At 40.4% G+C, this 288358-nt stretch overlaps 1 protein-coding gene and 1 non-coding gene across 4 annotated transcripts; one reads left to right on the top strand and one right to left on the bottom strand.

Moving 5' to 3' along the window:
* The first annotated feature begins 4612 nt into the window (after positions 1-4612).
* Positions 4613-4696, top strand: Trnas-gga (transfer RNA serine (anticodon GGA)). Its single transcript is given in 2 exon segments — positions 4613-4652; positions 4662-4696. It is a non-coding gene; the product is annotated as a tRNA-Ser (tRNA).
* Positions 4697-51314: 46618 nt separating this feature from the next.
* Positions 51315-198841, bottom strand: LOC126161516 (leukocyte elastase inhibitor-like). 3 transcript variants are annotated; one of them, XM_049917423.1, is made up of 9 exons: positions 198667-198838; positions 198345-198454; positions 183598-183777; positions 173942-174149; positions 149927-150141; positions 129573-129758; positions 119878-120016; positions 62779-62913; positions 51315-51697 (listed from the first exon to the last, which is right to left on the bottom strand). In XM_049917423.1, the coding sequence occupies exons 1-8, from the start codon at positions 198722-198724 to the stop codon at positions 62786-62788; spliced, it is 1224 nt and encodes a 407-aa protein (XP_049773380.1). In that variant the 5' UTR covers positions 198725-198838; the 3' UTR covers positions 51315-51697; positions 62779-62785. The 3 variants fall into 3 exon arrangements, 2 of the variants coding, with proteins under 2 accessions (XP_049773380.1, XP_049773379.1); XR_007534927.1 differs by lacking the exon at positions 51315-51697 and adding an exon at positions 88863-88966 and having other exon boundaries at positions 198667-198839; XM_049917422.1 differs by lacking the exons at positions 51315-51697; positions 62779-62913 and adding an exon at positions 110147-111724 and having other exon boundaries at positions 198667-198841.
* Between the last annotated feature and the right edge of the window lie 89517 nt (positions 198842-288358).

The raw sequence follows: 288358 nt of genomic DNA, 5'->3' as shown, positions 1-288358 counted from the left end.
CCCCCATACGCTGGTGTGTTACAGAATAACATGCTTCTACGAAATCAAGAAACACAGCATACATACGATTCCCTTTATATATGGCTTTCAGTATCTCATGTGAGATGGGTGAAAGTTAGGTGTAACATTCCAGAAGCTTCCAGAATCCATGCTACCCGGACTGCACGAGGTCGTACTGTTCGAAATATTTCACTACCCCTGCGCTCAGAATATGTTCTACGATTCTGCAACAGATGTCAATGATGCTGGATGAAGTTTTGAGGACTACTGCTGTTATTCTGCTTGTAGACATGTGTGACCTGTGCTTACTTCCAACTATTGGGAAGAGTTTCTGTTCGCCGGCCGCTATGACCGAGCGGTTCTAGGCGCTTCAGTCCGGAACCGCGCGGCTGCTACGGTCGCAGGTTCGAATCCTGCCTCGGGCATGGATGTGTGCTATGTCCCTAGGTTAGTTAGGTTTAAGTAGTTCTAAGTCTAGGAGACTTATGACCTCAGATGTTAAGTCCCATAGTGCTTAAAGCCATTTTAAAAATAAAAATTAAAAACAAGTTTTTGGTCAAAATGTTATAGTTTAAAAGTGGGACTAACTCATTCGCAAATTATGTATGGAATCTGAGATCAAGTGGCGAGCTTGCACAATAGCAGAGAACAATATGCACGACATCCTCTTCGTCACGGAGAAGGCTGGCAGTAACGATACGAAGGAAGTATTTACAGAACACAACCTGTCCTTTGGTAATTCGTAAGAATATATTATGACTCAAGAGGCAGAAACAACACAGTACTTAGGCACATGTTTAATAAGTAGATGCATTATCACTTGTTAAACCTATGAATCAGAGTAAATCTTACCTTGGTTAGTATGTTGCGGCAGTTGATTTGTGTCAGACCAAGATTCGAACCCTCATCTCTTACTTATCGTCTTAACAAATTATTCTGAACATGCCTCCATATTAATTCTGTCCATTTCCGTGATAAATTTAGTTTATACCCTATCTGTGGCAGAGTAATCCATGGTCCTCGACAAAATTCGTTCCCCCAATGATGGTACTCGCCTATAACTAGTAAGAGAAACTCCGACTGTACTGGCCGGAAATAACAGCAGAGAAACACAAAAGACATTGAAAGTTTGTTGTCCGGATGACCCAAACGCAGTGAGGAGGGACTTCGGGTTCAAATCGAGATTTTGCATTAATGTTCATCTGTCAGACTTATTACACTGCCCATCAGCTTTCCTGGACGGATTTCACTGATATTTCAAGTACTGCATTTCGCTTTTATTTAGTTCATCCATTCATTTAAGTTCGGTGAATTTAATTCAAGTACTAATCCGATTACTTTTGATTAAATGCACCTAACACGTTCAAACACGGTATGGCGCGAGGTGGCGCAGTGGTTAAGACATTGAACACTCCTAAATCGTTTAAGGAAGATGTCAGGATGGTTAATATGAAAGAACAAGGTCGATATCCTTCCACAATCCGAACTTTCTGGCTTTGTTTAAGCCTAATATTCCTTTCTTCTTCCTAAAAGCTCGGCCAGAATAGTAGTGTCGGCTTGTTTGATACATTTCTTTACATGGTTAAATTTATCTAAGGAAAGTGGCCGCAAGTTTACTCGAAGCTGACGATAGTATATACACTCCTGGAAATGGAAAAAAGAACACATTGACACCGGTGTGTCAGACCCACCATACTTGCTCCGGACACTGCGAGAGGGCTGTACAAGCAATGATCACACGCACGGCACAGCGGACACACCAGGAACCGCGGTGTTGGCCGTCGAATGGCGCTAGCTGCGCAGCATTTGTGCACCGCCGCCGTCAGTGTCAGCCAGTTTGCCGTGGCATACGGAGCTCCATCGCAGTCTTTAACACTGGTAACATGCCGCGACAGCGTGGACGTGAACCGTATGTGCAGTTGACGGACTTTGAGCGAGGGCGTATAGTGGGCATGCGGGAGGCCGGGTGGACGTACCGCCGAATTGCTCAACACGTGGGGCGTGAGGTCTCCACAGTACATCGATGTTGTCGCCAGTGGTCGGCGGAAGGTGCACGTGCCCGTCGACCTGGGACCGGACCGAAGCGACGCACGGATGCACGCCAAGACCGTAGGATCCTACGCAGTGCCGTAGGGGACCGCACCGCCACTTCCCAGCAAATTAGGGACACTGTTGCTCCTGGGGTATCGGCGAGGACCATTCGCAACCGTCTCCATGAAGCTGGGCTGCGGTCCCGCACACCGTTAGGCCGTCTTCCGCTCACGCCCCAACATCGTGCAGCCCGCCTCCAGTGGTGACGCGACAGGCGTGAATGGAGGGACGAATGGAGACGTGTCGTCTTCAGCGATGAGAGTCGCTTCTGCCTTGGTGCCAATGATGGTCGTATGCGTGTTTGGCGCCGTGCAGGTGAGCGCCACAATCAGGACTGCATACGACCGAGGCACACAGGGCCAACACCCGGCATCATGGTGTGAAGAGCGATCTCCTACACTGGCCGTACACCACTGGTGATCGTCGAGGAGACACTGAATAGTGCACGGTACATCCAAACCGTCATCGAACCCATCGTTCTACCATTCCTAGACCGGCAAGGGAACTTGCTGTTCCAACAGGACAATGCACGTCCGCATGTATCCTGTGCCACCCAACGTGCTCTAGAAGGTTTAAGTCAACTACCCTGGCCAGCAAGATCTCCGGATCTGTCCCCCATTGAGCATGTTTGGGACTGGATGAAGCGTCGTCTCACGCGGTCTGCACGTCCAACACGAACACTGGTCCAACTGAGGCGCCAGGTGGAAATGGCATGGCAAGCCGTTCCACAGGACTACATCCAGCATCTCTACGATCGTCTCCATGGGAGAATAGCAGCCTGCATTGCTGCGAAAGGTGGATATACACTGTACTAGTGCCGACATTGTGCATGCTCTGTTGCCTGTGTCTATGTGCCTGTGGTTCTGTCAGTGTGATTATGTGATGTATCTGACCCCAGGAATGTGTCAATAAAGTTTCCCCTTCCTGGGACAATGAATTCACGGTGTTCTTATTTCAATTTCCAGGAGTGTAGTATTAGGCTTACGTCCGAAATATCTAGGAAGCTTTCCTTTTAAGCATATGACCTAGATTTAAAGGTAAACATTAAACGTTTAGAGCTGAAGTCGATGATGTACAAACATTACTCAGAAGTGCTTTTGAGTAGAGTGACTTCCCTACTTTAATTAATCATGGAACTGTAGATTTCCACACTATATAGTTTTTCTTCTCAGAGCTTTTCAAGGTCATAGCTTTGGATCGTCCGTGTATCTTCAAAGAATTTATTACTAAAAATTCTCTCCTACACGTGCATTATAAGCTACTGTTACTACTTTTAATTCCAACCAGATTGTGACGTGTCTTACAGCTACTTACCCATTGTACTACACACTTACGACCCAAAAATTATGACCACTCCTCACCACGAGATTAAATGCCACCTGGTGGTGTCACGGGCATGTGACTTGGTACATGAAACACAAAGGGTGCTCTAAGATACCATTTACGAAGTTATAGGATTCATAGAGTGAGTAAATAATATTTTGAATTGAAACCCACGTCCAGAAACGTACCGTTTCCGTGCTACAATTATTTGAGAACATGCTGGTAAAACGAGCACTTTTACAAATAATTTATTAGGCATGACCCAGTAGATCACTTGCTCTGCAATTCCATTCATCAATAATCAAAGAAGCAGAAAGGGCACTGAATCAGTTTTCATTAACACTGTTCTTTACAGTTAAACTGTTTTTCTCCTTCTCAAAGTTCGATGCACTCACTGTATCTACGAATGACGAAGTCGTCCACACGTTCTATCAGACCTAATGTCTCTGCAGTCTGTCCTGCTGTGGCCACTAGATCTTCTTCTGTCTTTAATGGAGTCTCAAACGAAACTACTGAGTAAAATCCAGTGATTGTTGAGACCACTAGACCACCTCGGCCTATCCATCTGTGTTCGAATCGTTGGTCCAGATGTTTCTGAACATGACGCGAAAATTGAGTGGATGTGCCATCATGCTGAAACCATGTCTTGACAGACAGTCAATGGCACAGCATCCAAAAGCACGCCTAATACTCGTTGTAGGCAGGTCAAGTAGATGGGACCCATGAGGTTGGGTGGAAGCATGCACTGTCCAATTATATGACCATCTAGAATACCTGCCCACACACTGATGCCAAATCTGTATTGAAATCCCTGGACATGCTTGGCATGTGGGTTTTCGCTTGCCGAGACGTGGCTATTTCGAGAACTGAGAACACAGTCCCTAGTAAATTTACGTTCATATGTGAAAAGAACGCGTCGTGTAAATACTAGGGGCTCGTTGATGCATCGGCACAAAAACTGCCAAAAGAACTTAACATGTGGTGCAAAATCAGCTGGCATTAGTGACTGCATCCTTTGAAGGTGGTGTGGATGTAGTTGTTGGTCATGCACAACATCAGACGGTGCTAGGAGCAACATCCACTGCACATGCAATTGCTCATGCAGGTGGCGAAATGTGACTGAACTAAAATCAGACTTTAATGCTGGGCAGAGGAAGAGGATGTCTGGACACGGAGTGCACCGAACACTTAACGGCCGGCCCGGGTGGCCGAGTGGTTCTAGGCGCTCCAGTCTGGAACCGCGCGACCGCTACGGTCGCAGGTTCGAATCCTGCCTCGGGCATGGATGTGTGTGATGTCCTTAGGTTAGTTAGGTTTAAGTAGTTCTAAGTTCTAGGGGACTGATGACCTTTCAACGTGATTCTTTTCAACGTGATGCAGTATGGCCTCTTCCAGTTTGGGTGTGCGGCATCTCGTTGGAGTCACGCCTGCTGATGGTGAAGGTCTCCTTTCTCGAAGCCGTTGCGTGATGGTGAAAAGGGGAATGTGATGGAGTAGGACGTTGTGGATAATGATCTTGATAAAGGCGATGAGTAGCTCTTCCATTACTGTGAGCTTCACAACACAGAAGGATCAAATCTGTGTATTCTGGAAACGTGTACCCAACCATGTTCCTCTTACACTCACAGACCTGTGAATGAGACTGAAACCAGGTCAGAGGGGTAGAATAGATACCAAATGACATCAGCCGATCAGACAAAATCCGCCCCCCCCCCCCCCCCCCCGCGACTAACCCGCTGAATATCTATCTAGCAAAATATGTTTTCAAACGGCTGTACCACAGAAACTGTACTTTCCCGAACATGGGTTCTAGTTCAAAATATTGTCCAAGATATTTGTAAGAGGAATTCTAGAGCACCCAGTATACACGGAGCAGAGTCGGAAGGAGAATCAGTGTAGCAATGATATGGCCCACAAACGGAGAAATACGCAGGCATCGGCGAGCTTGATAAAGGGCAGATAGTCAGGCCTGGCGCCTGGGTACAAACATCTCAGAAACGACGAAGCTCGTCTGCTATTCGCATGCTACTGTCTTAGGCATCTAGGAAACCAGTAGAAGATGGTGAAATCACGAGTAGGTGACAAGGCGTTGGACGACGGACGTCCACAGCTCATCGCAGAAAGTGGAGGGCAAAGTCTTGCCCGCTCTGTAAAGTAGGGTAGGCAGTGATCTGACGACAGAGTACAATGCTAGTGCAGGCACGAGCATTTCAGAACAAGCCGTTCAGGGAACATTGTTGAATATGGGCTCCAGAGGATTAACCTTACAGTTTTCCACATAGGCCCAACAATACTGTCAATTGTGATTGCAGTGGGCATGGGATTATCGACATTGGACCAGGACCAATGGAAACGTGTTACCTATTTGGATGAATCATATTATTACGTTTCCTGCGACACCAGATCACTGATCATCTCCAGATACACCATCATCCACATGAACGACTGCTCTGAGTACGTTCCATGTCAGTGACGAAGGCTGTTGGGGGCAGTCTTATGCTATGCCAGTTGTGGACTGTGAACATTATTACGGGTCACCTACATCCCTTCACACTATGTCTGTCCTGGTGGCATCTTCCAAAAGGATAGCTCTCCATTTCACTAGGGCAGAATCGTGCTACAATGGTTTGAGGAGCATGACAGTGAACTCCAGGCACCCACTCCACATTCAAAATCCATCAGTCTGAGATTTTCTATGTTTCAACCTGTGCATAAGTATCAGGAGCCACATACCACCAGGAACACACCAAGAAATTTTTGAATCCATATCTGGAAGAATGGGTGCTGTTTTGCATTCCAGACGTGAACCAACACGTTATTAACCATGTAGTTATAATGTTTTTGGGCAATAATGTATATTCAATTCTCAAACTGTCTCAGTTCAATTGTTTGGGAAAACCACATGTAGTTATTTTTTAAAAAATTAACCATGCCAGTTTTGTTGAAAACTGGCTGGTGATCAACTGAGAACAAATTTTTCAAATTTATGTCAGTTGTACAGAGAAATTATCCTATCTAACGCGTTGAACGTATAAGCATCTTTTTTTTATGTTTATGCTCTTCTTTCTTTCTGTGCTTATTGAGAATGTATTTTAGCTCATAACAAATCTTCCATATCCAAACTGTACAGCAGATTAACATACTTTTGAATGTTTTCAGCCTGTGCTTAACTCTATATTATGGTCAAATCTTAAATCCTAGCAATACGAACAGCTTCGTGCGTATCCTTATTCATCATTACACAGCTCAGCGAAATACTTTACACTGCTTCTAATTAGTATTATTGATTTGTAAGGTTCCCTTAACCTACATAGTTGACACAAGAAAACAACACAGGATAACTTACAAATTAAAATTCACATCCATGTTGCACAGGTTTTGAACCCACAACCTCCTGGTCACCAGAAGTTCTTTGATTGGGTGGTTAAAAAGTTGGTGCTTTTTATGCAACCATGGGTGAACAAACAGTAGATTTCTCTGAAAATTCATAATGAGTGGAAGAAACTATCACAGCGACTTACTAGTGGGTAGAGTGGGGATCAATTTATAAAACATGAAAGCTCCACTGCACTGTCTAAATAAATCTTACACTTTAGACCTCAGTGCTTCTCTTGAAGTATGGAACTGACACATTCATGCTGTACTTACTCCTTACAGTTTACATAATACACTTACCTTAGTTAGTGTCACAATCTGATGCTTTATATGCTTGTAACACATCCTCAGATATGAACAAGTTAATCAATAAAAGAATTGTACTGGTTTAATCCACAGTCACTCTTTTGTGTTGTCAAATGATCACAGGTGCCTGCACAATTATCTGGTGAGTGGCCAGGGCGTGGGTGGGGGGGAATACTCAATAATTGCGATTTTTCAAACAATGGAAAATCCATGATGGAATATAAGAACATTATGGTACTTCAGATTCCCCACTACCTTGCAGACACCTTTGGCATCTCATACCTAAAAAACATCAGACTGCATAATTACAATCATTCACAGTGATATTTTTGATCATTCAGTTCCCTGATGATGGTATTTGGTACTGAAACAGGTAGTCATTTGGCAACATAAAAGTGTGACTGTGGACTAAAGCAAATCTTTAATTGTTATTGAGTAAACTGCTGTTCCGAACAGCGGTACATCAAGAATACCTAAGTTATTATGTGCAACTTTCATTTAGTATACACTATTTGCTAATCATAACAGAAAATTTTGTAATTCTGTGTACTGCACTTTCTTTGCAGTTCATTCAGAGAGAGAGAGAGAGATATATATATATATATATTTGGTTATTTTTATGGATGAAACAGCCTCTACAAATTTGTTTCTGTTCTTTTACATCATTTTCTCTTTTTGTGGAATGGTAACTATGTGTCAATAAGCTACAATTTTAGGCTTTCATATTCCACAAAACTGTCATTATCAGTCACATGTTGCACAGCCAACTGTGCTCCCAGCATTTGGCATGTGTAACTCCACCTATAGAGATAGGAGTATGTATTGCATCACTTCACCTATTTTGGAAGTTGATATTAGCTTCACAACCGTATTTTCCAGATTTCTCTCAGATTCATTTTTGCTTCAGCGGTGAATCTTGCAGTCTTGGTTATTAGTCAGTATGGTAATAATGAGTGAGAAAAGAAGCAGTTTTAATTATGTGCCACACAATATATATAGTTTTAGATAGCACCAGGAAACAGGTATTGAGGAGAAAAAAAAGGTACATGTGTGGGGAGCGGGAAGGGGGGGGGGGGGGGAGGGAGAGCAGGCAGTGGGCCCGGGATCAAAATATGGGTGTTCTATTTATGTACAGAAACAATGACATTATTTACATGCAAGGCAGATCACCTGTCTAAAGAGGCACTTAATGATTTACTAAACAATCTAAGCAGCAAACATCATGCCAAGACTGAAGTAGAGTGAAAAAATATGTATCTCATCAATCTGCAAAAAACTGCTGTTTTGAATGAAACTGTAACCAGTATTCACCAACATTAAAAAAAAGATGAGCAATTTCAGTCCTCTTTCATAAAACTGCATTAATTCTAGAAATAGCTCTGAGAATCATCCCAGACATGAAATTCTTGTTACACTTCAGATTATTTATATACGCCTCTCTCTATTTGTTGCCGATACCCATCTTCCCGGCACATTACACACACAACTCTAGAAAGAGCTACAATATGAATTTCTAGTCACAAACAGAAATAATTAAAATAAGTTTTGTTGTCGTAAGAAATAACTTCACTGGAATATTTTCCTTACTTGAAAATTTATGAAGCTCTAGAATAAAAAATTATTATTCTAGTCTAGCCACTAATCATACTCCTACATTGTAATATACTGTTTCCATTAGTACCTACACCCTATGTCATTTCGATATGCTATTCACTTCAGTATCCAGTTCAAGGAAATACTGCCCACAGCAAACTTGTGGAAATGTACAACAGGCAGTCTTTATCACATTTATTACAGTTACAAAGATAAAGGTGACAGACAACATACAGCTGGAAGAAACAAAGCAACAGTCAAAGACTACAATGAAATCGTATCAAATTTTAACATATCTGCCAATATTTGTAATTTATGTACGCTGCACGTGAACACTTAAGTCTTGGTTTCATCAAGCAATATTTAATCTCAGTCTAAGACACAGAGAGTATCTCCTCATACTTATCAAAATTGACAGAATTGATAATAATTGCTTCACAAACGCTGTTTATTTTCATCACTTTCATATGGGCTCTACGATTATAAGAATTTGCTTGTGGCGTAGGGTCTTCTGCGTGAAGATTTGTTACAAAAACAATACGTAATTACTGAAATTATGTATACATCATTACGTGTATATTACGAAGCTACAGCGCTGTTTGTTTTCATATGATGTGCAGGTTTCCATTCAGAATAACAGCAAAAAAAAGCACGCTATCCAAAAAGTTTTATATCTTATTTTTGATGCTCAGGAAAGTGAGAGGTGTAATTTCAAATAGTACAGTGCCACACAACACATAACTGGCTCTCAATGTTGCTGAAAAAAGTGTCAAGACCACAGCTAGTCTGTTCTGGACGAATATAACTAGATTATTTCTTATGTCACGACATGCACCACGAATAAACGTGAACCGCAGTGTGGGGCGCAAGAATCAGACACAAATAATCTACAAAAGTTCTTAGTATTCCTTTATTATGAATATGTAAACAGATTATGGCGTCTTTCACAGAATATGTTGTGTGCGCGCGCCTGAAAACACTGTTAAGGTAATTAAACATAAGTCATTTTTAGTTGTAATTAAAATCATGCACATAAAACTTTAACTGATAGTAACAACACGTCCACAAGCAAGTATGGCTGAAGCAAAAAACGGCCTATTTAAGTACAACAACATGTTACACGACATCGAACTATTAGCCTACGCGATTTCTTTTGAAACATGGAAATCAAACGCGCACGACGGGTGATTTGCCAGTACCGTAGAATTCGAATTTGCGGAACTTAGACATCAACGAATATAGATAAAAAGTCCTGTCTTTTAATGAAACATGAAGCATAAAGCATGTAATATGTTCGGCATGAACGTTCTCACACACCTGAAAGCAAGTGATACGTTGTTGTCAGACTTTCGCTTCGTACCGACGCTGCAGGAAGTTGTTCAGAAAATATACAACAAATACGGGGCAATAAAAACAACTCACTTCAAACTAATTAGCCTACTTTAAATTATTTGCACACGAGATAATGCTTAAATACTACAAGGTGATGCCAGTCACCTTAGGTATGTTGAATAACACGTTGTCATGAATGACGCTACAATGTGAGCAGTTTCTAATTATTACGAAAACGATATTTCGATGTAGCTATTTTTATCCAACGCTCGGGAAAAAATGTACAGTTTTTTAAACATACTGTTCAATCTTGTTCGATAAAGTACGATACTCTAAGAGTCTGTCACAAAATGTTTGTGAAGTTACAGGTGTCTTCAACCAAAATCGGTTTTAACTCCGAAGAACATTTATTGTCTACCCTGAGTTTTAACCGCGACCTATAGCAACTAATAAACTGCTGCCTCAAAAACAATTAACTATCGATACTCTGTACCATCGCTGGGAACGCGTTAGCAGACGACACAACAGCATGTAAACAAAGACCACGCCTCTTTTGATCAAAACACAAACGCCGGCAAGCCATACAAAACGTGCTCAAAATGACTTACGGATGATTTGATCTCTTTGTTCGTTGATAGCCTGCGATGGAACGATTTAGCTGGTTCGGTTTCTCCATCACTTTCTGACGATTCTTCGCCTGTTTGCTCCTGACCAACTCTTTGCGTTGCACAGACGCCCCTCCGACCGCCAGACGCCATACTTCTTTCGATGCGGATTTCAAAATATCCATGAAAAGAAGTTCTCCCCAGAGAGACGGCGTTTTGAAAGTGACAGTCTGCTACATGCCGTCACTAATGACGCGCTACCGTGCAACCGTTATGCGAAAGAGGATCACTAGTGGATCTAATCATCGTTTGGCTACATCGTGACATATCTTTACCACTACAATTACGAAACACAAACCACACGACGCCAAAGCTTCATCTACTACCAGAGACTATACACCACAATTTATTTGGCCAGCTTTGACATCGTTCCAAAGCGTACAGCAGATCTATTTCTCGTCATTAATTTTTAAAGGGAGAAAGCTGTAATTTATTGTTTAAAATACAGGTACCTATCTTACAAATTCGTAGCAGAAATAATCAAATATTGGTAGTTAATTAATAATGCGTGATTTTTTTACAAGTACCACGTTGGTGAAACTGATTCGATGCATTCTGCCACCTATTTTAAATGGCACTATCAGCAAATCATTTTGCTAAGATATGTAGCGTAATACCATAAAGTTGTCTGAATTTCTTCACCGATTGTACGAAGAAATGAAACAGTCACGCCTCCAATACAGATAAATATGTAGCGATACTTAGATCCTGAGGGAGTTATTCTGTACTTAACCTGACTGAAATTTGTGTGCCTGTAAGAGGGTAAATGATGGCATTCATTGTCAAACTCTTTAAGTATTGTGCAAGGTTGAAGCATAGCACATTTCATAAAAATGTAAGTTGATCATTGTCGAGAGATCAAATTGCGGTTGGACTTGTATAAGTATTTGCATTAATGGGACGTATACAGTCATGTTTAGTTGTCACTAGTGTCAATTTGTTAACTTGATGCAATTTTAATTTACTATCGCAGCTATTAGATCGCAGTGTTAATGATACATGTCTGGCCATTCAGATCCAAGTTTTTCATGAGTTCCGTAAATCGCATAAATTAAATGCCTGGATGGTTCCTTCGAGAGGGAACGACTGATTTGCTTCCCCAAACAGAGCTTCTGCTCCCCCTCCAATGACGTCGTAAGACTTCAAACCCTATCTTCCCCCTCTTCCTTTAAACATACACTACGCTAAAACTTTGCTTTCTACTGCATTTGATTTATTTTCAGACATTTCAATAACTTTGTTATTATACTGTTTTTTTAGTAGCAGTAATCCTTTCCTGTATATTTTCCTGTAATACTGATAGCTATTTTAAAGCTGTTGGTTACTCTTGTATGAACTGCAGTAAGAATTAAATTTAACCATACTGTCATTCATTGCAAGAAATTCAGAACTTGCTAAAACTTAACTTTTGTACATTAAAATGAATTTGAACAAAATAAATAGCAGCTGTTAGTTAGTTGTATGAGCTTAGAAAGACCAGACTGGCACTGAAAGAAAAATGTCACAGACAAGGCTGAAATATTGCATGCAGCCTTCTGAAATGTTTTTATTGCCGAAGATTGTAATACAATTTAAAAAATCACCTGTAATCACTCAACAGTGAAAAGTCATTTAGGCTGGATGAGATAGCTGTGAGCTTCAACTCTTCTTCTAGCGACAATTTATCATAGGTTGCAGGACCCACAAATGGTACTAAGTAATTAAAGAAGCATAGACGGTTTCTGTTTTCAAGAAGAGTTGTCAAACACACACACGTATTGTAGGCTGATGTCAGTATGGTGTATGATTGTGGAACATGTATTATGCAAACTCATTAAGACATTGGAGAACGAAAACCTCACCTATGAAAGACTGCATGTATTCTGCAAACAGAAATTCTGAGACTCAGCTCACTTTGTTAGTCCATATGAGTCAGAGTGCAATAGACAATGGTGCCCAGCATGTTGCCATGTTCCTTGACTTCTGGGTTTAATTATTGTTTAGTGAACAAAGTATGAACTTGTGACTGGATTCCTAATCTTCTAGTACATAGAATTCAACTCACTCTTCTTAATGGAATGAAACTGACATGTAAAATAACTCTGAGACATCCCAAGTGAGTGTTATAGGACAATTACTTTCTATGATTTATTTAAATGGTTTAGCACATGAGGTTGGAAGCCCAGTGAGGCCATTTGCAGATAACATTATTGTCTGTAGAAAGGTCACAATGGCAAAAGACTGTATCAAAGTGTAAAGAGACCTGCAGAAGATCAACAATTGGTGCAGTGACTGGCAGTGAGTCTGGTCATTAACAAATGTAAACTATTGTTTATAAATAGATGAAGACTTCCAGTACAGTTCCATTATGTAGTTGGCAGTAAATCACTGGAAACTGTAACAGTTGTAAACTACTTTGGAGTAACCATCCAGAGCAACCTAAGGTGGAATAACCATGTAAGACTAACTGTAGGATATGCAGATGCCAGATTGGAATTCATTGGAAGCATCTTGAGGAAATGTGATACATCAGTGGAAGAAGTGCCTTACAAGACATTTGTTTAACAAGTCCATCAATACTGCTCATCAATCTGGGACCATTACCAAGAAAGATTATCAGAAGAGGTAGAGAAGATACAATGGAGGTGGTGCATTTCATCATGGGATTGTTTAGTAACTGCAAGAGCTTTACAGAGATTCTCAGCAAACTCCAGTGCTAGAAACCCAGAGAGGCATTATGCAACATGGTGATGTTTAATTTTAAAATTCCAAAAATGTATGTTCCAAGAAGAATTGGAGAACAGTATTTCCTCCCACATGTGTCCTGCTAAATGACCATGACAAGAAAATCCTAGTAACTAGAAGTGATATGGAGGGTTACATATATCTGTTCTTCTCATACACCATTTGTAATTGAAATGGGGATGGAGGGAAGGGGGACCCTAGTGTACCCAAAGTACATTTCACCACACAATGTAAAGTGGCCTGCCAAGTACAGATGAAGAAGTAGAATAAGAAAGCAAACAACTTCATGTAGATGCTATACTTTTTTGGTACTGGTAATAACATTGTGTGTTGTGTACATAGGTAAACACAACTCAACACTGTGCTTCTGATATAATTTCAGAAATTATTGAGTGATATTTACTCATTTAAAATTGGAAATTCATGGGTCTAACTTACAGGTCCTCTAAGCTGAGGAAGAATTATTTATTTTTCATTAGTTAAGAAATACAAGTATGGAACAGACAGAAATTTAAATACGTCTATATCTGTACTCCCCAAACCATTATGAAATGTATGCTAGAGGGTGCTTCCCATTGTACTACATATTAGGGTTTCTTCCCCTTCCATTTCTACATCTATAGGTATACTCTGCAAACCACTGTGAGGTGCATGGTAGAGGGTACATCCCATTGTACCAGTTATTAGGGTTTCTTCCTGTTCCATTCATGTACGGAGCACAGGAAGAATGATTATTTGAACACCTCTGTGTGTGCAGTAATTATTCTGATCTTATCCTCATGATCCCTAAATGAGTGATACGTAGGGGGCTTGTGGTATATTTGCACAGTAATCATTTCAAGCCAGTTCCTGAAGCTTTGTTAATAGACTTTCTTGGAATAGTTTACATCAGTCTTCAAGAGATTTCCAGTTCAGTTTCTTCAGTATCTCAACAACACTCTTCCATGGATTAAACAAACCTGTGACCACTTGTGCTGCCCTTCTCAGTTTACATTCAGTATCCACTATTAGTCCTATCTGGTACAGGCCCCACACACTCAAGCATTATTCTATAACTGGCCACACAAATGATTTGTAAGCAATCTCCTTTGTAGATTGATTACACTTCCCCTCTATCCTGCCAATAAACCAACGTCCACCACCAGCTTTCTCCATGACTGAACCTACGTGATCATTCCATTTCATATCCCTACAAAGTGTTACACCCAGGTATTTGTATGAATTGGCTGATTCCAACAGTGACTCATTGCTGTTATAATCATAGGATACTAAGTTTTATTTATTTATTTATTTTATTTTTTTCATTTTGTGAAATGCACAGTTTCATATTTGTGAACATTTTAAAGCAAGTTGCCAATCTTTGCACCTGTTTCAAGACCTGATTGAATATTTATGCAGGACCACAAAGACATCATTAGTTTAATTACAGTGCATTTATTACGTGGGCAGTCATTTTTCCAGCACTCTATACACAAATGGATTCTGAGCTCAAACATAATAAGGTATCTTAAACAGAAAGACCTCTTCAATGCCAGCCAGCATGGATTATGAAAATTGCCAGTGTTTTCTATGAAATATGTAGCAAATAGAGTCTGATTTATAGCCATGTTACTTCATGCAGAGGCCCTAAAAATTATATTGTCATCAATATTGTTAACATACTGTAATTGGATTTTCATTGTTGGGCTATGGAAACAACAAATTTATAGAGTTCTTTTTTGTTATTTTGATCTGTAGCATTCTTAGCTTGTAGTTCTGAGCATAAAGATGGACAAATGTTACAGTCTGCAGGAGTTTGAAAGGATTACAAATACTGATAGGCCTAAGGGTCTGTGAGATGAAGATCGTGATACGTAATTTGTGATATAATGAAGACAAAACAATGATTTTGGAAGTTAATGTAACAGAAATAAATGAAATGAGTCAAACAACAGAGCCACTAAAGACATAAAATTTATCAGATGTCAGTGGTGGTGAAGATCCAACTCTTTCAGATATGTTCAAATCTAGAAATGGTCTAGCATGGTATTGTACACCCTTCTGCCAATGAAGAAGGGCAGTTCAAAATATTTTTCAACAAAAGCCTGATCTGATAAATGCCAGCAAAACTAGATTCTGTTATAAATATGTTTGCTATCCTTTTTTCTCCTCAAAGCATACTTAATTTTGTATGTTGGCATGTATTTGCATATTAATGGTTGCACAAAAGATTCATGGAAATAGCACTAGTGTTTCTGAGTTATGAAGTAGCCACCCAGATTTTCGAAATTCATTTTTCATGGCTGGTATGTCATCTAGCAGATTTCGAGAATGGTCAGCTGTTTTCAGGTTTATTGACACAAGAACATCAAAATTGCAAATACAAATGACAACCTTCAGGCAATAAGAGAGGTTTTTTATACTACTATGAACGCATGCAGAAATAATTACAGCCCCAATGAACACCTAACTGTTGATTAAAGGCTGGCAACTGCCCATTTTGAATCTATTTGAAACTGAACCAGGGAATTATAGGATAAAAATATGGCTATGTGCAGATGCGAAAAATGGATATGTATGTAATCTACAGGTCTATGAAAGTATGAAGAACAACCTGAGACTCTGCCTCGTGATGACTGGGTGTTGTGTGATGTCCTTAGGTTAGTTAGGTTTAAGTAGTTCTAAGTTCTAGGGGACTGATGACCATAGATGTTAAGTCCCATAGTGCTCAGAGCCATTTGAACCATTTGAACAATCTGAGAGCAAAGTAAATCAGGACAATGTATTCTTTTGGATATGATTGAACCATATTTTCAAAGCGGATGAGGAATCACTACACACAGTACTTTTACTTCTGTACTGCTAGCTGAACAATTGTTGGATCACGTGACATTAGTTGGAATGCTAAGAGCAAACAAAAGAAAGAGGCCACTAAAATTTTATAATCTTCATTATTCGGATTTACAAAAAAAGATGACTATTATTTATTTATTGGTTATTTAGCCTGACATGATTAGGGCCTTAAGGCCCTCTCTTACATTTTATCAGGAACAACATACGTGAAAATGTATTACATAACAGAATGGTAACAACAATAATTTTCATTATTCATAAAAATCATGGGCAATAATAATAATAATAATAATAATAATAATAATAATAACAATAACAACTAAAATAATTCCAGTAACACTATTATTTGAATTGTTTGGTTTTCAAAGAGATATTGAAAGAAGCAAAGATTGAAATGAAAGGACAATAGCAGTTAGGAAAGAAGAGAGATCACTGCAGCAAGGGGAGGAAAAATGGTGGGGGAGGAAGGTTTGACAAGAGTCAGCTGCAAACAAGGATATGAAAGAGGTAGTTTTTATGGTATCAGGTGAGCTGTTAGCTGTCATTTGAAGGTTGAAAAGATTTTAAGTTCTCTCTGTTTTGAGGAAGATGATCCAGAGTCAGGTTTCTGATCTAGAAAATTACTTAGAGTACTGTACAGAGAGGATTTTCCTTTTTTGAGGATGAATATTTATACTATGTTGTTCAGATAGTAGTGTAAGCATTGAAGATAAATGTGAAAGAGTATGGTGAATTAGTAGATAATAGAGCAAACACAGTGTATGATAATCTGTATACAGATCAGAATGTAACCATGATAGCTTTCCGCAGGCAGGAGTAATATGGCCGAACTAGTGTACATCACAAATGTATCACACACAAGCATTCATTGTTAGTTCCACCTTGCATGAGCTCTCATATAAAAGTCCTTGGAGAATAGGATCACCACCGTCAAGGATGGGGAGTGTTAGTGACTTTACAAGTTCTTCTTAAGCTCAAGAGGAAATACATTTTATATTTCTGTTGTGAATGAAGTGATGCTGACATCGTCTTACAGACTGCAGTTGTATGTTTAGTCCAGTCTAAGTGAGTCGAGAGTTATTCCTAATTTCTTTGTGGAAGAAGAAAAGAGTATTTCTGTGCTGTTTAGGATTAAGTATGGAAGATATTCTCTGAACTGAGGTGCAATAAGTCTTTTGTGAATGACTAAGATTGCCTGTGGTTTAATTAGGTTAAGTTTCAAACCTATGTTCTGTGCCCCCTCTGATAAAGCGAGTAAGTCACCATTTATGGTTAGTACTGATTACGTGGTAAATAAGTGTATTAGTGTGCTGTTTAAGTGTACCATTAAAGGTTTCTTTTTCTTTACGTAATATATCAGAAAACGCGAAAAGACAGTACAGTCGTATTTTCTGTTTACGTTCTGCTGCAGCAAATTTATAGAATTTCGTTTAGTTGTTCCTTGCTCTCTCCAGCAATTTAACTTAGCGCACCTCTTCATTATTTAACTAGCATTTCCGGAAAGTAGCGTAAAGTTTAACTTGTTGTTTCAGAAACTTTGCACTTTTGTTTTGTTTACACACAGTTGTGTATGGGCCAAATTTGTGTAACCATATTTTCGTGTTTATCTGTAATTTAACTGACTTATTCTTAATAAACTATTACGTTTATCATGAGTGAAAAGTGCTTGACTTGCCGTAGAATTGTTAGGTCGGGGCTTTGGTGTGATGGGTGCTGTAGTTTTTTTCATGTGGGTGACTGTAGTGGCGTGGGAATAGGGGAAGTAAATGAGACTCGTCAGTGGTTTTGTAGGATTTGTAGTAGAGATAGGAAGATACTGGAACAGGAGGGGAAAATTGCCGCCCTTCAGGCTGAGTTAGACAAGGCCAGGGGAGATCTTGCCAGGTTAAGGAGGGAGAAGGGTAAAGAGAGGTGGGAAGTGGCAACAGGCAACAGGAGGAACAGGCCTAGAACTTTGTCTGACAGCTTTATGGTGAATGTGGAAAATAGATTTGACCTGTTGCTTCAGTTAGAAGCTGGTGAGCCTCAAGCAGTTGCAGGTGTAGGCAGGGCACAACAAACTTTCAGCAGCAAATTGAAAAGTAAGAATGTAGGGAAATCAGTAAAGAGAAAGAAAGTGTCGTTGTTAGGTAGTTCCCATGGAAGGGGTGTTGGCCAACTTTTGCAGGATGAACTAGGATCAGAATACCAGGTCACCAATTTTTTTAAACTTAGTGCTGGTCTGGAGCAGGTGACAGAGGCTTTAGGATCACTTTGCAAAGATTTCACTAAGGAAGACATCGTGGTTATAGTGGGTGGGGCAGGTAACAGTATTGACAGAGATCCTGGGTACAGTATAGAGTGTGACCTGGCGAAGATTGCATCAGCATCGAAGCATACTAGTGTTGAGTTTGTATCTGTTCTTGGGCGCCATGACCGACCTCATTTGAACTCTTCTATCAAGAGAGTTAATTTGGAGCTGGAATGGCTGCTCATGTCGGGTACGGGGTCACACATTGGTGTGGTTCATGTTGATTCTCTCAGTAGGTGGGATTATACTAGGCATGGCCTTCACCTCAACAGGAAGGGGAAGGGTAAATTGGCTGGGGAAATAGCAGGAAAGTTGAAGGGGGGAGGCACTGTCATGAGTGGTAAAATACCAGTGGTTATAGGATTCAGAAACGACTCTTTTTTAGGGTAGGGAGGACAGAAAGAAAGCAAATTTTAAGAGAGGTTAGAACTGAGACAAACCTTCAGTTTGAGAAAGAAATCAAAAAACATAATTCCACCTTATTACATCAGCATAAACAGCCATTGGCTAAGAATTTTCAACTGTCAGCAGATATTTTAACTCCACCCAATTTTAACTCAGTCAATGTGAAATGTCAGCTATCTTGATTGCATCAAAATATTCGAGGACTGAGAAATAAAATTAATGAATTAACTATCTGCATAGATGAATTAGAGTCTTCAAACCCAGCTGACATAATCTGCCTCTCTGAACATCATGTGACCACTGGTATAGAACTTGTAAGTGTTACAGGGTTTAGGTTAGCATCTCACTTTTGTAGATCAGAAATGGAGCAAGGAGGAGTTGCCACATTCATCAGGAACTGTCATAAATTTAAGAACATAGACATTCATAAATTTTGCCTAGAACAGCATATGGAAGCATGTGCAACAGAATTAGATTTTCACAAAAAATCTTTCATAATATTAAGTGTATATCGACCACCTGCAGGTAACTTTAATCTGTTTGTAAACCACCTTGAAGCTGTACTGGCCCATTTAACAACCAAAAACAAAGAAATAGTGGTTGCTGGTGATTTCAGTGTAGATTTCCTTAAAGACTCTCCCAATAAGAACTTATTTGAGTTAGTAACACTATCATTCAACTTAATTCCCACAGTAAAGTTCCCCACTAGGATAGCCACTTGCTCACAAACAGCCATTGATAATATCTTTATAGAAAAGTCCAATGAACAAAATTATATTACAAAACCAATAGTCAATGGCCTCTCAGACCATGACATGCAGTTCCTTCTGTTAAATGTTAATACTGAACAGGATATAAAATCTGTTAAATATGAGCTCAAGAGGGTAATCAGTAAGCCAAAAATTGATTATTTTAGGACACTCCTCAGAGACATTCACTGGACTGATGTTTACAGTGCTCATGGCATGAATGAAAAATATAACATTTTTGCTAATAAAGTGCTTACCTTATTTGAACACTGCTTTCCCCCAAAACTTACTAAGGTTAGAGCAAAGTCTACGAAGAAGCCATGGATTACTCGAGGAATAGGGGTATCTTGTAAAACAAAAAGAAAACTGTATCTGTCAATCCGAAACATTTCCAATGTTGATGCTATAGCACATTATAAGAAATACTGCAAAATATTGAAGACTGTAATACGGATGTCAAAGCAAATATATTACAAGGAAAAGATAGTCATATCAGATAACAAAATAAAGACAATATGGGATATAGTGAAGGAGGAGACCAGTAGAACCAGACATGAAGAGGAACAAATAGCAGTAAGAGTAAATGATACATTGGTGACAGATGTGTCTAGTGTTGCAGAACTTTTTAACAAACATTTTATAACTGTTACTGAAAAGATGGGGTTGTCAGGTTCAGTAGATGCTGCTATGGATTACCTTAGACCAGACATTTCAAGTAACTTCCATAATATGAATTTGACCCTCACTACCCCAACAGAAATAATGTCCAGCATAAAATCTTTAAAATCAAAAACATCTAGTGGGTATGATGAAATATCAACAAAGTTAATTAAAGAATGTGATTCTGAGCTAAGTAACATATTAAGCTATCTGTGTAACCAGTCATTTATCAGTGGAATATTTCCTGAATGGCTGAAATATGCTGAAGTTAAGCCACTGTTTAAGAAGGGAGATAAAGAAATAGCATCAAATTTCCGTCCAATTTCATTCTCAAAAATTTTCGAAAAAGTAATGTACAGTCGTCTTTATAACCATCTTATCTCAAATAACATACTGTCAAAGTCACAGTTTGGATTTCTAAAAGGTTCTGATATTGAGAAGGCTATCTACACTTACAGTGAAAATGTGCTTAATTCATTAGACAAAAAATCGCAGGCAACTGGTATATTTTGTGATCTGTCAAAGGCATTTGACTGTGTAAATCACAATATCCTTTTAAGTAAACTAGAATATTATAGCGTAACAGGAAATGCTGCAAAATGGTTCAAATCTTATATCTCTGGCAGGAAACAAAGGGTGTTATTAGGAAAGAGACATGTATCAAGCTATCAGGCATCATCCAACTGGGAACTAATTACATGTGGGGTCCCACAAGGTTCCATTTTGGGGCCCTTACTTTTTCTTGTGTATATCAATGACCTTTCATCAGTAACATTACCAGATGCCAAGTTTGTTTTGTTTGCCGATGATACAAACATTGCAATAAATAGCAAATCAAGTGTAGTCTTAGAAAGATGAGCCAATAAAATATTTGTGGACATTAATCACTGGTTCCTAGCCAATTCTTTGTCACTAAACTTTGAAAAAACACAGTACATGCAGTTCAGAACTTGTAAGGGGTGTCCCAAGAGTATATGTCTAACATACAATGACAAGAAGATAGAAGAAGTGGACAGTGTTAAATTCTTGGGATTACAGCTTGATAATAAATTCAACTGGGAGGAGCACACCACAGAACTGCTGAAGCGTCTTAACAAATCTCTGTTTGCAATGCGAATTTTGTCAGACATAGGGGATACAAAAATGAAAAAGCTGGCATACTATGCTTACTTTCATTCCATAATGTCATATGGGATTATTTTTTGGGGTAATTCATCAAGCCAAGCTAAAGTTTTTCGGGCACAAGAATTATATGTGGTGTGAACTTAAGAACATCCTGCAGAAGCCTGTTTAGGGAACTAGGGATACTAACTACAGCTTCCCAATATATTTATTCCTTAATGAAATTTGTCATTAAAAATACATCACTTTTTCAAACCAACAGCTCAATTCATGGAATCAATACTAGAAATAAGAATAATCTTCACAAGGATTTGTACAAAAGGGTGTGCATTATTCAGGAACACACATTTTCAATAACTTGCCAGCAGCCATAAAAAGCTTAACAACCAATGAAATTCAGTTTAAGAGAAGCCTAAAGGATTTATTGGTGGCCAACTCCTTCTACTCCATTGATGAATTTCTTAGTAAAACCAACTGATTTTTATATAAATACAACATAACTTCTGCACAATTTCAGTGCAGTAATGTGTTCACTGAAAATTTGTGTGTGTGTGTGTGTGTGTGTGTGTGTAAGTATAATCTAACTTCTGCACCATTTCAGTGCAGTAATGTGTTTATTGTAAATAAGTATTACAGTAGTTGTATTAAATGTTTATTACCTTATAAATAAATAAAAAACTTATTTTAAATTCAGTGCATTAGTATTTGTAAAATGACTCTTAGTGTTCATTAAAAAATGACGATCATTCCACTTGGGACCTGTGGAATGGTACATTAGCTTATTTGTTTTAGTTGTAAATATTTGTCATGTATTGTTGTTTTTCTGACATGTTCCACATCCTGGAGGACCTCCTCACTACGGATCAATTGGAATGAAAGTAAATCTAATCTAATCTAATATAATCTAAGATGGCTGGCACAGGTTTGTAGAGCTTGCATATGGGATGGATGGCTGGCACAGGTTTGTAGAGCTTGCACTTAGATATAACTGAAGGCCAACAGCATGTAAATGATGATTGCAGTGGAAGATGAGAGTTGAAACATTATCAACATAAAATGAGAAATAAATGGGCTCAGTACCAATTTTTGCGAGACAGCTGATACTACATTCCTCCATTGTGACCTCTTTGTTCTGATTATTACATCATGTTGGCAGGTAGTAAGTGGAATCACAGTACAGCACTTGGAAGAAAGGTTTTTACTTTTGAGTTTAGTGAGTACAATATCAAAGTTGGCAGTGTTGAAAGCTTTGCTGAAATCAAAAAAAAATAGTCACAACTTTTTTGCCCATAGATTATTTTAATTCATCAGTCACATTTATACGAGCAGCCAACGTGCTGGTTTTTTCAGAAACCAGACTGGTATTTATCCAGAAGGTCATGAGATGGTAAGTAGTTTGTAAGCTGCTCATGGACTATCCATTCCAAAGACTTAGATAGTGCTAGTAGAATGCAAATTGATCTGTAGCCACAGGTTTCTGTGGCAAATTCCTTTTTGGGTAGAGGTTTTATGAGTCCCGGCCTCCAGCTATTGGGAAGATGCTGGAGGTCAGGGAATGGTTAAGAATATCTGCTGTTATGGGGAGTAATGGGCCGATGAAGACACTTATCGTTTGCATTGTAATATTGTTGCGTCCTGTAAATGCCAAATGTATTCATACAAATGACTTTGTGATTGTGTTCACGCTTGCTGGCTGGAGAAATTTTTTTTCGTTTGTACCAACCGCTGATGCCCCAAGGAAATCGATGATATGTGTCCTAGTGCATTGGTCAAGTAGATATATAGGCATGGCAAAATACTGATTTAGATCCTCAATAGGAACTAGAGGTTCAGCAGCAGATTTGGGTTTGCCGATTACTAGGCCTCCTAGATTTTTTTCCACAAGACAGAGGCCCTGTGAAAGTATGGTACTCAGTTAATGAGTGGGTGTAACTGAATTTTGATTTTCTCAAAGACTGACTGACTCGGTTGTGTAGTAGCTTGTAGATGAAATGATTCTCAGAGGTGGGGTGGTGTTTATATTTGCAGTGTGCTGCATCTCTGATCCTCATAAGGTGTTTGTGTTGACTGGTGCAGGTTTTCTCCTGATTCTTACAGTCTTTATTGGAGCATGTTTATTGCATGAGTTATCAAGTCTCTCAGTGAAATTAGATAGTTCATAATTTATGTCAAAGTTATTTCCTGCCAAGAAACGTTGTAGGTGTCTCAAATGCTTCAAAGAAAAGAAAGTGTGTTATTCTGCTTTTAACCAACACTACGATGACTCTGTTGAAGATGAAAAGTAATATGAGAAACCCTCTGTAATTACTCACAATAATGAGACTAAAGCAAAGCAGGTGTAGACATCAGTTGTATACTGAAAAGACAATACAGCTTGCGGGCGGGCTCCAACTGCCATCTGGTATGCACCTTGAGAGTGACAAATTATGTATTTAATTGCTTCTGTGTTTTCTTAGTAGCATTTTTCTTAAATTCTGTGCATGTTTTTTTCCATTTAAGAGATTTAATATCTTGATTTTTGTATTTGTAAAGTGTGGTGAAGCAGTACGTAGTGCAGTTTTCGTTTCTGCTGAACAGCCAGCCACACAGCTCACAGGACATCAGCCTCCATTTGTGACATGTCAGGACGTTAACAGGTTGCATGTTGTTTCCTGTCTGTGCTTTTATAGTCAGCACATAAGTTCATATTATTGGGATTGGTAGGATGTGTGCACACTGTGTGTGGACACAGAAGAAGTGGCCACAGTTCGCAAACAGCTGATTGTGCTTTAGGCTATGGCCACGTCTTCAGGCTGCTGCCTTAGGGTTTACTGATGGTGGAGAATCTGGCGCATTGCATGAGACACCTCAGGAGTAATTTGTTTTGCTGATGGGCTCTGCTGCCTAGATATCTCCCAGTGTACCTCATACAGTGGATCCTCCCTCGCAGGAAGATGAGTGGTGGGTGGTAACACATTCATATCACTCGAGGTGAAGGGCCATTGTGGACTCTGGCTGTCTGGCCTCACCCATTCACCCTGTGAGTGGATGGGTGGCCATTCCTTCAGCAGGGTTCAAGCAGGCACATGGGGGAGGTTGTCAGGAGCTTGAACGTTAGGCATGTTATGGAGCCCCGTAGGTAGATATCATTCATGGGCAGGAAAGAAAGCCAGTGTGCACTTGGTATGTCTGCTGGGAGGCCTAATCCAAGATGGGAAGAGGCATTGCCTGCAGCTACCGAGTGTACAAGGTGAGGTCATCTGCAAATTGTGGCTCACGTTGGCACCAACGATGCCTGTCACTTCGATTCTAAGGCCATCCTCAGTTCATGCAGGCAGGTGGCAGAGATGACGAAGGCAGCTGGCCTCGTGTGGGGTGTAAGCAGGGCTCACAATTTGCACCATTGTTCCCAGAGCAGTCAAGGTCCTTTGGTTTGGAGCTGAGAGGTGGTTGGTTGGTTGGTTGGTTTGGGGAAGGAGACCAGACAGCATGGTCATCGGTCTCACCGAATAAGGGAAGGATCGGGAAGGAAGTCGGCCGTGCCCTTTCAGAGGAACCATCCCGGCATTTGCCTGGAGTGATTTAGGGAAGTCACGGAAAACCTAAATCAGGATGGCCGGACGCGGGATTGAACCGTCGTCCTCCCGAATGCGAGTCCAGTGTCCAACCACTGCGCCACCCCGCTCGGTGCTGAGAGGTGGGTCACAAACAAAGACTTGGTTGACTCTGTGATGGTCTTGGCTGCAGATTTCTGGAGCTGTGTTATAATGTGGGGACAGGTCAGTTGTGCATGTACAAAGGAAGCAGCTACTCCGATAGTGGAGCACTTGTGGAGTACACATGGTTTTTTTTTAGGCTAGGCGGTAGGTTGAGATTCTCTGATGAACACAAACCAGACAACTTTCATATAACAAAATCAGACCATATTCAGAGTAAAGACACTTCAACCATCAAAATTTTATAAAAATTGTCAAAGTATTCATAATAAAGTTCCCAAATTTATTGCCCTCCAAGAAACTTCTTGCATTCACATTATTCTTGCGACTGAGAGCTGGCTGGTACCTGAAATAGAAAGCTCTGAGATACTTAGCAGTTCACAGAACATATATCAAAAAGACAGTTTAGACATCATAGGGCGGGTGTGTCCATGACAGTTGACAAAAATGTTGTTTTTTTTTTTTAGGTTGGCTTTGAGTGTGATTGAATTTATCTATTTGCATGTAACAGGTTTAGGCAAAATCAGGATAATTATCAGAGGCTTTTACCAGCCACCTGATTCCACTGTGACAGTTTTAGAACTATTGAGGGAAAGTCTATGCTCAGTGTTGCACACATGCCTATATCATGCAACACTAGTTGGAGACGACTTTGACCCACCTGGTATAAACTTGGATGTCTATGGATTCATTACATTGGGTACAGAGAGGCAGTCTTGTGAAGTTATTTTGAACATATTTTCCAAAAACAGGCAGCTAGTTTGACAGCCCACATGCAGTGCAAATATTTTAGACCTTGTAGCTACAAACAGACAGCTACAAACTGACATAACCAATGGTGTCAGTATAGACACAAACTTCATCATGCTGAATTTGGTTACTAAAGTTAATAAATCAGTCAAGAAGGTTAGGAGAGTCTTTCTACTAGAAAGAGCACACAGACAGTTCTTAGAATCCCACTTAGATAATGAATTGACATCTTTTAGTTCCAGTAAAATGGATGTAGAGGAATTATGGGCAAAGTTTAAATTGACTGTAAATCATACTCTGGAAAAGTACATGCCAAGTAAGTGGATTAAGAACAGAAAAGACCCACCACAGTTTAACAATGGAACTCAAAAACTTGTGAGGAAGCAAATGCTGTTGCACTCTGTGTTCAAAAGAGAACACACTGTTGGGAACAGGCAGAGGTTTGGTAGAGATTCGTGTGTGTATGAAAAGATCCATGTGCAAAGCATACAACTACCACTGAAATAACTTAGTGAAAGATCTGGCCAAGAACCCGAGAAAATTCTGGTCCCATGTAAAATCACTAAATGGGTTAAAGGCTTTCATTGAGTCACTCGTTGATCAGTCTTTGTGGCAGTTGAATATGGCAAAAGGAAAGCTTAAGTTTTAAATTTCACATTTAAGAAAATGTTCACACAGGAGAATCAAAAACGGCTCTGAGCACTACGGGACTTAACATCTGAGGTCATTAGTCCCTTAAGACTTAGAACTACTTAAACCTAATCAACCTAAGGACATCACACACATCCATGCGCGAGGCAGGATTCGAACCTGCTACCGCAGCAGCAGCGCGGTTTCGGGCTGAAGCGCCTAGAACTGCTCGGCCACAGCAGCTGGCCACAGGAGAATCGTACATACATACTGCCATTTGACCATTGCATAGACTACCATATGGACAATGTGGTAATAAGTATCCCTAGTGTTGAGAAACAACTGGAAGATTTGAAAGCAAATAAATCGCCAAGTCCTGATGGAATACCAATTTGTTTTTACAAAGAGTACTCTACAGCATTAGCCCCTTACTTAGCTTGCATTTATCGCAAATCCCTCCCACAGTGCAAAGTCTCAAGTGACTGGAAAAAAGTGGAGTGACTTCTGTATATAAGAAGGGTAAAAGAATGGACCCTCAAAATTACAGACCAATATTCCTAATATCAGTTTGCTGCAGAATACTGGAACATGTTCTCAGTTCAGATGTAATAAATTTCCTTGAGATGGGAAAGTTTCTGTCCACAGATCAGCACAGTTTTAGAAAGCGTTGCTCATACAAAATTCAACTTGCCCTTTTCTCACATAATATACTGGCCACTTCGAATAAAGGCTAACAGTCACATTTCATATTCTCATACTTCTGTAAAGCATTTGACATTGTGCCACACTGTCAACAGTTAACAAAAGTACAAGCATATGTAATAGGTTCCCAGATATGTGAGTGGCTTGAAGACTTCTTAAGTAACAGAACCCACTATGTTTTCCTCAATGGCGAGCGTTCATCAGAGACAAGAGTACTGTCAGAAGTGCTCCCAGGAAGTGTGTTAGGACCTCTGTTATTTTCTATGTACATAAATGATCTGGCAGACAGGATAAGCAGCAGTCTACAAGCTGTTTGCTGATGATTCTGCATGTATGGGAATGTTACTTTGTTGAGTGACTGTAAGAAGATACAAGATGATTTATACAGAATTTGTAATTGGTGTGATGAATGGCTGCTAGCTCCAAATGCAGAAAAAAGTAAGTTAATGCAGATGACTAGAAAAAAACAAACCATAATGTTCAAATACGGCATTAGTAGCATGCTGCTTGATACAATCATATTGATTAAATATCTAGGCATAATGATTAAATAGCTATGTGTAACATTGCAAAGCAGTGTGAAACGGAATGAGCATGTGAGGATTGTTGTAGGGAAGGTGAAATCAATAGTCCACAGCCTCTTTTTGTTTCATATATATTTATGATGATAAAGATACAAAGTATTCCAAAACTGAGTCAAGAGAGCCGTTAAAAAGCCAGAAACTGAGTACTTTTGGAAAATGCTCAAAGACATGAACCAGAGCCACGTTTACACTATTTATGAGAGGTATGAAAAATATAACACATTTTTTAACAATGTTCTTATCTTGTATTAATACTGTTTTCCCTCAAAAGAAGCTCAGATTAGGCCAAACTGGAAAAAAATATCTAAGTAGACAAAATGATAGTGTACTTCTAGTCAATAACAGCTCTATTTTATCTGTAGCTTGATATGTGTACTGTGGAACACTGAATCAGCATAAATAATGCATTGAAGTGGATGTAACATTAAGAGGGCGTGTTGAGACTAGGCAACAAAATGAAGACAAAATTGTACATGGTGGAAATGGAGATGAGGACAAGTGTTATGAAAGTTAATTGAGTGTGTTGTTCTCATTTAGTAATTTTTTGTTATTTGTGAAGTCAGTCATTTGACATAAGAATTGTTACAGATTCACACAATTATTTGAGAGTAAAGTTTCTACATAATGTGTAATATTAGTAGGAAACAAAGGATGTCAATAAGAAAGGTTCAGCATTAAGTTTTCATCCTTCGTCTGACAGGGACATTATTGTCCCAGAAAGAACCTTACTTTTGGTTGTGAATATTAATGATTTTATAGCAGTAACATCCCTAGATGTTGAGTCTGTTTTGATTGCAGATGAAAAAAGGATGATGATGAGTAGAAAATCGAGTGCAATTTTTGTAAGAGCTATTAAATAATTGGTTTTCAATCAATTCATTGTAATTCAATTTGGTAAAAACTCATTGTTTGCAGTTTAGAACCTGCAACAGGTTTTCATGTATCATATGCAGAAAATACGACCACATGCAGGTACAAAGGTCAAAGTCATTGATAAATTTCTGGGATTATGACTTGTAACAAAATCAATTGGAGAAGCATCCAACAAAACTACTGAAACATCTCAATAAATTTTCATTAGCTGTGTTGATATTTTTAAATATACTGTAGTTGTTGTAAAAATGAAGGAAAAAGCTGGCATACTAAATTTACATCTATACTACGGAAGCCATCTTACAGTGTGTGGAGGAGGGTTCCTCTGGTACCAATATCATTTTCCTCTCCTCCATGTTCCATTTGCATATAGTTAATGGGAAAAATGACTGTCGATAAGCATCTGTTTAAGTTCGAATTTCTCTGATCATCTCATTAAAGCCATTTTGTGGGGCATATGTGGGTAAAAAAAATCTGTTTGTATCAAAATTCCAAGTACACTCTTTGAATTAAAATAGCAGCCCCCTCCATGATACACAATGCCTCCCTTGTAGCAACTGCCAGTGGAGTCTGTTGCACATCTTGATAATTTTCTTGTGCTTACTTAGTTTCTTCAGTATCTCCATGAGACACTCCCATGGGTCAAACAAATCTGTACATTTTGTGCTTTCCTCCTTTGTGTAAATTCAATATCCCCTGTTAATCCTATTTGGTATGGGTCCCGCAAACTTGAGAAATATTCTAAGATGGGTCACACAAGTGTTTTGTAAGCAATCTCCTTTGCACAGTGATTGCATTTCCCTTGTACTCTACCAGTGAACCAATGTCTGCCACCTGCTTTACATATGGTGGACTCTGTGTGGTCCTTCCGTTTCTTGTTCTGACAAATAGTTACACTCAGGTATTTGGATGAGTTTGTTTATCCCAACTGTGACCCATTGATGATACAATTGTAGTGTACACTATGTTTCTGCATTTTTGAAGTGCACAATTTTATATTTCTGAACATTTAAAGAAAGTCCCCAGTCTTTACACAACTTTGAAATCTTATCAAGCACTGAATATTTGTGCACTGTTTTTCCAGACTGTGCTTTACTGTAGACAACTGCTTCATCTGTGAAGTGTCTGAGGTTACTGCAAGGTCATTAATATACAACATGAACAGTACGGGTCCCACCACACTTCCCTGAGGAACACATGAATCTACAGCTAGATGTGTTAATGACACCCTCCAAGGTAACATGCCACCCCTTCCCTATCAAGAAATTCTTAATCTATCACAAATTTTGCTTGATATGCCATACTTTTGATACATTGCCAATAGTAACATGTGTTTTGACTACTACCAGTTTTGCTGCTTAATTGGTTTTTTTCTGACTTGCAGATGTACCCAGGAGCACACTAAGATTCCCTTCATATCTCTCAGTTTTATGACACTTGTGTGTATTATGATTTGTTGATAGAGAAACATGGAAAAAAATGTTGTGTTTGTTACTCAGTGTGTGCCACTATTCACAACATATTTCTCCTCACCTGTGACTCACAGTGTACATTGGTACCATTTTCACAAACATGCGTCAAATGTCATATCTGACTCCTGCACATCTTTAGCATGAAAATCAACATGTGTAGGCAAGCACTGAAAATGATTTCTGTTTATGATGTTTGGCTACAATAGGGTAGCACTTACCTTATGCACTCTAGAGAGAGAATATTTATGTCTTCATAATAAGTTTTATATTAATTTGAAAATGGAAGAAGGTTTACAATCTTTGACATCATCCACAGCCTTGAGGCCTATTTAACTTAGGATCTGAGGGAGTAAAATTAGCATATAAATTCTTATGTCAATGTATAATTTTGTTCTTCTGACACATTCCACACCTTGTGACTATCCTCACTGTGCACCTATGGAACAGAAAATGTATCTAATCTAACACAATGTGATCTAATGTTAATATTGTTCTTCCTGTTACCACTGGATTCTGCATATATGTTCAGGACAAAGGCCATATACAGTCATAAATTGAACCACACCTTGACTGAGTGAAATATGGTTTAGTTTAGTCAATGTTATTGTGTTCAGTGGTTGATAGAGAAACATGGAAAAAAATGTTGTGTTTGTTACTCAGTGTGTGGCACTATTCACAACATATTTCTCCTCACCTGTGACTCACAGTGTACATAGAGAAGGTTTGAGCAATGCAAGAAGTATGGCTGACTTGACAAAATTGGCTCTTGCTCTGAATGCCAACTTGACTTTCGCTATGCTGCAGAGATACAAGACGTGATCACAGCACAAAAATTCTTATGAAAAGCTTAAGTTAGAATTAATCCAAAGAGTCGCTGCATTGCATGAAGAGTGGGTCAGACAGGTACTGAGAAGATATCAGTGATCGTCAGCCATCCCAATACCTGCATCATCTGTGGAGCCAAGTTGATAGAGTTCACATCCCTGACAACCTACTACATACCTTGTGGAGCAGCTGACAACTTCCACAAGTCAAACCAATCATGGTATTGCAGATGTCATTTGACATGGCCACGGAGCTTGCAGATCAGATTCAAAAGGACATCACACCCACACACGTTAGTGCAGTGATGGTGCCATGGAGTAGTATGACAGTAGGACCCATGGAATTTGACTCAGTGGTAGCAAAAGTGGACACGGTATGCACATAGACTGGTGTGTTACTGTCTCAGAGCAGTGATTTGAACAGTTGAGGACATATTCACCGGAGATCCAGAAGCCAATCATCAACCAATGCTGTGATATCGAACACGGAACGTCCTATATCCTGGTACCACTGTAGGTTCAGTGAACACGTATGTAAGTATACAGCACCGTGTTTGTACCGAAATACCAGAGGCAACTGGTAAAAGGTGCAACTAACTGCTCAACACAGTCATGTCACCTTGCCTGTCTGTTAGTGATAGGAGATTCAGTCAGAAGTACTTAACAGACTCAGATTTAAGCATCCTGCCAAGAACTTCAGTCCACTGCTGAGGACCACTGACAGCATTCCATTTACCCTCTGTGAACAACTCTTCCATCTCTCTGTATGGAATGCAGTGGATAAAAGTTACATTTGATAGCCAACATCAATTTGGTTGAGAGCATTACCAGACTGACAGCAGTGTTTTGGTCTGGCCAGAGTAAACACACAGGCCAAAGTATACACACAGATAACTGTGTCAGAAGAGGGGATCTCCAAGACAGTGATAATCACTCCATTAAGACTCTGAGGGCAAATTTATGGCATTTGGGTTACAGAATGCTGCATGAACCTGACAGAAGTTCATTGGCTCCATTCTACAGGGACTGCCATTTTGCTTTGCATACCTGGATGACATATTCATGTTGTTTGCCACCAGGGAGCAATGTCACCAGCATCTACAAGAAGTGTTTAAGCATCTAGAACAATCTGGTGTGAAATGTGATTAAGAGTGTGTTTGGACAGCCTGAGGTGATGTTCCTAGGCCACCACATTTCATTTACAGGCTCCCTACCACTAACTGAGAAGATCAGAGCACCTTGCAGATACCACAACCTACAACAATCAAGGACTTATGTCAGTTTTAGGCATGCTAAACTGTTACCATCAAAACTTACCTTCCACATTGAATGATGCAGTTTCTGGTCACAAGGTAGTACTCCAGTGCAGTGGACTAAAACAATGTGCTCCACTTTAAAGGCTGCAAAAAACAGCATAGCAAATGCACCACTGATCACACACCCTACTCTGGATGCACCTTTGGCATTAGTGACAGACACGAGTCAACCTGCTGTCAGCGCAGTATTGAACAATGCTCAGAAGATTTGTGGCAATTGCTAATATATTTCTCCTCCAGGTTGTCGCCATCTCAGCATAAGTAGAGTACATATGGCCACAAACTCCCAGCTGTGTATGAGGCAATTATATACTAATACTTCTGCTAATATAAGCGAAGACATTCACAATACACATGGATTACAAACTACATTTTCGACATTGATATTGTAGTGGCTGGCTGTATTTTGTGTGTCGTAAGCATAGTGAGACCTATTGACTTTTTGAAACTGGCAAGTGCACATCAGGATGACCAAGAGCTCTGCATGTACATCAATGATGTAACATCTGCAAAGCAGCTGCAATTTGTCGACATTCTGGGGGAAGATGACACACTATATTGTGACATCTCCCAAGGAAGACCACACCATTTTCTCCTGTCAGCTTTCCGACAGTGTCTACAATCCAAGTCACCCTGGAGCCGCCCCACCTTTTGCCTCATGTCGCAGCATTTCATTTGGCCAGATTTAGAGGGGGATTGCCAAGACTGGATGCAGACATGCCTTCAATGTCAGCTTTGCAAAGTATCCTATCATGTGCACATGCCAGTGGGCAACATCTCAGATGCAGCCTCCCATTTCACTCACCCTACACGTTGATGTCGTGGGATAGCTTTTCCTGTAGAGTGGGCAGCAATATCTCCTTACGATGATCGACTGATTTACATGCTGGCTGGAGACAACACTTATAGACATCATCACTGTGGTAACCTTAGCCTCTGCCTTCACATCACCTTTGCCAGCTAGGTTTGGCCTTCTGCTCCACATAACTACCAATCAAGGCAGGCAATTTGAGTCTTAATTGTTTGCCCAGCTGGTTAGATTCTGCATGTATGAACATCATAAAAATACTAGCTCATCCTGGACTTCCACCCTTTTGATAGTTCTCCTGAGCCTAAGGATGACATATAAGCAAGATTTGGACTCCTTGGCTGCAGAATTAGCCTACGGTGAACCACTGCATCTTCCCAGGGAATTTGTCGAAGCCAGCTCACTACAATCACCTACTCAAAATCAGTCAGAATTCCTTCAACAATTAAAGGACCATGTCACATGTATATGATCCACTGTAGTCTCCAGACACGTTACACCAACCACTTATATGCACAGCAACTTGGAAACCTGCATGCATGTGATGCTTTCAATGGGCAGTGTTAAGCCACCACTGCAACTGCCATACACTAGCCTATATGATGTCCTACTAAGAACAACACAGACTTTAGACATTGTGGCAAACAGCAAGCCTACGACTGTTGCCATTAACCATGTCAATCCTCCGTATGTATTCAAAGAAGGGCTGTGACCTGCAGCACTGACACTACAGCAACATTCAGTACCAGTGCCACAATCCCTACTGCAGGATTAGTGAGCAGCTAAGGTCGACTGATGACAAAAGCGCGTGACTCATTTCGGTTGCCACGTATACTTCCTGGCCCAGTTCCATGATAATGCTCCGCTTCCATCACTGGGGCTGATGTAGTGTCTGGTACATAGGCCTGCGCCAACCAGCAATGTTTTGTGTCCAGCGATGCGGTGGTGTGTGTGGACTGTGACAACAAATGAGTTACATCTGTCAAACAGCTTCCACCCCAATATGTTTCTACATTCACTTGTCTTGTTTAGGCTTTGGTGTGCGAATATTATATGATTTTATATGTTCTTTGTTTTTATATTCCAGTCTTGATTCAGTACACAGGGATATAGTGTCAACAATCCATCTTTTGTCACTCACCTCAGGAGAGTTATACGTGCGTTCAGAATTTTCAGCTGTGAGATTAATGTTCTGAATCATACTCAACTTGGAAAGTAACCACGTGTTCAATCCGTTCAGCAGACACTGTACCACAAGAAAAAATTGTGTTCCATAGAAACCTCCAGACTCAGTTTTGTTCACCCCAAGCAAAGATTGGTTAGGCCATATCATGTTAATTGTGACAGTGACATTAGATTCAGAAATGTGACTCTTAAGGATATTATAAAATTCATAAGGTCACTAAAACGTAGTAATTCTGCGGGCTATGATGGTGCTTTTATCAGGCTATAAAAATCTTGTGTTCACTTTATAGGATTACTCTTGAGTTAGTCAGTCAGTTTTATGCTCAGAGGATCATTTGCACAATTAATCACGATCTGGAATGAGTCATTTTATTTTTATTTTTTTATTTATTTTATTATCCATCTTTAGGCATTAAAAATGCAATTGATGTCGTCATTTGTGTACATATACAGTTTACATAACTAACAGAAATTGTGTAATATATTGTAGATCATTATTGTCTAATAAGATACAAAAATTTGTCCTTGATGCTGCACAAGGTATTTGCATTATATTTACATGTATAAGTTTAATCAAGTGAAACTATATTAGTACCGGTACTTAAGATTATCTTTAGTGCACATTATAAACTCTTCTATTGTATAAAAAGCTTTTTCTCTAAGCCATTTCTTTGTGACACTTTTAAACTCATTCAGTGACACATTATGTGCCTCTATTGGCAATATGTTAATTAGTTTTACTCCCCTGTACCTGTAACTATCTTGAGCTTTCTTTGGTCTAGCAACTGGGATGTCAATTTGCTGTTTTATACATGTGTCATGGTGATGGATAGGTTGTTGTAGTTTGTGACTGTGTTGGTTTTCTTTTGTGTGTATCAGACAACTTAGTATAAAGAGGGCTGGAACTGATGGTATTTTTAGATTTTTGAAATATGGTCTACAAGACTCGTTATTTCTGACTCCATGGATGCATCTGACTGCCTTCTTTTGCCAAATGAAAACTTGTTTTGCTCCTGGTGAGTTTCCCCACAACAAAGTGGCATATGTTAAATGGGTGTGGAAAAAGGCATAGTATGCATTGAGTAATAACTTACCACTAACACATGACTTTAGTTTACCTAGCAAATATGTCACACGTGCTAACTTAGTACAAATATAATCGGTATGACTCTTCCACGTTAATTTTGAGTCAAGATGGATCCCAAGTAGTTTAGCTGGGACACAATCAATCTTATTACTCTTAGCACACAAGCTAAAGAGAATATTTACAGTTTTATCATGATTTATATGCAAGTCATTGAGTTGGAACCACTTGATGGCTGCTCTGAGATGAGCCTCACTTTCCTCGTTTAATTTTCCCAAATCTTTCTCTGCTTAACAAAAGTTGTATCATCTGCAGAGAGTGTGGATTTACATAACATGGTGCTGGGCAAGTCATTTACATATATTATAAAAAAGTAAAGGTCCAAACACAGTGCCTTGTGGTACACCCTGCATGATATCCAAGACATTTGAGCTCATATTGTTAAAATGCACAATTTGTTTTTTGTCGCTCAGATAGGATCTGATCAGAGATAGTTCTGAGCATCTAATACCATAGCAGTGCAGTTTTTCTAGTAGTATCCTGTGACTGACAGAGTCAGATGCCTTGCTGAGGTCCACAAGAGTGGCATTAACTGATAATCCTGATTCAAATGATGACAATATATATGAAACAACATCTTCAACTGCTTTTGCTGTTGACAGGCCGGACCTGAAGCCATACTGAAAGTCACTGAGAATATTATTCACAGACAGATGTTGACTGATTTGGAGCTGTATGCAATATTCCACTGCTTTTGATATGATGGGTACAATGGAGACTGGACGCTAATTATTGTGACAAGACTTGTCACCTTTCTTGTGCAGTGGAGTAACGACTTCCATTTTTAAGGATGAAGGGAAACAGCCACTGACAAACATCCGGTTCATAAGAGAACAGAGTGGATGTGCTATTACATCTGCTACCTTTTTATTACAAAATTGGAGAGACCATAAATGTCTTCTGATTTTGAGTAACTTAATTTTGCTATCGCAGTTTTAATATCTGTTACTTTTACTTCTTTCCATTTAAACACAGGAACCATATCCTCAAAATTTTGTAGAAATTAATTTCTCTTATTTGAGATATGGTTGTTATCACATTTATGGATATGTTCATTTGCAGCACTCTTATTCATACTGGCAGCATTAATGAAGAAGGTGTTGAAATCATCTGGTGTGATACAAGCATCACATGAATTATTTTTGTTAACATCTTTATTTTTACCCAGATGAGTCTTGATAACAGTCCAGGTTGCTTTGCATTTATTTTGGGACTTATATTATCATCATTTGCCTTGCACTCGCTTAACCTAATTTCTGCCTTGTATTTGTTCCTCAAACTTATGTAGTTTGCTTTTTCAGCTTCACTGTTTTTTTGATTTGTCATAGGAAATCATTAACAGAGTTCTGAGTCTTTGTAGGTCAGGTGTGAACCAGTTATGCACTGATGTGAGACCATGTTTCCTCATAGTTCCCTTATTTTTTCTCATTACTTTTGGGCAGCAAGTTTTAAATGTATCTGACAATGCACTAATGAATAATATAAATGCTTTTTCAATATGATTACTTTCCAGCAGAATGTAATTCCAATTTGTCATCTTCATTTGTGTTCTGTAGTTATCAATGTTCTCTTCATTCAAAAGCCTAATGCACTTAATTCATATTAAAACACTCATATGTAAATATGGCTGCATGCTGATTATTTACAGGGGTGTTTTGTTTTTGTTTTATATGTAAACAGAGATGTGAATTAGTAATTTATGCTCACCACATTTTACACACTCTTGACTGGAAATTCTTCTACACAATAGAAGAAGTTGTCAAGGATAAACTTTTCAGTTTGTTTTCAAATTTAACTTTGTTGCCTGTTGGGCATTTAATATCATTGGGAAAGTGATAAAAATTTTGATTGCAGCATTGTGCATCCCTTTTCATGCTAAAGACAATCTTAATGCGAAATAATGAAAGTCATTCTTTTTCTTCTGATATTGTAATTATGTACATAATTATCGTTTTTGAACTGCAGTGAGTTATTTACAACAAACTTCATGAGGGAATAAATACACTGTGAAGCAGTAGTCAAAATGCTTTACACCTTAAATGGATGTTTGCAAGGTGACTGTTGGTGAGCACTAGATATTATTCTTGTATTAAGTTTTTGACCAATGAAAACTTCCTTTCTTGAAGATGACTTACCCCAGAATTCTATCCCATACAGTGCTAATCATCATCATCATCATCATCATCATCATCATCATCATCATCATCATCTTTAACAGTTTCAAGCCCCAGACTGGGTCTGTTTGGGAGATAAGCCTTGTCGTCTAGTCCCATCTTCCTACCATCTTTCTTTGTTCACACTGGTGTAGTCCTCACCTCTTTTTCCAATATACTCCTCCACACCTTTCAGCCATCTACCTCTTGGTTTTCATCTTGATTGTTTCCTTTGCATCACCATTTCATGTGTCTTCTTAGGATCCTCTTGTTTTCCATTCTCTTTAAGTGCCTGTACCATCTTGATGTTTCTATCCTGCTCTGCAAGTGTTCCTCATTCACTATCTAACTTACCATTCCATTCCTTATCCTCTCCCTCCTTGTTACTCCTATCCTACTTCTGAGGAACTTCATTTCACATGCCTGTAATCTGCTTACATCTCTTTCCTTCATTGCTCATGTTTCAGATGCATAGGTCAGTATTATGATGTAGTAACTTCTATATATTACTTCTCTGCTTTTTTTGTCGGACGTCTTTGTTCCAAACAAGGCTCCTAACATTTCACAGAATGCTTCTGTCTGTCCGCCACATTCACTGATCTCTTTCTCAGTTCTTCCATTTCCTTCTACCACACTTCCCAAGTACCTTACACTTTCCACCTTCTTCAATTGTTCACCTCCAGACCTTATTCTTGGTTTATCTTTCTTTTTCACATTTGTTTACATTAAATTTAATTCCATATTGCCTGACAGTTTCTTCACAAACATTGAGCTCTTCCTGAATCTCCCCCTCCCTGTTTCCCCACATCATTGGGTGATCCGTGAACACCACTGCTTTCATCTTGTCTTCTCCAGTTTTTTCTCCCACCTTAATCATTATCTCATCCAAGACCAATGCATTGCCCTATTTCACACCAATTTTTTTGCTGGAACCAATCTGTCCTTTCATTTCCTACTTTCATATAACTCAAATTTCCAGAGTACATATCCTCTACTCTGCCTGTTGACCCTTTCTTCCACTCCCTTCTTTTCTAGTACTTCCCAAACCTTTCTTCTACAGACTCTCTGAAATTCCTTTTCTATATCAAGATTGGCCTTTACGAGGTCTTCCCAAAATTCATAGTAGTGTTCCTGGAGCTGCCTCACTGCCCAGATTTGAAGCCATGCTGTTCCTCTCTTGATTTGCTCTTGACCCTTGTTCGGATTCCACTCTCCAGAATATTTTCATATACCTTGCCACAGTATGGTATCAGTGCAACTCCCCTGTACCTTCTACAATCCTTCTTACTCCTTTTCTTGAATATAGGGACTACTGGTGCCCTCTTCCAATCTTCTAGAATCTTCTTCTCATTCTCTACCATCATCTTGACATGATATAGCCACTGTTTCCCAACCTCCCCTGCTGCCTTCACCATTTCAATACTTACTTTGTCCACATCTAGTCCACAGTGTATGGGCTGCTGTCCCATCTTGCTCAAACAATAACACATTTAGATGGCAATGTCCCTGCAGCAATGAAATGAAGAAATTGTTAATTATGGCCATATATTACTTAGAACTGACAAACAAAGTAAAAAGGTGGACTGCGCAACAGCACCCTAGATTATGACCTTCAGGCTACCCTGAGTCTTTTCATGAATGAGCTTTAGGTTTGTGTCAGAAGTTTTGTTTATTCAGAAACCCATTCAAATGAAACTTTGCCTCATCAGACATCACAATATTTATCAGAAATGAACCATCAAGTAATGTTGTACAGAAATTGTGACTAGCCATTTATCTCTCAGGCATAACAGTTGAGCCACTTGCAGCTTCAAAGGATGAAACTTTAAATCCTGTTTCCCAATTGTCTGCAAAGACTATGTGATAGATTTGTAATGTTCTGGAACTGCAACAGGCAGGTAGCTGTGGGCTTGGATACTTTCCTGTCTGAACTGTCATTTAAGGTCCCTTGTGCAAATTTCTGCACACAGGTCATGCAATTTCCATAAATTATGGGCTTGTGGTTTGGGGTGCACAGCCATCGCCTGATAGGTTGTGTGTTTCATCAGGTTCAGACTTGATGGCCAAGATATCAATGTGAGTTTACTAATATGCTCCTCAAATCACTGCAGCACAATTCTGCTGAAGGTGCCATCGCTGTCAGGGAAGATATCAAGTGTGAATGATTCAGGTGATCCACAATGATGTTGACTTAGTTCAGAGCTGTTTTAGTGTTTTCAATTCCTATCACCGGTCTTGTGCAAGGATATAGCATAATGCAAGGCTATAGCACAGCACTGCCTCCAGCAGCCTATATCTGTGGCACACCACATGTTTTGAGCAGCACTTCACCTGGATGATGGCATATCCAAATTTGACCATCCACTTTGTGTACCACAGAATATGATTCATTGACCACACAAAAAGTTTCCGTTGACCCATGGTTCAGCCTCCCACTGAAGTCATAACTGACATTGTCATTGGGTCAGTGTGGGAACACGTATGGTTGTATGCTATGGAGTGCAATGCTCAACAATGTGTACTGAACAATGTGCTCCAGAACATTTTTTCCAGCAATGTATCCTGTCATCAGACCTGCCACAGACCACTACCTATCCTGCTCTACACAGTGGCAAGCATCCAACCTCCACATTCTGTGATGAGGCATGGGAATCCAATACCATGTCACCCACTCATTGTTTTACCATGCTTCAAACACTTTCCAAAGTTGCTCATGACAGAGGCTCATGAACAGTCAACCAACTGACTGCTGTCTAGCTTGGCTGTTTCTGAACTGCTTGTTCCCAAGCTATAAAAAATGTTACCTTTGTCACAGCTGCTTATGGGACTTCCCCCGTTGCAGCCTGTATCATTGCTAAAATGATTCACCATTTGTTTTTGTTCCTTACTGCACAACGTGCCCCCATCATCACCAGGAGGCATACAGTCACATGGTGAGTGGCATTCAGAATGTTTTGTCTCATCAGTGTTTTTTCCCAATAGATTTACTGCTTAATACTTTCCGTTGCTGATGGTAAAAATAATTTTCAACTATACTGTGATTTGCACAATCACAACAGGGTATGTAAAGCAATTTTCTTGTAGAGTGTTTTACTTTCTTGTTTAGAGTTCAAAGTGGAGTTATTATGTACTCTTCTGCACATGTGTTCAACAAGCCCCCATCTAACATTAAGTCATAAATTGGGAATCATGACTTATTTCAAAAAATTAACAACATACATACTTAACAATTCCTACAAATTATCTACATATTTACATTCAGGGATTGAAAATTCCTATTAGTTACATAGCAAGTAAAAGTGAAATTATCAAGTTGCAACAAGTGCTATTATATTATAAACAAGCCTTTGTTGTAACACATGTATGTTTTATTTGAAAAACATCATTGAAACAAAGTAAATTTCAAGGCACCAATAGAAGATAAAAAGCAAATACTTAATACAAACGAGGAAGCAACAGCTCTTTTTCAGTATAGTGGCTTTGTCCCTTATTTATTACGTTACGTTTAGCTGGCATAATCACAAATAGCAATGAGTAGTATACTGATCATTTATTGTTAATGTAGTGTATAGCTTACATTTCTATGATTTGCATGTCATTTGTTAGTTACATCAAGACTTGCACCAAGTGACCAGTCTACCTGACAGGAGACCCTAGCCAAACGACATTTCATTTTCAACAGAGCTGTACTACGTTCTGTTAAAGTGACGCATTTATCTTGGCTCCAGAGCCTTTAGAATCAGAGGATGAACGTACAGCTGCAGTGTCAGTTACTTTCAGCAAAAGAGAGGACCTGTATTCAAGCTGCAGAAGAAGGTGAGCACACCATTAGTTTGCGAATTATATTTTGAGTATTGAAAGCGGATACAGTTTTCCAAAAGAAATGACCTATTTTAAAATTCACCAATGTTTTTAGTTTCAGCTCTATATTTTGTGTGTGTTTATTTATCAGCCTCAGTTCTGCACTTTATTAACAGTGTAGTGCATAGATCCGCTATTTGTATCACACTTTTTTGTTTCAAGAGTCATATGTAGTAGTTAGATCTTTCAGTCGATGAAAGCTCTCATAGCAGCAGCACTTTAGAGAACAGTCAGTTGACGCAGTTTGTCATAAAAAGTGACATACTTTACATTTTGTCTGTGTTCTTTAGCTTCAACTCCTATATATCATGTGTGTCTGTGTATTTATCATTTTGTCTTTAATATGGATAGGAACTGTGATTGCTATGTTCAGATGTGAGCCAAGTGGGTGACCCCTTGCTCACAGCTCCAAGCAGTGTTGGCTTTGGTCACATAGCTTGTGGCTGTTGTCAAAGGGCGTCACTGTGGGGTGACCTGAGGGATGTCCAACATGAGTCATGTAACACCGATTGGTCCACTACTGTGGCCACTCCAGCTACTGCCCGCACAGAGGGTGAACCCTCACATGTGTTTGAGCGGGAGGACCTCACCAGTTTGTCCGATAAACATGTTTCAGGTACTATCTAGAACCGACAGTGGTGCTTTGGTACAGAGCCGAGTGGAGGGTCTGAATCAGAGGCTCAGGCAGTTCTGCAACCATTCAGGTTGCAAATTCCTCGACTTGCGCAATAAGTTGGTGGGTCTCCAGGTTCCGCTAAATAGTTCAGTAGTCCACTACATGCAGAAAGTGGCTACATGGGACTGTGTGGAGGTGACTGGGTGGTTTTTTTTAGGTTAGAGGGTCTCGGAATGTGCAGAAAGGGCTTCAGTTTCAAAGGGTGCAGTGTAAACACAGGAAGAGGACACACATAGAACCACTCAATATTGCAACTGTAAACTGTTGCAGCTGTGGTGGAAAAGAACCAGAGCACTAATACAAAGCAATGAATCTCAAATCATTATAGGTATGGAAAGCAGGCTAAAGCTGGAAATAAGTTCAGCTGAAAATTTTACAAAGGAACTAAACTGTGTTCAGAAAGGATGTATTGAATACAGTTGTGAGGGAGTGTTTATTGCTGTCAGAAGTAGTTCATTAATTAAAGTAGATAGTTTGTGACAGTTAGCATGGGTAGAGGTTATAATTCAGAACTGGAATAAATTAATAATTGATTCCTTTTACCCACCTGTCAACACAGATGGTACAGTTGCTGAACAATTCATAGAAAATTTGAGTCTCATTTTAAACAGATAACCCACTTATACAATTATAGTTGGAGGCGACTTCAATCTCCCCTCAATATGTTGCCAAAAATAAACATCTAAAGTCAGTGGTGGGCATAAGATATCTGAAATTGTTCTGAATGCGTTCTGTGAAGATTATTTTGCACAATTAGTTCAGGAGCCCACCCGAAGTGTAAGTGGTTATGAAAACACACTTGACCTCTTAGCAATAAATAATCCTCACTAAAAAAGAATATTATGGCAGGTACAGGGATTAGTGACCAATAGGTTGTTCTAACTAGACTGAATACCCTAACATTCAAACCCACCAAAAATAAATGCAAAATTTGTCTATTTGAAAAAGCAGATAAAAAGTCAATTGACACATTCCTGTGAGGCAGTCTCCACTCCCTCCAATCTGTGTACCGTGTTTACTCGAATCTAAGCCGCACTTTTTTCCGGTTTTTGTAATCCAAAAAACCGCCTGCGTCTTAGAATCGAGTGCAAAGTAAGCGGAAGTTCTGAAAAATGTTGGTAGGTGCCGCCACAACTAACTTCTGCCATCAAATATATGTAGCGCTACGCAGGCATGCTTTGCAGGCACAAAGATAAATACTGGCGCCAAAACCTCTGCATCAGTAAATAAATTAAAAAAAAAAAAGTTGGAAGACGTCAAGACGAGCTTTTTTTCTCCGCCACAAGTTTCGACCACTGCATTTTCATACATTATCCAACGAAGTAAATACAAATTCCGTTTTGTTCATCTTCAAATGCAGCAGCATTTCAATTTACTACGAAAATCTGACTGGCAAGACTGCTTGGGATGTTTGTCAATATGGCCAACTCTACATTCTGATTTCTGATTTTTTTTCCTACCTGTGAGAAGAGATGGTTGCTAATGGGAACTACTATGAATTGTGAATCACATGCAGTATTCTCTTTACCATAAGAATAATACGAATATAAACATTTTGCCATGTATTTTTTCGTGTTGCTGCTATCTCATTTAAATCCTGTCTGCCTAATAAACTACGAAACTAGAGTGAGACAACAGCAAAGGTGGAAGAATATACATATCATGTCATGTTTATATTCGTATTATTCTTATGCCTATTAGTGATAGTCAGAAATGAAGCACGGCAATTGACTAGATTTTTAAATCTAAGATGACTAAGTTTTGTGCAGAATTTAATGTACTAAAGAGGCGTCTGCAAAGATTTTCAAATGGAGAAAAATTTCCGCTAAACTCTCGTTCAGAACATCTTCTACCATATGCAGTCTATTATTTGGTTCTTGTTGATCATTATCAAAGAAAGCAGTATTGTAAGTAACACCAAATAGCAGTCTCTTGCCATTGTTTCACCAATAAGACGATAACTTTAAAAAAAGCGGCAGTAGCGTGCACAAGAGCAAGCCATGCCGCGAGCAGCGACAGGTCATAAACACTCATTATCAGAATGCGACAAACAATGCATGACACAGCACAGTTATGCATTTTCAGCTTAGAGTGACGTAAACACCTATAACAAAGAGAACGGCACTTATCAGATCAAAGAAAAACAAGCAATCAATTCAAACCAGACGAAGCACGCGAAAAAGGAAGGGTACCCTTATAAATACAGACGGGGCGCCTGACGCATAGCAATGGCTACCTGGTAAAGCTAACTGCTAAGCTTACGACTCGAACCAAACAACTGTAGCTGTATCGTCATTCATTCGACCTAAATTGTGTTTCATATTACAGGACCAACTTTGTTTCGATTTGGAGGTACAGCCTAAAACTTTTCTCTCTCCTTGAATTTTGAGTCTCAAATTTCAGGTGCGGCTTAGATTCGGGAAAATCTTTTCCTTGATTTCGAGTTTCATTTCTCAGGTGCGGCTTAGATTCGAGTGCGGCTTAGATTCGAGTAAATACGGTATGTAAACATAGATCAAATGTAGTTTAAAGACAAAGAAATATTATCAATGGGAATTGAGAGATATACCAAATAAATTAGTAAGAGATTCTGGTTGTATGTAAAGTACACCAGTGGCAAGATGCAATCAATACTTTCACTGTACAATAATAACAGTTATGTTATTGATGACAGCACTGCTAAAGCAAAGTTACTAAAACACCATCTGAACAGGCCTTGAAGGCCCAATGGTACCACCAGTCACTGTGTCATCCTTAGCCATTAAGTGTCACTGGATGCAGATACAGAGGGATATGTGGTCAGCACACCACTCTCCTGGCCATTGTCAGTTTTTGTGATTGGTAAAGTTGCTAAATGCAGTTTTCCGAAATACTTTCACAAAACAAGACACAGTAAATATTCCAGAATTTGACTCAAGAACAACTACCAACCTGAGTAACTTAGAAGTAGATATCCCTGGTATAGTGAACCAGCTTAGAGCAGGCTTCAGATGCAGTTTGTATACCAGTTTCCTCTCCGAGTGCACTGATACAATAGCTCCATACTCACTCATAGAAAGAGCCACACCCAGAGACTGAAAAATTGCACAAGTCACACCAATACCCAAAGAAGAAAAGGAGTAATCTGCTGAATTAGAGACCCATATCATTAATGATAGTTTGCAGTAGGATTTAGGAACATATACTGTGCTTGAACATTGTGAATCACGTCAAAGAAAGTGGTTTATTGACAGATAGCCAACATGATTTCAGGAAATGTTGTTCTTTATTCCCAGGAAGTAATGAGTGCTACCAAACGGGGATGTCAAATTGATTCCATATTTTTAGATTTCCCAAAGGACAAGCAACTTCTAATTAAGTTTTATGCCTATGGAGTCTCAGTTATGTGACTGGATTCATGATTTCCTTTCAGAAAGGCCACAGTTCATAATAACTGATGGAAAGTTATTGAGTAAAACAGAAGTAATATCTGGCATTTCCCAAGGAAGTGTTCTACTGTATTTACTCGAATCTAAGCCACACCTGAAAAATGAGACTCAAAATCAAGGAAAAATAATTTTCCCGAATCTAAGCCGCACCTGGAATTTGAGACTCGTAATTCAAGACGAGAGAAAAGTCTTAGACCACACCTCCAAATCGAAACAAGTTGGTCCATTGTAACATGAGACACAATTTAGGTCGAAGGGATAAAGATACAACAGCTACAGTAGTTTGGTTCGAGTCGTAAGCTTAACAGTTAAGATTTACAAAGTAGCCATTGCTATGTATCAGGCGCTCAGTCCGTATTTATATGGGTACCCTTCCTTTTTGACGTGCTTCGTCTGGTTTGAATCGATTGCTTTATGTGCTTTGATCTGATAAGTGCCATTCTCTTTGTTATAGGTGTTTACGTCACTCTAAGCTGAAACTGCATTATTGTACTGTGTCATGCATTGTTTGTCGCATTCTGATAATGAGCGTTTACGACCTCGCGGCATGATTCGCTTGTGTGTGCGCTACTGCCGCTTACTATAAAAAAAAAAAAAAAAAGGGAGAGGAATTGCCTCATATGCAAAGCAAAGAGAGGAATTGCCTCATATGCAAAGCAAAGGCAAGAGACTGCTATTTGTTGTCACTTACACTGCTGCTTTCTTTGATAATGATCAACAAGAACCAAATAACATACTGCGTATGATAGAAGATGTTCTGAACGAGAGTTTAGCCAAAATTTTCCTCCGTTTGAAAATCTTTGCAGACATCTCTTTAGTACATTACTTTGCACTCAATTCTAAGCCACAGGCAGTTTTTTGGATTACAAAAACCGGGAGAAAAGCGGGGCTTAGATTCAAGTAAATACAGTAGGTCCTCTGTTATTCCTGAACCTACAAAAAGATTTAGGAGACAATCTCAGCAGTCCACTTACATTCTGTTGCTTACCATCATGTAATGTCATCAAATGATCAAAATGAATTGCAAAATGATGCAGAGAAGATATCTGTATGGTGCAAAAAGTGGCAATTGACTCTAAATCACGAAAAGTGTGAAAGCATCCACATGAGCACAAAAAAGAATCAACTAAATTTCTGTTACACGATAAATCACACAAGTCTAAAGGCTGTAAACTAAAGTAAATACTTAGGGATTACAATCGTATTTACTGGCAGAACACTTAGAAAATGTAACAGGTTTACTGAAGAGACTGCTTACACTATGCTTGTCCACCATCTTTTGGAGTATTATTGTGAGGTGTGGGATCCACATCAGATAGGATTGACAGAGGATATCAAAAAAGTTTAAAGAAGAGCAACTTCTTTTGTATTATCACAAAGTAGGGGAGAGTATGCCTTGGATATGATACACGAGTTGGGGTGACAGTCATTAAAACAAAGCAGTTTTCGCTGTGTACGACCTTCTCATAGAATTTCAATCACCATCTTTCCTCAGACTGTGAAAAATATTTTATTGACACCCACTTACATAGGGAGAAATGATCACCATAATAAAATAAGAGAAATCAGAGCTCACACAGAAATATTTAAGTGTTCATTTTTCATGCTCTCTGTTCAAAAGTGGAACAGTAAAGTAGTAGCTTGAAGGTGATTCGAGGAACCCTCTGCCAGGCTCTTAATTGTGAAGTGCAGAGTGATCATGTAGGTGCAGATTATGGAAGTGCTTGCATGTAGTATTGAGACAGTTCAAAATTTTTTTACTTGCTGTTCAAAAAAGTTAAGATTTTGCAAAATGAATGTCTTGAGAGCATTATATGTGATTTGGGACCTACAAATCCTAAACAACAGCTGTGTATGCGTGCAAAAATATTTAACAAACAATAATATTTAACAAACAATTCAACTGCTATTGGATCAAAATTCGACCAACTATCAAGATGATGTGACATTAGGGGACGTCAAATATTGTTAAAGGATTTAAGAAAGCACAAAAAAGTTTGACAGTCAGGATGCCATAGACCAAGAGGTCTTTATACATGGAAAATCACAGCTGGAGAAGTATGAGAAAGAAAATCAAATCAGCATGGCCTTCAGAGGATGGGTTTAGCAAAGATTCAGTCTGGAACATGTAAGTATATGCAGGTGAAATGACTGTAACTTTGGGATGGAAAGGTGGTGGTGGTGGTGGTGGTGGTGGTGGGGGGGGGGGGGGGGGAAGGGACGGATTAGTGGAGCAGATATTATCTATAGTGAGAGTGAAGTTCCCATGGGGGCAGGGATGTGGTGTACAGTAGGAACAGATGTGAGAATTGAGGCAGGAGGAGTACAGAATAAAGAAAAAGCAAGGGAGTGGGCTTGCATGAATGAGGAATGTGTTGGAGGGACAGTTCCACTTGGAAATTTCAGAATAAGTGTCACTAAGGAATATACAGATGACACATATTGTAAAACAGCTGCTAAAGTTGACTATGTTATGCTGAGCGGCATGCTCCACAATTTGTCCCATTGGCCCTCAGAAAAAAGTTTGGCATGAACCATGTGGACATTTTTCAGACCTTTACACAACCAAATTTAACAACAATATGGAAAGAATAGATTGCTACCACATGTAGAAGGCATCCCAGCCAGTCCCTCTCCTTTACCTGCTTATTCCCTTGCCAGTCCCTTGCCATTACTATGATACACCTTCTATGCTACCAACCCCTGACAGACCTGCATAATCTTTTCTAATCTCGCCCCCCCCCCCCCCTTTTCCCAGTGCAGTCTCACAATACTGTTCCACCTAACAGCTCTATCCTGTCCCCAGCACATGCTTGGATGCTCCAACAGGCAGCACTAGCATCTCTCCTCACACCTATCCTGATACCTCTCCCCCTCCCCACCTGTACCCCACCACCCAGCACAGCTACACTGCTGCTTACACACAGTTGCAGTCAGATGTAAGTACCCAGAGATGACAATGGTCTTGTGTGTGTGTGTGTGTGTGTGTGTGTGTGTGTGCATTCTACTTCTGATGAAAAGCTTAGTCCAAAAACTGAATATTCTTTTTCACTGTGGCAGTCTGTGACTCAACAGCACTCCATATGGTAATAATATATCTTTTTAATATTGCTGTTACTCCATCCTGGATTTTCCAGTGTTTGAGAGAGCACATTTAACTATTTGATGAAGAACTCAGTCTGGAAAGTCAGCTACTACTTCGTATCTTTTTGTGTCATTCTGCTGCTTAAGGCCTCCTTAAATCACCAAGTAGTTATATCTTCTCACTTAGACATTTATATTCTATCCTGGATTGGAAATGACATGAGAACTATCAAAAATATTGTAACATGACAAATATTGGATGAAATATAAATGAATATTGTTGTAACAGTGTTACTATTCAAGATTAATTCCAATCTACATTTAAAAAAATTTTCTATGTAATCACCAGCTAGCAAATTACTTCATGTCATTTTCAAAGAAGGAAGGCAGCTGTACACAAACTGTTGCACCTCTGCATTTTTCATGAAGTGCTTTGCAAGGAGAGTTTTCTTCAGCTATCAAAAAAAGTGGAAATCATAGGGTGACAGGCCTGAACTGTAGGCTAGATATACAAGGCAGTCAAGTACATATGGGCCAATCCTTATTGGTTATCATAGCAGTGTGCAGTCTGGGATTATCATGGAGGACTAACGCACTTTTTTGGAAACACAAGCTTTGCAGAACTTCCGGAAGCGTGCTTTTGACCTGGGTGCTGTACTTTTTGATTGTAGGCAGCTCAGACTTGGTGAAGGAGATAGCAGTAGAAGGCAGTATTAACTCTAGCACCACTGGGGGGGGGGGGGGGGGGGGAAGAGGCAAAAATTGCCTGCAGTATTTGTTTTATTTGTGTAATATATCTGTTTGTTGGAGTGAAGAAGCAAGAATTTAGGTAAATGTAGAAAAATATCAAGAGTAGTGCTGTCATGGTTTTATAATGTTTGTGAGTTATTTAAATTTGCTCCTCCCACCCTTAGGCATCCCTGTGAAAGATCCGAGCTTAGTGGTGCTAGGGTTAATAGTCTGAATACCCAAAGGAAATTGACCAGGAGAATGCATTTGCAATCCCAGATTGCCATGGCTATAAAGTTACCAGCAGACAAACATTTATTAGCTTCCACCAATATTCACTCATCCACCACTCCATATTAGCATTCTTCAATCTGAGGTTGTAATGGTAGACAAAAGTCTCATCATACATATTGATTTTTGCCAAAAAAGCATCACCTCCTCCCGGTTGCTCATGAGAATTGGCCAAGAAATTGTAATTTGTGCAGATTTCTGCTCTTCATTCAGCAAATTAGGAGAAACCAATGAGTTGACACATTCTGGAATCTCAACTCATTCTGAATGGTTGAACAATTTCCATAGCTCATTTGAAATTTCCTAAGGATTTCAAACAAATTTAAGAGACTATCACTTTAGAAAAGTTCACAAATAGTCTTAATGTTCTGCAGTGTGGCACCGGTGTGAGAATGGCACAAGTATGTCATTTTAAACACAATTTTATCCTTTCTTCCTTTCCCATACTGTGGGAGTAAAAGGCAAAACATTTCAGCAGAATTAACATCCTCAAACATCAAAAACTTGATTATGAAGTTTTATGCAGTAGTAAGTGCAACCCTCTTTTGCTCATTGCAACAGCTACTGAACACAGGGAAAATGAAGAAGCATCCCAATGCCAGTGTTCCCTGCTAGCCAGATCTCCTCATGCTGTGCATTCAGTAGGTGTGCAATTCAAAAAGCTTGTTTATATTTCATCCATCCCCGTATGTTAGTTAACTTATCCAAATATTAGGTTTGGGAGTGGAGAAGCCCCTGTATTAACACACTGACTGCCATGAGGCCAGTAACAACCACAGCAAAGTCTTACCATTGACGTGTGCACACCAGAGGCCTGAAGTCATGCATGCAGCAATCGACATGTTAAGCAAAGTTAAGCTAATTGTCTGAATTACCTGTAGCTTACATAATTATACAATAGTTAAAAATTGTGAAACTCTAAATCAAGGGTGCTATAAAAATAAAGTGTGGCACCGGTGTGAGAATGGCACAAGTATGTCATTTTAAACACAATTTTATCCTTTCTTCCTTTCCCATACTGTGGGAGTAAAAGGCAAAACATTTCAGCAGAATTAACATCCTCAAACATCAAAAACTTGATTATGAAGTTTTATGCAGTAGTAAGTGCAACCCTCTTTTGCTCATTGCAACAGCTACTGAACACAGGGAAAATGAAGAAGCATCCCAATGCCAGTGTTCCCTGCTAGCCAGATCTCCTCATGCTGTGCATTCAGTAGGTGTGCAATTCAAAAAGCTTGTTTATATTTCATCCATCCCCGTATGTTAGTTAACTTATCCAAATATTAGGTTTGGGAGTGGAGAAGCCCCTGTATTAACACACTGACTGCCATGAGGCCAGTAACAACCACAGCAAAGTCTTACCATTGACGTGTGCACACCAGAGGCCTGAAGTCATGCATGCAGCAATCGACATGTTAAGCAAAGTTAAGCTAATTGTCTGAATTACCTGTAGCTTACATAATTATACAATAGTTAAAAATTGTGAAACTCTAAATCAAGGGTGCTATAAAAATAAAACCCGACCTGGTGAATATTCCTGAAATGATTAGAGGTGTTATACATTGCTGTGTCTGAAAAAAGAATCTCGCTTCACTTACTATCTTTCAAATTATTTATTCAAAATTTGAAAATAGGAGTTACGAATAAGAATGCAGAGAGAGAGAGAGAGAGAGAGAGAATAGACCCTGTTGGTAGAGAGAAGACAGGAGGGATGTCGGTTATTTAACTGCAGTACATATATTGCTCTTTGCACATATAATAATTTTTTTACACATTATCAAAATAATTTAGGAAGTAACAAACTAGATGACACAAACACTCTTGACTGTGTGCCCATTCAAGTACTAAGCACATGTGTCTGCACACACACTTGCCTATACCCATGCGCGCACACACACACACACACACACACACACACACACACACACACACACACACTCTTTCTTCAATTTGGTAAATGTTTTGATAATCAGGTAACCATATGAGAGCTTCTGCTGTGAACCTTTATTCGATGCCAGGTAGCAGCTGTAGGAAATGAAAAACAAAAATGACATTAGTTTTCTTACAGCACATGACCAACAAGAAATAACACAAAATAATGATAGTCACAGATGAATGTTAAAGGGTGAAAATGTTAAATGACAGTACGTATGTTTCACTAAGACTGTTTTGTGGAAAAAGAGACAGCAAACAGCATTTTGGAGAAGTTTCTCCACAAAGACTGACACATACTACCACAGAAAAAAACCTGAAAATTAATATTAAGAACCTTCAACATCACAGCGTGTCAGCAATCATTGGTTAATATGTTAAAAAACTAGAAACCCGCCTTGATTGCGAAAAAAGCACCTAGTGTTAACCTAGGTTTCGGCGCGGATAACTACACCTTCTTCAGAACAATAAAACCCACAAGTGCCTAAGAAGATCTTTGTCAATGATTAAAAGAACACCATAGCTATACATTTATAAATGAAAAATAGAGAAAACACAAACAGTACATATGTACAAAGTCTAAACCGTTACTTAACTTAATGGTGTAACCTCCATCGAACATAGGCCGCTGTGAGGTGGAGGTTACACCATTAAGTTAAGTAACGGTTTAGATTTTGTACATATGTACTGTTTGTGTTTTCTCTTTTTTTCCATTTATAAATGTATAGCTATGGTGTTCTTTTAATCATTGACAAAGGTCTTCTTAGGCACTTGTGGGTTTTATTGTTCTGAAGAAGGTGTAGTTATCTACACCGAAACCTAGGTGCTTTTTTCGCAATCGAGGCGGGTTTCTAGTTTTTTAATGTAAAATTAATATTACCCTTTGCTACTAAATTTCTGTTTATCTTTTCTGAGTTACCACACCCTCAAAGCCGTTTACTCAAATTTATTTACTTTCTCATCCTTTTTATATCTTATTTGCTCTCCCAACAGATTGTTGGGATGAGAGATTGTACCAACTGTGTCAAATTTCAGTCTGTTACATTTCCATGCATAATTCTGGTATGTACCAATATCATGAAAAGGGAAGTTGCTTTCACGTTATAGTGGAAATGCTGAGTTGCAGATAGGCACAACAAAGACTGCCACAGATAAAGCTTTTGGATATTAAGGCCTTCGTCAACAATAGATGTAGACACACACACACACACAAAACTGACACGCACGACTGCAGTTTCAGGCAACTGAAACCACACTGCAAGCAACAGGATCAGTGCATGATGGGAGTGGCGACGGGGGTAAGGAGGAGGCTGGGTCGGGGAGGGGGAGGGATAGTAGGGTAGGGGAGCTATAAGTTCTTGAAAGGTATTGAAGTTTATATGCCTGTTATGTGATGAACTTCGCAATGAGGTATGTTCAGTATCAGACTAGTGCTTTGTGGTTCCACTACCATTTCTGTCAGTGTATTTATTACATTATGCCCATACAAGATCATATGTGCTGACAGTGAGGGGGAAGGGGTCAGAGAAGTGGAATGGGAAGTTCACACAATTCCATAAAATTCTGTTGCTTCTGTTGTATTGCATAGAATTTTAAGTACTGGTGCTCCTATTCAACTGTGCTAACATTTGGGGATAAGCAGTCACAATTCAGGAAATACATAAATGAAAATTCAAATACATGTCACTTTCGTATGATTGTGCCTTTAATTTGTGCATGGAATAAAGAAGGCATTGTAATCATGATTATTCTTAAGAACAGACAGAGGTACGACAGTCGGTGCTCAAACTGAAGATAAATGGGAGGGGCAGTTCCCTCATAACAGGTTCCTGAGAAAATATGGACATCGAGATTTCACAGAAAAATTGCACATAAAGTTTTCAATACGATTCTGACACATTATCTGTTGATATACAGTACAATAGTAGACAGTTCTTTGAAACACAGTAGTGGTCGGCTTACAAAGACATCTGCAAAAGAGCCTTTCAATCGAAAGTTCTTGATAACTTGCCGCGTCAAATTCAAATAAAATCTAAAGCTTTCAGTGATTGCCTCTTCCGTCATCATCATCATCATCATCAGGCCTGACTTATGAAACTGGTGAGGCTCCCACTTTTATGCTCAGAGAATTGACCACCATACATTTTTTCCAAAATCTTGTATTTAAGGTGACCCTGATGTTCAACACAGTGACTGGTAATAGTCCATAAAGACAGCACTATGTTAACTGCTGCCACCTTCACAAGGATATTGTACATTCCTGGTACTCTCAGGGAGAGATTACCTTCAACAGGTTGTGACCCATCTGTAATTTTCCCGCATGGCTGGAAGACCGGTCTGATTTCTTGCCTGTAAAGGACTCTACCCATCTTGCTATTTGTTTCACTGCACAATGACAGCCATGCTATGTTTGGTGCTCCTAGCTTGGTTGAACAGCATCACATCTTTGTTTCCTCAACAGCCCTGATTGCATATTGCCGACAGAATACCTGTTTACTTCTGAATACCATCACCAGATGATTATTTATCCAAAACAGTGCATTAGGGTGTTTAGCATCACTCTCTTTTGAGCTAGATGGCAAAAACTACAACTGTTGAGATATTAGGTCCACATGCATTGGTTTTTAATACACAGAATGGCTGTGTCATTTATCTGCTTCCCATTCTACACACACATCTAGGGAGGCCAACTTCCCATCCTCCTCCATCTCTGCTGTAAATCTTACATTTGGATGTATCTCATTCATATGGCTGATGAACTGCTGCAGCATTTCATTGCCTTGCAGCCAGACTAAAATTGTATCATCAGCATATGTGAAGAAACTCATTCTTCAAAATTATCCATGGTCAATGACAGTGGCACACTCATGGCTGTTTCATCAGTCATTCCATAATAATTTCCACCATTCAAAAAATGTTGAAGTTAAGGTGTACCTAACAATTTTACAATTTTCAGAGGAGAAATGAGAGGCCAATTGTTTACTTTTTACCAGTAACTTCATAAAAAAGGAGACCATGACTCACCAGGACTTCGCTTGGGCATATACTCGTCTGCTTTTTAATGTCTGCAAACATTTATAAGTTCTTAGTATTGTCTCTGCAATGGCCTATTAGTTAAATATTTTGCCAGCCAATAATACTCCCAGAGGTATATCATCTTTATGTATTTTACACAGGCCATACAATCTAGTGTTGCTGCTCTTGGTCCTAAATTCTTCACAAGTTTGTCAGTGAGGCCAAGGTTCTTTATCAGCTGCCCTATCTTCATGTTAAGTGTCGATGCAGCATCCCATTCAAGAATCCAGTATGTGCTACCTTCCAATAATACACACATCCTTATAACCTGTAGCATTGAGATTAAACATAGCATTCTTGTCAACTGGTAATCTCCATTCTCCTTCAACAATTTAGATCCTTATCTGTTTAGTCATCGAAAGTTTGGGACTTTATCCAAATTTCAGGGGGAAAATTAGCTCTTAATCCAAAGACTCCATTGTGAAATGCTTTGTAGCCATGTTAGTTTCTTCTATAGAGATAACATAACATGCAGCATCCATCAGCCTTAGAAGTTGTGCATAAGCAAACACAGCTCCTGAGTATTGTGACTTTTCATACCAAATTTTGCAGTGGTCAGGCATCATACAAGAGCTGCTGCAGTGAACAATATTTTATTCGAACTATGCTATCAGCAACAAGAGGCCATGTCTTATGAGGTATGAACTTGATGCCAATGCTTGTTCCTTATTTAGTTGCCATCTATTTTTGTCAGCAGCTCTCACCATGGAATTGGGAATGGGTATATATGACTTTGGCTGCACATAAACACTATAATTTAACCAATACAAGGAAGAAACAGGCTGATAAATTTTAGCATTTCAACCCTCAACTAGTATCAGATGTCTGTGAAACATCTATCGAATTATCTGATGGTCATCCCCTCCCCTTCTTGTGTCATTTCACGTTTTCTCTCCATATACCTTACAGTTGGAGTGTTGGTTTCTACAGTGAAAATAATGTGCTGTTTGTCGTATTTTATCTTCAGTAAATGCCCAGTAAATCACGAAGACATCTCACAGATGTACGACACCAGTTCCACGATTATCATCAGACAGATGTATTTACCATTATTTCATGTTTATTGTGATAATTATGATGTGAGATATTATAGTTATTACTGACAGTGTCTCTTGATTAATTCACACAAAATGTAAGCACAACTAAGTCCTTCTGCCCTTCAAAACAACTTGAACAGACTGGTTATTCTCATCGAGTTCCAAGAGTAAATGAACCGAACTTCGGAATGCATTTGAAACCACTTCACCAGGAGAAAAGGATAACCACCAACTAATATCAAAACCAGACAGCGTAACATTGTGTTGCAGATTCCTGGTTTGCAACCTAAGGCTAATGCTTCAGGTAGAAATCCAGATGTTTAACAAGTATGAGGTCTACTTTTCACTTAAGACATTTTAGACGAGATCCTGCACTGGTTGAACAATGAAACTGGTAGAACTGGAGTAAAGTGCTCTTGAAAGAACCTATCTTTCATACATGACATTAATGTTCTTGAACTGAAAGCTTTCATATGATTACTCGTATTCATAGCAATCTTCAAATCCAATAATGAATCGCAGGTAAGCTTTTCTCAGCAAATGGAACCAGCCATGATTTTTTCATGGTCCTATGACCAAGGAAAGGTTCTTTGTTTATTGACAGCTCTTCATTTCAGCAATCCAGGTAACAGGGAAAAAAAGGATGATGCAACTGTAACAGTGTGAAAAATTTTAATATATTTACTGAGAACTGTCTTCAGTGTTATTCTCCAGGTTTTACTGTGTGTATTGATGAAATGGTTTTGAATTTTGACAGTCATTGTAGGTTTTCAAAGTAAATGCAAAGAAAACCAGTAAAATATGGGTTAAAGATTATTTGTATGACATACAGCAGGACCCAGTACTTATACTACACCCACATTTATTCAAAGACATGCAGTGCTGAACAAAATCTCTCTGCAAGGTAACAGAAACTGAGCATTCCCATACAATTGGTACTGAAGCTCACCAGACCAATCCAAAAGATACCCTAAAATATCACTTTGAACTTTTGTTCAGCTCTACTGAACTTGTCAATGAACTTCTGAAAATAGAACCAGTATGTGGGAGCTGTGATGAAAAATAAGAAAGATACCACCACAGTTTCAACCAAGTAAGAAACATGCAGAGTAGTGTACTATTTATGGCTTCACAGAGAACATTATTTTCTTATGTACTTAAAATGTAAAAAGCAACAATTTTTCCACCCACGCACCACTCCATGACTGATGATTTGGACATATGTAAGTCGGACTTTTTTTTTAATAATTTAACTAAAGATGGTGCTATGAGGCTAGATCAGAAGAGCATGAACTACCCAGCCAGCAGAAGAACTCATTTGCTAGAAATGGCACTATTTTTACAATTATTGATGTGGGATGTGGTTCCAGTGTTCTCATTCTTCATCAATTCTATTCTGATGTTTAGAAAATGGCCAAACTTGATTTTATGATAACACCTGGAAAGTTGTGGGTGTACACACATATATGTCAAAGCTCTAATCAGTTGAAAAGTCTTCCACATGAGCTAACATTCTACTTGAGGAGAATTGTAAAGATGGATGATGAAAGAGAGAAACCTGAACATACTGTTTTTTTTTTTTTTTTTTTTTATAGAATTGTAAAATGTACTAGTATTGCAGGCCCAAACTGAAGAGAACAAAGTATCCATGCCAGAACTGTGTGAAACTGATCTGCTTGGAGTGCACCAAAACAATATGTGGAAAGTGTTTCGCTGATAACTGACAAACAAAACACGTGTATTTTCATAAATTTTTGATGTGTATGTCATAGATTTTTAATTTGGAAAATGTTAGCTACTGCTGTTACACATAATGTTGAGACATATAAGGAAAAAACTGTAGCATATTATGCAATGAAGAAAACTATATGGTCTCTAATAAGATACCAGTTACATTACAAGATTGTGTGATACTAGTTAAGGGTTAACTGTGAACAAGGACTACCGCTGTTCACTGTACTATCATCAACATCTCCAGCAGGAACTTGACAAAGCCACTATTTCAGTTCTCAGCAAAGACCTGAATTTTGCTCCACCTCCATTAACACTACAAGTTGGTGAAATTACCAGTGGTGTGGAACAAGCAGTGTGTCTTCTCCCTTAGGAAGTGGCAGCTGAGATGAGGCTTGCCACTCCTGCCCCCAGAAAAAGTCCAGTATTAGCAAGGTGGGGAAACAAGAACTGGCATCACTGGAGAAGGATAAAAATTAGTTGTTTTACTGGCTGACAAGGGGAATGCAATGCTACAGTCATCCTCAATGTTACAGATGATCATAATGCTACAGATTATCATAAGAAAGCATGTTTATTATTGGAAGACAGCGCATACTGGACTCTTAAATGAGATCCCACATTGACACTTAACAGGACAACAGGGGAGCTACAAAAGAACTCTGGCCTCTCTGATGAACTTGTGAATAATTTAAGGCCAAGTGCACCTAGGCCACCCATGTGGTATGGTTTCCCTAAGACACACAAATATGGTGTACCACTGAGAGCAAATGTTAGTGCTGTCGGCTCTCTTGCATAAAAGCTGGAAAGTATTTAAGTAATTGGCACCTGTAATTGGGCACATAGACACCATATTAACACACTAAGGAAGGGTTTGAGTTTACTCATGTTTTGTGCGCGTTTGATTGCAGACGGATCATGAGATAGCTTTGTTTACTACACACTGCCTGTAGATTTCATCTAGTTAGGTGTTTACACCCATAGGCAACATAGCAAATGTGATTCCTTTCATGTAACTTTTTCTTATTTGGCACTGTGAGTGTATTTTGATATTTCCAATAGTTACCATTTCCATCAAAGTTCCTCCTGCCTTTAGCGATGGTCCTATTCAGAAAATGGAAAGGAATGAATGAATCTGAAACAATTTTGGAGGCTTTTACCGATAGGTGTTTACATGTTCCTGGTGGGAATGAATATCCAGTTGACTGTGTGAAGGAAGGAATTTGTGGTTTTGAGTACAGTTCCAGTGGCAGCGGCATTTTTAAACCTGTAAAGAAACATAGAATAGCCATGTTGTAAAGTGCAACTGTTTGAAGGTCATTCTAGGGACATTAAATTTCCAACACAAAGTGACTGTAGACTCTGTGATAAGCCTGATGCTTGGCAATTTCTTGTTTGAATTGTTTTGCAAGGAGTTGTGCACCTACCATGATCGGATCTCAGTAAAATGTAAAACTTCGCCTAATGCATTCAATTGGTCTCCCATTACACGAAGAGGCAAGAAGAAATTCCTTGGTCTAATTCCTCTAATAGGACACATAAGAAAAGATAGAAGCAAAGATTACTTGTCAACAGACCCCTAATAGCTATTCCAATATTTTCACAGACTAAGTAGCAATAGATCTGAACAGATTTTGACATTCTGCACTTTAATGACAATGCAAAATAGAACAACAGCTCTGGGAGACTCTTCACAGTTGAACCTGTACTGGATTATTTCCTTGATAAATTCAGGGCACTTTACAAACTAAAGAAACATTTGTCTTTGGAAAGGGAATGATTTTGGGGGGGGGGGGGGGGGGATGATGATTCACTGGAGAGAATGCTTGTTAGCATTGTGTGTGTGAGTAACATGCCATGTCCACAATATGGATATTTATGTTGAAGAAGAGAAGAAATCTCAGCCCTCCTGGTAGGTGGCACCATATCTACCAGTATAATTATTATAACAGTACCTCTTCTGCATAGATACTACTGAGAAACAAAACCAGTGTCTGTGGTATTATAGGGTGAACAGAGGTTCACTCCAAACTCTGAAAACTGAAGCATCAAGAATGAAGAAAAGTGGTACAGTTTTCTGCAGAAATATGACACTCTTCTCCTCATATGGAATGCCAGAATGATATCACCAATTTATAAGGCCTCAGTCTCATATACAGGGATGAAAAATAGAAGAACCAGAGAGGATATATTGAAGCCTGTGTGTGTGTAAATCAATACAATGTGCATGTATAAAGAGTGGGCTGTGCAGATCAGTGCCTTTCATACTATCCTGTTCTAAGAAAATTCATGAAATTGAAAAAAAAGTCATCCTTTTTAAATACCCTGAATCCAGAAAAAATACTGTATAACCAGTTTCTCCTTTTGGTGCAAAACACTAGATCACTGACAATGATGATGAAGTTTCTCTGCATCCAGGGAGAGTGATGTCCAGCCCATCCCCTAGTGGAAAAGGAAGAGCACCATGTAAACATCCATCTGTAAGGCTACCAGGTGAAAGGAAGTAACATAAACCAGTGTCTATTTCAAACAATGGGAAGAAGAAATTTCCTAGCCTGCAGAGTTAGTGCTGCCAGTGGAAAAAGAAGTGGAACAAGATATATTTGCAAATTTTGTACAGTTCCATTTCATTGAGATAAATGTTTTATGTAGTATAGTACATTAGAAAAGTATTAGAAACCTTTGTTCATATATAGCCTCCAACCTAAATACAATATATGAAATAAAAGTAACTGTAGTAACTGTAAAGGATAAGGTCACCTCTCCCTTGCCCAGTGGGGGTGCTGTCTTGTCACAACGTCTCGATGGGTTTTGTACCCATCACCTTAAAGCTTGAAGATAATGGGTATGAAACTCATTGAAACATTGCAACATGACGATGTCATCACTCAGCTGATCACCTCAGAAAATTCAGTAGTATATATTATAACAAAGGAACAGATTAACAAATGGGCACTGCAGAATTTGTGTGATTAATGCATTTATTGTTGTTTACAATAAGACAGTGGATTATGATGATTACTTTTAAATGTCATTTACAATTACACCACAATTATAATTTACAAAGAGTGGTACTTTTCTGCTTGCATTAAAAATTATTGTTTCATGATGTGGAGAAATATTTAATGTTCAAACACTGAAAGTTTAAAATAGAAATGATGCAATGTTGATGAGATGTGAATTTATTTATGGTTACATGCAAACACAAAACAGTTAGCCAAAAAAGTACTGTTTTGTGTAGTCAAACGATTGCCCCAAAAGGGGATTAGAGAACCTGCAAGACAGTTATGTTGTCTGAGCTGCATGCAACTCAGACAGCACATAATGCCTGGCCACTGTGATAAGTTGGAATAAAATATCTGGTCCTTTATGTGTTAAAGAACTCATAAATGTAAGTAGACCTCACAAAGCAGATGGAGCTATGTCTAAGTGAAGTTATGTCTCCCTTCCTGAAAATTGTAGTAAAATTATTTTGACACACAAATTATTATGAAATGGCTGATGGAACAGCCATGAGTTCATCACTCTCTCCAGTCTTAGCTATTTATTTATTTATTTATTTATTTTTAGGGAGGAATTCAAAGAACAAGTGTGAACAGTGCCTCCCTCCAAACATCCTACTTCTTCAGATATGTTTACAATTCATTCTTAATCTGGCTGCACGGCAGTGAGGTGCTTCAGCAGATCACTGGCCACTTGAAAAGTATACAGCTAAACCTAAGATTTACAACAGAGATGAAGAAGGAGGTGGGAATTGCTCTTTTTAAATGTGCTGCTCGAACAGAAAGCATATGGATGTCTGTGTATTGAAAACCAATGCATATGGACCTGACCTATATCTCAATGGGTGCAGTTTTTATCATGGAGCTCAGAAGAAAATTGTGCTGAATATTCTAAAACACAGGGCCAGAATTATTTCAATCAAAGATCACCTCAGCTTTAAGATTAATCATTTAATGATGCACTTCAGCAGGAATGGGTATTCTGTATGTGAAATTAGGTCAACTGTCAAGGAAACCAAAACACAATGCCACTCAAATGAGCCAGGATGAGCAACACATGGCACAGCTTCCATTTTACAGTATAACAACTAGTAACATATAGCCGGCTGATGTGGCCGAGCGGTTCTAGGCGCTTCAGTCTGGAACCGCGCGACCGCTACGGTTGCAGGTTCGAATCCTGCCTCGGGCATGGATGTGTGTGATGTCCTTAGTTAGGTTTAAGTAGTTCTAAGTTCTAGGGGACTGATGACCTCAGATGTTAAGTCCCATAGTGCTCAGAGCCATTTGAACTAGTAACATAGGTAGAGTCCTAAACAGGCAAGGAATCAAAACATTACTTGGGGCACTGTGTACAGACTAAAGCTGATCACTGTGTTGAAGATCAGTGTCACCTTAAATACAGTATTTATGAAAAACCCACAGTGGTCAAGGACAGCCTTTTAAAAATAAACACAAGATTATGTTTGGACATATGAGAACTTGACTCTTGTATTAAACTATTGGGACTCTGTAACTAAAAAAGAAGAGGAAATTACACTATGTGACAACAGCTTTAGAGACACCAGATATGTCCTCAGCTATGTGTGGATGGCATGAACTTGTTAAAGCAAGAGTGCAGAGGATGACTTCTCTTAGTTTACCACATGATGTACATGGTGGTGATGTAAGCAATGCTGAACAGTGAGTGCAAATGTAATCTACGGAAATAAAGGACCCCATCTCAGCACATTTCATTTCTGTGACATAATGTAGCCAATCAAATGTCATCCTTTGGCATGAAAATGGGATCCTCACCAGCTTCATGACAGTCAGACTTAGTCCCTGATGATAATGATGGCAGCAATCTTTAAAAGACTGAATTTTATCTTAATTTGATGTGACAAGTTAACAGAGAATTTTTTATCCATAACCCTGGTGTGTTTGCAAGCTCAAGGAAGAAGTATTTTTCTGTCCCATTAAACTGCAATAATATATCCCACACTTCATGGTTTCATTAATACTAACATCAGCTGATAAACAAAATTCTTAAACAATTGGGGAGGGGTGGAGGGGGATACTTAGAAGTTGATCTTTGTTCACCACATAATATGACTATCTCCAGCATATAAAGTAATTATAACTTCTGTGTGACAAGTATACTACGAATAAGTCAATTGCATCATGCTAAATTCATTTTGCAGCCACGTTCCCTCCTCCCTGCCAACACACACACACACACACACACACACACACACACACACACACACACACACACACTTGAAAGCATGACAATGTAAAAATCAACAATGTTAAATTTGCACAGTTCTATATTTTAATGCATTTTACATACCATGAAATCACAGTGTCATTACATGTCCCATGAAGAGAATAGTCCAGGTTGTTTTGTTAACTATCATAAACATGAATGGATGATCAGCCTTGAACACTTCTGGCATTGACAGAAACCGTGGCTCTAAAGACACTCCTACAAAAAAGAGAGATTCATTTTAATGTAAACCTCTTTGCTATTGTAAGTACAATTGTGATAGTATATGTAACTATAAATGCAATTCTCCACAAGAAACAGAGTCATGTCTTGGGACTGGCATATACACTAAATAAAGGAAGTACTCTTTATGTATGAACAGATTGCTGCTGGCTCAAACCATGTTAACTGACAATTACACTGACCATCTGTGAAATTGTCTATTCAGTCACAAACTGTGATGTGGTGCTGACTATGTTCATCACTATGACAGAATCCAGTACTGACGAGTGCATGAAGTACACCTCTTTTCTACAGCTACAAATGCATTCTGTAAACCACTATGAAATGAAATGCGATGCATCAGGTACTTTCCATTGTACAACATTGCAAAGCAGGTACCATTAAATTATAAGTGCTATAATCATGACTGAAACAGAGTGCGTGGTTTATGTAAGTAACAATAATTAGGATAAAGGGCAAATAAAGAAAGACAGATACAATGCATCCCATTATTTGTTTTACTTTATTGCTGATATATATGGTTTAGCAAAAACTCTTTCATTGTAATTAAATTTTACATAGCACCCATTAGTGTTCTACATCTATCACTGCCCCACCAATATCTTCAGTCTTAGTGTTTTTTCACTAGCCATTTGGGGAAACACTGAACAGTGAAGATGAACTCTCAATCACCTACTTCAAATTGATAGGATGAAAAATAATGTTAGTCAGTGGGCACAACTACTTGAGTCACTAGATCTCATTTCAACACCTGACAGAGGTACTGCCTAGAAACAGCTGATTGTTATTTGCTGTCTAATTGATTGATTAATTTTTTTAAAACAGTAATTCCTTTGTGAGACTATTGAGGTACAGTTCTCAGTTCCAATTACGTTCATAGTCACCCATAATAATCAAAACACTGAATTATTAGCATGCAACTTCCAATGAGTAATATGTATCAAATATAATTACACATTAGAAACAAACACCCATTATGGGGAATAGTCACATGTATTGGAATAAGTTCTTGTAAGATTATTTGTAAATAAAAAATGTAACTATAACTGTTTCTACAGCATCTGTTTATAATTGTGTACCATATGTCATGAAACAACAAAGTGCCATTTTCATGAGTTACATTGTGCTTTGAGTTAAAAATGTGCAACAAATTGTCAAAAATAACTACTTTTTCATTGCTCCTAAAGTGATCACACCTTTCATGCTTTTTAGGTAAAATTTATAATTGCCAAGTTTCCAGGTTTGCAGCTGAGTTAAAGTGATCAATCCTTCACAATATTTTGACAATTTTCCTTGTCATCTTCATTTGGTTTTGATCACAGATTTCACTGCTCTCTGTTTGGATTCCTAATCAGAAGTGATTACTTCATGGCTCTTTTCTTCTTCAAAACAGATGTATGAATATATAAGCCAATGTTTAAATATCAACATTACACTGTATTACTGCACATTTCAATAAAAAAACTTTCTATAAAACATAAAAAATGAACTACTGCCATTACAAACTGCTTCTTTATGCTTACAGTTACAATGTTAATGTGATTTTTATAGACACAATTAGTTGTTTCTTCTTCTGCTACTCCTCCTCCTGCATCATCATCTTCAAAGCATAAACAACAACAAATCAGACAGTTATTCAATAAGTACGATCAACACTACTTTGAAGAAAGGTCCTTTTCAGTTATAGTATAAGTTGCTTTTGCCCTTCTACCATGTACTTTGTTAGTCAACTTATCAAAGGAAAACAACTGGCTACGTATTATGGGAGTGGAGCCTTTTTATGCTGAATTGCAAATCGGGATACACAGTTCCACAGCCTACATAATGCATACACTGATGAGCTAAAACATTATGACCACCTGCTTAATATCTTGTTTGTCTACCTCTGAAATGAAATACATCACTGATCTGCATATCAGGGATCCAACAGCTTGTTGGTAGGTTTGTGGAAGTATGTCTATGCACAGGTCATGTAATTACATAAATAAAGGTCCAAAAGACCATTGTAGCATGGCTCTTGCTCTGAGAGACAGATAATTATACTGCTGAAAGGTGACATCATCATCAGGGAAGACTTCAAGCATGAAGGGATGCAGGTGGTTCGCAGCTGTCAACGTGTCATCGATTACTACCACAGGTCCCATCCAAGTGGAAGAGAATGACTCACATAGCATAATCAGGTTTGCCACAAGTTCTGGAGATCAGGGAATGTCAGGGAATTTCAAATGTGTCAGGGAAATACCAGGGAAACTTGGGAAAAAAAGAATGGAAAAATCTTGTTTTTGTCTCATTAGATGGAATGGTTAATCCAGGATGGGACGTAACAATATTATGGAAAGGGAAGTTGCTACTCACCATATAAGGGAGATGCTGAGTCGCCAATAGGCACAACAAAAAAGACTGTCACAAATAAAGCTTTCGGCCAGTAACAGTAAGGCCTTTGGCGACAGAATAGAAGTAAGGAGGAGGCCGGGGTGGAGAGGGGGAGGGATAATAAGGATAATAAGGACAGTGAAATGCTGCAGGTTAGACGGAAGGCAGGCAAGAGGTGGGGAGGGAGGAGAGGGTAGTGGAAACGGAGAGAAGTAAAAAGACTGAGTGTGATGGTGGAATGAGGGATGTGTGGCTGGAAGAGGAACAAGGAAGGTGCTGGATATGTGAGGACCTTCCTTAGTCATTGTCCTCACCCATCAAGCCTTTTCCCCATTCCCATTCAAGCGTCATTCCACCATCATACTCAGTCTTTTTACTTCTCTCTTTTTCTGTTACTCCCTTCTTACTGCTTGCCAATCCAATCATGCATTGGTGCCACAGCTCGCAGTGTGGCTTCAGTTGCCTGAGACTGTAGTCATGTGTGTATGGGCATGCTGGTCTGTCATCTATTTTTGACGAAGGCCTTATTGGCCAAAAGCTTTATTTGTGACGATCTTTTTGTTGTGACTCAGCATCTCCGCTATATGGTCAGTAGCAACTTTCCCTTTCATAATATTGTTAGATGAAATGGTTTGTTCACTGAGATGTCATCCATCATCGTTGGCTGGGTGCAGCTTCTCCCCTTTGTACCACTGCCTTCAACTTGCAGTCCGTACTGCCACCACTTCTTGCCACTAGCCTAACAGCTGCCGACGAGAGGCTGGGAAGCGTGAGGAGTGGCTTGTTTGGATCTGATTTTCAAAGATTGCTGATGCAGCGGCCGGAGACAGTGTGTATGAGTTGTGTCTGAGTGATTTGCGGAAGTTATCTTTTGCATGGACTGATCACTGTGGTCTCATTTCTTCAGCATGGTGTCTGCGACACATGAATGGCTGGCCACACCATTGGATTTCCATGATGGGCCAAAACCGCAGGCCATTTCTGTAAGTATCTCTAAAAGATCAGGCCTGCCAATCTGAAGCTTGTCATTTCCCAGTAATGTGCAAGTCCTGCAAGTCAGATCTGGTCTCACCAATCTGTCCACAGGCTGGGTCTGTCTGTGTGTGGCATAATGCGGCAGAATTTTTGGTCTGTCCATGGACCCAAGACTGCAGTGTTCCTCGGCAGGCCACGGGTGATGGATTTCAGGAATTGCAACTGCCTCACCACAAGTACATTCTACAGTGTTGTGTTGTAGTATGTTTTGGCACTTCGAAAGTAGTTTATATATTAGAAAGTATGGACAGTAAAAAGAAGAAAACTGGCAGTCACTGGCGGTTTGTATGCTATGTACTCACATATTTCTCGAAAAACAAAAAATCACATGATACCTGTAAATAATAGACGTAACAGTAATAGCTGACAATAACGAATACATTAGAGCCAATATTTTATTGGTGGTCACCTATAGTGTTGGTTTACACAATTCTTCCTTGCCATATACACTTCTTTCAAGAAGCCTACTTTTTTCTGAGGTTATTTCTGAAAACAGTGAAGGTATTTTAAATCTGTCTTGCACTTCCAAGGAAATGTGTATTATTGTCAGCAAACGTGTTTCGTTTTATTGAAATATAACAACAACAGTGGTCTTTATGAAACACACATACGATTTGGCTTGCTTTCCCCATCAAAAAACAGTTCATTACAAAAGATGTTGATGCCAGTACTTAAGATTTTTGCTCACATGGGGGAGAAATACAGAAGTCTTTACATATTTTTCAGATCTCAAAATCTGTCAGGAAAAAATGATAAAACCAGTCTGGAAATCAGTGAAATATCAGGGAATTCCACTTGGGGGAAACTTCTGGCAACCCTGATATTACAGCTCCCACCAGCCTGTGTACATAGTGTGCTGTACATTTCAAGCTGCTACTTACCTCAATAAAGGCTTCTGTGGAGACGACCATAGACCTAGTGTAGTGATTCACCTGAAGAGCTGACACGTTTCCATTGATCAACAGTCGAATCCCAATGGTCCCGTGCCCACTGCAATTGTAATTGATGATACCATTGGGTCAACATGTGAAAATGTACGAGTGGTCTGCTGCTGAGTTCCATGTTCAAAAATGTACAATGGACAGTGTGCTCTGAAACACTTGTGCAGGCACCAGCATTGTGCTCTTTCGGCAGAGATGCTACACATCACTATCTATCCCATTTTACAGAATAGACAAGCCTCGAAACCTCACATTCTTTGAAGAGACGTGGACATCCAACCATTTCACGCCTACTGGTGATTTCCACTATCTTTGCCATTTTTGAGATGCTCATTCACAGGCTCCACATAAAAATAATCTCTGTTACTGTGTCACATGCCTGCAACGCCACCAGGCAGCACCCAATGTCCCGGTGTGCGTTGGTCATAATGTTTTGCCTGATCTCAGTGTATACAGAAGGTACTGCTGAACAGCAGTACTCTTAGCCAGTTTTTAAATTTCTGGTGACAGCGAACAGTCTGTCCTATCTTCATAGCCAACTGGGCCAGAAGAGATAACTTCATAAAAATAAAGAAAGACAGATACATGGCATCTCATTATTCATTTAACTTTATTGTTCATATATGCAAATTACACTCTAAGAAGAAGAAACAATGACACACCATGAAGGAATTGTCTGAATGACACAGAAATTGGTAGGTGTGAAGTACACATATAGCCAAACAAATGATTAAAGTTTCAGAAAAATTGGATGATTTATTCTAGAAAAAGAACTTCACAAACTGACCAAGTCACTAATGCATTTGTCCACCTCTGGTCATTATGCGAACAGTTATTCAGCTTGGCATAGATTGATAGTTATTGGATGTCCACCTGAGGACTATCGAGCTAAATTCTGCCAAATTCGTGCTTAGATCGTCAAAATCCCCAAGCTAATTGAGGACCCTATCCATGATGCTCCAAATATTCTAAATTGGGAAGAGATCTGGCAACCTTGCTGGCTAAGGTAGTATCTACCAAGGGCCAAGGTAGGGTCTAGCAAGAACGAAAACAAGCAGTAGAAACTCTCACAGTGTGCAGGTGGACATTATCTTGTTGTAATGTAAGCCCACGATGACTTCCCGTGAAGGGTAACAAAAAAGGATGTAGAGTATCATCTACATAATGTTGTGCTATAAGGGTGCTGTAAGAGGTCCTATTATTGAAAGAAATGGCACTCCAGGTCATCATTCCTGGTTGTTGGGCCGCATGGCAGCAACAATCAGGTTGGTATCTCACCACTGTCTGGGACATCTCCAGACAAACTTTCACTGGTCACTGGGGCTCAGTTTGAAGTGGAACTCATCACTGAAGACAATTTCACTCAAGTGAATAAGATTCCAGGCTGAAGATGTGTGTGTCTTCATGTTTGCCAAAACCTAGTTTGCCCAGCTAGGGTGTATGACCTTTCCCCACTTGAGAAAGTTTGGAGCATTATGGGAAGGGCCCTCCAACAGGATTTTGATGATCCAATGGGCCATCTGGACACAACTTGGCAAGATATCCCTCAGGAGGACATCCAACTACTCTAGCAATTAATGCCACCCCAAATAACAGCTTGGCCAATGTGTTACTGACTTGCTCAATTTGTGAAGCTCTTTCTCTTGAATCAGTCATCCAGTTTTTCTGTGACTGTAATCATCTGTTTGTCTGTACATGTATATTACATTTACCAATTTCCATACCATTTTGATTATTCCTTTGTGGTGTGTGTGTGTGTGTGTGTGTGTGTGTGTGTGTGTGTGTGTGTGTGTGAGAGAGAGAGAGAGAGAGAGAGATTTGTCTTAGAGTATATGTGAGATTTTTTGAACATTTTGTGTGTTGCTTGTGCATTTCAAATTTCACTTGCCATCGCTAGCATAAGAGCATGTGAGAAAAGACTAGCTGCTCATTGATGATCAACTTTCTATTTTAAACTTGTGTTGATCAATTTCTGTCAGTCACTTTACGAATCTCTCTTCTCTGTCTGTGTTATATGGAAAGTGGACAACAGTAGCCATTTGCCAAATTTTCTGAGTGTAGACAGAAAATAGCTTACTTGGGTGTGAGGGATTTTGGTGTAGAGGAAGATGGCACCAACAATGATGAGTAGGGATCCAGGTGGTAAAGGGGTGGCCCATTGTAGCTGGTTATTGTGCTCCCATTGAATGAATTTCCCCTCTTGTCCATCAACACCTGCAACCAATTGCCCGAAGCCTAGCCTCTCACATCAAAGAGACTAACCACTTCTTTCAACAACTCTTGGGCCTTATGGAGGATTCAGGATAGAGTGTCTTGGCTCTGAGTCTAGCTCATGGAGATATCATCATTAAACCTGAACCAGACAATTGTTTCTCGAGCGCCGCCACCCCTTTAGCACCTGGATCCCTACTCAACACTGTTGATGCCACCTCCCTACACACAAACATTGCTGATGCCCATGGCCTTGTCCCTATCAAACAGTACTTCTCAACTGACTGACTGAGGGGGGGGGGGGGGGGTGTTATGGGACTAAAAAGCAGTCACCAGTCCCACAATTCTTAAGTTACTTCTGTAAGATAGAGGATTCACTAAGAGTGAGCGGATCCAGTCAGAGAGGTCAAACTATAAAGTCCTTCATATTCCAGACTCATTACCTCAGCCCTTTTATACATCTTTTCAACCATATCCGGTCACACAGCTTCACCTTTGAGGAGAAGACATACAAACAATTCTGTAACACTGCCATGGGCAGGTCCATGGCACCATCCTATGCCAACCTCTTTATGGGTCATCTAGAGGAAACCTCACTAATCTCCCAAAGCACTTGTCTGGTTCAGGTTTACTGATCATATCTCCATGATCTACACAGCCTATTCTCATTCCTCCACAACCTGAATGCCTTCTCTCCCATCTGCTTCACCTGGTCCTCCTAAATCCAACATGCCACATTCTCGGACGTCAACCTCCACCTATCTGAAGGTCCCATCCACACCTCTGTCCATATTAAACACACTAACCACCAACAGTACCTGCATTTTGTCAGCTGTCACCTCCTTCCACACCAAACAATCATTCTGATACATTCTGGCCACCTGTGGACAGCATATCTGAGTGACAAGAATTCTCTCAGCTACAAAGTAACGTCCTCCTCATCACCCAGTATCATACTGGCTAGAGAAACTGAACCATATCCTTAGCGAGGGTTTTGATTATCTATCACCATGCCCAGAAATGAAAACATTCTTCCAAAGAAACTTCTCACCCCTCCTGAAATGGTATTCTGTTGCCCACTTAATCTACACCACATCGTTGTCCATGCCACTCCCAACCCTTTGCCACAGGGGTCATATATCCCTGTGAAAGACATAGGCACAAGACATTCCCAATTCATCCACCCATCATTTCCCACTCCAGTTCTGCTACAGGCTTATTCTACCCATCAGAGGCAGGGTCACCTGTATAAGCAGCCATGTGATGCACCAACTCTGTGCTACCACTGCACAGCTTTTTATACACTCCTGGAAATGGAAAAAAGAACACATTGACACCGGTGTGTCAGACCCACCATACTTGCTCCGGACACTGTGAGAGGGCTGTACAAGCAATGATCACACGCACGGCACAGCGGACACACCAGGAACCGCGGTGTTGGCCGTCGAATGGCGCTAGCTGCGCAGCATTTGTGCACCGCCGCCGTCAGTGTCAGCCAGTTTGCCGTGGCATACAGAGCTCCATCGCAGTCTTTAACACTGGTAGCATGCCGCGACAGCGTGGACGTGAACCGTATGTGCAGTTGACGGACTTCGAGCGAGGGCGTATAGTGGGCATGCGGGAGGCCGGGTGGACGTACCGCCGAATTGCTCAACACGTGGGGCGTGAGGTCTCCACAGTACATCGATGTTGTCGCCAGTGGTCGGCGGAAGGTGCACGTGCCCGTCGACCTGGGACCGGACCGCAGCGACGCACGGATGCATGCCAAGACCGTAGGATCCTACGCAGTGCCGTAGGGGACCGCACCGCCACTTCCCAGCAAATTAGGGACACTGTTGCTCCTGGGGTATCGGCGAGGACCATTCGCAACCGTCTCCATGAAGCTGGGCTACGGTCCCGCACACCGTTAGGCCGTCTTCCGCTCACGCCCCAACATCATGCAGCCCGCCTCCAGTGGTGTCGCGACAGGCGTGAATGGAGGGACGAATGGAGACGTGTCGTCTTCAGCGATGAGAGTCGCTTCTGCCTTGGTGCCAATGATGGTCGTATGCGTGTTTGGCGCCGTGCAGGTGAGCGCCACAATCAGGACTGCATACGACCGAGGCACACAGGGCCAACACACGGCATCATGGTGTGGGGAGCGATCTCCTACACTGGCCGTACACCACTGGTGATCGTCGAGGGGACACTGAATAGTGCACGGTACATCCAAACCGTCATCGAACCCATCGTTCTACCATTCCTAGACCGGCAAGGGAACTTGCTGTTCCAACAGGACAATGCACGTCCGCATGTACCCCGTGCCACCCAACGTGCTCTAGAAGGTGTAAGTCAACTACCCTGGCCAGCAAGATCTCCGGATCTGTCCCCCATTGAGCATGTTTGGGACTGGATGAAGCGTCGTCTCACGGGGTCTGCAAGTCCAGCACGAACGCTGGTCCAACTGAGGCGCCAGGTGGAAATGGCATGGCAAGCCGTTCCACAGGACTACATCCAGCATCTCTACGATCGTCTCCATGGGAGAATAGCAGCCTGCATTGCTGCGAAAGGTGGATATACACTGTACTAGTGCCGACATTGTGCATGCTCTGTTGCCTGTGTCTATGTGCCTGTAGTTCTGTCAGTGTGATCATGTGATGTATCTGACCCCAGGAATGTGTCAATAAAGTTTCCCCTTCCTGGGACAATGAATTCACGGTATTCTTATTTCAATTTCCAGGAGTGTATTAGCAAGACAACCAACAACTGTCCACCAGAATATAAGGCAAGTGTAAAACTGTGGCCAAGAAAAAAGTTGACCACACAGTGGCATGATGTGCTTCTGACCGCAACATGTTCAAGTGCCATTGCTGTTACACAACATGTGCTACCTGGATCCTTTGCTCCATCAACAGCTTCATAGATGGGGTTATCCCAGCCACACAACCTTCACTCCTGTAATCTTCCTGGCCTCCATCTCCACTAACCCACTGTTCTGACACAGTCTACCTGGTAGTCCTGTCACACTCTCCCAGTCCACACCTCCATGTCATCACCACGCACCACAACTTACCAGCTCTGGTATCCACATATCACTGGACTAGCCCACCACCCCTCCCTTCCACATTCCTAGCCAGCACACCTGCTGCCTGCCTCTGAGCTGCTAGCTACCCGTTTCCAACCCCTGCTCTGGCTGCCCACTTCTTTCTCCCCTACCCATGCTGCACCCCATCTTGGGCCACATGCCAAACTGTAATAGTCCACCTGCTAAACTGTAATCCTGGCAATGCATATCTATCTGGCACAACATAGATGTATAGGTGTGTGTGTGTGTGTGTGTGTGTGTGTGAGAGAGAGAGAGAGAGAGAGAGAGAGAGAGAGAGAGAGAGAGTATTTGTACTCTTAGCTCGGCAAATGCTTTATTCTGATTCATTCTCCTTTGTGTGTGCACCTGTGAACATCTCAACCTTTTACCCAAAAATCTGAGAGAGTTAATATAAGACCCAACAATTTTTGAATATAAACATATTTTCTTAGTATAATTATTGTAAGCTATTATTTCTGATATAACCAAAAGCCATAATTTTGGTGGCTTCTTGCAAAGAAAATGTAAATAAATAAGTAAATAAATAAATAAGTAAGTAAATAAAACAATTGAAAGTCCATGTAAGAATATCAACAGATATCTCTGGCCAGAATGAAACTGTGTAATGTTGAACGAAGCAGCAGTCCAGAGTGGGGTGGGCAGAAAAGGAGAGGAGCAGAGAAGTGGAATAGGCTGCTGGATGCATTGGCAGAAAGCAGTGCAGGGGTTGTGACTTTGGAGGAGGTGATAGGGCAGAGGGGGTAGAAACTGTTGGGTGGATGGTGTGGGAAAAGGAGGTTACCATAGGTTGAGGCCAGGATGATTTCGGGAACGGAGAAAGTGTTGTACAGGTAACTTCCACCTGTGCAGTTCAGAAAAGCTGGTGGTGGAAGAGAGGAGCAAGATGGCCTGGGTTTTGAAGCAGCCACTGAAATCAAGCATGTTATGTTTGCCCACACGTTGTGCCACAGGGCAGCCCACTTTGCTCTTGGCCACAGTTTGGCGGTGGTCACTCATCCTGGTGGACAGATGGTTAGTACCCTTTTTTAGATTAGGGTCAGGAATTTGGCATCCTGTTGTGAAAGAAGATGAAACAACAGAAGAGCACCACAAGATACTTAAGTATGCACAGTAATCGTGAGAGTATTAGAGAACTGAGTAATAAAGTAGAGGAGCTTCTTACGTATCTGGAAAATTTAGAGGGCTCTGAAAAAGATAGATATACTGGGCCTATCTGAGTATCACATATTTACAGGGTTAGAAAAGTTAAATATAACAGTTTACACTCTAGCATCTTAATCATCTGTGCCTAATATGAGAAAAGGAGGAGTTGTTATGCATTTTAAGACAGAACAAAAGTTGAAAAACACTGAAACAATTAGATTTTGTAGCAGTCAGCACACAGAAGTATGAGCTTTTGAATTAATACTGAGAAATAGTTCACTTTGAATTGTTATTGTACACAGAACCCAAATGGACAATTTTGAACTGTTTATGAGGCATATGGATTCCGTACTGCATTATCTAGGAATGAATTTTGTGTGTTGCTTGTGCATTTCAAATTTCACTTGCCATCGCTAGCATAAGAGCATGTGAGAAAAGACTAGCTGCTCATTGATGATCAACTTTCTATTTTAAACTTGTGTTGATCAATTTCTGTCAGTCACTTTACGAATCTCTCTTCTCTGTCTGTGTTATATGGAAAGTGGACAACAGTAGCCATTTGCCAAATTTTCTGAGTGTAGACAGAAAATAGCTTACTTGGGTGTGAGGGATTTTGGTGTAGAGGAAGATGGCACCAACAATGATGAGTAGGGATCCAGGTGGTAAAGGGGTGGCCCATTGTAGCTGGTTATTGTGCTCCCATTGAATGAATTTCCCCTCTTGTCCATCAACACCTGCAACCAATTGCCCGAAGCCTAGCCTCTCACATCAAAGAGACTAACCACTTCTTTCAACAACTCTTGGGCCTTATGGAGGATTCAGGATAGAGTGTCTTGGCTCTGAGTCTAGCTCATGGAGATATCATCATTAAACCTGAACCAGACAATTGTTTCTCGAGCGCCGCCACCCCTTTAGCACCTGGATCCCTACTCAACACTGTTGATGCCACCTCCCTACACACAAACATTGCTGATGCCCATGGCCTTGTCCCTATCAAACAGTACTTCTCAACTGACTGACTGAGGGGGGGGGGGGTGTTATGGGACTAAAAAGCAGTCACCAGTCCCACAATTCTTAAGTTACTTCTGTAAGATAGAGGATTCACTAAGAGTGAGCGGATCCAGTCAGAGAGGTCAAACTATAAAGTCCTTCATATTCCAGACTCATTACCTCAGCCCTTTTATACATCTTTTCAACCATATCCGGTCACACAGCTTCACCTTTGAGGAGAAGACATACAAACAATTCTGTAACACTGCCATGGGCAGGTCCATGGCACCATCCTATGCCAACCTCTTTATGGGTCATCTAGAGGAAACCTCACTAATCTCCCAAAGCACTTGTCTGGTTCAGGTTTACTGATCATATCTCCATGATCTACACAGCCTATTCTCATTCCTCCACAACCTGAATGCCTTCTCTCCCATCTGCTTCACCTGGTCCTCCTAAATCCAACATGCCACATTCTCGGACGTCAACCTCCACCTATCTGAAGGTCCCATCCACACCTCTGTCCATATTAAACACACTAACCACCAACAGTACCTGCATTTTGTCAGCTGTCACCTCCTTCCACACCAAACAATCATTCTGATACATTCTGGCCACCTGTGGACAGCATATCTGAGTGACAAGAATTCTCTCAGCTACAAAGTAACGTCCTCCTCATCACCCAGTATCATACTGGCTAGAGAAACTGAACCATATCCTTAGCGAGGGTTTTGATTATCTATCACCATGCCCAGAAATGAGGACATTCTTCCAAAGAAACTTCTCACCCCTCCTGAAATGGTATTCTGTTGCCTACTTAATCTACACCACATCGTTGTCCATGCCACTCCCAACCCTTTGCCACAGGGGTCATATATCCCTGTGAAAGACATAGGCACAAGACATTCCCAATTCATCCACCCATCATTTCCCACTCCAGTTCTGCTACAGGCTTATTCTACCCATCAGAGGCAGGGTCACCTGTATAAGCAGCCATGTGATGCACCAACTCTGTGCTACCACTGCACAGCTTTTTATACACTCCTGGAAATGGAAAAAAGAACACATTGACACCGGTGTGTCAGACCCACCATACTTGCTCCGGACACTGTGAGAGGGCTGTACAAGCAATGATCACACGCACGGCACAGCGGACACACCAGGAACCGCGGTGTTGGCCGTCGAATGGCGCTAGCTGCGCAGCATTTGTGCACCGCCGCCGTCAGTGTCAGCCAGTTTGCCGTGGCATACAGAGCTCCATCGCAGTCTTTAACACTGGTAGCATGCCGCGACAGCGTGGACGTGAACCGTATGTGCAGTTGACGGACTTCGAGCGAGGGCGTATAGTGGGCATGCGGGAGGCCGGGTGGACGTACCGCCGAATTGCTCAACACGTGGGGCGTGAGGTCTCCACAGTACATCGATGTTGTCGCCAGTGGTCGGCGGAAGGTGCACGTGCCCGTCGACCTGGGACCGGACCGCAGCGACGCACGGATGCACGACAAGACCGTAGGATCCTACGCAGTGCCGTAGGGGACCGCACCGCCACTTCCCAGCAAATTAGGGACACTGTTGCTCCTGGGGTATCGGCGAGGACCATTCGCAACCGTCTCCATGAAGCTGGGCTACGGTCCCGCACACCGTTAGGCCGTCTTCCGCTCACGCCCCAAGATCGTGCAGCCCGCCTCCAGTGGTGTCGCGACAGGCGTGAATGGAGGGACGAATGGAGACGTGTCGTCTTCAGCGATGAGAGTCGCTTCTGCCTTGGTGCCAATGATGGTCGTATGCGTGTTTGGCGCCGTGCAGGTGAGCGCCACAATCAGGACTGCATACGACCGAGGCACACAGGGCCAACACACGGCATCATGGTGTGGGGAGCGATCTCCTACACTGGCCGTACACCACTGGTGATCGTCGAGGGGACACTGAATAGTGCACGGTACATCCAAACCGTCATCGAACCCATCGTTCTACCATTCCTAGACCGGCAAGGGAACTTGCTGTTCCAACAGGACAATGCACGTCCGCATGTACCCCGTGCCACCCAACGTGCTCTAGAAGGTGTAAGTCAACTACCCTGGCCAGCAAGATCTCCGGATCTGTCCCCCATTGAGCATGTTTGGGACTGGATGAAGCGTCGTCTCACGGGGTCTGCAAGTCCAGCACGAACGCTGGTCCAACTGAGGCGCCAGGTGGAAATGGCATGGCAAGCCGTTCCACAGGACTACATCCAGCATCTCTACGATCGTCTCCATGGGAGAATAGCAGCCTGCATTGCTGCGAAAGGTGGATATACACTGTACTAGTGCCGACATTGTGCATGCTCTGTTGCCTGTGTCTATGTGCCTGTAGTTCTGTCAGTGTGATCATGTGATGTATCTGACCCCAGGAATGTGTCAATAAAGTTTCCCCTTCCTGGGACAATGAATTCACGGTATTCTTATTTCAATTTCAAGGAGTGTATTAGCAAGACAACCAACAACTGTCCACCAGAATATAAGGCAAGTGTAAAACTGTGGCCAAGAAAAAAGTTGACCACACAGTGGCATGATGTGCTTCTGACCGCAACATGTTCAAGTGCCATTGTTGTTACACAACATGTGCTACCTGGATCCTTTGCTCCATCAACAGCTTCATGGATGGGGTTATCCCAGCCACACAACCTTCACTCCTGTAATCTTCCTGGCCTCCATCTCCACTAACCCACTGTTCTGACACAGTCTACCTGGTAGTCCTGTCACACTCTCCCAGTCCACACCTCCATGTCATCACCACGCACCACAACTTACCAGCTCTGGTATCCACATATCACTGGACTAGCCCACCACCCCTCCCTTCCACATTCCTAGCCAGCACACCTGCTGCCTGCCTCTGAGCTGCTAGCTACCCGTTTCCAACCCCTGCTCTGGCTGCCCACTTCTTTCTCCCCTACCCATGCTGCACCCCATCCTGGGCCACATGCCAAACTGTAATAGTCCACCTGCTAAACTGTAATCCTGGCAATGCATATCTATCTGGCACAACACAGATGTATAGGTGTGTGTGTGTGTGTGTGTGTGTGTGTGTGTGTGAGAGAGAGAGAGAGAGAGAGAGAGTGAGTGAGAGAGAGAGAGAGAGAGAGAGAGAGAGAGAGAGAGAGAGAGAGTATTTGTACTCTTAGCTCGGCAAATGCTTTATTCTGATTCATTCTCCTTTGTGTGTGCACCTGTGAACATCTCAACCTTTTACCCAAAAATCTGAGAGAGTTAATATAAGACCCAACAATTTTTGAATATAAACATATTTTCTTAGTATAATTATTGTAAGCTATTATTTCTGATATAACCAAAAGCCATAATTTTGGTGGCTTCTTGCAAAGAAAATGTAAATAAATAAGTAAATAAATAAATAAGTAAGTAAATAAAACAATTGAAAGTCCATGTAAGAATATCAACAGATATCTCTGGCCAGAATGAAACTGTGTAATGTTGAACGAAGCAGCAGTCCAGAGTGGGGTGGGCAGAAAAGGAGAGGAGCAGAGAAGTGGAATAGGCTGCTGGATGCATTGGCAGAAAGCAGTGCAGGGGTTGTGACTTTGGAGGAGGTGATAGGGCAGAGGGGGTAGAAACTGTTGGGTGGATGGTGTGGGAAAAGGAGGTTACCATAGGTTGAGGCCAGGATGATTTCGGGAACGGAGAAAGTGTTGTACAGGTAACTTCCACCTGTGCAGTTCAGAAAAGCTGGTGGTGGAAGAGAGGAGCAAGATGGCCTGGGTTTTGAAGCAGCCACTGAAATCAAGCATGTTATGTTTGCCCACACGTTGTGCCACAGGGCAGCCCACTTTGCTCTTGGCCACAGTTTGGCGGTGGTCACTCATCCTGGTGGACAGATGGTTAGTACCCTTTTTTAGATTAGGGTCAGGAATTTGGCATCCTGTTGTGAAAGAAGATGAAACAACAGAAGAGCACCACAAGATACTTAAGTATGCACAGTAATCGTGAGAGTATTAGAGAACTGAGTAATAAAGTAGAGGAGCTTCTTACGTATCTGGAAAATTTAGAGGGCTCTGAAAAAGATAGATATACTGGGCCTATCTGAGTATCACATATTTACAGGGTTAGAAAAGTTAAATATAACAGTTTACACTCTAGCATCTTAATCATCTGTGCCTAATATGAGAAAAGGAGGAGTTGTTATGCATTTTAAGACAGAACAAAAGTTGAAAAACACTGAAACAATTAGATTTTGTAGCAGTCAGCACACAGAAGTATGAGCTTTTGAATTAATACTGAGAAATAGTTCACTTTGAATTGTTATTGTACACAGAACCCAAATGGACAATTTTGAACTGTTTATGAGGCATATGGATTCCGTACTGCATTATCTAGGAATGAAAAGTCTGGGTTGAAATACAAACAGTATTATGAAAAGGATAGATTGCTACTCATAGTAAAGATGACTTGTTGAATCAGAGACACATATGACAAGAAGACTGTTACATATAAGCTTTCAGAAAAGAGAAATCCACGCACATTCACATGAGCAATCATACCTCGCACGCACAACTGCTACCTCTATCCAGTTATGAATGTTTCACTCTTAAAATTTGTTATAAATAATCTGCTGCAGTTCAAAAGTCACAATGATGTACGCAAGTATTATACCAGAAGAAAAAAAAATCTGTTATCATTTACTCAATGATTTAAAATGTTTGGCAGGCAGCAAAGTAAAATTTCAAAAATAACTGCAAAAGTTTATCCTTGACAACTCCTTCAATACCAAAGAAGAATTTCTGTTTTTGTTATGTACAACAAATATGGTGGTAGGAATTACTAACTCATAATTGTATTAAAACATAAAAAAGTTGTAAACAGTCAGCACATAGCCATATTTCCATATGAATGTGTAATGTATATGTGAAATGACTCATTCCACATCATCACAATTCATCGTGCAAATGATCCATGGATCATGGAACATGAAACTTACTAACTAATGTATTGTAGTTATTCTGCAGCTATGCCTTCCATGAAGATTCATCTTAAGAAAAAGACCTGATATGAATAATGGAAAAAAAGTTGCACCAAATAATTCAAGGCTATTTTTTCCCTTTTTATGCGTGTAATCACATTCTATACCAGGGTTTAGCCTACTTCTCACTGTGCCCTGAAATAAGAAATAGCCTCCCTACTATCATCCTCATCCTCCCCCCCCCCCCTCCGACAGTGGTATTCTGCCACCTGCTTAACCTATGTGATATACTTGTCCATCCGTATTCCACCCCTGTTCCCAATTCTTTGTCTCATGGGAGATATCCTTGCAATAGATCTAGATGCAAGACTTGTCCCATACATGCTCCCACTACCACCTGCTCCAGTCCTGTCACAGTCATCTACATCTACAGACATGTTTCACAAGTTATGATGCATGGCATCGTATGGGGCATGGCACTCCTGTTCCTGTTCCTGTCAAAATAGAAGGAATGAAAATTGGACTGTCTATGTGTCTCCTGTCTTCTCTTTGTGGTCCTACCTGAGCAAAGGCAGGGGCACCTGTGAAAGCAGCCATGTGCTCTAACAACTTAGTTGCAACCACTGCCACGTTTTACACGGGCATGACAACTACCAGCTGTATGTCTGCATAACTGGCCACCACCAAACTTTGGCCAAGAGACAGCTGGACCACTCCATTGCTGAGCACATTGCCCACCATCATGTGTTTGACTTCAATTGCTGCTTCACTGCCTGTGCCACCTGTATTCTCCCCATCAATACCAACCTTTCCCATATTGTGGAAGTGGGAACTGTCCCTGCAACATATCCTTCATTTCCATAATGCCAGCCTCAAGTTTTGCTCGTCGCTGTCTTCCACCTGACTCTATCCTCTTTCCTACTCTCACTCCAGCCTCACATACACCTTCTATACCCCAATGTAAACCACAAGTCTCTTTCTCGTTCTCTGCTTTTCTCTTCTACCTCTTTTATCCCCAAAGTACAGCCTCCTATTGCATTCTAGTAGCTGACCACTGCAAGCACGTGCACGCCCCCCCCCCCCCACCCCACAGAGAGAGAGAGAGAGAGAGAGAGAGAGAGAGAGAGAGAGAGAGAGAGAACACACTATCATCTTCCCTCAGCTCTGCCCTGCCCTGCAACCCCTCGCTCTCTCTGTTCCACGCCACCCCTACAGACCCACTACTCACTAAAGAAAAGATTACTGCCCCTTGGCCCAACCACAGTCAGTCTCAGTGCCTGGAGATGACAGAGGCCATGTGTGTACAAGTTGTGCTTGTGTGAGAGCTTTGCTCTGTCTACATCTGATGAAGAACTAAGTCAAATGGCTGAATAATATCTAACTGTCTTCCTAAATGAATCTGTCTGGCACTTAATGCTTTCTCTGTTGTTGTGTTCTTTAGTCCAGAGACTGATTTGATGCAGCTCTCCATGCTACTCTATCCTGTGCAAGCCTCTTCATCTCCGAATAACTGTTCCAACCTACATCCTTCTCAATCTGATTAGTGTATTCATCTTTTGGTCTCCCTCTAAGATTTTTACCCTCCAATACTAAATTGGTGATCACCTCAGAATACGTCCTACCAAATGATCTCTTATTATAGTCAGGTTCTGCCACAAATGCGTCTTCTCCCCAATTCTGTTCAGTATCTCCTCATTAGTTACGTGATCTATGCATCTAATCTTCATCATTCTTCTGTAGCACCACATTTCAAAAGCTTCTATTCTCTTCTTGTCTACACTGTTTATCATCCATGTTTCACTTCCATAAATTGCTACACTACATACAAATACTTTCAGGAAAGACTTTCTGACACTTAAATCTATACCTGATGTTAACAAATTTCTCTTCTTCAGAAATGCTTTCCTTGCCATAGTTACTCTACATTTTATATTCTCTCCACTTCAACCATCATCAGTTATTTTGCTCCCCAGACAGCAAAACTCATTTACTACTTTAAGTGCTTCATTTCCTAATTTAATTCCCTCAGCATCACCTGATTCAATTCGACTACATTCCACTATCATCGTTTTGCTTTTGTTGATGTTCATCTTATATGCTCCTTTCAAGACACTGTCCATTTTGTTCAGCTACTCTTCCAGGGTCCTTTGCTGTCTCTGACAGAATTACAATGTCGTCAGCAATCATCAATTTTTTTATTTCTTCTCCATGGATTTCAATTTCTCCAAATTTTTCTTTTGTTTCCTTTACAGCCTGCTCAATATACAGACTGAATAACATTGGGGATAGGCTACAACCCTGTCTCACTACCTTCTCAGCCACTTTCTTCCTTTAATGCCCCTTGACTCTTATAATTGCCATCTGACTTCAGTACAAACTGTAAATAGCCTTTTGCTCCCTCTTGTTTTACACTTGCCACCTTCAGAATTTGAAAGAGAGTATTCCAGTCAACATTGTCAAACGCAATAATATTGTATAACAAAAGCAAACCGGTGCTTTTCATTTATTGTCAAAAGCTTTTTCTAAGTCTGAAGATGCTAGAAACATAGGTTTGCCTTTCCTTAACCTATCTTCCAAGATAAGTCATAGGGTTTCTACTGCCTCATGTGTTCCAACATTTCTAGATTCCAAACTGATCATCTCCTAGGTCAGCTTCTACCAGTTTTTCCATTTGTTTGTAAAGATTTCGTGTTAGTATTATGCAACCATGACTTATTAAACTGATTGTTGGTAATTTTCACACCTGTTAGCACCTGCTTTCTTTGGCATTGGAATTATTATATTCTTCTTGAAGTCTGAAGTCTGAGGGTATTTTGCTCACCAGGTGAGAGTTTCATTATGATTGTCTCTCCCAAAGATATCAGTAGTTCTAATGGAATGCTGTCTACTTCTGGGACCTTGTTTCGACTTAGGCCTTTCAGCGCTCTGTCAAATTCCTCATGCAGTATCTTATCTTCCATTTCATCTTCATCCACGTCCACTTCCATTTCCATGATATTGCTCTCAAGTGCATCACCCTTGTGTATACCCTCTATATACTCTTTCCATTTTCCCTTCTTTGCTTAGGACTGGGTTTCCATCTGAGCTCTTGATATCCATACAGGCAGTTCTCTTTTCTTCAAAGATCTCTTTAATTTTCCTGTAGGCAGTATCTATCTTACCCCTAGTGATACATGCTTCTACATCCATACATTTGTTTTCTAGCCATCCTTGCTTAGCCATTTTGCACTTCCTGCCAATCTCATTTTTGAGACGATTGTATTCCTTTTCAGCTGGCCGGAGTGGCCGAGCGATTCTAGGCGCTACAGTCTGGAACCCCACGAACGCTATGGTCACAGGTTCAAATCCTGCCTCGGGCATGGATGTGTGTGATGCCCTTAGGTTAGTTAGGTTTAAGTACCGTATTTACTCGAATCTAAGCCGCACCTGAAAAATGAGACTCGAAATCAAGGAAAAACATTTTTCCCGAATATAAGCCGCACCAGAAATTTGAGACTCAAAATTCAAGGGGAGAGAAAAGCTTTAGGCATAGAGTTGGGCATATTGACAAACATCCCAAACAGTCTTGCCAGTCGGATTTTCATAGTACATTGAAATGCTGCTACATTCGAAGATGAACAATACAGAATTTGTATTTACTTCGTTGGATAATGTATGAAAATGCAGTGGTCGAAACTCGGGGCGGAGGAAAAAGCTCGTCTTCCACTTTTTTTTTAAAATTTACTTACTGACACAGAGGTTTTGGCGCCAGTATTTATCTTTGTGCCTGCAAAGCATGCCTGTGTAGCGCTACATATATTCGAGGGCAGAAGTTAGTTGTGGCGGCACCTACCAACATTTTTCAGAACTTCCGTTTGCTTTGCACTCGATTCTAAGCCGCAGGCGGTTTTTTTGATTACAAACACTGGAAAAAAAGTGCGGCTTAGATTCGAGTAAATACGGTAGTTCTAAGTTCTAGGGGACTGATGACCTCAGAAGTTAAGTCCCATAGTGCTCAGAGCCATTTGAACCATTCCTTTTCACCTGCTTCATTTACTGCATTTTTATATTTTCTCCTTTTATCTGTTAAATTCAGTATCTCTTCTATTACCCACAGAATTCTACTAGCCCTCGTCTTTTTACCTACTTGGTCTTCTGGTGTCTTCACTATTTCATCTCTTAAAACTATCCATTCTTCTTTTACTGTATTTCTTTCCCCTGTTCTTGTCAACTGTTCCCTAACACTCTCTCTGAAACACTCTACAACCTCTGGTTCTTTCAGTTTATCCATATCCCATCATCTCTTTTAAGTCCTACCTTTTTGCAGTTTCTTCAGTTTTAATCTACAGTTCATAACCAATAAATTGTGGTCTGAACCCACATCTGCCCCTGGAAATATCTTACAGTTTAAAACTTGGTTACTAAATCTCTGTCATACCATTATATAATTTATCTGAAACCTTTCAGTGCGTCCAGGCTTCTTCCACATATACAACTTTCTTTCATAATTTTCAAACCAAGTATTAGCTATGATTAACTTACGCTCTATGCAAAATTCTACCAGGCGGCTTCCTCTTTCATTCCTTACCCCCAGTCTGTATTCACCTACTATTTTTTCTTCTCTCCATTTTCCTACAGTTGAATTCCAGTCCCCAATGCCTATTAAATTTTTGTCACTGTTAACTATCTGAATAATTTCTTTTATAGCATCATACATTTTTCCAATCTCTTTATCATCTGTGGAGCTAGTTGGCACATAAACGTGTACTGCTGTGGTAGGCATGGGCGTTGTGTCTATCTTGGCTACAATGTGTGTTCACTATGGTGTTTGTAGTAGCTTATCCATGTTCCTATATTTTTTTCCCTTTATTTCACCTACTCCTGCATTACTGTTATTTGATTTTGTATTTATGACCCTGTATTCACCTAACCGGAAGTCTTGTTCCTCCTGCCACCAAAATTCACTAATTCCCACTATATCTAGGTTTAATCTATCCATTTCCATTTTTAAATTTTCTAACCTGCCTCCTGATTAAGGGATCTGACATCCCATGTTCCAATCTCTAGAATGGCAGTTTTGTTTCTCTGAATAACAACGTCCTCCTGAGTAGTCTCCATCCGGAGATCCAAATGGGGGACTATTTTACCTTTGGAATATTTTACCCAAGAAGACGCCATCATCATTTAACCATGCAGTAATGCTGCATTCCCTCGGGAAAAATTACGGCTGGAGTTTCCCCTCGCTTTCAGCCATTTGCAGTATCAGCACAGCAAAACCGTTTTAGTTGATGTTACTAGGCCAGGTCAGCCAGTCATCCAGATTGTTGCCCCTGCAACTACTGGAAAGGCTGCTGCCACTCTCCAGGAACCACATGTTTGTGTGGCCTCTCAAGAGATACCCCTCCATTGTGGTTGCACCTACGGTACGGCTATTTGTATTGCTGAGGCATGCAAGCCTCCGCTCCAACGGCAAGGTCCATGGTTCATGGAGGGATGCCTTCTCTTTGTCATTTAAACCATTATATTCGTATCATATTGTTGTTATATTGCATATACCTGTGAGTATGGTAATATTCCAGGTACACCCAGAAGGAATTTCTTAATCTGGTTTGTTCTTTCCTGTAGCTCCATTTGAATATTCAACAAAATACTTCATCTAGTGCTTCTCATGCTGCTCTTTGAGTGATGGTACCTTCATGTTACATGAATTTCCCACGTGATACATTAGTAATATCATCTAATGCTGTATACTTGATACTGTAATCTGAACTATTTTCTGTTACTAAGTAATTAAACAATATCTTTCTTGTTTAACCAAAATGTTTAGATCATGGGTAAGATTGATGATGCTGCATTTGACTTAAGACTGGTTCCCTGGTGTTCACTACCCAAGGAAATTTCTCCCAGTAATACACTTCTCATAACGGTACCCACCAGCGGATCTTTGAGAATTTCTTGCATTCCTTCACTTGAACTGTCAGATAATAACTTATCTCACTGGATTTCCTGTGTTGTTGTTTTTTATTTTCATCTCCAAAATGCTGTAAGTGTTACACACATCAAGAGTGGAGGTAGCAGGCTTCATATGGAATGAGAGGAATAGGAGAGCCACTAAACTGCTGTGGCAAGTACAAGGGTGTCAAATGAAAACCTTAAATTTGTAATAACAAATCGAAATTTCATGCCGGTATCCTGTAAGTTGGTAAGCTTGCTACAAACAGCGTGCAGAATGGCCTGTAGGTGGCAGCATAGTGTAGATGCATACATACCATCGCAGTATCAGTATAAAGATAGCCGCCCCACTTGTGACTTGCAACAGGGAAGAACACCGTTCTGTTATTCAGTTTTTGCGTAGTGAAGGTGTGAAACCTACTGAAATTCATCGACGAATGAAGGTTCAATACGGTGATGCATGTTTGTCACAGCAGCCAGTCTACGAATGGAGTAGGAATATTGCAAATGGTGTGACTTCAGTGGAATATGCTCCATGTCCAGGTCAGGCACAACGAGTTGTGACTCCACAGAACATTGCAGCAGTTGAAGCCATAGTGAAGGAAAACAGCTGAGTGACACTGAATGACATTGCAGCATGTTTACAGGTTAGTCCTGGGTCAGCACACCACATTGTGCATGATGTGCTCCAGTTTCACAAAGTGTCTGCAAGATGGGTGCCACGGCAGCTGACTCCTGAAATGAGAGAACGACATGTTGATGCTTGTGAAGAACTTCTTCAGTCCTTTGAACGAGAAGGTGATGGCTTCCTTGCAAGAATCGTTACTAGGGACAAAACCTGGGTTCACTTCCACCAACCAGAAATGAAGACAGCGAGCAAGGAATGGCCCCATGGCTCATCACAAAAGCCAAAGAAGTTTCGAACAGAACCATCAGCAGGGAAGGTTATGCTCACTCTCTTTTGGGACAAAAAAGCCATCATTTTTTAGCATGACATGCCTAGAGGGACCTCTGTCACCAGTGCATCATACACAGATCTCCTGAAAAATCATCTGCAGCCTGCAATCAAATCAAAGCGACGTGGATTGCTGTCAGCAGGTGTCCTTTGGCAACATGACAGTGCAAGGCCCCACTCTGCCCGTACAACAGTTGCAACAATCCCAGACCTGCATTTTGAGTGTCTTCCTCATCCAACATACTCACCAGACCTTGCCCCAAGTGATTTCCATATGTTTGGACCACTCAAAGACGTAATGGGAGGAAGGAAGTTCTGTTCTGATGAAGAGGTACACCACACAGTGCATGAGGGGTTGCGCAGACTACCAAAAGAATTTTTTTCTAAAGGAATTTATGCACTTTGTAAGCACTGGAGGACTTGCATAGAGCATGGGGGAGATTATGTTGAGAAGTGATACAGCTTTGTACCACTTCTGAACAATAAATAATATTTAAAAAATATTTAAGGTTTTCATTTGACTCACCCTCGTACATGTAACAGTGCCATTGGTAAAGAGGTAGTTGAACCTGTAATTCATGAAAATGTTGAGCATTATGGTATGCGTAAATAAGTTACAAAAATTTAAAAAACCAAACTGGGGTCTGCAAGTGTTGTCACCAGTCAGGAGGCAAAGAGGAAAAATTTCTCATTTGGAAAATTCAATTGAGGAAGCTGTTAAATTACAAGGAGATAGAATGACTGCTCCATGCCTAACAGCATGAGGTAAAAATCCTAGCACTGGTATTGGAAACAGAAAATGTCCAAGATTGAGAGGGACACACCTATTGCAGGTACATGTCCCCAACTTTCCACTTGAGTGACCTGCCCCTCCTTTTTAGTTTTTACCAATGAACTATTCCTTTACTCCTTGAAGAAATAACATATAAGTTCCAAACAAGGATCAGTATTTCCTATTTAAAGTGTTCTGCCCAGTTGTCATACGAATTTTACCATCTAATGGTAAATACTAACGAGTCATTTGATATCCATGTAATTTGAAAGTTCTGACTTATGTGACCAAAGGTTGATCAAAAATCAGTCACTGGCTTCCAGCTGCCCAACTGACTGAAACTAGCATCTTTGTGTAACATCCATAGGCCACAGCAGTATAGATTACATGACTTAGCCTATTTACTGTGTTAATTAAAACAGTTACAGAACATATGGCAACATATAATTATAAAACTTGAAGCTACTGGCAGGATGTTGCCCTTTTACACAGTGATTTTCTTCTCCTACTCTGCACATCCAACTTTAGTCTTCAAATGGACTTCAAATCAGTACACAATTTGAGTAACTGTAGTATTTCTGCTCTCCCCGACACTCATTCTATTTCAGTGTAACTTAGTCTTGCCTAACAGTGCACATGAAATTATGACTTTCAGTAATTTCTTAATTTCATACAAGCAAGGAATAAAGCAATCACCATGGCATTTAAATTACTTTTTAATCACACTTTAGCAGTAAGGGAAAAAGTATTTGTACAAATGTAAAAAAGCACATCAAGATTGGAAGTTTTCAAATATTATGTAATCATTAAAGGAACACATGATTATTAGAAGATTCATAACACTGTTTGGAATAAAGCAGCAGCACAAATTTTGGCTGAAGATGTGGGCATAAATGCAAATCATTGTTAACGATGTCTGAACAAACTTTTAGTTATGAAGATAATGTTTACACATAAGGTCATTGTGCTCCATATACAATCATTCATTATTGGGTGTTCCACAGTAATTATGTATGAAAATGCTTAATCCAAGGATACAAGAAAGTACTCAACAAAAACTTTGATTATCAGTAATAAATTTCTGTTAGCGTGACAAGAGATTTGCACAGAAGATCACAAGAGAATTCACCATAACCAGAAGTAACTGAAAAGAGAAACTAGTCATGCATGAAACAGGTGATATATCCTTTGAAGTTTCCGCTACCTACATAGTGAAAGCACAGAGTTGTAAAGATTCTCTTCAAACATTTTAGACTGTGTGACAAAGACCAACAACATTTAAAAGCAATCCTGCACCAATAAAGAAAGTAGAAAACAATGTGTGGCTCCAGGAAATCAGGGGCTGCATGTTTTCAGTAACTCTACAGACATAAAATAGTGAATGTAGAAAACTGGCAGACAAAAATAGCAACTGGTTTGTACAAACAGGATAGAAAAGAAATGTGTATATGGTGAAGCCAAAGAAAATTGTTTTACCCTGTTGCCTGTCAAGCAGGCACAAAATATTTTTGAAGAAACAGATGATGATGAAACACTTACACAACTCAGAGAGATGATGTCAAGATAATCATCACAATGGCTTCTCTCTTGCACAAATCTTCCTTATGCTGTTAGCTGCAAGGGATCACAGATTTGCTACTGCCCTGTATTGAAAAAACACTGACTTTTCAATGCCAAATGGTGGTTCTGTCTTCACAATATTTACTAAGCTAACTCACTAGTTAGACATTAATTTATTAAAACGCCAATTTAAAATAGTAAGTATAGGAAGTACATAATGTGAATAGCATTTTTTCTGTTTGCTGATAAGTAAAACAAAATGCCTTATCAGGGAACTGTATATTTATCAGCATCTTTTGCAACTTTAGTGTGTTCACTGTTTTACATAGTTCATATAAAACATGTGACATACAAAATATATTATACTATAGAATGTGATCACAGATATTAATCAGTAAATACAATGAATTAATAACTTTACAACATTAAAAATATTGCCCCACAATATATTTAGGTTATTAGTTCCCAATATTAAGCTTAATGATTCAGTTAACATAAACATAATGTAATTGGATACATAAGAAAGTCCTCTCATGAAGTGGCAGCAGAAGAACATACATATAGAAGGTATTAAAGTTTGCAACCTTTCAGAGCCAGTGCTTCTTCTTCTGATGGAAAGGCTGAAGGGGAAGGGAGAGCGGTGAAGAAAAAGGACTTGTGAGGTTTAGGAAAAGGGATAGAGTCTGGAAAAGTCACTCAGAAGCTTGGGTCAGGAGAAACTTACCAGATGGAATGAGAAGACTAATTGCTGGGGACTGCACTAGATGAGACTTGAAAACCTAAGAGCTAAAAGGTGGGAGACAGGGTAATACACAACACAGAGATTACTGCCAAAATATTGTGAATGAATTAATAAGAGTGAAAAGCTAAGTGCATTATGATGTTGGTTCTCACCACTGACATGGCCTTAATTTAGGTTAATTTCTTCAGTCTCAGCATTTCTTCACAGTAACTATTCTTCCCTTCATTCCCTTTTAGTTACCTGCATTTTTCATTTTCTGAGCTCTCCATTTTCTGACCCCTCCATTTTTCACCGCCCCCTCTATCATATAGAGCGGGCGGTGAAAAATGGAGGGGGCAGAAAATGGAGAGCTCAGAAAATGAAAAATGCAGGTAACTAAAAGGGAATGAAGGGAAGAATAGTTACTGTGAAGAAATGCTGAGACTGAAGAAATTAACCTAAATTAAGGCCATGTCGGTGGTGAGAACCAACATCATGATGTAACACCAGTTTCCACCTGTAGAGTTCCGAGAAACTGGTGTGTAGGGAAGCACCTAGATGGCATCTGGTAAAACCCAATGCCATTGTCAACAAACCATCCCTCCTTCTCATCCCATCCGGTGTCCGCCCCGGTAGCTGAGTGGTCAGCGTGACAGACTGTCAATCCTAAGGGCCCGGGTTCGATTCCCGGCTGGGTCGGAGATTTTCTCCGCTCAGGGACTGGGTGTTGTGTTGTCCTAATCATCATCATTTCATCCCCATCGACGCGCAGGTCGCCGAAGTGGCGTCAAATCGAAAGACCTGCACCAGGCGAACTGTCTACCCAATGGGAGGCCCTAACCACAGGACATTTCCATTTATATCCCATCCGGTAAGTCTCCCCTGACCTGGGGTTATTGGTGACTGGGGGCTTTTCTGGACTCTACCTCTTTTCCTAAATCGCAACAGTCCTTTTGCTTCAGCCCCTTTCCTTTCCCTTCAAACCTTTCTACCAGAAGAAGGAACCACTGGCTATGAAAGCTTGAAAACTTTAATACCTTTTATATTGTGATTTCCACAGCTTGGTGAGTATATTTTTTTATCTATACATATGGTTATAATAGAAGGAAACATTCCACAAAGGAAAAATATACCTAAAAACAAAGATGATGTGACTTACCAAATGAAAGTGCTGGCAGGTCGACAGACACACAAACGAACACAAACATACACACAAAATTCAAGCTTTCGCAACAAACTGTTGCCTCATCAGGAAAGAGGGAAGGAGAGAGAAAGAGAGACAGACAGAGAAAGACATCCTTTTGTCTTTCTCTCTCCTTCCCTCTTTCCTGATGAGGCAACAGTTTGTTGCGAAAGCTTGAATTTTGTGTGTATGTTTGCGTTCGTTTGTGTGTCTGTCGACCTGACAGCACTTTCATTTGGTAAGTCACATCATCTTTGTTTTTAGGTATATTTTTATCTATACAGTTACATTACATTTTCATAATTTGATTATTTAAGTTAACATGAACAGTTAGAACATAGTAACAATGTTTACTATTATGGCACATAAAATTTGTGTTTTTACCACTGAAATTAATTTCTTTTACCTTGGCATTATGCGGCTATTATTACCCGAAACATTTGTTAGTTCTGAAAAAATTATTAAATGCTATACTTTTGATCACATGTTATGTACATATTTTATAGTATGAATACGGCAACCAATAGAAACTGTGTTCATTTAATATTGATACTTAAGTAAGGTATGTCATTGAAAATGTGACTCAGCTAAATCCACCAATTCTGTTAATCATTATTTCATTACCAAACTGAAATTACAACTGTAATTCACTCATAAGTATTTATGAACAAAATAAGAAATTTTCTAGATTTAAATGTGATGAATTTAGCCTCTCAGTTGTGTAATGTGTGTGAATTCCTAAGGGACCAAACTGCCAAGGCCATCGATCCCTATCGGCCGAGTAATGCTGCTACATTCGCATGCTGCTACATTTGCCTAACGTCCACAAGTTCTCTGCTCATCTCACCAGAAGTTAAGTTACTTTCTACTAATTATTAATTGGTGTAGCGGAATTGTTTGTAGTGTAATTTGTATTGTTTGTATTTGTGTTGTTTGTTTGTAGTGTAAGTTGTATTGTTTAATCTGCCGTCATGTGTGACAAATATGGATGTTGTTGAAGCTTAGTGAGCACAGGAGTGAAATGTCAGGATTGTGGGTTGGCGTTTCAATGGGGTAATTTTGGCGGGGAAGCTGTTATAGTGGCAAATGAGGCTCACCAATGGAGTTGTAGATTATGTAGCCATGACAAGAAAATTGTGGAACATGGAAAAAGATTTGTGCCCTTCAGGCTGAACTAGAAATGGTGTACTTCAAATTAGACAGGTTGAAGGGGGAAAGAGACAATGGGAGCTGTGCACAGGTAACAAGTCGCAGTCAGAAGGAGAAAACCCCAGAAATCACTCTTCAGATTCCAGTGAGCAATCAGTTTCATTTGTTACCTAAAGTAGAAGAGCCTCAAACAGTTTTTGGGCAAAGTATGGTGGAGTGGACTCGTACTAACAATTAATGCTAGGTCAGGAGTAAAGTCAAGCAGAACAAAAAAGAGTCCTGCTGTTAGGTAGCAGTCATGGGAGAGGTGTAGGCCAGTTGCTACAGCATAGGCTAGGAGTTGAGTACCAGGTCACAAGCATTGTGAAACCTAGGTTTAAGCTTAGTCAGGTTACAGAAAACCTAGGGGGCCTTGTGCAAAGATTTTGATGGTGAGGACCATGTTCATAAGTAGGAAGAGCAGGAAACAGCCTGACTAGCAATTCGGAATATAGTATTAGGTGTGGCCTGGATGTAATTGGAGCAGCAACAGCTCACACTCTTATTGGGTTTGTGGATGTTTTGCAGCACCATGACCAGCCCTGGGTTAATGCAGCCGTCAACCGTGTTAACAGAGAGCTGGGGGGGGGGGGGGTTTACTGTTGGCAGAAACTAGTTCTCACAGCTGTGCTGTGCCTATCGATGGAATTGGGAGGTGGGGTTACACTAGTCATGGCCTGCACCTGAAGAGGGGGGGGGGGGAAGGATAGATTAGTTGATCTTGCAGAAAATGTAAGGGGGGGGGGGCACAAGCACACAAGACAAAATACCTGTGGTTACTGGAGTCAGAGGGACACATTTTTTAGGTTAGAGTCAGGTTACAAACAGAGAGTATTAAAAGAGATTAAAATAGGAAAGTGCCATAATGTCCGTGTGTTTCATCACAACATTAGAGGATTTGAAAATAAGATAGATGAGCTTCTTGTATGCCTAGAAAATGGGGTAAATTCTGGAAGTATAGATGTTTTGTGTCTCTCTGAACACCATGTAACCACAGGGATAGAGAAGGTAAATTAAAGGGATTACAGATTAGCATCTTATTCATGTAGAGTTCACATGGAAAAAGGAGGAGTTGCTACTTACATAAAAATTGGACACAAAGTCAAAAATATTGAAACAAATAGTTTTTGTGTAGATCAGATCCTTGATGCATGTGCTTGTGAACTGCTACTGCAATATACTTCTATAGTAATTGTAACAATCTACATATCCTCTCAAGGTAACTTTCAGCTATTCATGAAAAATCTAGAGGCATTATTGAGCTACCTGTCAGATAAAAAGAAGCAGTTAGTGGTTTGTGGTGATTTTAATGTAGATTTCTTAAAATATATGGATAGGAAAAATGAGCTACAGTCTTTCTTTGGTTGTTTCAATCTAGTATCTGTTGTAAATTTTCCAACTCATGTGCAGTAGGATAGTAGGTCACTTATCGATAACATTTGCATAGACAGTGCTCAGGTAGAAATAATTAATGTGTACCCAGTTGTTAATGGCCTTTCTGACCATGATGCTCAGTTAATGGAAATAACACATATAGCACCTTACAGGCTTCAGGCAGGTTCATACAAGGCCATTACAAAGTCAAGTAAGCCATGGATTACTAAGGGAATTAAGATATCATGTAAGAGGAAGAGGGAAATATATGGACAGGCCAGAATAAGTCAGGATCCAATGTTACTTGCTTACTACAAATGATACTGTAATATTTTAAAGAAAGTCATTAAGAAGTCGAGAAGCTTATGTCTTCTGACAGAAATTAATAATGTCATTCCCCAGGACTTTAGAAATAGCACCAACATCCTCCACTGAAATTAAGGGAATTATAAATATACTGAAAAACAAGAGCTCACGAATTGTTGATGGAGTCTCTAACAGAATTTTGAAGTGTTGTTCCAATTTAATGAGTGGAGTCCTTAGTGATATATGTAGTGCTTCGCTGGCAGAGGGAATTTTTCCAGACAGATTGAAATATGCAATAGTCAAACCTCTTCATAAGAAAGGGGATTGAGTGACTTAAATAATTATAGACCAATCTCATTGCTGACTTCATTTCCTACAATATTCAAAAAAAGTTATGTATCAAGAGTAGTCTCACATTTAAGTGAAAATAATTTACACAGCATGTCACAGTTCGGATTACAGAAGGGTTACTCGACTGAGAATGGTATCTACACATTTACCCATCAAATAGTACAAGCTCTAAATAACACATTATTGCCAGTTGGTAATTTTTGTGAGCTTTTCAAGGCATTTGACTGTGTGGATCATGTCACACTCTTAGAAAAACTCAGGTTTTATGGAACTGAAGGCTATACACACAGCTGGTTTGAATCATACTTAATGAACAGAAAGCAAAAAGTTGTGCTGAATAACACAAATAATATTGGGAGGGTGGTAAATTCTAGTGAATGTGGAGTTATCACAAAGGGAGTCCCACAGGGTTCAATTTTCGATCCTCTGCTGTTCCTTACTCTTGTGAATCACCTCTCATGTAACATTCAGGAAGCAGAACTAGTACTTTTTGCAGATGACATGAGTACTGTAAGTCCCATTCCAGGAAAAGCAGCTAAAGATATTGTTAATGATGTCTTTCAAAGAATTATTAAGTGGTTCTCAGAAAATGGACTCTCCCTTAATTTTGAAAAAACTTGCTATATTCAGTTCTGTGCACCTAATAGAGTCATATTGACAATTGATGTAGCATATGAACAGGGCTCAGGTAACAGGGTAGATTTCTCCAAATTTCACATTGATGACAACTTGAAGTGGAAGAAGTATATTAATGAGCTTCTCAAACAATTAAGTTCAGCTTCAGTCCCTCTTCGTATAATCGCTAGTCTTGGTAATAAACAGATCAGCCTCCTAACGTACTTTGCATATTTCTACTCAATAATGTCTTATGGAGTAGTTTTCTGGGGTAACTCACCACTTAGACATAACGTATTGATCGCACAAAAGAGAGCAGTGAGAATAATTAGTGGTGTTAACCCAAGGACGTCATGTAGGCACCTTTTCAAGGAGTTAGGTATTTTAACTGCACTATAAGATTACATATATTTGCTAATGAAATTTGTTATAAATAATCCATCTCAATTCATGAAGAACAGTAATGTTCATGTGTACAACACTAGAGGGATACATGACCTTTCCTATCCATTATTGAAGCTGTCCGTTGCTCAAAAAGGAGTACATTATTCAGCAACAAAAATCTTTGATCATTTGCCCAACAACATAAACTGTCTGGCAGGTAGCAGAACAAGTTTTAAATCTAGCTTAAAATTAATTTTTTTTGAACAACTCCTATTCCATGGACGAGTTTCTGCCGCGCAAAAAAAAAAGGTACCTCTAAATGTAGCTGCATGTGTAGAACTAAAAATATATATATAATAGAAAGAAACATTCCACATGGGAAAAATATATTAAAAAACAAAGATGCTGTGACTTACTAAATGAGAAAGCGCTGGTAGATAGACACAATAAAAAACACACAAAAACACACACAAATTTCAAGCTTTCGCAATCCACGGTTGCTTCATCAGGAAAGAGGGAAGGAGAGGGAAAGACAAAAGGATGTGGGTTTTAAGGGAGAGGGTAAGGAGTCATTTCAATCCCAGGAGCAGATAGACTTACCTTAGAGGGAAAAAGGGACAGGTATACACTCGTGCACACACACACATATCCATCCGCACATATACAGACACAGGCAGACATATGTAAAGGCAAAGAGTAATCTGACTTGTTCCACATCATAGTGATAAAATAACCGTGAAAATGATCTATGGAACATGACATAACTAAACTAAATGCCTTGTCTTGTACATACAGTCTGGCGTGGGAACCACTTGAAACAGTGCTTTAGAAAACCAATAATTTTCACATGCAGCTGTTTCATGCAGTGAGTAATGGTTTGTCTTTCTCCACAATATGACATAGTCCTCAACTTTGGACAACAAAGGGAAGGAACAGCATATGCCACTGAAATTGTTCTAAGTTTTCCATAAACATTGTAGAGCGGCTTTGCAAAGTATATGTGTTGATGTACATCTATATATTAAAAACAAAGATTCCATGACTTACCAAACGGGAAAGCGCTGGTAGATAGGCACAATAAAAAAACACACACACACAAAATTTCGAGCTTTCGCAACCCACAGTTGCTTCGTTAGGAAAGAGGGAAGGAGAGGGAAAGATGAAAGGATGTGGGTTTTAAGGGAGAGGGCAAGGAGTCATTCCAATCCCAGGAGTGGAAAGACTTATCTTAGGGGGGAAAAAAGGACAGGTATACACTTGCGCGTGCACGCATGCGTGCACACACACACACGTGTGTGCGAGTGTACACCTGTCCTTTTTTTCCTGCAGAATATAGTGTGGAATAGAAAAAAGGAGATAACCACATATAAAAGCAGTCACAACAGAGTAAAAGGAGGATAATGAGGGCAGCTGGCAAAGAAGGTAGGTCAAGGGTCCCACAGACACAGCTTGCAGCAGAAGACATTCCAATCCAAACCATCCTACCTCCAACCCAAAGATAGGTTATGTGAGAATAAAAACCACTTTCACTGAGGAAACAGAGAACCAGCTCAACCACCCATGAGACATCTGCCAATATTAGAGGAAAAGAATCTAAGAAACCAGGCTTAGCATGGAGAGCCAGGATGTGGCATTTCACCAGGAACTGAGCTACTGTCTCTAAAGTTTTCCAAGATGGGGATGGTTCATTCCATAAAAGAAAACTGTGTGTTAATCTGATATAGCCAATGCAGACGTGACATAGGATGGTGGAATCCTTCCGCGAGGAACATAGGAAGGAATGCCGTGCAGCTGTAGTCTCTTTGATAGTGTTGAGTTGACTAGAGGGTGCAGTAGTTTACTAGAGGATGTTCCACTTCCAAGTTAAATGAGGTCCTATTTTCCCCATATAATTGCACTTGGGATCATGGAAGCTTGTTGGGAAAGTAATCACTACTGTAGTTCATTCTCTGTGATACCCGCATCACTTCAGACTCACAGAGGGACAACTGCGCACGCAATGCGACTCTGGTCAGAGGGGAGAAGAGTCATAAATAGCAGGTATCACAGGGTGACAAGAGCAGTATCGATCAACAGCTTGAAGGCTGCTCATAAAGTCATTACAAATTAGAACACGGTCAGGAATAGCCCATTTCATAAAACTTACTGTTCTGTTAACAACTACCAGCGCCGTCATAAAAACACTACACATTCCAGGCAACAAATGTTTTTTTCTGACTCGCAGGAGATGTAAAAGCATATCTCATCCTCTTCCATAAAATTTCAGGTGTGCAGCTGCATATATTCACCTTCTTCTTCTTCTTCTTCTTCTTCTAATATTTCAGTTGAATATTATCCATCCATCTTCAGAGTGAGCCGAGCTGACTGTGTCAGTCACCTCAGCTCACTCTGAAGATAGCTGGATGGTATTCAGCTGAAATATTAGAAGAAGTTGAATTTATGCGGCTGCATGCCAGAAATTTTGTGGAACAGTCTTTGTACCGTGAAAATAGGAAGATACATATCCCATCCTATCCACAGTTTTAGAGCTGTCAGAGTGAATGATGATGGCATCCTGATACTCCTAAAGAACTAAGAGGAACTGGTGCTGAAAGGTTATGGGGGCAACTAAGACATTAGGTACGTGAAAGAGATCAGTCCTATTTCGTGGTTTTGGTACTAAGCAAGGTGGGTGGGGGAGGGGGGGGGGTGTGGAGGAGGGAAATATTGGGAGTACATTCCAAAGAAGTTAGGCAGATGTCACAGCAGACACCCTTGAGGCACAATCCAACTGGTAATCCCACTTGGGGGCATGTGTCATGGGGTCAATGCTCCTGGTGTGCAGAAAGAATTTGTCTAGTTGGATGAGGAGAAAATTGTGGTGATTGCATAACTGAGCAAGAGTCGGAAATACTGGAAATGAAGAGGGGAAGATCTCTGCTTTGGCAAGGGTGCTGTACATAGCAACGGTTGGAACTTAAATAGTGGAAATTATTTATTCACAATAGATACAAAAGAGTTACATGTTTGGACCTGTTACTGTCCTTCAAAGTAGACACCAGCATTGTTAGAACCCATTGTCAGCGATGTGGAAGAAATAGTGTAACATTAGCAGAGCCTGTTCTCTTGATGGTGTGAGTGGAGCGTCCTACTGCCTGTCATCTCTCTGGAACAGTTCTGAAGCGAATGCCACGAAGTGGTTCCTTCATCTTCGGAATCAAATCAAAGTCACAAAGACTTCAGTCCGGGGAGTATGGTGGATGGTACAGTACTTCCTAGTCCCATTGACCAAACAGAGCAGCCACAGCTTGCGCTGTATGTTCCTACGCATTGTCATGCAAAATGATGGGTGGGTTGCACAGAAAGTGCCGCCACTTCTTTCGTAAAGCTGGTTGCTGGTGATGCTCCAAAAACGAACAGTAATACTGTGCATTGACGGTCTGCCATGGAGAAACATAATGCGTTAGGATAACACCATCACAGTCGTACACAAGAATCACCATAACTTTCACCAAACTGGGGCTCTGACGCACTTTAGACTTTTGTGGCAACCCATAATGACGCCATTCGTTGGATTGGCATTTTAGTTTTGGCTCATATGATGTGGCCCATGTCTCATCCAGTGTTACAAGACGGCATAAGAAAGCCTCTCCTTTGCACTCATAGTGCTTCAAGTGCACCTGAGCAGCGTCGTAACACATCCACTTCTGCATTTCTGTCAAGTCATGCCGAACCCATCAAGATGCAATTTTTTGCATGCCCAGGCGTTCCTTCAGGATGCAAAGCACAGTCATATGCGCTAATCCGGTTTTGTAGGCAAGCTCACAAATCGTATGGCGTCCACTAATGCGGCAACAGATTGCACATCTTCTTCAGAGACACTAGGATGACTTGCCCGATGCATATCTGCCACAGTTTGCGCCCTTTGTTGAGGGCTTTTACCCAATGTGCCACTGTTCTGTACGTAATGCCAATTCCACACACGCCTCTTGAAGACCTTGACACTGTCATGCTGTACGACCTCTGGCACATTCAATCTTGATCCAAATCTGTTGTTCCTGCTTCGAAAACATAGTGACACCATTATGTTAGACTGCTTGCTCACAAGTGACTGTGTTTCCCTAGATTGTGTGCATGCTGGTGATTTGGGACGGGCAAGTCCATTTGCTTGGAGGTAAGGCAGGTATGTCAACAATGTGAGCTATCAGCAGCAGTAGTAGCTTCCATTGTGTAGTGTCTCCACACCAGTGTTGCCACTATTTAAGTTCCAACCTATGTAGGATTAATTTGAAAGGTGCCAGTGGCCAGTCTTATTCCACGATTATTGGATTGGGTCCAATAATTTCAAAGGTGAAGTGCTGCTGAGCCATAAACCTGGCAGCCATAGTCCAATCAAGATGACATCAAGGCCCAGTAAATACAGAGGCAAGTAATGTGATCTACACTCCAACAGTTTTTGCAAAGAGTTAGTCTTTAGTTGATGAATATGGAGCAACCATGTCAGCTTTTTATCATATAGACGTCCCAAAAATTGGGACTGTGCAACAACAACAACCAAGTGCTGGGTACCCGAGTACAGTTTCCAGTCAGGGCGGACCATGCTACAACAGAAATTCATTACTTGCATTTTCGCAGGAGCGCATGGGAAAGGGTCCAAGTGGATGCCCCCCAATGGCACCTTGGAGCTGTCAATTAGCTAATGCTATAGATTGGGAGATATTACAAATACAAAAGTTTTGGAAATACAGTGTGGGGATGACCAGTGACCTGAAGGAGGCCCCAACCCCATTGATGACAATGAGAAAGAGTGTAACACTCACCACAGAGGCCTGCGGGATGCAATTCTCTGACTGATGTACCACATCTAACATAAAACAACTGGTGGAATAAAAAGTGACAAGTTAAAATTGTTAGGGAGCCCTGAAAACCCCCCATCATGGAGGGTAAGTAAAATGTGATGGCACCAAGCAGTGTTGTATGCCTTATGGAGGACAAAAGAGACTACAGTGAGGTGTTGGTGTTTAGAAAAGCTTGTTGTAGTGTTATTTACAATGTAACCAGATGGCTGGTTGTGGACTGTCCCTCCTGGAAACCACACTTACAGGGGGACAAACGGCCCCATGAATTGAGAACCAAGAGTAATTGTCAGGCTACAGTACTTCACGAAGTTTGCAGAGCACATTGGAGAGGCTAACTGGTTCATAGTTGTCAATGAATGTTGCATTTTTGCTCAGTTTAAGGATTGGGTTGATGATACTCTCTCATCTCTTTGAAGGGAAAACACCTAGCCAAATGCGGCTGAATCATTTGATTATAAATCAGTTCAGGCCTTAGGCCACAGTGCATGAAGAGTGAAGAGCCACAAGCAGTTCCCACTCAGTGAAAGGTCCATTATGTAATTTGGCATGATGGACGCGAGGTGGCACATAATGTGATGTCTTCAACTTGTCCTTTATGCATTAGATGTGAATGCTGTCACAAAGTACATCACAAGTTGTTCACCAAGGACTGACACATCAGTACAAGTATCATAATTAAGGAATAGACCCAGAAAAATTGTCGATATTTAGTGGCCCAGAAGACTACAGAACTTGACCCACACATGGGATTATGTATACATTCTCAAGGAGACAGTGCTTCAGCATTCCTTCTTATTGTTTTAATTAAATAATGGGCTTTAGCATGAAGTCACTTGAAAGTGGGGCAGGTGGTCTAAGATGAGACTTTGCAGGAGCATTCAATGAGCCTGAGTAGCTTTTACAATGTTTTTGGTCCATGTCACCAGTCAGCAGTAGAGGTGGCTTGTGGAAAAGGGAATAACAGTTCCAACAGCCCAAGTGATCAGAGGTGTTTCTGACAACATCATTAATGAAATCAGATAAAAAGGTGCAAAGGTGACAACACTGTTATACAACAGTCAAAACAGCCCAACATGGTAATCTGTCAGTCTGGAGGCAATAAGTGACAGCATCATCAGGAAGTGGTCACTGTCACAAAGACCACTGTGTGGCAACCATTGTAAAAAAGCCACAAGATCGGGGGACGAGGTTGTAAGGTCAACAGCTGGAAAGGTACCAAGGGCAGCACTGAAGAGGATAAAATACTGTCATTGAGGAGCAACAGATTAAGATCAGAATGAAGTTGGTCAATTAGAAGGCACATATCAGACAAAGTGGTACTTCTCCACAGCTGGTGGTGGTGGACATTGAAATCCCCAAATAGGAGAAATGAGATGGAGAGTTGTTGGATTAACATTGTAATCTCAGAGTAAATAAGCGCTCTGCTTGGACATAAATAAACATTACAAAAGGTGAATAATCGGGTTGTTTGCACTTGCACTGCTATTGCTTCTGATGTGCTACCAAGGATAATCCACTCCCTGACGACATCTGTGTGAACCAAGTTACAGACCCCTCCAAATGCTCTCTTGGACCCAGTACAATTCTGACAGAATGCATGGTGACCTTGAAGAGTTGGGGAAGGTCATCAGTGATGTGCATTTGTTGTAGAACAACAGAGATTGCAGAACAAAAGGAAATTAGTTGGTCTGGTGTGGGATAGTAGTAGCCACTGAACTTCCATTAGATCGTGTTGAGAGTGTCTTGGTTGAGTGTGAAGGGGCAGGAGAGTTCATGCACAGGATCACTGACTGTCACTGGTGGGGAAAGAACAACAACAAAAAATGTCAGTTCAGAGTCTGAGGGCACAAAGGGAATCTGGTGCCTTTGGGGTCAGTGGAGCAGCCTTCTTCCAACGTTTCTGCTTCTCCTCCTACTCTTTCAATGCTTTTAACAGTTAAGATTCTTGGGAGGGCTTACCCACTGCAGGTGCACACTAGGCAGTCCTGGGATCCACAGTTTATGGCTCTTTCGGCCACTGGCCTGCGTCGGGTCTCTGATAGGTAGATTTCTGAGGAGAACATTCCCGAAAGGGATGATGGAGGAGGATTCTGATTCTCTGGCTGGGGATGGGGAGTGCTCCCTGTACAGGGTGCTTCAGGAACTGTGAGAGGTTAGGGCCTGTCACCCCCATGGTCAAGTTTATTTGCAGAATGACTGGATGTCGAAAAAGAGGGATTAAATATAACACATCCTGCTGATGATCTAGCCACAATAGTGGCCAATGTTGATACCACTGAAACTAGACACAAATGATTATATTTCTTCTGAGCTTCAAAACGTGACAGGTAATCTATGACTGTCAGTTACTGGATAGTGCATTCCTTGAGAAGGTTAGCACACTTCAAGGGTCGTGGAAAGGTGGTGGTTGTTGCAATTGACACACATGCACTATGTGATCAAAAGTTTTCAGGCACTCCCAAAAAGATACGTTTTTCATATTAGGTGCATTGTGCTGCCACCTACTGCCAGGTACTCCATATCAGCGACCTCAGTAGTCATTAGACATCATGAGAGAGCAGAACGGGGCACTCCACGGAACTCATGGACTTCGAACGTAGTCAGGTGATTGGATGTCACTTGTGTCATTCGTCCACATGCAAGATTTCCACACTCCTAAATATCCCTAGGTACACTGTTTCTGATGTGACAGTGAAGTGGAAATGTGAGGGGACACATACAGCACAAAAGCGTACAGGCCGACCTTGTCTCCTAATCTGTTGACTGACAGACTGCCGACAGTTGGAGGAGGTCGTAATGTTTGTTAGGCAAACATCTATCCAGACCATCACACAAAAATTCCAAACTGCATCAGGATCCACTGCAAGTGCTATGACAGTTACACTGGAGGTGAGAAAACTTGGATTTCATGGTTGATTGGCAACTCACAAGCCACACAGCATGCCGGTAAATGCCAAATGACACCTCACTTGGTGTAAGGAGCTTGAACATTGGACGATTGAACAGTGAAAAAATGTTGTGTGGAGTGATGAATAATGGTACACAATGTGGTGATCCATTGGCAGAGAGTGGGTATGGAGAGTGCCCAGTGAACGTCATCTGCCAGCGTGTGTAGTGCCAACAGTAAAATTCGGAGGTGGTGGTGGTGTTATGGTAGGGTTGTGTTTTTCATGGCGGGGACTTGCACCCATTGTTGTTTTGTGTGGCACTATCACAGCACAGGTGTACTTGATGTTTTAAGCACCTTCTTGCATCCCACGTTTGAAGAGCAATTCGAGGATGGTGACTGCATCTTTCAACATGATCGAGCACCTGTTCATAATGCACACCCTATGACAGAGTGGTTACACGACAATAACATCCCTGTAATGGACTGGCCTGCACAGAGTCCTGACCTGAATCCTATAGAACACCTTTGGGATGTTTTGGAACACTGACTTAGTGCCACGCCTCACCAACCAACATCAATACCTCTCCTCAGTGCAGCATTACGTGAAGGATGGGCTGCCATCCTCCAAGAAACCTTCCAGCACCTGATTGAACATATGCCTGTGAGAGTGGAAGCCATCATCAAGGCTATGGGTGGGCCAACACCATACTGAATTCCAGCATTACTGATGGAGGGCACCATGAACTTTTAAGTCATTTTCAGCCAGGTGTCTTGATACCTTTGGTCACATAGTGGTATGGTAGTGAACATGTGTAATTATCTTTAAGTGGCTGGCCACATTCTCCATAAATCGGATCATATGGTCATATGCACACAGGAGAGACATATCCCCGCAGCACTAGCATTTAAAACACCACACCCAGGGGTGGGAAATGTAACTCCAGATTTCAGCAGTAACACATGATTTTTTTTTTTACATTTTCTGGAAATGAGCATATCTCTCCCCCCCCCCCCCCCCCCCCCACAATCAAGTTGTTGTTGAACATGCCTGTGTTAACCTTGCCTAGTGGAATTCAATGAACATAATGTAATAAGTGGATCTCTCACCTCTAAGTTTTCATGTAATTCTTTGTCTATCTGCAGGGTTAGGTCCCACAGAAAAATTAATCCCTATACCATGTTTAGGTACTTATGATGTGTGATGGTAACACGTAAATCATAAAATTGTTCAAAAGAGATTAACACCCATGAATGGGTAGGATATGCCACCTAAATTAAGATGATACCACTCTGTACGAGAGCTGACCAAATACAGGTAATGAACAAAGCTATCAGAACATCTAAAGCACAACACATTACCACACCTAACAGAGTACAGAAAATTGTTGACATCCAAAACAATTTCCAGTCATCTCATAATGGATAAATAGAAGTCCTGCATGGCTTTCAAGAAATCTTACACCATTCTTTCTGCAAAATAATTGCAAGTAATGATGATTGACTGGTTAGCGATCACACACCCTCTCTCCAAAGTACACCATAAAAGCTCACAAAACCAGCCCTGAACAATGCAAGCTGTGTGAACAGGGCCATGTCATCTTGGACCATAGCCTGACCAGTCTGGACCAACCAAAATGTTCATACAACCTTGAAGAGTGCTAATCCAAGGAATAATACATTATGGCTGCCAAACCACCACTGATCCCCTACCACATTAAATCCTTAGGATGTAAACTTGGCCGACAGTTGGAAACAGTGTGTAACAAGGCTCATCCAACCAAATGACCACCTTTCATTTCTCTGTAATCCAGTTTTCATGGCTTTGGCACCATGTTTCTCTGTTATGGGCATTTGCATCACTGATGAGTGGTTTTTGGAGCTCCAGCTCACCCGAAATCCCATCATGTTAGTGTGCCGACAGAGTTTGTGGGTGCAACATCCAGTTCTGCAATGATTTTTTGCAGCTGTTGTCCTTTTATTTTTTGACCTACTCCTCTTTGGTGACCGACAGTCGCAACCACTGAACATGCACTTTTGTTCACATTTTGATTTAGCGACAACGTTTTTTCTGCTTTCTCTGTATGCAGTATAAATCTCTGACATGGTGCATCTTGAAACACCAAACACTTTGGCTACCTTGATTACAGAAGCAACTACCATGTGAGCTTCAGTAATTTGCCCACATTCGCATTCACTTAGCTCCTATATAATGCACTCCCAACTACACATTGACACTATGTATTGAGGATATTGCTCAGGTGTTGTACTGGTATCTCAGGTCCAATGGCCTTTTCTGTGAAGAGTGATTTCAGTTGCTTTTCCATCCCTTCTTCACTTTGTCAATATCTATCAATTTGTTACTCATTCAGTGAGTAACAGATGGAAAAGATGTTTTGGCATTTTCTGCGTAATCCTCCATTTCAGTGCCATTATTGTCAGAGTGTCTTGACAGGTAGGTTTGAGTCAGAGGTTTCAGCTCTCTGAGACTGCAGACGTGTGTGCAAGTTGCATTTACGTGTGTGTGTGTGTGTGTGTGTGTGTGTGTGTGTGTGTGTGTGTGTGCGCTGCTGACAAAGGCGTTAATGGCTGAAAGCTATAATTGTGTGAATATTTTTGTTGTGCCTATTGCGACTCAGCGTCTCCGCTATATGATGAGAGATGGTGCTTGTGTGTGGTTGGCGAGAAGTTGCTGTACTGTTGTGTAATGTCATAATCTGAGTTTCAGATTAAAGTGTGCTGCATCATAACAAGAATTAAGTGCTCTATGTGCCTGTGACAAATTATTTTGTGTACATATTTTGAACAAAATACTTGAATATCCTCCTGCAAGCAGAGCAATACTGTAAGTTCTTGAGCCAACCAAGACATTGAAATACATACAATGAAGACAGTAAGTTAAGTAATGAAAATTACTAAATTAATTTTTATTGCAATCTTTGATTTATTAATTATTTAACCTGCATTCCTATTTTTTCTCAGGGCAGAACGTATTACATAAACTCAAGCAAAGACATTATTACCAAGACGTGCAATTAAAAAAAAAAGGTTACATATCAAAGGTACACAGGTATGAACCCCATAGTGGCAATCCAAAAATGTGCATCCAAAATGCTCACAGAATTATCTGAATCTACAGTTTAAGGCTTTCCTTCAGCTCCAAACAAGAGGACCACGATTGGTTCTGGGAACTATGCTCCGAAACGCTAGCTCTGCTTTTACCCTGCAAGCGAGGCTAGTTGTCTTCCACGAAGTAGCCAGCCATCTGTAGTGCACTTAATCACTCCAAGCAGAGTCTCCACCACATCTCTGAAGACCCAACGCCCCCCCCTCCCCCCCCACTCCTGGCTAACAAACCGAGTTGAACTGATATCTTTTTCTGACCTGCCCACTATTTCGCTGAAGGGCTCTGTCACCTGCCTAACTTTGGAGCTCCCAATTACAAGCAATCCCACCCTCTGGACTTGTCCAGACCACTCAGGAAGATAGACCACAGTCCCAACTGTCTTCTGCTGGCTCATATGTACTTTCAGCAGCAAGCAATATCTGAAACTTGTTCTTAAGAAGTAAGGGAACAGCTGTGCAGCTAGTACCCATTTTCGCTTTCCACCAGAGATTTGCAGCTTCACCACTGTTCGCAGCTTGCTGTCAGTTAATTGTCGACTGGCTGGAACTTGTGAATCGGAAGGCATCAATGATCTTACCACTGCGGCCCCAGGCAGCAGCCTACAACCTGTCAACTGTGACCAACACAGCTTCCAACTATTTATGGACAGTGATTAATTGCCTCTGCATCTCTACACAAGAAGCGTAGTCCCTATCCATCCTTAATTTTTGTGTGCATCCCAAGTACCGTATTTACCCGAATCTAAGCCGCACTCGAATCTAAGCCGCACCTGAAAAATGAGACTCGAAACAAAGGAAAAAAAGATTTCCCGAATCTAAGCCACACCTGAAATTTGAGACTCGAAATTCAAAGGGAGAGAAAAGTTTTAGGCCGCACCTCCAAATCGAAACAAAGTTGGTCCATTGTAATATGAGACACAATTTAGGTCGAATGAATGACGATACAGTTACAGTAGTTTGGTTCGAGTCGTAAGCTTTACCAGGTAGCCATTGCTATGCGCTCCGTCCGTATTTATACGGGTACCCTTCCTTTTTCACGTGCTTCGTCTGGTTTGAATCGATTGCTTATTTTGTTTGATCTGATAAGTGCCATTTTCTCTGTTATAGGTGTTTACGTCACTCTAAGCTGAAAATGCATCACTGTACTGTGTCATGCATTGTTTGTCGCATTCTGATAGTGCGTGTTTATGGCCTGTCGCCGTTCGCAGCATGGCTTGCTTTTGTGCACGCTACCGCCGCTTACAGCTAAAAAGAGGCGAATCGTCTAATTAGCGAAGCAATGTCAAGAGACTGCTATTTGTTGTTTACTTACACTGCTGCTTTCTTTGAGAATGATCAACAAGAACCAAATAATAGGCTGCGTATGATAGAACATGTTTAGAACGAGAGTTAGGCGAAAATTTTTCTCCGTTTGAAAATCTTTGCGGCTGCTTCTTTAGTACATCAAATTCTTCACAGAAATTAGAGTCATCTTAGATTTAAAAATCTAGTCAGTTGCCGTGGTTCATTTCTGACTGTATCACTATTAGGCTAAGAATAATACGAATATAAACATGACACGATAAGTGTATTCTTCCGCGTTTGCTGTTGTCTCACTCTAGTTTCGTAGTTTGTTAGGCAGACAGGATTTAAATGAGATAGCAACAAACACGGAAGAACACATGGCAAAATGTTTATATTCCTATTATTCTTATGGTGAATGGTGAAGAGAATACTGCTTGTGATTCACATTTCATCATGTTACTATTAGCAACCATCTCTTCTCACAGGTAGGAAAAAATTCAGAACGTAGAGTTGGCCATATTGAAAAACATCCCAAACAGTCTTGCCAGTCGGATTTTCGTAGTACATTGAAATTCTAATACATTCGAAGATGAACAATACGGAATTTGTATTTACTTCGTTGGATAATGTACGAAAATGCAGTGGTTGAAACTCGGGGCGGAGAAAAAAAGCTCGTCTTCCACCTTTTTTTTTAAATTTATTTACTGACGCATAGGTTTTGGCGCCAGTATTTATCTTTGTGCCTACAGAGCATGTCTGTGTAGCGCTACATATATTCGAGGGCAGAAGTTAGTTGTGGCGGCACCTACCAACATTTTTCAGAACTTCCGCTTGCTTTGCACTCGATTCTAAGCCGCAGGCGGTTTTTTGGATTACAAAAACCGGAAAAAAAGTGCGGCTTAGATTCGAGTAAATACGGTAATGTAACACTAACCAAAGAAGTTGATGTGTGTAATCTAAGATCTGCTGTTACACTACTTCTAGTTTATACTATACTCCATGATTCTGCCTGCTCCAAATGACGGCTCTCTCATGGGTGCCACCCAGCCAGAGCAAAGCCCTCCATGTATGATGGCCAGTGCCTGGAGTCCTGGTGCCCCCAGACAGACAAGCACCTACTGCTCAACATATGCAGGGAGGTGAAAGCTTGGGAGTAACTAAGTAATTGGGGTTTGATAAAATGTGGAAGTCTTTGAAAAATGGGCCATGGAAAGAGGGAGAGGGAGAGGCAGAGGCAGAGGCAGAACATGAGTTGGTCAGTTGTTGTGCTGTTTTCGATTCCTGAACACACAATTCCTTGTGGTGGCTTTGAATAATATTTCTGTGGCATTGATTGAAGTATAAAATGCAGCAGGGCAAAATCTCAGTTCTGCATTAATTCTCCTTTGCAGCATTTTAATTATTTTGAAAATGGTCGAATAAATGGTTTTGGTAGTTCTGTTGGCTGTGTTAGCAAATAGAGGATATGAACTCTACCTATTTTTCTGTAACAGCCATGAATACAACAGTTTTAAGCCAATGGTGTGTTTTCCTTAGAAACACCCTCAGCACTTATTAGCTATAATGGGATAATCCTCTGTCATTAGTAGTGTTTAATGTGTTTCTTCAGATATACTACTACCCTTTTATTATTTTAGTAGTGCTAGATCACAAGTATAATTATGTTTGGATGAAAATCAGTTCTGCTGCTGTACGAGGGGGTACCCAAAAGAAAACAGACTCTTTTTTTAACCTTACAAACCTTCAATCCCCTTATTCCATCTTTCAAAACATAGTTTAAACTCATCTTTTGTGATACGAGACACCACCTCCGTCAGCTTTTTGTTCATCTCAGCAGCATCAGCAAAACACTTCCCTTTCATGTGTCTTTTCATTCTACGGAACAAAAATTGGGGGGGGGGGGGGGGGGGGTCAAAAATTGCCACAGAGACAGGGCTGTGTGAGCAGGGGCATTGTCATGATCGAAAAACCAGTCACACGACAGCCACACATCAGGCCACTTTTGCCACACACTGTTGCATAATATTTTCAAAGCTTTCATGTAGAAAGCCTGGTTAAATGTCTGACCCTGTGGAACAAATTCTGAATGGGCAACTCCTCTCATATTGAAAAAGCAAATCAACATTATTTTACTGTTTGATTCCACCTATCAGGCATTTCTGGGGTGAGGCGAACCTGAAGTCTCCCACTGACTTGATTGCTGCTTTTATTCAGGATTGTGAGTGTAGCACCAAGTTTCATCATGTGTAGTAATTTTTGAAAAAAGTTGGGTCATTGTGGGCCTCTTCTTTCAAAGCACAGCATGATTCATGACTGTTTTTTGTTCAGCAGTTAGCAGTTGTAGCACAAATTTAGCAGACACCCTTTTCATTCCCAAATCGTGTCACTATTTGCTGTCATTGCAGTACAGGCCATGCCTGACAGCTCCACAATTTCTTCAGTGGTCCGTTGTCAATCTCTGTTGAGGATTGCATGAACAATTTCAACATTTTCATGTGTTTGGGCCATGGAAGGATGACCAGAACAAAGTTTGGCATCAATTGACATTTTACTATTTTTTAAATGTGGAGACCATGCAAATACTTGACTTTTTCCCCATAGCATTGCCCTTGGACACCATTTTTAACATTTCAAGAGTTTCTGTACCACATTTTTGGAGCAAAAAGAAGAATTTCAACACTGCACATTGTTCACAAAATCAGACATTGCAAAAATGAGTCAGGCAAAACAGTTGCCACTATAAACACAACTGAGACTATGTTCTGACTTTCTTCAGTGACTGCACTCTGCTTATTGACTCTGGAATGTTAATTCTATGTGCCTCTTGTGGCAAAACACTGTACTACAAAAGCTCTTCTCACCAAAAAATTAGTTCAGTTTCTTTTGGGTATTCCCTCATATTCTGCTGACTTTTTTTACATAATTTTGTTTGGACAAAGGAAACATGGAAGCAATAAAAAGTGAACACAAAACTGAAGAGTAATCATGTGGAAGTTCTAGCAATGTAAACGTACATACAATTTTTTCGCACAGTAATCAAATAACAAGCATGAACATGCTGGATTGAAATGACGGACATTTTTATATTACTTAGTTAGATATTTCATAATATAAATGTTCACAACCTTTACCAACTCCTCTTGATTCATTTTGTTAACATGTCAACCTGTAAAGACCAGTAACTTGCTTACACTGTGAATTTAAGAGAAAATAATTTATTTGAATTACATTTCACTTTTCTCAGCAGCTGTTATTTGGAATGTAGTTCTTTTATAATACAGTTTCATTACCGAGACAGCAAACTTCATTAAGTAAACAAAAATGACTATTCCTACTATACTTCTATTAAAAGCTGCCATTACAAATGTATTTCATAGACATCCCCATTTGATGTACATTACCTAATTACTTCTCAAACAACACCACATACACTTTATCAATTTTCAGTTGACACATGATACAGTACATTACTTATAAAATGGTTATCATAATAAATGATGGCAGCATCATGAAAGTTAGTGCCACATGCACAGATCTATGCTTTGTACAGGGCAAAGACAACATCTTTGGCTTCCTAATCTAAAGAAACAGTGGACAATTTAAACAAATTTTGTCTTGGTAATGCTTTATTTATCTCACATAGAATTTTTTTGATTGTGTGTTCCAAATTGTGCGTTCTTGTTTGAGGAAACATTTTAGTTAGTAATGTGGAAGAAACCTTTCTGATATTTGAGAAACCTTTAACACATACCAAAAGAATGTATTACACATCATTACTGATTTACTTTCTAATGAGATGCAGGAGTGAGAGAGTTCCTGATGTCGAAACACGCAACCAATGTCCCTGAACTTCCTCTGATAGGAGGGAGGAGGAATTAGTATTTAACATCCCGTCGACAACGAGGTCATTAGAGCACAAGATTAGGGATTAAGGAAGGATGGGAAAGGAAATCGGTTGTGCCCTTTCAAAGGAGCCATCTCAGCATTTGCCTCAAGCAATTAAGGGAAATCATGAAAAGCATAAATCAGGGTACCAGATGCGTTTTTATACCGTCACCCTCCCACATGTGAATCGAGTCTGCTAACCCTTACTCGTTTCCTCTGATAGCTTGTTACACTATACATTTCTTGACTTCACAGATACTTGACTGATAATCATTTACATTACCTCTACTTTTCGAAAAGAAACTTGTAAACCAGATACATATGTAATACTGGACAGTGACAGACACATACAGTTAATACTATGAAGTGGCTGTGACTTCCCCAAGACAAGACAAAAACTGCATTGATGTGTATTTAAACACTAAACACAGTCCTGTGCTTATTTGAGATGAGATGCACTTACAATGGATTCAGCATTAACAAAGGCACTTATGAAATTGGTATTTAACACATTTCTCTCACTTCTATATTACTATAGTTCATCTCTTAATAGATAGTTTGGTCGTTGTGTGGCATCAACAATTCTCCCAAAGAACAAAATTACATCACATGTCTTATCAAAAATGAAGTAAGAAAATGGGTGGTCTGCTCTGAATATCTTCTCTTGTTCCAAACTTCTCCTCATCCTGATTGATGAAGCTGGCAGATGATCAAAACAAATTACTAACACCATGATACAATGAATTTCTATTTAATGGCTGGTAATTCTAAACTTTAGACAAACACTTGGAAACAAAATAAAACTGAAACCAACTTCCTGTAATTTCATAAGCAGAGATTTACAGTAATTCAGAAACAGAATTAATTTAAATAGCATGTTTCCAATAAATCCACACAGTTACTACTATCAGTTAAGCCATAATGACTATGGTCAGTATATGAGCCAATTTCCTTACATGAGCCTTGTAAGTAAAACTATTGCCTTAGACAAGTGTATATTCAATTTGTGAATAAGCTACACAAGGAATAATTATGAACTGATAGATAATATGGTAAATTTAACATCAGAGCTACGCATTCTAAACATTTTATAATTTCTCTGACTTCTCTTTCAAATATAGAATACAGTTTAAGGCGACACTGTACTGGAACCATGTTTTTGTTACTTTTAATCTGATGGGGCATCACACACGGGATAGGTAAGCACTTTTAAAAATAACAGTGGAATTGCAGTATAGTGATAATTAGTGTCACTAAAACATACTAATTCTGCATATGATTAGCATATTGATCCAATATTTCCATCCAGATAAAATTTATGGAAGAGCATACATTCAAACAAAAATGTATTTAAAATGTTTTTAAATAAATAATGTATTTGAAGTAATGTAAGAATTTCTTTTTACTCAGAGAGAAAACGTAGCTGTAAAATATTTGTAATGAAATAAAGGTCACATTTTAAATACAAGAAAAAAAATCAGATTTTTTTCTTTTTTAATTTTCACCATGAAATATAACTCACACTTCATTAATTTTTCTGAGACTAGCTAGAGGTAATGTGACGTTAATCTCCAAGAAAGTATAATGGGTATTTAGTGGATCCAAATTGAACCCTGCCTGGATCAGTTCCGTCCTCCGTCACAGCGGGACCCACATCCTGTTCCTCAAAATCACCCTCTCCTAACCTTCCAGGAATTTCTGACTTCGAACCTTGCCTCTCAATCCTTCTTAAAAAACCTTAATCCTACTCCCAACATCACCACTGCTGAAGCCCAGGCTATCCATGATCTGAAGGCTGACCAATCCATCGTCATTCTTCTGGCGGACAAGGGTTCCACGATTGTGGTACTTGATCGTCGGGAGTATGTGGCTGAGGGACTGCGTCAGCTTTCAGACAACACTACTTACAAAGTTTGCCAAGGTAATCCCATTCCTGATGTCCAGGCGGAGCTTCAAGGAATCCTCAGAACCTTAGGCCCCCTACAAAACCTTTCACCTGACTCCATCAACCTCCTGATCCCACCAACACCCCGCACCCCTACCTTCTACCTTCTTCCTAAAATTCACAAACCCAATCATCCTGGCCGTCCCATTGTAGCTGGTTACCAAGCCCCCACAGAACGCATCTCTGCCTACGTAGATCAACACCTTCAACCCATCACATGCAGTCTCCCATCCTTCATCAAAGACACCAACCACTTTCTCGAACGCCTTCATGAAATCCTCCCCACTCCACCTAGAGTGTCTTTCCGCCGTCAACCTAACCTTCATAACCTCTTAGTTCATGCCTATGAAATCCCCAAACCACCTTCCCTACCCTCTGGCTCCTACCCTTGTAACCGCCCCCGGTGTAAAACCTGTCCCATGCACCCTCCCACCACCACCTACTCCAGTCCTGTAACCCGGAAGGTGTACACGATCAAAGGCAGAGCCACGTGTGAAAGCACCCACGTGATCTACCAACTGACCTGCCTACACTGTGAAGCCTTCTATGTGGGAATGACCAGCAACAAACTGTCCATTCACATGAATGGACACAGGCAGACAGTGTTTGTTGGTAATGAGGATCACCCTGTGGCTAAACATGCCTTGGTGCACGGCCAGCACATCTTGGCACAGTGTTACACCGTCCGGGTTATCTGGATACTTCCCACTAACACCAACCTGTCAGAACTCCGGAGATGGGAACTTGCCCTTCAGCATATCCTCTCTTCTCGCTATCCGCCAGGCCTCAATCTCCGCTAATTTCTTATTTCAATTTGCCGCCGCTCATACCTCACCTGTCTTTCAACATCATCTTTGCCTCTGTACTTCCGCCTTGACTGACATCTCTGCCCAAACTCTTTGCCTTTACATATGTCTGCTTGTGTCTGTGTATATGCGGATGGATATATGTGTGTGTGTGTGTGTGTGCGCGCGAGTGTATACCTGTCCTTTTTTCCCCCTAAGGTAAGTCTTTCCGCTCCCGGGATTGGAATGACTCCTTACTCTCTCCCTTAAAACCCACATCCTTTTGTCTTTCCCTCTCCTTCCCTCTTTCCTGACGAAGCAACCGTTTGTTGCAAAAGCTTGAATTTTGTGTGTATGTTTGTGTTTGTTTGTGTGTCTATCGACCTGCCAGCACTTTTGTTTGGTAAGTCTCATCATCTTTCTTTTTTGATAATTTGATAATTTTCACATCTGTCAACACCTGCTTTCTTTGGGATTGGAATTATTATATTCTTCTTGAAGTCTGAGGGAATTTCGCCTGTCTCATACATCTTGCTCACCAGATGGTAGAGTTTTGTCAGGACTGGCTCTCCCAAGGCTGTCAGTAGTTCTAATGTAATGTTGTCCACTCCTGGGGCCTTATTTCGACTCAGGTCTTTCAGTGCTCTGTCAAACTCTTCATGCAGTATCGTATCTCCCATTTCATCTTCGTCTACATCCTCTTCATTTCCATAATATTGTCCTCAAGTACATCGCCCTTGTATAGACCCTCTATACACTCCTTCCACCTTTTTGCTTTCCCTTCTTTCTTAGAACTGGGTTTCCATCTGAGCTCTTGACATTCATACAAGTGGTTCTCTTTTCTCCAAATACCTCATTAATTTTCCTGCAGGCAGTATCGATCTTAACCCTAGTGAGATAAGCCTCTACATCCTTACATTTGTCCTCTAGCCATCCCTGCTTAGCCATTTTGCACTTCCTGTCGATATTTTTGAGACATTTGTATTCATTTTTGCCTGCTTCATTTACTGCATTTATGTATTTTCTCCTTTCATCAATTAAATGCAGTATCTCTTCTGTTACCCGAGGATTTCTATTAGCCCTCGTCTTTTTACCTACTTGATCCTCTGCTGCCTTTACTACTTCATCCCTCAAAACTACCCATTCTTCTTCTACTGTGTTTCTTTCCCCCATTCCTGTCAATTGTTCCCTTATGCTCTCCCTGAAACACTGTACAACCTCTAGTTTAGTCAGTTTATCCAAGTCCCATCTCCTTAAATTCCCACCTTTTTGCAGTTTCCTCATTTTTAATATACAGTTCATAAGCAATAGATTGTGGTCTGAGTCCACATCTGCCCCTGGAAATGTCTTACAATTTAAAACCTGGTTCCTAAATCTCTGTCTTACCATTATGTAATCTATCTGATACCTTCTAGTATCTCCAGGCTTCTTCCATGTACACAACCTTCTTTCATGATTCTTGAACCAAGTGTTAGCTGTGATTAAGTTATGCTCTGTGCAAAATTCTACCAGGCAGCTTCCTCTTTCATTTCTTATCCCCAGTCCAAATTCACCTAATATGTTTCCTTCTCTTCCTTTTCCTACTCTTGAATTCCAGTCACCCATGACTATTAAATTTTCGTCTCCCTTCACCATATGAATAATTTCTTTTATCTCATCATACATTTCATCAATTTTCTCATCATACATTTCATCAATTTCTTCATCATCTGCAGAGCTAGCTGGCATATAAACTTGTACTACTGTAGTAGGCATGGGCTTGCCCACAATAATGTGTTCACTATGCTGTTTGTAGTAGCTTACCTGCACTCCTATTTTTTTTATTCATTATTAAACCTACTCCTGCATTACCCCTATTTGATTTTGTATTTATAACCCTGTATTCACCTGACCAAAAGTCCTGTTCCTCCTGCCACCGAACTTCACTATTCCCACTATATATAACTTTAACCTATCTATTTCCCTTTTTAAATTTTCTGACCTACCTGCCCGATTAAGGGATCTGACATTCCACGTACTGATCCGTAGAACACCAGTTTTCTTTCTCCTGATAACGACTTCCTCTTGAGTAGCCCCCCTAGAGATCCAAATGGAGAACTATTTTACCTCCGGAATAATTTACTCAAGAGGAAACTATCATCATTTAATCATACAGTAAAGCTGCCTGCCCTCAGGAAAAATTACGGCTGTAGTTTCCTCTTGCTTTCAGTCGTTCGCAGTAGCAGCACAGCAAGGCCGTTTTGGTTAGTGTTACGAGGCCAGATCAGTCAATCATCCTGACTGCTGCCCTTGCAACTACTGAAAAGGCTGCTGCCCCTCTTCAGGAACCACACATTTGTCTGGCCTCTCAACAGATACCCCTCCGTTGTGGCTGCACCTATGGCACAGCTGTTTATATCACTGAGGCACACAAGCCTCCCCACCAATGGCTATGTCCATGGTTCATGGGGGGGTTGGTTTTGTTATGTGTCTGTATATCTTGTTATGTAAGTTGTTCATGAATATATTGGCTAGGAGATCACCAATTGATGATCCTATTGGAAGGCTGGAAGAGGAAATATATGTGATTCCACCTGATGAAGTTAATCGACCTTATCGAGGGAAAATGAGAATTTGGCGTTTGAAGAAAGGCATATATGCATTAAAGCAAAGTGGCCATGGCTGGAATAAATGTTTGCATAAAATTTTGATAAAACTAGGCATGTTACAGTCAAAGGTAGATCCAAGTATATATCATAAAAGGAGCAATGAAGAAATTGCAATCATGGCCATATGGGTAGATGATTTTTTTTTATTTATTTTAACCAACAGTGAAAGCCAGATGGACTTAAAAAAAAAAAAGTTACGGTCACAATTTAATATGCATGATTTAGGGCAAATTAATCAACACTTTGGCACGAAGATTCTAAGTAGTACCCACAGAGAAGAATTGTGGATTGATCAATCTCTGTACACAAAGAAAATCTTAGAAAAGTTCAATGCGGAAAATTGTAAACCTATTTCTACTCCTGTAGAAAATAATGCAGAACTGCTAATAACTGATGACAAGAAATGTAAGGAAAGTGTACCCTATTTGGAAGATGTAGGAAGTCTACTGCACTTAGCACTGACTTCTAGACCAGACATTGCATTTGCCACAAATGCAGCAAGCAAGTTTTGCAGTGATCCGAGAGAAAAGCACTGGATAGCAGTCAAGAGAATACTCAGATATTTAAATGGAACTGCTGATTATAAGTTAAAATATTCTAAAACTGGAAATGTAAATTTGGAAAGATATAGTGATGCAGACTGGGGAAATGAGCTGGAAAGCAGACACTCCATCACTGGAAGTAGGTTTAGGCTAATGGGATGGTCATGTAAGAGACAAAGAACAGTAGCTTTGAGTACTGTAGAAGCTGAATATATTGCCTTGTCCTCCACTATCCAAGAAGTTCTTTGGATCTGTACACTGATGAGTGAAATAGAATCTCCTCCAACATTAAAGCCAACTGTGGTATTTTGTGACAATATGGGAGCTATTAAACTTACAAAAAAATAATGACACCAGTGTAAGATCCAAATATATTGGCATAAGGCATCACTTTGTAAGACATCATGTGGAACAGGGAAATAAAATCCTCAGTTATCAATGCACAGAAGAAATGTTATCTGATCTCCAAACCAAGCCTCTCAGTAAGGACAAATTTCAGAAGCTGGTGAAACATTATGGTTTAACCTGGGATGTATAATATGGAGTATCTGAAAATTATTTGTTCAAGGGGGAGTGTTGGGGATATGTGAACAAACATTTCCCAGTGCACATAATGGCGCACAAGATATGATGTGCAGAGTGCATTACACTCTGTTGAATATACATGTTCCGTGTTTGTGGATGGTCAACGTAATATATTTGTGTATTAATATGTGTTATGCAAATAAAGCAAAAGTGTATTTTGTCTCTTAAATAGTTGTTACTTGTCATTTAACTGCATTAATCTGCATAAGCTACAACACAACTGACCCAACCACTGCATCTTACTGCAGTCCATCACAGTATTATCCTATCCCATCAAACACAGGGCCACCTGTAAAAACAGCCGTTTTATATACCAGCTCCACTGCAATTTCCGTACAGCATTTTTCTGTGGGTATGACCACCAAACAGCTGTCCATCTGAATGGTTGGCTGACTGCCAACTGTGGCCAAGAGCAGAGTAGTGGCAAGACATGTTGGCGAGCATAAAATGCTTCATTTCAATGGCTACTTCACAATCCGTGCCATTTGGATCCTTCTGCCCAACAGCATTTTTTCCCAACTACATTGATGGGAGTTGTTTCTGCAATCCTCCTGGACTCAAACTGCTGTCTACTCCTCCACAACCATTACTACCCTGTCACAGGATTCGATCAACACTCATCCTGCACACAACCACTTTCCCACAGCCCCCCTTTTCTCTATTCTGTTACCCCCTCCCAATCCACATCATCGCCATCATGTGCTGCACAAACTCAATGGTGCTGGTGCCCATTTCTCATTCCTATCATGCACATCTTCCCCTCCTGCACTCCTAGTGCACCTACTGCCTTCCTTTGAGCTACCAGCCACCCCTTCCCAATGCTCCCTCCCACTTACCACCTCTTTTTCTCCTGCTCTTCCACTCTATCTGACAGTTCCTCACTCCCCAGTCAAGCTGCAGTCTTGGCATTGTCAAAAAAGTATTCTTCCAAAAGCTAGCAAATTGCAATCTTCTTTCTGTGCCTGTCAATGACTCGACACCACTTCTGCTCAGCAAACTGTTACCCGAGCTTCTACCAGGGCGTTTTATTGCCATACCTATATGCCCAACCAATATTTCACACAGTTTATTTATCTTATTTTAGTGGCATGGGGATTTCCCACAAAAAATCCTTGTCGTCAAATTTCTTCCTTTCACTTTTTTTTTCTTGAGGACTCATGCTTGCCTATTTATACTTATAAAATCAATCTTTCTTCAGATACAATTGTTTGACACCAGTTATCTTCAAAATAGACCCCTTCAGTCTCTACACACCTCTCCCAACACTGTTGCCATTGCTGGAAAGCCTCATTTGGTATGGTATGCAGCTGCTCCGTCAAATTCTGCATAATGTCATCCCTGTTCTGAAGTCTGGTCCTTTTCAGAGTCTTTTCAGTTAAGGGAAAAGCCAGAAGTCACTTGGCGCAGGGTCACAGGAACAGGGAGGCTGACAAACCACAGCCATGTAAATCCAGAACTCATCACTAGTGATCACTGTGTTAAGTTGGGATTAGTGTCCACAGTATCCAGCATTTCCTGTGCAATTTCTGACAAGCTGCTTCTCCTCAGTTGTTAGCAATTTTGGCACAAATTTTGCTGAGAGACTCCTAAGGTTCAAATGTTCCATTAAATTGGAAAAAACAGATTCAGAAATAATTTTAACCTCATCTGCAAGTTCTTTGACTGTGATTCATCTATCTTGCATCAGCAGGGTCCTCATGTGATCAAGAACTTCATTTCCAGATGTTGAGGGCTTACCTGAAGAGCAGCCATCTTTGAGGTGGTGGTACCACTTCTTTACCTCTGTGGTACTCACTGCTTTTTCCATAAACAGGTGTCAAATTTTGTGGATTGTTTCAACTTTATAATCGCCAAGCTTAGAACAAAATTTGATGGATAACATTGTTCCACCACTACGAAGTCCGACAAATACCATTTACATGTATTCACTTGTCAAAAGCTAGACGGTGACTAGTTGTTTCTGCAGCCATGGAAAAAAATCAGGCATGTGGAGTACGTATGCCTAAGAAAATAGAAAGTGCGGGCACCCCAATACCATTGTTGGTTTTAGCAGTAAAAAAATATGGTCAGACTTTTTTCAACAGTCTTCATGTATCATTTTTCTCCTGTGTTGTACTCATTCACCACATGAAATGAATCATTGGAGAAGAAACTGATATCCTTCAAGAAAGAAAAATGAATATTTTGGACATAGAAAGATAGGGCACATTACTCATCCACTTGCAATATTTATACATTATGTAAGAGAAATAACTAAGTCATTGTAATGAGCATGTGGCACTGTCTCTATTTTTGATAGTAACAGTGATCAAACTACAATCCAAAAACAGTTAAAGTAGCTACTTACTTGTTGAGGCAGCTGCTTCTGTGCCCTTTTCATTCACTTCAATGAAAGTTCTCTGCTTCACTTGGCTCACAAAGAGACCAGTATCAGAAATTCCACTGAAGTCTGCCAAGTTTCTGTCAAACATATCACTTAATCCCAACTGAAATAATCAATTATTTTATCTGAGTGTCCTGGTATGGATGGGAAGAATAAGAAAACAGTCCAAAGAAAGTAATGTCTAGCAACAAAAGTAAATAATGAAATTCAGTCATATAAATAGGTGCATTATACAGTAATGTGGGAAAACAAGCATGAAATATTTATTCTGATTGAAAACTATGTGGTTACTAAACAATGATTTACCAAGAGGGGAAAAAAAACCTTCAACTCACTGAAGAACCAGTAGAAGGATATAATAGAGAAAGAAATCTGCACTCATACCTGACAGATCACAACAACAACCACTTTATTGAGATCAAATTTAATATGTATGAAACATACTTTTTATCTTCTTCATAAAGGAGAAAGACTAAAGAGTTTAATGACTGTCCTCATCTAATGTATCTAGTTCATAACTGTGACCTGAATTACTAACTAATGAAAACTGTATTATTATTAAGTCCTTCTAAAAGACACATGCTGGAGGCTGTAAAATGAAAACTGCTGAGGGATATGGACACACATCCATACGATAGAGAGAGCATGTGAATGCACTGACTGTCCACAGCAGTCAGTAATTCTGAAAGCAGAGAAATGGAGTCTTCAAAACAAGAGCAAAAGGATGCAGCACATTTTCTTACAGTGAAAAGAGTGCGGGAATGGAAATTCACTGATGAATAGCACAAGTGTATGGACATCAATAAATGTCCATTGGAATTCTGATGCTCAATTCAACCTGCAACTAAGGCTGCCATCATAACTATTTTCAATAATGAGGGCATTTTTCAATAATGAGGGCATTCACCTGTTGGACAAAAGTATCAGTAATGTGGTGTGATGTACCACATTGCATGCCACCTGCCTGATGATATTTGTCCTTCCTTGAATTCCTTGTGCTGTAGTTCAAGATGGTGGCCTGAGTGAAAGTTCCTAGAGTATAGTCACCAAAAACTGAATTGGGCAGCAAAAAAGCAAGTGTGTACAAAGTGTAAAACTGAAATTATTTCAAGTTTGCAATTCACTGTTGGCAAATTAAAAATGAATATCTCTAAACTTCAGGGAGAAAAAATTGTGTTGTTATAGCAAAATTCAGCAAATCTTCTGCAACACAGCTCAAGCGAACTAAGAAAAGCAGACGAAAGTGCCATATAAAAACAGAAGATGAAAACTACTGAAGACTGTAGCATATAAAAATTTAGTGAATAACTTTTTTTCCAAATGCTTTCTAATGCTGATTGTAGAAATTTGTGAACAGTGTGGAACCATGTGGAAAGTTGTGAACAGTGTGGAACCATGTGGCAAGATCAAAGACTGCACAAGTAAGACAACACAGTACAGAATTTTACAACAGAAAAATAACCAACATAATGTAAATGTCAACAGTATTCATTTACCAACTATTAGAAATTTTTCTGACTAAAAGAATGGAGTAGAAAATGTGAATGTAGACAGCAAACTTCCCAAACAATTACATGTAAAATTGATATTTACACTAATAGCCAAGGGTGAGGAATAGCCTCTGAATTATGAAGTATGTGTAGACATGAGATCAACAGCATGGCAAATCCAAGCGCAGATTTCTCTGACGTAACAGCAGTCACGAAAAAAATTCAAAACAATAGCGATTTTCCTTTCTTTCTGTCAGGGACAAATGATGTAGGATGACACACACACACACACACACACACACACACACACACACACACACACAGAGAGAGAGAGAGAGAGAGAGAGAGAGAGAGAGAGAGAGAGAGAGAGAGAGAAATTTTGTGCTTTCCCTTGAACAGCAAATGCACAAATTCGGAAATATAAATGTGATCATTTTTTCTGCACTGCATCATCACGACCTACACAAATGGTCCTGTGTGAATGAGGAAGTGGAAAAAATAAATAAAGATGTGCAAAATGTACAGAGGGAATTTTCTACCATGACCAAGAGCAGTGACAAAAATGTATGTTTACAGGAAGTAAACATTCCAGCAGTTCCAACCTGGACTGCTACATTGTTTCTAATTTGGATATGCACATGCAGATTAGTGTTCACTTTAGAATGAAAGCAAGGTCGAACATTTTCAAAATTAGTTAAGACAGTATACTGAAACTTCCTGGCAGATTAAAACCATGTGCCGGACCGAGACTCGAACTCGGGACCTTTGCCTTTCGCAGGCAAGTGCTCTACCAACTGAGCTACACAAGCACAACTCACGCCCCGTGCCTTACGCAGGCAAGTGCAAAGGTTCCGAGTTCAAGTCTCGGTCCGGCAGACGGTTTTAATCTGCCAGGAAGTTTCATATCAGCGCACACTCCACTGCAGAGTGAAAATCTCATTCTGGTAACATCCCCCAGGCTGTGGCAAGGCCATGTCTCTGCAATATCCTTTCTTTCAGGAGTGCTAGTTCTGCAAGGTTCGCAGGAGAGCTTCTGTAAAGTTTGGAAGGTAGGAGACAAGGTACTGGCAGAAGTAAAGCTGTGAGGACAGGGCACGAGTCGTACTTGTGTAGCTCAGTTGGTAGAGCACTTGCCCGCGAAATGCAAAGGTTCTGAGTTCGAGTCTCGGTCTGGCACACGGTTTTAATCTGCCAGGAAGTTTCATATCAGCACACACTCTGCTGGAGAGTGAAAATCTCATTCTTAAGACAGTATACTGTTCAGAAATAAATGCCAAGTTTAGTTATGTAAGACTGACTGGTGTAATAATAATTGTCAGCCTGTATAGATCTCCAAATGGAGATATAAATGTATTTTTCATCAGTATGAATTAGTTGTTAGGAAACTTTTTAAGTTTAAAACAAAGGTTGTCATTTGTGGAGATTTTAATATTGAAATGGGATATTCAGAGCAACAAGACACCAGAAGTTATTAGACAAGATAATTCTTTCAGACAGGTATGTCAAACTGAATGAGTACTTTGTCACATTGATCAAAGACCTCTGAGTCAAAATTAAGGCTGAAGATACATCTGCAAGGAATCTGCTTGGTCCCTGGCAGTCTAAAGAGCCTTTGTTTCATCAGTATATAAAATCACACTCAAAGTCTGTAAAACTGTTTCTAAATTACCTCATTCCAAAAGTATGGACTGGTACTGGATACTTACTTATGATGCTAAAAGAACAGTTCAGTTGATAAGTAAGACACTAAGTGTTATTTTTAATAAATGTTTAGAGTGTTATGTTTTTCCGAATTCCTTCAAAATCTCAAAAGTTATCCTCATTTTCAAATAGGAAGAAAAGCAACTACCAGAGAACTACTGACCAGTCTCTGTTGTGCTAGTACCCTCAAAAATATCTGAATCCTCACGCACATTCAATCAAGCAATTATTTTGGAAAGCATGACCACCTTTGCAACAATCAGTATGGATTTCAAATGGTAAAAACACCACTGTAGCTGTTCTGCGAAGTGTTGATCATACTTCAGCAACTATCAAAATTACGATGATTTTTTCCTTTTACTATGTTACTAACAAAACTGGAGTAATATGGTGTACACAAATCTACATCAGCATTAATTTGCTTTCCTACCTGAACAATAAAAGACAATTTGCCTCACTTAAAAATAGTCATTCATTAGTAAAAATTAGTCAGATTTTCCACAGGGCTCTGTCATTGGCCCCTTCTTTTTTAATGTGGCCAGCAATGACATGCCTCATTGTGTATCAGTGTCTGTAATATGCTATGCTGATTATACAACTTAACTTATTTCACATCATGACATCCCAACTCTTTATAAGATTATGCAAGCACTTCTTGACTCTGCATTACATTGGTTTGCAGCCAATAAAATTGTTCATAATCTAGGAAAAAAACCCAAATGTGTATGTTAGGACTGTCTAAGAAAACATGAAATATATGTGTCAAACCCTTGCGAATACATATTGATGCCAAACTTAATGGGGAAGAGCACATCCACCAAGTTTGTAGAAAGATCTCATAAGTAATTTATATTATTTAAAAACTGAGTGGTGTCATCAGTAATAATTGTCTCCATATGATATATCTGGGGCTCTTTCAGTCACATACCCCATATGACCTACTCATAGGAGGAAATTCTCCTATCTAAAAAAATAAAAAAAAAAAAAACTATCTGTATAATATGCAATGTTGGTCCCATAGAGCACTGTCACTATCTTTTTGTCAGGCTTAGGATAATAACAGTTGTGAGTCTGTATATCCATTTCTCTGCACTTTTTATCAGGAACAATATTAAAGAATATTGTATCTGGGAAACTTTAAATATTTAAAGATTCTAGTTGTTCTCTTCCACTTGATGTGTATGATACTGAGTTTATTATTTAAGACTGTAGCTATGCCTTGTTATCTGACTGCATTACTGTTATCTGTGTTGTACTACAAGTAGTGTGTAACGTTGACCCAAAAAAAAAAAAGAAAAAAAAAAAAAGTGCCGTCCTCCATTCACTAAGGTCAAAGTTTTGACAGTCTTAAGGACATCACACACACCCATGGCCGAGGCAGGATTCGAAACTGCGACCGTAGCAGTCGCGCGGTTCCACACATGTTATTTTGACACTAGAATAATATCCAGACATCACTGGCAAAATGGGTATTAACGTTCCTAGACACAGCCCAACAAAAATAGTGGTCAAAGTGAACTGTCTGAAGTTTGTCTGAACTGTCTTATTATGATCTGATCACGCCTCTCAACAATTTCAATTTGGTAGTTGGTAACCAATTCCACACTATGAAACATTTTTTTGATACACGTAACGTTGAAATTCATATTAAGATTATGATTTAAAAACTGTATAACTGGTGGATATAAGATATTTAATTTGTACATGTAATGTGAACATTAGTTTTAATATTTTTATTGCAACTGTAACACACTATCACTGAGAAAAACTATTCTACTGTCTGTGGTCAATGGCATGTAAGGAATCTGAATCTTCCCTTTACAGTGGACATGCTCTGCTCTTCATACACCTGTGTCATTCTCTGATGAATTTCTGTTTCCCATTCTCCTCCTGCTGGCAGGAAACTTGCCACAACCTTTGTTGTTCTTTTGAAACCTCTCTTTCTGTGTTTTCAGCATAACTAAGTGCAGTGGATGATTGACATGTGTAATTTCTCACTATGTCATCACATGAGTGTGCACCCATATCCCTCTACAGAGAGTCTGGGGCCTCAGTGCTCTTACAGGAGCCACAAATTCTTTCATAGGTAATGATTTTATGATTCCTTCAGCAGTTTTCATTCTACAGCCTCTGGCTCATCTCTCTATAAATGACCCTAATAAGAAGTAATACGAGCAAAACGTTTACTACCACATACTATTTATGCCTTGTTCATTTTCCTTTTTTGATTTTTGTAAACATATATGCTACCTTTTTGATAAAATCATTGTGTTCTGTATAACTTCTCAAAGAACTATTGTTTTCATATTTGTGGAATACTGAGATCTTTTAATATGATGCCTCAAGTCTTGTATCTGCTTCCAACAAATTCAGCAATAAAGTAAAAGCAATGTGGAATATTATAAAAAGGGAAGAGGGGAAATCAAAGCTACACACACGAACATAGAAATCAAAGTCAACAATGAATCTATATCTGACTGATGACCTCAGAAGTTAAGTCACATAGTGCTCAGAGCCATTTTTGCTCAGAATCTATGTCTAATCCCGAAGTTAGGGTGAGCTCTTTCAACATATTCTTTACGAGCATAGCTGAAAAACTGGTCAAAAATAATCCTAACACAAACTACCAACCAGCGAACCAAAAATATCACACATGTGCAGAATCAATTTTCATTACCAAAGTCACTGAAAATGATGTTGCAGAGGCCCTCAGAGAGTTAAAAAATTCATATTCAGCTGGAATTGATGGTATCCCAGCAGCTGTCATCAAATATTTTGTACACACAACTGCTGAACCATTAACTCACCTCTGTGACTGTTCTTTCCAGGTAGGTACTTTCTCTGAAGCTCTGAAACTTTCTAAACTAATTCCTGTCTTCAAACAAGATGATGATAAAGATATGAATAACTACAGGCCTATCTCAATCTCATCGTGCTCTTCTAAAGTTTTTGAAAAAATAATGTACAAAAAACTGATTGACTTCATCGGAAAAAAAACGGTTTACTAAGTTTAGCTCAACATGGGTTCAGAAGCAATGAATCTACCGAAACTGCAGTATATAACTGCATAAATACGCTATTAGATCTGTTAGATAAAAAACAACCCATAACAGGCATATTTCTGGATCTGTCAAACGCTTTTGACACTGTTGACCACAAAATATTGCTGGAAAAAATGGAACACTATGGTATCAGAGAAATTGTAAAGCAAGGTGTTCCACAAGGCTCAGTATTGGGAAGCAAGGTGTACCACAAGACTCAGTATTGGGACCTCTACTTTTCCTCCTGTATATTAATGACTTGAGCCTGAATGTGGTAGCACACAAAACAATAATATTTGCTGATGACACAACTGTACTCCTCAAAGGGGAGAATACAGAGGCTGTGTAACTATCAACACCAAAAAGACAGCTCCCATGAACTTTCAAACAACACAAAATGCAAATTAGGCCTCAGCCACTTGTCACTGTAAATAACCAGCCAATAGATACTGACACTGTTTTCAAATTCCTGGGTCTGTGGAATACACATACAGGAAAGGCAAATGCCAGAATTAGTTCTGGCTGTTATGCACTGAGTGTACTGAAAACATGTGCTAGCCTGAAAACATTAACCAGTGCATACTACTCTTACATAGAAGCCCTCATCATAAAATATGGTGTGATGTTCCGGGGAAATTCTCCAACTGCCCTGAGCACATTCAAAATCCAAAAGCGAGCAATGAGGATTATTACTGGGAGCAAACCCAGAGACTCCTGCAAACCCTTCTTCAGAAAGTTGGAAATCCTTTCACTGCCTTGCCTATACATTCCCAAGACTAAAATTTTTCAGAAACCACATAGTGCCAACTGACTCCATACATAAACACCAGGAAAAACTCAGATGTGCATATTTTATGTACAAACACTCTACTGTGTAAAAAGGGAGCTTTCCACAGGGACCTTCAACTGTTAAATAGTCTTCCTACTAGTATTAAGTCCATTGAAGACAACATAAAATTTAGCAAAGCCATGAAGTCATATTTGTTGTTGCACTGTTTTTACTCTATAAATGAATATCTAGAACAGTAATCTTGCTATTTATGTTAAACTGAAAACACTGAGCAATGGAGTGAAGTAAACTTAACCAATCTTTGCAATATAATACATTAGGATACTATATTTTAATATATGTTAACAATGTTAACTGATATTTTCTGACATCTGCAACACACTGTGTACCATCAGAACACATGGAATAAATAAATAAATAAATAAACACCCTAATTCTTATACATTTGAAGATATAATTTCTTCAAAGAAAGTTCCCTGAAATAGTCATCCAAAAGGACACACTTTCCAGTGAGATGACTAAGGCAGGCATCATCTATGCTAAGCAAACAAGTGAAGATAGCAGAAGGCTGGCAGTGATATGACCTTGTATTTAAATTAGGTATCCGTTTGTTCTTTATAAGAACAACAATGCAGGAGAATAGGAAATAATGGAATTTTGAAGTTTTGCTAAAAGGGGGGACAACATGGCTGAGTTGGGGGTTGGAATTCAATATTGGCTCAGCATTGAATTTCACAATCACAAGTTTATATGAAAGTGAAAAATTGCTGGAGTAATATGTTAATTAAAAGTTGATTTTATTCTGAGGCATATGAAGGAAACAAATAAATTTACTAGTTACTTTAATTTTTGTGGGATAAATAGTATAGTATAATATGTCTGCCAGTGGCCTTATAGAGCCAGTATTCATCAAAGAAGTTGTGTCAAGTGAATAATATAATACCTTATTGTTCAACTGAGCCATTTGTTCAGCTCTGGTGAAGTGTTTTCTCCACAGATTTTAACCACTATCACATTACCATTAAAATAAGTGGTCACTGCTGCACAGCATATTTGTTGGAAGATGGAAAGAACAGTAAGAAAGTGTTGCATATTTAACTGGATCCTTGTATGTATCATCATTACACTTACAAGGAGATGCCCTAGGGCAGGGATTGACTTTTGAAATTATCTATGTAGGTTAGGGTTCCTAGTATCACACCTTTCAGTCATTCATCAAAGTGGGCTCTCATTTGTGAGTGATCAGTGAGAAATGAATTCCTATGATTCACTTCAGCCTTAAATATAAGAACACTGTGCAGAGTAGCAGTGTTGCATAAGGATCAAGGAATATTCCTGATCTGCAGAAAGTTGCAGGTTTGAATAATGTCAGGTGCTTCATTATTTTTTACTTTTTAATTTTTATTGATAAGGCTATTTTTATTCAACTGATTAGTTTAAATGTGGCTTTTTAAAAATTTCTGATCCTTTGTTGCATCATTTTAATCCTCATATTAATTTTTCGAGTTGCTCTAATTTTTTTCTTCCTAGTATCGTTTTTTATTTGGAATCTTTTTCCACATCATTTTAGTTACTGTTATATAGTAACTCTGATTTAATTTCTTCCATTTTATCATTTTATATTCACTGCTGTTCATTCACTATTTCTATTCCTCATTTTGCTTGAATTTTGCTTCATTTGAAATCCATTGTTTCCTATATATCTTCATCTGCATTTTTTTGTCCTTAGTGCAACAAGACGTATGGTTGAATTGTTTGTATGACAATACCGATGAAAAAAATCTACATCTTGTGGGAGTGAAAAAAAGACAATTTTACACCCAGTACAGACAGATTACTTTATCTTTTGTTTCTTAAGAGATAGATCAGTATTTTCAAACATTTAAATATTGTGACAGATACATAAAAATAATTATAATCATCTGCACAAAGGTTCCAAATGAAAAATGGTAGGAAGAAAAAAGGGGGAAAAGGAGAAGTTAATACAATGATTAAAATGATGCAAAAAAGGACTAGAATTTAAACAGAGTACATTTAGATCAACTAACTGATTAAATATTATGCTCAAAGTCATTTCGATACACATTTGAAAGTAAAGAACTACAAAGCAACTGACAGAATTGGAGCACATCATCTTTAGCATGTCAAGAACATATCTTACCCCTACATTACACAGCCTCTGTGCATAATTACTAATAATCTTAAATTTAAGGCTCTAGAGTAGCCACAATATTCATTTTCATCTATTACTCACAAATGATGACCTACTTTGATGAACGACCATAAGGTAACGACAATAACCTACATGGCGGATGATTTCAAAAGCTCAATCCCACCTCTGGGGATCTCTTCTTGTTAACTCTAGGAGAGTTAGCATGCACCACAGAGCATCTAACATGTGATATATTGCCTATGAATCCATTCCTATAATATACTGTGTACTACTTCTCACTCTGTTTTACAATAATAAGATTAGTTACTGTGGCTAACTATCATTTCAAATACACGTAATTTAGTAACTGTAATATAAATGAAAGTCTTAATCCTTGGTTTTTGTGCCTTTGACAGTTAATATTTAGAAAGAACAAAGAATTTGAGTCACAAATATGTGGACCTTAAAGTAAGAAACTAACTGACCTTAATAAGTGTAGGATTCAAATTTATATCATTTTGTAGCATGAATCGAGGCAATGTAACCTCTACCTCAGCAGGATATATTGTTCTTAAAGCCTCTATAATATCTGCAACACGAAGTTGATTTTCCAGCATTCTCAAACCATCAATCTTGCGTGGCAACAAAATTACCATACTCAGGTTCCGCCCCTAAATGAGAAATTTTCAATAAGTTTATTTTTTACATTAGCTTTACATAGAAAACTGAAAAACAAGACTAAACCAAACAATGAAAAATCCATGATGGAATGTAGCAATATTATGAACAGGATAGTTGCTACTTACCACTAGTCGCTACTCAAACAGAAAGATTGTCAGAAAGTGAGCTTTCGACCAACAAGGCTTTTGTCAAAAACAGACATCACAGACATGTACATGTGCACGTGCACGCACACGTGCCCGCGCATGCACATGCTCAGTCTCTGACTGCTGAGGCCAGACTCAGAATCATATCTGTACAACAGACATATGGCCAGACACAACAGCCAGAGACAGAGCCCGAAACTGTGGTTGTGTGTGAGTGCGTGCGAGGGTGTGAGAGTGTGCGAGGGTGTGAGAGTGTTTGGTGTCTATTTGTGATGAAGGCCTTGTTGGCTGAAAGCTCACTTTCTGAGAGTCTTTTTGTTGTGCCTATCTGTGACTTAGCATCTCTGCTATATGGTGAATAGCAACTATCCTTTTCATAATACTGAAAAGCAAGACTCCCACTTCTGAAAAATAACACAATGTCACTTATAGGCATTCCCCTACATTATTAACTCCTTACTGTTTTCCAAAAAATATTTTTTTTTGTTGTGATTGTTAAATACATGGTTTATTTTTCATGAGTAGTAAATACACTCTTTAACCAAATAGTTGTTTGAGGGTAACTGCTTTACTGGGCACAGTACTGTTTGAGATGATGTATCTTTGCCTCATCTAATCTAAGGACCAATACACTCATCCAGTTAAGAAGTAGCGAATGGGACAGTATCCATGTTACAGGGCAATTTCATTCTCAAAAGCACACTGTCCTAGCAGTCCCCTGTTGTATACACTTTACCCAACTGATTTTCCAACAAGTCCACGAGTTCAGCTCATACTACAGACAAATGGCATTGTTTCATATTAAAAGTAGCATAAATGTCTAGCTCCTGAGTGCAGGCCCCGGACTTCCTGCAACAACTTAGTGGCGTGGGTGGCAAAACAGACAGTTCTCTCAATGCAACAATGAGCCATGTAATCATTATGACATGACACTCAGTCCCCATGGAGCTGTGGCAAATGAGATCTTGGGTGGAGCTGTGCAGTTGGGACGCACAGTCAGGTACCTAGCTGTCACTTTCAAAAGGTGCCAAACTTGAACACCAAAATTTTGAAGAATTGTGTGTGAAAGTGACAGGAAGGCTGCACAAGATCTACCTACTGCTAAAGCCGCAGGACCTGGGATCTGTTCTGTACAAGATGCTGCTGCATCCGGTTTTGGAATGTGCAGTAATAGTTTAGGAAACAAGAGATGATACATGTATCTATCACCCACAGAGGAAGCAAAACTAAGTTCGTAAACTCACAATGCACCTGCCTCAGGCTCTCCTGACATCCAAACTCTACAATGTAAATACTTACGTCTGCGAAAAGTTCAGGTGATAAGAGAGTGACATCTAGGGGAACTGTAGAATGTCCTGGAACTGACATCTCCAACCTGAGCATCTCAGTGCAATGCCACAATGCTCATAGATTGTTGCATCCACTGGAGACATCAGTATCCTTCAGGATACTAATACAACTTTTTTACATGTTTCAGGTAGGCCCAAGAAAAAGCTGTCAGAAGGAAAGCTTCTAGTATTGGATCAACAAAAATTTTTGAAGAAACAGCCCTGAGGACCTTAACAGGAGACAAGGAGCCTGTGTGATGTTACTGCCGCAGGATGGACAATCTACCAGGTCAGTTGTGGGCCAGTATGAATGTATGTTGGGATGCAAGCTGTCACATGGCTGTGACAGTCAAGCATAGCAGAAGTAAAGGTGGCTAGTAAGCCAGGAGGCCCAGCAGTCACCAGGGTTTTCCAGTCAGGAAGAGGGGTTTATTCCAGTGACATGGTCACAGGACGAGCTAATATGGAGGCACCTGTAACTTGAAATGTCGTCACTAATATGATTTTAAAGAAAATACATTACAACTCATAACAAGCATGCTAGAGAAAAACCAAGACAGTTTTGAAACCACGGCAGTGGGCTAAGCTCATTGAACATAAATCCATGTCTGAAGCTTTGTTAGGATGTTATAGACACTATTACCATTATTTTTATAGTAAATAGTAGCAACTGAATTCACCCCAAAATTCGCATGCATGGTACACCAGATGAAAGAGGACAATGCCTGCAATATAATGAACAGATTATTCTTCTAACCGGACAACTATAAAAAATGTTATAAACAGTTTAGTTTATTTAAGTAAGTAGTGCCATAACTATGAACTAGTCCACAGAGATAGAAGTTATCTTCTCAGCATGAGTTTCTTTCTTTAATATTCCAATAACTTTCATTGTGTATTCAACTGTACTTGGGATTTATACTTAGTGTTTTGACTAGTATAAAGTGTGATGATTTGTGTGTTTGATATTTGCTTAAAATTGTTAAAATAATGTACAAATGAATCTATTAAGAGACTAGAAAATGACTGCAAATATTTTCAAATGTTTCATCATAATTAATTATATAAAACTTTAAGAAAATTATGAATGATGGTCAGGATGAAAGAATCTGCACTGAATCAAGGAGTGGTCAATAACCAAACATTTGAAAAGCATGCGGGACAGAGCTTATGGTCTTTTGCATGACATTTGTATCTGGAGTGTTGGTGAGCTGTTCCAGCTGGAGCTGGTAATGCTATGGGCAGTGTGTTTGCTGCAAATGTTATTTTGCTGCATTTGGACTTTCACATTGTGATTTAGTGCATACTGCTGGGCATAGTGCTAGATCTGCACAAAGTTATACCAAAATTTGCACTGGTGATAGACACTGTTCAGTTATTCAATGAGTTATTTGTCTGTGGCCACCATCCACAAACTTGGTGCTTTTTTTTTAAGAGGATTTATATAAAACTTAAAATCAATTTGTTTTTAGCAGTGTTGTTATCCTTCAGGATTTCAACCAACAGATCTGATCCCAGTACATCTTTTACTAAATTATTCGCTAAGGTCTCACTGATACTATTAGGCTTTGGTATTAATATTATATTGTGTTGTGGGGCTAAATAGCGATGGTGTATGGCCTACCCCTAATGATGTAACCTACTGCGTACAACAACGCAAAAATCTCCATTAGTGTATGAGTACAAAATAAATGCCCAGTCTTTGGAAGCAGTAACATCCGTCAAGTACCTGGGTGTGACTATTCGAAATGATCTTAAATGTAATGATCACATTACACAAGTAACGGGCAAGGCGCACTCTAGATTCCGGTTTATTGGTAGAATCCTGATGCGATGTAGTCCTTCAACAAAGGAAACTGCTTACAATACGTTAGTTCGTCCAGTCTTAGAGTATTGTTCGTCTGTATGGGACCCTTACCAGTTGGGTCTGATTCAAGAGATTGAGAATGTCCAAAGAAGAGTGGTAAGATTCGTTACTGGTGCATTTAGCCATCACAAGAGCGTTAAAAATCATACAGTAAGTTTGAAGTGGGACACACTTGCAGGTAAGACGACATACTAAACGGAAGGGGCTGCTCACTAAATTTCGAAATCCGATCTTCGCCGAGGATGCACAGCATATATTATTACCAACAACTTTCAAATCGCACAATGATCACCATTCAAAGATAGGGAAATTAGAGCTCGTACTGAGGCATTCAGACAATCATTTTTCCCTCGTGTGATCCGAGTGGAACAGAGGGGGAGAAATATGACTTTGGTGTGAATTGTACCCTCCGACACACACCACTTGGTGGCTAGCAGAGTACATATGTAGATGTAGCTTTTACATTTGAGTGTTAGCCTATTTTCTCGCTCATGTCTTTAATTAGAAAGGGGAGCTCAGACGTGGAGTAATCAGCATGCATACTAATTTTTTGATATCAGGACTTCTGAAATGATGCTCTTAAATAAATACAGGGGGGCAAGCTGAACAAGAAATATCACAAAATGAAGTTTTGAATGTGCCAGGATATAAGAGTGGTAAAGGGAGAATTAGAATTAAGTAAATTAATACATTTGGAGAGGCCGTTAGTGGTGCTTGCAGAAAGCTCTACAGTAACGAGGAGACTTCCAAAATCACTGTAGTGGGAACTCATCCACAGCCCTACTGATTCTGTAGAAGAGTTCCTGGGTTTCATAAAATACATGGATACAGCTCCGTGTTACAGACCAAAATTTGTTGAGCAGGTAGATAGTGAAAGAAACCATGGCAGAGTTAAATACAGTAATAATTTCAAAGGAAATTTTAGGGATGGATGGAGAGATGATGAGTGGACATAATAATCACAGTAGGAATTGGAGAGACAGACAGCAAGGAGATAATGGGAATTGTAATGAAAGAAGGGAAAATTTTGGGCAGAGTAGAGAGGAAGTATGGCAAGAGCAAAGACTTGAGAGTGCACAGGGTGTAAGGCTTCAGGGCAGACCAGTGAAAAACTAATGGGAGCTTAACTCAAGGTCCACAGAGGGCTAATGCATATGCAAAGAATAGGACCAGACAAGTTACAATAGGGAAGAGAATTGTAGTGATAAACAAAGAAGAGAAATTGCTATATACAACATTGATGCAATAATAGGTAATTGAATTTGTGATTGGTTTAATAACTACAGTTACTGAGACAGGAGGAACAATATTAATAATACAACCAATATGAATAAATTTAACTTAAAATATAACTTCAAATTTAAAGTGGCAAGGAAAACTGAAGAATTAAGGGTGAGCAGGATGCAAGGGAAATGGGCTGCTTTGGTGTTTTATCTCCTCTCTCTCTATCCATTTTATGAACACTCTTACACATATCCCTTAAGGATCTGTTTAAGGAAGATGCAGGTATAGAATATGGGGATATGTGTAAGTGTGTTCATATAATGAATAGGGAGAGCAAGGAAAACACTGAAGCAGATCCGTTGAAAGAGAGTCAATTAAAAAAGTTGACTATTGAAAAATTTCAACCAATTATTAGTGTCACAGTGGGCAACGTAGAAAGTATTGCATTATCAGATTCTGGGTCTAGTGTGTCAGCTGTATCTGAATCATTTTGGCAACAGATAAAAAGCAGAGATTTGGTGGGATTGGCTGTAACTGGGGTTAAAATAAAGACCACAACTGGGGGATGTAACAAGCCAGTAAAGATGAAGATTATATTCGATTTTAATATTGAGGATCAGTATTTCGATACTGACTGCTTTGTATTGCCTGGCCTTGCTGTGACCATTATTCTCGGGACGAATTTTTTGGTAAGTATGGTTGCAGTATTATTGTAACAGAGTTCTGGAATTTAATGACGGAGGTAGGAGGGGAAAAAAGAAAAAGAAGAGTTAAATTTAGAAATGAATTGATGGGAGGTAAAGTGATGGCTCACCTAGAAAGGGAGACTGCATATAGTGGGGAGGCATATCCTTTAGAATAAATAAATGTAAAGTAAAACATAAAACATAAAACAAAAAACAAAAAGACTGTCAGAGGATCGAAGCTCTCAGCTCAAGGAACTAGTGAGTAAATGTATGTTTTCAGATAAGCCTGGGAAAGTAGTTGATTTTGAATATAATTTAGAGGTAATGCCCCATGAAATAATTAGGGTTAAACCTTTCACTATTGCTGTGGCAGACAAGGAAGCAGTAAGGTTCAGAATAAAGAAAATGCTAGATTGGAAGGTTACTGAGTTGTGCAGGAGTGAGTATAGTAATCCAAATGTTACAGTAACAAAGAAAGATTGGTTGTGTTAGAGGCAAGGGGATTGAATTAAATAACTGTAAAGAGACTGACCAACCAGAAAAAACAAATGAACTTTTGCAAAATTTTAACAATATACAGCTTGTGTCTAGTGTAGATTTAACTTGTGGTTTCTGGCAGGTGAGGTTTGCTGAAAACAGTAGGAAGTATACTGCTTTGTTATTTGAAGGGAGAACATATATGTTTAAAGTGATTCTATTTGGATTAAGTATATCAGTGGTAGTGTTCCTTAGGGCATTGAATCATGTTCTTGGGATGTGAGTTGTTGAGAAAACTTACTGTGTATGTTAATGACGTATTGATAACCAGCATCTCATGGCAGGGACATTGCCAGATATTGGAGGTGGTGTTCAAAGCTATGTATAAAGTAGGGATGACTCTTAACCTGAATAAATGTGAATTTATGCAGGCATAATTGTCATTCTTTGGTCATCTGTTAACTTCTGAGGATACAGTTTCTAACTAGGAGAAGATAAAGGCTACTTCTGAGTGCAAGAGCAAATGAAACCATTTATTGGGCTATGAATATTTTATTGGAAATTCATCTGTGATTATAGTATGAATTCACCAAATATATGTAGACTGTTAAAAAAGAATGTCACCTGGAGCTGGTCTGCTGATTTAGATAAGGAATCTGAGAAGATCACGAGCAGCTTAGTTAATAGTAAAGTATTATACTATCCAGGCATGTCATAACCTTTCTGCATTGCATCTGACAGTTCAATTATGGCATTTGCAATTCGGATACTATCTAAGCATGAACTAATCTATAGGACGTCAAAAAATGAGTTACTGAGTATAGAACTTGGCTTCCAAAAATTCAGGATTTATCTGGAAGGCAGGGAGGAATGTAAAATGTCGATCAGTCAGTTAAGGAGATGGGCGAAGTTTCTGCAGCAATTTAGATATCAAATTGTATATATAAAAGGGACAGAGAACAATATGGCACATTCCTCGTCCCAGGTACCAATCAAAAAGTGCGAGGAAGAAATGGAATCGGAGAAAGAATTCCAAATAATGTATATAAAAATGTAGAGGAAGAAAAGGAGATAAAAGGAATATGCCAAGATATGCACAGGCTCCAAAATGGGGATGCAACACTGAAATTCATTAAAGTTAATTTTGTGTGTAAAGGATATGAAAAAATTCAACAATATTATAAGGTTTATAATGGTCTACTATTTAGGCAAAAATAGTTTAGACAGGGAAGAATGTAAGCTGTGTTTCGCACAAGAACAGGTAGAAAAATCAGTTAATTTCATTCATTATGACCATGGACACTAGAGAGCACGGAAGTGTTCAGAAATTATGCAGGAATTGTCATATCTAGTAACATGGTTAGAAGAGTAAGGAAACAGTTGGCTCCTTGTGACCAATGTCAAAGGGTGAAGTTTAGCATAGTAGCTACACAGGGAGAAATGCAGATAATCATCCCCAATAGAGCAGTTTAGTTTCTGGTTATCAATTTGCTTGGACCCCTGCCAGCGGGTTGTGGTGGACTGAAATATACGAAGGACATTCAAAAAGTTTTTCACACTCTCTCTAATTTTTTTATTTTTGCAGTAGGAGAGTGAAACCTTTTGTGAACATACTTGGAACATTTAGCTACAAGTTGGTATATAAAAGTATTTTCTTTTATTTACAGGTGAGCCATAATGGGCTGTGAAGCAGATGTCAGGTTGCGACAACGGTCGGTGAAGGAGTTCCTCTTCAAGACCAGTGATAACTCTGCCACACTGATTCACAGGAAGTTGCTCGCTGTTTATAGGGAGGAAACAGTGGATCACAGCAGTATCCAGTGATGGTTGCAGAAGTTTGAAGAAGGTGATTTCTCTCTACTGGACAATTCACGATGCGGTAGACCATATGGCAGCGAGTGATGTGAATAAGGAGACCACTGATCAAATCAACTGAAGTGACAGATGTGTGACGACATGACAGCTAGCTGAAATGACTCGTTTGTCATTGAGTTGTGGTATCACTGGTACAGTCAATAGGATACAGAAAAATCTGTGCACGTTGGGTGCCTTGATTATTGACAAGAGAAATGAAAACAATATGGAAGAATGTATTCGAGGGTCTCATGAAGACCTTTACTGAAGAGTGAAAACAGTGTTTTGATGGCATCATTACCCAGGATGAAACATTGTTGTTTTTGTCAGAACCTGAGAGCAGAACCCAATCCATGGAGTGGCGTCATCAGGGTTCCCCTTGGAAGAAGATATCAAGACTTCCATGAACAGTAGGTCGAAAGGTGATGACCTCCTCCTCCTGGGATCAGTGTGGTGACATTTTTATTGACTTTTTGGAACCCGGCTCCAGAATTAACTGGGATTGTTACTGTTTGTCATTGGACAAGCTGCAATGTACCATCAAGATTCACAGACCACAGCTTCAGGGTCAGCTCATCAGACTACACTGTGACAATGCCAAAACCCTACATACAGCCCTTACGACACAGGAGAAAATCAGGAAAATGGGTTGGAAAATTGTTCCTCATCCTCTCTACAGTCTGGATTTGGCTCTGTCTGACTTTTACCTCTTTGGTCATCTGAAGGCCTACCTGCGTGGTAAAGTACTTGATTGTGAGAAGGACCTTATTTCCTGTGTCAAGCGATGGTGTAAAAGTGAATCCCAAGAATTTTACCAAAGCGCATTTACATCATGGAAAGAAGGTTGGGCCAGATGTGTCACAGCTGATGGAGGCTACATTGAGTAGGCTCAATGTATGCTCAGTGTTTCAAGTATGTTCACAAAAAAATTCATTCTCCTCCTGCAAAAAATAAAAAAATTAGATACAAATGCACAAAACTTTTTGAGCGCCCTTTGTATATTATTAGCAGTAGATGTAATCTTTAACCAATTCACTTTCTACTTTCAAGCCACAAGTAAGAGTGTAGTTAATAAACTAGAAAAGGACTAGATAGTGAACGTGAAATTGCCTGAAAAGATTCTATCAGACAATGGTGCACAATTTACTTACCGAGTGTGGGACAATTTGTAGAAATGGGAGGCATTAGACACACAAGGATATGAGTGTTCCACACAGCAAGTAATCCTGCAGAGAAATGCATATGGGAACTGGATAGGTTGTGCACAACTTGCTGCAGAAAAAAACACACAACCTGGGTGCGGCATTTTACTGTCTTTGAAGATCTTCAGAGTACAGTTAAAAGTAATGCCACTGGTTTCTCTCCATATGAAGTGACAATAGGAATAAAACCCAATAATTTGATAGCAGAAAATAATGAGTTTGCTTCAGCTAACCTTTTAACCACAGTAGAGAGGGAGGCACTAGTTAATCAACATTTGCTAAAAAATTGTTCTGAAAGAAAGAAGAGACATGATGGAAAATACAGAAATGTTAAATTTAAATGGGGAGATAAAGTGTTAGTCAGAACTAAAGAAAAATTGAGTGAAATTTATGGAGAAACCAAAAAATTATTTGTACTGTATCATGGGCCATTTGAAGTAACAGAGTGCCCACATCCTAAAGCCTATAGACTGGGATACCCAATGTCAAAGAAACCTTTGGGTTTGCAAAATATAACTGAGCTGAACAGGTATACTGAAAAGTGAATGAAGAGAATACAATGTGCTCAAGGGTCTATGAAGCATATATTTATTATCATGTTGTATAGTTGTAAGTAATTTTGTGGGTTTCTAATTAAGTGTTTCTGCATGGTACATAAATGAAGAGTAACAAGATTTTCTCAGCTGATACTGGTGGAACTGATGGCAGAAGTTTCATTTAGAAGAGGATTATAGGAATTTCACTCTTCATGAGAACACATGAATGGATGTACTGTTTAATAAAAAAAAATTAAGTGATTTGTTATCTGTATACATGTGGACATGTAGAGGAATTTAGGTCTATATAATCATATGATTGTCACAAAGGTTATTGACATTATTACCATTTTTGTTTATAGTAAATTGTAGCAAGTGAATCCACCATAAAAGTAATACTCTTGATATACTAGATGAAAGACGATAATGCCTGCAATATTTTTACAATCAAGTAACTATACAAATGTTATGAACAATTTAATTTATTTAATAAATAATGCCATAACTATGAACTCATCGCCAGAGACACAAATCATCTTATCAACACGAGTCATTCCTTAATATTCCAGTAACTTTCAACATGTACTGAATAGTACTTGTGATTTATAAAATAGTTCAAGTTGGTATTTTGCATGGTGCCGAATGTGGCAATTTGTGTGTTTCAAATTTATTTAAAATTGTTAAAATAATGTATAAATGAATTAGTTAAGAGACTGGAAAATGACTACAAAGATCTTTGTATGCTTTATCATAAGTAATTATACACCACTGGCCATTAAAATTGCTACACCAAGAAGAAATGCAGATGATAAATGGGTATTCATTGGAAAAATATATTATACTAGAACTGACATGCGATTACATTTTCACGCAATTTGGGTGCATACATCCTGAGAAATCAGTACCCAGAACAACTGCCTCTGGCAGTAAAAACGGCCTTGATACGCCTGGGCATTGAGTCAAACAGAGATTGGATGGCGTGTACAGGTACAGCTGCTCATGCAGCTTCAACACAATACCACAGTTCATCAAGAGTAGTGACTGGCATATTGTGACGAGCCAGTTGCTCGGCCACCATTGACCAGACTTTTCAGTTGGTGAGAGATCTGGAGAATGTGCTGGCCAGGGCAGCAGTCCAACATTTTCTGTATCCAGAAAGGCCCGTACAGGACCTGCAACATGCGGTCGTGCATTATCCTGCTGAAATGTACGGTTTCGCAGGGATCGAATGAAGAGTAGAACCGTGGGTCGTAACACATCTGAAATGTAATGTCCACTGTTCAAAGTGCCATCAATGCGAGCAAGAGGTGACCGAGACGTGTAACCAATGGCACCCCATACCATCACACCAGGTGATACGCCAGTATGGCGATGACGAATACAAGCTTCCAATGGGCGTTCACCGCGATGTCACCCAACACGGATGCGACCATCGTGATGCTGTAAACAGAACCTGGATTCATCTGAAAAAAATGACGTTTTGCCATTCGTGCACCCAGGTTTTTCGTTGAGTACACCACCGCAGGCACTCCTGTATGTGATGCAGCATCACGAGTAACCGAGTCCATGCTGCTGCAAACGTCGTCGAACTGTTTGTGCATTTTGTAAACGTCCTCATCTGTTGACTCAGGGATCGAGACACAGCTGCACGATCCATTACAGCCATGCGGATAAGATGCCTGTCATCTCGACTGCTAGTGATACGAGGCCATTGGGATCCAGCACGGCGTTCTGTATTACCCTCCTGAACCCACCGATTCCATATTCTGCTAACAGTCATTGGATCTTGACCAACGCAAGCAGCAACGTCGCGATACAATAAACCGCAATCGCGATAGGCTACAATCCGACCTTCATCAAAGTCGGAAACGTGATAGTACGAATTTCTCCTCCTTACACGAGGCATCACAACAATGTTTCACCAGGCAATACCGGTCAACTGCTATTTGTGTATGAGAAATAGCTTGGAAACTTTCCTCATGTCAGCACGTTGTAGGTGTCGCCACCGGTGCCAACCTTGTGTGAATGCTCTGAAAAGCTATACATTTGCACATCACAACATCTTCTTCCTGTCGGTTAAATTTCGCGTCTGTAACACATCTTCATGGTGTAGCAATTTTAATGGCCAATAGTGTATGAAACTGTTATGAAAATTAAGAGTGGTGATCAGGGTCAAAGTATCTGCATTGAATCGAGGAGTGGTCATGTGACCGAACCTTTAAATAAGCATGTGGGGCAGAGCTCGTGGTCTTTTGCCTATCCTCTTGTATCTGGAGTATTGGTGAGGCATTTCATCTGAAGCTGGTAATTATCAGTGCTTATACTGTGAATTTTACTTGCATGTATTGGGACTTGTACATTGTGATTTGTTTGGGCCACCATTCGCACACATTGTTCTTTTCTATAAAAATAATAAAAAGAGATTTATATAAAACTTAAAATGAATTGTTTCGAGCAATGTTGTTATCCTTTGGAATTTTGACCAACAGATCCAACCTGAGTACATCTTTTATTAAATTATTCACTAATGTCTCACTGCTACTATTAGGCTTTGGTATTAATATCATTATTCTGTGTTGTTGGGCTAAATAGCGATGGTGTATGGCCTACCCCTATTGATGTTAGTGAGCCACACCTGAAGTTAATGGCCATACACAGCCCACACATGGGGGAACAGGAGAAAATGTCCTACAGGACTCACAGTATGAAGATCCCACGGGGTGACTTCATCCTTTTCACCCCTCATGGAAATATCAGACACTAAAACAATTTTAAAAAATCTTTGTGTGGCACCACTGACTTGTTCTAAATTGTGATGAGGTATCGCATGCTGACACAGAAATCGAAGACTGGATCTTGGGCAAGAATTATCAACATTAGCAAAATGTATTGCCACCATCTGACTGTTGGCCTTAGCTACAAACCACTTTCCTTTCAGTAAAGCAGCACCAGTCAAAGCAATCATTTTGTAAGAATACCACCAAATTGTGTTTTGTAATGTGGATTTTTAAAATATAGTACACAAAAGAATTCTTTCACCAATCTGCACTTCATTTCTTTAACAATGTACCACAGCTTCTGTCCCTGAACACTAAGGCCTAAGATTCTCTTTGCAGATCGTCTACACTGAACAGCTATTCCACGACTTAACTGCCTATGACTATAAAGTAACGTAATACTTCACCAACAGATAACTGGAACACAAATCTGTAAGGCTGGACTTTGAATCTGAAATAATTAACTTCAGAATTAATTAATAAAATATATAATGCCATCTATTCCAATATTATGGTTACTTGCCAAACAATATTGTTTTTTTTTTTTTACTGGAATAATGTGTTATAGTACTCTGTTATTAGTATCTGATAGAAGCATGCCATCAAACTCTCCTAGTCAGCAAAAGCTTGCATCCTGTTTCGCTACTAAAACAAAAGAACACACTTCCCAACTGAGGAATGATTAGATAGGGCATCCATGAGTCATCATGTCACAAGGGGAAAAATTATGTACGTATAAATAATTTGGCAATAAGATATTTTCATCTGCAGAAATATTTTCCTTCTTTGTCATAGAAGAGTGTTCATGGCAGTGGACACAAGTAGATATGAGGTAGAAGGTGAACATACTTCTTTGCAGGTCATATGATAGTGGTAAAATAATCAAATGAACAGAATCACAATACAACAGTCTGTATTAATATTAAATCAAAGGCATAAATATGAAGTTGCTTCAGAAACAAGTAGTAACACCTTTGTATATTTTCAGGGTATACAAAGGTGTTATTACTTATTTTTGAAACAACTACATATTTATGCCTTTGATTTAATTTTAATACAGACTGTTTTATTGTGATTCTGTTCATTTGATTATTTTACCACTATTGTATGACCTTCAAAGTAGTATGTTCACCTTCTACCTCATATCTACTTGTGTCCACTGCCATGAACACTCTTCTATGAAAAAGAATTGTATATTTTCAGGGTCCCATGTGGGGTTTGCTAGTCCCCCATCGGGCGCCTCCCCAGGTGGCGGATAGGGAAATGCTCTCTAGATATAGAGGGTACCAGGGAAATAAAATACCCGGGGTGGACCAAAACTAGCACGGGCAGGAGAGGCTCGCTCAGCCGCAGTGAAGGCAACCCTCCTAGGGGTAGAGTACTCCAAAATCAAGACTCCTGGTCCTCCAGATTGGGGGTTGTGCAGAGGGCTACCAATGCACTCATGTAAATAAAAAATAAATAAATAAATAAATAAACGAAACGGTCAGGATACTGAATGCCAGCCTCGAAAACAGGACTTACTCGAACAAAAACTGGCAAAGCTACAAGGATTTCTCTTTTGGATCATGGAATATTAGAAGCCTGTATCGTCCTGGAACTGCCCAAATACTAGCAAACGAATTAAGAAAATATAGAGTGCAACTGGTAGTCCTCCAAGAAGTAAGATGGCAGGGAACAGGTTTACTGAAAATAGCAGACAGGACAATAATGTATGGAGACTGCGGTCAGCGCCCTGAATTTGGAACCAGTTTCTACATTCATAAATCAATAGATGACTCAGTAAGGGAGTTCAGACATGTTAATAACTGTATATCATACGTAACTATTCAGATGCAGTGGTTAGACATTACATTTCTAAATGCACACGCACTCACAGAAGATAAGGATGACAACACGAAAGAAGAATTCTACAGCCAACTGGAACAAACGTACAACGTATTAAGTAGGCACAATGTGGAAATAGTGTTAGGAGATTTTAATGCCGAAGTAGGAAAGGAAGAAATCTACGAACCAACCATCGGAAATTTTAGCTTACACGAGGAAAGTTCAGAGAATGGGGTTCAACTTATGAACTTTGCAATGACAAATGGCCTCACGATAAGCAGCACAAAATTTCAACATAAACACATTCAATTTAGGAACATGGATATCACCAGATGGAAAAGTAGTCAATCAAATAGATCCTGTCGCTATCCAGAAACGATTCCAAAACAGCATTAAAGATGTCAGAACCTTTAGGGGAGCGGATTGCGACACAGACCACATGTTAATAATATCAAAAATGAAAGTGAAACTCAAAAGGAAAGTAAATAGAAATAGAGTAGAAATTACAAGATATAACATAGGAAACCTGGTGAAAGTAGATATAAAAGAAAATTTTGCAAAAGAAATTAAAAGCAACCTAACAAAACCGAGACTGACCAATGCAAAAACACAGGATGTTGAAAGCAGATGGAGACACCTGAAGGGCTGTATTCAAGAAGCAGCTTCCAAAATCATAGGTGAAAGAAAACGACCTAATAAAATTTGGATTAACACAAAGTGTCAAGAAAAATTGCTGGAAAGAAGAAATGCGAGGAATGCATGGATTAAAGAACGGGACAATGTGACATTGAAGGAAAGATACTATAAACTCCACCATGAAACGCAAAGAACCCTAAGACAGGAGAAAAGGGAATACAATAACAATATGATCAGAGAAGCAGAGGACGATTTCCAACATCACAGGACAGGACAGATGTATCAAAATATAAAAAAATCCTTTGGTAAATTCAATAAAAGGCAACAGTTTATAAAGGATCAATATGGGAAAATATTGACCAACAAAAGTGACATACAAAACAGATGGAAGACATACTTTTCGCAACTTCTCAATTGCAATGACTCACATTCTTACTTTAAATTGGAAGAACCTGATACAATTGATACAGCTGATGCAGTTACTATCCCATCAGTAAATGAAATACAGCAAGCAATAAGGAAATTAAAGAATAAAAAGGCTTGTGGCGAGGACAAGATATACGCTGAGTTATTAAAGAATGGAGGCCCACAACTGGAATTAGAAACACAGGAGTTAACAGAAACAATTTGGGAGACGGAAACCATTCCTGCAGATTGGAAAACTGCAATTGTGTGCCCCATATTTAAGAAGAATGATCCACTAGTTTGTGATAACTACAGAGGAATTGCCTTACTGGATGTCACCTACAAAATCTTATCAAGCTGCCTATTAAACAGACTGATACCAATAACAGAAGAACTGACAGGGGACTACCAATGCGGTTTCCGCAGAAACAGATCCACATAAGATCACTTTTTCACTCTAAGACAAGTAACTGAGAATTCAATGTAGATGGCCACATATTATTCATAGATTTTAAAAAGGCCTATGGATAGCATACACCGACAGACACTCCTAAATATAATGAAGGAATTTAAAATACCATCAAAATTAATCAGATTAGTTAAAATGTGTATCGATGAAACTTTATGTCGCATAAAGACACCGGTGGGAGAAACTGAAGATTTTAAGGTGTACACTGGACTGAGACAAGGGGATGCCATTTCATTTATTTTATTTAACCTTGTCCTAAGGAAGATTGATAGAGAATTTTCTAAAACCAGTCCACAAGGAATCGAGCTACAGTATGTGAACATAACAAGACTTGCCTATGCAGATGATGTAGCACTAATAAGTAGTTCCAAAACAGAATTAATCAGAATGATGCAAAATTACTACAAAATTGCTGAGAAAACAGGATTACATGTTAATGAAGAAAAGACAGAATACCTGCCTATAAGTAAGAAAACCTGAAAAGATGCACCACTGACTATAGATGGATTCAATTTCAAGACTGTTGACCCCTTCAAGTACCTAGGAAGTATTTTTTAGTAATAACAACAGAACAGATATAGAAACAGATGCCCGTTTATCAACAGCAAACAAGACACTTTTTAGTTTCATCAAAATTCTAAGAAAAAGATCACTTAGCAGTAACTTCAAAATCCGCTTATATCAATCGACCATTATACCCGTAATGTTGTATGGATGTGAAACATTAACATTTAGAAAGAAAGATGAAGAAAATCTGTTAATATTCGAAAGAAAAGTACAAAGGAAAATTTTTGGACCTGTATATGATGAAAATAACATGTAATGGAGAATAAGAAGAAATGAAGAATTAAGAGTGCTGTACACACACCGTAACATCGTTGAAGTGGTCAAGAGGAGAAGGTTGAATTGGACAGGCCATATAGCAAGAATGACAGAGAATAGACTACCTAGAATGGCATTCAGCAGAACAATAGAAGGAACGAGAAGAAGAGGGAGACCCAGAATCAGATTGCGGGATAACATTTGGGAGGACACAATGAGGAACAGCAGCAGCAACTGGACAAACAGTGCATTGGACAGGCAGAAGTGGAAGAGGCTCATAGAGCAGGCGTATGGTCGATAAGGCCCTTGCTACATGTGAAGTAAAAAGTAAGTATATTTTCAGGGTGTATACGCAGACAAGGAAAAAAATCCCAGATTTCCTGGTTAAAAATACACTTTCTCCCGGGTGAAAATACACTTTTTCCGATGTTAAGTGACATTATACTTTGTCACAACTGTGAAACTCATCAGTCGTTTGAATGGTGGTGATTTTATACATCAGTGTAGAGTTTCCTGGCACTTTAGAAAACAAAATTCGGGGGAAAAAACACATTTTGGAAAGATCTTTGACATGCAAAAACATTTAAGCTGCATACTTTTGTATTATTTAAAGTTGAATTCCACTAAGCACCGCATGTTACTTTCCGAAGCATCGAAATCAAGATTGTGGTGCGCCTTTGTAAGCCAGTCATACGTCATGTCATGTAATCTCACCAGCCGATGACAGCGGATATTCAGAGCATTGGACACGTGATGTAGTCAGCCAATAGCAACATCACTTAAGTAGTGTGAACATACAAATAGGAAAAGTTAATGGTTTAAATTAATATACGTAATGTTGCTACAAGAACAGCAAAGGTCTCACATATAATATTGATCTTTTCTGCGCAAGATACATCACACAAATGAGCCAATGAAATTTTTAATAATGACATAAATGTCTGATCTTCTAGGCTCGAAATTCATCTAACTGGCACATCATCAAAGATTTGATTTTGAAATGAGAGTCAAATGCTCTGTGATTTAAGAAATTCATCTTACATTCTCATTCATAGTTCATCTTGCATAAAAGGGAATTTACTTTGAAAGTAACACTTTTCAAACCACCATTCGTAATGTTTTCCCATGATCTGTTAGAAACAGGTTTGTTCCAGCAGTTGCCAGAGAGTACCAGATAACAAGCGTCACTGCGTTTGGCGCAGCTACAATGATGTAGGAAGCCTGTATGTTCATACATGTAAAACATTAAAAGATCTTACATAATGTCATAAAAGAAACAAGACATCAGAGGACACTCCGAAAGCATCAGAATTTTGTGAACCAAACTACAATGTGTGATCCGGCTTAAAGTGCACATTCAGATGTCCAGATTCCCAATGAAATAGGCCTTGACCTGGTATTACGCTTTTCAGTGTGCTTTTCAGAATGTAAATTTTTTTGTAGTACCGGTATTGTATTATCTCATGTTCGGATCTTTATTATGGCATAACCCCGTATGTACTAGAAGATGAAAATGTGCACTTTAAATGCTGCGAATAGTTGAAACTAGCCAATAGTGTGGAATTAAACACTTCGTTTCAAATAAATTGACTGCCTCTATTAATGAAGCCAAATTTCTGTAGCAAGCCAACAGAAAAAACTTCATTGTTCTGAAAGGTGATTAATGCTAACAACACATTTTAGACTCCCATAATTATGTGAACATATTTTATTCACTTGATAGCTACCAGCCACAGAAATCTGTTCGGTTTTTATTTGACACGTGAGCAGTAAACGAAGAGGAAACAGCAAAATTACTAAACGTAAACACATGTCAGGTGGAGACTACCCACCTCCCCACTACAACTCAGACTGCTCTGCACATTAACCCCGGATTTACAATATTTCCAAACCGGGGCATCACTACATTCATGTTTTATTGCTCCAGTATTATTCTGCAGTAGCAGGATACAGTAATATTCCTTGTTAGAGTATTAGTTTTTACCAGTCAAAATTACAAAAATTTAACTGAAAACTGAAACAATGAAAAATTCCTGTAATTCCAAAAATTCCCATGTTTTTCCCGGTTTTCTCCCGGATGAAAAAATTACTAGGTTTTTCCCGGATCTTCTGGTTGTCCCAGATTGTATACAACCTGATTTTCTTTCCTTCACTCTCTGATATGAAATACAACGTTTTCAGTGGGGCATTACTAAATTTTAACAAGTTCACCCAACAATAATATTGCTCCTTGGCAGCACAATACAGGGTGTCCCAAAAAGAATGACCTGATTTTAAATAGAATTATTTATTAGGAAGAAGAGCTTAACACCAACAAATTGCATACTAAATTACTCAGAAAAGACAGAAGATCTTAATGTCATGAGGTAAGTGGGGAACGTAAACACAGTGTTTAACATATCCCCACAGGAAGAAATCACATGGTGTCAAGTTGGGGGACCTAGCAGCTCAAGAGTGTAAAGCCTGGTCTTGCGATCCTGAACACCCTATCCAACATTGAGGCACATTGGCAGTGAGAAAACTGCGCACATTGTTGTGCCAGTGCGGTGGTGTAACATCTTGCTGATAGATGAAATAGACGAATAACCAGTTCCATAGCATTGCAAAATATGATTATCCTGTTATGGTTTCTTCCTCAAAAAAGTAGGGTCCATAAACCTGGCTTTGCGAAACAGCACAAAAAACATTCACTTTTGGTGAATTACGTACGTGTTCAATTGTTTCATGAGGATTTTTGAGCCCTCATACACGCACATTATGACGGTGAACCTTACCGCTAATATGGAAAGTTGCCTCATTGCTGAATATCAACTGTGACATAAAAGTGTCATCTTCCATGTGCTCTAGACTAGCATTGCTAAAGTCCACTCACTTCACTTTGTCAGTATCTCGAAGAGCTTGTACCAGTTGTAATTGGTATGGTTTGAGGGCTAAATGACGCTGTAACACACACCCCACTGTCAGGTGCGGTAATGCAAGTTCCCGGCTAGCACGATGCATAGACTTGCAGGGGCTCCACTCAAATGCTCGTCAGATTTGCTCCACCATTTGTTCAGGAACACATGATTGGCCAGGACTTTTGCCTTTACAGAGGCACCCTGTTTCTTCAAACTGTTTGTTCCACTGCTGAATGTTCTTTGGCAATGGTGGTTTAGCACGAAATCGAATATGAAACACCCGCTGAACTGCGATCACTGATGGAGTACGACTAAATTCAATAACACAATATGCCTTCTGTTGCACGAGACTGGCTGGACGCTCTAGGTCAGTGCTCATAGCAACATCCAGCGGATTTTTTCTGAAACTCTAGACCATGCCGATTACAGCTAGTGCTGTTTCAGTTACCTAGTGACATTTGTCTGAATATTATTACAAGTTAAAATCAGGTCATTCTTTTTGGGACACCCAGTATAATAAATATACAGCATGGTCAGGAACAGTCTGAAAAGCTTGTAAGGGTGTCGCAGGGAGTCTGTGCTGAGAAATAATTAAGGAAAAAATTTGATACATTGCACCATATACAATTAGCATTGAAGTTAGCCAATCAGGCCGATGCACACGTAAATTCAAGTGGCCCACCAGAGGTGGTGTCATCAGATGTGTTCTCCATTTGGTTTCCTAAAAACTGAACATGAGAGCAATACAAAAACTGGATATGGGATGCTAGTAAAAATCAAACCTAAGTCAAAGGCTGAGCAGTCTCATGTGCTAACCTTTATCTTATGGTAAGAACTGACTAGTTGTATCTGATAATTAACCCTGAAACGGCACAATGTATATTCTTTTCTTAATTAATTCTCACCACAATCTACTCCACAGCACCCTTACAAGCTTTTCAGACTGTTTCTGACTACCCTGTAGTCAATTATTACACCTGATTTGAAACTACCAGATAAACTTGCCTCATACTGTAATTCAAGAACATCACTGTCTATTTCATCAAGTTGGCTATAGCCTAGACGTTTTTTCATATACATCATAGGAACATCTTTCTTCTGAGTTCGAGTAGTATAAAATGGCTCAACTGATGTCTGCTTCTTATTGAAAGGAATTTTCCATGGTGCTTTGAAATATATTGCATTTATAAGTATTAATTTTGTGAAAGGAGAGATACTGTCTGAAACAGAAAAAATTATTTATTAGTATTTGTAATCGATATAAACAGAAGAATTAATTATACTTAAATTGAACTATTAAAATATTTTGACCACCAGAATCGTAACTCTTCCAACTTTCATACCTTTTAATTCATTCTCTTCAATAAACACAGAGTTTGACGCAGTACACTCAATGGCATTCTAAATCGGAGAGAGGGGGAGGGGCAGGGGAGGAAAAAAAGAGAGAGAGAGAGAGAGAGAGAGAGAGAGAGAGAGAGAGAGAGAAAATTACGCCATTTAAAAGCTAACATTGGTCAGTGCAGTGATCATACAAATTACTCTTATGAACTTCCTGTAGCACAACCAAGAAGCCCAGAGACAACAGTGACCATGTGTTTGCATTTTTTTCTGCATCTGCCAAAGGGCTTTGCCCGACAGTTTATAATATCTAACAGTTTTCTTTCAATGTTCCTGTCTGTCACACAATGCCTCCTCTATGTGGTGAGTAGCAATCCATTCTATTTCATTTCGCACTGTTATTATTCTGTCCAAGAACTTCCATTGTTTAATTATTTATTTTGTTTTACATAGTAGCTGCTATTCTCTTTGTGCTGCCATGGAAGATAAATCGCATATGGGATAAAACATATTTCCACTGCAAACTATTTAGTAACCTCTTATCTAATTAACAAAGTAACGGCTATAAATCATACAGACGCGTTTCTCCCACAATGTAAGTATCACATGCTGTTAGTCATTTGTGGTTGAGTAAAAGAGAAGTAAGCTGCATAATGTTAATTATTCAGTAACAGCTAGCGTTAAATAGTCTGTCTATGTTAACTGAATATCATCACACTGGGCAAGTGTGGAAACAGCTCTAGAATAGTGAGATATGGTTGAAAGTGTGAAAGTTGCCTACACTTTAATGTGGGAAGTGACTTTCTTGCATAGAGAGGTGGCTATAGTTTGGCAATACAGGATGATTTCACCTCAAATCGTACAGGTCATGTCAACTCAGGGTCATGAATTTCTCAGGAAAAAATATATATTAGACCTCTGTATCACGATTGTTAATAAATACAGTATTTCCATTTTATCTTAATTTTTGTAAATGACAGAGCCGTTTGAAAAATGTATATTTTGTAATTAACTTTTACAACGGAGAAAAAAAAAAAAAAAAAAAAAAAAAAAGAAAACTTAACTAATAAACCAAAAGTATTGGATATCTGGTAGATGTTTAGCGTTAAAGCTCCCTTTTAGTGTGTTTCAGTTCATTTGACACTTGCACACTTATGGCCTTCCTTTAACTTACAAATTTTAGATGAAAATACAAATTTTAAGTTAATTTTCCACTTAAAAATTTTTTGTTTCTAATTTGGAAAGTCACCGAACACTATCTTTTCTGTCATATTTTCAGATACTACTGATGTAATTATAAACAGTATCTTCTCTGCTCCAGTTATCTGTATTATTTAATTATTTATTACTAAAAAGGTAAAAATTGCATTTTTACAAGTTTTTACGAATTACTGTATTTACTTGATAACCCCCATCAGAAAACTTTTGATGTTACACAAAATATTGTTTGGTTAATATGTTAGCAGTCAGTGCAAACACAGTGGACAATATTTTTCTGTGTAAAGTGTTAAAAATCCTTCAACATTCTGCGTATTTCGCAACACTGAATTTCCAGTGCAAAATATGCATGTTGGCAACACTTTCCAGTACTCTTCTTTTTGTAACAAACAAGTGAGACCTTGCACATAAACCAGTCTGCATCGAGTTTTTTGGTTTGGTCTTAACTTTTTGTTAGATACAGTGTCAATGAAGAAATACAGTAGTGAAAGAGTGAGGTGTGTGAACTATGAAAGAAGACACAGGAATGTGGTGTTCAAGAAAAGTGAAAAACACTTCACAGTTGTTGGAAATCTGTCAGAGGTATTGCAGAAATATCTTGGTCCTCAAGTAATGTTACTAGCATCGCATCCATTGTGCAGGTACTGCTAGACTCACCACAAGAAGAAATTTAGTGACAACTCACCTGAACGATCACCGTACCTCGAATGTGAAACTGAAGAAGACAGTGCAGATGTTTATATTCCTGGGTGTGAAGTTGTTGATGCCTTGGATGTTAGCATTTCTGCTGTAGCCCCTACTATATCCCCCCTTAAATGTCCAGGAAAGATAAGAAGCACAAGAAGTAAACAGTATGTAAAAAGAAAAGTGGAAGAAATTGAAACTAGTTTTACACAAGCAACATCTTCAAAACTTTGTGAAGTGTATAATGTAGATGCACTTGGTGCAGAGCCCAAAGATAGTGATACATACCTGAAATGTGATGTGTGGTTCCGAAACCTAAATACTGCTATCTCAGTAGCCACTAATACTGAAAAGGTATGGTCACTGACACTGATTCCAGGTAGCTACTCTAAGCAGCAGATACAGAAATACATACCCTGTCCCCCCGCATTATTTGACTTCAAATGCTCGCAAAATAAAGAATGAGAGAGCTATTTGGGCATGCCCAGATACTTATTGTGGGCATCTGTTGCAAGACGATATGCTTATTGTTGCTCTGGAATATTACTTAAGTGATGACAAAGATTGCAGCAGGCAAAGTCCTAACCAGGCTAGCGTTATCTCTGTTAGTGAAAAAGTTAAAAAGACACGTGACAAGATCAATAAGAGAAGCACATCTCCTAATGAGAAAGGAGAACTCAAATTTAAAAACTGGTCTCTCAAAATTTTACTCCTTATGAACAAAATGGGTAAAATGCCAGCCAGTGAAGGAACTATGCACATGTATTTACTGAGCTAATTTCAAACTTGTTTGTTCCACCATAAGCAGTGTCACAGGAAAGATGTACACAGAGATGGACCTGATGCTTTTGTGTGTAAGTCAAGAGGTCAAGAGCCACACGATAGACATAGGTTGCAGGAGAGTGAAATGTGTCCTGGTGCTGAAGTGACGACTGTTGAAGCATTACATCTTCACGATACTGACAATGACGTAACCTATGCATTGTGGGAGGGAGGAGAGTTGGCAAAGAAGACAATAGAGCCAGAGAAGTTTGTTATAAAGGTTAGGCATCGAGTCCTGAAAGGAATAGCTCATCATCATATCAAGAGGATTCAGAGACAGGTCATAGCAGAAGTAAAATCATCTACATCCCAGAATACTGACACTTTAGTTCTTCATTTTGACTCTTCTGAGAACTGGTCTGTTGCTTTGCAAAATGAAATTCAAAGTTACCACTGGCACACATCACAGGTAGCAATATTCACATGTGTTGCTCACTTCCTTGGAACATCACAACGTTTTGTTGTTGTAAGTGATGACCTCGTCCAGGACAGTGCACACGCATGGTATGCTGCGGCATGATAATTGATGAGATAGCATCTAGAGGCCACACATTTCCTAAGCATGTGTATGTGACTGATGGTGCAGCATCTCCTTTTAAAAACTGCTTTCAGCTTTATGAGCTTGATCAATACTGTAGCACAGGAATTAAGATAGAAAATGGGTATTTTCAGATGGAAAAAGTACATGTGTGGAGTAGGTGGTCTCTGTAAACATCTTGTAACAAGATTTAATCTCCATCATAAAGCTGTTGATGCTATAAGAGATGCTACTGGATCTGTATGCACCATATCAACGATAGTGACAAACGTAAAACTCTTAATTCTAAATGAAAGTGCATTAAAGGAGTTCCATTTAAAAATGAAAGAACAGTGGTCTGCTATGAAGCCTGTGGTAGAAATTGAATCAAGTCACTACTGGGCTGCATCCTGGAGTAGCACATACATTGCAAGAACTGTTCCCCACAAAATGCAGCCTGTTACCATATGTGAAATGCAGAGACCACAGTATACATTAGAAGACTTTGTAGTGAGCCACATCATATCTTTTGTGTATGGCAGTCAGTGCTGGGTGGGACAGATAATAAGTGTGTCTCATGAGCTGCAAGATATAACCATCACCTTTATGATGTCTCATTGTCCTGTTAATGCTTTCAAATGACTATCACAAAAAAATTAGTGTGCAGTTCCCCAAAAAATCAGTGTGCATTTTCCATTTCCCAAGTACTGCTCTTGTCGGATCATCCTTGTCTGTATGAAAATTTGTCTTCGCTATACAACTATACAAGAAGCAGATGAAAAAGAAAAGACCACTCTCTAACAGTGCAGTGTTGGGTGTTACCGTATTTACTCGAATCTAAGACGCACTCGAATCTAAGCCGCACCCGAAAAATGAGACTCGAAATCGAGGAAAAAAAATTTCCCGAATCTAAGCCGCACCTGAAATTTGAGACTCGAAATTCAAGGGGAGAGAAAAGTTTCAGGCCGCACCTCCAAATCAAAACAAAGTTGGTCCATTGTAATACGAGACACAATTTAGGTCGAATGAATGACGATACAGCTACAGGAGTTTGGTTCGAGTCGTAAGCTTAACAGTTAAGTTTTACCAGGTAGCCATTGCTATACGTCAGGCGCTCCGTCCGTATTTATACGGGTACCCTTCCTTTTCACGTGCTTCGTCTGGTTTGAATCGATTGCTTATTTTGCTTTGATCTGATAAGTGCCGTTTTCTTTGTTATAGGTGTTAACGTCACTCTGAGCTGAAAATGCATTACTGTACTGTGTCATGCATTGTTTGTCTCATTCTGATAGTGCGTGTTTACGGCCTGTCGCCGCACGCGGCATGGCTTGCTTTTGTGCGCGCTACCGCCGCTTACAATTAAAAAAAAAAGAAAAGAGAGGAATCGTCTCACTAGCGAAACAATGGCAAGAGACTGCTATTTGTTGTTACTTACACTGCTTTCTTTGATAATGATCAACAAGAACCAAATAATAGACTGCATATGATAGAATATGTTCTGAACGAGAGTTAGGCGAAAATTTTTCTCCGTTTGAAAATCTTTGCGGCCGCTTCTCTAGTACGTCAAATTCTGCACAGGAATTAGTCATCTTAGATTTAAAAATCTAATCAGTTGCCGTGCTTAATTTCTGACTGTATCACTATTAGGCATAAGAAAAATACGAATGTAAACATGACACGATACGTATATTCTTCCGCGTTTGCTGTTGTCTCACTCTAGTTTCGTAGTTTATTAGGCAGATAGGATTTAAATGAAATAGCAGCAAACACGAAAGAATACGTGGCATAATGTTTACATTCATATTATTCTTATGGTGAAGAGAATACTGCATGTGATTCACATTTCGTCAGGTTCCTATTAGCAACCACCTCTTCTCACAGGTAGTAAAAAATTCAACACGTAGAGTTGGCCATATTGACAAACATCCCAAACAGTCTGGCCAGTCGGATTTTCGTAGTACATTGAAATTCTGTTACATTCGAAGATGAACAATACGGAATTTGTATTTACTTCGTTGGATAATGTACGAAAATGCAGTGGTCGAAACTCGGGGCGGAGAAAAAAGCTCGTCTTCCACTTTTTTTTTTTAATTTATTTACTGACGCAGAGATTTTGGCGCCAGTATTTATCTCTGTGCCTACAAAGCATCCCCTTGTAGCGCTACATATATTCGACGGCAGAAGTTAGTTGTGGCGGCACCTACCAATATTTTTCAGAACTTCCGCTTGCTTTGCACTCGATTCTAAGCCGCAGGCGGTTTTTTGGATTACAAAAACCGGAAAAAAAGTGCGGCTTAGATTCGAGTAAATACGGTACATTGTAGGCAGATTTAATTCCTGGAAAGTCATCAAGAAGTAAAATCATGACAGAACACAATAATAATTTATGAATAATACCATAAAAACGAACAATGGGCATAAATATTCTATATTTCATTTTCATTATTAAATGCTTTCAAACAAAATAATGTTGTAAAGTAATTATTCCAATTCAGAATTACCAGTTTTGCAAGACATTTACTTAAAATCAGCGATCAGTTTAAATATTTAAGTGTCGATGATTTTTTGACCTTGAGAGGTCTACCTAAAAAATTTCCCACATTTTGTACGGACAAGTATTGCACATTCTGGTTGTACAGTCCCAACTAATGTACCATGAAATTTTTAGAACACTTAAGATGGGGATTTTGGAGAAAATAATTTCTAAATAAAAAAATTCAGATTATTTTATCTTTATGTACAAATACTTCGACAGTTTACGAATTTCATGTGTTAATGTCATAACTGACAGTCAGCAGTCCTTTCACTTTATAATTTCTCAAGGTATCAAGACAGTTAACATCCTGTGACTATTCAAATTTTCAAAACATGTAATTTTGAAATTTGCAAAAAGTTACAAACTTCCATAGTTTACTTATATATATGAGGTGTGTATGTATTAATCCTGTCTCACAGTACTGGGAACAATTACAAAGGTCTTTAGCATTTTAACAAATAGTCAGAAAATCAAAATATTGTAGTTCTGGAGAGGTAACCTGTTGAATTTCAACATTTATTTTTTTCTGCAAACTTTGAAATAGCAGTGTGACACATTCACTCTTGACCTGTATGATTTGAGATGAAATAGCCCTACAGTAGTTGTGCTTATTACTTCTTGGTTATTGAGAAGGAGCAGCTGAGATTTAAACTCTTAGCTCATCTGGCAGCAGCACTGGAACAACTGATAGCTGCAGCTGGCAGCAATAATATTAGGTAGAGGTGTATGGCTGAAATGTGTTCAAAGCTACCAAATCAAGCAAGATATGCTGCAAGCTGCTAGCTTTGACCTAGTCATTTCTGGGGGCTTCAGTGCTCTAAAGACTGTGGGCAAAGTGTAAAGACAAGCCAAGGCATTCAAGAGGGGGGAATAAATGTGTAAGCTAAGTCGAAGTGTTAAAAAGACCAGGAATGTCCTCCTGCAAGAGAGTAGTTCAAGAGGGTGATGTTACAACTAGTACAGAATGGCACTCAGTTATCTTCAGTAATGAGAGTAAGTTCCAGCTGTACGTGAGTCATGGACGCAAATGTGCACGTTGGTGAGCTGCCTATTCCAGAGTGCATTTGCCCACGACATACAGGTTCCATCCCAGGCTGTGTGTGTGTGTGTGTGTGTGTGTGTGTGTGTGTAAGGAAAACCAGTATGAAAAGTGAAATGGAAAGAAATTAAACATTTAGGTTCACAGAGTAAAATGTAGCAGTGCACAGCGATTCAGGAGTGCAGGGAAGCTGAGGACCTATTGGAGTTAGGATATCAGGGAATGACGCCACCTCTGCACTCACTCACTCACTCACTCACTCACTCCACTGCACTTCACTCACTCACTCCCTAAGCCAGTGAGATGCATGCAGGCTCTAGATTTTACTATAATACCCATTCCCTTAAAAACATAAATCTTTGTCAATAGCTGTTGTGTTGTCAGCCTGCATTCAAGGTGGGGCATATCTAATTTCATTTTATGACGTAGGTCAGTTAGGGTGATGGATTCTTTGAGTATAGGAATTACCACCAAAGGTGCTCCTCTGAGATAGCCCCTCTTGCTGCAAGGGATCATGTGCAAATTGGGTGCAACCAATACGTACACAGCATATGACAACTATTGCTTTTAGAAAGGGCAGGAACAAATTTCACCTCCCTTTTAATTCTGTTTTCCTTCATTCCAAGTTTGTTGGTATGTGTAGTATTTTGCCACTCTGTGTCCCATACCCAAAATACATAGTGTCTGAGACGTGACCGAATCTTGGTGCCTGATGCTCTCAGTTGTAATGTTTCCATTACAGTTGCTCTTGGTGAGTCTACTTGCAAATTAATGCCTGGGATACCCACTTGATTTAGTATCCAAAGGAATGTTATGGAGATTCCTGTTCTATGGTGGTCCCGCAGCAGGTCATGAATGTTGGAGATCAGCACATTTAATGTGTAGCATTGGTCTACCACCTGCAGACCACTCAAGGAATCATTACATAGAAGCAAGTTCAGGTTGCAGAGCTGGCAGTTCTGCAGTAACTTTACTGGACATGTTTGGTAGGTGGTATTGCTCATAACCTCCTTCATGGACATGTGTAACTGGCACATGTCTTTCACCTTAGAGCAATCTGCATTCATGAGGTAGATAATCTTGATATACAGAGTTAAAAACCTGTCAGTAAGTGGTGAGACGTAAGTTCCCTTAGTGCCACAGAGTGTGTCCATTTGTATTACAGGCCTGGGGATATGGCACGAGGACATGGCATGGATAAGACTGAAATGTAAATCCATACTTGATGTTTTAGTGCTTGATTGTGCATCCCATCAAGTCCCAGTGCCATATTGTAGCCAAGAGCTGTGTCATAACCGAAGGCCTGAGCTGCTAAGGAATTCCCCTTCACTTAAAGGAATGTTATACAGTTACAGATTTGAGTAGTGAAGGACATGTTCTCATTCTATTCCCTTGTGCAGAAAGAAGGCTGAGGGGTTGGTTGCCATATGCAGAGGCTTGAGGAAAATGTGGCGCAAAGTGATGTGTGGTAACAGTAACATCAGAATGAGTATTGTTGTCCAGGAGGTAGCAGAAATACCAGTTGCTAGCTGGCTATCATATACACAACACATCTTGGTCTATATCTGTGAAAAAGAGTTATGAATCCCTATGGCAGTGGTGTATTCTTCCCACTATGCTTTTTTCTTTTAGTGTTTCATAAGGCAGCATGATGGAGCATGTCATTATTACCTTGTAGAGTAGCACCTTGTAGTGAGGCATTGGATGGTAAAATGGTGTTTAAAGCATGCCAATAAGCTTTCTTGAGGGATCATAATTGAAGCCGCTTATGGATAACAATGTAGAAGGTTATGGCAATCTGAAAATAATCACTCTCACACAGGTTGTCAAACATCCTCTATTGGAGTGGGGGGAGGAGGTGAAGGTTGCGCATAAACAAGATCAATGGCTGTTTGCATTCCATGTGCCACAATGAAATGAGTTAGTGTGTCACTATTTAGTAAATTTAAGTCTAGGTCTGTGAGTACTTGTTTCATTAGAATAGGTTGTTCTCCACAAGGCAGTGAAAATAACTATTAAACATCCACTGGATGATGGTTGCAGGGGTGGCTAGTACACAAGCTGGTTAAATTTCAGCTTCTTCCTGCATCACCTTGAGCAGCAGGAATGCTGTAAATCCCTGTATTATAAGATTTGTGGTAGGGTTGGTGCGAGGTTATGCAGCTTAGGCCACCAGGTCCACTTTCATCTTTTGCTTTTTCTTGTTTTATTTTTTACCCCTGTTCTCTTTGCAGATTTTAATTCTGGTTGGGGGCTATTTGGTTGCACATCACGAAGAGAGGATGAACAAGCTGTCCTTGCATCCCATCCCATGACTTTGTAGGCACTGACTGATATCAAGCCACAAGGCAGTGTTAATCTATTGAGAAGGTCTGAAAGAAAGTGATTCACTACTGGGGGATGTCAGATGAGTAAGACACTTTCTTCAGCAGGGGGTGGGAACAAGATTCCCTATGTGGGTGTAATGGGAACAGAGGGAAAGTGGGTTCCATCACTTTCCCATACAGGTAAATTCTTGTGGTTACCAGGCCTCAGGGAAATTCAGATGACTTCATTTTTGATATAGACAGGGGCTTTGTCACCTTGTTTGAAAAATTTGTGGTAATTTGAATTGGATGTAGGTGTTCATCTCTCTTCTTTGCCTCAGAATGTCAGGGACAAAATGGGTTTCATATCACTGCTTTGTTTTTTTCATTCTTTAACATGGGACAAAGAAGGGAAAGCAGAAACGTGGAAGGAGTATATAGAGGGTCTATACAAGGGCGATGTACTTGAGGACAATATTATAGAAATGGAAGAGAATGTAGATGAAGATGAAATGGGAGATATGATACTGCGTGAAGAGTTTGACAGAGTACTGAAAGACCAAATTCGAAACAAGGCCCCGGGAGTAGACAACATTCCATTAGAACTACTGATAGCCTTGGGAGAGCCAGTCCTGACAAAACTATACCATCTGGTGAGCAAGATGTATGAGACAGGCGAAATTCCCTCAGACTTCAAGAAGAATATTATAATTCCAATCCCAAAGACAGCAGGTGTTGACAGATGTGAAAATTACCGAACTATAAGTTTAATAAGTCACAGCTGCAAAATACTAACGCGAATTCTTTACAGACAAATGGAAAAATTGGTAGAAGCCGACCTCGGGTAAGATCAGTTTGGATTCCGTAGAAATATTGGAATACGTGAGGCAATACTGACCTTACGACTTATCTTAGAAGCTAGATTAAGGAAAGGCAAACCTATGTTTCTAGCATTTGTAGACTTGGAGAAAGCTTTTGACAATGTTGACTGGAATACTCTCTTTCAAATTCTAAAGGTGGCAGGGGTAAAATACAGGGAGCAAAAGGCTATTTACAATTTGTACAGAAACCAGATGGCAGTTATAAGAGTCGAGGGGCATGAAAGGGAAGCAGTGGTTGGGAAGGGAGTGAGACACGGTTGTAGCCTCTCCCCAATGTTATTCAAATGGTTCAAATGGCTCTGAGCACTATGCGACTTAACTTCTGAGGTCATCAGTCGCCTAGAACTTAGAACTAATTAAACCTAACTAACCTAAGGGCATCACACACATCCATGCCCGAGGCAGGATTCGAACCTGCGACCGTAGCGGTTGCCCGGCTCCAGACTGTAGCACCCAGAACAGCACGGCCACTCCGGCCGGCCCCAATGTTATTCAATCTACACTCCTGGAAATGGAAAAAAGAACACATTGACATCGGAGTGTCAGACCCACCATACTTGCTCCGGACACTGCGAGAGGGCTGTACAAGCAATGATCACACGCACGGCACAGCGGACACACCAGGAACCGCGGTGTTGGCCGTCGAATGGCGCTAGCTGCGCAGCATTTGTGCACCGCCGACGTCAGTGTCAGCCAGTTTGCCGTGGCATACGGAGCTCCATCGCAGTCTTTAACACTGGTAGCATGCCGCGACAGCGTGGACGTGAACCGTATGTGCAGTTGACGGACTTTGAGCGAGGGCGTATAGTGGGCGTGCGGGAGGCCGGGTGGACGTACCGCCAAATTGCTCAACACGTGGGGCGTGAGGTCTCCACAGTACATCGATGTTGTCGCCAGTGGTCGGCGGAAGGTGTACGTGCCCGTCGACCTGGGACCGGACCGCAGCGATGCACGGATGCACGCCAAGACCGTAGGATCCTACGCAGTGCCGTAGGGGACCGCACCGCCACTTCCCAGCAAATTAGGGACACTGTGCTCCTGGGGTATCGGCGAGGACCATTCGCAACCGTCTCCATGAAGCTGGGCTACGGTCCCGCACACCGTTAGGCCGTCTTCCGCTCACGCCCCAACATCGTGCAGCCCGCCTCCAGTGGTGTCGCGACAGGCGTGAATGGACGGACGAATGGAGACGTGTCGTCTTCAGCGATGAGAGTCGCTTCTGCCTTGGTGCCAATGATGGTCGTATGCGTGTTTGGCGCCGTGCAGGTGAGCGCCACAATCATGACTGCATACGACCGAGGCACACAGGGCCAACACCCGGCATCATGGTGTGGGAAGCGATCTCCTACACTGGCCGTACACCACTGGTGATCGTCGAGGGGACACTGAATAGTGCACGGTACATCCAAACCGTCATCGAACCCATCGTTCTACCATTCCTAGACCGGCAAGGGAACTTGCTGTTCCAACAGGACAATGCACGTCCGCATGTATCCCGTGCCACCCAACGTGCTCTAGAAGGTGTAAGTCAACTACCCTGGCCAGCAAGATCTCTGGATCTGTCCCCCATTGAGCATGTTTGGGACTGGATGAAGCGTCGTCTCACGCGGTCTGCACGTCCAGCACGAACGCTGGTCCAACTGAGGTGCCAGGTGGAAATGGCATGGCAAGCCGTTCCACAGGACTACATCCAGCATCTCTACGATCGTCTCCATGGGAGAATAGCAGCCTGCATTGCTGCGAAAGGTGGATATACACTGTACTAGTGCCGACATTGTGCATGCTCTGTTGCCTGTGTCTATGTGCCTGTGGTTCTGTCAGTGTGATCATGTGATGTATCTGACCCCAGGAATGTGTCAATAAAGTTTCCCCTTCCTGGGAGAATGAATTCACGGTGTTCTTATTTCAATTTCCAGGAGTGTATATGTTGAGCAAGCAGTAAAGGAAACAAAAAAAAAATTTGGAGTAGGTATTAAAATCCATGGAGAAGAAATAAAAACTTTGAGGTTCGCCGATGTCATTGTAATTCTGTCAGAGACAGCAAAGGACTTGGAAGAGCAGTTGAACGGAATGGACAGTGTCTTGAAAGGGGCATATAAGATGAACATCAACAAAAGCAAAACGAGGATAATGGAATGTAGTTGAATTAAGTCGGGTGATGCTGAGGGAATTAGATTAGGAAATGAGACACTTAAAGTAGTAAAGGAGTTTTGCTATTTGGGGAGCAAAATAACTGATGATGGTCGAAGTAGAGAAGATATAAAATGTAGACTGGCAATGGCAAGGAAAGCATTTCTGAAGAAGAGAAATTTGTTAACATTGAGTATAAATTTAAGTGTCAGGAAGTTGTTTCTGAAAGTATTTGTATGGAGTGTAGCCATGTATGGAAGTGAAACATGGACAATAAATAGTTTGGACAGGAGGAGAATAGAAGCTTTTGAAATGTGGTGCTACAGAAGAATGCTGAAGATTAGATGGGTAGATAACGTAACTAATGAGGAGGTACTGAATAGAATTGGGGAGAAGAGGAGTTTGTGGCACAACTTGACGAGAAGAAGGGACCAGTTGGTAGGACATGTTCTGAGGCATCAAGGGGTCACAAATTTAGCATTGGAGGGCAGTGTGGAGGGTAAAAATCGTAGAGGGAGACCAAGAGATGAATACACTAAGCAGATTCAGAAGGATGTAGGTTGCAGTAGGTACTGGGAGATGAAGAAACTTGCACAGGGTAGGGTAGCATTGAGAGCTGCATCACACCAGTCTCAGGACTGAAGAGCACAACAACAACAACAACATGGGACAATTGGAAGAATGAGGAGATTGTTGTTCTGTGCAATTAATACATATTTTCAGTTGGACACATGGGGTGTCCTCATGATGGAGCCACCTACAATTTCCACATGTAGAAGTACAGTTGCAGCATGTTGACATGTGTCCAAACATTGTGTGGTAAAACTTCACACAGTGCATGGAAAATAGAACTCTAAATCATAGCAATAAACCTTTATTTTGATCTTTTTAGATAATATTTCCCCTTGAAAACCAAAATGAAGGCTCCGGTATCCTTTGTCTCCTGCTGGAAACGACAAACAATTTTTTCAAGTTTGCATACAGTTCATCTGTCTGTAACATGAGCTTATAATGAAAAGTAACATTATGAATCATGTCAAGATACTTGTGGGGACTGACAGTGACTGGCATGTCACTGAGCCTCTCACAGAGGAGTAAGGCCTGTGACTGAGGTGTTGTTGTTGTTGTTTGTTGTTGTTGTTGTTGTTGTTGTTGTAATGGGGTTGCATTTTGTTAATGGATGCTACTTCCTCAAACTTTTCTTTGATGAACAACAATGGTTTCATACTCAAAAGGACTTGCCCTCAGTTCAGAGACAAACTAGGTACTATAACAGCCTAGACCACAGCCAGTACTCAGTTCCACCAACACAGTGTGGAGCTCCGAGCATTTACCATCGCGTACAACAACCTGCCCGACTGGCAGCAGCGAGATGTTTCCACATTGAATTTCAAGTCATTAGCTAAGACAATGACCACCCTTCATGTAGTTTCTGTTGTTCAACCCATTACTGTATAAAATAGGTGGACCTCAGTCTATAGCCTGTATTCAAGACACTTCCATGTGATACAGAAACAATGCTTCTTTCGCACAGTCAGTGACAGCCAGCAGTATTTAAATCCCCAGCATCTGCCTGTCATTGATTCAGGACAGCTCAACAAAGTTTCTGTGCCCAGTCTGTGTTGGGTGAGGCCTTCGAGTCAAAGCCCTAACAGACACAGAGCAGATACCACCCTCACCCCTCTCTGGGGGACACTGCCGTACAGAAGCACTGTCTGTGCAGGCTGAGAGGCTAGCATGTTTGCAAAAGGCTGAGGGGTACGCTGGCAGTAGCACAGATATTGTCAGAGTCTCCCACTCCAGACAGGTCTCACCAGGTAAAATATCCGAACATCAGAGTTGCTGCTGTTTCTGCTACTGGAAGAGGTAAGAGACCAGTCCAAGAACTGGAAATTGTTGCCTAGAAGTTAAAGTTTAGGTCAAGATTAAGTACTTGTCTGGGTCTCAGAGGAGAAAATTTCTCCGAAAACAAAAGGTAAAGAATCACTTCCTAAACAAAATTGGAGAGAACTAAATTATCTTTAACTGAAGACCTCCAAAAACACACTGTCTCAAAGTGAAGGGGGTAAATAGACCTCTTCCACCTCCAGTACAGGAAATAGATCAATAGATAATTGCATCCAGAAATACCAGAGGTAAGGAATACGGATACAGACCTATAGTACTGCAGTCAGGGTTTTCAGGGTAGCAGTTATGCAACAGGGATACCCACTGCTCAGCATGAATTCATAGCCAGTAGAGTTTGTTCATGTGTGAGTGAGAAGACTGAGGAGGATGCTACTCCAGGTCCCAAATTCAGGAAAGTCTATTTGGACAAATGTACTCTTATCTTCATCTGCGAGGGGATGGGAACAGTATGTTGGCTGAAGGACATGGTGCCCAATATATCTCCTTGGGAGAAAATGAAGCTGCTGGTCAAGAACAGTGGCTGAGCTCTTCAAGACCACAAATTTATCAATTTAGGTACTGAAACCTCTTAAGGATACTCCTCTAAATATTGTTCAAGAAAATACAAGTGCAGAAACAGAAGGTCTCAACAGAATATTGGAAAGTAACTAACCGAAAAGTTGTACTGGATGGCTGAACCCTCATGGTAGAAATCAGTGACCATGGGCAATACAGGAATAGGAACTGAGACTGTAGTTAGGTGCAGATAAACCTGCAACATAATAAAGGAACAAGTGCCACACTGAGTTGTCTTCTGGGGAGAAATGGGGTTGATGTGGCCCTGATATATCAATATACAGTGGGCATTTCAGGCCTCTGAGGAACTGAAGGTAAGCTGATTTATGCTTGGAATCTAAGGAACTCCAAAACAAGCATTTATGTAAAAAAATTATATATATATAATTTGTCTTTAAATATGTCTGCTTGTGTCTGTATATGTGTGGATGGATATGGGTGTGTGTGCGCGAGTGTATACCCGTCCTTTTTTCCCCCTAAGGTAAGTCTTTCCGCTCCCGGGACTGGAATGACTCCTTACCCTCTCCCTTAAAACCCACATCCTTTCGTCTTTCCCTCTTTCCTGATGAGGCAACAGTTTGTTGCGAAAGCTTGAATTTTGTGTGTATGTTTGTGTGTCTGTCGACCTGCCAGCACTTTCATTTGGTAAGTCACATCATCTTTGTTTATATATATATATATATATATATATATATATATATATATATATAAAATGAAGGAAACATTCCATGAAGGAATCTATGTTCAAGAGCAGAACAAGGGAAGAAGTAACTGACATAACTTTTGGGTCCATTCTAATGGATAGCTATGTCAAACAATGACATGTGGCATTGGGGTATTCCTCATTTAACCACATGTATGAGGGTTTCCCAGAAAGTAATGCATTGCATATTTTTCTTTAACAATTCTTTATTGAACATAATGGGAATTACACACACAAAAGAATGGTGTTTTATCTACACATCCTATTTTTCCACTAATCTCCATCCCATTCTATGGCCTTCCTCCAGCACGAAACAAGGGAATGTATGCACTGTCAGTACCAATCCTTATCCTGGAGGCAGAGCCAATGCTTCACTGTGTGAATCACCTCCTCATCATCCTCAAAATGTCTTTCATGAACAGAATCCTTTAATCTGTCCTCACAAATTACAACAGCAGCTTTCTGCAACGTGTCTGGCGTGACATCTGTGGATGGTCTCCTTGACCGCTGCAAATCATAGAGCTTTCCGAACTATCTTTCGATAACCTCAACCTCCTTTTCAAGCAGCTAACTGTACTTCTTATGACAGTGGATGCTTCATAGACTGCACAAGTGTATGTGAACTTTCCCCACCATTTCTTTCTCTGCAGTGAGAAATTCAATGACAGCATGTTGCTTGTAATGTACATCACTACAGATGCCATTTTGAAACTGTCCTGCAGCTACGCTATATCTCGGAAATGACAGAAACTTGGTGCACTCATTCAGGTGACTTCAGATAACAGATACATAATGTTTTCATAACATTGTTTTCGGTTGAGAAACAGAATGCTGTGCATTACTTTCTGGGCAACACTCGTACAGTACGTCTGAGGTTGAAATAGATGTTAAACAGACCATGGCTGATAGGAATCCTAGGAAAAAAGACTGGGTCTCATATGGGAAAGACCCCAGGTCATGCTTATTGGAAGTCAGAATTTCAATTAGAAATGCAGTAGATTTGAAGAAATGTCAGACACAGTGATGTCTGCCATTGTGTCCTCATACTTAGAAAACTGCCCAATACCAGGCAGTGCACGAACAGGAATATACCTTGGTGGAACAATAACCTTGATGCCCTGATCAGAGAGGTAAGTTTGGATATTTCCCTTGGTCAGACCATCAAGCAGCTCAGTGTAAATAAATAACACCAAGCAAAAAATTCAGTGTTTTATGGGCCTCAACATGAACTAGATAGCTGTGGAGGAGCAAAGCTACATGCAGTTGGGCTTGAGAATCACAATTTGTCCCCAAAAGCAAAATGTGGTGTCACCGCCAGATGCCACACTTGCTAGGTGATAGCCTTTAAATCGGCCGCGGTCCGTTAGTATACGTCGGACCCGCGTGTCGCCACTATCAGTGATTGCAGACCGAGCGCCGCCACACGGCAGGTCTAGAGAGACTTCCTAGCACTCGCCCCAGTTGTACAGCCACTTTGCTAGCGATGGTTCACTGACAAAATACGCTCTCATTTGCCGAGACGATAGTTAGCATAGCCTTCAGCTACGTCATTTGCTACGACCTAGCAAGGCGCCATTACCAGTTACTATCGATGCTGTAAAACATGTACCGTCAAGAGCGATGTTCACCATTTATGGATTAAAGTTAAGTATTCCACAGCTACGTCCTTTTTTGCTAGTCTAATTTCCTTGACCTGTTCCAGACCTCACGCCAGTCTGCGTAAGCTAAAACGCGTGCCTTTCGGCTTCCTCTCATAGTGAGTTGGCTCTCTTGCCAATCCACAACACAAAATGCTTTTAAGTAAACAAGAGCAGGATTTTACAGGGCCAACAATTGCATCAAAACCTATCTGAATCACAAGCGGATAAACCACAGTGAAGGACTGACCTTCAGTATGTGATACCATGTGGAACTGAGGCACAGCTGGGAGAGCCTTGGAATCTTTGGCCTCATTCTGTTTACGTTTAGCAGACATAAACAGAGATGGTGATTGGCTCATTGCCAGAAAATCCCCCATAACTGCCAGCGTCTCCGATGATGAACTCCTGCAAATTGGGGCCCTCCCCTCAGAGGGGACCTTAGGTGATTATTCACACCTCAGGTCACACCTCCCGAACTCCTAACAGAGGCCAATTGGCAATTTTGGAAGGTAACAGCTCAGGCAATCACATCCCCTGGGCCCCACCTGTACCAGAGAGTATGTGCAGACCCTACCTGTCGACTTGGGGCTAGAAATTACATATTACCCAGTCAGCAGTTACGCAGAAGAAGTGTGGGCCAGCCATTAGGTGTGCAAAAATACCGAGAAGCGGATGAAGAATAGGAGATTAAGAACAAAGAAAAAAAGTAAGAAACAGTGTGGGGCTGTTCTGATGTCAGGCCACAGAAAATTGAGAACATTTGCAGAAATACCCCAGACATGTTCATCGATGGAGAGGAAAAAGAAAAGCAGGAAGACAGACATGCAACACAGAAGGGAAAAGATGCCCCAAAGGCTGGGGCCGAAAGAGTGGTGAGCCCACTGTGGGGCTAAGAGCTAGAGGGTAAGGACAAAGACTAACGAATATTGAGGCCAAGAGGGTTATGGGAATGTAGGATATATTGCAGGGAGAGTTCACACCTGCACAAATCAGGAAAGCTGGTGTTGCTGGTAAGGATCTGGGTGGCACAAGCTGTGAAGCAGTAATTGAAATGGAGAATGTTGTGCTGGACAGCGTGCTCAGCAAGGGGCTAGTTCAGCTGCTTCTTAGCCATAGATAATTAGTGGCTATTCAAGTGAACAGACAGCTTGTTGGCTGTCATTCTCATGTAGAATGCAGCACATTGGTTGTAGCTTAGCTTGTAGATCAGCTCATAGATAACCATGCCTTTGATGGGATAGGTGATGTTTGTGACTGGACTGAAGTAGGTGGGGTGGTGGTGGGGGGATGTATGGGACAGGTCTTGCATCTATGTCTATTACAGAGACATGAGCCATGTGGCAAGGGGTTGGGAGCAGTAGTTGTCTAGTGATGGATGAGGATAATGTGTAGGTTCGATGGGCAGTGAGATACCACTGTGGGAGGTGTGGAAAGGATAGCAGATAGAACATTCGTAATTTCAGGCCATGACAAGAGGCTGTCTAAACCCTGGCAGATAATGTTATTCAGTTGATCCAGTCCTGGGCAGTACTGAGTCATGATGGGAACGCTCCTCTGTGGCCAATGGAGGGACTTTTGGAGGTGGTGGGTGATTGGAGAGATAAGGCACGGAAGATGTGTTTTTGTACAAGACTGGGAGGGTAGTTATGCTCCTTGATGGCCTCAGTGAGACCCTCACATGGTTCAGATTCTTTATTGACATCTTCACGATCCAGATCGAGGGTGAGGACACCTTATTTACATTCTTCCTGAACCTCAATACATTCTCCCCCATTTGCTTCACATGGTCCAACTCAACTCAACTCAACAACCCACTTTCCTTGATGTTGACCTCCACCTCAAATATGGCTACACCAGTACCTCCATCCATATCAAACCTACCAACCACCCGCAATACCTCCACTTTGACAGCTGCCACTCATTCCACACCAAGAACTCACTCCCGAACAGCCTAGCCACTCATGCCCATCACTTCTGCGTAGTGGCGATCAGACCCTCTCAAAATACACTAAGGGTATCACTGAGGCCTTCACAGACTATAATTACCCTCCAAACCATGTACAAAAACACATCTCCCATGCCTTATCTCTCCAGTCACCCACCACCTGCCAAAGTCCCACCATTGGCCACAGAGGAGCATTTCCGTCATGACTCAGTACTGCCCAGGACTGGTGCAACTGAAGCACATTCTCTGCCAGTGTTTCGATAACCTCTCGTCATGGCCTGAAATGATGAATGTTCTATCCACTATCCTTTCCACATCTCCCACAGCAGTATCTCACTGCTCATCAAACCTACACATTATCCTCTACCATCACTAGATAACTCCTGCTCCCAACATCTTGTCACAGGGCTCTTGTCCCTGTAACAGACCAGATGCAAGACCTGTCCATACATCCTCCCACCACCACCCCACCTACTCCAGTCCAGTCAAAAACATCACCTATCCCATCAAAGGCAGGACTACCATGAGCTGATATGCAAGCCAAGCAACCAATGTGCTGCATTCTATGTGGGCATGACAGCCAACAAGTGTCTGTCCGCACGAATGGCCACTAATAAACTATGGCCAAGAAACAGTTGAACCACCCCAGTGCTGAGCATGCCACCCAGCACAACATTCTTCATTTCAATGACTGCTTCACAGCCTGTGCCATCTAGATCCTTCCCCCAACAGCAGCTTTTCTGAATTGTGCAGATGGGCACTCTCCCTGCAATATATCCCACATTCCTGTAAACCTCCTGGCCACAACCTCTGTTAGTCTTTGTCCTTATCCTCTATACCCTTCCTTGTTCCCATTCCGGCACTACACAGTCCTCTATTCCACCAACACACGCACAGTCTTTCAACCTCTCTCCTTTTCTCTAACCATTCCCCACCCTTCGTCTAACCTCCAAACTGCACCTAGCTGCCCTGCCCTCTCCCCAGCTCATCCCTTCATGCTCCCACAAGCAACACTTTATTGTCCCCCACCCCTCCCCTCCCCACCCCAGCTTCCTCCCCATCCCCACCACCCAGTTGCATCTCCCATTATGCACTGTTGCTTGCAGTGTGGCCTCAGCAGCCAAATATTGCTATCGTGTGTGTGAGTTGCATTTGCATCAATGTTCTATCTCTGATAAAGGCCTTGTTGGCTGAAAGCTCACTTTCTGACAGTCTCTTTGTCGTGCTATATGGTGCATATCAACTATCTCTTTCATAATATTGTTACATTCCATCCTGGGTTTTCCACCTTAGTCAATGTCCAAGGTATGAGTTTCGTGGTCAACATGGAAGCCTTCGTATGACAAAGTCAGAGAGAAGGTGCAGTCAGGGAATAGGATTGCAACATGGGGAGGTAGGGGTACTTCGATGGCTCAGGCCCAATGCTCACCATGTAAATACCCTCAAATGATTTGAAGCCCCTGGGAGAGGATAATTCAAGAGTTAGACTTACACTTCAGAAAATGGAAATGGTACTGCAATGACTTGGTGTTCTATGTCCACAAAAGTACTGTAATCCCACTGGAGGGTGAAAAAAAAAAGGAAATTTGCTTCTCTTTAATGTACACTCTGTATGAAACTAATGGACAGTATTTTGTATCCTGACTAGTTCTTGCTATTTCCAGAACAATGAATTACCACATGCCAATGATCTGCACTAATTCCGCAGCACTCAGATCTTGTGGGACTGTCTTCTTTTATATTGGCAGTACTGTAAAAGAATAAGAGACATTCATTGCACTTTTATTTCAGTTCATGTTACAGCTCTGGTTCTAGGTGATGTGCTACAGTGAATATATAGTAATGTGCAACATTATCTGTGACTGATTCATTCTCCAGGATACAGGAGTTGGCCAAAAACAATGGAAACACCATGAAAAATGCATTCTTGAACATAAATGCAAATTCTACCTAAGCCTGCAGATTGCACTGCTGTATTTGACCATGAACGGCACCTGTGCAATGTCCCAGTACATTTCAAGTGAAAGTTATGATCAGAATACTGTTCAATATAGTTGTGAGTGCTTTATGTCACAGATAAGAGACTTCAAACATGGACAAATTGCCGGTGCTTGTATGGTGGGTGCTTCTGTGACCGAGGCAGCTGAAGTGTTGGTGTTTTGAGATGCACCATATTAAAGATTTATACTGCATACAGGGGAAGTGGAAAAGCATCATCCATGAGTCACATCATGGATGAAAGTGTGTTTTGAGTGATCGTGACAGATGGCCAATGAAAAGGTTTGTGATAAAGTAAGAGGATGACACCTGCAGAAGTCACTGCAGAACTGAATGTCTTACTCTCAAACCCCGTCAGCACCAAAACAACACAAAGTGAGCTCCATAAGCAGGGAGGTGCTGGGCACCTTGGAATTCCAAAACCACTCATCACTGATGCAAATGCACATCAGGAAAATGTGGTGCTGAAGAGAGAAAACCTGGACTATAGAGTAATGGAAGAAAGTCACTTGATTGGATGAGTCCTGCTGCACACTGTTTCCAGCTTCTGACCAAGTTTATGTTCCAGAGTGAAACATCCCACGGTTACTCTGCAGTGTCGCATTACTGCCAAGGATTATGTGACTATTGTGGGTATCAGGTCCATTCCATGATGCAATGTTTGTTCCTCAATGATGATGCTGTGTTCCAAGATGACAGGGCACCTGTTCACACAGCTCACACCAACCATTATTGGTTTTGTGAGCACAAGGAATTGTCACATCTCCCTTGGTTACAACAGTCAGCAGATCTCAGAATTATTGAGTCTTTGTGGTCTGTTTTGGAGAGCAAAGTGTGTGATTTCTATCCACTTCCATCAGCGTTACCTGACCTTGCCACTTTTTCACAGGAAAAGTGATATAAGATTTCCTTGAAGACAATACAGTACCTCTATTTACTCATTCAGAGACAACTGGAAGCTGTTTTGAATGTCAACGGTATCCTATACTGTATTAAGCGTTATTTTGTATTGTGATTTAGGTGTTTCCGTATTTATGTCCACCCCTGTAAACAGTGGCCAGATTATAAGCCAGGGCTTTGATTACCTTTATCATGCCTACAAATGAGTAACATCCAACCCACCATTCTTCCCAGCCCTCCAAAAGTGGTATTCCACCACAGATATAATCTAAAAAAATATCCTGATCCATCCTTAGGCTACACGTACTTCTAACCTCTTGCCACATGGTTCAGATGCCTATGGGAGATCTTGGTCCGCATACCTAACTCTGAACATATTTTGCTTGCAGCACAGGCATCCGACCATACCAGAGGCACGGCCACCTGTTAAGGAGTTATGTCATATACTAATATTACTGTAACTTTAGCACAGTCTTTTATGATGGCATGACCACTGATCAACAACTAACTGTTCACCAGCTGGAATGGCCACCACAAGCTGTGGCCAGTAGTAGTTATCACTGAGTGACAAAATGTCCACAAAGCACAACATTCTGTACTTCAATGGTTGTTTTACAAATAATGCAATCAGAACCCTCAGACCTTCCTCAACTTCCATGCTAGCTTCTCTTAATTACGTGGATGAGAATCATCAGTTCAACACATCCAGCAGTATCTCAACACACTTTGCCTCAATCTCCACCAGCTGCTCTCTCATCTCCACCCTATAAACCTACACTCTTATCCTTTTCTACAGTCTCCTCCTATTTTCCTTCCTCCCTCACCCTCCCAATCCACTACTCCATGGCATAATGTACTACACTTGATTCACCTTGCCTGGGCCCAGGTAAGCTTACTGATTATACTCTTTCTTTGTCCTGTTTATTTACTGCCTTTCCCTCCCATCCCCCCCTTCCTGTGCTACCCAACATAACTCCACATACTAGTTGAGCTTGAGCTGCAATGCAGGTATAATGTAGTTTTTGTGTGTGTGTGTGTGAGAGAGAGGGGGGGGGGAGGGGGGGGAGGGGAGAGAGAGAGAGAGAGAGAGAGAGAGAGAGAGAGAGAGAGAGAGAGAGGACAAAACCTAGTGCCAGGATAGCCTAGTCCTAGCACCAACAGGGTAAGTGCGCATAACATTCCCATCCAGATGGACATATCACTATCAACAGTGGCACATGCTCTCAATCCATGAGACACTGCAGACAGGTTTCGAACTCAACCCAAGACACTGGTACAAAGTCTCATGATCAGGATCAGTACACTACTAGCTCTTCTCCCTTTACTGGCCAAACACTGATGTCTTCCATCTATAGAATTTGAATCGACTACTTCTGGTGAAGTATGTATTAGCAATCTAAGCTAGCGAGGCAAGGAACCTGCAATATAGAAAAATATTAAGTCATGTGATGTTAGGGGAAAGATCGATAAATGAACCTGGTATCCAACTTTAACACAGCTTGCTGATGTAGCAATGTCATGCTAAATTCTTCATTAACATACAAATTACATACATCTCAACTTCAAAAACACATGTTAGATGTTTAAGGGGCATCTAGTTTCAGTAATTTTGGAGGTTTTGAGGCAGAAGTATGAACGAAGAGCTAAGAACTTTGGTCTGTCATAAGGTTAAATAGTAGATGACATATCCTTACTGAACATCCTAATGTTTTCACTGTCTCATGATAAATGCAATGTGACATCGCCTCACAGTTGTATGAAGTAACAAAGTGATGAGATTAAGTCTTCTCTGGACACAAATTAAGAAAAACATGTGAACATTAACACATCTATTTAAAAATAAAGAGACTCACTGTTATAAAAGTCTACATGCCTCAAAATTCAGTATGACAAAAATTACCTTCTGAAACCATGTTCTTTATCTTTCCATTTGTAGCTTGTTCCACCCATTTGTTTATCACACTTGCTGCTGTTTCTGCTTGAGAAAAATCAGTGTTCTGTGCAACGGAAGACAATGATTCACCAGCCAACTTGAACTCATTCTTCACTTCAAAATGTTTTTGAATAAACATGCCACTGGCAGACTCAAGAGTCACATTGTCTGCACTCTGAAAAATGAACAACAGACAAATAGGTGTGCTTTTTGCAGCTTTTGAAGAACATTTCTGGAAAAAAGTGGATGTACATGCAAAAACTACATCATTACTGATGCTCTGCTCTTATTTGCTTGGTACTTCCTCTCACAGTTCCTGCACTCCACATACATTTTCTCACTTACGTAATTTCTAACATACCATTTTAATTATTTTATTATGAGTTTGCTTAAACAAATCACTAGAGATAATCACTACTTCCTCAATTTATTGTCAAATTATAGTTAGGGATAAGGATCACATCACCAAACTCATTGTAAAGAAAGTTAATGTACAGTCCTCTAATGGTGTTCTGCTCAAAGATAGCTAGTACAAGTACTGCATTAAATTAAGTTATTGATAAGACTTTGCTAATCCTTAACAAACAGTAGCCTTCCAACCTGATCTTGACCCCTGGCTACACTACATATCAGTATATAATCACATCTAAGATTCTGTATTCCCATTTGTTGGCTTCGTCAACTCTCAACGAAACTGTCGCTTTCCAACCTAACTTAACCTTGACCTCAGGAAAGGAGTTCTATCCCATGCCCAAACTAATAAACACCGCAAGCAACTCACTATACTCTATGCACACTTGAAATTCAGAGTCTTACCGTTCCACATGCTCTCTCTCTCTCTCTCTCTCTCTCTCTCTCTCTCTCTCTCTCTCTCTATCTATCTATCTATCTATCTCTCACCTGTCTGTCTCAACCTGCTGCATTTCTCCACAAAGAAGATGATTATGTACATTTCAAATACCTCAACTTAATTTGCTTATTTGAGTGTTGTTGAGACAGAAGCCAACATGCAATACAAGGTGTCATCTAAATGTAATGGGAATTTAATTCTGCGGGCTTTATATAGCCAACTTTCGAAACTTTTTTATGTTGTTGGTGCATATGTTCTTGATTTATGTTTGCATTTTCAGTTGAATATTCATTTTATTATTGACAGTCAAAAACATTTTGTGTGTTTTCAAGCACTTGGCGAATTTTTACTTTCAAAAAAGATGGATAAAAGAATTTGCATTAAATTTTGCTTGAAAAATGGAATAAACTGCAGCTCCACATTCAAAATGTGGACTATGGCTTTTGGCGAATCTACTAGGATTAAGAGAAGAGATTACAAGTGGGAGAAACATTTCAAAGAGGGTCAAGAAGACACTGAAGATGATGACTGCCCCAGAAGCCCTAGCACATCAGTTACTGACAACAATGTGGACGAAGTAAAGAAAATGGTTCTGGAAAATTGACGAATCACCAACAGAAAGGTTTCCGATGATATAGGCATATCCCTGGTTCAAGCCAAGTAATTTTCTTCGGCTGTTTTGGGTATGAAATGTGTAACAGCAGAGTCAGTTCCGAAACTGTTGAATTTTGACCAAAAATGGCACTGTGTAGAAGTCACTCAGGAATTGCTGAATGAAGTCGACAACCATCCAGAACTTCTAAAGAAGATTATAACAAGTGCCATACATGGGTATATAGGTATGACATCAAAAGCAATGCTCAATCATCCCAATGGTAACTGCCTGAAAGGCCAAGACTGGAAAAAAAATCTGACAAGTTTGGTCACATGTGCAGGTTCTCCTCAGTTTTTCTGAATTACAATGGGGTAATGCATCATGAGTTCCTTACATAGTGATACAGTCAATAAGAAATACTACCTGGAAGTTATGCACCATTTGTGTGAGTCAATCAGAAGAGAACAACCAGAAATGTGGCAAAATGACTTGTTGAAATTGCATCACAATAATGTTTGTGCCTCAAATCTCAATGCTTGTTCATAATTTTCTGGCAAAAAAAAATCAAACTGTTATGTTTTCTCTGCCATTGTTTTCACTTGGCATGGCCCCCTGCAACTTCTTTCTACTCCCCGAGGATGAAGAGAACCATGAAAGAATATCATTTTACCACCTTTGATGAGATAAAAACAGAATCACTGATGGAGCTGAACACCATAACGGAAAGTGAGTTCCTGAAGTGTTTGCAAGATTGGAAGAAGTGCTGGCCCAAGTGTATTAAACCTGAGGAGTATTACTTTGAAGGGGACAAAGCAGCTGATGATGATGATGATGATGATGATGATGATGATGATGAGGAGGAGGAGGAGGAGGAGGAGGAGGAGGAGGAGGCGGAGCAGGAGGAATAAATAAATATTCTTTAAGAAAACAAAAATTCATTATTTTTTGATCAAACTTTGCATGTCAGCTCCATTAATGTTAGACTTTGTGAAAATATTCTTCTCTAAGCAACACTCTATAAGGGCATCACTATTCACAATATTTCCACCATATTATTCTGCATGAAGGTCATTCTCAATAAAAATTGTGTACTGTGTAAATTTCAAAATAACACCAAGCTTTACCGCTCTCAGACCTTTATTCATAGCTCAAGCTGACATACATTAATAGTAGTTGTTAGATGTACAATTTAAGTATATAAAACAATTTATCAATACAAATGGCTTTCATCCCTGATAATAGAGATCAAGGGCAACTATCGTTACTGATGTCCAGCTTTGGTTTGTTCTCCACAGTAACCTTCTCAGCAGCAGCATAGAAACAGTTACTGATACTTATTTCTATATTCAACTATCTTTTGTAACAACTGAGAGAACCAAACTAAATTGTTTACCTAATAATGGTGATCAAATGACAACTATGAACCATCCTCACCAATGTTGTTTAGCTAAGAAGGGAAAAATACAGTTTCCTAAAACCACAAACGTGAACTGAGTCACACTAATAAGAGACAATTATCTAGATGAACTGTGGAAATAATTTTACCAAGACAATACAGCAGACAATAAATTGAACTATATTCCTAGAATATTCTTTTAACCCAGTTATCCTTTAAATTAGATTAGTGCCAATTACAGTGGATTCTGAGAGAATGAATGGCAAACATCTGGTCTCTATGTATCTTGCACCAGTAAGAGAACTTTATTTAATGCACATCACTATCTTCAATCAAGACATAAAGGAACATTACAAGTAATATTGCTCATTTCGTCTTTATTTTTTTTTAGGGCGCAAAACTGCTATGGTCATTAGCGCCCGGTCCGTGACTTAGGGAACAGTAAAAAACCGAAAATGGAAACCAGCAGCAATGGGAACGAAACTCAAAAAATTGGAGAAACTAAAAGCAGAAGGAAGGCTTAAAAATCCACTAAAGAAAGGGGTTGGTTGTCCCCAAAAAAAAGCTTCAAATGACTGACGTCATTTCACTGGCACTAATAAACTCGAGAATGCGATCGGCCGAGCACGTGTCATCTGCTAAAATTGACAATAATCAGGCGATAGCTGTAGACGGGCGCGTAACGGAGTAAAATAGGGGCACTCAATTAAAATGAGTCTTACCGTCCACAGCTGAGAGCAGTGGGGACAGAGTGGGGGAGGATCGCCGCTTAAAAGATGTCGATGGCTAAAAAGACAGTGCCCTATCCGGAGTCTAGTTGAAATTACCTCCTCCCGATGACGCGTTCGGGAGAAAGATGACCAAGCACAAGGAAGAGCTTTCACGTCCCGCAATTTATTATGGGGAAGTGTCGACCAATGTGCGTGCCATAAAAGAACAACACGACGACATAAAACGCTCCGTAGATCGGTGAAGGGAATCGATTGAATAGCTGGCCGGAGAAGAGAGACTGCAGCCTTGGCTGCTATATCGGCCGCCTCATTTCCACAGATACCAACGTGTCCCGGCAGCCAGAGGAATGCCACCGAGATGCCCCCCAGGTGGAGCAAGCGCAGACAGTCCTGAATCCGGTGGACCAGAGGGTGGACAGGGTAAAGAGCTTGGAGACTGAGGAGAGAGCTGAGAGAATCTGAACAGATAACATACTGTATCCGCTGATGGCGGCGGATGTAGTGGACAGCCTGGAGAACAGCGTAAAGCTCCGCAGTATAAACCGAACACTGGTAGGGAAGCCGAAATTGATTTGGGGTGTCGTCAACAATATAGGCACTCCCTACACCAAACGATGTTTTTGAGCCATCAGTGTAAATAAATGTGGCTTCCTTCATTTGTGCGCATAGAGCCACAAATGCCCGACGATAAACAAGTGAAGGGGTACCATCCTTGGGAAACTGACAAAGGTCACGGAGCAGGCAGGTCCGGGGCCGGAGCCAAGGCAGTGCTGTACCCCAAGTTGTCAAGAAAGTTTTAGGAAAGTGGAAGGAAAGAGAATGGAGCAGTTGACGGAAGCAGACTCCCGGTGGTAGCAGGGAGGAAGGGTGGCCTGCATACCCTAAATCCAAGGAGGCGTCGAAAAAAATGTCATGGGCCGGATTAGCAGGCATGGAAGACAGATGGCTAGCATAACGACTCAGAAGGACAGCTCGCCGATTGGACAGCGGAGGTTCAGCAGTCTCAGCATAAAGGCTTTCCACTGGGCTGGTGTAAAAAGCTCCAGACACTAAACGTAATCCACGGTGGTGGATAGAGTCGAGACGCCGAAGAATAGACGGCCGAGCAGAGGAGTAGACTATGCTTCCATAGTCCAATTTTGAGCACACTAAGGTGCGATGGAGGCGGAGAAGGACCACTCGGTCCGCTCCCTAGGAGGTACCATTCAGGACACGGAGGGTGTTGAGGGATCGCAGACAGCGAGCCGAAAGATAGGAAACGTAGGAGGACCAGCACAGTTTTCTGTCAAACATAAGACCCAAGAATTTAGCAACATCCGAAAACGGAAGGTTGACAGGTCCTAGATGTAAGGAGGGTGGAAGAAACTCCTTACGTCGCCAAAAATTAACACAAACGGTCTTACTGGGAGAAAAACGGAAGCCGGTTTCGATGCTCCAAGAGTGGAGGCTATCGAGACATCCTTGAAGACGTCGTTCAAGAAGGCTGGTCCATTGAGAGCTGTAGTAGATCGCAAAATCGTCCACAAAGAGGGAGCCCGAGACATCAGGAAGGAGACAATCCATAATTGGATTTATGGCGATGGCAAACAGTACAACACTCAGCACGGAGCCCTGGGGTACCCCGTTGACTTGGGAGAAAGTACGGGAGAGAGTAGTGTTCACCCGCACTCTAAATGTGCACTCTGCCATAAATTTGCGAAGAAAAAGGGGCAGCCGACCTCGAAAGCCCCAAGAGAACAGTGTGCAGAGGATGCCTGTCCTCCAACAGGTATTGTATGCTCTCTCCAGATCAAAAAATATTGCTACTGTTTGGCGTTTCCGGAGAAAATTGTTCATGATATAAGTGGAGAGAGCAACAAGATGGTCAACTGCAGAACGATGCTTTCGGAATCCGCATTGGGCAGGTGTTAAACGACTGCGGGACTCCAACCACCAAGCTAAACGGCAATTCACCATACGCTCCAAAACCTTACATACACTACTCGTGAGAGAAATGGGGCGATAGCTAGAGGGGAGATGTTTGTCTTTTCCAGGTTTCGGAACAGGAACGACGATAGCTTCCCGCCATCGTCTGGGAAAAGTACTGTCGGTCCAAATTCGATTACAAAGGTGAAGGAGGTAACGCAGACTATGGGTTGATAAACGCAGCAACATTTGGACGTGGATACCATCCGGTCCTGGGGCGGAGGAGCGAGAAGAAGAGAGTGCATGTTGGAGTTCCCGCATGGAGAAAACAGTATTGTAGCTTTCGCGATTTGGAGAGGAGAAAGCAAGAGGTCGCACTTCCGCTGCACGTTTCTTCGGGAGAAATGCTGGCGGGTAATTTGAAGAGCTCGAAATCTCAGCAAAGTGCTGACCCAATGAGTTAGAAATTGCGACGGGGTCCACTAATGTATCATGCGCGACAGTGAGCCCAGAGACCGGGGAGAAACTAGGCGCGCCTGAGAACCGTCGAAGCCGACTCCAAACTTCCGAGGAGGGAGTGAAGGTGTTAAATGAGCTAATAAATAATTTCCAGCTTGCCTTCTTGCTATCGCGGATGACGCGACGGCATCGCACACGGAACTGCTTATAGCGGGGCGGGGAATTACGCGTTACCCCGTCACTGGCTACGCACAAAATGCGTGGGTAGGCCTTCAGACACGCACAGGGAGGAAGAAAGAGAAAGGGAGAAACAAAGAAAGGGAAAGGAAAGAAGAGAGGTCTCAAATGCCACAGCGGAGAAAAGGGTAAAGAGAAGAGGTAAGGAAAAGAGAAGGACAAAGGAAGGATGAAGACATACAAGCAGAGAAGGCGAAGAATGCGTTACATTTACGAGCATCCGTCTCCAGATGTAGGCACAAACCATACTCCCAGAGGGGGAGAAAGGGAAGGAAAGAGCCAGAGGTGAAGTGAGGGGAGGGGAGGGGGCGGGGCGAAGATGGGGGATAGGGAAGGATGCGGAAAGGGAAGGTATGCAGCCCGGAAAGGAAGGAGGGCCACATTAGCTCGGAGTCTCGTGCTCACTACGCATGTATCCACAAAAGAGTTGTGGACCCCCTGGGGGGTATTTCTTCGTTGAGTCAGCAAAAAGCAAATACTGTACTCCACAAGTCAAAAATTTAAAATTCCAAGAACAAAGCAAAGACAATTGTGAACATTATTTGGACTGAAAATAATAAACTAGGTAAGGCAACTGGGCTTCAACACGATGATGACAATGTCTGCCAGATACACAATGTTAAATTCAACACTAAATTCAATGAACTCTTCCTATCACTAACTGAAAATGCAGGAGAAAAATGGATCATTGGGAGGAGGGTAAAATGAAAATTTTTTGTACAATCGATAACCAAACATCTTGCATAGGCCTCTTCAGGGACTTTCTGATTCTTATACTTAAGTGGCAGTAGTACTTTACGAGTAACAATATGAATTAATTTAGGATAAACTGTGTAATTCACAAACAATTATTGGAAATAAAAATGAATTCCATACAAGAAAGGAATTTTATATACTGGTGCAAGAAACTCTTCAACAGGTTGTCAGCAAACATACAGCAAAAAACTGATAATTTCCAGATATTAAAAAATAAACAGAAACAATACTTATTGGTCAGTTGTTCTTCGGTTTATCTTAAGCACATTAATTCCAGTCAAGACAATACTAGACAGCAACTCGCCACATGGAGGTAAACTACTTCCAGATGTACTTTTAAATATGTCTGTCACTCAATGCCTCCTATTTCATACTGTTGTTATTCCCTCACAGATTTTCCATTGTTTAATCAAAACTTATGTTTGACATTATCAGTATATAGACAGCTGACAGTGTTGGGTAGAGTTATTAAAAAGCTTAGTTTGAAGTATTAAATAAAAGCAGTAGTTTTTTTTACATTGTAATCACTTATCTGCTTCTACATGTCACCTAGAAGTAATTCCGACAATTATACATTTCAATAGCTTGGCACTGGTAACAACTGGCTGTCGGTATGCTTTACAAAAGTAGCTTTCAGCAGCTACTTCAGCCAATTAATTTACAAATTAACTAGTTCCATATCCCTGAAGGTTCTTTTTCATAGTGGGATTTATGGTACATCATGTGTGAACAAATGAATGCTGCTCCTGGTACTTGAGGCTGTTAAAGGTCTGTAGTTTCTGCTTATCCTGAGCACACAATGTATGGGTAAATGATCATATATAAAATTTCTTCAAGTCTCTGAATTGGGGTCAACACATATTCCCTGCACCTTTACTTGTGTATTCATTGAAAACATATATTGCCCACATCTACTCCTCCCCCCTCTCTGTGCCCGCCTGTTCTTCCTCTCCTGTCATTCTGTCCCTCTCATCCTCCAATCTCCATTTTTCCACCTCCTCCACCCCCCGTCCCCCCTGTCCATCACTCCCCCCCCCCCCCAATCTCTCTCTGTTCATCACCACCTCCTACTCCCCCCTCCCTTTCTGTCAGTCCATCTCCTCCTCCCCCCTCTCTCACTACCCATCTGCCTTCTCCTATCTCTGCTCAGCCACGTGCATATGCATATGGAACCCCTGAAAGGCAAGTTCATACTACCCAAACTACAAGCAAGATGTGACAAAGTTGTGAACATATGGATGGAAATGCCTCAATGTTGATTGCCAATAAAACAGACCACTGCTATTCCCATACTACCTGCCTGCCATGCAGGGCAACCTACATGACAGGGAAAAACTGTTTTTTGCTCACATCGACACTTCTATGGGAGCTAGGAAGTTCTAGTCCCCAAAATGCTGATTCTCATGGGACAAGTAGTATTCAGACCAAATTCAGTGAAATTAACCCAGTGGTTTGGGAGGACATGCTGGATATAAACACATACATCCCGTTTTATATATACGGATTTATCTTTCAACCAGACAGTACGAGGATGACAAGGAAACTTATCAAGAAACCCAGTCCAGGAAGCTCCGTACTTGTACTGCCTTGAAGACTGATGTGTTAGCTAATTTTGGATACTTTCACTCTTGTGTTTCATAGCATTATCTTCAGGGGTCACTATAGCTAAACCAAATTATATATTCATTCAGCAAAGGCTAGCAATAATACATTGGTAAGCAGATAACCAAATGATCACTAATTTGGTCCACGATGTAATTTTTTGCTGACGACAACAACAATTTTGCGTGGCTCAATCACATGGTGGAAGTCTTTCAATTGGACATCAGTTTGGCAGTTTGTGTGTGTGTGTGTGTGTGTGTGTGTGTGTGTGTGTGTGTCCGTCACATACCCCAGTTATCCAACTGGGGCAAGTGGACCTGCAATTTAACACAGAATTCAAACCACATGTCATTTCTGATGATTCCTCACATTGTTGAAAAGTGAAGATCAGATTAAAACACAGACTGAAAAATCTGTTGTCTGACCAGGATTCAATCCTGAGAGCTCTCGAATGCCAGTCATGAACTTTACTGCTACAGCACAAGGCCTGACTGCTGACATTATTCATTAATGTTTCAAATATGATTCTATGCAACCACATACCCAAGGCACAAAAATAATTTTCATATCCACTACAGGAGACAAATTAATGTGAATGAACTGAACTTAACTGAAAATGCTCCCATACTGAGCCTTCTCTAATCCCAGTCACACAGATGAGCACTGGAAGCAATGATGGTGGAGGCTAGAGTATGATGACATCACATTTGATGGCTTCACCAACTCACAACCATATTGTTGCCTATCAAGCAAATTTATACCTCACGCAACAAATCTGTCTCTCACGACCTGAATTCCAAAAATTACACACAAGAAGTGCTCTGCTAGTATTTCTGTTTGTGGACACAAGACATCACAAACCACATCCTCTCAGGTCACAGTTGATGTCAAGAAATGCAGAATTCAATTGTTTTGCCTAGATCTCTGGTCAGATTGCTTTCTTCCTTTTGTTTTGTTATAAATGTTTGAAACCAGTTACACAGCACAGAAAAAATTACACACTTACCTCAATATTTTATTACCCATTATGAAAAAATGGGTTTGCAAGTATACAGGGCACCCACTAATAGTTCAATTTTCTACATATCTTACCTTCAGGACTTTGAGTAGGGAAAGGGCACTAGACATCACAGACTTTGGATCATTTGTTTTGTCGATGACACTAGCAATTTGTCTAGCTGTACTTCCTTTAGCTCCAACATAAGTGAGTGCCAGTACAATTTCTAAGCTGGCTGGAGAAGTAACAAGATTTCCATTTACATCTGCCAGTTTCTGAAAGTGAAAACATGGATTACAATTAGATTTACGTTTAATTTATTATAGATGCACATCTTACCACAAAGGCACCTTGCTGATGAAGGTTGCGTTCTTTCATGTGCAGTTACTATCTCCACTGCAGTTTGCGATACTTTCTGGCAAGGAAATTACTTTTTGCTAGACTACTTACAAGTTGAATGTAATGTACATGATTTTAGTCCCCCCCCCTCCTCCCAGCTTAAAATATGCCCCAATATATGTATTGCACAGTGTGGAATAAATGTCAAGAAATATTCTGTAATAGATTCCACAGTTTATTTTGTGATGTGTGTAAGGTTTATTATAGCTTAAACATAAGCGTGTGAAATGTTCTCACACTCTCCTTGCCTAAAATGAACACCCTTGACACATACCCATAGGGCTGTTGGTCCTCCTCATGAACACAACAGAAACATACCACAGGGACCCCAAGATTTTTATTTACAGTATTTACTCGAATCTAAGCCGCACTTTTTTTCCGGTTTTTGTAATCCAAAAAACCGCCTGCGGCTTAGAATCGAGTGCAAAGCACGCGGAAGTTCTGAAAAATGTTGGTAGGTGCCGCCACAACTAACTTCTGCCATCGAATATATGTAGCGCTACACAAGCATGCTTTGTGGGCACAAAGATTAATACTGGCGCCAAAACCTCTGCATCAGTAAATAAATTTTAAAAAAAGGTAGAAGACGAGCTTTTTTTTCTCCGCCCCGAGTTTCGACCACTGCATTTTCACACATTATCCAACGAAGTAAATACAAATTCCGTATTGTTCATCTTCGAATGTAGCAGAATTTCAATGTACTACGAAAATCCGACTGGCAAGACTGTTAGGGATGTTTGTCAATATGGCCAACTCTACGTTCCGAGTTTTTTACTACCTGTGAGAAGAGATGGTTGCTAATAGGAACCTGATGAAATGTGAATCACATGCAGTATTCTCTTCACCAAAGGAATAATACGAATATAAACATTTTTCCATGTATTCTTTCGTGTTTGCTGCTATCTCATTTAAATCCTGTCTGCCTAATAAACTACGAAACTAGAGTGAGACAACAGCAAATGCGGAAGAATATACGTATCGTGTCATGTTTATATTCGTATTATTCTTATGCCTAATAGTGATACAGTCAGAAATGAAGCACGGCAACTGACTAGATTTTAAATGTAAGATGACTAATTTCTGTGCAGAATTTGATGTACTAAAGAAGCGGCCGCAAAGATTTTCATACGGAGAAAAATTTGCGCCTAACTCTCGTTCAGAACGTTCTATCATACGCAGTCTATTATTTGGTTCTTGTTGATTATTATCAAAGAAAGCAGCAGTGTAAGTAACAACAAATAGCAGTCTCTTGCTATTTTTTCGCTAATGAGACGATTCATCATTTTTTTTGTAAGCGGCGGTAGCGCGCACAAAAGTCATGCTTCGAGCGGCGACAGGCCGTAAACACGCACTATCAGAATGCGACAAACAATGCATGACACATTACAGTAATGCGTTTTCAGCTTAGAGTGACGTAAACACCTATAAAAAAGAAAACGGCACTTATCAGATCAAAGCAAAATAAGCAATCGATTCAAACCAGACGAAGCACGTGAAAAAGGAGCGTATAAATACGGACGGAGCGCCTGACGCATAGCAATGGCTACCTGGTAAAGCTTAACTGCTAAGCTTACGACTCGAACTAAACTACGGTACTGTAGCTGTATTGTCATTCATTCGACCTAAATTGTGTCTCATATTACAATGGACCAACTTTGTTTCGATTTGGAGTTGCGGCCTAAAACTTTTCTCTCCCCTTGAATTTCGAGTCTCAAATTTCAGGTGCGGCTTAGATTCGGGATATATTTTTTTCCTTTTTCGAGTCTCATTATTCAGGTGCGGCTTAGATTCGAGTGCGGCTTAGATTCGAGTAAATACGGTATTTATGGATGGTTAACAGTGATGTATTGTTAAATATGACAGAAAAATTTGAAGCTGCAGCCATATGTTGTCAAAAGAGAGATTAAAGTAGCTTCAGTATACCACCCTCAAAATCACAACTATAACTTGTTTGTGGAGCTGCTAGAGAAACTGATACTCTTTCTACTTAAACACAAAGATTAAAGATGATTAATATTTGGTGATATCACTATAGACATTAGGTTGAAGTATAGAAGTATCAGCTATTTGCTAAATACATTAAGATCCCTTAGCTTCTGCTGCATAAATTGCAAAATCTCAAGGCAGGCAGCACGCCTAATAATGTAATATGTAATTTTCACCCTTTAAAACAATTTGATATGGACAGAATAGACATTTCTGATAAAGGACTGGCTCATGAAAGCTGTTAACAGTAAAAGGGTCGACAGAAGCGTCCGATCCCACGCGTCGGCTTTGACCCGTGACGTAAGGGTGTTGTCGTGTGTGACGTCATGACGGCGCGGAGTTTGGTTTGAGTGTGGCTGTCTCCAGTTCTGTTTTATCTTATTTTGTTTACTTTTCTGATCTGTTCGTTTTATCTCGTGAGATTTTTTTTTTAATTTAAAAACGCTCATTACTTATTTTAATTATCTGTTTCGTCCAATTTCTGTTTTAGTTTATTATATTTATCTTTCTGATCTGTTCGTTCTATCCCGTGAGATTTTTTTTTTTTAAAAAAGACAAAAAACACTAATCAGCTACTGAAGCATCTTTATCTTCTATGGGTTGCAGGGGTTACGACCCCTGGGGAGATGGGTGGGTATTCATGCATGGCTGTCTTCACTTACACGTTGTAGCTACGCAAGACGTCTAAATTTGTTTATATTTAGTTTGCCCCCCCCCCCCCCCACACCCAAAACACCCCATTTCCCGCGCTTGTCCCGTTAGTGTCATTAGGCTTCTTGTGGAAAGTGTGTGTGTTTGTTTTTGTTTCCGCCATATTTGTGACGTCATGGGTCAAAGCAGACGGGCGGGATCGGACGCTTCCGTATTTCCCAGTAAAATACTTCCACTGAACATAGAAGAATTATAAGATCAGTTAATGACTCACAGTTAAACTAGCTGATAATTTAATTTTTTATTATTATTTTTTTGTTTGCTCTTAAAGCACGTTATCCTAGAGGCCACAGTATGATAAAACATCCAAGCACAGTTGCTGCACTAAACCGCAATGTCTAAAAAGTTGGTACACCCTGCATCTAAGTAGAATAAAAATTATGAGCTCGAAGCATAATAATTCTCACAAGGAAACGTGTGTCAAAACTCTAAAGGTCTGAAATCAAGGCACCAAAGTCACTAAGCTAATGATCATATACTGAACTCAGTGAATAATTTGAAAGCAGCATGAGAAATTATTGACATAGAAATAAATTGTGGAAACGAAGTGTACCAGCTAAATTTTTTAGTTTAAAGCCAAAGTCCAGACAGATGACAATCAAGATAAATAGAATAAAAGAAACTTAATGTACAGTAAATAGGGGTAAAGCTAAGGGCAGTATAACTTAACTCATCAAAATATCAGGGGAATAAAAAATAAAGTAGATGAGTTATTAGTGTGTTTATATGATCTCAAAAATAAGAATGAGATTGATATACTCTGTCTGAACACCACGTAACTGTGGGCATGGATAGTGCCAGGATAAGTGGGTATAATTTAGCATCTTACACTTTTAGATCTAGGATGGATAAAGGAGAAGTTGCCATTTTCATAAAACAAGGGTATAAATGCAAAACAGTAGAAGCAAGCAAATTTTGTGTTGACCAGCACTTTGAGGTTTGTGCATGTGAACTTCAGCTAGATGATATTAGCAACAGTATACAGGTCCCTATTAGGAGACTGGGAACTATTTATAAAAAAGTTTGACTCCCTATTATGCTGTCTGCCAGACAAAAGGAAGAAGTTATTAATCTGTGGTGATTTCAAAGTAAACTTTCTAAATAATTCTGAGAGGAAAAGTGAACTAGAAGCGTTATTAACAACATATAGCTTAGAATCAGTGATCAATTTCCCTACACGTATAGCTCAAGACAGCAGCACACTAATAGATAATGTATTTGTACAGAAAGAGGATGTAAAACAAACACATGCTTTCCCTGTGGTAAATGGATTGTCAGACCATTATGCACAACTAATTAACTTACGAAACCTAACAGTGTACAGCTCGAAAACCATTACGTAAAAGTGTAAGGTCGCTCAACCCGGTATCGATAGAGCACTTCAAAGAAAGCTTAAGAAATGTTAATTGGGGAGATGTATATAATGACCCAAATGCTAATGATAAATGCAACATATTTCTTGATCAATTTATATCCCTTTTTGAACATTGTTTCTCAGAGAAAATTACTGAATATAACACCACACACTTTTCAAAGAAACCTTGGATTACTACAGGTATTAAAGTGTCTTCAGAAAGAAAAAGAAAACTTTATGAGACAGCAAGAACTAGTAAAGATCCACTTACACTATAAAAATTATTGTAACATACTGAGAAAATTTGAAAGGAAATCAAGAAATATGTATATTAGAGAAGAAATTAACAACTCTGGCAATAAAATCAAATCAATATGGATTGCTGTTAGAAGGAAGACACGAAAAGTAACCACTGGGGTAAGTAGTATTACTACTAAGGAGAATAAGACCATCCTAACCAACAGTACACAAGTAGCTAATGTATTTAACAACTATTTCTTAAGAGTAGGAGAAAAAATTGGTGAGAACAGTTCAAAAGAAAAAGCCAGGCAGTACATGGAAGAGTCTGTTTTGGAAAAAAAATTAGTCAGATTAAGTTTCACCTAACAGCCTCTTGTGAAATAAGTAAAATTATTAAATCTTTGAAAAATATATGTTTTGTTGGAGTAGATGACATCTCTAATAAGATATTAACACAATGTGGAGCAATTGCAGCTGATGTTGTGAGTCACATATGTAATGCATCACTAACCCAAGGTATTTTCCCCAGACACGTTAAAGTATGCTGTTGTCAGGCCGCTCTACAAAAAGGGGGACACCACAGATGTCAATAATTATTGGCCAGTATCCTTGCTTATGGCATTTTCAAAAATCTTCAAGAAAGTAATGTACTCAAGAGTGGTTAGCCATCTCAACAGTAATGGGATACTTACTAAATCACAGTTCAGATTTAAAAAATGCTGTGCCACTGAGACAGCAATATACAATTTCACTGTCTACATAATAGAGTCTTTAAATAATAAAATGTCACCAATAGGAATTTTCTGTGACTTGTCCAAAGCATTTGATTGTGTGAACCATGACATTATGTTACAGAAATTACAGTTCTGCGGTATAAATGGAATAGCATATGAGTGGTTTAAGTCATACCTACAAAACAGGAAGCAAAAAGTTTCCTTATATGGGTCAAATGATTTAAATAAGTTTGATACTTCATGTAACTGGGGTGAAATTAAATTAGGTGTTCCACAGGGTTCAATCATGGGTCCTCTCCTGTTCTTGATATATGTGAACGACCTCCCATCCTATCTGAAACAGTAAGCTGAACTGGCACTGTTTGCTAATTATACAAGCATCATTATTAATCTGGTAAAAGAAACTCCAATTGAAAATGATACAAATAAGGTCTTTGGAAAAGTCATTAATTGGTTTTCTGCAAATGGGCTTGCTCTAAATTTTGAAAAAACACAGTACTTCCAATTTTCTGCTGCAAAAAGTACAGTTCCTTTAGATTGAAGTCACCTAATAGGTATTCCTGCTTAAGGGAAGTCTGTCTAACAAAGGAACCACTTTTGACAAAGCTTAGGTATCCGAGTAATGAGGGAATTAGTATATTTCATCAAAATATACAAGGTATTAGAGATAAAGTTAGTGAACTGCTCATAGACGTTGACTCTGAAATTATTGGTATATCTGAACACTTCTTAAATAAGGAGACAATTCAGAGGCTTCCTTTACCAGGATACAGGTTGGCTGGCAGCTTTTCTAGGAGCTCTTTGCGGTGTGGAGGAGTAGCCATGTATGTGAAAAATGGCATCCCATTTGAGTCAATTGATGTTTCAAAGTACTGCACTGAAAAGGTGTTTGAATGTTGTGCAGGTGTGGTTAAATTTAAGGGAGCTAAACTTCTAACTGTTGTTATTTATAGATCCCCAGACGCCGATTTCACAACATTTTTGCTAAAGCTAGAGGAGGTTCTTGGTTCACTTTATAGGAAATACAAAAAGTTAGTTATATGTGGCGACTTCAATATTAATTGTATAAGTGATTGTGCAAGGAAAAGGATGCTGGTAGATCTCCTTAATTCATATAATCTTATGCAAACCGTATTCTTTCCAACGAGAGTGCAAGGGAACAGTAGAACAGCCATAGACAACATTTTTGTTCATTCCTCATTACTAGAAGGGCATTCTGTTAGCAAAAAGGTGAATGGCCTTTCAGATCATGAGGCACAAATTTTAACTCAAAGATTTTTGTGCTGCAACACATGTTAAATATAGTTATCAACTGTGTAGGAAAGCTGATCCAGTTGCTGTAGAGACCTTTGTAAACCTTATCAAGGAACAAGAGTGGCAAGATGTTTATAGCGCTGATACAGTAGACGATAAATATAATGCTTTTCACAAGACTTTTCTCGTGCTCTTAGAAAGTTGCTTTCCATTGGAACGTTCAAAACAGGGTACTAGCACAACCAGGCAGCCTGGGTGGCTGACTAGAGGGATAAGAGTATCTTGTAGAACAAAGCGGCAATTATATCAAAACATTAGAAACAGTCAAAATCTAAATGCAGCAGCCCATTACAAACAGTATTTTAAGGTGCTTAAAAATTTTATTAGGAAGGCAAAAAGTAAGTGGTATGCAGATAGAATAGCTAAGTCTCAGGATAAAATTAAAACCATATGGTCAGTCGTAAAGGAAGTGGCTGGTCTGCAGAGACAGGTCGAGGATATAGAATCAGTGCATAGTGGGAATGTTTGTGTTACTAATAAGTCGCATATATGTACAGTATTTAACAATCACTTTCTGAATATAGCAGGTGAACTAAATACAAACCTCGTCCCAACAGGGAATCATTTAGCGCTCTTAGAAAAAAGTGTTCTGAGACTGTTACCTGAAATGCTCCTCCATGATACTGACAAGAGGGAGATTGACTTAATAATTAAATCACTAAAGACCAAGAACTCTCATGGATATGACGGGGTATCTAGCAGAATACTGAAGTATTGTTTTGTGTATGTTAGCTCAGTACTTAGCCGTATCTGTAACTTTTCCTTTAGGAGTGGTCAGTTTCCTGACCGATTAAAATACTCTGTAATGAAGCCACTTTATAAAAAGGGAGACAGGGATAATGTTGACAACTTTAGACCTATTTCCATGCCATCAGTGTTTGCTAAAGTTATCGAGAAGGTTGTATATACAAGGTTACTGGAGCATTTAAATTCACATAATTTGCTGTCAAATGTACAGTTTGGTTTTAGAAATGGTTTAACAACTGAAAATGCTATATTCTCTTTTCTCTGTGAGGTTTTGGACAGATTAAATAAAAGGTTGCGAATGCTAGGTCTTTTCTTTGATTTAACGAAGGCTTTTGACTGTGTTGACCACAAAATATTACTGCAGAAGTCGGACTATTATGGAGTAAGGGGAGTAGCTTACAATTGGTTCACCTCTTACTTTAAGAACAGAAAGCAGAAGGTAATTCTCCGCAATATTGAGAGTGGTAGTGATGTTCAGTCGCAATGGGGCACTGTTATGGGGGGTGTTCCCCAAAGGTCGGTGCTGGGGCCACTGCTCTTTCTTATTTATATAAATGATATGCCTTCTAGTATTACAGGTGATTCAAACATATTTCTGTTTTCTGATGACACCAGCTTGGTAGTGAAGCATCTTGTGTGTAATATTGAAACAGTATCAAATAATGTAGTTCATGAAATAAGTTCGTGGCTTGTGGAAAACAATTTGATGCTAAATCACAGTAAGACTCAGTGTTTACAGTTTGTAACTCACAATTCAACAAGAACGGATATTTTGATCAGACAGAATACGCATTATTATAAGCGAGACAGAACAGTTCAAGTTCCTAGGTGTTCGGATAGATAGTAAGCTGTTGTGGAAAGCCCATGTCCAGGATCTTGTTCAGAAACTAAATGCTGCTTTATTTACCATTAGAACAGTATCTGAAATAAGTGACAGTTCAACACGAAAAATAGTCTACTTCACATATTTTCATACGCTTATGTCATATGGTATTATTTTTTGGGGTAATTCTTCTGATTTTTGGCTCAAAAACGGGCTGTTTGAGCTATATGTGGTGTAAGTTCGAGAACCTCTTGTCGACCCCTTTTCAATAGTCTGGGAATTCTGGCATTGCCCTCACAGTATATATTTTCTTTAATGTCGTTTGTTGTTAGCAATTCCCAATGGTTAGCAGCTTTCACTCAGTTAATACTAGCCAGAAATCAAATCTGTATGTGGAATGCACTTCCTTGACTCTTGTGCAGAAAGGAGAGCAGTACTCTGCTGCATCCATTTTCAATAAGCTACCACAAGAACTCAAAAATCTTAGCAGTAGCCCAAAGTCTTAAGTCTAAACTGAAGAGTTTCCTCATGGCTCACTCCTATTCTGTCGAGGAGCTCCTGGAAGAGCTAAAAAATTAAGCAAATTCCATTGTTACATTGTTGATTTTCTTTATTTAAACTTACGCCTTGTAGTCTGAATGTGTTTTTATATTTCATTTTATCTGTTTCTACTATCGTGTTATAATTTCATGTATTGACTCGTTCCATAACCGTGGAGATTTCTCCTTAATTTGATCCCACGGAACAATAAATAAATAAATAAACAAACATCAACAGAAGTCAGTAGACAGGGTAAAGCATACTAAGTTTTTGGGTGTACACATAGATGAGAATCTTAATTGGAAAATTCATATTATGGATCTTCTAAAGCGACTATATTAAGCAACTTTTGCAATCAGAATAATGGAGAATGTGGTCAATGAACCAATTGCTAAGTTCAGTAATTGCAGAGGAGAAGATCGCTATGATCTTTCATATTGTAATGCCACTGACTAAAATAACCAGTAAAATCTTAAGGTAATTATCCAGAATGTTTGAAAATATCTGTCGTCAAAGCAGTTTATAAGACAGGATGTTGGGATTTGGTGAACAAAATACTTGTTCCATTGGCAGTGAGTTTATCTGTACAGATCTCTCTGCTTGTTGCATATATTCTTAGATACATACAGCAGATTTTCTGTAATATATGCCTTGTTGTACTATGCCTTTGTTGTACTATGCTGGGAACACATTAAATAAAGTAAAATATATGTTCCTAACAGTGTCCCTCCGTCAACAATATTTTACAGTGCAAATATATGATCCAACAGGTTATGGACCCAGGAAGATGGAACTGAATAAGTTAAATTAGTGAACAGTGGAAAACTTAATACCGTTTGTGAGCAGTTTATAATTTACAGTAATTATATTGTAACTGCGCAAATGGGTTCTGTCCTGATACCAAAGATTGAGAAGCTCATAGGTCAAGAGAATTACGCAACTTGGAAGTTTTTAGTAGAAGCATATGTACTACTGGGCAACCTTTGGGATGTCACTGACGAAACCTTAAAGTTCATGGATACAGATTTCCAGAACAAAGACTGTAAGGCAAATTCAAATTAATTCATCTAGTTGATCCAGTAAATTATGTCCATATAGAAAAGACCAGCATAGCAAGGAAGTATGGGACAATCTAAGAAGAGCTTTTGAAGATGGAGGTTTAACTAGGAAGTGGCTTTGCTAAGAAAAACTTATTGCCACCCATTTAGATGAATATAAAAATGTTGACTACATAAAAAAAAAAAAAAATCATATCCACTTCAAATCGTATAAGGAATATCAGATTTGACATTGCTGAAGAATAGATTGGTAGTGTTCCTAGACGGACTACCTAATAAGTAATCCCCCATGATAATGGGCTTAGAGAGTTCAGGGATACTAATTACACATGACAGTGTTAGAGTCAAGATCTTGAAAGATGTTAAGAGTGTACAAGAATATCCTATTGACAACAAGGAAATGGCTTTATATTCAAAATACAAAAAGAAGAAACTTGTTTGATGCTATAAAAGCCGAGACATGGGACATTTTGCATCATAGTGCATGTAAAAAAGGTAAAGTTTCAAAAGGTCTAGAAAGGAATGCAAGCAATAAAGGTGTGGCAGTTGCTGCTTATTATTCTTATGGTAAAACTGAAAGCAACAGTACAGTATAGTTCCTGGATTCTGGAGTTTCTATTTATATTACCAAAGACCAATCAGTTTTATATATTTCTCCAAGAACAAACACTGGTGTTTCAACAGTGGATGGTTCTCAGTTACAATGTTAACTGGTTGTAAAGATAAACTTTAATTTTAATGTTAAAGGAGACTCACAAGATATTGCAGTACATAATTTACATCGTGTGAAGAACATTGCTACAAATTTGCTTTCATTGAGATATTGAATACGGGTAGCAATGTCATTTTTTATTTAAATGGCGCAGAAAAAAATTGATCAGAGTGGCAGTGTGATAGCCATAGCAGGTAAAGAAGGGGTAATAGCTTAGATGTTCTTCAGGTTGGAAATATTTATCCAGTATATTCAGCTAAAACTTCTGTTATGGCATCAAAGACTCAGTCATTTCAAAAGAAAATGTATGGTCTTGTTAAAAGGTAAGGCAACAGGGGTACTGGAAAGTAATAGTTGTAACTTACCTTGTGAAATTAGTATACAAGGAAAGCAAGCCAGATTACTATTTAAACTAAGTAAAAATATATCTACTGAAATTTTGCAAGTAGCTGACATATGCAGACATTTGTGGACCTATGGAAGAAGAATCTACAGGGAGCAGTTGTTATTTCCTTACCATTATTGATGATTTAAGATATACCCTTGTTTATTTCCTTAAAACAAGGGCAAAGTATGTGAAATATATGCTAGTTTTCATGCCATTGTTGAAAGATAGATTGGGAAGAAGATAAATGTTATCAGATCAGACCATGGCACTGAATATGTCAAACAATTTAGGCAAAAACTGAGTGAATTTGGAATCCGGCCTCAAACTACAGTTTGCTATGATTCTGCTTAAAAAGGACTGACAGAACAATTGCAGAGAAAGCAAGGAGCATGTTAAAGGATGCAAAATTACCAAAATGTTACTGGGCAAAAGCAGTATCAATGACATAGTATCTAAATAATAGATCACCTACCGAAGCTGTACAAAACAAGATTCCATATGAAGTTTGGACCTGATCTTGATTATCTAAGAATTTTTGGATGTAAGGCCTTGGAACAAGTTCCCAAACAACTTGGAAGAAAATGGGACTCTGAATCTTAAAAATATATTTTAACTTAATACTGTGAAGATTCCAAAGGTTGTGTGTTGATAAATCTTAAACAAAAAAGGGTAATAAGTTAGCAGAGATGTATAATCTGGTGGAAAGAAAACAAATTGTGAAAAAGTACATGTAAACATTAATGAAGACTATATCCAAGAACATGTACGGGTACCAGTACATACAAAAAATAAAGGACTTAAAGAAGTTGTTTAGGAACAGTTAGACGTGTTTACCGAAAATGAAATGGATAATGAGATATAGAAAACTCCAGCAGCAAGGGACATAAATTTTTAGTATTCACCATTTGCAATAAAACCTATGTTGTATCCAAACTGTGAGATTTTTGTGGCCACTCAAACATTCAATAATGAACCTCTTACAGTTGAAGAAGCTTTGACCAGCTCGAATGCAGAGAACTGGAGGAAATCTACAAAAAAAGAATTACAGTCTTTTTCCAAGAATGATAAGGCTCCTCTCAGATAGAAGGAGTAGACTATAAAGAAACATTTTCATCTGCAGTGAAAGATGATTCTTTAAGATATCTCGTCCCTCGCAGTAAAAGAAAATTTATTGATCCACCACATGGACATGAAGACTGCATATCTCAATGGACAGTTGGAGAAAGAAAGGTTCGTGATTCCGCCAAAGGAAGCCAAGAACTCTCTTCAAGAAATGAATAAAATTTGGTATCTGACAAGGAGCATGTATGGACAAAAATAGAGTGGATACTGTATGAATCAGTAAATGTAAAGCATTAACAAGGCTGCAAATGAGCCAGTCAGCAGCTAATCCTGGTATATATCACAGAATAAATGACAGTGGAACTATAATTTTGGCTAAATGGGTTGATAGCTATTTTTATTTTGACAAAAATTGAAAGTTCAATGAATGGTTCAAGAAACAACTTTAATCAGAAGTTGATCTGCTTGATGCAGGTCAAGTGAAACAGAATTTGGGTATGAAGTTACAAAAGTGACAATCTAGAATTGCCAACAGACCAATCAGTGTACATAAAGAGAATACTAGAAAAAAATTGGCATGAATAATTGCAAGTCATTTGCCACACCTATGGAACAGGATGTGCAGTTGTTAGGGGCAGAAGAAGCTGAAATGTGTAAAAAGGAAGTACCTTATCTGGAGGCAGTGGGAAGTATTTTATATTTACCTTACACTTCCACACCAGGCATTGCCTATGTCTTTTTCCAAAGACATAGAATTAAACATTGGGTTGCAGTTATGAGAATATTTAGATATTTAAAAGGAACTGTTAATTACAAATTACGATACTGTACAACAAGAAATGGAAATCTGGAATGTTACAGTGACACAGACTGGGGAAATCAGCTGTATAACAGACATTCTACTACAGGTAGAGCTATAATAGGTGAAATTGAGCCACATATGATTATTGAGCCAGCCAACAGGTTTTGTGTCAACATGGGAGCAATCAAGATAGCTCAGACCCAAATAACACATGTGTAATCCAAGCATATTGACATTAGGCACCATTTTATTAGTCACCACATAAAACAGAAAGATATTACTAGAAACTATTTATGTACAGTGGAAATGCTTGTTGATTTATTGATCAAGCCTCTTAGTAAAGACAAATTCCAGAAATTGGTAAAACTATGTTTTAACAACATAATGGTTCAAGCAAATTGTTTTGAGATGATGTTCAACATTATTGTGAACACACAAACAGTTGTTCAAAAGGAGATGCTGGAACTTGGTGAACAAAATGTTTGTTGTGTTGGCAGTGAGTTTACGTGTATAGATTAAAATATATGTTCCGAAGTAGTGTTTCTCCATAAGTATTATTTTGCTGTGCAAATATACAATCCAACACAGGAGATATAGCATCTCCAAATAACTGTCAACTTTTATCACTTGTAGCTATAATACTGAAAATAATAGAATATTGCACACATAAACATGTAAGTCAGTATTTTGTATCTAATATATATACCTAGCTCCTTATAGTACAGTTTCAGATCCAGTCTTTCTAGAGCCGAAGCAGATGAGAGCATGGCTGCAAAAAAATACAACTGTCTTAAAAATAAGGAGGTTATCTGTGTAACACTGTGGGACCTAAGCAGACCATCTAATATTGCCACTCACAGTATTCTTACAAACTCCACACTATGGGGTATGAGAGAATGCACAGTCTACAAACTACCTTCTCTTTGTTAAAGAAAAGCTAAGTAAGTCTGACCAAAGGAGGGCAGTTCATGACCATTACTTGAGGGGACATACAATTAATGTGCCATATGCTAGATTGGTGACTACCCATACCAGCCAAAAGTATCTTGGTTTTGTCTACTTCATAAAATTACCTGAAAATGCCTGTACAGTGCCAATAAATAAATTTACAACTGGCCTTGTGGAATGCATGACAATAGGGTTTTACTATGTTCTAGGGTTCCTTTGTGACAAAATCACCCACATCTCTTATGAGGATTGAACAATAAATAAACAACAGGCTTTATTTTATAAACATATATGTTACACTATATGACTATTTCGTTACTGTCTCATGTACCTTTTGTGATTTATTTGCTTAATTATTTGTCTTTGTCATTCACTTAACTGTATAGTGCATTTATATTTTCACTGCTTTATTAAGTAATTATTTTTCCATTTACTTAATTATGCAACGTATTATTATTATTTTATTTAACTTCGACAACACTCACTGCATGTAAAGATGCTGAAAGATAAGCAACGGATTTACCCTTGTGTAAAAGGAGAGTGTGAAGACATGAGCAACAAACATTCCTTTCTCATAACAGAAGCACTTGGATAAAGTTTTATTTTAAGCCTCTTTGGTGTGCAATTTACATTGTATAAGAAACTGTGCAATACATTCATGAACCCACTAATATATCCTGTAGCTGCCTACACGCAAAGGGCTCCAATTGGTCAATAATAATAACGAAAGGGTTTCTTTTTTACTGACAGAGCAAAAACTCTTACATTCTTTTGATAGCAAGCCAAATTTTGCCTTGGGCTGGAAAACATTACAATACACATTTCAGGGTTCCTGACATGTTTTCAACAACGTCTTTAAAACAAAATTACGTCTCCTGTAATAACCTGTTGCACCGATTTTTCTGTGTACACACTAAATGGAATGATGGAAGATGGAATGTGATCGGTAATTTCCTTTATATCTATCTATTCTCTTTTCTATAAATCAACATTACACACTGTGCAAATAAAAGATCACACGTACCTTATACAAATCGAGTGAAAACTTAATGTTCCCTTTGGTTCCTTCGTTACCGTTAGTGGCTATTGACGAACCGCTTACTTCATTAACGACGACTACAAAAACCAACAGACCTACAAAGTACGTAATAATGAATTAATTGAGGCTGGCTTCAGCTGCATATTGTTTCTACAAGTAAACATAAACTGTACTACAAAAGTAATTCACTATCGCCGCTTAAGGGATCTGTTGTTTCTCGCCATACACACGAATACAACATAATGTGCGATACATAGCTGTAAATTTGTAACATTTGTCGCTTATTTCTGCCGTGTAATTGACATACCGAAATAAAAACGACCTGTCCAACAGACAGACCAGATATCTGAAATACACGAGTGCATGCCGTTGGATGTCACTTGTCTGCGAGCATTTACTTTTCGAATTCGGCGGAACGAACCCGACGGAGTTAGCCAAACAGCGCTGTGGCACTCGGGTAAACAGTAGCGTGCAGATTACTAAACAGCATCCAATCTACTCAGGCAGCGGATGTCATTGGCTCTCCGAGCCAGGTGAGGCCAAACGGGAAACGAGGGAAATTTGAAAAGTTTATGTCCCTTGAAATCCATACTTACACGTTGGACTAGAGAGTGCTATAGCACTGTGACTCAAGGAATCGTTCTATGCTGCGAACTAGCAGCGACTGACGGGCAAGTTGTTAACGTATGACGAAGACCACGAGATTCAAGAGAAACTGTTTTTTACGTCTTCGCTGTGTCCGCTTTCATTCAAAGCCTTACCGAGGTCGTCCGGCGCCCTTGGCAGAACCGCCTTAGCTGCGCGTCGCATCCTCGCCCCGTAGAACCAACTTTCTGCATTTTTGTTCCAAGTAGAAAATTTTATACCTTTGTAAGTAGCTTTAATAAAAATGAACCATCATTGAAAAAATACTTAAATGATCTATATTCATGAGAAATATTGCCCACAACAGGTTAAATGTATCTTTGTAATAAATAAATTAGAAATTGTATAAACTTTACAAAAACTGAAAGTATAGCAAAAACTATACCTCGGGGGACATATTTTGTTTGCCTCTTATAAATTATTAATAGTGCATAAATTATCATGGTAACTAGAAATAAAAGAGAGGGCTATATTAAGCGTTGAGAAAATAAGCCTTCCCAGGAATTATGTTTTTATTACAATTTTACTTTGCATTTCCCTGCTCTGAGTGAAGCAACTCACTGATTATGATATTGCAGTGTCAGTGTCATATTCTATCAACAAGGAGGCTAAATAAGAGAAATGCTTTCACTTGTACTCGACCTTATGTAATTTTTCATCGTCTTTAAATTGCTGAACCTCATTTCACAAGATTCTGCACCCAGTGGCAGTGTCATAACAGTCCTCAAAGTTATTTCGATGTTTGTCTAAGCATCTCCTAACCCAAACCTTGAAAAAAAATAATAAAAAAAACAAGAGAGGGAGAAAGAGAGAGAGAGAGAGAGAGACAGAATAAAATTCAGAATACCCAAACGGGAAGCCCTATTAGTGCTCTAATGAGCATTTTTCACCCGGAACTGGAAAGCAGCTATTTCGTTAACTAGCCCCACTACATCAGTCCCTCTTTAGTATTTGACACCGTATTCAGGTGCACATTGGAGCTTCTTTTTAAGGCGCCTCCCGAGAGGCAATAAAAGTCACATAAAATGATTTGGAATTTGTGCATTCTGTTCTCCATTTTACTTGTTATTCTATCACATACTTTGAACGTTTGAAGCACTCTAGCTCAAACAGTTTCTGGCACAGACAAAATGTGGCTCGCATTCTGCTATCTCTCCAGCCATTCTCATCGTCTTTCTTAGTCTTTAACAGCAAATTGTTTTGGATGAAGATATAATCACAAACATACTTTTCTTTAGCTGTGTTTAAGTTCTTTCTCTTCACAAATCGGTAACTGTTAAATAAATTCCATCAGCTCAGATACCAACCCGATGCTGTATCAAGGGTAGTACTCGTCCTTTCATCGATTTATCTGCTCAGTCCAGTTTTACAAATACATCAGTCCATATCTCTAAAAGGCAAACAAGTTTGTAAACAATTTCTGTTACAAGGATCATAATATCTATCTCTGTTTTAGTGGTCCATTTGTCTCCATTGATCTACACTGTATCATCTTCTGTACAGACGCTAAGTTTTTCTGAAGAGCTGTCAAAGCTTGGCACCCAGGACACCATCTTGTTCCGCAGTTTCTCTTGAGATCGTACCAACCGAGTCGGCAGGGGTGGCCGAGCGGTTCTAGGCGCTACAGTCTGAAACTGCGCGACCGCTACGGTCGTAGGTTCGAATCCTGTCTCGGGCATGGAGGTGTGTGATGTCTTTAGGTTAGTTAGGTTTAAGTAGTTCTAAGTTCTAGAGGACTGATGACCTCAGAAGTTAGTCCCATCGTGCTCAAAGCCATTTGAACCATTATTTTGTGCCAACCGAAAATTGGGAGCAGCTTAGAACTGTCTGTTGCGGTAAGTAAATTATACACATATCAAAAAACGTTTTGCATCACCTCGGTTCCGAGAGTTCCGGAACCTGTGCAGAAAATTGGAATAGAGATCAACATAAACATCATTTTCGCCCCTTTTATTGCTCATGAAAACCACACATTGCATGTTGTACACCTTCAGAGGTGGTGGTCTCGATTGCTGAACACACCGGTTCCTCTAATACCCAGTAGCACGTCCTCTTGCACTGATGCATGCCTGTACTCGTCGTGACATACTATCTACAAGTGCATCAAGGCACTGTTGGTCCAGATTATCCCACTTCTCAACGGCGATTCTGCGTAGATCCCTCAAAGTGGTTGGTGGGTCACGTCGTCCATAAACAGCCCTTTTCAGTCTATCTCAGGCATGCTCAATAGGGTTCATGTCTGGAGAACATGCTGGCCACTCTAGTCGAGCGATGTCGTTATCTTGAAGGAAGTCATTACAAGATGTGTATGATGGGGGCGCGAATTGTCGTCCATGAAAACGAATGCCTCGCCAATATGCTGCCGATATGGTAGGCACCATAACGGCTGTATGCTACGTGAATGTCGTCCTCTGACCGATAGTGCATGTCGGTCGGAAGACGGCAATCACGTATCGCACAGTCACGTGTCATACAGCTATTACGGCGCCTTCCATAACCACCAGTGGCGTACGTCAGTCCCACATAATGCCACCCCAAAACGGCAGGGAACCTCCATCTTGCTGCACTCGCTGGACAATGTGTCTAAGGCATTCAGCCTGACCGGGTTGCCTCCAAACACGTCTCCGACGTTGTCTGGTTGAAGGCATATGCGACAATCATGAAGAGAACGTGATGCTAATCCTGAGCGGTGCATTTGGCATGTTGGGCCCATCGGTGCCGTGCTGCAGGTTCCTCCGAGCCACAATCCGTAGGTAGCTGTCATCCACTGTGGTAGTAGCCATTGGGTGGGCCGGCCGAAGTGGCTGAGCGGTTCTAGGCGCTACTGTCTGGAACCGCGCGGCCGCTACGGTTGCAGGTTCGATTCCTGCCTCGGGCATGGATGTGTGTGATGTCCTTAGGTTAGTTAGGTTTAAGTAGTTGTAAGTTCTAGGGGACTGATAACCACAGCAGTTAAGTCCCATAGTGCTCAGAGCCATTTGAACCATTTTTGAACCCTTGGGCGGCCTGAGCGAGGCATCATCGACAGTTCCTGTCTCTCTGTATCTCCTCCATGTCCGAACAACATCGCATTGTTTCACTCCGAGACGCCTGGACACTTCCCTTGTTGAGATACCCTTCCAGGTACAAAGTAACAATGCGGACGCAATAGAACCGCGGTATTCACCGTCTAGGCGTGGTTGAACTACAGACAACACAAGCCGTGTACCTCCTTCCTGGTGGAATGATTGGAACTGATCGGCTGTAGGACCCTCTCCGTAAAAGAGGCGCTGCTCATGCATGGTAATTTACATCTTTGGGCGGGTTTAGTGACATATCTGACCAGTCAAAGGGACTGTGTCTGTTATACAATATCCACAGTCAACGTCTGTCTTCAGAATTTCTGGAAAGTGGGGTGATGCAAAACTGTTTTTGATGTGTTTATATCCCCTCCAATCTCCGGCCAGCAAAAATCAGAGGTCTTTGGTCAAATAGCTGTAACCTCCCCACACGTAAAATTTTTCACCACAACCTCTCAACAGAAAATGTGAACATAAATAATATTCAGGCCAAGTGTAACCTCCCCACAAAATTTAAAAATTGAAATTAAAATAATTATTACAGAACCAAGTGTAACTTCCCCACAGAAAATTAATTAAATTGTAATTAAAAATAATTATTACACTCCTGGAAATTGAAATAAGAACACCGTGAATTCATTGTCCCAGGAAGGGGAAACTTTATTGACACATTCCTGGGGTCAGATACATCACATGATCACACTGACAGAACCACAGGCACAGACACAGGCAACAGAGCATGCACAATGTCGGCACTAGTACAGTGTATATCCACCTTTCGCAGCAATGCAGGCTGCTATTCTCCCATGGAGACGATCGTAGAGATGCTGGATGTAGTCCTGTGGAACGGCTTGCCATGCCATTTCCACCTGGCGCCTCAGTTGGACCAGCGTTCGTGCTGGACGTGCAGACCGCGTGAGACAACGCTTCATCCAGTCCCAAACATGCTCAATGGGGGACAGATCCGGAGATCTTGCTGGCCAGGGTAGTTGACTTACACCTTCTAGAGCACGTTGGGTGGCACGGGATACATGCGGACGTGCATTGTCCTGTTGGAACAGCAAGTTCCCTTGCCGGTCTAGGAATGGTAGAACGATGGGTTCGATGACGGTTTGGATGTACCGTGCACTATTCAGTGTCCCCTCGACAATCACCAGTGGTGTACGGCCAGTGTAGGAGATCGCTCCCCACACCATGATGCCGGGTGTTGGCCCTGTGTGCCTCGGTCGTATGCAGTCCTGATTGTGGCGCTCACCTGCACGGCGCCAAACACGCATACGACCATCATTGACACCAAGGCAGAAGCGACTCTCATCGCTGAAGACGACACGTCTCCATTCGTCCGTCCATTCACGCCTGTCGCGACACCACTGGAGGCGGGCTGCACGATGTTGGGGCGTGAGCGGAAGACGGCCTAACGGTGTGCGGGACCGTAGCCCAGCTTCATGGAGACGGTTGCGAATGGTCCTCGCCGATACCCCAGGAGCAACAGTGTCCCTAATTTGCTGGGAAGTGGCGGTGCGGTCCCCTACGGCACTGCGTAGGATCCTACGGTCTTGGCGTGCATCCGTGCGTCGCTGCGGTCCGGTCCCAGGTCGACGGGCACGTGCACCTTCCGCCGACCACTGGCGACAACATCGATGTACTGTGGAGACCTCACGCCCCACGTGTTGAGCAATTCGGCAGTACGTCCACCCGGCCTCCCGCATGCCCACTATACGCCCTCGCTCAAAGTCCGTCAACTGCACATACGGTTCACATCCACGCTGTCGCGGCATGCTACCAGTGTTAAAGACTGCGATGGAGCTCCGTATGCCACGGCAAACTGGCTGACACTGACGTCGGCGGTGCACAAATGCTGCGCAGCTAGCGCCATTCAACGGCCAACACCGCGGTTCCTGGTGTGTCCGCTGTGCCGTGCGTGTGATCATTGCTTGTACAGCCCTCTCGCAGTGTCCGGAGCAAGTATGGTGGGTCTGACACACCGGTGTCAATGTGTTCTTTTTTCCATTTCCAGGAGTGTATAATGGATATCGATCTCATTTTTGTGTGACCTCAGCACAAAACTGGCTCCCATTTAATGTACCCACAAAATTCTTTTCTCATTTAATGTAAGCAGGAAACAGGAAAATTCCTAAGCCTCATAATAAAAATTAAATTCAGTAACCTGGTAAAATTTGGACGACAGCAGTGCTGCGTGGTGGCCCTGTAAGATCATTCTGAATAAAAGCAAAAATTCTTACCTCAATAAAAAAACGGAGAATATATTTGCTCTTACTTAACATTTTTTTGGCACAGCTCCGTGCAATGCTGGCTTATGCATTTGTGATTTGTGAATGGAAGCAACTGATTTTTAAAATTGAAATGAATGCTTTTAAAAAATTACTTTATATTGGAAAAATTATTATTATACATTTTTAAAAACATTTGGATGACAGTTCAAATACATTACTAGATATGCGCGACGCTGCTTCTTTACCTTATACAAAATTACTGCATCTCCAGATTCCCGACCAGAGCAGACTGCAGACAAGCGCAGACCACCTCAGACTAGCGACTAGCAACAACTAACTGCTACAGTTACACAGTTCGTACTGCAGTCAACACTGCTCTCTGGTCAGCGATTCTTATATCGCAGACAGCGCATACCTCTTACATAACCCTCCACTGGGGGGGGGGGGGCAAAAATTTGGCAGCAATGGTGAGTCAATTGGACTTGCCATGAGCAACAAATTTTTCTTAATTAACTAAGTTTACAGTCACAGAATATATACATATATATAAGTGCAGAGCATGAAATACAATATAGTGCACATGCACTGAGTACAGAACATGTCAAGCAATGACAAAATGTATATGCAATGAGTACAAAAGGCCGGCCGAAGTGGCCGTGCGGTTAAAGGCGCTGCAGTCTGGAACCGCAAGACCGCTACGGTCGCAGGTTGGAATCCTGCCTTGGGCATGGATGTTTGTGATGTCCTTAGGTTAGTTAGGTTTAACTAGTTCTAAGTTCTAGGGGACTAATGCCCTCAGCAGTTCAGTCCCATAGTGCTCAGAGCCATTTGAACCATTTTGAGCACAAAAGATATTAACAAATGACATAAAGTGCACACGCACTGTAGTACAGAACATATAAGGTAATGACAAAATGTATACGCAATGAGTACCAATCATATTAACAAATGACATAAAGTGCATACCCACTGTAGTACAGAACATATCAGGAAATCACAAAATGTATACGCAATGAGTACAAATCCCTTTTCTTTTTTTTACCATTTTACAAGAACTAGGATAGGAAAGGGAAGGATTGCATCATGGTTGTAGCACAGTAGGTTGCACGTAGCTGCACTGAAAGTCCATATCTTTCTATAGAAGCACAACACCAAGTGAGACAATCTGAAGTTCTCTTCCCTGAAGAATTAATCAGTGTAGCCAAGACACTGAAGTGTTGTATTAATATTCAATGTTATCATTTTGGTAGTACATTAGGTACACCAAACAGTGGGACCATAATAACATCTCCATCGCTCAAGGTGGTGGACAGCATGTCGTGTCAACACCACATTCTTGTAAGGTACACCAACGTAGAATTAGTGCAAAAACCAAATATAGTGCTCCATGATCATGAGGATAGACAGGACAAACGGATATTGCAGTAATTCCTGGTAATTGGGTCAGAAGGTGAAGGACATTAAGTCTTATGCTAGTCATAATTGAGAACTACACTAGTCTATCAACTGATTTGAGTAATTGGTGGCACTCATCACCTAGTTACTGAACATTTCTATACTATATATGAAGTATTACAGAATAATGTTCATAAGTCATCTGATCATAGTGAACATTGGCACTCATTGCCCAGTTACAAACCATTTTACGCATTATTCAAAAGTGATCATTCCACAAGAGTTAATTAATGGCATACTATTTACATAATGCAGCTAGTTATAGTAATCATTGGCACTCATTGGCCAGCTACAAACCATCAGAAGTCATCCTTCAAAACAGGAGCTAATGAGTGTAGCATCAAGCTACTAGTATTCATATATATAGCATGTAAGTGACATAATACAAATATAAGAAACAGTGGCATTCATTGGCCAGTTACTAAACATATAGCAAGTATTGAATATTACAAAACATTTTTCATCATTCAAGTGACATACGACATATTTAAAATAATTATTGGCACTCATTGGCCAGTTACAAAACATCAGAAGTCATCCTTCAAAACAGGAGCTAATGAGTGTAGCATCAAGCTACTAGTATTCATACATATAGCATGTAAGTGACATAATACAAATACAAGAAACAGTGGCATTCATTGCCCAGTTCCTAAACATATAGTAAGTATTGAATATTACAAAACATTTTTCCTCATTCAAGTGACATACGACATATTTAAAATAATTATTGGCACTCATTGGCCAGTTACAAAACATCAGAAGTCATCCTTCAAAACAGGAGTCAAAGAGTGTAGAGCATGTATGCATTATTACAAAATATCATTTACTATTACTCAGAACTCATCATTCAAGTGACATATGACATATTTAAAATGTAACACACTGTAACTATTACTCAAGGTCTGTGATTAGAAAAACATCATTCAGCGTTACTCAGAACTCTCTTAAACTGGTAGTATTATTTGGGACTGTTAATACATTTTTTTTAATTCTAGCAATGCATTGCCTTGGGATCGATAATTAATTGCTGGAGCATAACAATATTTACTCTTGACTTATTGCTGCAAATGAGGATAGGTAACGTCATTTGTCATGAGTCAGCTGTACCAAGGTTATCAAACAAATAAAGTATATGTGATCACATTCATGAATGATGTACAAATGGGTAAAAAAATGCAAGTACTAGAACAGGTTTAATGACCAACTGCTTATAGCACATTAATTTCATGAATAGCTTCTCCTGGAAAAAAATACAAAATGGACTATTAAGCTGAAAGAAGAAACGCATATTATGCTGAAAAGTAGTGAACTTCGAATTAACAGGTAATGAAATGTGTATTGAATATATATGTTCTCTAGCTGTCCTTTCCAAAACCTTCAGTCATCATACCATGCGACATAAGACATACTGTCAAAACGAACTGCAACAAATACTTAAATAACTATATAGCATAAATACATAAACTTCATCATTGTCCTCATCTGCAAAGAAAAACTTAAAAGCAGTGCGTTTAGTGGCCATATAAAGTTTATCACTATCAATACCTGTAAACAAAGACTTCATTATTCATATCACCGTAATTCCATTATTATCATCACCTGTAAAGAAAAACTTCATTATTCATATTACTATATTCTTCATCACTATTCACCACCATTCATTATCATCTGCAAAAAGACACTTCATCATACAACTATTCATAGTATAGAGTTCCTTATTTCTAGCATATTTCATCACTAAAACTAAGATGTGTAGTTCTGTCTGACAGCCTGCATCAATCGCCTCGTATTCTGAAAGAAAAAATTAGTTAAGACCGCTATCATACGATGTGTATAGTATATTCTTGTTAATGCTTGTTAATTCTGATCCATTTACTCTTCGTGACAAGGTATTGCATCTTCTTCCGTTCATTCCGAAGGTGAAATTCCCATTTAATTTATTTCTTTTACACGTTATTGCTTTCTTATACAACAATACTCCATCTCCAGATTCCCGACCAGAGCAGACTGCAGACAAGCACAGACCACCGCGACTAGCAACAACTAACTGCTACAGTTGCACAGTCCGTACTGCAGTCAACACTGCTCTCTGGTCAACGATTCTCATATCGCAGACAGCGCATACCTCTTACATAGCATACCGCATTTACTTCAGCCAGCACCCTGTCACTGACCTTTTGAGGTCCTACAATACTGCAGAGAGGTAGCAGCAAGATCTTCATTGTCACCTTGGAAAATTGGGTTTTCTGCAGGTAATCCGCGTCGTATTTGCACAATATTTCGAACGCATAACTCTCAAACTTCATTGGGTGCTCCCTGAGGCCTTATCGTGCAAGCACAACGCGGATAGCTCAGGGAGCTCCTGATGAAGTTTGCGAGTTACGCAATAGAAATATCGTGCAAGTAAGATATGGGTTGCCCGCCCGGTTAGCTGTCCAGTCAAACGTACTGCTTTCCGGGCGGGAAGGCGTGCCGGTCCCTGTTTTGGCCTGTTTTGTTAGAGTATTCTGATGCGGTGTTTCACGTGTCTTTCGCTGAATTTTAATGATGTACGTAACTTCAATATGAGCGAGTACTTACTTACTTTACTTATTATGGATGGTGGTGGTGGTGGTTAGTGTTGAACGTCCCGTCGACAACGAGGTCATTAAAGACGGAGCGCAAGCTCGGGTTAGGGAAGGATTGGGAAGGAAATCAGCCGTGCCCTTTCAAAGGAACCATCCCGGCATTTGCCTGAAACGATTTAGGGAAATCACGGAAAACCTAAATCAGGATGGCTGGAGACGGGATTCAACCGTCGTCCTCCCGAATGCGAGGCCAGTGTGCTAACCACTGCGCCACCTCACTCGGTATTATGGATTGATGTCTCGCACAAGTGGTGACATTGAAGAAATCCGTGTATCACAAGAAACATATTAAGCATGAGAGTGTTGCCCAGGTTACAAAAGACGCCGTCTCGTCAGAACAAATATCGTGTAATTCGAAGGAAGTGTCTGTAAACCCTGCCCCTCCAGTGCTCCCAAATGACGGACAGTTGCTGGATAATTTGCGTGACATGTAGCCCGCAGACAATTGACCAATAAGCTGTATCGCATCTTCCGTACCACGAAGTAAAATCGTCGTTCCGCTGTACATCCCACAGCATCTGAAGCTGTGGTTCAAACTACTGTAACTTTCGTCTGCAGCCTATACTGCATCTGATGACAATCTACAAGTCGTCGTTACTGCCAGTGCTTTAGACACTCAGACTTTTATGTTACTGTCAGACATTGTTCGTAGCATGCCCTCTGCATAAAAGTACACACACCTTAAAGACCATGTGTTGTGCCGCGTTTACAAATCAAGAGACCTGCACATTCAACAATTTTTTAAAAGTGAGACTACTGGTGATAAATCTCCGTCTAATTTCACCTAAGAATAATAGTGATTGAACCTGCAGTTTCTGAGGAAACATTAAAATAAGTGTGGTTCAATCAATTTCCTTTCACTATTAAAAGAGATGTAATTTCAAATGATACTGGTGATTTGAATCCTGTGTTACTAGTAGCTGACCAAACGTATACTACTTTGGTTAATGACAATTCTTGTTAGGGCCCACAAACTGGTATGGCGTCACACATTTAGTTGTTTCAGATGCCACTAGAGGTAACAGCTCTCACTATTTGAATGATTCTACTCGCTCCAATATTATTTGGTTGCTCTCCAACACCAAATGAAGCAAACTGCGGAAGTAGCACCAATTCACGAAAGCCCACCACACGGCAGCCAGCACAACCCATGCCACGATGTCAGTGACCAGTTATGCAAATGGTGTTGGTATCATATCCGATTCATACAAGAGGTAAGAAAATACACAACTCCTTGCAGCTACTCAAACGACAACAGCAACTGGAAATACACACAAGCAGTTACTCTGAAATGAAGTGCCTAACTAGCAATGTCCGAGTACACAGTGGGTCTACTGTTTCGTAAGATCCGAAGTCAACTTCTGCCAATCCGACTAAAGAAGATGGATTCCATCTCAGTATTGGTAATTTGAACTTCTCAGAAGTGCCAAATCGACAGTCTGCTATTAACAGTCTTGAAAAGGCACTTGTGTTTCAAATGATTCACATGGCTCTAAGCACTATGGGACTTAACATCTGAGGTCATCAGTCCGCTAAACTTAGAACTACTTCTAGATAACTAACCTAAGGACATCACACACATCCATGCCCGAGGCAGGATTCGAACCTGCAACCGTAGCAGCAGCGCGGTTCCGGACTGAAGCGACTAGAACCGCTCGGCCACAACGACCGGCACTTGTTTTTCGCGAACAAATTTAATTGATTCTGAATCATGTGCCAGTGTTCTGCCAGAAAGACTAGAAAAAGGATCTCCAGTTACCTCCTGGCTCACTGTAGTTAGTAACTCAAAATCTCCCACTTTTGGCAAATGCATCGAAGTGGTGAGCTTGGATTTCAAGAAACATTTGCTGTGCACTTACCTGACTGCCAAAGTTCAGAGCACTTTTTGGCGCCGATTTCCTGCACCATTTTAATACTGATGTATCCATCCAGAAAGCTCAATTCTCCGTGGGCGGTGAGATTGTTTATGGATATTTAGGCTCTTCCAACAGCCCTCACACATTGAACTGCACCTTTGCTTCAGATGCAGAGACTGACTTGGATTCTATGGTCTTGGCTGTCATCACCAAAGATTCATCGAGACAAGAACTTCATACAATAGTATGCACTCACAGCAAATAACTTGACAAGTTATGATCTCATAGAGATGTTAAAACAAACTTCAGTAAAGAAAAATGTGAGAACAAACCGACGAGCTGCAGAGGACATGATATACTTTGGCAAAGAAAGAAATGAGGAATTATTAAGTGCTGTGGCACTATTGCGGTCCTCTGACAGCTCTTGGGCTTCGCCGTTACACTTGGTAAAGATGAAGGATGGTTCCTGGCTGTGTTGCGAAGACTATCATGCTTTGAATGTGCATACATCTCCAGACAATTAACCTGTTTCCACATATTGGACTTTACAGGAGCTGTGGAAAGTTCACAGATATTCAACGTGACTGATTTCAAGAAGACCTACCACCAGATTCTGGTGGCAACTGCAGACATACCAAAAACCGGTCACAATCACACCATTCACATCACTTGAGAATATCAGGATGCCATTTGGTCTCAGGAATGCTGCCCAGAGGTGGCAACATTTCATCAACGAATCGCTCAGCAGTCTGCCCTACTGTTTTGCATATTTGGATGACATGTCAGTTTTCTCAGAATCGCTGTCAGAACATGACAGGTATCTGCAAATTAATTTTAATAGACTGGGCAAAGAATGGGTTGTAGATTAACTAGGAAAAATGTGTTTCCAGGTAGAGAGAAGTAGAATAGGTCGACTATTTGGCTACACCTTTCGGCATCACTCTTTTATAGTGTAAAGTTGACATGATTAAGTCTGTACTTACTCCAGATACCTTCCAGCAGTTGCGCTATTTTCTGAACTTGGAAAACTTCTACACATGTCATCTTCTTCACACAGTGGCCTCACAGGTGCCCCTCACTGTCACGTTGTAGGGACCGAATTCAGAACAATACTCCACACTTAATCTTACAGGCATTTGACATGGTCAAATGCTGTTTAAGGGATTCCGTCTTTTTAGCATGCTCTGCCCATTTGGCCTTTCATCATGATGGTAGATGTTAGCCAGGCAGCAACTGGGGTGGCACTTCACCAAAAATAATAGGTATGTGGAGACTGCTTGGCTTGTTTTTCTGTTGACTGACTGATTTGCAAAATACAAATGGAGTACCTGTGACAACGAACTATTAGCTGTGTATGAAGCCATTAGGCATTCCAGTCTGCAGTTGGAGGCAGGCTCCATCACAATTTTCACTGATCATTAACCTGTTTCTTTTGCTTTCAGAGCTCCGTGTGAATCGTCACAGTTCTACCAATCGGAATTCGTCAGTCAATTTACTACTGACATCCACTATGTAATGGGGAACAATAATGTTGTGGCTGACTAGTTTTCCTGAATTAATGTGGTTTCTTTGCAGTCTGATTACAAGCAGCTGGTGATGGAACAAGACACCGATGTGCAATTACAAGAATTTATCAGCGACCCAGTTGGTCTACAGCTAGAGAAATTTACAAGTGATATTTCCCTAGTGTGGTGTGATATTTCCAAAAAGCAGTTTCACCCTCATGTTACGCCGATTTTTCATAAACAGGTTTTTGGTTTTATCCATGGGCTCACACATTCTGGGGCTAACTGCACAATGCCAATGGCTGATATATCGGGTGATCAAAAAGTCAATATAAATTTGAAAACTGAATAAATCATGAAATAATGTAAATAGAGAGGTAAAAATTGACACACATGCTTGGAATGACATGGGGCTTTATTAGAACCAAAAAATTACAAAATTTCAAAAAATTTCCGACAGATGGCGCTTCATCTGATCAGAATAGCAATAATTAGCATAAGAAAGTAAGACAAAGCAATGATGATGTTCTTTACAGGTAATGCTCAATATGTCCACAGTAGCTGTAGTCGAGGAATAATGTTGTGAACAGCGCTGTAAAGCATGTCCATAGTTATGGTGAGGCATTGGCGTCGGATGTTGTGTTTCAGCATCCCTAGAGATGTCGGTCGATCACGATACACATTTTTTGAAAGTTTGTATTTTTTTGGTTCTAATAGAACCCCATGTCATTCCAAGCATTTGTGTCAATTTTTACCTCTCTATCTACATTATTCCGTGGTTTATTAAGTTTTCAAATTTATACTGACTTTTTGATCACCCGGTATATTTATATATCTAGCCATCAACCGTGACTGCAGATCATGGGTAAACATTTACTTGGCTTGCCAAATATCTAAGATAGGGTGCCAAGTTCGAAAACCTATTGGTTGTTTCAAAGAGCCTACATAGCGTTTTACAAGCGCCGATATCGACTTGGTGGAACCTCTCAGTCCCATATAAGGTTTTAAATACATTTTTTTAGCTGTCGTCAGGTCTACACCCTGGATGGAAGCAGTGAATATTACAGACATTTCCGCAGGAACAGTGATCCAGACTTCTCTAAACGCTTGAAGCTCTTGATTTGGATGTCCCACCAACATCACAACTGAACAAGAACGTCAATTTGAGTCCAAGTTTTTCCATGAACTGACAAACTTACGTGATTTTAAACATTACCATACTATAACTATCGTCCAGCCAGCAATGGGCTTGTGGAACAATAGCATCATATTTCAAAATATTCTCTAATGTGCCATTGCTCTTTTTGGCTATCTGCCCTATCACTATTGTGCAATTGAATACGATATTGGAACTTCTGCTGCAGTGTTCATGTATGGCAAACTGCCTAGACTTCCCTCAGAATTTTTGAACAACGCATATATCTGCTGCAAGAGCTTCCTTTCCTACTGCAACAAGTCAATAATTGCACCTCCAAATTTCGTCAGTCTCTGGCATCCCAGCACATGGACCCTAGTAGTTTCATATACATTATGTTACATACTGACTCTGTCAAAGCTCTTTTGTACATGGTTATTACAAATGATTGAAGCGATTTCACAGCTCTACAATAACTTTATTATTTGAGATATTTTCACAATGCTTTGCACACACATACAAAAACTCAAAAAGTTTTTTTAGGCATTCACAAATGTTCGATTTGTGCCCCTTTAGTGATTCGACAGACATCAAGTCGATAATCAAGTTCCTCCCACACTCGGCGCAGCATGTCCCCATCAATGAGTTCGAAAGGATCGTTGATGCGAGCTCGCAGTTCTGGCACGTTTCTTGGTAGAGGAGGATTAAACACTGAATATTTCACATAACCCCACAGAAAGAAATCGCATGGGGTTAAGTCGGGAGAGCGTGGAGGCCATGTAAAGCCCTACACCCCATTGTGCTATTCCTGCTTTGACTCCTGACAGGTAGACCTTGTATTCTCCCACTTCCTGGCCTGACGGCAGAAACCTGAAGTGCGGCTTCAGCCGAACAAAACTTTATGAGTTTTTCTACGTATCTGTAGTGTGTCGTGACCATATGTCAATGAATGGAGCTACAGTGAATTTATGAAATCGCTTCAATCATTTGTAATAGCCCTGTAGATACCTTACATGCGTCCTTATCAGTAGTGGATCGAAGAGAGAATGAGCACAGCCTGCTGTTGGTAGATTTTCTCCTCCCTCCCTCTCCCCCCTTTTGGCCAATTTTGTGGCTAAAACATGATGGGAAGATCAAAGGGGTATTGTCATATTGGTTGGGGAAATGAACAGAGCCTGCATGGTTGCCACATTTATCCCACTTGTCTAGGCCTCCTATTAGTCCCCCCTGCCCTTTTCTAGGCCAATTGTGTGAGTGTTGTCACTCGTGTTCTGTACACTGTAGTGAAAGGATTGGCCATCACCTCCCTTCCCCCAATGGGAAAGTCTAAATTTCATGTAGTGTATACAATCAGACATGACACAGGAGGCATGTGTTACACTGCTACCAGTCCAAAAATAGTTAAAAATGCAAGCTACCCCACTGATTTTTAAAATAAGCGTCTACAGTCAAACATATAGCAACGTCTTCATACACACACACACACACACACACACACACACACACACACATACACACACAAAACTCTGTATAACGTATTAGATACAAATAATCTTCATGGGTTTCCCGCCAGATGATGCTGTGCAAATTCCACAATATTTCCTTGGAGCAACTGTCCGACATCTTCAGGTGGTTGTACCTTGCTGGCGGCTAGGTACGACTGGTGTATCCGCACATCGATAGTCTGTATATAGAACACGCACATGAAGAATACACAATGGCGGAAATCACGCACGCGCAATGATTTGCGTATAGATGGCGTCATACTCTTAACGTCGTCTGCGGAAAGTCGCAGAACGGCCTTCCTGCGTATGCGCTGTACCCCATGTTTGCCGGCTGCGACGGTCTAGCGGTTCTAGGCGCGCAGTCCGGAACCGCGCGACTGCTACGGTCGCAGGTTCGAATCCTGCCTCGGGCATGGATGTGTGTGATGTCCTTAGGTTAGTTAGGTTTAAGTAGTTCCAAGTTCTAGGGGACTGATGACCACAGATGTTAAGTCCCATGGTGCTCAGAGCCATTTGAACCATTTGAGCCCCATGTTTACTAACAGTGCGGCCAGACGTCACTCACTTACAAAAAATCTAGGTCAATGTCATGACTGATCTGTTATCGAAAAAAATCTTAATTTTCTCGTCGTGATTTAATAGCAGCCGATACAGGGTTTCAGGCTGTTCTCAGTTGAAATCCTACATCCCTGTTGATGAGATTATCAGCTGTGCGGATGTGTATTGCTTCCTTGATGATGCAATCCCAGAAAGACAACGCCGGGTATAAGACTTTAGTCCTTTCGTAAATCATGCGATGCCCTGTATTCAGACAGTGATCTGCAGTTGCCGACTTTTCCAGTCATCAAGAACTGGAAGAACACTCGGAAGATATGACGCTAAGTGTGTTTTTCGACCATCTGCATGACAGAGGAACTCAGTTAAGAATGATCTGGGCCCGAGGAAACGTGGTGTGTCAGTGTGGGACGTCATATGTAAGTTAGACATGCCGCTCAGAAGAAGAACGCTGCGATGAACATCAGCGACATACACGCCTACGCCAACTGGAAAAGTCGGCAATTGCAGAACACTCTCTGAATACAGGACATCGCATGATTATGAAAGGACGGAAGTTTTTATACTTGTCATTATCTTTCTGGAATCGTGTCATTAAGGAAGCAATACATATCAGCACATCTGATAATCTTATCAACAGGAATGTAGGATTTCAGCTGAGGACAGCCTGGAACCCTGTATCGGCTGCTATTAAATCACGACGAGAAAATCAAGATTTTTTTCGATAATAGATCAGTCATGACATTGATCTAGATTTTTTAAAAGTGAGTTACGTCTGACCGCACTGTTGGTAAACATGGGGTACAGCACATACGGAGGAGGGCCGTTCTGCGACTTTCGGCCGAGGGCATTTGGGTATGACGCCATCTATATGCAAATAATTGCGCGTGCGTGATTTCCGCGCCTGCGCATTCTTCACGAGAGTGTTTTGTATACAGAGCGTCGATGTGCGGATACCGCCAGTCGTACCTAGCCACCAGCAAGGTACAACCAACTGAAGATGTCGGATAGGTGCTCCAAGGAAATATTGTAGACTTTGCACAGCGTCATCTGTGAAGACTGTCCGGAAAAGATTGAGAAGTCACGTATAAGATACAACACCGGAGGCCGCTCTGCAGCATCAGATGTGGTAGGAAGGAAGTAATGGGGCAGATACGGTGATTTTTATTAGAAAACAATAACAGCCAGTCTTCGGGGCTGCCGGACCATGAGCAACTGTTGCACTCGCAATCTGGCAGCCTGGGCATCTTGACTAAGGCCAATTGCGGCCACCCCAAGTGACTCGAGTGTGAGGAGGCATGCACGCCACCTGCAGGTAGCATGAGGTAGAATGAAACCGCACGACCGATATAGGGCTCCACCTGGCCGAACCTCATGGCGTCTCACCACCACCACCTAAAGAGAAGGCCGCGGCGCGCTCTTGTGACGTCACGCAAAGCGGGCCAGGGTTGAATTGGCGCTGCGCTTAAAGAATCGAGACGCACGGCCTGCAAATCTTTGTCAAACGGTTTTACAGAACCTATTCCGTAAAAAATAATTAATTTCTGTAATACTTTTAGCTTTATATGGCAGCTTCATGATGAAGTGCCAATCATTTCGATAATGGTCATAACTATTGTGGTGTTTCACAGATGAGTATCAAATTTGAGAACGTTGGCATCAAAAATAGAGGTCGCTATGAATTTGTGTTTGATGCATATTAGACATTCTATTGCTGAGTATGAAATACAGATGAGGTTTTGAAATTTTCGTAAATCTTTGGATCAATATCTGCTTCCAATCTCGAAAAAATTGAGCATCTGCAGCAACTTCACTTCCGATCGCAACGCGCGGGAATGAAATATTCATAACGCCTGTCATATCTCGTAAACCGCTGGAGATAACGAAACGAGATCTTTGCAAATGATACCACGCAAAGAGGAGAGTACTTTGCCGAATGGTTAAAATAAGTAACTATATCAATCGCGATATAGCAGAAACTATAGTTTATAATTCTTTTTTACCGGTAATGTAATTGCATAAGACTTATCAATAGCCAGTGAAAACGTACGAGTGCGGGATGTAAATAACATTGCGATATACATGGTAAAACAAGGTACATTTGTGAAAAATGCACTGTGATAAAGTACATTCTTTCTGGACCAGACAACTATTATTTACACTCACTTGAAAAATTCTGCACTAATACAGTGTATAATATTAAATTCCTCTGCCTTCAGTATACTAAATAAATATTGTGTAGCTGTTTATAGAGCTCTATCAGGAAAACTGAGTACATTCCCCAAGCAAACAATCACTTTTAACTCACCTCACAAAAACAATTATGCGTTGTTATTGTAATGTAAATTTTCTTTCCTGTAAAAATATGGCAGATTTTGAGCATAAGTCAACAGTGAAAATCTACAAACCTTCAGCAGACATTTGCAGCAGTTGGAATGAGACAATGTGTCAAGCTAAATACGTCAATAATAAATTTAACCTATTTCTAGATTAATTTGTTCCATTGTTTGACACATCGAAAAATAACACAGATATGCTTCATACAGAGAGATCGCTTTTTAAACATGAAAACAGCAGTTTCAACAATCGTTAGCACTGATGCTAACTAATGCGAGAGTGAAAAACAACACCCACTCACAAATAGAGGATAAAACGTATCGGTAAAGCGTAACAAAATACGAACTGCAGAGAAATTTAAACACGAATAAAAAGTAACACGAGCCACAAATTTATATTTCGTTTTCAAAATAAAAATAAAGCCACTTGATAACGAATACTAGGCCTACTTACTGCGAACTTTTGCTCACAATTTTAGTCTAATGTATCCAAAATGCAAGATATTCCACCAGAAAAAATAACAATTGTACTAGGTATATAGTTTTTACATACCTTCGTGTGCTCAGTGGGTTGGAAATTGTCGCGATGAATCGCTGAAAGACATTTCCAACGCAGATTCGCATCTTTCGGAAAGGAAAACAACATTACTTTCGGTCGAGTTCCGTAATTCCCACGACACCTTGGCACACAGCACTTGTAAACCATGTTCACAGTAGCTTCACTACAGGCAAACACTGTAATCGCTAGTTTTAAGCAAGAATATAGCACTCGATCCAACAAACGTGTAGATAAACAAACGCTTCGAAACACAACATGGTGGCCCGCTTGGAGTGACGTCACGACCTGCTATGAATTTCGCGCCGCGGCCTTGTCTCTAGGTGGTGGTGGTCTCACCCACTTTCAGTCTCCACATGATTAAAAAAAAAAATCCTCCATACTGATCCCTTCAGCAGGTGTGGGCTCGTCTGCTACCCCATGTAAATCTATCTGACACTGAATGCTGATTTTACAGAGATTAAATAGCATGACACTATAACCGATACCAGATTATGATTATACAGAGTTCTCAAGTCAACATACATCACTCTAATGGTTTCCAGTAATTATTTTCCAATAATAACCATGTTCACTGTGACCACAATTTATTAATATTTTCATAATTTTTCACTTTAGAAGTTTAGTATAGTGTCACATAATTTACTGCCCCCCCACACCAAGTTCAGAATGGTCAAATTCTCCCCTTTTATGATTTTCCAGGAAACAAGTAAGCTTCCACCACAATTCATTAAGGGTTCTATAATTTGTCACTTAAGAGGTTTTTCCGAGAAGTGTACTCCCGGAAGTTGGGTGCAGAAGTACAGCAAGCATCTGCAGCCATGCTCGCAGGTACCAGCTTACGGTACTCCATCTCGCAGTCACATCTGTCACTGAACCTCACTCCCAGCGTGGCCGCTTTCTCATGAAACTCGCATTCTCTTGTGGGACCGCTAATACGAGAGAGCAGTGTATAATGACAAAACTTAATTGAAGAGTGAACTTTCGCAAGATTCTATTAAAGTATAGATAAGTGAACTCATTTCAATTGTTGCAAATTCGATTGTTTCCTCTGCACACAACTTTTTTAAGTGCATCTATAAATCACTGTAATATTACTAGAGGACTCTGACAAATTGAGTGTATGACATTTTAGCGATTTTGATTGAGATAAACTTAGGCTGCACTGTTCTCCGGCGCGCCGATATAGAAGTGTGCACAGAATCAGCTAAGTGAGAAACCGTGCAACACGCACTTCTAATTACATCTTTAAAAGCCAACATAGGAATTTTCCCTTGCGTGAGACAGCTTGTACAAGATCGTGTATCGATTAAAGTTCTACATTCGCATATTTTAATGTTCACGTCGCTTCTTCTATGTAATCTTTCACTGACTGTATTAAAACCTGTTTGTATTGTGATATATTGTGAAATTTCGAACATTCGCGAGTGCTGCGATAAACTAGTATTGTCATCTTCAATTGTAGACTTAAAGTAAATTGTGCTCTTTTAAAAATTTTAAGGACTGTTGACATACATATCCTTGTTCAAAACAATCTTTCACTAATTTCATTTTCCAATTACGTGAGAAATAGGTTAGTTCAGAATTTTCGGACTCTTACAAAACTGTATTTTCGTAAGTTAGTGGAACGAATGTTTTGGATACATTCAATTCATGTCGTCTGTGGTTCACAGTTCAGCCAAAGTCAGGGTGTTTATAAATGAATATCGGGGTTTTAACGCTTTATAATATTTATTACATTAAATTTACAGCTATAAATGATATGTCAAATGAAAGAGCAACTCAAACAGTTTTACCAAGAACCTAATAAATGTTCAATGTGAGCACCATTTGTCACACGGCACACATCAAGGCTATAGCCCAAGCGCTGGATAGGCCGCAAGGGGCCCAATGACAAGGCTTGCTTTTCATGGCCTCCACGTTCACCCGACCTAACGCCATACGATTTTTTCCTTTGGGGCTTCGTCAAGGCTCGTGTGTACGTGCCTCCGCTACCAACAGACCTTCCTGAATTAAGGAATCGAATTGAAGCAGCTGTTGCTACAATCACTGAAGACCCACTTATCAACGTTTGGGAAGAACTTGACTATCGACTGTTTGAGTTGCTCTTTCATTTGACATATCATTTATAACTGTAAGTTTAATGTAATAAATATTATAATGAGTTCAAATCCCGATATTCATTTATAAACACCCTGTATACATCACCCCTGAATTTCATTGTACATCATCGCAAATAAAGGTGTGTTTTTGAGAATTTTCGGGAGCTACCATTGTCCTTTGCATAATCTACGAGCAATTCGGGGTTTGTGATTTAGTTACTGTAGCAGATTTTTAACTAACGTTTTGTGTTACATCTACTTTTCCCTTAAAGGGGAGTAGCCCTGTATATTACCTGCATTTATTGTATAACTCAGTTTCGTGGTTGCTAACAGCTATAATTAACATCAAAACATTTTAGGAAACCAGTAATTTCTGCTACAGGTTTTTGTGTTGCCTTAACAGAAATCTGTTTCAATTCTTATAGGAAGTTAGCAAGTTTGTAGCCCAACAGGTTAAAAGATAATCAGCAGGTTTAATTTAAAGTCCTTTGTTTACTGCCTTGTAATGTATTGCACCAGCCAAACTGCAGCCCCACAGTGAATGCTGTTCTCGAACACGTGATGTGAGGTTCGTAAGAAACTGGAAATCGCCTTGACTATTGTCAAACGATTGACAGCTGCTGCGAATCGGTGTGTTGGAAGAGCTCCCGAGAGTTGTGTTCCTGTGATACCTGTGCCAGAGGTACTTCAAGTACTGTTCTCTCCTGTGGATCCTGTTTCCTCTGCTGAAAGTACAGGATCTGTCATTACTCGTCCACTTGACTGCATGTGGCGTCTCAATGGTAGATCTAGGCGTCCTGTAGAGAGTGGACAGGGACCAGGGAGAAATGGGGGTGTTGGACCAATCCCCCTAAACAACAAGTTTGAGGTGCTGTCTTTCACCGAAACTAAAATTGAGCCAGTGGGACTCACTTCACGTGTTTTGGGAAAACCTGTTTTGTCCAGTATCAGGAGGAGGCAAAAGCAAAAGGGAAGGGATCTATTTGTAGTCGGCAGTTCAAACATACAGTCAGTGATGGTATCCCTCATGGAACTGGCAGCAAGGGACAGGAAAGGACACCAGGTGAACTCAGTGTGTATGCCTGGAGGCCTCATTCAACATACTGAAGAGGAGCCATTGAGGGAACAGGGCGCAACCAGCTGCAGATTGTGGCGCACGTTGGAACAAATGATGTCTGTCGACTGAGCTCCGAAGTCATTCTTGAGTCATTCCAGTGACTGGCAGAGAAGGTTGAGAAGACCAGCCTTGTGCATGGAGTTTCAACCAAGCTCACAAGTTACAGCATTGTCCCCAGAACTGATCGTGAGTGGCCCTTTGGTTCTGAATTGAGTGGAAGGACTGAAGCAGAGACTTCGAAAGTTTTGTGACAAGCTAGGCTGCGACTTCCTGAACTTGCGCCATAGGGTTGAGAACTGTAGGATCCCCCTAAAAAGGTCAGGAGTGCACTACACATCAGAGGCTGCTACTCAGATAGCTGACTGTGTGTGGGGTGCACACAAGGTTTTTTTAGATTAGGTGACTCTCCATCCAGTCCAGGTAACGATGGCTTAGAAAACTCAGAAGTATCAGTGTATGATCGAAATAAATGCCTCTCGCAGATGAGAGTATTAAAATCCTAATGGTAAACGACTGGAGCATTCGTAGCAGAGCTTGAAGAGCTCAGGAAAATCTGTGAAGTTCACATAATACGAGGTACAGAAAAAGTTCACATAATACTAAGTACAGAAAGGTGGTTGGAACTTGAAACTGATAGCAGAGAGATTTTTGGGGAAAATTTTAGTTTATATGGAAAGGGTAGGCAAAAACGGAAATGGAGGTGGTGTATTTGTCGCAGTAGACAAAAAGCTCGAATCGACCGAGGTAGAAATTGAAGTTGCATGTGAGACTGTTTGGGTAAGATTCAGTATCAGGGGTGGCCATAAAATGATAATTGGACCCTCTATCGTCCAGCAGACTCATCTCCTGATGTACCCGAAAATTTCAGAGAAACCCTCAGTTCACAAGTACATAAGTTCCCCAATCATACTTTAATCATCAGTGGAGACTTTAATCATCTAACAGTTAATTGAGAAAAATACAGTTTTGTTAGTGGTGGGCACGATAAGACATCCTGCGAAACTTTACTCCATGCCTTCTCTGAAAACTACCTAGAACATATAGTTAGGAAACCCACTCATGAAGAAAATATATTGGATGTAATTGCAACAAATAGATCTGACCTTTTTGAAGATTTCCACATCGAAACTGATATCAGTGACCATGACGTGGTTGTTGCAACAATGGTTACCAAAGTACAAAGGACAACTAAAAAAGCTGAAAGATACATATAGTCAGTGAACTACACTCCTGGAAATGGAAAAAAGAACACATTGACACCGGTGGGTCAGACCCACCATACTTGCTCCGGACACTGCGAGAGGGCTGTACAAGCAATGATTACACGCACGGCACAGCGGACACACCAGGAACCGCGGTGTTGGCCGTCGAATGGCGCTAGCTGCGCAGCATTTGTGTACCGCCGCCGTCAGTGTCAGCCAGTTTGCCGTGGCATACGGAGCTCCATCGCAGTCTTTAACACTGGTAGCATGCCGCGACAGCGTGGACGTGAACCGTATGTGCAGTTGACGGACTTTGAGCGAGGGCTTATAGTGGGCATGCGGGAGGCCGGGTGGACGTACCGCCCAATTGCTCAACACGTGGGGCGTGAGGTCTCCACAGTACATCGATGTTGTCGCCAGTGGTCGGCGGAAGGTGCACGTGCCCGTCGACCTGGGACCGGACCGCAGCGACGCACGGATGCACGCCAAGACCGTAGGATCCTACGCAGTGCCGTAGGGGACCGCACCGCCACTTCCCAGCAAATTAGGGACACTGTTGCTCCTGGGGTATCGGCGAGGACCATTTGCAACCGTCTCCATGAAGCTGGGCTACGGTCCCGCACACCGTTAGGCCGTCTTCCGCTCACGCCCCAACATCGTGCAGCCCGCCTCCAGTGGTGTCGCGACAGGCGTGAATGGAGGGACGAATGGAGACGTGTCGTCTTCAGCGATGAGAGTCGCTTCTGCCTTGGTGCCAATGATGGTCGTATGCGTGTTTGGCGCCGTGCAGGTGAGTGCCACAATCAGGACTGCATACGACCGAGGCACACAGGGCCAACACCCGGCATCATGGTGTGGGGAGCGATCTCCTACACTGGCCGTACACCACTGGTGATCGTCGAGGGGACACTGAATAGTGCACGGTACATCCAAACCGTCATCGAACCCATCGTTCTACCATTCCTAGACCGGCAAGGGAACTTGCTGTTCCAACAGGACAATGCACGTCCGCATGTATCCCGTGCCACCCAACGTGCTCTAGAAGGTGTAAGTCAACTACCCTGGCCAGCAAGATCTCCGGATCTGTCCCCCATTGAGCATGTTTGGGACTGGATGAAGCGTCGTCTCACGCGGTCTGCACGTCCAGCACGAACGCTGGTCCAACTGAGGTGCCAGGTGAAAATGGCATGGCAAGCCGTTCCACAGGACTACATCCAGCATCTCTACGATCGTCTCCATGGGAGAATAGCAGCCTGCATTGCTGCGAAAGGTGGATATACACTGTACTAGTGCCGACATTGTGCATGCTCTGTTGCCTGTGTCTATGTGCCTGTGTTTCTGTCAGTGTGATCATGTGATGTATCTGACCCCAGGAATGTGTCAATAAAGTTTCCCCTTCCTGGGACAATGAATTCACGGTGTTCTTATTTCAATTTCCAGGAGTGTAGATAAAAAGAATCAGTAGTTTCATATCTCAATGAGGAACTTGAAACTTTCAGGACAGGTCAGGAGCATGTAGAGGAACTCTGGCTCCAGTTTGAAATAGTAATTGACCATGCACGGGATAGGATGCAGTGGAACAGTAGATAATGGGAGGGAACCTCCAAGGTATACAGTCACTGTAAAGAAACTTCTAAAGGAACAGAGATTACTGCATAATAGGTGTAAAAAAAGCGTAAGGCCATAGATAGAGAGATGCTGAATAAGAAGCGTTTGGCTGTCAAGAGTGCAATGCCTGATGCCTTCAGTCACTACCGTAGCAGAATATTGTCAAATTATAGTTCACGAAATCGAAAGAAATTCTGGACGTGTGAGAGGGCTGTTAGTGGCACTAAAGTTAGTGTCCAGTCCCTAGCGAATGAGATAGGAACTGAAATTGAGGGTAGCAAAGCAAAAGCTGAAATGCTGAACGCCGTTTTCAAATGTTCCTTTACAAATAAAAATCCAGGAGAATTGTCCAAATTTAATCCTCGTACCGCTGAAAAGTTGAATGAAATAAGTATTAATGTCAGTCGTGTCGAGAAACTGCTGAAATCGTTTTAAAATTGATCAAATCTCCAGGCCCTGATGGAATCCCTGTCAGATTCTGTGCTGAATTTGCGGCTGAGTTAGCCCCTCTTCTCTCTATAATCTATAGCAGATTCCTCCAACAAAAGACCTTGCCCAGTTCTTGGAAAAAGGCACAGGTCTCACCTATCTACAACAAGGGTAGCAGAAGTGATCCATGAAACTACGTCCAATATCCTTGATATCGATTTTTTATAGAATCTTAGAACGTATTCTGAGCTCAAACATAATGAAGTATCTTGAACAGAATGACCTTGTCAGTGCCAACCAGTATGGTTTTCGGAAACATCGATCATGTGGAACTCAACTCGCACTTTTCTCACATGACATCCTGAAAGCTTTGGATCAAGGCAACCAGGTAGATGCAGTGCTTCTTGACTTCCGAAAACCATTTGACTCAGTACCGCACTTACGCTTGTTGTCAGAAGTACGATGAGGTATCAAGAGAAATTCGTGACTGGATTGAGAACTTTTTAGTAGGGAGGACACAGCACGTTATCTTTGATGGAAGTCGTCGTCAGGTGTGGAAATAGCTTCAGGTGTGCCCCTGGGAAGTGTGTTGGGACTCTTGCTGCTCATTTCGTATGTTAATAACCATGCAGACAATATTAATAGAAACCTTAAACTTTTTGCAGATGATGCAGTTATCTATGATGAAGTACTGCCTGAAAGAAGCTGCATAAATATTTATTCAGATCGTGACAAGATTTCAAAATGGTGCAAAGATTGGTAACTTACTTTAAATGTTCAGGAGTGAAAAATTGTTCACTTCACAAAACGAAGAATATAATGAATATCAACGAATCACTGCTGGAAAAGGCCAACTCATGCAAATACCAGATGTAACACTTTGTAGGGATATGAAATGGAACGATCACATAGTTTCAGTCGCAGGTAAAGCAGGTGGTAGACTTCATTTTATTGGTAGAATACTGGGAAGTGCAATCAGTCTACCAAAGAGATTGCTTACAAATCATTCGTGCAAACTATCCTAGAATGTTGCCTAGAATGTTGTGTGATATAGCACGCCACCGTCACATTTCATCATTGAGACAGTTAAAAATTAGAGACATGTTTCGTAGTGAGTGATACGACTATATAATTATATACAGTACACACTCAAGGACTAAGTTTTCTTTGAAAATTAATGTACTTTTGGATTTAATAAAGTATATCCTCTGTGTTTTAAAATTGTATCCTTTGGTTTAATAAAGTACAGTACACTATATCCCATATGTTTTCAAAATAAATAGAATAAAATAAATTTCAAACACTCAGTAATCTGGCACTTTCACTAATCTGGCACCCATATGTAGACGAAGTGGGCTGGAGTGAGAAACACATCATCATGTTTTCAGGTCGCAGAGCAGTTGCAGACTCATCAGTATTGGGGCAAAGCGAGTTCTGGCACACTTTTCAGTGTTGCCAGATGTGTCCAAGATGGCGGCGATGACGTCATCCAAGATGGCAACCGCTTTACAAGCATTACATCCATACTGTATGTATCTGGTTGTTGCATAATGTGCTCCAGGAAGACCTTGGCAGCTTCAGCTACAGCAGTGTGAGAAATCTTCATGCTCTCTCCTCTTCTGTCCTCTTATTCATCACTTTCATCATTACTTTCTTGCACACTTTTGATTATATTTTCATCTGTTAAAAGTTTGGTCTGTATCACAGTTTTCCTCATTCAGCCAATTAGTAACATCTTCATCATCAAATTCTTCTGCTCCTGGAAGGTTATGGAACATGTCAGTGTACAAAGTAATTGATAATTCCAAATTGACCTATCTTCCCACCAAAATCTGCCATCTTGAATGACGTCATTGCCGCCATCTTGGATGAAGTAATGCGCTGTTGCCATGTCTAAACGCCACCAGGAATGGCTGGATTAGCGAGAGTCTAATGTATTTACATTTCGATCTGTCAGCTCTTTCATTTGCAATATACACAGTCCTTTTGATGTATCTAGTATTTAATCAATGACTTCTGTTCTACTTGCAGCACACATGGGAAATGAGGAAGTAGCAGAAGCAGATGTAGAAATAAAGACACACACACACACACACACACACACACACATATACAAGGTGAGTCACCTAACGTTACCACTGGATACATTTCGTAAACCACATCAAATACTGACGAACCAATTCCACAGACCAAACGTGAGGAGAGGGGCTAGTGTAATTGTTTAATACAAACCATACAAAAATGCACAGAAGTATGTTTTTTAACACAAACCTACGTTTTTTTAAATGGAACCCCGTTAGTTTTGTTAGCACATCTGAACATATAAACGAATACGTAATCAGTGCCGTTTGTTGCATTGTAAAATGTTAATTACATCCGGAGATATTGTAACCTAAAGTTGACGCTTGAGTACCACTCCTCCGCTGTTCGATCGTGTGTATCGGAGAGCACTGCAACATACATCGCGTTTCTACAGAATGATCTGCCAACGTTGCCCGAAAATGTCCCACTGGAAATGCGTCAACGTATATGGTATCAGCATGATGGTGCACCTGCACATTCCGCAATTAACACTAGGCTGACTCTTGACACGATGTTCGATGGGCGTTTCATAGGACGTGGAGGACGCATAAATTGGTCAGCCCGTTCTCCTGATCTTACACCTCTGGACTTCTTTCTGTGGGATACGTTAAAGGAGAATGTGTATCGTGCTGTGCCTACAACCCCAGAGGATATGAAACAACGTATTGTGGCAGCCTGCGGCGACATTACACCAGATGTACTGTGGCGTGTACGGCATTCATTACGCCAGAGATTCCAATTGTGTTGCAGCAAATGATGGCCACCACATTGAACATCTATTGGCCTGACATGTCGGGACACACTCTATTCCACTCCGTAATTGAAAACGGAAACTACGTGCGTACGTGTACCTCACCCCTCACGGTAATGTACATGTTCGTCAGTGAAAAAGACCAATAAAAAGGTGTTAGCATGTGGCTGTAATGTGCTGTTCCAGTCTCTTCTGTATCTAAGGGCCATCACCGTTCCCTTTGGATCCATACGTAATTTGGTGCTGTCCGATACACACGATCGAACATCGGAGGAGTGGTACTCAAGCGTCAACTTTAGGTTACAATATCTCCGGATGTAATTAACATTTTACAATGCAACAAACGGCACCGATTACGTATTTGTTTATATGTTCAGATGTGCTAACAAAACTAACGGGGTTCCATTTAAAAAAACGTAGGTTTGTGTTAAAAAACATACTCCGTGCATTTTTGTATGGTTTGTATTAAACAATTACACTAGCCCCTCTCCTCGCGTTCGGTCTGTGGAATCGGTTCGTCAGTATTTGATGTGGTTTACGAAATATATCCAGCGGTAACGTTAGATGACTCTCCCTGTATATACAATATTTTTACAAGTACATATAGCATGAAGACAATGTATACACACACGCACACACACATTGTGCAATGAGACATTAATACTGTCTCACACACCCGAAACTACGACAAATGGCTCATCAAACCATTCTGTGCATACACATCAAACAATTCAATACAAAGCCACACACTCAATCACTCCAGTGAGTGCAGGAGGGCCCCAGTCCCATCCCCATAGATGGATCATTTGTCATCATGACAGGACAGCCCTCCTTTCAGTTGCTGTACAGTAAGTACCTCACGACCTCTCAGTACAAAGATTACCTCGCACACCATGTGTGGAGCTGCGCCAACATCCTTGAGAAGGCATCGCTTGTTATTTTCGATCATGAGAGTCTTTGAGGCTGCCTACCTCTGGGTGCACCTGCATCTACGCAGTAAGTATTCATCTTAGATCTGAGCCCACGAATACCACAATCTGCAGACCATCGCCTTGTCTTTTATAAGGCTGAGAACCTTTTTGTTTTGAGATGTTATATCAAAAGAATTAACGATCGCTTATCCGGATGTGTCAAAATCTTCATATTGATCACAGCCTTTCGCTCATTAGATGGAGCTATCTATATTTCGATAGGAAGATTTTGGCTTAGCAGAGTCACAGTGAAAGTGCACATGTGAACTCTGGAGAGATCCAGAATACACATACCAATACAGACTGCACTAAAACCTTGATCATCTCTACAACGACTAGTCCTTCATCGAAGATGATAATCCATTTGAAATTCAGTCTGACGACGTATTCTCTTACTTCCTAATGCCAATTCCACCAGTAAACTAAATGAACTGCGCTGTATTTTCTAACATTCCTCATGTTTTTTCCGAAAATTGAATTATTCACAAGAGCCCTCTGTTCTTTATACAAATAGATGTACACTCCTGGAAATGGAAAAAAGAACACATTGACACCGGTGTGACAGACCCACCATACTTGCTCCGGACACTGCGAGAGGGCTGTACAAGCAATGATCACACGCACGGCACAGCGGACACACCAGGAACCGCGCTGTTGGCCGTCGAATGGCGCTAGCTGCGCAGCATTTGTGCACCGCCGACGTCAGTGTCAGCCAGTTTGCCGTGGCATACGGAGCTCCATCGCAGTCTTTAACACTGGTAGCATGCCGCGACAGCGTGGACGTGAACCGTATGTGCAGTTGACGGACTTTGAGCGAGGGCTTATAGTGGGCATGCGGGAGGCCAGGTGGACGTACCGCCCAATTGCTCAACACGTGGGGCGTGAGGTCTCCACAGTACATCGATGTTGTCGCCAGTGGTCGGCGGAAGGTGCACGTGCCCGTCGACCTGGGACCGGACCGCAGCGACGCACGGATGCACGCCAAGACCGTAGGATCCTACGCAGTGCCGTAGGGGACCGCACCGCCACTTCCCAGCAAATTAGGGACACTGTTGCTCCTGGGGTATCGGCGAGGACCATTCGCAACCGTCTCCATGAAGCTGGGCTACGGTCCCGCACACCGTTAGGCCGTCTTCCGCTCACGCCCCAACATCGTGCAGCCCGCCTCCAGTGGTGTCGCGACAGGCGTGAATGGAGGGACGAATGGAGACGTGTCGTCTTCAGCGATGAGAGTCGCTTCTGCCTTGGTGCCAATGATGGTCGTATGCGTGTTTGGCGCCGTGCAGGTGAGCGCCACAATCAGGACTGCATACGACCGAGGCACACAGGGCCAACACCCGGCATCATGGTGTGGGGAGCGAACTCCTACACTGGCCGTACACCACTGTTGATCGTCGAGGGGACACTGAATAGTGCACGGTACATCCAAACCGTCATCGAACCCATCGTTCTACCATTCCTAGACCGGCAAGGGAACTTGCTGTTCCAACCGGACAATGCACGTCCGCATGTATCCCGTGCCACCCAACGTGCTCTAGAAGGTGTAAGTCAACTACCCTGGCCAGCAAGATCTCCGGATCTGTCCCCCATTGAGCATGTTTGGGACTGGATGAAGCGTCGTCTCACGCGGTCTGCACGTCCAGCACGAACGCTGGTCCAACTGAGGCGCCAGGTGGAAATGGCATGGCAAGCCGTTCCACAGGACTACATCCAGCATCTCTACGATCGTCTCCATGGGAGAATAGCAGCCTGCATTGCTGCGAAAGGTGGATATACACTGTACTAGTGCCGACATTGTGCATGCTCTGTTGCCTGTGTCTATGTGCTTGTGGTTCTGTCAGTGTGATCATGTGATGTATCTGACCCCAGGAATGTGTCAATAAAGTTTCCCCTTCCTGGGACAATGAATTCACGGTGTTCTTATTTCAATTTCCAGGAGTGTACTTCCGCAGTCAGGGACGCTGCTTGAAGATAATTCTGCTAGTGGTACTAACAAGTTTGATCGCCAACGTGAGACACTGCTGGAGGCTTTCGTAGTGAATTAAAAAACATTGTTTATTCCCCAGTGTTGTCAATAGCTTCGGGATGGAGCCATATTGAGGGACTAGGAGCTTCAGGCATAGTGGCAAGTCGCTGTGCTCATCATGCAGATGGGTGGAATATTCCACATCTGCCTCTGGAACATATCGCTCACCAGTATCCTCAGGACATCGTGGATCTTTTCCTTCAGTCTAGCGATTTCCACTTTGGGCATTCATCGGAACCCTCCAAATGGTAGACTTCGTCGAATAGCTTGTTCATGTTGGTTGTTTATATACAGGCAAAGGACGTAACTTAGATGATTAGATAGCCTGTATTCCTCCTCACTCATTCATGGGTTATTGACCTTGGTGTACCTGGGCGCATGCTGGCAAAGCTCCCCATGGATTCCATGTTAGAGGAAGAGAAGCATGTCAACACTGATCAACAGTTCGATGTTGATGCATGCTCTTCTTAGTATTACACCTACAAAAGGCCAGGTGTAATGTAATAGACGTCAGGACACAGGGAGTATGTGTCCAGGCCTACACTCTGGAACTTTTCGAACAGGTTCTCAGTAGGCATTTCCACATGTATTGGTTCCTGGATCGGGCAATCAACAAGTTGTCTTTCTAGATGCTGTCTCTTGGTAAAAAGGTTGAGACATCTGCGACATAAACATCGTGTACCACAATGTTTTGGTAATTGTGATGAAAGTAGTTTGAACATGCTTTTAATCCACATATAGCGTTGCTTTTCACACTTGGAGAATAGTAAAGGGATCAGACTACTTTATGGTTGAACTTCTTCATTCTGCACACTATGCTTGTGATCATCTTCCTTTGACTTGCTGTCATCAATTCGCAGGGTGTGAACTTGAATGAAATAATCAGGGTTTTGCCTCTAGAATTCTGGTAGTTCCTAGATTTTTATAGGGAATGAGATACCTTGGTAATTGTAATGCCTGCAGACATTAAATGTGTTGTAAATATTAGGAAGAACTGCATATGTAATTTCTATCAAAACCAGAAGTGACAATGCAAAGCAATATTCATTCCCCTCTCCTAGATTCTGGACATTAATGCATGCTGTTTTAGGGGCAATATCTTTTGGAAGAGGGATAAAACTGGAACCCCCACTCCCACAAAGCAGATCCTAGAATCCCACAATATCACGCCAGTTACTCCTCAAATTTGGACGATGTTCTTCTCCTCACCAGCATCATTGCCCTCACTTGGTGGAGGGCGGGGGGGGGGGGGTGAACTTGCAGTGAAGACCTGTGTTACACTTAATGGCAGGTTACTGTGAGTCATTGACAATTTAGGGAGCATATTTTCCAAAACTCCTTGACAGGCATCGAGAAAAGTGACAGAATCTTGGTAGCCTGCATGCGAATTATCTACACGGGCAAGTGAGGTCCTCTCCCCAAAAGAGTCAGCAACCAGAGAATAGTCGGGTGCAGCTGTGGGTATTACTTGGCGATCTGTACTAGAGCGGTTAGGAGTACTGATGCTGATATTCAATGTTGCGTAGGTCCAAGATGGCGGCGATGGCGTCATCCAAGATGGCGTCGTGTAGACATGGCAACAGCTCATTAATCATCCAAGACGGCGGCCATGACGTCATTCAAGATGGCAGATTTTGGTGGGAAGATAGGTCAGTTGGGCAACCTCCACTAACCAAACCCCCTCTCCTCCTCTCCCCCAGAAAATGGTGGGAAGTTGAAATTCCAACAGGATAATGGATCACACCACGGTTATCTCTACCAACCTAAGAAAATGGCTGGAAGATAGGTCACTTGAACCACCTCCACTAAGTCACCCGACTGCTACTTCCTCCTAGGAACTGGGGCCAAGTTTGACTTTTAGCAACAAAGGAAAGTCACTTGGGCTATCTCTACTAACCTAAGAAAATGGTGGGAAAGAAAGGGCAGTTGGGCCACCTCCATAAATCAAAGTCACCCGACCAGCACCTCTTACTAGGGATAGGTGAGTAGAGGACTCAACCTGTGCTTGACATAAGTCTTTAATATTTTGCATGCACTATTTTATTTCAACAATTAAGGCACTACAACCATCCAGTGTGGTCACCAAACGGTCCTGACTCTAACTGACCTAGTAGACAGTACCACCACCAGAGGGTGCTGTCATCCCTCCTGTGATGTAATCCAAGATGGTGGGGGAAATGGCAGGAAACAGTGTGGTCACCATGGGGCCCAGACTCCAACTGACACAGTACACAGTATCACCACCAGAGAGTGCTGTCATCCCTCCTGCGATGTAATCCAAGATTGTGGTCTGGAGGGTGAAAATGGCACATAAACAACTCAGACTGCGCTGGGCTGCTGGAGAGAGTAAGGAAGGAGTGTACTTCATTTATTTTGGAATAATTTATTTAGAGGAGAAGTATATTTATCACACTGACACAGAACATACGCTCTGACATCCTTGGGCTCACATCACACAGCCCACAGACCTGTAAACTATTCCTAAATAACGCTCTGCAGACACACAAACAAGTCCTCAATTACCGAAATAATTTCAGTACAGACTTGCAATATCGTCCTAAATAACGCAGTACACAGATGTGCAGACACGAAATCAACTCGTAAACTATCCAAATAGCGCTTAGCACAGGCTACAGACCTGCTTGCAAAATAATGCAACAGACACGCAATCAACATGCACAAGCACCGTCCGCCACCCGCTGTGCAGTAGACCGCACAGGAGGCTACCTGCAGCCCTGCGAAGTGACCTGGCCGTCAGCTGTCAAACCATGCACCAGTGCCCGATTGGGTCCCGCAAGCATGAGGTGGCGACATCTCTTTCATACTTGGTACCTGAGAAATTCATCTTGAAATATGTGCTCATCTAGGCACTATTGCTGACATGATTGGGTGGAAGCGAAGACATATTTGCAGAGTGCGCCAATACCACTGCAAGCCACCGATGGACACAAGCCAGCATGACCCATCACTCTCACAGTGCTGCTGGCTACAGTCACTGGGTGAAAGTAGTTTCTATTTTCGAGTATACAGTTAGAGTTCTCCGAGTGTTATACTAATGTCACAGAATTCCAACGTGCGCTCAAGCCAGTCCCACATGCGAGACAACTCTGGGCATCACCGTTGCTGATGTGATACCTGGGGATACTGACGTCACATATCTGTCTATCTAAATATGCACCAAGTCATCCTCGGGACAGTGCACGTGTGTGAACCCTCTCTCTACCTGTGGTTCAGCAAAGAAACCTTGCACCTCACCCTCGTAGACACTACAGAAATCGTTACCAGATTATCACATGGTCCTTTGTTCCTCCTGTTCCTAATGGAATATGCAAGCTGTGTCCGTGTACCCAGCAAAGCTCATGGTTCACAGTGGAATGTTCGTCCTGTTGTCAATATACCTCTCAGAAACGTTAAACATTCACACAGCTAAAAGCCTGTGCACACTTGAGAAAACACCCTTAAACATAAAAGTATTCTCCCTTTTTGGAAATAGATCACTGTCTAAGCGCAGACGGGAGCGATTCAGAATGATTACACAAACAGAATTCGAAGCACTGTCATAAAGAAGAGAAAAAAATGTCGTGCATTTTCGGTATCCTACAGCTAAGATCTAGAGATGTCCTAATGCCATAGTGGCAGATGAGTGTCGGCATCCCTGCCAGAGATGGATGGTATGCTTCAACTTGTCATTGAACACTTGGTTTTTCTGAACTTTCCATACATACCTTGCCTCCATCTTGTTCAAATTTGTTCAAATCAGTTCGTAGACGCTCCTATGTCCCTGTACAAAGGATGTCTGGTAACTGAATCTAGCATTATGATTGGCTCTTATCGAATTTACCCCCCGAATTATTAATGCCTCCAGTTGTGGGAGCACCCTCCTCCTTTTTTCTTCTTTCTGGAGACAAGACTTTCAGCTCCAAAAAACCATTTTACACAGACCACCATATTGCACACACAATTAAACCCTACAATGTGCCCTACATATCGTTAAATACTGGAAGATTCTTACTCAATTACACTGCTTGCTCACTGAGGACATGAGCTTGAATTTCCGACTTATCAATATATCACCACATACCCTACATATCGTCAAATATGGAAAAACTCCTCCTCAAATACACTGCTCTCCCTCTGAGGACAGGAGCTTGAATATTAGAATGTGAAACCAATCTCCGACCCATCAATATACCACCACATACTGTATCAATCTAGTAAACATGCAATTGGTATCCTGCGCCATACAAAGTCAGCCCTTTTACATCATTCGTATATATAACATGAGGACAGACAGCACAGTACGAATACTCGTGGCACTAGATATTTACCGCGAGGTCGGGTGGGCATCCACGTCCGACGGGCGGCCAGAGCACCATCAGAGGAGCGACATCACTCTCAGAACTGTTCTACAAAATCAGGCTCGCAATCCCTCAGCACAAACGCGTTACTATTTCTGGTCCGGACCTGCTTGCTTGCTTGCCTTTCTACACCCATCTCCAGAATCTGGGATTACAAGAACACATCTATTTTCTCATGGTTTGCCATAATATTATACCATTTTCGCGGTACTTCTCGATATCAAGCACACAGCAGTAGCCTACCTATCGCTTGCACAACATAATTTCGAAGATACAGACTGGAAATTATTTCGCCACAAACCCGAAACTTTAGCGCTTATCGAGTCTGCGAGGACCTTTACGTGAGAACTCGAAACAGATAGATATTACCACTCACGAATACCGATGTTGGTGACGTAACACACTCCAAATCATCCCCATAATTTACAAGGTCAACTAAGGTGTTTCTCATGTCTAGAGAACTGGCAAACATGTCTTCCACATGTTAGGTGCACACACTACAATCGATCTTCTGTCAACTAAATAAACTCGCGAAATGTGCAGAAGTAGTCAACCGAACAATTTACATGGGAGGGAATAACGGTCCAGCGTAAACGCACCTCCATATTCAATCTTCTCAAATTTCCACTTGATCACAAAAACCATCCAACATATATTAAGTATTAGTTCGCTATTCGGCCATCTAGAGGGCAACACGGTTAATTAATCTACATCCCTAGACTCCAACAGGCCTCTCCATTCTGACAGCTCCTACCTTTAAAGGAAAACGTGAATCATTCCCACCACAGGCCATGCATGCACGGAATAATCCTAGAAAACCAGTCACATATATGTTTTACTATTGTACTTACAATTAAATGTTACGATCGCAGGCTCAATTGAACGACATTTGACAAAGAGCGAAGTATCGGAAATACACTTTGCTGACAGCTGTGGCTCTGGAAACAGAAATACCTGTACCATTCTTATGACTTGACATACTCTCCCTCCGCTATCGCAGTATTCTACAGTCATCTCCTTTGCAAATGTCGGAACACAGCACGTACTTTATAAGCCTGATGCTCAAGGTGAACCTATCAAGCATCCCCTACTATCACTAAGTATAATACTTCGTCAATAACTGATTGCCTATGACACGAAATAATACTGAGAGAAAATCAGTGATGGGTGGACATGTCTATAAGTTCTTCTTGCGAGTGCTACCACTGTGTCTTAGAAAGAGAGACGTAATTGGCCAAACCCTATGGCAACAACTACTGTATTTTACTGTCACAAGTGGTCTTGGTTCTGCAGGTGCACACAAGTATCCACGTTAAAAGCTATACTGGCTTTATAAATTGAGGTACGACATTACCTCTGAATGAGGTGGTTTTTCCGGACAAATTCTGAGACGGTGATCGAAGGTATGTGTATTATCAAACCAGCACTCAGGTTACACATAGCCCACGATGCACCATCATGAGAAAATCGCTGAATTTTGAAAGAGGTTCGGCTAAAGAACGTGGTATGTAAGCGGTATTTGTGACTCCCTCCTACAACCCCAGCTAGAAATTTCGATAGTACTTGTAACGTATTCTGTCTCGATACCATGTCAGAGGTTCTGCGACATATCCACTGAGTTATAGGCGATGACTGATTGAGAAGATCACAAACAGTAGTGAAACGTCCCCTTAGAAAAATTATACACGACTGTGCTTAAACTGACGCACAATATTTTTTTTAGCGCAACGCAATCTGACTTTCAGAAATCCCTACAAAGGAATGGCCCTGACTAACAATAACCTGTACCTTTCACAAATCACTTACCTCACCAAAAACATTCGTTACTCGAACTACTGCAATACAGCGAGCGCCACTACTGCCAGCTAAATAAAAGATTCAAACTACTGAAGGCACTAACTACTGATAGGCATAGTTAGCAAATGAAAGATTTTGATAGAGAACAAACAATGTATTTACCTTAATAGTGTTCAAAAGTCATAATATATGTAGCAGTTCATGACATCCAATCTTACAAATGTACTGTTTCTGATGGACACACGTCCAGATCACCTGCTCTCAAAAATCCGCCATCTCACTTCCCCACATCCTCCACTGATGGCGGCTCACCTCCAACCGTGCAACGCTATGCGCTGTTCACATCCAGCTGCTGCTGCCCAACACTACAATGGCAGACAACAATGCAAACTGGTCACAGACTACACACAGCACAGCCAGTGATTTTCATACAGAGCGCTACGTAACGTTGCCAATAAGAAAACATAAACAGCCTACTTACATAGCCCCCATGCTCCCCACAAAAATTTTACAAATTGTTTTGGGCAGTGGCCAATAATGATTTGATAAAATTTTTCATAATTACAATAACAAAGATATCCAATGCACACACTTATTGATAAAATGTTGGTCAAAAGCTAAAATTTTCTCACAGTCCATAAAGACAGTCCAGATTGGTCATCACAGTAAAATTGCAGTGTTTTTCCCAAAGTCTGAGCAGTAAAAGAAAATGCACACGGAGTAGTGGATTTCCATGCAGTCTTGAAGAAGTAGTGTTGTCCTTCCAACAGAAAGACAATGCTGACTCTTGACATGCTGACAGGTAATGGGCGACAACAGAGCAAACCCACAGCAGAGTCATTCGACGTGTTGAAGAAGATTGGTAGGTAGGTCATCACAGAGTAGATCCACTGTAGTCCTGGTAGAGATTACAGTATTGGTGGGCTACCAGAGGTGCAGACCCACTGCAGTCCTTGTAGAAATAATGGTACTGGTGGGTCATCAAAGATGCAGACCCACTGTAGTCCATGTAGAGATGGCCAGCAGCCATCTGTTGTGACTGTGCGGGTGCACAATCACCATTGAAGAGTCTTGCAGTTAATATAGCAAGTCCATAACCACCACTTGTGCATTCACAAAGTTTTTGGAATTGTCCTTAGAACCAGCAATGCTGTTATCCAGTCCCTTGCTGAATTATCAACACACATGCAACCACTAACAGTCCCTACTTCTCACATGTTGTTCATGTACTATGACCAACAGAAAAGTGTGCAGTGAAATGTAACTAACAAGTTAATAATATGATGAACTGGTATAAATTACAATTTTATAACATAAGAATACAATTACAAAGGTACAAAATACATCATTAAAGAACATAACAATACAGATAACATTTGTAGTACAGGCTTTACAACAGAATAGAAATAAACATATACATCAGTGTTACAGGAATTATGACATAAGTAAATACATAAAAGATCAGAATAATTATTGAAACATCAACTTCACACATGAGCATTAAAACAAAACAGAATAAATAATGTCTAAGCATATTTACAAGGTAAATAACATATTATTAATGCCAATTATATATGAGGAGAACAGTATTCCTCATCATAGTGAATGTAGCTTAGTATTAGAAGAAAAAAAATTCTATGAAACTACACAGAGACAGGAAGAAAACAAATACACAAGGGTACACAAACATATAGCGGAATAATACAAGGAAAGGAGAGGGTTTGTTTTACTGCAGTATTTTGCAAACAAAACTTCCTTTACTTCTCAGAGATCTCCCTTCATTCTTCATTATTTCCAAAAGTCCTATCTATACCTGCTTTCTGTACTTTTCTCGTGTAGCCTCTCAGTGCATTTCTTCAAATTCATCGCAACTCATTCTCTTAAGCTAACTTAAATCTACTGAGCTCAGATGCTAAACTAAGGGACGAGGCAATGCAGCAGCAAGAACAGCAATGACAAAAAATTTAAATTGGCAAAGTAAGCAACAATATTACAACTAATATAAGGCAATGAGCAGCAAACAAGAAAAATAAATCAGTAGTAAAACTAGCTTAACAGAGTAACACAAAGTCAAATTCAGTAACACTATGCCTGGCAAACAGCAGCAGTAAACGAAATAACTTATATCTAAACATGACATAGCTCAAGCAGAAAAAAAATATTACACTAAAGACAACAATGCAGACAAGGGAAATGTATATTCACATCTTAATGACTATGTAATTAAAGTGGTGCCCCACAAAAACTAATTCTACAAAAAATTACCAAGTACTTGAAAAGAAAATTCTATATGCAATTCCTGTGAAATGTTTTTGTGCTCCTTCGTTTTTTTTTTAATAGATCATAAAATTATGTACTGGATCTGTAGGCATAAAATATTTATATTAGTACAGCTATAAAATTTTATTTTAACCAATGCTGCAGTGCAGCTAGGAACTAGGTATTAAACGAAATGAGCATATGTACAAAGTAAAGCGTAAAAATATCCTTTAAAAGTCATGTGGCATTTCATAAGTTAGTAGAAATTCTCTCAACTGTCATAGAAAGCTACTTGTCAGAATCAGGTGTGCAGATGTAAGAATGTTTACAAGTAATGAGCGTGTCGTATTTGCGGTGCTTTCTACAGAGGAATGTCAATAGCGATGATAATGGCCCCTTTTTTTTTTTCTCCACCTGCGCCTCAGAAAGGCACACTAATGGCTTTTATTTTTCGGGCGTCTGCCGCACAGCTGGGTGCCCACGACGCATTACGTGAAGGTGATCACTTAACTTTCTTACCAAAATATTTACGACACCAGTTTCCGCTACAGTGACAGTCTCATATAAAAATATTTCACAGGTCAAGAATTTGCGTTACAAATCTGTAGAAACAAAATGCTATTGATAAAACAGTGTCCAAAAAATTTTCGTCGGCATTGCGATACATTCACGTATTTACACACATTTCATAACTCTTAAAGTACGATTCTTGGTTTCCAACATCCTTTTTCACAAGTCAGAGTCCCTAAACACTACTCATTATTCCTTACCTTATTCGTCGACACTTCTTCAATATTTCATCATAACAGATACATAGCATAATCAAATAACTCATATAGCTTAAGCTTATGGATCATAAACATACAGCAACAGCATAATACACATCGTCATCGTAATAATAACAACATAACACCTCAGTCAAATCTCAAAAACGTCGTAGCTTTCTGCAATAATTTCAAAACCTATAGAAAATTCTCTGCTCATTTCAGTAGTGTCATCTACCTCAAACACACTTTAAAAATCATGGTCTCATACCAAATACATCATTCAAAGCTCTCATAGTATCACAATGGTTCCAAAAAAATATGAACAGTTCACTAAGTACAGACAAAATACAATTTCACAAGTATGAAGTTATCCAACTGTGTAATTGCGTAAACACGTGTCACTGACGTAGTAAAAAGATGTTTGTTTCTCTGTTAAATGATCAGATAGCTGTGTAATTTGTGTCTTAGAGGAATATGGTACCGATGTGTAAAGTTGTATAAGCAAATACCATGTTAGCTAGGGCTCCTTGTGCTTGCCAAACACATGATACACAAAGTAAGCGTGTACCCCCCTGAGGATTAATGTAATTATACCCTCAGGTGGTACAGATTACAACAATGGAATGAAATGTATTATGGAAAACCTTTGTATCATTGTACTTCAAATATCTTTAAAAATAAATGATTTAAGTACAAAATTAATCACTCAAATACGTGTCCTGTACCGCTAAACTGTGCGTCTTGCTGTAAGATAATCTCTGTGGAAGTGTCGTAGTTATTGTCCTCCGAAAGCTAAGTTCTGCAGAAGTCAATGTACTTACCTCATGATACACAAAAGTGAAATGCTTTGCGTATAGATATCTTAGTTATTACGCTTATTGCCGTGATGAGGAACATACTGTGCTGTAACGTATTGTTGTCCTACGGAAAAGGCTGTCTCCTTGTAGCTATACCACAAAAGTTACTACTAAAACATGTTTTACTTTCCAGAATAATTCAGAAAAACTGTGCAGATATAAACAGAAACACCGCAAAAGCAACATTCTAAATTGTCACTTATTAGTAGTGTCGTGATAAAATCGTGTAGCTGTCACATAAACTAACCACTGTGTCATCTGGTATCTCACAGAAAGTACTTTAAATCCAGAATGTATTTTCAAGTAAACCAAAATGTTGCATTAAAGTCTCATTAGCAGTGCCGGTATATGTTCCAAGTATGTGAGCCTCATAGTCGTTACGCGATCGTGCAACTAACAAGCAAGAATGTACAAACAACAACACTGCGTCGTCCGTTCGCAATAACAATGCATTCGCAATTACTTGTCTAAGTTACCTATGTTCTTGACTGGATAGTTAGTTAGCTTTAAAACATAGTTGCATGTTAACAGTTTGTAAGTGTGACAAAGAGTACTAGTAATGTGAAGTGAAAAATTTTATAGCAAAGACTAAATTAAAAAACAGTTTATCTCTCAATAAACGGTTTTACATGTGAGATGAGGTGTAACCCTTTGCTCTTCTCAGTACACAGAGTTTCAACTTGAATGCAATTATCATGCGGTATTCGTCCGTAAAGAAGACTGGAATTTTGCTCAAGGTTAGCGTCAATGTTATTTTTCCCTGAGCCAGCGGGCGCAAGTGGCTGCCTGCGGCGTGAGTCACTGTCTGTTTCTTTGTTGGTGCGCGTCGTTATTGGTATTAGGAGACCTCACCATGACGAGAGGGCCCTGCCCTGTTTAAATCCCGCCAGTTCTGATGAAATTCACGTCTGTCGTTACGATCACATCGTCTGTCGTCATGTCGGTAGTTCCTGTAGTTTCTTTCTTGTCGGTTAAGTGGTGGAGAATTTCTCCCTGAATTATCACTGCATGGTGGACCGTTGCGTCTGAAGTTATTCTGTCTCCCGTGATAATAATTGTTCTGGTTGCCAAATTGTCTGTTTCTATGAGTGTCTCTGTCATATTCATTACTACGGAAATGCGATCTCTCTCTGTAACTATTACTCTGCCAGTGGTTGTCATACGGGTGGTGTCTCTTTTGGTCACGATTTACGTTGTAAGAATAGAATTGTCGTGTCCAGTTATTGTTTCTATCATCACGGAATTGTGACGGATGTGCCCTGTAGCGATTGTTTTCCTGTTTTCGCATCCCGCGACTGTCTGTGTCAATTTCTAATTCTTGTAAGAGTCCCTGAAAAGCTTTAATGTCGTCTTTGCAACGTCCTGCTAAAATAATATGTCGTAAATGTTCAGGCAATTTGAGTAAGCAAATGCGGATGAGTTCTGAGGGGCTGTATGGGTTTGACAGGTACTGATTCATGTGCAACATGTCTTCAAAATATTTCACAAGACTGGAAAATTCAGATTGTTCGAAATGTTTCATCATTATGATGCTATGCTTTACTCAGTCTTGTGTAGCTTGAGACCAATATGCTGAGAGGAAGGCATGATAAAATTCTCCTTCACTGTGACAATCGTGAATGACCGATCGCATTCTTACAGCTGGTTCATTCTCCAAGTAGCCACGCATAAATTCTAATCTGTGTTCTAACGACCAGTTGGGAGGAAAACAATGAGAGAATTGATGGAGCCACGCTTGTGGATAAATGTCGTTGGCAGAATTCTTAAACGTTTTGAATTTACGTGTAGTAATGAACAGCTTATAGTCAAAATCATCATGTCGGCGAGTAGCATGCCGGTCATTGTTACGTCGTTTCGGCGGTTCCATCTCAAAATTCGGTGTACCTTGCCAATTTCTTTCATAATTTCCGAAGTGCCCTGTGTTATTATTTTGTGGCTGTTCCGTATTTCTATGTCCCTCTTCCTGTATTGGAGCGCGAGTGTCCTCTGAAATACGTAATTCTTGTATTACCTGTGTCAGCTGATCTTGTACTTCCCGGATTTCTCTTTGGTGTTGCGTATTAATTTGATTCAGATTTTGTTTCAGTTTCCTAATTTGTTCGCACTCTTCTGTGTCATTAAAGACTACCGGTTTTGTGTCATTCAGATTATCATCTACCTTCGTAGATAAGTTAGTGACCTGATCCGAAAGTTCGGCTACTTTCTCCGATAGTGAACACATTTCCTCAGTGTGTTTTTCTGAACCAAGTTTCAGAGTGTCCATGTGTGTTGAAATCGAATCTACTGTGTCCTTTAAGTTTTCCTGAGTTTTTGCAAGTTGCGTAACCGAATCGGTAGATGCAACTGAGTCAATTTTAGCTTGCAAGGTCTCATGATTTTCATGAACAATGGTTTGCAGTTCTTTTATGGCTGCTTCGTGATTCTGTAATGCATTTTCATGCCGCGAAAAAATAGGTTGGAAATGCTCACAAACTTGTGTTTTTACGTCATTACAGACTTTTTGACATTTCGATTCAATGTTATGTAACTCAGTAGTTAGATCTTCACATGTTTGTTCAAGTGTGGTGTCTAACTTCCGAAGATTTTGTTCCATTGTGTCTAACTTTTGAAGATTTTGTTCCATTGTGTCTAACTTTTGAAGCTTTTGCTGTGTTTGTCTCTGATTTTGTTCCATTGTGTCTAACTTTTGAAGATTTTGTCCCATTTGTTTCTGATTTTGTTCAAGCGTTGTGTCTAACTTTTGTAGCCTTTGTCCCATTTGTTGCATTAACTGTAATAACAGTGCACTGGTGTCTGAAACATGTTCCTCAGTGCTATTCGGCAACGCATTTGAACCGGCAATATTCGCAGTTTGAATAGCAGAAAATGTGTCTTGACTTATTTGAGAAAAGGATGAGGACGCAAAACCTGAATCTACAGTATTTGCAAGATTGTGTCCTGTCATTTCGGATTCCTGAGGCAAGCTGTTGCCGACCGATCGATCGATAATGCTTCCCTGTTCACTAATTGTTTCACTGTCTACACCATTGTTTGACGCCCGCTCCATTTCCCTATGCACAGCTACCAAATTACTATTTTGAATATTTGTTAATTCATTACATGGTGGTGTTAACACACTGCTTTCGTCTTCACTGTTATTTCTCAGTTTACTTTGGAGCCTAGTGTTACGTTTTTCACACGCCATTATTGTCACAATATTTCACACGACGACACAGAAAAACACAATTTGAAGAGCAAAAATAAGAGAACACATTATTATGTTATAAAAAAATATATGTAAGTTGGCTGTTTATGTTTTCTTATTGGCAACGCTACGTAGCGCTCTGTATGAAAATCACTGGCTGTGCTGTGTGTAGTCTGTGGCCAGTTTGCGTTGTTGTCTGCCATTGTAGTGTTGGGCAGCGGCAGCTGGATGTGAACAGCGCATAGCGTTGCGCTGTTGGAGGTGAGCCGCCAGCAGTGATGGATGTGGGGAGAGAGATGGCGGAGTTTTGAAATTTGTAATACTGGATGGCAAGAACTGCTATGTATATTATGATTTTTCAACACTATTAAGGTAAATACATTGTTTGTTCTCTGTTAAAATCTTTCATTTGCTAACTATCCCTATCAGTAGTTAGTGCCTTCCGTAGTTCGAATCTTTTATTTAGCTGGCAGTAGTGGCGCTCGCTGTATTGCAGTAGTTCCAGTAACGAAGATTTTTGTGAGGTAAGTGATTTGTGAAAGGTATAGGTTAATGTTAGTCAGGGCCATTCTTTTATAGGGATTATTGGAAGTCAGATTGCGTTGCGCTAAAAATATTGTGTGTCAGGTTAATCACAGTCTTGTATCATCTTGTCTAAGGGGACGTTTCAGTAGTAGTAGATGATGTGCTGATTGAGGTCATAAGAAAACGTACACTAGCTTCTCAAGCCTCTAGTGCTACGCTATCTGCTAGAAATGATGTCCATTATTTAGAATCAGGTCTTTCCATTCAAGTACATACCTGTGTTGGATCCTACTGACAAGTCCTTTAATGATTACAACCACTACTCAGTCATATTTCTGGCACTCTCATATCTCGAAACGAGATACCTTTCTCGAACCTGTCTGCTGTAGTAATATTCCAACCTAATTTTTGTCGGACCCTAAGCCTCTTGCAACTGCTCCCATTTCTACAGCTTTGTTCATGTGATCGTTCCAATTCAAGTCGGAACTGAGCAGAAGTCGGAGAAAGCCATATCCACCAGCTTCTGCAACCCATGCAGAAACAGAACGACCTGACTTAGTGCAACATGTTCATGTTTTGACCATTCGATGGAAATGCACGCATTGTGATGCATCTCCAAACCAGGTACAAATACTATAGTCTGAAGCAGAGCCGCATTTATTCGTAGCTATCATCCAACATGCTATCATCGTTATTCTGTACCATCCAACAGAGAAAAATTACGAACTATAAAAGCTCCACTAGATTCTGCAAAATGTTTCAAATGGTTCTAAGCACTATGGGACTTAACATCTGAGGTCGTCAGTCCCCTAGACTTAGAACTACTTAAACCTAACTAACCTAAGGACATCACACACATCCATGCCCAAGGCAGAATTCGAACCTGCGACTGTAGCAGCAGCATGGTTCCGGACTGAAGCGTCTAGAACCACTCGGCCACAGCAGCCGGCTCTAGCTTCTTCTGATATAGAACTCACCTAGGCACCGATGCTGGTGCAATGACGCATAGCTGTGGTGGGAGTCCAGCAAGGTTAGAGAGATGACGCAATGCTTCCCAGAATAGCATATCTCCTAGCATTCCTAATGGAACATCCCATCCATCACTAAATTTACCTGTCAAACTGCTGCTGCTGTCGGTGTGGGTTGATCCTATGAAATATACAGCTTTCGATCAACTGCAGAGGTCAGTTTAAGGTTTCACCACCTGTACTGTAGGAGGATGATCGTATCCTGTAGACAAATCGCAAGAGACGCTCCCTGTGGTCCTGTCAAGTTGTTTGTTTCTGCTGTAGCACGCTTTATACATTGCCATACATTCTATTTTCCTGCCACGACTTCGAGGTCTGTGTCATGTCCCAAACTGACATTAAGACGCTCTGATCCACAGTCTCTCACAGTAAACTAGACATCGCACAATGTAAATCGTATTGTTACTGTGTCTACTTACAACATAATGAATCTGGTAGAATTTTACGCCGTTGGCGTAAGTTTCCAAACCACATTTAAACTCATCTAGTCACGGAATAGCTGATGACTCTATGCTCCATTTCGACCGATTCATCATATTGCAGTCATGTAAGCGATCAGTGTTTCGGTGATATCCACCCCAGAAGGTGCTGTACATCCACAACAATTCTTTCTCCAACGCAAACAAGAGATATCAGTATTGTATTGACAGCAGGACGAACATTCAACACTGGATACACAGACAAGGCTAGACACAGCTTTCATGTTCCATTAGGAACGTGAGGACCAAGGGACCCTATGATATTCTGGTAATGATATCTGTAGTGTCTGTGAGGATGAGTTTCTAGGAAATTACGTCTTCGCTGGGCCACAGGTAGAGAGAGGGCTCACACACGCGCACTGTCCCGAGGATGACTTGGTGGGTATTTAGATTGGCAGATGTGTGATATCAGTATCCCCAGGTATCACATCAGCAATGGTAAAACACATGTGCTGCCCAGAGGTGTCTCACATATGGAAACAGTGTGAGCGTGCGTTTTAGTTCTGTGATATTAGTATAACACTCGGAGAACTCTAACTGTATACTCGAAAATAGAAACTACTTTCACCCAGTCGCTATAGGCAGTAGCAATGTGAGAGCAATGGGTCATGCTGGCTTGTGTCTAGCGGTGGCTTGCAGTGGTGTTGGCGCACTCTGCAAATATCTCTTCGCTCCCACCTGGTCACGTCAGCAACGATGCCTAGATGAGCACGTATTTCGAGAGGAATTTCTCAGGTACCAAGTTGAAAGGTATGTTGCCACCTCATGCTTGCGGAACCCAAATGGGCACCTGTGCATGGTTCGACAGCTGATGGTCATGTCACTTCGCGGGGCTGCAGGTAGCCTCCTGTGCGATCTACTGGACAGGGGGTGGCGGACAGTGCTTGTGCATGTTGATTGCGTGTCTGTTGCATTATTTAGTGAGCAGGTCTGTAAACTGTGCTAAGAGCTATTTGGACAGTTTACGAGTTGATTTCATGTCTGCACATCTGTGTACTGCATTATTTAGGAGGAGACTGCATGTCTGTACTGAAATTACTTCGGTAATGTAGGAGTTGATTGTGTGTCTGCAGAGCGTTATTTAGGAGTAGTTTACAGGTCTGTGGGCTGTGTGGTGTAAGCCCAAGGATGTGTGAGAGTGTGTGTTCTGTGCCAGTGCGATAAATATACTCCATCCCTAAATAAATTGTTCCAAAATAAATAAAGTACACTCCTTCCTTACTCTCTCCAGCAGCCCAGCACAAGCAGTGTTATTTTCGCGCCATTTGGATTACATCACAGGAGGGATGACAGCACCCTCTGGTGGCAGTACTATTTACTAGGTCAGTTGGACTCTAGATCTTGTGGTGGAGACACTGCCTGCACAAGAAAGACTTATGTCCAGTACAGGCGGAGTACTTTTCCCACCATTTTCCCCCACCCCAGATCGCCACTTGGATTATGTCATGGAATGGATGACAGCACTCTCTGGTGGTGGTACTGTGTACTAGACCTGGACCCCATGGAGAACACACTGTTTCCCACCATCTTGGCTAACAGTACTTGTGTCATCAGCTGACATTATGGCACCCATCTTGGATTACATCACAGATGAGAGTGCCCTCTGGTGGTGGTACTGTGTACTAGATCAGTTGGTGTCTGGACCCCATGGTGACCACACTGTTTCCCACCATTTCCCCCCACCATCGTGGATTACATCACAGGAGGGATGACAGCACCCTCTGGTGGTGGTACTTAGAGTCAGGACCACTTGGTGACCACACTTTATGGTGGTAGTGCTTCTACTTGTTTAAATAAAATTTGCTTGCAAAATATTAAAGACTTATGTCAAACACAGGTTGAGTCCTCTCCCCACCTATCCCTAGGAAGAGGTGGCGGTTGGGTGACTTAGGTTAGTGGAGGTGGCCCAACTGCCTTTTGTTTCGCGCCATTTTGTTGGGTTGGTAGAGATAGCCCATGTGATCTTTCTTTACTGCTAAAATTCAAACTTTGCGCCAGTTCCTATATAGTGGCAGTCGGGTGCCTTAGGTTAGTGGAGGTGTCTCAAGTGACCCATCTTCCCGCCAGTTTCTTACATTAGTAGAGATAACTGTAGTGTGATGCATTATCCTGTTGGAAATTGAACTTCCCACCAGTAGGGGAGGGGGTTAGGCTAGTGTAGGTTGTCCAATTGATCTATCATCCCGCCAAAATCTGCCATCTTGAATGACATCATGGCTGCCATCTTGGATAACATAATGCGGTGTTGCCAGGTCTACATGCCGCCATCTTGGATGGGGTCATCGCCGCCATCTTGGATACACTTGGCAACAATGGAGAGTGTGCCAGAACCGCTTTGCCGCAGTACTCTCATCTCCAAGTCTGCACTTGTCCACCACATCTGCAACAGGCGAAGAAGAAATTAATCATCAGACTGTGGCTTTAATAAGCCTACTCAAGTGTATGATAAATAAAATTCAATCGTCATATCTGAAGGATCGCTGGAGTCAAATCATGGTCACTTGTTATCTACTGATGAGCGATCGTTTCCCATTATAGCGTTCCATCTCTGCTGTTTCTGTTGGCACTGTTGATGTTGCTGTTAGCAGGTCTCAAATGACTTCTCACACCAAAATATCTTGTATTTTTAGTCGAAAACCACATTCCTTTGCTAATTTCAAGCAACGAGAAACGGGTATTCATACCTCTAATCACGTGAGTTTAGCTGCAAGGGAGCGTGCTGGTATCACTCAGCGTTTCTGCCAGAGTTTTGGTTATAGGACTGTTTTTTCATTACAGGAGCACACAATGGGTCATTACGTGGTACCCGTTTCCGCTGTTCAAAGAGTAAGGAGAGTTTACTGACACTCTGTGATCCCTGTGCATAGCAACTGACATATTCAGCTCATTACGTAACACATCAGATACCCCTGTCAAAGGGGTATATTTTTTAGTAACACACCTTTTACAGACGACTACCAATGCAGGAGCTATCACTGTAAGCTTTAGGTGTTCCTCAGGGTCCGCTACACAATACTTCCACAATAATAATAATAGCAGTAATGGAAGGTAGCGAGAATATTTCTCAATTCACCAGTGAGAGCACAGCACAACACCCTATAGATTTGGGCAGTCGCTATGGCCTGCTGCTATCAAGTGATAAAGGAGTAAGGATATACTGAAATTCTACCAGCCCCTGACGTGTTTAGTACTGCGTGAGGTGAATTTATACAATCACAAGTCTACATAATAGATTTCCACGTTAAATAATTTACAGTTGTTGAGCCATTGTCCGGCTAGCATTGGTGCTGTTTGTAGGTTTCTGTCCTCTGTAGGAGTCCAGACTGTATCGTTTAGTTGACATGGTTGCAGTTGTTTGTCTTCTTCTCGTGTTTACTGGTGCCACTTGGTTTCGCAAGCGTTGCCTGTCCGCTAGTGGCAGCAGCGGCGGTTATCGATATGTAGTAATCGTGGTCCTATCTTTGGGGCGACGTCGTGGTGCTTCCGGGTCGTGCCAGTGGGCAGTTCTGTTGGGGACTCACAGTGTGAGAACACGCCAGGTCCACTGGCGGTGCACATGGACTGCTGGATCAGAGGCCTGTGGTCACGATGGTGCACGACCTCGTCGTAAACCAGATCCTGCAACTTTTAGTTGAGTGCCTTTGGATTCAAGTAGAGAAACCTCCACCATTGTGAGATCTTGCGATTCTACAGTGACTTGGGTTCATGTTGCTGCTCGTAGTGTTGCCAAGGCGAAGAGCAGCGAGTGGAGTGCTTGGGGAGAGCGGATATCATTAGCTTTTCTGGACTTGTAATTATTATTTATTGTGTCCAGTTTTTACTATTTGTTAAGTTCAACCAGCGGTATTTTTCCTGCTTCGTGTCCGCTAACGCCCCAATTACCTGCCCTGGGGGTTAGTGTATGTAGCGGTAGTGTACGTTTCCTCGCCTTGCCGCTGCTGTCCAGTAATGCGTGTAGTTTTGATAGCTTTCTTGATTGTACGTTGGTTGGCTATTCTTCTACTCTGGTGGTAGTCATTCCTTTTTCGTTGCAGGCACTCTAAAGACAGTATTCTGTGGATGCAGTTCAGACCGCTGGTTCCGGCTTTGGCGTATTTTTACATCTTTGCATTTGGTTTATTGAACGTCAGGTAGCCTCAACAAGACTATCATTAGTCATTCGTTAGACTGCCACTAGTCTGAGTTACCATCTTGTGAACTGAATGCAAGCCTTGGCTGCCTATTTCATCACTCGCAAAAGTGTTTTTTGATAGACCTACTCAGAGGTCGATTCCTGGTGCACTGTCTGTGACTGGCCCCTGTTTTTTATTATTGTATTTTCTGTTTTATTGTATGTTTCTAAAATTTTTTATATGATTGCCATTCTTGGCATTACAGCAGGTGTAAATGATTGTGTTACCAAGTTTACCATCATTTTGTCTCACCTGTTTGGAGATCAGTTGTCTGTCTTTTTAAATTAACCTTTGCTATTGCATTGCTGTTTCACAGTGCGTTTGTTAATTTTTTTTTAATAATTGCCGTTCTTGGCGTTAAAGGCCTTCAGTCATGGCTGTGGTTACTTGCTTTAAAATTCTAATTGGGATCACATTGGCTTGTTTTTAAAACATTATTTCCTGTGACTGTATTTTATGCTCATTTGGTAAATTGTAATGCACTGAAACACTATTAACTACAGAGTTGTTTATTCTTTCATTAATAACGTGTGATATCTTTATTTATTGCTGAGTCTGGAATTACCATTTTAAAATAAATGTGTGTAATTGCAAAAGGGAACCAATAGTAACTGATTACGGCTCCATCCACAATCGTAACCGAATCCTGCCTTCCTTGAGTTGCAGGTTTCAGTTGTAGATGGATAATATTTTGCCTTAGTACCCCATGAGTTCAACAGTTTAGTTGATGATTCGTATAAAACATCTGGGGACAGCTTGAATGCTCTATGCCCAGCAGGGGTAGGTGGATGGGATTTTTATGTATGCATAACTTTACCCAAAAATCTACTAACAGAGGAAATTCACTTTAAAGACACCCTGACCACTTAATAGAAGCGAGTAATTTTTTATTTAATTTATAATAATGTAAAACAGTAAAGTGTTAAACAGAGGATGGACACTGGAGGTTGCAGGCAGATGTAGCTGTCTGGGCTACCCTGACGATTCAGCTCAGACTAACCTATCACATGGCACTATACTGCGGCTATATGAAGCAGTACCAAAGCTGACAGCGCCTTAGACTACTCATCACCAACATGCTTTCACTCTCCTCCAGAACACTTCGTTGTACATGTGTCGAAAGCAGTAAATTTAGCACAATTGATGCAGCCAGAGAGAACAACCGAAAAAAGGTTAAATGTTCTGTAAATTGTATTAAAATTAGACAAATGCTAAGCAATAGTGTAAGACTAATCTAACTCATGTGTATAAAAGTTATGGTGTCCAGGTTGCCCACAGAGCTCCTTCTTATCCTTTATCAGCAAACTGCTCATGATTTCATTTCTAGTAACGTTGATATGCAGTGAGTGAGTTTAGATTCTTTCAGTTCTGAAACGATACAACTTTACAATGTATACAAATACTTTTTTATGATTCAAAATGCATATGACCTGCAACTAGCGTGTATTTGGTGGTGAATGCCACAGCATTTAGAATAAAATAACATTACTCTTTCCTCATACTCACAGAACTAATGGGAGTTTTGTTTGTTTCTCTAGAATGCACCACCATTCGACAATTAGGAAATATGTGACATCAACCCCTGTCTTATATATACTCACTATTGAGTATAATTATAATTATAGAGTCTCTGAACCGATTGCCCTCATCTATGTAATGATTTCGTCCTTTTAAAGCATATGTGTCTATCCATCCCTCTGTATAAATAAACTTCATGTAGTTTTTTACCCATGGAATCTACGATGAGCTCTCTCTCTCTCTCTCTCTCTCTCTCTCTCTCTCTCTCACACCCTCCAGTGCAGATCTCCATCGATTTGGAAGCAGATGGTACTGTGATTCTAAAAATGTATCCAAGAGATCTCTCCAAACAGTATAACCCTTCTTATTTCACATTTTGGCTACACTCTGAGTATAATGCAGATATGTGTTGTGATAATATCTTATCCAGTTTTTGCACAATTTTTGACGTGTTCCACAGTTATAGATATTTATCCATTTTCTCCATATTCCATATGTAAATGTACATGTTTATATGTGCCGTTTTTAGTTACATAATCAGGTGTGACTTGCCATTTTTTTTATACCATTCAACTTTGAAACAGAGTACCACTCACCCAGTACCTACTTATTCCTCCAAATGTTAACACTAAGTGCCAAAGCCAATGTTGAAACGCACCCGCCCAACCACACACACAGAATATATATATATATATATAAATATATATATATATATATATATATATATATATATATAAAATAACCGGAATTTCTATCTTGAAAGCATATATTTCATTGTTTTCAAATACAACCTTAATCTGCCGGCCGAGCGGTTCTAGGTACTTCAGTCTGGAACTGCGTGCCCACTATGGTCGCAGTTTCAAATCCTGCCTTGGGCATGGATGTGTGTGATGTCCTTAGGTTAGTTAGGTTTAAGTAGTTCTAAGTTCTAGGGGACTGATGACCTCAGCTGTTAAGTCCCGTAGTGCTCAGAGCCATTTTGAACGAACCTTAATCTCCTTCGAAGTACTCTCCATTAATACACTTGTCCAAACGTTCATTCCGGTGTTCGAAGCACCTTTTAAATTCGTCCTCTTTGATACCTGCTAGCACTTTCATGACATTGCGTTTTACGTCTTCCACATCCGCAAAGCGCTTCCCTCTCAAGTCTCTTTTCATCCTCGGGAATAGGAAGAAGTCCGAGGGTGCTAAATCCGGCGAATAGGGCGCGTGTGTCAAAGTAGTCGTCTTCATTGAGGCCAAAAACTGGCGAACGCTGAGAGGCGTGTGTGCGGGAGCGTTGTCGTGATGCAGGAACTACACGCCAGAATCCCACAAAGCCAGACGTTTTCACGACAAACTTCTGCGAAGCCGTTTCATAACCTCCAAATAGAATTGTTGGTTTACTGTCTGATTTTCAGGGACAAATTCAGAGTGTACGATCCTTTGATGTAAAAAAAAAAAAAAAAAAAAAAAGGGAGATCAACATCGTTTTCACATTCGACTTCACTTGTCGAGATTTTCAAGGTGAGCCAGATGACTTCCATTGTGATGACTGTTGTTTACTTTCTGGATCGTACCCATAGCACCATGACTCATCACCTGTAATGATTTTGTTGAAAAAATGTGGATCATCTTTGAACACGTCCTTCATTTCGAGACAGGCTTGAACGCGACGATCCCTCTGATCTCTGGTAAGAAGCTTCGGTACAAATTTTGCTGCCACTCTTCGCATCCCCAAATCGACGGTCAAAATACGCTGAATTGAGCTCCAGGACAACCCGGACAAAAGTTCTCGAGTTGGTCGATTGTCCTGTGTCGAGTTTCACTGATGAGATCACGGATTTTGTCGATGTTGTCTTCGCTTCGAGCAGTTGAAGGTCGACCGGAATGGGGCTGATCTTCAACCTCCATTTCTCCCTTTTTAAACCGAGAAAACCATTCGTACACTTGCGTTTTACTAAGAGCATGGTCTTTGTAGGCTGTCTGAATCATCGCAACAGTTTCTGCTGCGCTCTTGCCGAGCGAGAAACAAAACTTCACTGCTGCACGTTGTTCGTAAGGACTAGCCATTTCCTCGTGTCACGTCTGCACTGTAGGCACACTCAAATAACTGCCTAAGAAACCACACTCCTCACTGTTGTGTGACGCCGCGTGGCTTCAGAATGACTCAGCAGATCTCCCTCTACAACCCTCTGGCGGCGCAACCTGCTACTACAAGTACACGATGTGCAGCATTACGATTCTGATTACTTTTGGGTCCCCCCTCATATATGTCTTGTGTCTGTATATGTGTGGATGGATATGTGTGTGTGTGCGAGTGTATACCCGTCCTTTTTTCCCCCTAAGGTAAGTCTTTCCGCTCCCGGGATTGGAATGACTCCTTACCCTCTCCCTTAAAACCCAAATCCTTTCGTCTTTCCCTCTCCTTGCCTCCTTCCTGACGAGGCAACCGTTGGTTGCGAAAGCTAGAATTTTGTGTGTATCTTTGTGTGTCTATCGACGTGCCAGCGCTTTCGTTTGGTAAGTCACATCATCTTTGTTTTTAGATATATTTTTCCCACGTGGAATGTTTCCTTCTATTATATATATATATATATATATATATATATATATATATATATATATATATATATGGTAGAGTGTTGATGTTATTCATTTGTAAACACATATAGCATGATCATGCTATTTCGTGTTGGCTTCCAGCAGGTCTCACCACTCTTCCCTCTACTGATGTCAGAAGCGACAGAAGCGGCAGTGAGTGGTGGGTTTGGTGGAGGCTGGTGGCAGGGGGCGGTGGCAGCAGTGCTGATTTTATAACGTTTCAGTGCAGGTATGTGGTATTTCATATTCCAGGGTGTAACTCGACTGTTACACATATTGTGGTGAAGCTCCAAAGGTCGATGTAGTTCTCTGCTAACGTTAGAAGCACTTAATGCAAGCAATCACCAACAAGCAGCGGTCGTGAGCCAGTGATGGCTCAGTGGCTGAGCTGTCACCACAGCTATCTGTAGTGTACTACTCACTCAAGTTCAAGAACACCAGTGCGTTCAGTATCGCCTAGCCACTGCTGCTGACATCCAGAAACCTGGACTGGCTTCTGCCTGAAGTGTACCTCCCACAGACTACTGCAAAACTGCTAGCGGCTAATTCAGAACTTGTAAGTAGGCTGTTTAGGTTCTTATATTGGTAACGCCGCCGCCACATAGCGCTCTCTGTATGAAAATCACTGGCTGTGCTGTGTGCAGTCTGTGGCTAGTTTGCATTGTTGTCTGCCATTGTAGTGTTGGGCAGCTGGATGTGAACAGCGCGTAGCGTTGCGCAGTTGGAGGTGAGCCGCCAGCAGTGGTGGATGTGGGGAGAGAGATGGCAGAGTTGTGAAATTTGTAAGACTGGTTGGCATGAACTTCTATATATATATTATGATCATTAAGGTAAATACATTGTTTGTTCTCTATTAAAGTCTTTCATTTGCTAACTATGTCTATCAGTAGTTAGTGCCTTCAGTAGTTTGAATCTTTTATTTAGCTGGCAGTAGTGGCGCTCGCTGTATTGCAGTAGTTCGAGTAACGAAGATTTTTGGTGAGGTAAGTGATTTGTGAAACGTATAGGTTAATGTTAGTCAGGGCCATTCTTTTGTAGGGATTTTTGAAAGTCAGATTGCATTGCGCTAAAAATATTGTGTGTCAGTTTAATTACAGTCTTGTATAATTTTTCTAAGGGGATGTTTCAAACTGACTGCTGCTGGAACAGGTCAGCCTGCTGGCTGAGCTTGTGCAGCTACAACCAAACTTTACCACTCCATGCCAGTCGGCTGAGGTACTGAGCGCCACATCAGTGCTTGTTGGGGTGGATCCACCTGCACAAAGTCTAGGATAGCTGTTGGGATGTGTTGTAGTAGTAGTGTAAAATGTAACCGCCCTCCAACGATTTGCTGTCATCGACTTCTCTGACGTAAGACATTGGTGTTGTTATCTACTGTATGTGCTCGACTTTTCGTTATATCTAGACGTCAGATGGAGCAGCCACATGCATCTTCACAGTAACGGCGACTAAATTTCGGATTTTCATAATAATTAATGTTAACTTGTTGCTCAGCTGATCACCAGTCATTTGTTACTGCGTTACCGAAGACAATGTAGTTAATAACGTCTTAGGATGTTAGTTATTATTTACCAATACACACGCTATTACGGAACTCATTTTAATTTTTAATGAACAACATTCAATAATAATTAAGTGATCATGAATAATTGAATTTTGTGTAGAGGGAAAAAGAGAGTTGGTTCTACAATTACTCTCAGCAATTACAGCAGCTAAAACGTCCGAGATTTTTACGGTTCGTCACTCAAAGATATCATAGCAAGGGGTATGGTCCATTAGTATACTTCGATACAGTCATTCAAACTTCATACGCTTTTACTTTCACAAAGCTAAGTGTCCAATTCCGTTCTTATATTCAATTTAACGTGCTTTCGCATAGTCCACAGATCCTATTAACGGTTATTCGGCATGTAATAGAATTTAATGCTGAGCGATACTTTTTCTCGCGCACACACTTCCTCAGATATTCTTAGTCCGTGACCTTATAGCAACAGTCTCTCCCGTATAAATTAACCATAGTCAATTTTCTTGCAGTTTAGCAAAAGTGCCCTGATCCTTTCCGTAGCATATCACATGGAGCTGTCAGCTACGTCGCACGCCGCACCTACGTATACTTATTCAGAACGCAGGAAACAACTAAAAATACCCGCGCGTGGTTTATATAGTGGAAATTAGAAACGAAAGTAGCCGCGTTAAACCCTCTTTGATTTCCTGGAAGCGCTACTTTGCAGCGGGCGTTATTCTGATGATATATTATATACATCGATAATTTTAATTGAAACTTTTACAATGCTATTAATTATTTCCGATATTATCGATTACCTTTCCCCTATATGAAAGTAATCCTGATAATATTGTTCTCAATTAAAAAAGCGGTTATAAAAAGTATCTCTGTATATGTAAGTTTCTAATCGTTACTATTAAAGCATCTCTGAACATAAAGCTACTAAAAAAAGTGATGTCGAAAAGTATTATACACTGCCAGTGTCTCTAACTTAAGCAAATTTGTTGCTCTTTTCCTTGTTGTTATTTACAACCACACCTTCAGTCTAAAAACTCATTCAAATGAAATAAAAAGGCTGTTCTACTTCATGAAAAATGTATAAGAGCTTGAGGCACATGACAGGACTGCAGGCAGAACATGAGTGAGGAGGATGATTAGTAAGACCAAGTGAGTGGCGTGGGAAAATCATAATTTTGTAATAAATTATTATAATTAGGTAAAAATTGTAAAGCAATAACATGACAGATCATTAATAAAAGTGGTAGGTCATAATTGTTAAGTCACACAATTGCCAAAGTGAGGCTCAGCCATTATTTTTTAACTTCCCGCCATTTTTAATTCAAACTACTGCCTCAGAATGACTGTTGCTGGTGCTTCATGATCTTCTCACCACAGTGTACAGGACACAAGTGAGGTACAATTGGCCTAGAGGGGGGAGAGGAGTAGTGTGAGAAGGGGGTTGACCTTGAAGTAAGTCGCACAACTGCCTCAGAATGGAGGACACCGACCATAGAGAACATTGACCTTTGACCTTGCTGATAAAGAGAACAATGGACATTTTGTGCCAGACACAGTACTGATCCACTACTGCTTACCTGTTAAATTTAAATCGCCTGTGTCTATAATCTATTCACAAACACATCTCTTGACTTTTTCTAGTAGTTGTGTGGGTAAATCAGTGATGAGCAAAACTCCTGTCACCACAGGTCTTTTGGACCATTTAATATGCCATTACAAAACTGGACTTCCATTATTTTCTTTTTATTATGAACATAACTTCTTACCTTCTGGATTTCACGTCATGCTTCCTCGTTTTGCGTCGTACTTGACGGAATTTGGAGTGGTAAATATAAATAGAATACACTTTCTTGGAAAAACACGTCAACCGACGATTATTTGTCTCATTATGTAGGAGTTATAGGAAACGGCAGCGTCGCCTACTGAGGAAAAATAATTTCAGTTGGTATACTAAATTTCATCGAAAGCAAATAAATATCTTATTAACTAATTCTTTTTCGTCTAATGTAGTTTAAAAGTACAACCTACTTACAAAGTACCAAGAACCACAGTTAAGTGAAAATTCTAGGAATTACAGCTTCCTAGATACCGATCCCATAGGGATGACGAAGACGAGATCAGATAAATTACAGCGCCCACAGAGACATTTTAGCAATGATTCTCCTTGCTCCCCATACGTGAATAGAAAGGCAAGCATCGCTAAGACGCGGTACAATGAACTTCACAATGGTCTACAGACTATGGATGCAGATGTAAATGTGGAGGTGTATCAAGTTAGCCCCTTGGAACCTTGTTGTCGAGTAGCTTTACAGATCTGTACAAACAACATCTCAAACACTGAAGGAAAACTAGGGTTCACTTACATTGACGGAGTCACACAAACCGCTCAAGTAAAGCTCTGAAGTAATGGAAATCAAATAGATGGGAGTTTTGAAACATTTCGACGAACACTTTGAGAACCACTAGAGGCTTATCCTCAAGTCTGCTACTTCCATCTGCGCAGCAGACCGTCTAATAGATATTTCAACAGGATATATGATCCTTAAGTAATCATGTATAAAATACAGGCAGCGAAAATTCACCCACGACTTGTGGAGAAACCAGACGGCGGTAATAAGAAGGTTGAAGGACATGAAAGGATACTGTAGTTAAAAATGGAATGAGACAAGGTTGTAGCTAAAAAAAAAAAAAATCCGGAAAGTGAATTAATGTTCGTGGAAAAGACACAAAACCTTTACGATTTGCAAATAACGCTGTAATCTTGTCACAGAAGGCAAAGGACTAGGAAGGTCAGTTGAACGCAATGTATAGTATTTTGAAAAGAGGTTTTAAGACGAACCCATTAAAACTAAAACAATTGTTATGGAATTTAACAGAATTAAGTCACTCGATGTTGTAGAAAATAGATAGCAAATCAGAAGCAGAAAAGTCCTGGAGTGGACAAGTATTTCTATTGGAGAAGCAATATAACTAAGGGTGGCCGAAGTGGAAAGACTGGCAACGTTGTTGTTGTGATCTTCAGTCCTGAGACTGGTTTGATGCAGCTCTCCATGCTACTCTATCCTCTGCAAGCTTCTTCATCTCCCAGTACCTACTGCAACCTACATCCTTCTGAATCTCTTTAGTGTATTCATCTTTTGGCCTCCCTCTACGATTTTTACCCTCCACGCTGCCCTCCAATACTAAATTGGTGATCCCTTGATGCCTCAGAACATGTCCTACCAACCGATCCCTTCTTATAGTCAAGTTGCGCCACAAATTTCTCTTCTCTCCAATTCTATTCAATACCTCCTCATTAGTTATGTGATCTACCCATCTAATCTTCAGCATTCTTCTGTAGCACCACATTTCGAAAGCTTCTATTCTCTTCTTGTCTAAACTATTTATAGTCCATGTTTCACTTCCACACATGGCCACACTCCATACAAATACTTTCAGAAACGACTTCCTGACACTTAAATCAATACTAGATGTTAACAAATTTCTCTTCTTCAGAAACGCTTTCCTTGTCATTGCCAGTCTACATTTTATATCCTCTCTACTTCGACCATCATCAGTTATTTTGCTCCCCACATAGCGAAACTCCTTTACTACTTTAAGTGTCTCATTTCCTAATCTAATTCCCTCAGCGTTACCCGACTTAATTCGACTACATTCCATTATCCTCGTTTTGCTTTTGTTGATGTTCATCTTATACCCTCCTTTCAAGACACTGCCCATTCCGTCAACTGCTCTTCCAAGTCCTTTGCTGTCTCTGACAGAATTACAATATTTTTATTTCTTCTCCATGGATTTTAATGCCTACTCCGAAATTTTCCTTTGTTTCCTTTACTGCTAGCTCAATATACAGATTGAATAGCATCGGGGAGAGGCTACAACCCTGTCTCACTCCCTTCCAAACCACTGCTTCCCTTTCATGCCCCTCAACTCTTATAACTGCCATTTCGTTTCTATACAAATTGTAAATAGCCTTTCGCTCCCTATATTTTACCCCTGCCACCTTCAGAATTTGAAAGAGAGTATTCCAATCAACATTGTCAAAAGCTTTCTCTAAGTCTACAAATGCAAGAAACGTAGGTTTGCCTTTTCTTAATCTAGCTTCTAAGATAAGTCGTAGGGTCAGTATTGCCTCACGTGTTCCAATATCTCTACGGAATCCAAACTGATCTTCCCCTAGGTCGGCTAGTTTTTCCATTCGTCTGTAAAGAATTCGCGTTAGTATTTGGCAGCTGTGGCTTATTAAACTGATAGTTCGGTAATTTTCACATCTGTCAACACTGCTTTCTTTGGGATTGGAATTATTATATTCTTCTTGAAGTCTGAAGGAATTTCGCCTGTCTCCTACATCTTGCTCACCAGATGGCAGAGTTTTGTCAGGACTGGCTCTCCCAAGGCTATCAGTAGTTCTAATGCAATGTTGTCTACTCCTGGAACCTTGTTTCGACTTAGGTCTTTCAGTGCTCTGTCAAACTCTTCATGCAGTATCATATCTCGCATTTCATCTTCATCTACATCCTCTTCCACTTCCATGGTATTGTCCTCAAGAACATCGCCCCTGTGTAGACCCTGTATACACTCCTTCCACCTTTTTGCTTTCTGTTCTTTCTTAGAACTGGGTTTCCATCTGAGCTCTTGATATTCATGCTAATGGTTCTCTTATCTCCAAAGGTCTCTTTAATTTTCCTGTAGGCAGTATCTATCTTACCCCTAGTGAGATAAGCCTCTACATCCTTACATTTGTCCTCTAGCCATCCCTGCTTAGCCATTTTGCACTTCCTGTCGATCTCATTTTTGAGATGTTTGTATTCCTTTTTGCCTGCTTCATTCACTGCATTTTTGTATTTTCTCCTTTCATCAATTAAATGCAGTATTTCTTCTGTTACCCAAGGATTTCCATTAGCCCTCGTCTTTTTACGTACTTAATCCTCTGCTGCTTTCACTATTTCATCCCTCAAAGCTACCCATTCTTCTTCTACTGTATTTCTTTCCCCAATTCCTGTCAATTGTTCCCTTATGCTCTTCCTGGAACTCTGTACAACCTCTGGTTCTTTCGGTTTATCCAGGTCCCATCTCCTTAAATTCCGACCTTTCAGCAGTTTCTTCAGTTTTAATCTACAGTTCATAACCAACAGATTGTAGTCAGAGTCCACATCTGACCCTGGAAATGTCTTACAATTTAAAACCTGGTTCCTAAATCTCTGTCTTACCATTATGTAATCTATCTGAAACCTTCTAGTATCTCCAGGATTTTTCCATGTATACAACCTTTTTTCATGATTCTTGAACCCAGTGTTAGCTATGATTAAGTTATGCTCTGTGCAAAATTCTACCAGACAGCTTCCTCTTTTATTTCTAAGCCCTAATCCATATTCACCTACTACGTTTCCTTCTCTTCCTTTTCCTACTGTTGAATTCCAGTCACCCATGACTATAACATTTTCGTCTCCCTTCACTACCTGAATAATTTCTTTTATCTCATCATACATTTCATCAATTTCTTTATCATCTGCCGAGCTAGTTGGCATATAAACTTGTACTACTGTAGTAGGCGTGGGCTTCGTGTCTATCTTGGCCACAATAATGCGTTCACTATTATGTTTGTAGTAGCTTACCCGTACTCATATTTTTCTATTCATTATTAAACCTACTCCTGCATTACCCTATTTGTTTTTGTATTTATAACCCTGTATTCACCTGACTAAAGCCTTGTTCCTCCTGCCACCGATCTTCACTAATTCCCACTATATCTAACTTTAACCTATCCTTTTCCCTTTTTAAATTTTCTACCCTACCTGCCCGATTAAGGGATCTGACATTCCACGCTCCGATCCGTAGAACCCCAGTTTTCTTTCTCCGGATAACGACGTCCTCCTAAGTAGTTCCCGCCCGGAGATCCGAATGGGGGACTATTTTACGTCCGGAATATTTTACCCAAGAAGATGCCATCATCAATTAATCATACAGTAAAGCTGCATGCCCTCGGGAAAAATTACGGCTGTAGTTTCCTCTTGCTTTCAGCCGTTCGCAGCAGCAGCACAGGCAAGGCCGTTTTGGTTATTGTTACAAGGCCAGATCAGTCAATCATCCAGACTGTTGCCCCTGCAACTACTGAATACGCTGCTGTCCCTCTTCAGGAACCACACGTTTGTCTGGCCTCTCAACAGATACCCCTCCGTTGTGGTTGCACCTACGGTACGGCTATCTGTATCGCTGAGGCATGCAAGCCTCCCCACCAACGGCAAGGTCATGGTTCATGGGGGACTGGCAATAGCAAGCAAATTTTTTCTGCAAAATAAAATATGTAAGATCGAATATAAATACAAATTGAATGAATTATTTCTAGATGTATTCTCTGAAGTGTGCTTTTATATGAAAGTAAAACCTGAACGATAAAACTTATAGCTAAGTAGAGAACAGAAGATTTGATATGAGGTGTTAAAAAAGAGTACATAATAGTATATGAGCTGATCGGATAACCAATGGGAAAGCACTGAATCGAAATGACGAGAGAAGAGTTTTATGACATATCTTGATTAAAAGATGGGTTAGATTGATAGGACACATCAAGCAATAGTTAATTTAGCAACGAAGTGAAGTCGTGGGCCAGAGGGGCTATAAAAATTATAGAGAAAATCGAGGCATAAATACAATAAACTGTTTCAAATGGTTGCAGTTTCCAGTAGTTACTGAGAGATGAAGGAATGTGAAGAGCTGCATTGAACCAGGCTTCGAAATAAATACTACGAAGATCACTCAAAACTAATTCCAACTACAGTCATGACTCTCAGTTTTGAGGCAGTTGAATAGATGACACCATCTAAAAGTCTTCGACATTGCACACAGTAACGTTGTTAACAAGATTGAAGGTGTTTGAAACTATGTTGGTAACCGAGCTCTATGCTTTTTGTTAGCATTAACTTACCACACATTCGGAAAACTGTTGCTGGAAAGAATGGAAAAAAACAGGTACTCTGCTTACAACCATTTAGTGAAGATGCTGCTTCTGAGACTGTGGTACTGTTTCTTACACGTTCGCTGTCACTTTACTTGGGTGTTACATAAAATGTTTCATCAACATTAAGCAGGTGCGCAATACTAAGAGTCAAATATTGTAGCCTTTAATAGACGATCCCCATATCAGTTTTTTTTATGGTCGAAAGCCTTATCTGCAAGCAAAGTGATTACTTCAATTCTGTTTCTTAGGATCTGCTTCCGATACACGTGGCGAACAAGGCAAAGGATAGCTCTATGGCAATTAACTTTTGTTTTAATAATTTATGCTAGAACTATCTAGAATTACTGGAATGTGTTTTAGGGGGGTTGGTCTGTAGTTTTGTAGAATTTTTAAACAGATGTTTAGGAAATAGATGACTTTTGTGATCTTCCAGAATGAGTACAAGTATGTTGCAGTTGATTTCTGAGCATTGGTTACTGACCTTGGAAACTTCCCTTAAGGCTGGACGTGAGTAATTCTTTGAAGCTGTGGGACACATTTTGCTTGATTTGTTAATGATGTAACGAATACGCATGCATGCATGCCTGAAGAAGATTGCATCGTACTTCTTACAAACACAAGCACTGCAATATTTTATTTATCCACCGATAACAAGCTAGAGATTTTCGATTAAATGTCTCCCCATGTACGGCAATTACAGAAAGTATACGAGTACAGGTTAATGAGACGTGGACGACGACGTATTGAAGTGCGGGTCTAGCTATGAAGCGTGCATAGGTAGACGAAGCGGTAATGCGGCAGCTTGCGACAAGTGGAAATTAGGGTCTGAGTCCTGGTCTGGCACAAATTTTCAGTGTCGTCATTCAATTATACAGTTGGAGGCTGCCCATATTCACAACTGTAAATACACTTATGAATAGTAAAGAGGAGACTGACACTATTCAAATCTTACTTTTATATTAGGAAACAGTCTTAACTGACTTAAGCAAAGAAATTGGTGATTCTGAACGTCATCAAAGGAGCACCTTAGGTATCTGTGCTCATGCCAATTTTGCTCATTTTCTGTGTGAATCATCTACATTTCAAAGCATTTATATATGCTGATGATACCATCTATATTACTTCTCATACTGACACAAATTTTATGGAGCAAATGAATGATCTTGTGATGGAGAAGGCATCTTGCTGCTCTTAGGCAAACGAGTTAGAATTAAACAACAACGAAACTGAGACACAGTGTTCTCTCTGAAAGCTGTGAGCAATGATTATTACAGCAAACACTCTGTAAAATTACTATGTTTTCACGCTGACACCAAACTGAACTGAAACACATTAATTCGTTTTCATTGTTCTATATTTTCCAAAGTATTACACGTGAAAGTATGACTGATACATGAACAGAACCATAAACTCACCCATTTTTCATTGTTTTTACCACTTGGCGTTACAAGTACATTTTCAATACGTTGACAAAATGGCGACAAAGCAAGAAAAGAATTTTCGTGTGCCGGAATATACGATATTTTTGTCTGTTTCAACAGCTGACTTTACTCCTATAGGACCAGGTACAAGAACTCTTGAAATATTTCCTGGACTATAAAACAAAAATAGAAAAAGGTTTAGGACAAAATAGGGACACAATTTTTACCCCTCTAGTTACTAACTAAAAGTAGTAGTTCTGCTAGCTGTAAATAACTGTTTAAAATCTTGGTATCCTTACTGCGTCAAGTGAGTACATCTAGCAGTCTGATGTATATATGAGGGAAATCATTATTTAGTATTTCACTAGTAGTTCTGTAGATAATAACGGAGCAAGAGTAGTTTGGACCTACCTTTACTAAAAACACAAACAAAAACTCAAAATGGCATTTTCTATCAGGAAATCGTATAATAAACTGCCCAAGGATATGAAAAAGGTTATTAAAATCCATTTGTTTAAAAAGGAAACTATAACATTATTCATAAGTAGTGTATTCTTACACTCTTACACAGTCGAAGATTACTTAGAGGACTCAATGTATTGGTTAATAATGGAAGGTGATATTGCTGTTTCCCCAAGCTATTGCCTGCGATGACAGTTACACCAACGCAGGCACGTCCAGTAGGCTGCCAAAGCTCTGACCCACTGGCGTGAAGATCGAATGTAAACTCTCTGGACGATGATGCCAACGCATCGGTTTGATGTCGAGAGAACCTCCTGCAGCCACCTTAAAAAAGTCAGGCCCCAGATTTGCCACAAGAGGCGCCAGCCTCGCCACCAGTGGAGCGAGTATTGCTGTCACCATGCTGCAATCGTTGGCAATTCCTTGCAACGCGAATCACATGTGCACTAAGTCCTGAGCAAATATCCTTCCGCCATGTGTATTTAGGACGCCACGTGGCCGCTCTGTAGCCAGATCAGTTAGCAGAGGCAACCAAGGATCTCATCGCAATTCCCAAGCAGCTAAGAAGTTCCAGCCACCGCATTAACCTGGACATCACGCCTTCATAGTCGCAACGAGCAGCTAGCCATCAAAAACGAGCCTCACACTCAACAAAATTGGCCTCCATCCTCTGATGAACCAGGGCTTGTTATCCACTGGTCTGTTGTCTTTAGTGACTGGGATTACAGACAGCTGTCATCTTGTGATTCGCCTGCATTTCTATTCGTGCTCAACAATGATTGTGGTCCGAACTGCCATAAACTTAAGAGACATTTCGATCAAGAAGATCTTCTTGTTCAGTTATCAGACAATTAACTGCATCGGTGGGTTTTATATGAATAAATACTTTTATTTTTTTCAAATAATATGGATCTTGTTTTACGTCAACCTAGGAGCTTTGTCTTGCTTTTGCAACTGCGTCAGATCACAACAATAACTTTAATACCTTGTCACATTATAATACACTAAGGTCACAAAAGTCATGGGATACCTCCTAATACAGTATTGGACCTCCTTTTGTCCGGTGTAGTCCAGCAACTCGACGTGGCATGTACTCAACAAGCCGTTGGAAGTCCCCTGCAGCAATATCGAGCAATGTTACCTATATGCGAAAGTCTTTAAGGTACAGGATTTTGTGCACGAACTGACCGCTCAATTATATCCCATGTCGGATGAACGGCGTGACCGAACCATTCACTTGAATTGTCCAGAATGATCTTCAAACCAACTGCGAACAATTGTCATCCATAGAAATTCCGTCGTTGTTTTGGAACATGGAGTCCATGAATGGCTGCAAATGGTCTCCAAGTAGCCGAACATAGCATTTCGTCAATGATTGGTTCAAATGGACCAGCGGACCCAGTCTGTTCCATGTAAACACAGCCCACACCATTATGGAATCACTAACAGCTTGCCCGGTTGGTCCGTGACTTCGTTGGATCTGCGCCACACTCGAACTTTATCATCAGCTTTAACCAACTGAAATGGGGACTCATCTGAGCAGGCCACGGTTTTACAGTCGTCAAGGGTCCAAACGAAATGGTCATGAGCCCAGGAGAGGTGCTACAGGCGGTGTCCTGCTGTTAGCAAAGGCATTCGCGTCGATCGTTAGTTACCACAGTCCATTAACGCCACATTTCGCCGCATTGTCCTAAGGGATACATTCGTCGTACATTCCACATTGATTTCTGTGGTTATTTCAAGTAGTGTTGCTTGTCTGTTAGCACTGACAACTCTATGCAAACACGGCAACTCTCGTTCGTTAAGTGAAGGCCGTCGGCGATTGCGTTGTCTACGGTGAGAGGCAATGCCTGAAATTTGGTATTCTCTGCACACTCTTGACACTGTGGATCTCAGAATATTGAATTCCGTAACGATTTCCGAGATGAAATGTCCCATGCGTTATAGCTCCAACTACCATTCCGCGTTCAGTCTGTTAACTCAGTCGTCCGGCCATAATCACGCCGGAAACCTTTTCACAAGGCTCACCTGAGTACAAATGACAGCTCCACCAATGCGCTGCCCTTTTGTACCTCGTGTATGCGACACTACTGCCATTTGAATGTGCTTATCGCTATCGCATAACTTTTGTCACCTGAATTTACTGTAATGCTTTTACCAGAAAATCATGTGTCAAGATCTATAGCGTATGATAGTAATGTGTTATAATTTTCTTGAGTTCAACAGATCAGGGTCTGAAGCTCGTGGTCGTGCGGTAGCGTTCTCGCTTCCCCCGTCCGGGTTCCCGGGTTCGATTCCCGGCGGGGTCAGGGATTTTCTCTGCTTCGTGATGACTGGGTGTTGTGTGATGTCCTTAGGTTAGTTAGGTTTAAGTAGTTCTAAGTTCTAGGGGACTGATGACCATAGATGTTAAGTCCCATAGTGCTCAGAGCCATTTGAACCATTTGAACAGATCAGGAATCATGGGAGGATGCTGACTCAGTTTTTCAGGTGGATGGAGGGAAGGAAATGAAAACATGCATGGAGCGTAATTGAAAGTTTGTAGGCCTGGAGTTAATTTTCCGAGCAGACTGGAGTTAATACAAGGGCCTCGCAGAATGTTCATGGTTCAGCGAGTTTGAAGGTCAAGACATTGATGTGAGTACTCTTCAAGCCACTGCAGCACAGTCTGGGCCTTCACCACATATGGGAAGGGTGTTTGTGTGGGAACTCTTTTTCTGGTCGAGGTTACGGACACTTATGATAGCAAATGTTGGGATACGACATGAGAAATGGCCGTGAATTTCGACTTGTGGGAAATTCTGCAATCTTCTAAGCCGTGGAACATTAAAATATGCACTTCTGTAGTTAGAATTAAATGTGACTCGCGTTGAGTTATCTAGTATTGGAACTAATAAATGCAGCAGATTGAAAAAGCTAACATACGCTACTACACTGTGAAGACTTCACAACACTTCAACCCATACAGTGACATGTTACAGCAAGCTTGTAAAAAGTGTACATGTTACAGCTAAACTGTAACAAATTGTTCTTACAATAAGGTAATTTGAGTTAATTTAAATACTGTATAAGTCTGTGGACCGATGACCTTAGCAGTTTGGTCCATTAGGAATCCACACACACACACACACACACACACACACCTCCTGTACGTCCTCAGAAGCCACATACAACAACATCTCCTTCTTCCAGCTCATGTACATCACTATAAAAGATGGTCGATTTCTGATCGACAGGCAGTGTGGCTCTGTTAGAATTCTCGACTGGCATGTATGTGGTCTTGGCTTTGACTCCTGGCTGATGCAAATTTTTAAATAAACGATCATGTTCTACTAGCCTAAAATACGTAAAGATGGAAGAAAGTGCGTGGCCTTGTCCCCCCCTCCCCAGGGGCTCCTTTTCCCTGTCCCCTGTTTCTTCCAGAGCGGATTTCTCTCCTTCTCCCTGAGTCCCTGCACCCCCTCCTCACCTGTTTCCCTCTCATCTGCGTTCCCTACCCAGTCCTCCTTCGGCGCGCCCCAACTTCATCCCCCTTCCTCTCCCCCCCCCCCCCCACCTTCTCACAGTCCCTATCTGTGTCCTCCACGCTCACTAATTTTAGCGGGAATTTAAAATTAGGGAGCGTTGAAGACAGAGTCAGGGACTGTGCATAGGTGGTGCTGTGTGTGTGTGTGTGTGTGTGTGTGTGTGTGTGAATCAGCCAGGAAGCGAGATAGTCTACGCTTTTGCTATAAACACTGTGCCCAGGTGGTGCTGTTGTTAACGCAACTGCCTAGTAAGCAGGAGATCCTGTGTTCAAGTCCCAATCCAGTACATATTTTCTTTTGTCGCCATTGATCCTGCATAAAGTTCCGTTGCAGCTGGTATCATTAATTCCTTTCCTTTCCATTCGTTTTCAATTTCCAGCACTTCGCCCTGACATCTACCTTTCCTACCATCTATAGCCTGGCCTTGTCCCCCGCCACCCTTCCCAGGGCAACCTTTTTCCTCTCCCCTCCTTCTCCCAGAGCGGATTTCTTTCCTTCGCCCTGAGTCCCTGCACCCTCCTCAGCTATTTTCCTCTCCTGTCCCTTCCCTACCCAGTCCTCCTTCGGCGTGCCCCAACATCATTCCCCTTCCTCTCCCCTCCTTCTCGCCTCATTTTGCCTTCTCCCTTGCCCCCCCTCTCCCCCACCCCCCAGCAGATCCTCCCAGGCTTTTATTCACTATCAAGTGTGCTGCTGTTTGGTGACATTATACAGTGTCATCATGTGACGTGGTTTTAATTGTGTTCTCCACGATTGTTTGTGTGCTTTTTATACTGTGGTCGACTTTTACCTTATTTTTGCCTCCAGTGTCTTTTAAGTGCACTACTCATTGCCAGCTGTGTTCTTTTTAACTTTATGTCGACTTTTTAACTGTTCCCCAGTGCATGTTCCTGTATTAGTATGTATTTTAACTCCAATCATCTCCATTTACAATGTTTTTATGTCCCCCTTTTTAATCCCCCCTTTTATGTGAGAGTTGGCCTTCTTTCTTTGTAAAGATCTTTGGCTGAAGAGCGGACTGTGCCGCTGCCAGCCCTCCCCTGCCCGCTGCTAGCCCTCTCCTGCTTGTGTGGGGCAGGGGAATGAAATTACAATAAAGAAAAAAAATCCGTTCCTTTCTCCACCCTACACCCTCAATGTAAACATGTCCAAAAGGCAGGCACCATTCATTCATATAACTGATTCGCTTTGATCAACGATGAATCCACAATGCTCAGTGCAGATGCATATTTCCATTCGACCTCCAGCAGGAAACTAAAATTAGCGAGATGGAGGACATTAATGGGGGACTACAGATAGGTGGCTCTAGGAGGGAGTGTATGTCAGCTGGGGAACATAGCAAGACAGTACATACATTTGCAGCCGGCTCCGGTGGCCGAGCGGTTCTAGGCGCTACAGTCTGGAACCGCGCGACCGCTACGGTCGCAGGTTCGAATCCTGCCTCGGGCATGGATGTGTGTGATGTCCTTAGGTTAGTTAGGTTTAAGTAGTTCTAAGTTCTAGGGGACTGATGACCTTAGAAGTTAAGTCCCATAGCGCTCAGAGCCATTTGAACCATACATTTGCAGTAAACACCGTGATTTGGTGGCACGATGGTTAACGCAACTGTATAGTAAGCAGGACATCCCAGTTTCAGGTCCTGATCTGGCCCACATTTTCACTCATCGCCACTGATTTCACGTAAATTCCCAATGCAGCTGATATCACTAATCCCTCCCCTTTGCTTTCCTTTCTCCCCATCCACATTTGGTTTACGTAATATGTATCACAGTTGAAGATTCCACATGGTGTCTGTTCTTTTGGGTTACAGCCTTCAGTGCGGATACCCATCTACTTTCCATGCGCAGCAGGAATCTGAAATTAGTGAGCATGGAGGACACGGCTGGGGATTGGAATACATGGCGCTAGGTGTGTGTATGTGTCAGATGGGTACCAAGCCGAGGCAGTCCATACATATACGATAAATACCGTGTCCATGTGGCGCAATGGTTAATGGAACTGCCTAGTAAGCAGGGAAAGCTGGGTTCGAGTCCCAGTCCGATACACATTTTTATCCATCGCCACTGATTACACAGAAAGTCACAATGCCACTGATATAATTAATTCCTCCCCTTTCCTTTCCTTTTTCCCGCCTCCACCTTCAGATTACATAATATGTACCACAGCTGTGGATTCTGCGTGGTGTCTGCTGTTTTTAACATCTCTGACAAACAGACACCACCCGTTCACATAACTGCTTCATCTTGTTGGATCTTGAATCCACAATCTTCTGTAGAGACACACGCTTACATTCGACCTCCTGCAGGAATCTAAATTTACCAAGCATGAAGGATGTGGCCATGGATTGCAGACAGGTAGCACTGGGTGTGGGGGGAGGGGCGGCGTTTCAGGTGAGGATTGTGTAGAGATAGTGCATGCATTTGCAGCAAACACTGTGTTCAGGTGATGCAGTGGTTAACACAACTTTCTAATAAGCAGGAGATCCCTGGTTCGAGTCCAGGCCGCCACACATCTTTACTCATGTCTGCTGATTCCGTGTAGAGCCCCAATGCAGCTAATGTAATTAATTCCTTCTCTTTTCTTTCCCTTCTGTCCTCTTATCAGACGTGGGTGAAAGTGGCTCCATCAATATACAGTATTAATGTGTTTAATCGGCGATTTGCATATAGTCAGCGATAATATTCTGTTTCAATCGCCTAGTTCCATCTCCTTCTTGAAAGTGGCCAATCCACTGTGTCTGCGCAATGTCCGCCGTATTCTTTTATGTGGAACATCGATACATGTAGAAATTCTAGTTGTTGTAGTTGAAAGACTGTGCTCTATCAACTCACTAATGTCCTCTACTTCGTGCACACCTCCTCATTTGCATACTCAGATGAAATATGTCTGCTGAGCACTACAAAAATGTCACACACGTAGTCGAAACACGAGTAAACACTCGTGAATCTGGTACTCTAAGTCTACTGTGTTCCATAAGAGCAGCATTACAAAACCCACAGGCTAATACTATATCAGCATACTGAGCATTTGTAAATAAATGTGCCATGTTCAAGCAATATCGTAAAATTAGCCAATAAATCGCAATCATAGTTAAAAAATTCAGTTATGTAAACTCTAGCAGAACTTCAAAACAAAAATGACAGTTCATAAATAAACTCATGGCAACTGGAGTACCAGAGGAGTTGTATAAATAACTATACCTCTGCAAGGAACAAAACTTGGACACAAGGATTACGGAATGTTTTATTCGAATTAGTCTATGCTACCACCTCCTAAAATATTATCTATCTCTCCTGAAAACCCCTGTATAGAGGCATGCAGATTGTTTTTTGAATTTGCAGTAAAAGGGTTAACTGCAGCAGGTGAAAATATTAAGTAAGGAATGTGTAACAGTGGCGCCTTTATGATATTGGAACAAGGTTTTTGAGAAATGAGCTGTATTATAGTGAGTGGATACTATATTCTTCTTAAAAACTGTGATAGTAACCATAAATATTTGATAGCTGTTGTAAAGAGGAATACACTGACTGAACACTCGTTGCCCCTTGCAGCAAAAACTTTTGCAGATAGGTGGAAGATGCTAAATGTGAAGAGCTACTGCTGGGGAAATACTATTCAGCAGGGCCCACTCAAGCAGATACATAGCCCTGGACAAAAGGACAAACTGCTTTTCAACGAAAATAAATTTATTTTATTTAAATTTTAATTAAAGCATATATTTAGAAAGAAATATTTAACACAACACTGATAATCAAGTAGTAGGAAAAATTAGAAATTAATTAAGAAATATCTGTACCTAGTCACAAATTGTTAACTACATTTTGAAATGTCATCATTTGGAAAATAAAACAAGGCAACATCAGCTATACTAAAATCAAAGAAAACTTTTTTTTACTTTCAGTTCTGCAAACATTTTCAGTACTCCTTTTAATCTGACTTGATCAGCAATTGCATGCTCAGTTAGTTGGCAGTATGGCCAAACTATTAAGACGATTTGTGTAGTGGTTGAATGACAAAAGTCCTTCATTAATATTAACTTAGAGAAACATCTTTCACCATTTGTTACAGTTATAAGTATTGCTAGCAATATTACCATAGCAACAGTAAGATTAGGAACAAAATGTAACTTTTTAATTAAGTTCAGTATATTTCTTAAGCTTTCTTTCTTGCCTGAAAGTGCAAATACTGCTGAAATTTCCTCTGCTAATTCTACCCTATTTATGTCAACAGAATCACTGTCAGTTAAAATACATTCTAAATCCTTACAGTGTTTTAGTAGCATTTCTTTGGGCATGGTATTTAAATTTTATTGTTATATAAGAACTGAAAATAGTTATTCTGATTACTAATTATTCAAATCTACAATCTAGTGTACTTTGTGCATGAGCAATTGAAAAATAAAAAGAAAGTATTTTATATTTTTCTTTTGGATCTTTGATGAATAAATCCCATTCATTGTGTCAGAAGTTCTTTTTATTTTTTTAGGGTGGTGTCATGTTATTGTTGATCCAAAATTAGCTCCCACATCAGTTTTGATACCAAGTTCTTTCGCAACAACAATAGTTTCATTGAAGGGTGGATCCAGTTGAACATTCATGAAAGTATTTTGCAGTTTTGTAAAACATCATGTGCAAAGTTTAGATCAAAATCTTTTGTTTTTCTCAAACTGATTATGGATTAATGGAATTTAGTATTTAATGCCAAACAACTAATGAACACAAACACTTAAATTATTTAATACAATTTAATAAACCTATGGGCTCATCTCTTATCAAATTACCAGTTTCTTGATTTTCATAAATGCACAGCAAGGCATTGCATACATATCTCAACTGAAATGCCAAAGGCCTTAAGGCTTCTATCCTACTCTTCTTTCTAGTTTCATTCAATGGTTTCAAAGTTAAACTGTGAACATGTTTTAAAAGTATTTCCTATCAAAAAGTAGCGGTTGTAAAAGGGAAATACATTTTCTGGAGAATGCTGAAGAAATTAGCGTCTTTCAAGGGAGATCTTGCTGTATCATTTACAAAAAGATTGGGAAAGTGGTTGCTGTGCAGACATAGAATTCTCACAAAATACGTTGCTTAAGTCCAGATTGTACTCCTTCTTTATCACCGCTTATACTGCACCCATTGTTGTATCACTACCCTCTGATATCCTGCGAATTTAAACCCAAGTCATAAAGGTGTCCAGTTGTAATATTAGACTTTTCCTTTCCCATGGATCTTTTGACTCATAAGAAACCTAATTAATTTCAACAGAAATTTATTGATTGAAACATGTATTATTAAAAAGGTGATCTGCTCTACCTCACTAATGTTAGGAAAAGTATGTTGATTTTTTAAATTTCATTAATAATGTGAGCCTTTAGACTTTGATGCAGTAGACCTATTATCTCGTTTTGTCTATTTTCCCAAGATAGTGAGCTTCAGTTTCTTCTTTCTTTAGCACTCTATGGATGTACTCTTACATAATGCGATCAAATTCAGAAAGAAACTCAACTGTATTTCGCAAATTACCATTCCTGTAATAGAAAAACTTATTTAGTGTACCTTGAAAAGCCAGACCACTTTTACTAAGTATTTTAGAAATTTCTACAATTCTTAGAAGCACCAAGTTCCAATGATTTGTTTCAGCAATAGTAATTCTTTGAGTGGCCTCATTTATAGTTTTAGAATACTTTATCCTTTGGTTCATTTCAAGCCATAATTATAGTATCTGAATGGGATTTTAGGAAATTTCATGCTCTTTTAAAATTATACCAAGGTGCTTCCGGTTTTAAAACTCTCATTTGAAAGAGAAACAACTACACAACCAAAAATTTTGCAACAGGATTAGTAAACAGGTTTTGTGAGAGCGAGTACATTATCCAGTTAGTAAAATTTGATCTCCATTGCATTGGAATTAAATTTGTAATTATGCAATGGTTAAGTGAACCATGTCTCAGAAAAAAAACTTATCTCAGCATCTTCTTAAATTCTTAGCCACAATGCTAGATCTGTATTCTAAGTCTGTAGAACGCTTTCTGTGGGCGTCAAGTTAGTCTCAACTTTTTTTTCGGTTCTTTCGTCAGGTGATGACAATCAGAGCTTCGTCAGTTGCAACTGATTTAGAAACTTTGTACACTCGTTTGTCATTATTATAATTTGCTAGTTCCTTATTTTCTTATAGTTAATGTTGGGTTCTTAGAGTTGTCATTTAGTTTTGTACAACCCTGGATATAATTTGTAATACACAAACTTGTTTTTCAATTCATTTTCTAGTCTTCTTTCCTTTGTATTGGTAGCCACACCGTTCTTTTGACTGCTAGTTATTCTGGAGAAGGCATGCATATATCTCAAAATAAACGATATAAACTATAAAAGATAGGATAATTACAGGGTGTATATGTGGACAAGGAAAAAAAGTTCCCGGATTTTTCCCGGATTTCCCGGCTAAAAATGCATTTTCTCCTGGGTGACAGTATATTTTCCCTTATCAATCCTTTGAATGGTTATGGTTTTATACATGGGCGTACAATTTACTTTAGAAAACGAAACTCGGGGAAAAAGGCACGTTTTGGAAATATCTTTGATGTGCAGCAACATGTACGCTGCGTATTTTCGTATTACGAAAGCACTGGAATTCCACCAAACACCGCATGTTACTTTCCGAATCATTGAAATCGAGATTTCGATGCGCTTTTGTAAGCCGTTCGTAGCTCATGTCACGTGACTTCGCCAGCCAATGACAGCGGATATTCAGATAATAGGGCATGTGATATAGTCAGCCAACGGCAACATCACTGTTAAGTAGCACGAACGCACAAACAGGGAAAGTTAATAGTTTAAATTAATATACATAGCAGTGTTGCTACAAGAAAAGCAAAGCTTTCGCATATAATATTGGTCTCAAGCTGCAAGAGAAGCTAAGCTTTCACATCTATTGTTGATCTTTTTTCCGCGTGTTACACTTTAAGTTATATCATACAAAGTGCCAGTACAATATTTAATAATGACATAAATGTCTGATCTTCATGGTTCGAAATTCTTCTAAATGGCTCGTCATCAAAGAGTTGATTTTTAATTGAGAGTCAAACGCTCTGTGATTTAATAAATTCATGGTACATTCTTGTACATAACTTTCGTAAAAGGATATTTACTTTGAAAGTAACGCTTTTCAAACCACTATATGCAATATTTTCCCACGAAATGTTAGATATAGGCTCGTTTCAGCAGTTGCCAGAGCGCGCAGATAACAGGCGACACCGCGGCCTTGCGCAGCTACCATGACGTAGGAAGCCGGTATGTACGTACGTGTAAGACATTGGAAGATCATACATTATGTCATAAAAGAAACAAGACATCAGTGGATACTGCAAGAGCATCGGAACTTCGTGAACCATATTAAAATGTGCACATTTAAAGTGCATACTTAAAGGGCACATTCGTATGTCCAGATTCCCAATGAAGTAGACCTCGACCTGATATTAAGCTTTTCAGTGTGGTTATTGGGATGCAAATTTTCTTGGAGCACCAGTACTGTATTATATCATGTTTGGTTCTTTATTATGGCATAATGCCACATGTGCTAGAAAATGAAAACGTGCACTTGAAATGCAGCGAACAGTTCAAACTAGCCAGTACTGTGGAATTAAACATTTCGTTTCAGGTACATTGACTGCCTTTACGGAGAAGGTTAACGAAAGTCAAATTTCGTTAGCAAACAGACAAAAATAGCTTCATTGTTCCGCAAGGCTATTAATGTTTGACTGTCGGAAAGGTCGAAATAAAATAAGACCTGAAACTTACGACATATTTCAGCCTTCCGTAATTATATGAATGTGTTTTAATTCACTTGATAGCTCCCGACCACAGATATCCGTTTTGTTTTCATTTGACGTGAGAGTAAACGAAGGAGAAACAGCAAAATCACTAAATGTAAACACGGGTCACGTGGAGACTACCCGCTATAACTCAGACTGCTCTACGCATCAGCCCCGGATCTACGACATTTGCGAACCGGGTCAATACCAAAAAAAATCGAATTTTCAAAATATGTTTATCTTGAAGCGCACATCTTTCTGAAAAGTCTGAAACATTAAACATATATATTCGAGGAAATGTAAGACATATTATTTGGTATGCCAAAGTACAGCACCACGCCTCTTCATAAAGCATTTTTCTACCACACGTACAAACTATATTCAGGAGAGCGGAAATTGAAATGTCCTGTGGTGCCTCTCCTGCTCCCAGTCGGCCGGTTTGACAGCCTGCCCCTCTTTAAAAAAATCTCGCAATTAGAGAGAACAAGAACTCTTCAGAAAACCTGAACTCTTTATTGCCTATAGTTAATAACTTGCTGTTTTGTGTAACATAAAATTAAATATAGGATATATAAAACCAAAACTGACAAGAGATAAGCAAGAAATTACACAATTCTTCAAACCTTAGCTCCTAGCATTTTTTTCTCTCTAATCTCGCTACAGCTTTACATGGCGTGCTTTCCTCTCTGCGAAAGAATCTATTACCTCATCAGAGTTCGTCAAACGTTTTGCTACATGAAAAATCAAAATATCGTTATCTAATACTGAAAAATCTGTTAATACAAATAATACCCAAGACTGGTGTGATTTCTCGATCTGATTACGTCTATTTTGTCACTGTCTGCTAGATAAAACAAAATAGGCCGACCTAATATGGCAGTAATTTTGTAACACACCAAATAAACGAGACTGTTTTGGCACAAATGGCCATTTTTATAAAACGACAGAATATAATCCAATAAGTACCAATATCAAATGCCTATTTATTAAATGCCTATTAGGCCTACTACAAGCAAAAAGCTTTTTGTTAGGGACTAGTTTCACATTTCATTCATACGCACCAGCTTCTCAAGCATGAGACCGAAAAGTAGTGTTACGAAATTTTTATATAAATTTGGAATCGTCTTATTCTTCCATAATTTGTGTGATGTCCCCGTTTCTTCTCCTTCCTCGTTCTAACAAACAATCTTGTCATCATCAATTCTGTAGCTATTTCTGCCACTGTCAAAATTTGTTCACCGATTAACTTCACTAATCCTGCCAGAATCACAGGTTTAGTTATCCCGCGATTATTTTCCGGTTAGGCGTTATTACATGTTCGAACAACACCTTTTCCGCGTTATTCCCAGAATAGAACTTACACGGCTGCTAGCCAGGGACTGTACTACTGGTCCTTACTAGTGTAGCGATCTGGACAAAAATTTTCTGTCAAAATTTCATTTTCATGGATACACCGAGAAGATAATACGTAATCTTTCTCAACTGTTATTACTGTCAGTCGTTTATTTCCATTCTGGTAGTCTGAATCTATGGATTTCGCTAGTAATTATAATAATGGTGATCTTTCGCAAACCCAATCAACCACATAATCAGACAGCGATTGGCATTCATCTGTTCGGCTTTACTCCCTCAGCTCGTATAGCCCCGTCCCCTTTTGTCTGCGGAAAGTTTATTTCTAGACGCGACGAGGATTCTCCTGATATGCATTCAAAAGTCAACTTATGATTCATTCAGAAATAAACTTAAAATATGTTCAAAAATGTTCAAAAACCAACAGGGAAGCGTTTCAAAATCATATGAATAATCGATAGGCAAATGTGCGCTGGATGCTAGGTGCTTTGTGAAACAAGTTTTTTTCCTCAAGAATATGAATTTGGCGCTCCCTTTTCCCGGTAGCATCTAGCTGGTTGCTGCGACTGCTTGCACAGCAAACAGCTACATTCCTGTTGCCAGAAGCGGGAGAATCTACTACTCAAACGTGACTCAACTGCGAATGCGCATGAGCCCGCGCGTTACTGCTAAAACAAATAGAATGTAAACAGTTGCGACTTCACGCTCATTGGAGGCAATTTGTTGTTATGAAGCACTTTGTAAAGGCTTTGACACATTTTCAACTGGCAGACGCTTGCATGAGCATTGTGTGTCGTTGTTGTATATGGCGCATTTCCTTTGCAATTTAAGTTATTTTCGTTTTTTCTCTCGTTAAAGTATTATTCTGCAGTAGCGGGATACAGTAATATCCTTTGTTAGAGTATCGGTTCTTACCAATCAAAATTACAAAAATTTAACTGAAAACTAAAACAATGACAAATTCCCAGATGAAAAAGTTACCGGGTTTTTCCCGGATCTCCCAGTTGTCGCGAGTCGTATACACCCTGGATAAAATAAAGATCTATCCTTGTTCTAAATAACCTAAAACTGCAATTAACTTAACTTCAAAATCATATACTATCAGTCAATATAAAAAGTATCTATGGTCTACACTAAACATTTTTTGTATCCTGTAAATTTAAAAAAATCGAGTGTTGTTATATATTAGATTTATAACAATAAGTATTTCAGAAAATCGTAAATAGTCATTAAAAACAATTTTAATATTCTTGATTCTGAGATTTCATTCAGTTCAATTGTTCAAATATATTATTATAAAATGCTTTTTATCAAAGCAAAAATATAAATAGTTATACCTATACCAAGCACTCAAATTTGATAAAACATTTTATTGGTTCTATAAACAGCCTTTTAGGATAAATAAAAAACTTATTTTATTTAAAAAGTTTTCATTGTTTCGATTCGGCTATCGATTCCGATAAACTAGCATCTATCAAACGAAATAATAGCTTAAATACGCATCTTCTTACCTTTCTAAAGATAGGGAAAGTGTGAGCAGGAATCGTGCTCTGAGGATTCTGTACCGTGAATGGCGCATGGCTGCCACTCACTTTATTGTGAGCTACATTACAGCTGCCGCAATGGTATCTTGAAGTGAGTGGAGAACCTTTGACATTCTCGATCACGCAGTAACGGGCCGCGCAGCGAGGGACATCACCATAATAATGAAAATGTCGATAAGTGACGTAACATAGAACATTTGCATGACTACAGTTCATAATTTATGTCTGCAGGCATGAATATATTTCTGTTAATGAGTATTTAACACATCAGTATGTTTCTCACACTTATAGCCAAAATGGCGTCGCTGAATTTAGGCGACCCAGACGAATGTCCAAATTGCCCATCTCTAGAGAGGGCCCTGCATTTAGCTATATTGACACGGAAACCTGACATGTTAGGCAAGAGCTCTACTGAATCGGTAGGCGTCTCTTCACATATAGTTCTTAGCTTCCCTCTTTATTGCTTGAAGTATCATTGACTGCCGTAAAGTCTCTACACCCTTATTTTTCGACATATACATAAAGATATAAAGAGACGTACAGCACCAAACTGATAACAATGTATTTACTTCAATATTTATGTTGATGAACGTTGAATGTCACCACTTTGCATAATGTATCTTGTTAGAAAACCATGTTTCGATAGGGTAAATATTGCATGCTTATGTAAAATGGAAGGTTTTAACCTGCATACCAAAGTGAGTACATCCGTTCCTCTCTGAGGAAGGATTTAGTCTCATACAGAACGACTGAAAACATCAGGGTATAAATGACATCAGCAAGCAGAACCTATAAACTGAACATGTGATTATATTGTATAGGTCACTGGGCTGTGCACTATCACATTTATCGTTGTAGTACATTAGGCGCTATGACTGCAGTCACAAGTAACAAGTAACGAAAGTAGTTTGAGACAACTTCACTGATGGATAATCGTAAAAGAACGGTTGATGTTCTGTTGAAAAGAGACTGATGTACAAAGTTAAATTGTCAAAATTTAGCAGGTATTTTTAATTCACAATAGGAAAGTTGCCTATTTATTTAATTCTACTCTTTCATTGACATGAATGTAACACAAATCAGCACAAAAATACAGTGACTTGAACGACTGCATGATGATCGTTTTGTAGACATCTAGTCTTCGTTGGTGAGACTTTCCGTAGAAAACTGAGAAGTAGTTACATGCATCACCTGCAAAAGGAAAGTTAAGTAGAAAGTTTTCCCGCCAGGTACGTTGTCCCAGCAACATTCAGCACACGTAAAAACAACTTAGCATATGTCAGGAAATGTTGTTGACTGCCTTCTGAGCGTAATGTTACTCGTATTCATTGCTAAACACGCGCATATTATCGAACAAAAGACACAGCTAATTAGGGTTCCCACCTGACAACAAATAAATAACGGACACAAGTTTATAAGTAAGGGATTTCACAAAAATAAGAAACATGCTCAGAAACTTTAAAAAACTGTCAACAATATGCTTAGATGAAACTTCCTGGCAGATTAAAACTGTGTGCCGGACCGAGACTCGAACTTTTTTTTTGTAACCATATATATTTATTTAAATATATTACCAACGATACATTAAAAAAAAGACATTTTATTCTATTAATCTATTATATTCCTAGTGTTGGTTAATATTACTGTCATTTTATATGTTTTCGTTTTTATATTTTCCTTTTTCGTTTTTCTCTTATTGTTGTTCCTTAAACCCTTTTACATGGCCATTTGTCGTCTTTTTTTTCTTTTTTTTTTTTGAGGGGGTAGACATTGCAGGACAGGCATAACAGTTTATATTTGGCATCGATGCATTGATTCTGAGTTTATGTTTCTGTATGTGATGCACTTGTGATGCCACAGGCACATTGTGTATTCTGGGTTGATCTCTTCCTCTAGTTACACTGTTAAGTGGGACAGTATGAGGGAAACGTCACCATGATAGGTGGAGCAGAAGTGGAAGAAACTTTTTTTTTACATATACTACAGAATATACCTTAATTGAAGAAGAGAGAAAATTTTGTCATATTACATAAGAGAAGCAGAAAGGATAGTGTGAGTAATCAATAGAATTGTATAGGCACAAAGTAAAGGAAATCGTTTAAAAAAATATCTAATAATAATAATGAGTAGTTGGCACTTTCCACTAAGTAATGCTTGTTTCCTATTCAGTATAGTACAAATAATGGAAGAAAAGTTAATTAAAAAAAACTGGTACTACTACTGGTACTACTACTGTGCATACTTTTGACACTGTTTCGGCTGCGAGCATGACAGATGTTTGGTGAGAAGCACTTTGTATCACTGATTTCACTAAGAAGAAACACTTTATACTACTATACTTCACTATTTGATGCGAGAAGAGAAAGCACTTTATCTTTTGTGTTGCACTTGTTCGCTATCACTGCACACGTTATTCTTGTGGTGAGTGTGGTGGGGTATAAACTGGCAGGGGGCGGTGCTGAGGGTCATAGGCGGGGAAGGACTCTGGCGATTGCTGTCTGCAGTGGAATCTGCAGGAAGTTTTTGAAGTTCTTGTGGTATCGCCTGTGCTGCTGGGCTGTCTTGTTCTCCTCCCAAAGGTCCATCAGGAAGGCCAGCTGGTCGGTCTGCCTCCGCGCTACGATGGCGTGTGCCGTCATCGCGAGGATCCAGAGAGTCGCCAGTCGCTTGGACCGTGGAAATGGGTTGCAGTCTGGGGCGGTGATTGCTTCCACTGTGATGCTCCACGGCGCCGTTCTGTTGATGTGGGCCACCATCTGCTGGCACGCTTCCCAGATGTTGATGGCATTCCCGCACGTGAATCGGTGCTCGAAGGTGTCGGTCATGCCACATACGTCACACTTATCACTCGCGACGAGTTTTATCTCCGCCAGTCTTTGGTTGGTTGGTACCGTTCTGATAATTATTTTGTACCATGTCTCCTTCGCATGTTTAGGCAACACGTTTTCCGAGACGTTCCCCCCGGGACCTTACCCTTTCGCGGGCAAGTGCTCTACCAACTGAGGCATCCAAGCACGACTCACGCCCCGTCCTCACAGCTTTACTTCTGCCAGTACCCCGCCTCCTACCTTCCAAACTTTACAGAAGCTCTCCTGCGAACCTTGCAGAACTAGCACACCTGAAAGAAAGGATATTGCGGAGACATGGCTTTGCCACAGCCTGGGGGATGTTTCCAGAATGAGATTTTCACGCTGCAGTGGAGTGTGTGCTGATATGAAACTTCCTGGCAGATTAAAACTGTGTGCCGGACCGAGACTCCAACTGTGAGGACGGGGCGTGAGTCGTGCTTGGGTAACTCAGTTGGTAGAGCACTTGCCCGCGAAAGGCAAAGGTCCCGAGTTCGAGTCTCGGTCCGGCACACAGTTTTAATCTGACAGGAAGTTTCATATCAGCGCACACTCCGCTGAAGAGTGAAAATCTCATTCTGGAATATGCTTAGATATTCACCAAAAAAGTTATAGGTTTTACATCATAATTTTATCAGTATAATGTAACAAAATAATAACGGAAAATTTATCTTAAGGGGACTTGTACATGAGTAACTGTCAAAAAATTGATTTTTTAAATTTTTGTCTTGAAAATTCCCTGTAGTTTTCTGAACGAGAAAAAGTTTACTTCCAGTAAAATGTACCACAGAAAGTAACAAAATTAAAGGACTTTATAAGTGGCTGCACGCACCACGACGACCCCATAGCACAGTCAGCTGTGTTAAAAATAAAGTTATGCTCTCATTTGTTTCGTTTTTGTGACTTTTTAGTCCCTTAAGTAGGCTAAGGTGCGAAAGCTTAAAGTTGCTTATCTTACGTTTATACAGAGCTTAGTCATTGTTTGCTGTTATTTTGGAGTGAATATTTTGTTTACGGTAAAGTAATTGTGTGTGTGAGTTTCTTATTATGTGTGTGAGTTTTTTTATTCCACATTAAAGCAATGGGAAGAATTAAGAAGTTCGGTGATAAACAACGTAAATTTTATGGAAATAGGTTCACCAAACGGATTAACTCTGCTAATACCGAAATACAACATGATATGACAATTGAATCAGCTTCAACTACTCCAAGTGCTTCGAAACTAAAACTGAAATATTTGGACAATAGGTTTGCCAGTATTAATGCTGATAATATAAAGACGCCAACTATTGATTCAGGTTGTGTTATTGTTGAACTCTCTTTCTATCTGAACTAATAATAACTAAAAAGAGTGGTGTGAAGGTAGTTGAGGAGATAGTGGACGTGGTCGGCTCACAGACGAAGAAATAGACATGTTGCAGTATTATTATGGAAAAGCTATAAAACAAAATAAAAATGATTTTTGGAGAATGAAAAAGACAGTATGGGCTACCTTCTTCCATAAATCCTCCACTGATGAAATCCCATGTCATGCACTCCGCCCACTTGGCAGTGATTCATGGTGTGGCTATCAGAGGGCTGTTACTGAAGGTGAGACCTACAGCCATAAACATTCTTTGCCATTTGCTATAATGGAAGTTACAAAACCTAACATAGGAATCTTAGTGTCACAAGGTTATTAGAGAAATGTTTACATTCTAGGACTCAAAATCCAAATGAAAGTTTCAACAATTGTATATGGGAACAGATACCAAAAACTGTTCTAGTAGGAGTAAGTACTTTGAAAATAGGTGTGCTAGATACTGTTCTATGTTTCAATGATGGTGCAGTGTCAAGGCTTAATGTTATAGAATTGATGGGAGTGCCTGTTGGACTAAATACGGAGCTCAAATACCCATTGACTCAAGGAAACTCTTTGAAGGAGATAAATCAGTGTTGGAAGCCACCAAAGAAGCAAGAATAAGAAGACGTGTGAAAAAGAGTAGGGAGGAAGAACAACACAGGGAACAAGATGAATATGAACCTGGGATGCATTTGTTTAACAGAAAAAGTAAGTTTTCCCTTTAATTTAAATTTCCCAAAAGTTAAATTATTTCATGTTCTGATACACTATAACTAAGAACTATTAAAGACAGACAGCCGAAATTTTGTATACTGTCTTAAAACATGCTTAACTTAGAAGTAGACTACTCTTGTGACTTAACTTTGAAAACAAAATGCTTCTTTGAAAAAAATTCTTTATTCATTTCCAAAATTTTTGATAATCATACTTATTATTTTTTTGTGCCACAATTTATGACAGCACCATCTTTTCAATAGTCTGCTTTAAAGGTAACAGTACAAAGAACCTGCAGGAAAAAAATAAACCTTCTACTTTGTTTGTATTTTGAGTGATGTGTACCTACGAAACACATAAATAATTAGCATGGTTTATTTCAATTGCAACAAAAAAATACAATTAAAAAAAGTGTGAGAGCTAAAGCTGTAGTTCCCGAAAGATGTCTGAAAAGACGTTAAGCATTACATGGGCTTACAAATTTTATTCTCTGCGTAACACTGTTTAGGAAACAATTTTTTCAAGGTTTCCCCTGGTATTCGCAGACTAGTCCCCTTTCAAACATCTGTTTTTTTTTTTCCTCATGTGGTTAACTATGAGTTGATAAATGTCTCCAAGAGTATAACGTTTCAGGTTTAGCTGCTTCCAAGAGTGCAACATCATTTTTCTGCACATTGTAGAATTCTTTGCGAATTTTTCAGCACATAGTAGACTTCTTTGCGAGACATACTATTATTAAGTCTAAACATAATCTCACTCTTAATAACAATCCATTTTTCTACCAAATTTTGTTCACATCCACAAATATCACGTAAATCACCTTTAGAGATGCTAAACTCTTGGTATAATTCTTCTATAATGAGATCATTTGTCAGATGAGACTGTTCCACTACTCGTTCCAACAATCATGAAATTGTATTTTACTTTTCCAGTTAATTATTAGTAGGGTTTTGGCAACGTTACATGCAGAAAAATCATAAGCAACTGAGAGGTACTGAGTGGTTTTAATGGTTTTAGCATAGAACTGCACGAAATTTTTTTCCATTTCATTTCTGTCAGACTTATTCTTGTTTCTAACTGAGACTCCAAAAAAATTCTCTTCTCTGTTCAGATTTTTGCTTTAATGCTGACATTCATTTATATGCTTCAACAATGGGGGTAAAGATCTTTTTCCAAGATCTCAAAAAATTCAACAAAATTTTTTTGCAATCTTTCTGAAGTAAAAGAAATACACTTCTACTGTTCCATCCTTCGTATCATTTTCAGAATCGAAATGTTTCTGCGAAATTGCAGGGCATTCCTTTCCAAGTTATTTGAAATAACTTTTAACAACCCATTTATGAAGTAATCTATGAAGGCAGTATCGAAAGAAAGCCAGAAAATCGGTATATGCCTTACAGTCCCTCTCCATTCAACACCCACAGACTCATATTACCCTTTCAGCTCTTCTCTTTTCTCAGCAGATACAGAGAAATGGCTATACAGTTTCACAACAAGAGATTCCACATTAACATCTAGACAGCACATTCCGTTGTATTATGCACGATATGTACACAACTACTAAGTGCCAAAATTTATCCGTTTGTACATTTAAGAAAGTCAAAAACAGATATCTGACTGCAGAATATGAAGACGGACATGCTTAATCTAGTCTTAATCTATATTTGTAATATTTTCATGAATATAATGAGCAGAAGCATTAATGCTTTTGTAAAAGTCAAATAATTTACTTTCTGTCCTATTTTCTACTGAGAAATATCTTACGCATAACGGAAACTTTTTATGATTATCTTCATTAATGGTATCACTTGCAATCGAAAAGTAAGAGTTCTTCATGCTTCAGTACTTTCCAAATACCTGTGATACATTTGAGGGATAGCACATTTATAATCAAGCTTACCGATTTGGATCTACCACATGAAACCTCTTTGCACTTTTAGAATCGTTACATACATCAATCATTAACTTTATTGTTACAATTCAAGCTTGAATAGTTCAGATTATGTTTGCTAGTCTGAAACACAGGGGCTAATCCTACAGCAGAAGTGAGATTACTTTCAGGCACTTTAGTCTGCGAAGAATATGTCCTTTTTCTTTAGATTGATGTTATGTACGCAGGTTAAGTTTATTCCTTCAATCCTAGAGTGCTGCTTCAAATCTGATTCACCTTCATGAGTGATGGATATAATTCTGTTGCATATCGTGCACGTTGTTTGAACTTACTGCCATGCAGAAACTTTACCCAAGTAAAAGATGCCTCCCAAGGCGTCTGATGACAAGTCATTCATTTGCACTTCTTCATTTTTGGTGAAATCGAAACGCTTTCAGTTTCGTAAAAATCACACATATTATACGTAAGTCGAACAATATTCGACTGCTGTTTAATCAAAAACACTTCAAATGAGGCGATTTTATTTCGTTCCATAGGTTTAGGTATTCATCTACAGACTTCATAATAGTATTAAACAGTATGAGCAGTCTGCAAAATACTGAATAGGTCGCTGAGGAAAATAGCACTGACTGGAAGCACCTGACTTTATTATTTCAGCACTATGCGTTTCGGACATTGCCATCATTTGATATCCTGGAACATCACGTTGCACATCGATGCAAATCTTACATATCCTATTAGTAACGATCGTAAGCTGGTCTCCTCAAGATCCTTACTGCTACAATGTGCAACTTTTGTATCTTTGGGCGACATGATGTACCAGGATTACTGATGATGGCCATTTCGCAACGCGTAAATCTGGAATTATCGAATCAGCTTGCATCCATTTTCCTCAGAGACCTATTCTGCAGATTCTCTATATTTTTTTCAACATGGTTGCATATCCCCTTCGTGACTTTATGTCGTAGCTATGTTAGTATTAAACAGAATGCTGTGATTTGCCAGTTGACAGTACTACCAACTTACATGCCACCTTTCATACAAATCCTGTGTTTAGCTAATTTAAGTAACAAAGGCATATAAAACGAGATAAAAATATCTGTCCTAAAATATGGGGCATCCTGTAAAAAAGGGGACGGGTGACAACCTTACACGCAACGCCCACTAAAATTAGTTTAAAACGCACAGTTTCTAGATGTACTTGTACATGCATTTACCATAAGGCACCATATGACGCATAACACTCTGTACTTTTATTAATCATTCCATTTCCTTTGAGGTCAAGGAGCATTTCCGTAATACGCGCATGTTTGTTGAGGAATAATTCCACATGTGCACAATAGGTATTGTTAAAAGTGCTAGAACGATAACTAGCGCCAGACTTTTCTCTCGAGAAGATCTCCTAGGATCGCGCTCATGGAATTAAGTCTACCAGGTAATGACTCTCCAAAGATCTGCATGATAAGAAATATCGGACCTAGCCTCCGAATTTGCCAAGTAAATATTGAAGTACTAAGCAGACCAAAAAGTGAAAATCTGTCTTGAACTGGACCTGAGTGGGACATCGATATGATTGCTCCGCAAGAGACTCACGTAGACAGTATGTCTGATCTTAAGGCAAGAGGCAGAATACCAGGATATGAGATACTAGGTGCTACATACCATCATGCACACATTTGTGCCACTTATATTCGCAGCAATATAAGAAATCCTCTGGCGCTGACAATGGAATTCATAGTGTCACTACGTAAGTAAAAGAGATTTCAGTAGTTAACGTTTACAAGCCTCCAATCGCCCAGTGGCCTCATGAGGTACTATCCACGCTTCCCCACCCATATCTCTAAGTGCCCACCTCAGTCTCTAAGTGGGACATTTCACCAGTCATCATACTATGTGTTAATATAACACCTATGACCTGAATGGCTTTGTGCGCATATACACTCCTGAAAATGGAAAAAAGAACACATTGACACCGGTGTGTCAGACCCACCATACTTGCTCCGGACACTGCGAGAGGGCTGTACAAGCAATGATCACACGCACGGCACAGCGGACACACCAGGAACCGCGGTGTTGGCCGTCGAATGGCGCTAGCTGCGCAGCATTTGTGCACCGCCGCCGTCAGTGTCAGCCAGTTTGCCGTTGCATACGGAGCTCCATCGCAGTATTTAACACTGGTAGCATGCCGCGACAGCGTGGACGTGAACCGTATGTGCAGTTGACGGACTTTGACCGAGGGCGTATAGTGGGCATGCGGGATGCCGGGTGGACGTACCGCCGAATTGCTCAACACGTGGGGCGTGAGGTCTCCACAGTACATCGATGTTGTCGCCAGTGGTCGGCGGAAGGTGCACGTGCCCGTCGACCTGGGACCGGACCGCAGCGACGCACGGATGCACGCCAAGACCGTAGGATCCTACGCAGTGCCGTAGGGGACCGCACCGCCACTTCCCAGCAAATTAGGGACACTGTTGCTCCTGGGGTATCGGCGAGGACCATTCGCAACCGTCTCCATGAAGCTGGGCTACGGTCCCGCACACCGTTAGGCCGTCTTCCGCTCACGCCCCAACATCGTGCAGCCCACCCCCAGTGGTGTCGCGACAGGCGTGAATGGAGGGACGAATGGAGACGTTTCGTCTTCAGCGATGAGAGTCGCTTCTGCCTTGGTGCCAATGATGGTCGTATGCGTGTTTGGCGCCGTGCAGGTGAGCGCCACAATCAGGACTGCATACGACCGAGGCACACAGGGCCAACACCCGGCATCATGGTGTGGGGAGCGATCTCCTACACTGGCCGTACACCACTGGTGATCGTCGAGGGGACGCTGAATAGTGCACGGTACATCCAAACCGTCATCGAACCCATCGTTCTACCATTCCTAGACCGGCAAGGGAACTTGCTGTTCCAAGAGGACAATGCACGTCCGCATGTATCCCGTGCCACCCAACGTGCTCTAGAAGGTGTAAGTCAACTACCCTGGCCAGCAAGATCTCCGGATCTATCCCCCATTGAGCATGTTTGGGACTGGATGAAGCGTCGTCTCACGCGGTCTGCACGTCCAGCACGAACGCTGGTCCAACTGAGGCGCCAGGTGGAAATGGCATGGCAAGCCGTTCCACAGGACTACATCCAGCATCTCTACGATCGTCTCCATGGGAGAATAGCAGCCTGCATTGCTGCGAAAGGTGGATATACACTGTACTAGTGCCGACATTGTGCATGCTCTGTTGCCTGTGTCTATGTGCCTGTGGTTTGTCAGTGTGATCATGTGATGTATCTGACCCCAGGAATGTGTCAATAAAGTTTCCCCTTCCTGGGACAATGAATTCACGGTGTTC

The sequence above is a fragment of the Schistocerca cancellata genome, chromosome 2 (assembly GCF_023864275.1).
Source record: "Schistocerca cancellata isolate TAMUIC-IGC-003103 chromosome 2, iqSchCanc2.1, whole genome shotgun sequence".
In the NCBI taxonomy this organism is placed as follows: domain Eukaryota; kingdom Metazoa; phylum Arthropoda; class Insecta; order Orthoptera; family Acrididae; genus Schistocerca; species Schistocerca cancellata.
The sequence above is the reverse complement of the archived record's forward strand: the minus strand, read 5'-3'. Positions and strand labels throughout refer to the sequence as shown.

Excerpts from the sequence above, each read along its gene's own strand:
- LOC126161516 (XM_049917422.1), bottom strand. The coding sequence starts at position 198,724 with ATGCACTCGTGTATTTCAGATATCTGGTCTGTCTGTTGGACAGGTCGT. Across the intron at positions 198,455-198,666 it reads GACAGGTCGTTTTTATTTCG|GTCTGTTGGTTTTTGTAGTC; the intron begins GTATGTCAATTA and ends CGTACTTTGTAG. Across the intron at positions 111,725-119,877 it reads AGAAGCAGCTGCCTCAACAA|CTTCATCAATCAGGATGAGG; the intron begins GTAAGTAGCTAC and ends ATCATCTGCCAG.